At 33.6% G+C, this 230541-nt stretch overlaps 1 protein-coding gene and 1 long non-coding RNA gene across 3 annotated transcripts; one reads left to right on the plus strand and one right to left on the minus strand.

The window, feature by feature from the left end:
* Positions 1 to 85449: 85449 nt before the first annotated feature.
* Positions 85450 to 90652, plus strand: LOC126893260 (uncharacterized). 2 transcript variants are annotated; one of them, XR_007701108.1, is made up of 3 exons: positions 85450 to 85616; positions 85769 to 90153; positions 90352 to 90652. It is a non-coding gene; the product is annotated as an uncharacterized LOC126893260 (long non-coding RNA). The 2 variants fall into 2 exon arrangements; XR_007701109.1 differs by lacking the exon at positions 90352 to 90652 and adding an exon at positions 90176 to 90281 and having other exon boundaries at positions 85451 to 85616; positions 85769 to 90065.
* A 16794-nt stretch (positions 90653 to 107446) lies between these two features.
* On the minus strand, positions 107447 to 225971 carry LOC126893209 (cuticlin-4). The gene is made up of 3 exons (XM_050663173.1): positions 225791 to 225971; positions 120378 to 120468; positions 107447 to 112940 (listed from the first exon to the last, which is right to left on the minus strand). The coding sequence occupies exons 2-3, from the start codon at positions 120429 to 120431 to the stop codon at positions 111117 to 111119; spliced, it is 1878 nt and encodes a 625-aa protein (XP_050519130.1). The 5' UTR covers positions 120432 to 120468; positions 225791 to 225971; the 3' UTR covers positions 107447 to 111116.
* Positions 225972 to 230541: the final 4570 nt, after the last annotated feature.

Raw genomic sequence — 230541 nt, forward strand, 5'->3', positions numbered from 1 at the left:
AATAATGATAATTATTTGCAATACAATATTTTAAAACTATACATTAATATTCTTAAAACACACTTACTACGAAACCAAAATGTAATTATTATATTCTTAAATAATACAAATTGTTACAAAATAATTATTTAAATGATTGCTTGTTTTAAAAATACATTACAAGAAAGTAAAATTTTTTATAAATATTATTAATGTTTAAAAAATAAAATAACTCAATATGTAATTATTATTTGATAGTTAAAAAATGATTTTAAGTAAAATGATTTAAAAGATAAAAAGAAACACACATAATTTTCAGGGTCAACTCCTAATTGCATGAAAATTTGGATTTAGATTCTGCCCATCCCCCACTTCAAAGTTGAATTTGTGCCGTTGATCTTTTACTTGGAGGGTGAAAAAATATACGTTTAAAATAAGTCCGGAAACAGATCTGACTAAGTTTAAGCAACTTTTGTTCTATAGAGTTTTTTTAACTTAGGTACTAGGTTAATTTAGTAGTAGGTACTAGAGTCACTTGCGACTAAAAATATTTACTTTTCAACAAAAAAAAAACACGTTTTTCGGCGGTTTTTCGCAAATACTCAAAAAGTAAGTATTATATCGAAAAAATATTCTTGGAAAAAATGTAGCATATAAAAAAAACGAAAAAATGGTATATTCTTAGTCTATAGAACCAGTAAAAGTAAATTTGTAGCTCATAAAAAAGACGATCTTATCCTTCAAATTCCAAATCAAATATTTTAACGTGATACATAGTACCAAAAAATGAAGCTCTTTTCGGGGAAAACCCATTAAAAATTTTTTAAAGTGTTAGCAAAAAGCTTTATTTTATTTTATAAAAGTTATATACGGGTAGGAGAGACAACGGAACGAATTTTCGAACGTTTAAACAGACGACATCCCAGATTTACCAATTTCGGGACAATTGATCCAAAGGCTGGATTCTAACAACGAAACAGTTGTGGATTTTCAAGTTTTCAATGAGAGTTAGAATGAAAAAACATTAGTGACCTCGAGTATGATGGTTTGGAGAATTTGGCTGGTTATATCTGCCATAAATTGAAGGACTGCAGTATTCAATCCGAAGATGTTTCAACGTACACGTGGGTTGATCATTTGAGTAAGTGTGGTTTATGTAAACCATCAGACACTCTCTTGTCATATATTAAGTAACTGGAGACAATTTTTCCTTCCACATGAATGGTGATTCCATTTTGGTAACTAAAAATTATTTAGAAAACCTTATGTCCAAAAGTGTAACTGTAGACTGTTCTAACAAAGCGAACAAGTTATTTTTTAGGTCTCGGATGTACTTCCGAATTAAAGATTTAAACAAGTCTCTTAACAACCTGACATTGCGTAAAAGAAAAATTATGAAAACTGCTACGTAGTTGCTGTATGTACGTATATTTCACATGCACAAAATTTAAATAAAGTGCATGGCATGAAAACTGTAAAACTTATTTTTGTCTTTTCCAAGCCTCTTACTTAAATCTGATGAAATACATTATTTAAAAAGTAAAAAATTTTGTTTTTTTATCAATCCATTAAATTTATGGTTTTATTTTGGGGCTTTTCTTCCCCTTGGTAAAAATTATATTTACTAATGTGTAGGCCACTAATCAATTTTTGCCAACTAACGAAATATAATAATTTTAGTAGATATCGATTATATGAATATTTTTATTTTCCGGATACCAATATAATCAAGAAACTGGGAACTTTACAAATAAATGAAAATCAATTTAAATAAAAGTAAATAGTTTAATAATTTTCCTCTAAACTATAAAAATCACTTAGTTTCTTTTAGTCATAATTCATTCATTTGTACTATTCTCAAATTTCATTCGCGTTCGTATTACGAACGCATAGACGGGACTATGCTTTACTCTGTTGTTAACGTCATGCGCCAATCGGACGAGCTTACGTAACTAGAATATCAGGGTGTGCATATTTCCGGGTCCCGGTGAATTCGTATCTATTTTAATCCCCATCCTAATTACAGACCAACTGGCAACTCTGGTGCGCAGGTAATTTTTAAATAACGCATTAACTACCGGTGAATTAGTAACTTTCATTTTTTAAGTATTGTTGATAATCTAATATCGGTATACCAGGTATTTAGCGCTGCACTCCTAGAAAATGGAAAAAATGTCACAGGAAGTGAAACCGATGATGAAACGAAACGCAAAAGAGAAAACTTGGATGGTTGTTTTAATAGAAGTAAAATTAAAAAACGGTCACCAAGCAAAGCAGGCAACGAAAACAAGGAAGACATGGAAAATGTTATGATTACAATAATGAAAGAGCTAATGAATAAAAACGATTAAATGCTTCAGGAAATAAAACCAATAAGGAAAGAATAACAACAAACCAATAAAGAGTTAATGGGTGTAAAAGCAGAGAAACAAAAACTAAAATTAGAAGTAAAACAGCTACATGAATGAATGGAGCAACTGGAGAAATTTAGCAAAAAGAAAAGCTTGATCGTAACTGGGTTGAAAGTAGAAACAAATGATTATAAGAAATTAAAAGAAGAAATGAAAAATTTCAGAGCCCAAGAGTTACAAATACAAATAAAACTAAGAAGTGCAAAAAAATAGGAGAAACAGTATGCGCAATAGAAACAGAAGCCCTCACGAATAAAATGGAAATCCTAAACAAGAAACGTAAACTAAAACAGCATAAAGATCGTATCTATATAAACAACGATTGGACATCGAAAGAAAAAGAAATACAAAAGGAAATAACTAAAATAGCAAAGGACGAAAGAAGCAAAGGTAAGCAAACGAAAATCGGCTACAAGAAATTAATAGTGAATGGCAAAATCTAGATATGGGACGAAGAGAGAGAACAGCTGATAGAAAATTCAAAAAACTAATAAACGAAGAACAGCGGCTGAAATATGATATTGACATGGCAAAAAAAGACTCGGAAATGCAAACGGTTAACGAAAACAAAATAACGCACACAAAATAAAGAAAGAATCTCAATAAGAAGAAAAGAACAAAACCCATTAGAATGGGCTCTTGGAATATTAGAACCATGCTGGCAGCAGGTAAGATGCAAAAAATAGCTCTTGAAATGAAAAAATACCAACTAGAAATCCTAGCCGTACAGGAAATACGATGGAAGAAAGAAGGAAAAATTGAGAAGAAAAACTTTAGCATGTATTATTCGGGAGAAAACAAACAGGGAACGAATGATACGGCATTTATGGTGAACAAAAAAATGAGGGAAAAACTGATACAATTCAAAGCAGTTAATGAAAGGATATCTTACATAAGAAAATAAACAAGCCCATATCTCGATAGTCAATTGCTATGCACCCACCGAAGAAGCAAACCAAGAAGATAAAACAGAATTCTAAGACATCCTGGAAGAAACCTGTGAAAATATTCCGAGGAATGACATACTAATAATATTGGGTGATTTCAATGCAAAGATCGGAAAGGAGGACTATAATCGTAATGTAGCTGGCAAAGAAACCATTCATGAAACTACGAATGATAATGGAGGGGAAATCTGCAACCTAGTAGCAGCAACAAATACATATATAGTTAGTACTGGGCATAAACATAAAAAAGAAAACAAAATAACATGGATGATACCAGGAAGAATGGATGGAAACCAAATAAATCATACTCTAATTTCGAAAAAGTGGACACAAATAGTACAAGACGTAAGGTCATATCGAGGGGCAAATGGAGGCACTGACCACATATTGTTGATAGCAAAATTTAAGATGAAAATAATCAAAGCAAATAATCATAAGGAAGGAAAAATGAGGAAATGGAATATAGCCAATCTGAAAACGCAAGAAACAAAGCAACAATATACAGAACAACTGGAACAGAAATTGGGTCAGTACGAGCACATAGAAATAGAAGGAGAATGGAAAAACATAAAGAACAGCATAATAGAGACAGCAGAACAAATAATAGGATTCCAAAAAAACAAAGAATCGAAAGAATGGTTTGATGAGGAATGTCACCAAAAAAGTCAACTGAAGCACCTCGCAAGAAACAAATGGCTACAAAGTGCCGAACAGGAACAACTGGACCAATATAGAAAAGAAAAACAAGAAGCATTGAAACTCTATAGAAGAAAGAACACATGGATCTCTGAACAAATGCAAGAATTAGAAACGAATAATAAAGACAACAAGAAATTGTTCGAATAGATAAAACAACAACACAGTACCAAAAAATCTGTCACAAAAATAAACAAAAAAGATTGGGAAAAACATTTCACGGACCTATACAAAAACGACAATAAGGCATATTCAGAGGATGAGGATATAAGAGATAACAGAGATGAAGAGGAAGTCGCACCTACTTATTAGGAATTCATGGAGGTATTAAAACAACTAAAAGTAAACAAAACGCCAGGGCCAGATGAAATCAACAACGAACTGATCATCAACGGCGGAGAGGAGCTCACGAAGCGAATGCACAAGTTAATGGTTACAATTTGGAAGGACGAAAGCATGCCCATAGAATGGAAAAACGGACACATCGCACCAATCTTTAAGAAAGGAGATCCAACTAAGTGCTGCAACTACAGACCAATTATGCTACTAAATACAACGTATAAGATATTGACCACAATTATAAGAAACCGACTAAATCAATACACAGAAAAAATTATAGGACCATATCAACAGGGTTTTAGAACAATAGATCAAAGGAACATCAACAATAGATGCAATACACGTACTGACACAAACAATTGAAAAAAGCTATGAACATGACATAGAATTACACATACTATTCATCGACTTCCAACAGGCCTTCAACAGCATATACAGACAACAATTATTAAAAGAAATGAAAAAATGGAGATACCGGCAAAATTAATAAGACTAACTAGAATGACAATAAAAGACTCAACAGCAAAAGTTAAAACAAATGAGGGCGATACAAATGACATCAAAATAGAACTTGAAGTAAGACAAGGAGACAGTCTGTCAACGACAAACGACACTATTTAATATCGCTCTAGAAGGAGTAATTAGGGACACAGGGCTGAAAAAGACAATTATTCAAAGCTCAACACAGATCATAGGATATGCAGATGAACTGGGACTGGTAGCACGAGATAAAAAAAGACTAGAAGAGGCACTTTTAACCCTGGTAAGAGAAGCAAAGACGAGAGGACCAATAATCAATCAGAATAAAACAAAATATCTTATAAGCACACGAGACAATGTAAACAGAATAGCAGAAATAAAGATAGGTGAAACTACATTCCAGAGAGTAGATTGCTTCAAATAACTGGGGGTGATGGTGGACGGCAAAAACGGAAGGAGTATAGAGATAAACGACAGAATTAAAGCAGGTAATAGAGTATATTGGAAATATCACCAACTACTCAAGGACAAAAACCTGAGCAAAAAAACAAAATCAAAAATATACACAGCAGCAATCAGATCAGTGATAGCCTATGGAGCAGAAGTAATGTTCCTTACGAAAAAAGACGAAGAAAAGTTAAAAATAATTGAGAGAAAAATTATAAGGATACATGGCCCAGTAAAGACAGAAACAGGGGAATATTGAAAGCTGATGAACCATGAAATAATAAATATAAATAAAGGAGAAGATATAGTAAAATTCATTAAAGCACAAAGCCTCAGATGGTTTGGGCACACACAAAGAAGAGGGGTAGAAGAACTGATCAGGAAGATAATGAACTGGAAACCAGTAAAAAATAGACCAAGAGGAAGACCAAAAATTAGATGGGAAGATCAACTGCTAGACGATATATCAAAGATGGAAATTGCAAACTGGAGAGAAAAGATTCAGGACCGGAGAGAGTGGAAGAAGATAGTAGAGAGGGCAAAAAAACATCACAACCTATGAACTAAGACCTAAAGGAAAAGCGGACTAATTTACCGCGTGAAATGGATTAAAAGAGCTCATATTTGAGCGAACTATACTCTAACAAGAGTGAACGGTCCATATAATAATTCCAGGTATGTACCTGTATAAATTACCCTCCTTGAAGTTGGTGTAAAAGGTATTCGCCATTTATGTATTGTCTTTTGGAAGGATTACTAGAGAAAATCCAAATAAATTTTGAAAAATGGCTGAAATCGCTGAAATTCTTGTAACAGATTCCGTAATGAGTGTACATGGGTGGTAAATGAATTTAAATTTCACTTAAAGAAAGTGCTAAAAAGTCTAAAACATTTATGGTACTGTTCTGCATCTGGTTTCCAGGCAACCTGTTATACCGACGGTTAGTTTTTTTAATATTTTGAGTAGCAACTATGTTGGTTCTCAACAATTGGATGTCAAAAATGCACATTTTGCCATTTTTTGTCTACCAGTAAGAAGAAAAACATTCAAAACAAAATTTAAGATAACCGCATTATAGAGCATGTAAAACAATTTAAACAAGGTTTTATAAATTTCGCTATACTTAATTGTTGCTTATAAAACTATAAATTAAGTCAGTTTAACGTTAATATAACTTATGTAAAAAATACAACTTATATCTCGATATTACGTGAAATAGCTCAAAGAAATGAGTAAACATACACGGTTTTTATGACACTCAGTGTAACTACGTATCAATTGTTTTAGTTTCTATATGGACGGAATAACAAAATTTATGTAAATCTGACCAATTTTTTCTCAATTTAATTATTTATGGACAATTTAAATCAAAAATAGCCGATTTTAAGAATTTTCGTCTATAAGTTACAATGTTTTACCAAAAAACTGAAAAAAGAACCGATTAGTTTATTGAAATAGCCTTAAAATGAGTTGAAGTAAAATAGAATTGGAGCTTTGTTTATCAATAAACATTAACTATTCAAATTTATTTCTTACGTTTTAAGCTAACTACCTGAGGTACCCCTAAACCCTAAAAATGTCATCAAAACGACGATTTTGAAGCTCTTCCGACTGGATTAAAGAAGCTATTATCGATTCAAACAAAAGTTGTGTATTTTTAATTCTAAATTTCAACTATTTAATTAAAAATAAAGTGTTTCAGTTGAAAATTCAAAGTTGCTACACCCACTGCTTTCGCAGGCAGAATAAGAACCCTGCTATTGCATAAGTATATAGATTTTGAAAAACCATTCAAAAAGCATTCCAAAGTTTTTTCAATATGCCGTCTAGTTCTCGAGATATTTGACAATCGCCTTTCTGGACAGAGCCCTTAAATAATGTAAACATTCTTATTCAAGCTAGACATAAGCCGAGTGAGAGAGCTGACCGTGAAATTCATTTGCGATGTTTCCAAATTTACCGGATCTCGGGTTGTCTGCAAAATATATATTTATCATATACACAACGGATCGCGCGCGCTGCCCTCTACAGCGGATTTAGTGGAACCACTGCAATATAAAATTCACCAAAAGGGGTGCAAAATGAGGTCCAGACAAAAATCGATTTCCTTGTACCCTAACCATTGTTACATCGAGATGTCACTATATACACGTGAATACAAGGTGAGATCCAAAATCGGATCTCGCCTTGCAAAACGGATCTCATCTTGTATAGCTTATGATACAAACGGATCTCGCCTTGATATGAAGACATATATATATATATATATATATATATATATATATATATATATATATATATATATATATATATATATATATATCTTCATATCAAGGCGAGATCCGACTAAATCGAGGACAACCCGAGTTCCACCAATAGGAAATTAATTATTGGAGTATATTGTTCATAAGTATCTTTATAATTAACATATTAATCATAGCACACTTAGAGGGGAAAAGATTTTTGTACTTAAATTTTTCTGATAAATTTACAGCGAAACGAGATCCGTAGCTGAAAAGTAAAGGGGAGGACTTATATACGAAATTTTAGATATTTACCGATCAACGCGAGATCACACACTGATGCCAGCTCTAAAGAGGATTAGTCGAGCGATTGGAGCTCGTGTTGTATTGTATATTTCCCGCGATATAAAGATATATAGTGGGCGGAACAGCGTTGTCTCGAATTCTTTATGTAACTTTTAAGTATCGCTTCTTTTGTGTCTTTAACGTCTACGATTGACCTTTCAGAAAGTCCCTTAGTTTTGTTACATACATAAGGGTGTGAAAAAAGAAAAAGAATACTTCACAAATAATAACCATTTAATAATGATAATTATTTGCAATACAATATTTAAAACTATACATTAATATTCTTAAAAAACACTTACTACGAAACCAAAATGTAATTATTATATTCTTAAATAATACAAATTGTTACAAAATAATTATTTAAATGATTGCTTGTTTTAAAAATACATTACAAGAAAGTAAAAATTTTTATAAATATTATTAAAGTTTAAAAAATAAAATAACTCAATATGTAATTATTACTTGATAGTTAAAAACGCTGGACGGAAGGGCCGCCCGAGAACTTTATCGTACCGGTCTATTATCGTTATCGTACTAGATACTGGCATTCTATAAAAATAACAAAATTACTCGTTATTTTGATATTTTAGAAACACCTTGTATACTGGAAAATATTTTATGGTTCTACGCATTATTAATTCCTGCATTTGAGAAAATGTTCGGGGACACACTATAGATTATTGTGTAAATCAATAGAATATTAGTCATACTTTCATTTCAAATTAGTTCATTTTTCTGAGAAATTAATAGTTTACAATATTTGCATTTTACTACATGGATTTTAATGAAATTTTGGGAGTAGCCCAATCTCCTAATTCAAAGTCTATCCTATATACTATATACTATGGCGCTTTTATCATGGGGGTGGTTCCCACCACTTCTCGGGGATAGAACATTTTTATTTTCGAATTGCATGGAGCAAAAGGAAGAATTTTAAAAAAATTTTAAAATGCGCTTTATAATTTGATCTTATTTTTTCACCCGCCCAACTTTTTGAAAGTAGAAATAACACTATATTAAGAAGTATTGCAAAAGAAAAACAATGCATTTAAATTCTGGTGGATGAGGGGTTAAATGTATGTACTTCTTATTTTTCCTTAAAATACATTAGTCATATATTTTTTTGCACCATATCTCGCTTAGTTTGAATGTAACCGACATTTAACGGTGCTCGTTTTAAAGGCCTTTTCAAACACTACAAAAGCATGAGCACTTTGAACATGCACCAAAAAACAAACTCTTTTTACCTACCATATCTCTTTTTGTATTATAAATAGAAAATTTACGAAGGAACGAATCTCTTTGTTATTTATAATCTAAAAAAATTTTTATATAGTGTTTTTAGTTTGATGCATAGTTTTTAAAGTATTCACAAAAAACCGTCCGAAAACGTGTCATTTTTAAATGAAAATGGCCAATTTTCAACTACGCATAACTAAAAAAGTATTGAGTTCTCAAAAAAAAGTATAGATAAGTTTTTGCTTAAAAACAGGTTCTCTAGCCACTTTAATGCTTATTTTGACCAACAAATTTTCCACCCCTTTGAAGGGGTGGGAATTGCCCCAAGATAAATGCGCCATAGTATATAGGGTAGATATTGTTCCTTGAGCTATTCCCTACTTACTGTGAAAATATCAAGTACATCGATGTAGTAGGATGGAATTCGAAGCCAAATACCCTCATTGACTGCCTTATAATAACGCTCTGCTATGATCGCGTGAGAGAGGACACACACAAGATTCTAGCAAAATTTCTATTTTCTGTAACTTTTCGAGTTTTTAAGCTACAGCAACGAGTTTTATGTCTTTGGAAAGGTAAGTTTACATTATTTCAAAATATGTAAAAATATATAGGGTGTATCTAAAAAATTAAGATTTTTTTCATTTCCGGTTCAACCGGAAGCCATATTGTGGCTAAAATTTATTGTGCTAATAGATAATAAAGTACGATATATGTCTGACAAATTTCAAATTTTAGTTTACATTACAGAGGAAGTTACGGGCACTCGAATATTTTTTTATAAAAAATTCATAACTCCCCTCTTATGAGGAGTTAAGAAATCTAACTAACGTTATTCAATTTATCAATAGGATATTAAAAACATATAAAAAAATAAACAAATTCCTTGGAGCCATTTTTGAGAAAATCTAGTTCAAATTTATATCAAATTTTGACCCCTTAAATATAGGCAACTCATAACTTTTTCTGAAAAACCATAATATTCTTGCTATAGCCCCATCTTTAGGCTATATAAATGTTTTTTCAAATTAAATTTGTCTTAAACAAGTTTTTAGATTGGTAGGGAAATGTTTCGAGTGGGCGGTCGGCCATGCTGGCCGCCATTTTGGATTTGGAAATGTCAAATTCCGTATTTCTATTTACCTATCGATGAGCTAACTTTAAGTTAAATTTCATTCGTTTCGGTTAAAATTTGCAAAAATGGGCCCCAAATAACCCCCCTATTTCAGCCCCCCTTTGAGAGGTTTTTTTCAAAAGCTTAGTTTCTCGACAAAATTCTCTTAAACTTACTCATACCGAATTTCATCGAAATCGGTCCAGTAGTTTCTGCTGGGCGGTGGCGACATACGTACGTACGTACGTACGTACATACGTACGTACGTACATACTTCCGACATGTTTTTTTTATTTGCTTTATAGACTCAGGGAGACTCAAAACGTCGAAAAAAAATGAAATCTGAAAAAATTTTTTTTGCACGATCCTATAACTTTATCTATTATACTCATACTACGTATGTAGTACGATAAAGTAAAAATGATTTTAAGTAAAATGATTTAAACGATAAAAAGAAACACACATAATTTTGAGGGTCAACTCCTAATTGCATAAAAATTTGGATTTAGATTCTACCCATCCCCCACTTCAAAGTTGAATTTGTGCCGTTGATTGCTTTTACTTGGAGGGAGAAAAAATATACGTTTAAAATAAGTCCGGAAACACATCTGACTAAGTTCAAGCAACTTTTGTTCTATAGAGTTTTTTTAACTTAGGTACTAGGTTAATTCAGTAGTAGGTACTAGAGTCACTTGCGACTAAAAATATTTACTTTTCAACAAAAAAAAACACGTTTTTCGGCGGTTTTTCGCAAATACTCAAAAAGTAAGTATTTTATCGAAAAAATATTCTTGGAAAAAATGTAGCATATAAAAAAAAAACGAAAAAATGGTATATTCTTAGTCTATAGAACCAGTAAAAGTAAATTTGTAGCTCATAAAAAAGACGATCTTATCCTTCAAATTCCAAATCAAATATTTTAACGTGACACTTAGTACCAAAAAATGAAGTTCTTTTCGGGGAAAACCCATTAAATTTTTTTTAAAGTGTTTACAAAAAGCCTTATTATATTTTATAAAAGTTATATACGGGTAGGAAAGACAACGGAACGAATTTTCGAACGTTTAAACAGACGACATCCCAGATTTACCAATTTCTGGACAATTGATCCAAAGGCTGGATTCTAACAACGAAACAGTTGTGGATTTTCAAGTTTTCAATGAGAGTCAGAATGAAAAAACATTAGTGACCTCGAGTATGATGGTTTGGAGAATTTGGCTGGTTATATCTGCCATAAATTGAAGGACTCCAGTATTAAATCCGAAGATGTTTCAACGTACACGTGGGTTGATCATTTGAGTAAGTGGGTTTATGTAAACCATCAGACACTCTCTTGTCATATATTAAGTAACTGGAGACAATTTTTCCTTCCACATGAATGGTGATTCCATTTTGGTAACTAAAAATTATTTAGAAAACCTTATGTCCAAAAGTGTAACTGTAGACTGTTCTAACAAAGCGAACAAGTTATTTTTTAGGTCTCGGATGTACTTCCGAATTAAAGAATTAAACAAGTCTCTTAACAACCTGACATTGCGTAAAAGAAAAATTATGAAAACTGATACATAGTTGCTGTATGTACGTCTATTTCACATGCACAAAATTTAAATAAAGTGCATGGCATGAAAACTGTAAAACTTATTTTTTTTTTCCAAGCCTCTTAAATCTGATGAAATACATTATTTAAAAAGTAAAAAATTTTGTTTTTTATCAATCCATTAAATTTATGGTTTTATTTTGGGGCTTTTCTTCCCCTTGGTAAAAATTATATTTACTAATGTATAGGCCACTAATCAATTTTTGCCAACTAACGAAATATAATAATTTTATTAGATATCGATTATATGAATATTTTTATTTTCCGGAAAGAAATATAATCAAGAAACTGGGAACTTTACAAATAACTGAAAATCAATTTAAATAAAAGTAAATAGTTTAATAATTTTCCTCTAAACTATAAAAATCACTTAGTTTCTTTTAGTCATAATTCATTCATTTGTACTATTCTCAAATTTCATTCGCGTTCGTATTACGAACGCATAGACGGGACTATGCTTTACTCTGTTGTTGACGTCATGCGCCAATCGGACGAGCTTACGTAACTAGAATATCAGGGTGTGCATATTTCCGGGTCCCGGTGAATTCGTATATATTTTAATCCCCCATCCTAATTACAGGCCAACTGGCAACTCTGGTGCGCAGCTAATTTTTAGATAACCCATTAACTACCGGTGAATTGGTAACTTTCATTTTTTAAGTATTGTTGATAATCTAATATCGGTATTCCAGGTATTTAGCGCTGCACTCCTAGAAAATGAAAAAAATGGCACAGGAAGTGAAACCGATGATGAAACGAAACGCAAAAGAGAAAACTTGGATGATTGTTTTAATAGAAGTAAAATTAAAAAACGGTCACCAAGCAAAGCAGGCAACGAAAACGAGGAAGACATGGAAAATGTTATGATTACAATAATGAAAGAGCTAATGAATAAAAACGATGAAATGCTTCAGGAAATAAAACAAATAAGGAAAGAATAACAACAAACCAATAAAGAGTTAATGGGTGTAAAAGCAGAGAAACAAAAACTAAAAAAATAAGTAAAACAGCTACATGAATGAATGCAGCAACTGGAGAAATTTAGCAAAAAGAAAAGCTTGATCGTAACTGAGTTGAAAGTAGAAACAAATGATTATAAGAAATTAAAAGAAGAAATGGAAAATTTCAGAGCCCAAGAGTTGCAAATACAAATAAAACTAAGAAGTGCAAAAAAATAGGAGAAACAGTATGCGCAATAGAAACAGAAGCCCTCACAGATAAAATGGAAATCCCAAACAAGAAACGTAAACTAAAACAGCATAAAGATCGTATCTATATAAACAACGATTGGACATCGAAAGAAAAAGAAATACAAAAGGAAATAACTCAAATAGCAAAGGACGAAAGAAGCAAAGGTAAGCAAACGAAAATCGGCTACAAGAAATTAATAGGGAATGGCAAAATCTAGATATGGGACGAAGAGAGAGAACAGCTGATAGAAAATTCAAAAAACTAATAAACGAAGAACAGCGGCTGAAATATGATATTGACATGGCAAAAAAAAAACTCGGAAATGCAAACGGTTAACGAAAACAAAATAACGCACACAAAATAAAGAAAGACTCTCAATAAGAAGAAAAGAACAAAACCCATTAGAATGGGATCTTGGAATATTAGAACCATGCTGGCAGTAGGTAAGATGCAAAAAATAGCTCTTGAAATGAAAAAATAACAACTAGAAATCCTAGCCCTACAGGAAATACGATGGAAGAAAGAAGGAAAAATTGAGAAGAAAAAGTTTAGCATGTATTATTCGGGAGAAAACAAACAGGGAACGAATGGTACGGCATTTATGGTGAACAAAAAAATGAGGGAAAAACTGATACAATTCAAAGCAGTTAATGAAAGGATATCTTACATAAGAAAATAAACAAGCCAACATCTCAATAGTCAATTGCTATGCACCCACCGAAGAAGCAAACCAAGAAGATAAAGCAGAATTCTACGACATCCTGGAAGAAACCTGTGAAAATATTCCGAGGAATGACATACTAATAATATTGGGTGATTTCAATGCAAAGATCGGAAAGGAGGACTATAATCGTAATGTAGCTGGCAAAAAAACCATTCATGAATCTACGAATGATAATGGAGGAGAAATCTGCAACCTAGCAGCAGCAACAAATACATATATAGTTAGTACTGGGCATAAACATAAAAAAGAACACAAAATAACATGGATGATACCAGGAAGAATGGATGGAAACCAAATAAATCATACTCTAATTTCGAAAAAGTGGACCCAAATAGTACAAGACGTAAGGTCATATAGAGGGGCAAATGGAGGCACTGACCACATATTGTTGATAGCAAAACTTAAGATGAAAATAATCAAAGCAAATAATCATAAGGAAGGAAAAAGGGAGGAAATGAAATATAGCCAATCTGAAAACGCAAGAAACAAAGCAACAATATACAGAACAACTGGAACAGAAATTGAGTCAGTACGAGCACATAGAAATAGAAGGAGAATGGAAAAACATAAAGAACAGCATAGTAGAGACAGCAGAACAAATAATAGGATTCCAAAAAAACAAAGAATCGAAAGAATGGTTTGATGAGGAATGTCACCAACTGGACCAATATAGAAAAGAAAAACAAGAAGCATTGAAACTCTATAGAAGAAAGAAGAACACATGGATCTCTGAACAAATGCAAGAATTAGAAACGAATAATAAAGACAACAAGAAATTGTTCGAATAGATAAAACAACAATACAGTACCAAAAAATCTGTCACAAAAATAAACAAAAAAGATTGGGAAAAACATTTCACGGACCTATACAAAAACGACAATAAGGCATATTCAGAGGAGGAGGAGATAAGAGATAACAGAGATGAAGAGGAAGGCGCACCTACTTATCACGAATTCATGGAGGTATTAAAACAACTAAAAGTAAACAAAACGCCAGGGCCAGATGAAATCAACAACGAACTGATCATCAACGGAGGAGAGGAGCTCACGAAGCGAATGCACAAGTTAATGGTTACAATTTGGAAGGACGAAAGCATGCCCATAGAATGGAAAAACGGACACATCGCACCAATCTTTAAGAAAGGAGATCCAACTAAGTGTTGCAACTACAGACCAATTATGCTACTAAATACAACGTATAAGATATTGACCACAATTATAAGAAACCGACTAAATCAATACACAGAAAAAATTATCGGACCATACCCACAGGGTTTTAGAAAAGGAAGATCAACAAAAGATGCAATACACGTACTGACACAAACAATTGAAAAAAGCTATGAACATGACATATAATTACACATACTATTCATCGACTTCCAACAGGCCTTCGACAGCATATACAGACAACAATTATTAAAAGAAATGAAAAAAATGGAGATACCGGCAAAATTAATAAGACTAACTAGAATGACAATAAAAGACTCAACAGCAAAAGTTAAAACAAATGAGGGCGATACAAATGACATCAAAATAGAACTTAAAGTAAGACAAGGAGACAGTCTGTCAACGACAAACGACACTATTTAATATCGCTCTAGAGGGACTAATTAGGGACACAGGGCTGAAAAAGACAATTATTCAAAGCTCAACACAGATCATAGGATATGCAGATGACCTGGGACTGGTAGCACGAGATAAAAAAAGACTAGAAGGGGCACTTTTAACCCTGGTAAGAGAAGCAAAGACGAGAGGACTAATAATCAATCAGAATAAAACAAAATATCTTATAAGCACACGAGACAATGTAAACGGAATAGCAGAAATAAAGATAGGTGAAAATACATTCCAGAGAGTAGATTGCTTCAAATACCTGGGGGTGATGGTGGGCGGCAAAACGGAAGGAGTATAGAGATAAACGACATAATTAAAGCAGGTAATAGAGTATATTAGAAATATCACCAACTACTCAAGGACAAAAACCTGAGCAAAAAAACAAAATCAAAAATATACACAGCAGCAATCAGATCAGTGATAGCCTATGGAGCAGAAAAAAAGACCTTACCTTACCTTAAAAAGTGCCTTACGAAAAAGAAGAAGAAAAGTTAAAAATAATTGAGAGAAAAATTATAAAAATACATGGCCCAGTAAAGACAGAAACAGGGGAATATAGAAAGCTGATGAACCATGAAATAATAAATATAAATAAAGGAGAAGATATAGTAAAATTCTTTTACTATAAAGTTTTGAAGTTCTTCCGACTGGATGAAAGAAGCTAATATCGATTCAAACAAAAGTTGTGTACTTTTAATTCTAAATTTCAACTATTTAATTAAAAATAAAGGGTTTCATTGAAAATTCAAAGTTGCTACACCCACCGCTTTCGCAGGCAGAATAAGAACCCTGCTATTGCATAAGTATATAGATTTTGAAAAACCATTAAAAAAGCATTCCAAAGTTTTTTCGATATGCCGTCTAGTTCTCGAGATATTTGACAATCGCCTTTCTGGACAGAGCCCTTAAATAATGTAAACATTCATTTCTTATTCAAGCTAGACATAAGCCGAGTGAGAGAGCTGACCGTGAAATTCATTTGCGATGTTTCCAAATTTACCGGATCTCGGGTTGTCTGCAAAATATATATTTACCATATACACAACGGATCGCACGCGCTGCCCTCTACAGCGGATTTAGTGGAACCACTGTAATATAAAATTCACCAAAAGGGGTGCAAAATGAGGTCCAGACAAAAATCGATTTCCTTGTACCCCAACCATTGTTACATCGAGATGTCACTATATACACGTGAATACAAGGTGAGATCCAAAATCGGATCTCGCCTTGCAAAACGGATCTCATCTTGTATAGCTTATGATACAAACGGATCTCGCCTTGATATGAAGACATATATATATATATATATATATATATATATATATATATATATATATATATATATATATATATATATATACAGTGGAACCTCGATAACTCGGATTAATCGGGACCACGGCCGATCCGGGTTATCGAAAATCCGGGTTAGCCGGAGAATATGGTAAAAATTAATAAAATACGGTATACTTACAGATAAACTCCGTTATAATTGAAATACGCCTATACTATACTTAATTTACAATCAAGATGCAGTAGAAATAAACAAAACCAAGACACGTTAAATGCTACTAGGAGCAGTCCCGAATTATAGTTTACAATGTATATACATTGTAAATCCCAAATCACGATTTCCAAAGTTTATACATTTTAAATTAAGATTCGGGAGTGCTCCTACCTAGTAGCATTTAACGTGTCTTAGTTTATTTATTTCTACTGCATCTTGATTGTAAATGTATTGATACACATCTACTGCATCTTGATCTACTGCATCTTGATTGATACACACAATACGGTCACAATCGGAACGATGTTATTTTATTTAAGCACAGTGGAGACTAAGACCATTGTTTAAAAAAGAATTTTTTAAATAGTCTTTTAGTCTTTTTTAAATAATGCTAAGACAGTTTGAAATAAATAAAGGAATAACAGGTGCCTGTTGTTTCCGATAATCCGAGACAATGAACGTCGCTCTGCCGCCCTGTTCCATGAGTCATTTTTACTATCGTGTAGTTCAAATTACACAAATACCCATTATCTCTCAAATATATTACATACATTTTTGTTGTTAAAATGTTTGTCTGATGAAAATCGGTCCGGGTTAGCCGGACTTCCGGGTTATCGGGGGCCGACTTATCGGGGTTCCACTGTATATATATATAATATCGGTTTACAACGTTCTTCGACGTCTTCCGATTTCCAATCTCCATCTCGTTCTGTCATTCCATAGATCGTCCTCGAGTTCTCTGTCCCTGATTTCTCTATCAACTCCTTCTCTCCAACTTCTTCTAGGTCTTCCTGGTCTGCGCCTTCCTCTTGGTTGCCATTCGAGGATTTGTCTTGGTATTCTATTCTCCGGCATTCTCCTTACGTGTCCGTACCAGCTGAGTTGTTTCGTCCTGATGTCGTCAACAATAGTATGTGTAACCCCCATGATTTCTCGGACTCTTTCGTTTGTTATTCTGTCGCGTCTAGATATTCCCGCTGAACGGCGCAGAAGTCCATTTCTGTTGCTCTAAGCATTTTCTCTGTTCTGTCTTTTAGGGGCCAAACTTCGCATCCATATGTTGTGATGCTTTTTATTATAGTGTTATATATTCTTTTTTTATTCTCGTTAGAAATATTTTTATCCCACAGTACGCTGTTTAGTAAGGATATGCCTTTCCTCCCCTGTATATTTCGTTCTTTAATAGCTGCATCTAATTTTCCGTCTTGATTGATCTTTACTCCCAGGTATTTGTAGTCTTCACATAATTTTATTTCTGGATTTTCCTCTACTCGGAGGCTATGTTGGTCTCCTCCGATACTCATGTATTCAGTTTTTTCCATATTCACTTCTAGGCCCCACTCTGTAAACTCTTCTAATAGTTTTCGCATCATGTAACTAAGATCTTCAGAGTCCTGTGCGATGATCACCTGGTCATCCGCAAAGCACAGCGTGTACAAAGTTGAGTCCGTTAGTGGTATGCCCATATTCGTACATTTTTTCTTCCATTTGTTGAGTGCTGCTTCGAGGTATATTTTAAATAGTGTTGGTGAGATACAGCATCCTTGCCTTAGTCCTTTAGTTACTGTGAATCCAGGTGTTATGAGATTTCCCGTTTTAATTCTTGTTGTTTGTTGGTAGTACAACGTTTTTACGGCTTCAACCAATTCTATATTTACATTTGTTTTCTCCAGTGCCTCCCATAATTTAACCAGCGGGACACTATCATACGCTTTTCTAAGGTCTACAAACATCAGATGGACTTCTTGGCCACGAGCAACTTTCTTTTCAATTATCTGAGTAATGGAGAAAACATGATCTATTGTAGATCGACCTGCGCGAAAACCAGCCTGTTCTTCGGCTTCCATATTTTGGTATTCTCCTTCTATTCGATTTTTAATAAGTTTTCCATATATTCTGCTGATACTACTAGTGACTGCAATTCCTCTATAGTTTTCAGGTTTTGATTTATCTCCCTTTTTGTGGATAGTGCTCAGATGTGACTCTTTTCATTCTTTAGGTATTTCATGGTTATTCAAGCATTGCTGGAAAAGTTGTCTTAGCCGCTTAATTAAAACATTAGGTCCATATTTGATGAGTTCCGGAGCTATATTTCCTGGGCCCGGTGATTTGCCATTCTTCAACTGTTTACATATGGTTTCGACTTCTCTCTCATTTACTCTGATTGGTGATCCTATCAACCTGACGCTTTGTATACCGTTGGATTGTATCTGTTTGAAGGGCTCTCTTGTCTCTGTTAGTAAATCTTCAAAGTATCTTTCCCAAGTTTGTGGTGATATGGACTGAATAATGTCTTTCTTTCTGTCGTTTCTTAAATTTTTTAATAGTTTCCAACTTTCTGAACTTTGACTTCCACCTATGTATGTATTTAGCATGGTACACTTTTTTGTCCAGAGTTCATTTTTCTTTTGACATATTTTTCTCCTGATCCTCGCTTGCATTCTTTTATAATGTATTCTGTCTTCCACGTTTTTTGTTTTCAGATATTTTTGATACAATTCTCTTTTCTTTGTTATTTCCTGAAAAAATAGTTTAGTTTAGTCTAAACCAATTTAATCTAGTCGAAAGTACATAATTGATTACAGATTGGTTGCTGATTTAAACGTAAGTTTAGAAGACACTATTAAGAGTTGTAAGACTTTTAGGGTAAATGATAAACCGAGATAGCATTTGTATGAAAGATATAGAAATGAAAATTGTACGGGGAAAACAAGCCACGAAAGCACTTCATGGAGTGATATGGAAGAACACTTTAACTAAAGAAAACAAAAAAGGATTTTTTAGGGCATAGTGCTGAATATTACCCTACAAGAGCGGAAAAATGGCCAGTGACAACATTAATACGAAACAAAATACGAACAGTTGAATTGGAGTTTATGAGATGGTGTCTACAAATTACCAGGTAGGTTAGAATAAGAACAGAGGAAATATGAAACAGAATAGAAGTAGAATGCTCAATTACAAAAAAGTTATGGTAGTAAAAGTAGAGCCCTGAAATGGTACGGGCATGTACAAAGAATGCCGGAGCACAGGTGGCCGAAAAGATTACTAGACTGGGACCCGCGGGGAGGAAGACGGAGAGGAAGACCTGCTGTGAGATGGAAAACTCACATAGGAAATGCTATGATAGATAGATGCCTCAGAGATGGCGACTGGGAGAATAGAGTGCTATGGAAGACGAAACCGGCAAACTCATAATGGGGAAAAGACAAGAAGAAGAAAGTAATTCAGCGAACTAGTACTGCTTAATATGAATATTAAATTGAATAAAATACTTTGTTCTTGGAAAAATAATCATTTTTACTAAAATTATAATTATTCGTAACAATAATGAGTTATATTCGCGGTCGGACGGACAGACTGTCTAGGTAAACTTTCTCACCTTTAGTACCATCCTTGGATTATAAGCTTTCATTTGACACCTCATTTGTCACGGACAGACAGACGGACGGACAGACGAACGTGGATAATTCAACGTTTTCACATTTTTTCAAAATTGGTGAAAACAATATTAATTCGTACTGGATTTTATTCGTAAGTATATCTTTTCTTTTAATTTTTGGAGAAAACCTCATCCTTTTATTTCTTAATTTTTATTATATTATTTAATTATACATACATGAATATATTGATTTATAGCATGTAAAATCATATGATACAATATATACCTATCGATGTAAATTTTTTTGCCATCCCTGTTGAGTCGTGATTTGGGAATTTTCCGCATGTAATAGCTATTTGTATAACAAGGGAGGAATGTGCTGCTCTTCCTCCCGAGAACAGTAATCATTCAAGCGAGGAAAAGGCACTTTACTCCCATGTTATACATATGGTTTTTCCACCTTCCTCAAATAACAAGTCATTTATTCATTTTTACTTAATTTATTTATGTAGCTAACCAACAAAATTTATTAGAACTAAAACTAACAAGTAGGTACAATATAACTGTCAACTGTCAAATATAAGTCAAATTATTAATGTAAACATTGTTAAATCAAAATAACAATTTACTGTTTTTTACCTTCCTGCAAAATACAGGGTGTTTTATAAATAAACGTTAAAATGTATAGATACTTACGTAATAGAAAATATATTGTACAGGGCGTCAATAAGTTATATTTCATGAATGAAATACCATGACGTCACTTTTACTTTTCCTCCCTAGGGAGGAAAACATTTTTATTCCTCCCTAGGGAGGAAAAGTACAACTTTGCTCCCTAGCTCCCTACAATCAGGTCCGGAAAAGTATACTTTCGGTAGAGGTAGGTGGAAAAAGTCCTTACATGTTCGCTAAATTACTTTCGAATCGGCTAAATTGGTTTAGACTAATCCATACTAGTTTATCCTGAAGTGTTAGTGTTTATTATATCAGGATAAAATAGTTTGGCCTAGGCCAAATTAGTTTGGCCTGAAGTGTGTGTATTTATATCAGGATAAACTAGTTTGGCCTAGGACAAACTAGTTTGGCCTAGGACAAACTAGTTTGTCCTGAAATCGGGTGTGGCCGGTAACATATATTATATTGTTTTTTTTTTGTTATAGTGATACTTATCCGACAGCACTGGGTTCAATTTTCGTATGCAGTCGCTTGTTTGTCCTAGTCTATTTTTTACATTTTCTTCAGATAATGGGCATTTGTGTAATTTGAACTACATATACCATATTATCATACATATACGATATCCTTTGTTTGATATTATGAAACCTAAATAGGTATTTGTATTTGTCTGTTCCTTTGATTTCTTTACCTTCTTCTATTTCCAGGTGTTTTATTTCTATATTCTCCGTTGTGAGGTATTCAGTTTTCTTTAGATTTATTTCCATTCCATTCTTTGTATATTCCTATTCCAGTTTTCTCGTCATAAACTGAGGTCATCTTCGTCTTGTGCAATCACTATTTGGTCGTCAGCAAATCTTAGGGTGTATGGATATTCATTTCTTACTAGTATGCCCATTCCTTCACATGTTATTTTCCATGGGGTCAGGGTAATTTCCAGGAATATTTTGAACAGGGTAGGGAATGTGGAGCAGCCCTGTAGCAGTCCCTTTTTCATCTTAAACGGACTGCATATTGTATTGCCCGTTTTGTTAGCTACTTTGTTACTCTATCCTCTTATTATATATATTACACAATGTATGTATGTATCGGTTTTAGAACGTCTTTCGAAGTTGTCCGATGCCTAACTTCCACGTCCTTCTATCATCCCATTGGCCATCTCTAAGAGATCTCTACAGATGGCCAATATATTACACAATACATATATAAAATATACAGCCTTTTTTTGAAAAGAGATGAAACTAGTAGAGGTGGTAAATTAATAATAGTCTCCCGTTTTATACCGCTAATGCGGCTTTGGGATTAGAGCAAGGCAGTCTGCTATATCTAAGGCCTACGGAAAACAAGAAAGGTAACAGGGCCAGTGGTACGCATTAACCATCTATTATTACTAGAGAGCGGAATATATACAACACAACATTACCAAAATATGCGCATATATATGCATTACTTTTACTACAAATATGCAGGTATTTTTTCTAAATTTATCTAAATATGCAAATGCATATTAAAAATACAGTCGAACCCGCTTATTAGAATACCGGTTAAAGGAATTTCCCGGTTTAAAGGATAGAAATTTGAGGTCCCAAAACGTTTTTACTAGGCTTATATGATCGGTTATTAGAATATCCCTGTTATAGGAATACTTTTTCTTGGCACGACGGCTATTCCAATAAGCGGGTTCGACTGTACTCAAAAATAAAACAATATATTAAATATAAACATTTATGTTTAAAAAATTCAACCAAAATCAAATCAATTCAAATCAAAAAATCTGTAAAAGAAAAAAAATGTTCAAGCACCAAAAAGAAATCAATTTTCATACCAGAAGCTAAGCTGAAGAACAAAAGCGGAATTGTCTACAATTTGATGGATTTTTGTATTTTGATGCTTCTCTCTATGTCCGTCTTTATAGAAGTAAAAGCGAATTTGTCGAATAAAAACACTCTTTCCAGAAAAATTTCTTTTGTGGGACATGATGCTTTTGTTTGTCAGTTCCTCATTTAAAAAATGAAATGTGAAAATGATTGTAACTTACGATTTTGGAACAGGCCTTGCAAAATACTTTGTCTCCACTTAGCTTTAACTCGGGAAAACACTTTATCCAAGCACTTTTTTGAATGGTAGACATATTTAAATTTAATATATACCAATCACTTTAAAAACACTAAGTACGATACAACGTTTACTTTAAACAAATGTTGGCCGGAATCTGACAAAATAAATATTAGACCCTTAAAAGCAGGTAGGTACCTACGACTTGCTACGCTAATAAAATAATATTTTTCTGGGAACACCCATAATTGTTAAATTCAGGTAGTAATGGGAAAGTCAGGTAGTATGAGCTCGTTCATATCGAAGTTATAAAATTCCAACTAAGAGAGGAAAATTTTAAACTTTTATATAATTTATTTTTAAAATATGCAAAATAAATCGTGTTTAGCTTAAATATGCAATGTTGTGTTTGTTGTCTGAAAATATGCAATATATGCATCTATATGCACTTTGCATATATTCCGCTCTCTAATTATTACCCATGGTTTTACCCAAGGTACTCATTTTTATTCAGGCTGAGTCGACCTGGGACCTATAGACATTTTTTAAAATGTCTAGATGTTCTCGCCGGCGCTGGGTTTCGAACCCCGGCCTACCTGCGTGGAAGTCAGACATGCTGCCGCCTGAGCTATCGGCCCAAGGTGGTAAATTAGCAATACAAAACATATTAAATATAAATTATATTGATAGTTTCCCACTTTCAGACGTATCGGAGACGTTTGGCAACTGCCACTGTGACAGGCTAATTTTATAAAATTCTCCTGTGACAGTTTGACTCCGATACGTCTAAAGGTGGGAAACTATCAATACAATCTATAGTAAATAGGTTTCTATTGATAATTTACCACCTCTACACTCAACGAAAAAGGTACGTAATATCAATAAAAATGTTAATTCAGACAACAAACGCAATACTTAAAATTTGTCCAATTATTGGTTTTATTGGAACAACAAAGCGATGTTCATCAATTCATTATTTTCGTTAGTTGAGCCAATGTATTACGTTTATTGAATGGATGAACATTCATTATGTATACCATAATATCACTTTATTGGTATTACGAACTCTGTTCACTGAGTCAACAAACACTATTTATTAATATTACGAACTCTGTTCACTGAGTCAACCAACACTATTTATTGAAACAACAACGTCGTTAATTGACCGACGAAGACTATTCGTTGTGTCAATAACAGTGTTATTTCTCCTAACGTATTTCGTTTATTTCTACACTTATTTCTGTTTATTGTTACAATTATTTCCGTTTATTGTTACAATTAATTCCGTTCATTCCCACAATAAATACGGTTTTTCTTACAAGCAATTCTATTCATTCTTACAATCAGTTTCGTTCATTCCTACTATGAACGTATTGTATATTAATAATTACTGAATGCATTAGCCCAATGTATGATATTATTTGATTAATAATAATTTTTTAAGTCCCCCTTTTTTGTCCTTAACCTAATGGACTTTACACTGTGAGATTTCTCATATGATTTCACTTATACATTGCACTGGAATAAGTGTTACACTCCCCCCCCTCTTAATAACTTATTTATTTTTAGTACATACGCAAAACCCTCGGACAGGTCGATTTTTAAAATAATCAAAGTATATTATAACATCAATGTTTCGAACTTTACACTATCTCTCTTCAGGTGACAGGCGTAACTGTGATTTTTTTTAAATGGGAAAGTACGTCATGTGACAGCTCATTTAAAAGCGTTTGAAATAGTGATTCCAAAAATGTATAACACTTTAATCCTTTTTGAGAGCGCAGGTGCAAAATTTCGATCGAATTCTTTTTAAACGCATTCATTTTTTTGGAATCCTGAGAAAACTAATAAGTACTTTTGAAAAATTTAAACGCAAAATAAAAGATTACATTATTACCGAGGGCGGAAAGTCCCTTAAAATAAACAAAAAGTTTCTTTTGAATGGTATATTTGAATTTAAATATCATACTAAATTTTCTCTTTTTCACCTCTGTGACTTATTAAAATAATCATTATAGAAGTTCTCAGCGACTTCAGACCCTCGATAATACTGTAATATTTTATTCTGCGTTTAAATTTTCAAAATATTTCACGATAAGAGACACACGAAAACTTCCTTCTACTACGGACTACACTTGGAAACGAAATGAAATTATTATTCGGCACCTTGGTAGAGGTAACAGCATTGTTTAACAAATAATTTTTTCTTTTTTAAACTTTTTTAAACACAGAGAAGCTAGGGGTATCACGATAAGGAAAAGCCGTTACATTTCAAATGGTCAAGCAAAACATTTATTGTCTCAACAACTACGATTATTGTCACAATGAACGCATTGAGTGTGGGTATTAAACGCAGTAGTAGATTGATTAATGCATTTGTTGTCACAACAATCAGTCTACATCTATACAATAATCATATATTACTCTATATTAACAACATTTGTACATTGTTTTAATGAAATATGTACGTTGTCACGATAAACCAAGGTAATTGCTTGTCATATACGAAATCAAGAAAGTGAGTTGCTGCCACAATTAACATTATTTATTAAATATACGGAACTAAGTTATTGGCTGAATAAAGTGAGTGTTATTAATTAATGTACTCTAGTTATTTGCACAATTATTATTCAATCATTGTGACAATAACCAAATACATTCGTCAATGTCTAAAAGTTCGTTGAAACAACAAATTAAATTGTTGTTACAACGAAATACTATTCAATAATCACTGTTAATCAATATTACTAACTAAATTTTTTGAGTGTACTAGTTTCCTCTCTTTTTATTTGACCACGTATTATGTTTTCCATCTTTTGCATTATTTTGCAGGTTACTAGCACACTCATTACTGTATACAACACGATTGCAACATTGTAACTACAAATTCATGTCGTTTCAGTATAAAACTTCCCAATATTTGTTTCAAATATCCGATATTTTTCTCCGTAACCACGTTCTGTTATTTTAAGTTGAATTTCACGCTGCTCCATATATTTTTTGCGCTTTGCGGTGAAATAGAAAAAACCTTACGATTTTTATTGGACATTCATTTCTCTTGCCAAAAGATTACAATCATAAAGTTTGTGGATAAGACGAAATCAAAAGCGTCATTCACATTTCGAACAGTCCAGGAAACAGGTAAAGATTTAGTCTTAGTCTCTTCCAGTGTCTTAGAACTTATATATTTATACATATTATTTATCCTTCTTCTTCTTCTAGTGGCGACTCCACTAATGAAGGTTGGCTATACTCTATACTATAACCATAGCAAATTCGTCCCTATCTTTAGACGAAGCAATAAAGCCCTAAAATCGGCCTTACCTCCGAAAAAAAAAAGGACAAGACGGATCTTAATAATTATTTTGCATTCGATTCGTGAATGCGCCAGGAAACTTTGTGACCTGGATCCATGATATAATATTGAAAAACTGCATACAAAAAATGCATTCTTAAGGCAAGCGTCCACAGACCCGCATCGTACGCATCGGACGCATCGTACGCATCGGATTAATTTTTCATACTGCGTCCACTGTATCGGAAGCGATCGGATTGCCGATGCCACTACCTGCTAGGGTAGAAAAATTACTAAGGTAGACTTTAAAATTGGTTGTTTATTTAAATTAATAATTAATTTATGCATATTAACTACATTTATTAGTATAGTAAAATAGGATGTTTTAATGTATCTGTTTAGTAATAATAAATTCGCAAAAACGTACAATATATATAGTTCTTTTTTAAATATCTACAAAACGAAACATGCTAGGTGCATACAACCTGATATCAAAAGAAATCCGTAATATTTACTATAAAATGCAACACAAATATACAGGGTGTACCATTTAAAAAAATGAAAAAAAAATTGTATTTGCAAATAGTGATCACATTGTATATTACATTGATATACCTATGTCAAAGATATTAAATTATTTAAAAATGACACTATACTGGTAAAACTCTCATATTATGTCATTTTAAATATTTCGAAAATTATTAATGTTAGACCTATAAAACCTTACACAAACTACATGTATTTAAAAAATACATTCAAAAATGGTTTGTAAACATTTTTTATCGGCATAGTTATATTACAGCTTATACACCAATAAATATTCTCTCGGAAGACCGCGAGCTATAACAGAAACACGACGGTAGACCGCATAGTAGCAAACATTTTTCTAACTAATTATACATTAGAATATAAAGGAATACACAAAGCTGTTACAATTTGATTTAAATGGAAAATAGTAACTACATCAGTAAAAGTTTCTTTAAAGATTAAATAAAGTTGCCTTTCTGAAATCAATATAATACTTTCTGTGGTTTTCAACTACTTGTAACACACTTTTCTTGCTTTTTCATCCTGTGTGAGGGACAATGAAAAGTTTTGCATCGATTTTACACTTCTCTCAGTAACATCATTAAGAAGGCTAATATATTTTAAAAAGTTTATTGCTTTAAGATAGAAAAATGTGTTGATTTTTTAACGAGAATAAATAATTTTCATAGTTAGATACTCAAGCAAGATATCTTGAAAAAAACCAATAAACATGAAAAATGAGTAACATTTATGATATTTTTTCTTTAACCGTGTTAAAAATGCAATTTTTAGCACTCCATAGGAGCGTTAAAAATGCTACTTTAAGGCACTAGTGCTTTAAAAATTTTATGGCACTGCAGTTAGTATTGACCGTATAGACAATTTTGATGTAATGTCAAAAAAATATAAAAATGGAATGTCAGTCAAGCTCAAGTAAAAGTTTTTGAAGATATTGTCCTGTAATTACGTTTGTAGAAAAAATATTGTATGATATGCGTGTTAAAAAGTACATTTTTAAGGCACTCATGTGAATTGTAGAACTCGCTTCGCTCATTCTGCAAACTTTCACATGCGTGCCTTAAACGTGTACTTTTAACACTTATATCATAAATAACTATTAATCCCCATAATCATCTGTATCATGGCCTGTAATAGTTTTTTCTAAATTTACCTATATATAAAAAAAGTTAACACTGAGTTTACTTGTTTCATTACGGACAAGACGATCGTCAAAAGGATTAGCTCCCACTGAACCAAGCGAAATTCCGAACAGAGCGCGTGGGGTGCGTCCACTGATCGGCATTCTGAATGACTCATCGGCACGCATCGCAAAAGTTGCCTCTCGAAGCAACCCTTCGGCATTCCCGATGATGCGATCCGTACGATGCGGGTCAGTGGACGTAGGTACATAAGTTTTTGTACATAAGTTTTTGTACAAAGCAAACTAAAATCCGTTGCGTACGATGCGTCCGATGCGTACGATGCGGGTCTGTGGACGCTTGCCTTTTAAGTGCATCTCAAACACTCAAACAGATAATAAAAAAAATCAGAACTCGTCAATTATCGGCGGAAATGAGTTCAATTTTGTTACTCGGGGGTTTTTGGGTTCGCTGAAAACGAATACGACGTCAAAAGTGATCTCTGGTGTACCTGTTGCCAAGGGTAGGTACCTACTGTTTACCTCGTCATTAAAATTCATTAAAAAATTAGTCAAAAATCATTACTCGGGGGTTTTTTGGGTCCGCTAACGACGAATATGACATCGGAAGTGATTTTCGGAGTACTTGGTGTCCAGGGTACCTACTGTTTAGCCCTCTTATGGAGTTTTCGGCAAAAAATTTATTAAAAAATTAGTCAAAAATAATTACTTGGGATTTTTGGGGTCGCTAACGATCAATATGACATCGGAAGCGATCTCCGGAATACCTCGTGCCCAGGGTACCTACTTCTTATGGAATTTTTGGGCAAATTCATTAAAAAATTAGCCCAAAATCATTACTTGGGGTTTTTTGGGTCGCTGACGACGAATATGACATGGGAAGTGCTCTACGGAGTACTTGGTATCCCGGGTACCTACTGTTTACCTCGTTTTCTCGAGTTTTTGGCAAATGCATTAAAAAATTAGTTAAAATTCATTACTTAGGGCTTTTTGGGGTCTATGATGACGAATATGTACCTGTTGCCAAGTGTACCTTCCGTTTACCTCGTCATTAAAATTCATTAAAAAATTAGTCAAAAATCATTACGAAGTACCTGGTACCCAGGGTACCTACTGTTTACCTCGTTTTCTGGAGTTTTCGGCAAATTCATTAAAAAATTAGTTAAACATCATTAGTTACGAGATAAAAAGTAGGTACCCTGGGCACCAGGTACACCGGAGATTACTTCCGATGTCATATTCGTCGTCAGAGACCCCAAAAATCCCTAAATAATGAATGTAAACTAATTTTTAATGAATTTGCCAAAAACTCCAGAAAACGAGGTAAACAGTAGATACCCTGGGTACCAAGTACTCCGTAGAGCACTTCCGATATCATATTCTTTGTCAGCAACCCAAAAAACCACGAGTAATGATTTTTGGCTAATTTTTTAATGAATTTGCCGAAAACTCCATAAGAAGTAGGTACCCTGGGCACCAGGTATTTCCGGAGATCGCTTCCGATGTCATATTCGTCGTTAGAGACCCCAAAAACACCCAAGTAATTACTTTTGACTAATTTTTTAATAAATTTTTGCCGAAAACTCCACAAGACGAGGTAAACAGTAGGTACCCTATGCACCAGGTACTCCGGAAATTACTTCCAAAGTCATATTCGTCGTTAGCGGCCCCAAAACCCCCCGAGTAATGATTTTTGGCTAATTTTTAATGAATTTGCCGAAAACTCCACAAGACGAGGTACAAAGTAGGTACCCTGGGCACCAGGTACTCCGGAGATCACTTTTGACGTCATATTCGTTTTCAGCGACCCCAAAAACCCCAAGTAACAAAATTGAACTGATTTTCGCTGATAATTGACGAGTTCTGAATTTTTTTATTATCTGTTTGAGATGCACTTTAAGAAAGCATTTTTTGTATGCAGTTTTTCAATATTATATCATGGCTCCGGTTCACAAAGTTTCCTGGCGCATTCACGAATCGAATGCAAAAAGAATTATTAAGATCCGTGTTGTCCTTTTTTTCGGAGTGATTGCTTCGACTATTTCTACTTTTCTGAAAAGCGTCTGTGTGTTTAACTTGTTCCAATCGCGAATGTGTTTAAGCCAGGATATTTATGGTATACCAGTATTCTTCCAGGACCTTTTTTCTTCGATTTTACCCTTTATAATCAGCTGCAATAACTCGTACTTATCATTTCTAAGTATGTGCCCCAAATATGCAGTTTTCTTCTTTTTAATAGTGGTCAAAAGTTCTCTATCTCTTCCCATTCTATTCAACACCATTTCGCTCGTAATATGATTGGTTCACGGTATTTTCAAAATTCTCTTGAATTCCACCTCTCAAAAGCTTCTAGCTTTCTCATTAAGTCAACATTAACAGTCCAAGCTTCGACACCATAAAGAAGAATAGAGTGGATGTAACATTTTACCATCCGGTATCGTATTTGCAGAATAAGTCTTTGGTTACTCATAGTGTTGCCCATAATCGGTCTTGGTCTTGCAGTCTTGGTCTTGTTCTTGCGTTTTCGCAAGACCAAGACCAAGACCGTCTAATTTTAGCAAGACCAAGACCAAGGCTTACCGTGCAAGACTTGAGCAAGAACAAGACTAAGCCTGCGAGACTCTTGCGTCTTGCAGTTAGAACTGAGGGTCGTTTTAGGGAGTATATAAGTTCGGCTATATTCTTAGATACTCTATGAGAAACAAAAAAGATTGTAAAAAAATTTGGAAAATTGGATTTATGCGCATTACGAACAATACCATAAACATACATAGCGAATCAAAATATCCATTAAAAAACACGACACATTTGGCATGTACTCATAGGTCATTATTATAATGTAAAAATAAAATATTTTGTAAATGCTTTCGCAGCAGCCGAATTCTTCGCTCTGAAATGAATTGTCCAGATTTTGAGAATAGTCGTCTTACGAATATCGTATACAAACTTTTTAAAAATGTGTCACCTTAGCTAATAGAAAAGAGACTTAATAAGTATGGTATAATGGTATAATAATAAGTAATTAATTTTTTTCATTATTAGTTTTCTAGGAATCCAAACACCAGAAATCTTATCGGTATAGGTATACATAATATTATACATAGTAAGACTATTATGTATTGTTTATGCTGACTGTGCTGAGGTCACTCGGCTAAACAAAATTTGCCAAACGAGACAAAAGTACAGATAATGCCGGATATCGTGTAAACAAAATACTGAAATATTTATTATTTTAACGATATTCACTTCTCCAAGAAATTAACGCACCACTTTAAAAACGGGTCATTTTTTATGTCTCAAATTTCCTAAACGTGTTGTCCGATTTAAGTGATTTTTTAATATTTTGTCTTATTCTTTATAAATATTGCTATAATAATATTGTTGCTAGATAGGTCAATTATTGTCATTGTATACCGGGTGTACCAATCAAACTGTGTTTTTTCTCACTCTGTGGAAAATTCTAGAATTATGCTAACTTATTATTCAAGCATGCAATAGCATACTGAAATTAAAACTCAACTATAGCCTCATATTTTCGTAGCATTATGTTTTTTTCTTCATTCACTTTATTGGATAATAAAAAAGTTAGGTACTTTTTTAACCAGATATGGTTTTCATCAATACAGGATGTTTTTAAATAAGTATGGCAAACTTTAATGGGTAATTCTGCACGAAAAAGTAACGACAGTTGGCTTCATAAACGTTTACTTTATAAATTCTTCGTTTCCCAAATAGGGGGTGTTGAAATTTTTCTAACAAACTGACGATTTATTTATTGCTCTAAAACGGGTTGATGTATGCAAATGTAATTTTGTAGGTTCTGAGTAGGGATGGGCAAAACCTACCGGTTATAACCTAAAACCGGTTTTTTTACTCCGCAATAATCGGTTTTTCCGGTTGTTTTTTGTTCCGGTTATAACCGGTTTTCTCTTTTAAAAGTAATAACTGGTGAAAAACCGGATAAGTTACCTCTGAAAAAATTTTTTAATTCAGAGAAAAAATGGGGAGGTTTTTATATATTATAGGGTCCATATAATCCACTCTCATATATTTACAGAAAAGCTATATAAGCTGATATAAAGTAATCTATAAGCTAGACATTAGGGATGGCGGCTGTTGACAAAACACCGGTTTTCGGTTATACCGGTTTTTTTTAACTACGGTTTAACCTGCCGGTTATAACCGGTCAAAAAAACCGGTTGTTCCAAAAACCGGTATTCGTTTTTTTTTTTCAGTCACAACCAATACCCAATAGGTAACATTTACATTGCACTTTAGTTTCCGATACTTCATTCGAATGGATATCAGTCCATATTAGTATAGAAATCAGTCATCAGTGTTGTAAAATCGATTTCAGTCAGCTAAAAATTTCTCATTTACGCTCGGGGGGCGAAACATTTTCCCATTTTTCTCTGAATTCAGTATTTTTTCCACTTATCCGGTTTTTCACCGGTTATTATTTTAAGAAGAAAAAACCGGTTATAACCGGGACAAAAAAACAACCGGAAAAACTGATTATTGCAGAGGCAAAAAACCGGTTTTAGGTTATAACCGGTTAGGTTATAACCGGCCATCGAAACGGCGGCGATGAACCGTCGGCGATGAAACGTCCCATTCCGCTCGACACCATAACGAATAAAAAATGGACCAACAACCAGAAACATATAAGAGCGCTCACCGGAAAAGTTAGATCCACCTTCAACTGGATGAGGGCTTCCTTCGAAACCCACAACCTTGCTTTTGGCATAAAAGTTAGAACGCGGCAATGCTACGTCTTTTTGTCCTTGTCTACGGTGCTTAATGGTGGATGTTAAACGGAAGATACGTGCAGAACATTGGAAATATTTGATATGTTCACGTATTGGAAAATTCTTAAGATCTCGTGGACTGACGAGTTTACGTTAGAGGAGCTCCTCAGAAGAATGAAAAACAACCGAGACCACTATCAAATCTCGAAAACTACAATATTTCAGACACATTATGAGAAATGAATTGAGATATGCCCTACAATCTATTTTATAATATATCGACTGATTATCTTGGTACCTATATATTCTTTCAATAGTATCGATATCGATACTATTGATAATATTGATGTCGATTCGAACGGAGTATCGAAAAATATAGTGCAATGTAAATGTAACATTGTAACCTAATGCATATTGGCTATTGATTCAAAAAACCGTAAACAGGTTTTTGCAACAACCGGTTCTTTTTGACCGGTTATAACCGCCAGGTTAAACCGTAAGTAGGAGAAACCGGTATAACTGAAAACCGGTGTTTTGTCAATAACCTCTATCCCTAGTTCTGAGAGGTAGTTTTAACTTTAGTTAGTTAGAACATAGGCAGGTATCACTTAGATCGTGGGTTCAAACTCTACCCGGTGTCAGTTGTTTAGGTATTTATTAATTTGGCTAGTCTTTACTATGGATATGATATTCAAGCTTAAAATGTACCTCTCTGTTACGTTGTTCTAAGATATGCAATAGGCTAATGGGCAACTGCGAGACTTGCAAGACTCTTGCTGCAAGATCAAGGCCAAAACCGGGAACGCAATACCAAGACCAAGACCAAGACCAGGTGTTCTGGCGCAAGACCAAGACCAAGACTGTCTAAGTCTCGTCTTGGTCTTGCATTTGGTCAACACTAGTTACTCAGAAATTTTCTCATCTTTAAAAAGGCTGCTCTTGATTGCTCTATTCTTGATCGAATTTCTGATTTCGGATTTAGATCTTCCGTAATCCAGACTCCTAAGTATTTAATTTTGTCCACTTGTCTACAACGTTGAAGCGGTATGGTGGATGGGATAGTACGTCAGTTGCTGAAAGATATATTATAGAGGGTGGTATATCTTCAAATTATGAGGTTTCAGGGATGCTAGCAGGCATAACTTATGGATCTAGCTTTTCTTTACATAAACTTAATACGCAGAGAAACATGAATCAACATTTGTTGCTAGGAAGCTATCTCTTATCAGATTTTTCCAGAATTGCCAGTTTTATCTCAATTCCGCTAAAAAACATATAGTTATAATAATTTGATTCCATGTTTTGTAACTTTAATAAATATATTATCCAGATTTAGTTTTGTCTTTATGCCTGTGCGGGCCATTAAAGTACACTTTATGCCCCGCACTGGCTAAGTATATTATCATGTAGTTGGAAACTAAGCAGTAAAACCAAAATAATGAACTAGTATGCCATTAAATAATTTATAAATGATATTAATGGATTTCATGAATAAATATGATATTCTCCGTAGATCATTATGAATACTTTTAGAATAAATGTCTGGATATTCAATACCTACGAAGACTAACAGAGTTTAAGTATATAAGTACTGAATGATAAAAAAATGCAACACCTAGAATGACAAAAAATTTTTTAATATTTATTTTTGGAAGTTCTTATATATTATAATATTCTTATTATTTGATAACATGATAAACAAATTTGCAACTTCATTTTCGTCAAAAAATTAATAATGAGTGGCTTCTCCTTGATTTTCTATACACTCAGTTACTCTATTGATTGAATAAGTGGTCTATATCAGGGGTCACTAATTAAAGGACCGCGGTTTGCATCCAGACCGTATGCTAGTTTTGTGAGGACCCCCATTAAATTCATAATATAGTGTTTGGCAATTTCGAAAATCTTTTACAGTGAAATTGTGTACTATGTTTTTCTCACCTTGTGTATGCAAAGCCGCTTTTTCAAGAATGAACATTATTAAAAATCGGTACAGATCTCCGCTCACAGATGAACATCTCAACTCCCTAATAAGAATCAGTTGCACTAACCTCAATACAAAGTTCATACAGATGGTACGAAATAAAAAATGTCATTTTTCTCACTGATAATAATATAATAAAATTGGAAATAATGCCTTCTTGCTTAGGACGGCATTATTGTCATGTACGTTTTTTATATTTTATTTCCTCTCTACATGGAAAGTGGGAGTATTTTCAGCTGTGAATTTAGTTAAAATAGTCTTTGCACTTATAAAGTATCCAACAAACATCTTGCATTGAAACTACATAATGTAAAAAAATGTTAATTACCATTTTGTACTATGATTATTTATTTTAAATTTCTCAATTTCAATAACTGGATTTAAGCAAGGAAGATGTCTAAAAACTTGAGAAATATGTCATTAATATTCAAAATATAAGTTCCTAACTTTTAAATATTCTCAGTAATAATTTTCTGTGTTTAAAATATACCTACTGATAATAATATCAAAATAATACACAATTCATATTTCATTTATCAGTCCTTTAGAACAGAATAAATTTATTTTTAAATACAGCACCTGTCGACTTGCAACTTTTTGCATTTTTTTCAGGGAAAAAGTCTACAATAGAAAAATGGGTAGAAATTATTAAAATGTGAATAAACATGTCAAAATGAGTATATTAAGGGTGAGATTTTGATATTCGGGGGATTTTGGGGTCACTGAACACGAATAGGCAATCAGAATTGACCTCCAGAGCCCCTGGTGCCCAGTGTTACTGCTAAGGTACGTAGTCTGGAGTTTCGAGGGTCTTATGCACTAAATTAATGCAAACAGACTGCACGTACTCCATTAGAACCAACGGCCGGTGCACCTGATGACGACCCTCGAAACTCCAGAAGATGACGTGCCTTAGCAGTAACTCTGGGCACCAGGTGCTCCGGGGGTCGGTTCTGATTGAGTGTACGTGATCAGCGACCTCAAAACCCCGATTAACAAAATATGGTCCTTAATATATTACTGATTTTGACATGTTTATCCACTTTTGGATGCATGTTATGCACTGTAAATACAATTAAGCAAAACCCCCGATTAACAAAATATGGCCCTTAATATAATACTGATTTTGACATGTTTATCCACTTTTGGATGCATTTCCACCCATTTTCTATTGTAGTCTTTTTTGCTGACGTATAAAAAATTTTTATCTAGTATTCGTGTATTGTTCCCGCGAATGATGCATATATCTACAAATTTTCAGTCATTTGCATTGAAGAAAAGGCAGTCAAATTAACGTCTACAGATTTGACCCAAACGATTGAGCTAAAGAAAAGCGTTTAATTAATGCGCCAAAACGAATTCTAATGTTAATTGTAGCACAAAACGTCTCTATCGGTGGTTTTTCTAGGACTACGATAAAAACACGAATTTTTTGAATTTGAGTTTTGGTTGAAGTTTTATTTCGTATCGTATTGAAATTCGACACGAATAAGCGCCGATTTTTATAAAAACAAATATATGAGCGTTCAAAAATTGAAACTTTATTGTTTATTTATTAAGCATAACGTAAAAAGTGAAATTATGTATAGTTCATATCATTAGCTACAATCCGTAACAGTTTCAAGTTTCTACATTGTAAAAAACAAGAGAATTTAAGCATTTTCCATTAAAATCGTGTTTTTTTTTTAAGTTATACTTCTTTAGGCGCGATTGGGAGTGAATTTTCATTATTCTGGGCGCATGCGCACACAGACAGTATGGCGTTATTTGCTAAATCTTTCAAGTTATGTATAAATATATCAGTGCAAAAAAAAGGTGTGATAAAACAATAATCAGGCCCATAGTAAGTTATGGCTGCGAAACATGGGTGGTGACACAAAAATCTGCCAATGCATTAGATGTGTTTGAAAGAAAAGTATTACGTAGGATACTGGGCCCAATAAGTGAAAATAACAACTGGCGAATTAGGTATAATAGAGAAATATACGAGCAATATAGCGAACCAACTCTAGCACAACACACTAAACTGCAGAGATTACGGTGGGCAGGGCACGTGGTCTGCATGCATGAGAATAGAATCCCCAGAAAATTGCTGAATGCAAGAATGCAGGGAAGAAGACCTGTTGGAAGACCTAAAAAGAGATGGGAAGACGAAGTCGATGAGGATGCCAGGAACTTTCTGGGAACGCGTTCATGGAAAAGAACAGCGGTAAATCGAAATGATTGGAGAAGCTTATTGAAGGAGGCCAAGGCTCTATTTGGGCTGTAGTGCCATTGGATGGATGGAAAAAAGGTGTGAAAAGAATATATTAGTGTTTTCAGTAAATATATTTATTATAATTTTTGTGTCCTTGGATTTGTCTTCCTCGGGAGTAAGTTAAGTATTATTAAAACATTTATATTTTACTTCGTCTGATTGTTACCGCGAATTGTCAATATGTTCGAGATGACATACACAGAGACCTCGTAGCTTGGTTGGTATAGCATTCGGCTAGAGATCGAGAGGTCTTCGGTTCAAATCCGGACCATTCCTATTCTTTTTTTTTATTTTTGGAAATTGGTTAGCATTAAAATTAGTTTAGTATTTGAATAAAATTAAAATAAACTGTTTAAACTATATTTATTACGTTGAAATCATATAATAGAAGTATAGCTGTGTGTGTACAAAGTACACACACATTCTTTTTTTATTTAAACAATTAGTAAACATAAAAAAAATTTATTGACTATTCGTGTATTGTTCCCGCGAATTCATATGTCTGCAAATTGTCATTCATTTGCATTGGAGAAAAAGCAGTCAAATTAACGTCTAAATATTTCACGCAAACTATTGAACTAAAGAATAGCGTTTAATAATAAAAATAGTATAATCTATTAGACGGAGAGCTAGAGCCGAAAAATCATCGTCATAAGTAATATGGAGTTTTCCTGTGAAATATGTCCATTGAATATTGACAATTATGACCCCTTTCAGGCTGACACCTCAGTGGATACAGGAAGTAGCAATAAGGGATGAAAGGGGAAAGTTAGTGCAGTCATTAAAGGTTTTCACCTCCTATTTTGTTAAACCTATATCGATTTGCATGAAAATTGGTGACTAGATAGAGCATACCTCAAGAAACAAAACTGATTTGGTGCCACCTCGCACTTTTACCCTGGTGGTGGATACCACCCCTTCCTGGAGTTGAAAACTAATTTATTAAAAATAACCCCATAAATCGATAGATGGACGAATTCTAAGTAAAATGTGTTATATCATGCAGTGGCGGCTCGTGGCTTTAGGGACAGGGTCGGCAAGGTTTTGTCTCCTCAGATAGGTATGCCATATAATTAAAAAGCTTCAATTTCATAGGAGATTTTTGGTTTTTGTTTTTTTTGTTTTTTTTTTGTTTTTTCCTATAAATTTAGAAACTAAACCTGTTTATAAATTAACTCTAGTCAAAATGGGTTATAACGTCATTGTAAAATTTATTATTGTTTTGGAGAGATTTTAAAAGTTTTTTTCTATTGACATTTGAGACAAGTTTGACATTCTCTCTTGTTTCATGGTGTTTCGACAATACGTTTTGACTCTTTTGAGACAAGAGAAATCCCGTTCATTTGAAACAGAATTTGCCCACACTTGAGCACAATAATTTATTAATTTCGGGAGCAGTTTGTTGTACCTAATGAATTGCAGTATATAAAATTATACATATTTTGTAACTTATCCCACCTTCCGAAAATATTTGGATCAGCATATAAAACTGTTAATCCATTTTCTTATTTTATTTGATTAAAAATGATGGATAATTTTTAATGAACTTGTCTAATAGATATTTTGAAAATTCTTTAGCGTAACTTTTAAATTTTGAATCGTCAAAGAGGTCAATGACTTATAACAGTGAGTAAATAATAGTTTTGCCTGGTGAAATAGTTTTAACTTTTGCCTGGAGACCATACATTTCACTGCACATCAAGGCAGAGCCGTCATAAATTTGCTTTACCAATTTATTTTTGATATCAAAAAATTTTAATCTGTCCTTTAAAACACCAAAAATATATTCTGTCTTATGGCTTCTACTCACATCTGAAAACCTAAAACCTCTCATAAATATTAGAAGTAACGCGTATCGAAGAACAATTATTGATACTTGCGAATGGCATGTTACCTCTATCAGTAGTTTCGTCTACTTCTACCGAAATGGATCAAAATTTAACTACTAATTGATTCTTTCATTCTGTGCTGTTCTAGGTACGCCGCTATAATATGTATTTGAGTCAGAAAGTAAATTAGCAAATTTCAGATCGTATTTTTTATACAATTTTATTTGTTCTCTATAAAAATTACAATATCAATAATTAAACGACGTAAAACTACTTACCTATTTCATAATTTTATCCCGGGCGCGCTAGCAAGGTAACTACGTGGCTAGGTACGTGCCTTTCTGCCGTTTGCAGATCACCGCTCGGCAGATTGGTATTTGCCGTACTTGCCATTCAAATAAATACGGGGAATTGGTTGCCTATCGGCTAATATTCCATAGCTTCTTATTATAAGCAAATCGTCAATCTGGGGATGGCTTGCCGAGCCGGGCTTTATAATAAGAATTCACACAATCGCAATCGGGTACACGGCTATAGGATCATTAATTTTGAAAAGTCTCTTACGCACAGCGCACAGGGATCACTTAACGTATCGGATCGATCGAATTCTTTTAAAAACAGTGAATAAAATTAAGTCTGTATTATCTCACAGATATTTTTTTTATTTCGCAGAAACGAATATCATCAACTCTGACTAAATTAAATAGTTAAAAAAATCTATAATGTGTCCATAAATGTGTGGGTCGGCACTGCCGACCCTGCCGACCCTGACCAGCCGCCACTGATATCATGTTATTAAAATAAATCAATAATTTTTGAGTGATTAAAGATCAAAGATTTGTCTATTTAAGAGCACATGCGTGAAGTTGCGGATGAAAAAAAGAACATATTAATTAATTGTATGTTAGTAAAATATTATTTTTATATTATTTCGATATTTAATTGAATTTTTTCTATCAATATAAACTGAATATGTTCAGAAACTGGGGGTGTCCAATAATGGGTACATTTGACATATTCGAATACACTTTTGCTAAATTTATAATATCGAAACAATATAAAAATAATATTTTAGTAATATACAATTAATTAATATGTTCTTTTTATCATCCGTAACTTCACGCATGTGCTCTTAAACAGTCAAATCTTTTATCCTTAATAACTCAAAAAGTATTGATTTATTTTAATAGCATGATATAACAAATTTTACTTAAAATTTGTCCCTCTATCGATTTGGGGGTTATTTTTAATAAAATAGTTTACACCCCCCAGAAGGGGTGGTATCCACCCCCCAGGGTAAAAGTGCAAGTTGGCACCAAATCAGTTTTATTTCTTGAGGTATGCTCTAACTAGTCACCAATTTTCATGCAAATCGATGGAGGTTTAACAAAATAGGAGGTGAAAACCTTTAATCACTACACTAACTTTCCCCTTTCATCACTTATTGCTACTTCCTGTATCCACTGAGGTGTCAGCCTGAAAGGGGTCATAATTATCAATATACAATAGACACATTTCACATGCTAAACTCAATATTACTTATGACGGTGATTTTTCGGCTCTAGCTCTTAGACTATATACTTCGACAAATAAATATTTCAAAAATATATTTATTTGTCGTTTAGGTGTTGCATTTTTTGGCATAGTTTTTCAACTGTCTCATCGCCAAAGACGGTAAAATTACGCTAAGATTTATCTCTGGAATTTTGAACGCTCTTTCCAGGCCTAAAGCGCTGGAACAAACACGGGACCTTTTGTTTTTTTACGAGGCTCGTGTTATTCCAGAATTATTAGTGCTTTATTTCAATACGATTGTAGAGGGAGATTGGAGAGCCAGTCGGAGTTTGTTATTCTTTCAATCTTTGAGTAACATAAATATTGTTTACTTTTTAAAGCGGGGGAATAAAAGTCTTCCAGAAGTTTTATTCGTTTTATAACAAATATTTAAAGATATCATAACTTTGGGAATCTTCATTGATTTAGAATTAACATGAGGGAGCTGAGTGAAAGTAAATGATGCAGTTGGCTCGATTTTAGAACAGGATAACCAACATTTCGTATATCTACATAAAATGATAAAACCTGTTTAAAACTATTTTTCTATAAAACTTTTTTCTTCTTCTCCAAACTCATTTTACCTGTTAGGGTGTCGAATCTTTTGTTGTGATGATGATGATGGTGATGTTTGGCCTGGAAACTAGTCCATTTGCCACAGATTTTTGCATGTTTATATTATCATATTTTAAGTTATATTATATAATATGGTATATTTTCGAATTGAAACTTGACTGTTACAAATCTAAATTTTATATCCGGAAGCGTATAGATGATTACATACGAGTTCAAATATTGATTTCTGATTGAGTGACAGGAGATGGGTTATGTTTACTGGAAGTTGGGTTGAGTTTTTTGGGGGTATATATTCTGCAGTTAAAGAAGAGAAGGAGAACCGCAAATACACCAAATCAATAGTGTTGAGTTAAGCTTTGAAATGGTGTCTAAGCCGTCAGGACCAGACATACACACCGCTCAGTACAGCCGAAAAACTGAAAAACTAAACTTTGAAAATTTTGGGTTTTCGACAATTACTCAAAGTTTCAACCTACGAATTGCGTCAATAACTGAGCGTTTGTAGAAGGGCTATAGGCGCATCTAACGGTGTATACCTCATATCCAGGAAAATTCGAATTTTTATGTTATAGGCTTCATAAATATGTGCAAATCTATTTCCTATGGGAAAAACAGTTTTTCAAGCTCAATAATTCCTGTAATACCTTCAGTTATCATACTTGACCTTAGATACTACCTGTCAATACGTTTCAAACTCATGTTTAGTGATCAAAATCGGTTAAGCCGTTTAGAGGTTATTAAGCTACAAAAGTATAATCCAATTAACCATTATCCCCGAAATGGTTTATGTAATTGTAGTGGTTACGACGCTAAATTTGATTGGGCAACGGGCAATCCGAGTTCATTCACCGGCCATCCCAATATTTGTTTTCAATATATTTTGAATAGAAAAAAATCTATTGTACATTCGATGTACACTAGATCATTTTTGGGAGATAATGCGACAAAGGCGACCATTTATAAAGCTTAACGTGCAATCGACAACATTACATTCAACTTCATATATTTAATTTATAAATAACTTTGAAAACTCCTGATACATGAATAAAAAACCGCTAAACGCCGTAAAAATGAGTGGCGCATACAATATTCCAGCTACAAAAGATCTGATATGAATATTACGTGGTGCGAAAATGTATTTTCATTTTGATGCAAAATAAAATTCTAGTTTTATTTAAAAGATTTTTTCATAATATTTGCTAAATTTGAAGTAAACGCGCCACAAAAGAGCTTCAAAATTCAAACTGTATCAAAGTTCCTCTTTTGTGGTGAGTTTTACTTCAAATTTAGCAAATATTATGAAAAAATATTTTAAAATGAAACTAGAATTTTATTTTGCATCAAAATGGAAACCGTAAAATGGGGTTACTTTGACCGCTGGGGTGAATTTGACCGAAAACATAGAAAAATATCTATTGTGATATACTTCAGCCACCCTGTATAATTTTTAAAATTATTTTTAACGATTCAAATTTATAAATATCTAAGAATTCATTTTTAACTAAAAAAAAGAATTAATATTCCAAGGGTTGTTAAATCCACCGATATAACGAATTAAGAAAAAATGGTTTAAAAAACGGTAAAATTAACCCCACCTAAAAGAAAAATAAGTTTAACAGGCAAAAAGCATATACGGTCAACTTCCCCCCAGATGGGGTGAACTTGACCAAAGGCATTTTTTATTTTTAGTCATGATTATTTTCCTGTAATTATAATCTAAGCTGCTGAAAGTAGACGCCTAAACCCATAACATATGTGTTTGCATATACAAAAATGTAGCAAAATTTAAAATATGATTTTTATAGGATTAAAGTACAAAATCGGTCAAAGTCACCCCATTTTACGGAATACATTTTTGCGCCACGTAATATTCATATCAGATCTTTTGTAGCTGGAATATTGTATGCGCCTCTCATTTTTACGGCGTTTAGAGGTTTTTTTATTCTTGTACTTTTAGTCTCTCCTTCACTAGGTAGTTCTATTATTATGCCATCATCCTATATAAGGAAATTTTTATTATTATCTGTATTTTTCTCATTCAGTAGTTCACTAAAATGTCTCTCCTATACATATACCCATTACTGATTCTTTTTCACTCGTGAGTGTTCCATCTTCCTTTTTCATGTATGAATTGTAATTTTGGTATCCCCTTTTACCTTTTGATAAAGCGACCGTATTTGTTTTTGCTGAAATTTCGATTCTGTTCATCTCCACTTATTTTCAGATTGGGCGTATTAGTTTTTTCCGTTTTAATTACATTTATTTCTTCTCCTAAAAAATAAGTTTGATATTTACTTTAACAAAACAGTAATTTGATTCACACTGTCATCTACAGTCTGTTTTCATTCAATTTGCTTTACTTTACCACCATTGAACACATCTTATGGTTTATCCCATCCCATCAATCTCCTTTTGTGTATCGATATTCATGCATAAAGTTCTCACCTTTCAAAAATGAAAAATTGAATAGATTCAAAACTAAACATCTTTTATCCCAAACAATAAACTTTTAGATGCTGGAAAGTCCCACAAAGTGAGTTTGTAGGGTAATGCATGGCAACAAATTCCCTCATTTACTTTCTCCCATAGGTGCAACTTTTTAGGCCAGTCATCAAAGCTGTTACAGGTTGATTCATACAAGTCATGTTTTGAGCAGTAAACATCAGATTGATGAGATCACATTACCTTTAAATCTAATGGAACACCAAATAATTTCTTCCTAATAAATTTTTTATATTCATAAATTAAATATATATAGTAATAAAATAATTTATATATGAGCAATATTTTTAATTCTTAAGTAGCCTATGGCTATTTTTTAGCCGTCTAGCTGACCTTGGGCCTGAGATATGCCCCTCGAAAGTGTCAAAAATAGTCCTTTTTGAAAACTATATCTCTGAGCCCAGTAGTACGCTTTTACCGCACAAGCTCTAATTTTTCTTGTTATAATGCCAGCTTTTTTATGAAATAATTTGCAAAACTGTAATAGATACGTTGTATTTTATAGATTAAGAAGAACGAAAAGAAACCTTACAAAATTTTATGATTTTCAACTAATTGTCAAAATTTAACTAAACGAGCAATTTCTAAATTTAAATTCTTCGAATATATTCGAAGGTACAGATATTTAAAGATACGCAGTTTTTCGAAAATCGCACTTTTTGTCATTTATACACTGATAGTACTTTTGCCTGACAATATCAAATTTTACTTTAGTAATTTTACTGATATTCTTCAACCAAGAGGCCTGTTTTCTACCAATTCCTCTGCGTCCTTCGAGTTTACCCATCATAATAAGTTGAAGAATATTATATCGGTCTCCCCGTACTACGTGTCCAAAATAGGCCATCTTTCTAGATTTGATATTATCAAGCAGCTCGCGAGTGGCATTTACTCTTTTAAGGACTGCCACATTTGTCAGCATTAGCCGTCAATTGTATTTTTAGTGAACGTCTGTGCAACCACATTTCAAAGGCCTCCAAACGATTATATATTATAACGATGCCCTGTCATCTACCAGGATCTCTTTGTCCTTTGATTTTATCCTTCATAATCAGCTGCAACAACTCGTACTTATCATTTCTAACTATGTGCCCCAAATATACTGTCTATCTACTTTTAATGGTGGTCAAAAGTTCTCTGTCGCTTCCCACCCTGTGCAACACCATTTCTTTCGTAATATGGTCGGTCTATGGTATTCCAGCTTTCTTATTATGTAGGTCAACAGTAACATCCGAGTTTCGCCACCAGAAAGAAGAATCTTCTTCTTCTTCAAGTGCCATCTTCGTTCCGAAGGTTGGCGATCATCAGGGCTATACGTATTTTCGAAACTGCTGACCGAAACAATTCGTTGTTGCTACAGATATACCATTCCCGTAGATTCTTTAGCCAGGAGTTTTGTCTTCTTCCTATGGACCTTTTTCCTGCTATCTTCCCCTGCATAATTATTCGAAGCAGTTCATATCTTTCGCCTCTTGTAATGTGTCCCAAGTATTGCAGTTATCGTTTTTTGATCGTAAATATGACTTTTTCTTTATTCATTCTTCTCAAGAGCTCGACGTTTGTGACTCTCTCCGTCCATGATATTCTCAAGATTCTGCGATACATCCACAGTTCAAATGCCTCTAATTGTTTGGTATCAATCTTTTTCAGCGTCCATGACTCCATTCCGTAGAACAGCACAGAAAGTACGTAACATCTCATCAGGCGAAGTTTGGTTTCAAGGCTCAAATTTCTTCCACAGGACACTCTCTTCATTTTAGTGAATATGGATCTGGCTTTTTCTATTCTTATTTTGATTTCTGCTGAGCTATCGTTGTCTTCATTTATAAAAGTGCCTAAATATTTGTATTTGCTAACTCGATCGATAATTTCATTGTGTAAATATAAATTTTGGACATTTCGTGTTGATTTCGATATTACCATAAATTTAGTTTTCTTTATGTTCAAAGATAGTCCATATTCTTCGCTGCAGTCTGCTATCTTATTCGCCAATGTCTGTAGCTCTTGAAGTGTTTCTGCGATCAGAACGGTGTCATCGGTAAATCTCAGATTGTTTAATCTAACACCATTTATTTTAATACCTATGGATTGCTCAGAGGTGTTCTATTCATTACGTCTTCGGAATAGAGATTAAACAGGGTTGGTGACAGTATACACCCTTGTCTCACACCTCGCTTTATTTCAATTTCTTCAGTGGTATTATTCTCTACTCTCACTACTGCTTTCTGAAAGAAGAATAGAGTGAATATAATATTTTACCATCGATTATCGTATTTGCAGAATAAGTCATTGGCTAGCCAGAAATTTCCTCATCTTTAAAAAGGCTGCTCTTGATTGCTCTATTCTTGATCAAATTTCTGATTTCGTATTTAGATCTTCAGTATTCCATTTTATACACTTGTTCAATATCTTAAGTTTTTATCTGGATCCTTGTTATGACTTTACCCCTCTTACCGATAACTATGGTTTTTGTTTTCTTTATGTTTATTGTTGAACCAAACTGTTTCCTAGTATCACAAATTGTGTTTAGTAGCGTCTGCAGGTCATAGATAATGACTATCGTCGACATAACGAATGTTGTTTATATTTTCACCATCTTCATCATCTTGATCCCTTCTATACAGTTTTCAAGTGGTCCTACGTACTAGCACTTCTTGATCATAGCAAAATTTATGAGTATATAGGTGAATGTAATGTAAAATTAAATCAGGCCAACAATTATCAGCGTTTTTTAGGAATGGTTATCTCTATCGCCAAAAAACATACCCCCCGAGGTTTCCGAAAAAAGTACATCCCAGGCTGGAAGGAAGAAAGCCAAGAACTATATGACGAATTTTTGAAATCAGAAGATCCCGAGATTGGTGACAACTTACTGATGTCACGGGATTCAACTAGACTTAATAAATGGAAGTCTAACGTAGAACATATTGATTTCTCCCGTTTCAGTCGAAAGGCATGGAGACTGATTCGCAAACTGGGCGAAGCAAGCATAGCACAACACTTGAACAAATCAACAATTGAGCCAAATAAGATAGCCAATAGAATAATTGAGAACTCTCGAGCTCCATCTGAGAAAACTCATACATCGACCGTAAGAAAAGCTCAACAACTTAAAATAAATACCCCCGCAACATCAGAATACTCACGTGCAGGCACGGATCTAGAAATTCATAATAGGGGGTCCAGACTTAATTACTGATCGTTTGAAAATAAGAGTTGGCAGAAAAAACAATAAATAATAAAAAAATGCTTATAGACTAAATACAATAGGGAGGTCCATAGCCCCGTTGACCCCCTCTGTATCCGCGCCTGCTCACGTACCTTCTCTTTGGATGAAATAAACGTAGCGCTTAACCAAACCAAAACGGGAAAAGCAGCTGGCTTCGATGGAATGTATCCTGAGTTTATAGTCCACACTGGTACAAAAACACGACAGTGCCTCAAAAAATTCTTTAGCGACATTGTGACTACGGTTCTGCTACCCCCAGAATTCAAACGAACAAAAATTATCGCAATCCAGAAGCCTGGCAAAGACAACAAGCTGCCTGAAAGTTACCGGTCTATCGCCTTCTCATTTGCTGTTATAAATTACTAGAACGACTCTTGTATAACCGAATATGTAACACCATTGAGGACGCTGTACCAATTGAGCAAGCTGGATTTAGAAGAGGACGAAGCTGCTGTGACCAAGTGCTGTTCTTAACTACATTCATCGAAGCTGGCTTTGAAAGACGTGAAAAAAATCTGCCATAACACTGTATGGAGAGAGGTCCTTATTTATAAGTTGATGAAAATCATAACCTGCCTCAAAACTTGTCAGCTGATAAACAATCTACTAACTAACAGACTGTTTCAGGTATATATAAATGATGAACGGAGTAACGTTAGAAAACTTAACAACGGCTTACCTCAAGGCTCAGTGCTAGCTCCTTTATTATTTAACCTTTATACGGCAGACATACCTGAAACAAAATCGAAAAAACTCGCTTATGCTGACGACCTGGTCATTGGCTTCCAAGATAATAGTAAAGAAGCTGGATAACGAGCTCTAAACGAGGACCTAACTACACTACACTAAGTAACTACTTTAAGAACTGGCGCTTACGTCCCAACACAAGCAAAACTGAAACCTGTATCTTTCACCTGTCGAATCAACTTGCGGGCGATACTCTCAATGTAACTCTAAATGATATAGCTATCAAACATAACAATAACCCCAAATATCTAGGCTTCACACTAAATAGAACACTCACCTTCAAAAGCCATCTTACAAACGCAGCCGGTAAACTGAGAAAAAGAAACAATATAATAACAAAACTTGCTGGAACAACTTGGGGTGCTTCTGCAGATACTCTTTGGACCTCTGCTCTAGCTTTGGGTTTTTTCAGTGGCAGAATATTGGGCACCAGTATGGCTAAATAGTGCACATACAAACAAAATCGATGTCCAACTTAATCAAACCATGGGAATAATCACTGGAATAATAAAATCAACACCAATGAGATGGCTGCCTACTTTGAGCAATATTGCTCCACCATATCTACGCCGTACAGCAGCATTAGTGAGAGAGGACCAGAAAATTGTAGCCAACGTACAATTACCAATCCATCAAGACATACCAGACATCTCAAAAGAGCACCAGCGACTTAGATCTAGAAATCCTCCAATCAGATCTGCCCGAAAAATTGGTGATTCCTATGATGTACAAAGGCAATGGTCCACAAGATGGATGACAACAATAGCAGCAGACTATATTCAGATATCCATCCCAACTCAGACCAATCCATCAAGACATCTCAAAAGAGCACCAGCGACTGAGATCTAGAAATCATCCAATCAGATCTGTCCGAAAAAATTGGTGATTCCTATGATGTACAAAGGCAATGGTCCACAAGATGGATGACAAAAATAGCAGCAGACTATATTCAGATATCCACCCCAACTCAGGGTTTCATCGGATCAAATCTGCTCCGGTCCACCTGGGCTGGGCGAGGCTAAAATCGCATACGTACCGGACATGGTAAATGTGCTGATTCTCTGTTCAAATGGGGTCGTGTGGAAAGTCCACAGTGCGATTGCGGATCACCTAGACAGACCATAAGCCATTGTGTTTCAGATTTCCTAAATCGTGCCTACCGTGGAAACCTTCAGGACTTTGTGGAATGCTCCCTAGAAGCAATTGAATGGCTATGTAAATTGGACATTAATATTTAGGTCCATTCATTATATTTTAGCGTTTGAATAATATATTATATGTGTGTATTTATCTTACTGTCAAAGTCCATACGCTAAATAAAAAAATAAATAAAATGTCAAATTAAAATGTCACGACTTATACTATAAAAGTGCTATGGCATTTAGCCACAAGAGATAAATAATCGCGAAGCAGATTGTCCGAGATGATTATGGGGACACATAAATTATCACAAACCGGTCTATTAGTGAAAAGAGCGGTGAAGTATCACCCTCCACCCTTGCGCTAAGCTTATTACACCGCGATGACAACAATATCATATTCTAATGACATGGATCGGCTACTGTGGTGTTACTGATGGTTGTGTCACCATGGCGACGCTTTACACACAGACGCTGCTGCTGCATGTCAGCGTACACATCCATCCGTTTTTTAATAAAGCCAAATTTCAACCACTTTATCAATATTTTATCAATAGAAGTTTTGCATTTATATGCCAGTACGGATGGTATTTAGTTGGAGGGATAACAGGAGGCCATAAATATTTTTAAAAGGTATTTACTCGTGTATCTTAGATTTTTTATATAATTTAATATAATATAATCTAATAATCATAATACAGAGATAAATGCGAACGACAGTTCGGAAAATTATAAAGAAAAACAAATGTCACAATTGATTAATGAAAATAATTTTCAAAGATGCTTTAATACACAGGGTTTTCCATTTAAAAAAGTTTGGTTCATTCCACTGATGTGACTGATCCTTCTTCTTTTGGTATCAAAAGCCTGGATGGATCTTTGCCTGTCTGTCTATGTCCTTCCATTCGGATCTTTCTTGTGCCCTTCTTCTCCATTGTCTTATGTTCATGGTTTTCAGGCCGTCTTCTACGTTATCCAACCATCTCATTCTAGCCTTCCTATTTTCGCCTTTTTATCGGCTTCCATTGTAATATTTTCTTTGTTGTTTTTTCATCGTTTTGTCTCTGCACATGTTCCAGCCATGACAGTCTTTGACTTTTCACAAATCGTAACCTTCATCCAATTCATTAACCTCGTTGTTTCTCCTGATTCTCCATGTGCCGTCTTCCTCTTGCACCGGGCCATATACATACTTTTCTCAGTATTTTTCTCTTGAATGTCCTGATTCCCTTTTCGTCATTACCCAGGTTTCCCAACCATAGGTTACTACGGGTCTAATCAATGTTCTGTAGATAGTCATTTTGGTTCTTTTTTCTAATAATTTCGATGTCATCAATATTTTATTAGCATAGTATGTACGATTGCCGTTGAAAATAGGTTCATTAATTTCGCTACTTACGAAATTCCTCTGATTGGTTTCTGTGGCCAGCTAAGAAATACAATATGATAATATCAGCAGAAAAACCAAATGTATGACAACATCAACATCTAAATACCCACTACGATGTAAAATCGAAATTGATGGGTAAGAAATAGAGCAGGAAGCAAGGTTTAGATATCTGGGAATAGAGATAACCAGTTACGGAGATGTTGAAGAGGAAGTACGACAACAAAACTTAAAAGCAAGTAAAGTGGCAGGATGTCTTAATGACACAATCTGGAAGAACAAACATCTAAGACAAGACACAAAAACAAGAATCTATAAAGCAGCAGTTAGACCCATATTGACATACACGGCGGGGACAAGGCCTGACACATCTAAAACGAGACGACTACTAGAAACAACAGAGATGAAAATACTTCGACGAATATCAGGGAAAAGTCTGTTGGATAGGGAGAGAAGGGAAAACATAAGAAGATCATGCAATGTAGACGACATAAATGGATGGGTGACAAAACGGAAACAAAAGTGGAACGAACACACTAGTAGAATGGTAGAGGATAGGATAGTACGAATAGCACGAGATAAGTCAGAAAATGGACGAAGAAGTATTGGCAGAACAAGAAAAAGATGATGCGATAATTTAAACAATTTAGATGGCTAATATCGAAGAATAACCAGGCTTTAAATCCTACATACAAGAAGGAAGAAGAAGAAGATGTTTATTGTTAAACCAAACTGTTTCTGATGACTGACTCAAGAACTAGGTTGAATAGTATGGTTGTTAGAACGTCTCCCTGTCTCACTCTCATGCTGATGTCAAACAAGGGGGTTAGTTCTTCATCTACTCTGACTGTGGCTTTTGAACCCTGCAACGTCATTTTTATCAAGCTGATATATTTATTAGGTATACAGTACAACCTGCCACATCCGGACCTGTCATATCCGGACCTCCCCATCCCCATATCCGGACGGTTCTGCCGTCCGCATCTACCGAGAAATGCAGTCCTGCTGTTGAATAACGAACCCCTTCATCCCGACCCAAAAGAACTAAAAGATAGCCAAATTAAGTTTCTTTTTTGCCCCGAAATGTGACATCCCTCTGTAAGCCTATAGATCAAGGTATTATAGAATCTATAAAACATGTATGAAGGAGAAAACGTTTCAGGGACTATAAAGGAAGTGGTCTTGATATCCGGATTTTTTCATATCCAGATCGGTCTGTCGCCACATTGATCCGGATATGGCAGGTTTTACTGTACTTATATTACGAAAGCATTTTGTCTCTTTTCACACTATCAAAAGCTTGTTGAATGTCTATAAACGTATTACATATTATATACATAGTTCTATGTCGCTTTCAAAAGCTTTTTTTGTATAGTTCTCAGTATGAATATGTTATCTGTAGTGACTGGCAGTATTTTGGTCTGAATCCATTTTGATAATCACCAATTATATTTTCGGATTATTCTAACAATCGACTGTAGATTATACCAGAAAGAAGTTGAAGGGTATAGAATCAAAACTCGCTTCCTCCATCCATGGCCTAAATTGAGTTGTTTGTATTTTCTGAATTAATTTGTTGAACCCTACACGAATCCAGAACTAGTTTGACTCAAAATTAGCTTTATCCAATATAAATTCAATGTTAAAAGAAGGCTTTTGACTCAAACCCGTCTTTCTCCTATGACAGTTCTGCGTGAAACCCGTCTTTCTCCAACCGACCAATAGGAGGCATGTAAAGTGAGTGGAGGGGACTCACACAGATTTAAGCACTCTTAAAAAGATAATATAATCAGCGCAACTCCGAAAGGTACAAATGGGCTTAACTGATTAAATAAATAAATAAAAAGATAATCTAGACACACTACTAAAAGAACATTATGGAAATAATTGTAGGAGTATTGGAGAACTGGAGTTTTATCTTCATATTGTTGAAAAAGGAAATTGAGAAAATGATAATGAGGAGGATAATGAATACAAAAAACAAAAGTTGTAAAATTTCATATCCAAAAAGAGAAATTGTTGTAAAACTTGCTTTCTCCAAAAGTTTGCTTCAAAACTCGCTTTCTCCAAAAAAAATTCCAATTATTTAATTATTAACAAAGTTGAATGTCACTCATTGTGTAATATCAATTTCTACGATTAAATTCTATAATATGAAATTTAAATCCGTGTGATAACACTGTAATGGACTGTTTTTACAAGTTTTTAGCAATTTGTAACAAACGAAAATTTTGGAGAAAGCGTGTTTTGATTCTATACCCCTCATTTTATGTACTACATTTAGCAATGTTATTGGCCTATAATTCTGGCATTCTCGTGATCATTAACTTACATTAATTACTTTGAGTATCGTGTTGTTTATCATGGCGTCTCGACTTTTTTGATAGCTTATTTCTAAAAAGTTTCTACTGCCCAAAATCTTTATCTTTTTTTGTTACTGATTAAACTTTTGTGTTTGTTATTTTATAAATGTTCTTATATTTCTGATATTACAAAATAAGCACAATACCAAATATCCCGATTCCTATTTTTTAACACAACTCTTTTTTTATTTTCTCATTTTAAACCTGTTAACTGCCTACAAAAAGTATTCCCGACAGACACTGATTGATGTGCACCAATCACTTTTGGATAATATTTTTCAAATTGGGTACAAAATAAACTTCCGAAAACAAAATTTACTGGGAATCCAAACAAATAAAAATGCACGATTTTGGAGTAAACAAACTCAACACACATACCAACATTCAGACCTGAAAATATATAAAAAAAATAAATAACGAATTGTGAGTTCCTATTATTAAAACTGTTGTTGTTATGTAGTTTTTGATTTAATAATTAATTAGGAAAAACATAGAAGAACCAAAAAAGTTAAATACTTGAAGTGGATTATAAGACTCTGTTCTTTTTCTGAAGTAAATTCAGTAGTAAAAATAAAAATAAAATAAAAATTCTGATTTTATGAAAAAAATACCCAAACGAAAACTAATAAAAATGTTCCTGGGGCTACTTATCCTGAAAAACGTCTAGGGTCTTTTAAAGATTAAAAATTCAGCTTCAACCCAGCTCCAACAAACCGTTTATTGAATAGGAAAATCACTCAAAACGAAATTAGCTATCAGCCCCTTCATCGAAAGATATCCGAAGGGTACTTATATACATCAAAATTGCACGTCTACAGAGGGGGTGTTGACGCATACAGGATCCTATAGCGTCAAGAACACTTGAAGGGGGCGCCGAACAAGAAACAGTCAGTTGCACTTAAATAATCTGGAAAACACGTATATACAGGGTTGTGGATTTTTTTCATCAGTAAACTGGAGAAAAAACTAAAAATAAATAAATTAATAGCTTTAGTCCTAGCGTTCTTTCCTAGCTGCAATCTTAAGTCAAAGCTGATACCAAAAAAAATTGCTGTATAATGTGAATATTTTTATTGTCATCCTGTCACGCTTTTCTTACTTACAGCGTTGGTTCATCGACGTCTACAAAGTCTCGTCTGAGTAAAAACATGACATTTTATGATATGATCTTCATTGGTCTTGCGAAAGCATATGACAGAGTTCTTCGAGAAAATCTGTGGTGGGCACCCAAATAAAATGAATCCCGGTGAATATGTAAGGATTATGAGAGACCTGTATAAGGGAGGTTCTAACATTAGTTAGGATACCTGTCCTAACTAGCCTTAGAACTGGTGTAAAAGAGACTGATAAATTTCATATGAAAGTAGGATTACACAAAGGTTCGGTGCTTAGTCTTTATTTTTTCAGGTAACAGTGAAACGACAGGTTAACATTCCATGGTGCTTAATGTATGGTGATGATACTGGTTAGTAGTGAATGGTGAAAGCGATTTAGAAACAAAAACTGGCACAGTCGAGACAAGCTCTTGAGGAAAAAGGTGTAAAGCTTAGTAAGGCAAAAACAGAGTATTTGTAATGTTCATTTAAAATGGAGTTATTACAAAAATGCCTTTGGATGCTGACATGATCGTGAAAAGTAATAGTTTTAAGTTTAAGTACCTAGGATCGGTATTACATAGTAATGTGGAAATAAATGAAAATGCATGTGTAACAGGATTTAATTCAGTATTCCGAAATTTCTAAAAAATATCCTTTTTAAAAAAGATTAATTAAAAGATTTATATTTAATATCAAGTTATTATATATTTCGGGAAGACGCACGTCAGTGACACAAAGAATCGCACCGATTCAGCAAAAAGTCGTGTTATGATTTCATACTTGCAAAACTAAATTGAAGGAAAAATATAAACAAAACGCGCTTATATAAAAATGAACACCTATACAAAATAACACGAGATTAATTCTAATTTAGTCAGTCAGATCACGGGAAGAGTTTCAACTAAGTTTAGGGTTGGCTATCGTTTAGAATAAAATGTAGTTAGTATCGTCATCAGCTGAGTACTATTACATATAACCAACTTATAAAGTACAGATGAGTAAATAAGTAAATAAGTGTATTCTTGATATCCAACCCACGTAAGGGCGCATTCCCTCCTTTTAATTGTTTAATGGTTTTCTTTTCTTTGATTAAATTTTCACATTTTCTGCTGTATCTCTCGAACCCAGGATAATAAAATTGAAATAAAATTTCTCCTAATTTTTTTCTTTGTTCTATTTCATGTTGTACCATTCATATTCTTGCTTGATTTTACAGTTTATAATTCTGTAGTTTGCATTAAACCACTGTTTTCTAGTGTTTTTGTCACAATTTCTCACTTTTTGGGACATTGTTTTATTATTATCATTAAAGTAAAACATAATTGGGTATAAACTTTCGTATTCTACAGAACTTGTCATGATTTGAGATCTGGGTGTAAAAAGGCTGTAGCGACAAATTGGCTTCTTGTGTACGCTGTTATATTTCAACATCCCTGTACTTTATGAATCCTCAAAATAAAAAGCCCATAAACGGGACTATTTTAAAGCGAAATGGGGTGGAAGTTTATTGCGTTAGTTGTCTGGGAAATATCTTCAGTTATTTCCTGAATTAAATCAGGGGGTAGGCAAATACAACAGCTAATTCGTAAAAGGGGTTTTCCCGACAAACATTTCAATAAACACAAAATCTGAAATGGAGTCAGGGGGAAACCGAGGAAGACATTTTTATGGAAAACCGGGAACAGTAAAAGCAGTCTCCCCATAGCTATATAAAAATCATACGAGGTAGTTGCTTGAATTATTGGTCCAATAAAAACAAGTGAAAATCGATTTATTTGTTCCTAAATAATTTTCAATTATTAACCACTTTAATAAAAATGTAAAGACACACTGTTTTCAAAGATGAGGTTACTTTTTTTGTACAACAGGTCTTTAAACAAATTTTTCATCATCATCAATGGTGTTAAAGCCCTATTAAAGAGCTTCCACCTTCCCAAGTCTATTATTACGCCAGTCAGTTCTATCCATTGCCAACTGTTGCCAGTTTGCTGTGCCTATTTTTCTACAATCCTCATCTACACCATCCTTCCCTCTGAGTTTTGGCCTACCCTTACTTCTACTTTCCACAGGTTGTGACATAAGGATTCTTCTAGGAGGGTTGTTCTGCTGTGATCTTGCTAGATGTCCTGCCCATTTTAGTCTTCCTATTCTTATAAGAGATACTACGTCTTTACCACCAAATATATGTTTATGTTTATATCTGTGATATATCTCGTAGTTGTACCTCCTCCTCCAAACACCATTTTCACAGATGCCACCAAATATTTCTCTCTGGATCCTTCGTTCAAATAAGCAGAAGGTTTTCATCTGCCTTGGAGATAGTCCATGTTTCCGATACATATGTCAACACTCGTTGTATAAGGGTTTTGTATATGGTTATTTTTGTTTTTTGGCTTAAGTTTCTGCTCCTCATATGTCTACTCAGTCCAAAGTAGCATTTGTTTGCTAGGATTATCCTCCCCTTGATTTCTCCCGTCATCGTCATGACGTTCTCCTTGATTATCAGGGAGCCTAAGTATGTTAATTTGTCCACCACTTCAAAGGTAGAGTTATCAACCGTAAATTGGTGACTGATATTTCTGGCTCTATTGTTGGGTGTTGATCTCACTATCTTAGTTTTCTCCTCATTTACTTGTAGGCCCATTTTCTAGCTTGCGTGTTGTGCGGGCAACTAGGTCCACATCAGCTGCATATTATATCTGCATAAGCAAATTTTTACTGATCGTATTAATACAGTGGCGTACTGAGCATGGTTCCGTGAAACCAGGGCCTGGGTTTTAATGCGCTTTTTGCTTCTTTTGTTTCTAATTTGATGGGGACATTTTGAACTACACAAGTACACATATAGGAAATGTAACTGCTTAATAGATTTTAATTTTTGTGTAGGTACCTACTTTTATAAATAAAAACGAAGAATACCTATTCATCAAAAAATTTGAAAACAAACAGGGAACCCTATTGTAAGGTTCCTTACACGTTTTACCTGCTTTTCAAAGCCCATGTTTCAACATTTGTAAAGACTAACCGACAGGGCTTGCCTACACGTGATGACTCAAACATTTGTAGGTATATTAGCAAGATTCATGAATAAGATGTAGGTAAACTACAAAGTGGTAAATATGCATTGCAAGTTTTATACGGCCATAAAAATAATCCCCATACAACAGGCTCGATACTCGTGTTTATTGAACCGTCATCATTCAGTCTGTACTTTTATAGAGGTAGGTAATTCTTTAAAATTTAAATTAAATTCTAAATATAGACAATAGTGGTAACGATAACAAGACACTATCTATATATAAACACTAATTTCTTTTTAAGAAAATCTCGTCGTTTGATAAAAGATATCAACCCCACCCGTTATCCAGGGGTTTTTTGATATATTTTTTAAGCGTTTTATCTCCCTAGAGGTTTGTATGTAATTATTTAATTTATTTATAAATGTATCATATTATGCAATTTCAGAATCTATTTTATTGATATAAATTTTATTTCAATGTTCATTTTTTAAAAGCTGTGTTAATTTTCCGATATTAATAAGGTTATTAATCATAAGGTTTTTAATTATGACTGGAATTTTGGATGTAGAAAATTTTTTAGTTTCATTATTTATAAAAACGGCTGGCGTAAAGTGATCAATCATGTCAGTATGAAAAACGATAAGATAAATATTAATTTACTGTTTTAATAGTCTTTTGTTTTTTTTTTAAAGTTTCTAACATCAAAAGTAAGTAAATTTCGATCAAAATAATGTTAATATCTTTTTTTTTGGTTGGTAAAAAGTCGTGAAAATCACTTTCTAATTAACATCCGAAATTAAATTAACGCTTCACAAATTACTTTACTTATTGTTTATAAGATATGTAAGATTCGTTGGTTCAAAGTGCCTATTTATGAAAAGGCTGTAGTCAAATGGTCTTAAACGAGTCTCTAATCACGAGTGTATGCAAAATTTGAACAGACATAATATCTTATAACCAATTTTTGTCTTCAGGAAAACAAAAAGTCCAAAATATTCACAATAGCCGAACCTATATTTCTTTATACTAGTTTAAGATTTTTGGTATCAATAATTAATAAAGTTATTATGAAAAAACAAAATTTTTTCACAATTATAAATTTTTTTAAATTTAAAACCAAATTGTTTTTAAAAACGAGCATTTTGAAGCGGTAAAACTTACAGATCATATAAGCAATACATAGGTCAAGTAACTTGTGAAGCGGTAACGATTAATTTCATTTGGTATGCTAATTAGGGGGTGATTTTTACGATTTGTTTACCAAATAAGTGTCCAACTTTATTTTGAGCGTTACATAGTTAATATTTATGCTAGAAACTAAAAAAGGACAAAAATAAATTAAAAAAGTTGTGATGATTTTTCTCGAAAATTGATTCATTTTTAGTTATTTCACGTTGAAATATTCGATTTAGAATTTGAGTAATAAGTACCTACATTTCATGACCTACTGGGTTTAAAGACTATCTACCTATATACACCATATTTTTCACTTTTTTATAAGCTATATTTTTACTAAGAATACTGTTTTCGATAACATACTTACTTTTTGAGGGTATTTGCGAAGAACCGTCTCAAAACGTTTTTTTTTTTTTTAATGAACATATTCACTCAAAAATAATTCGAAAAATATTGACTTAGTGAAAAAACTATAGAACTTAAAGGTTGCTTAGAATTAGTCAGTTTATCCAATTCCGGACTTATCTTGAACGTATGTTTTTCACCCGAGAAGGGGTAAAACATACCTAGGTCAGAAGCGCACATCGGCACAACAGGTATCACTTTTTTTTGTTTGACATGTTAGGTATGTGTATGCCAAATTTCATCTCAATCCGACCAGTTCTTTAAAATGTACAGCAAAAACCGTGAGTAAATGGACTATAAATTAGCTTGAGTTTTTATGATATATTTTATGATATAATATGATGATTTATATTTTAATGTTTTGGGCGGGGGCCCGCATCCCAACTGGAACCAGGGCCCGCTGATCTATCAGTACGCTACTGTATTACTTAATATAAAAACCACTTTTTAAAAATTTAGTTACATTTCAACTGTTTATACTGAATACTGTCGTGTGTAGCCATACGATAAATAATTAATTATACAGTGCAACGTTAAAAAAATTTAAACAATTTTTCACATCCGCCTGGAGCTGTTTACAACACAACTAAAAATTAATTTGGATGATCTACTTTTACTGCGCTTAGTGTAAATGATCACATTAATAATAACAATTAAGAGAAAATATAAATAAAATAAAAAGTGTAACAAGTGAAAGTTTAAATTCTAATTTGGAAGGCAGTTGTTAAATTAAAACACTAGTTTAGAAGATGACCTATGATTAGAGTAGATATAAAATAACAATTTTTGTCCTTTAATTATTTTTATTTCTTTAAAAAGGCCTTAGACGAAAAGTGTCTTTTAAGAAAATTGTTATAATTATGGAGCTCTTTTTAACGTTCTTGGATACGTTTGTTGAACAATTTCGGTATATAATATATTTTGTAGTTTATTTTAAAGTTACTCATTTGTCTACTTGTGTAGTAGGGTGGATCGAAAAATCGAAGTTTCGAAAACTGTTTTGGAATAGTGCGCAAAAGTTGATAATCAGTATTACAAACCTAATCTTTATTTGCGAATTTTCAAAAAAATTTCATCTTCTGTCCTCTACCGGGGGTTGAAAAATAGAAAAGATAAAAAATACGAACTTATGATTTTAATTGAAAAGTTAAGTAATAAGTACATGCTATTATTATAAAAATGATATCCAATTGAAATATTTTCAAAATACAGTAAAACCTGTCAGTAACGGCCACTAAAAATAAAAGAACTATTGGCCGATATAGAAAGGTGGCCGGTAGTGCCAGTTTTTGTAGTCTACATATAATTGGTTTGAAAAATTTTTAAACTGGCCGTTAGTACAGGTGGCCGATGTTAGCAGGTGGTCGGTAACATAGGTTTTACTGTATGTCATATTTATTCTTCTACCCACTTCCTACCCTCCCCCTTAATTTTGATTATTTATTGTTTATAGTCTTTTTTGGACTCACATTTTGGCATATCTTTACGCAAATCAATTTTTGCATTGACAAAAGTGTCTCTTTTTTGTGACCCAATAACCGATGAGGATGCTTCAGTTACGAGCTTTACGATTCTCTCTACAGATTGGGTGTGACAAGGAAATGGAGCGATGTCAATGATTTTCTCAGGAGATCCGGAAATAATATTTTTCAAATCTTCTACTTTCAAACCTTGAAGCAATGGAGGGCAAGTTATTTGATTGTTTTGCCAATCAATAAGATCAATATAGTCATCTGCTTCAAAATTAATTTGTGGTATAATAAAAGGTCGGATATTAGATGAATCATCATTATTGGCCTTAGTTTTTGCATTGAGAATGCGACGAAGAGCAAGCTCTCTTATATGCGGGCGAGTGTCATGCAGCATGCATAGCAGAAGATTTTCCGGATGTACAAAATAGGCATTTCTTTGAATCACAGGATCTATAACACTTTTCAAATTTTGTTCTAAGTATCTACTACGCTTAATTGTTTGTTACACATGCTTTGCACCATTCACACATGATGAATTGCATTTGATCTGAAACCATAAAGGAGCATAAACCGTAACAATAAATTTGGCCAGTTCCTTTAATTCTGATGTTGGATTTTCAGTACTGACATAAAGACGTAGAATGCGATTCGCCAACGTGAGCCATCGAGAATGACTCAACTTTCCAGGGCTTCGGTTTAATAAATCTACAGAACATTCCCCTGTAGAAATTGCGACACAAATTTGAAACAAATATTTCTGATCGGCACTTAAGTCAATTAAATCTACTTCTGGTAACTCAAAGTCAACAATGTCATAGTTTACTATATTTTCGCACTGCACTATTTGTTTTCCTATAGTTCCTGCAAAAGCTCTTGGACCTTGAGTTTGACCGTCAAGATTTTGGAAAAGATACCTTAAAGGCAATTCATTTGCGTGAAGCTGACACACAAATCTTTGTAATAGTCTAAGAGCTAGAGGCGAGAAATCATCGTCATAAGTAATATGGAGTTTGGCATGTGAAATGTGTCTATTGTATGTTGATAATTATGACCCCTTTCAGGCTGACACCTCAGTGGATACAGGGAATAGCAATAAGGGATGAAAGGGGAAAGTTAACGCAGTCATTAAAGGTTTTCACCTCCTGTTTTGTTAAACCTCCATCGATTTACATGAAAATTGGTGAGTAGTTAGAGCATACCTCAAGAAATAAAACTGATATGGTGCCAACGTGCGCTTTTACCCTGGGGGTGGATGCCACCCCTTCTCAGAGGTGAAACCTATTTTATTAAAAATAACCCCACTAATCGATAGAGGGACAAATTTTAAGCAAAATTTATTACCTCTAATTATTAAAATAAATCAATACTTTTTGAGTTATTAAAGATCAAAGATTTGAATTTTTCGTGAAATAAATGCAAAAACTGTAAGTTTTATCAAAATAGTTGTGATTACCAAAATTGAAGATAATAAAAAATAAAAGATATTTCTTATTCGAAAAACCTTTGAGAATTAATAAAAAGTGAGTTATAGGTGATGGAATGTATATTTTTTTCGGCTAGTACCCAAATCTATGTATTCAAGCTCAAATAACGGGAAAACCGTGCATTTTATAAAATATGTTTACTGAACACTTGTCAAAGTACTTAGAAATATGTATCAAATGAGCTCCCGGAAAAGTTGATACCATTAAACATTATGCTACAAACATTTTTCAAAGGTTAGGCTCCAAAAATTTGGAGCTTAATTATTATATTATTTATATAAGTTGTTAAAATTGTTTTAAGACATTTATATAAAATATAGCAAAAATGTATTTGAATATTATGTCAAATGTGCCCATTATGGACACCCTCAGTTTCTGTACATATTCAGTTTATACAGGGGCGGTTCTAGACCAAAAAAAGTCGGGGGCAAGGGAACACAACCGGTGAATAAACAAGATATTGTGCCTTTTTAACGAAAATTATAGTACAAAAGTACTGTAAAAACTGAAGGGGGGCAGCTGCCCCCCTGCCCCTGGCTAGAACCGCCATTAAGTTTATATCGATAGAAAAAATTCAATTAAATATCGAAATAATATAAAAATAATATTTTAGTAACATACATTTAATTAATAATAATATGTTCTTGATGAAAATAATCTTCTAATGAAAATTTCATATTATTTCAAAAATATATTACTTCATATAAACTGTAAAGGAACTGAAATATCAAATAAATAAATATTACTTATTAATTTTAATGTAAGTAATGTTAAATGGCAGGTTACAAATTTTTGGTGCTGTCTACCCAATGATTTAGGTATTATGTATATTATATTGTATAATATACAGTGTGTCTACTTAAGTTGGACACATATATTACGGGACACTTTTTTATTTTTAATTTTACGAAATAAAGTTATAATTCATGAAAAGTTCTGCATCGTCTAAAACCTACGATTCAATCATCAGATAGCAAATTTTATCTATATTATAGGAGGTATTTTAAAAAATATGAATTTCGCTCAAGATTAAAGTAAGTACCTTTTTTTCACACCGTTGTAAATTATTGTTACTACGAAAAATTGTTTGGAATTAAAAACTGCGTTCTAATATATGCAATAGTTATTATTATTATAATTTTAAAACGGATTTAATTGAAAAGGTTCAAAAGCGTTTTTTAAGATATCTTTATTTCAGAAAATATAGAGTGTACCCTTATATGATCCCATATTATTCAATGCTAAGGTATTTCAATGTCGAAAGACTCTCTGCTAGAAGGGATCGGCAGTCTGTGAGGTTCATATATATAAAATTGTAAATAATTTTAAGTATAAAAGCTGCGGAATGGTTAATTTTGTACATTTTAAGATACCAAAGATTAGGCTGAGAATTATAAATAGGAAACCTTTTTTTATATGGAACAGTTTATCTCCTATCAATAATATGCTCAGAGTTTGTAATGAATTTTTAGACCAACATCCAGAACTGGATTTTTTCGATGCAAGTTGTAAGGATATTCAGAAACTTCTGGTGGGCTGGGATAATTTTCAGATGCAATTAGAAGTTATATAACATATAGATCTATATCATATATGTTTATATATATATATATATATATATATATATATTTTTATTATTATATATATTATATTATATATAATTATTCTTTTTATATATATATATGTATTTTCTTTTGTTATTGTTAGTCTGTTGTTTTGTTTGTTAGTTTGTAAGTTGCCATCACCTGTGATTACCATTGTAATATTTTTTTTTTGTTTATTACTGGTGTTTGTGATGTGTACCAATAAATAAATAAATAAATAATTAAATAATTAATAATTATTTTAATAATGTAACTATTATCTACATTCTTCTAATAAAAAGAAAATATTTAATTTTTTTCTCAAATTAGAGATACCTACCAATTACCATTTTCATTTACAACTCTTATATTATTAATTTTACGAACAAAAATTATTCTTCATAAAAAGATCTGCACGGTCTAAAATCCAAGATGCAATCATAAACATAAGATTATATAAAATTGTATCGATTTTAGTCGATGTATAAAAAATATGAATTTCGCTCAAGAAATTCGCTCAGTAAAGTGGCTTTATAGCTCACAATATTTAAATAGTAGGATAAAATTGCACATTAAACATAATTTTTAATTCTAAACAACTTTTCATAATAGCAATTTTCCATATTAGGAATTTAAATACATAAAAAACAAAGTTTTCGTTATAATAATGCTCGTATTTTTAACTTGTTATATTTAAATTGTAATAAAACCAACTTGATAATAAATTATAATCCTAACTTCATTCCCGAAATTCCTTTAAAAATTCTTCTGTTAACAAATTTCAAAATAAATATATAAATAGCGTATGTTTTAATTTTCACTTTTTCCTAAAAACTCCAAAGGGTTCTCTTATTTTCATCATCACTTGCTTAGCTTTGATGTTATAAACTTTATCTGGAGCTCACTTGATAGGTATTCTTGAGTACTTTGACAAGTGTTCAGTAAATATATTTTATAAAATTCACCGTTTTCCCGTTATTTGAGCTTGAATACATACTTAGATTTGGGTACTAGCCGAAAAAAATATATATTCCATCACCTATAACTCACTTTTTATTAATTCTCAAAGGTTTTTCGAATAATAAATCTCTTTTATTTTTTATTATCTTCAATTATGGTAATCACAACTATTTTGATAAAACTTACAGTTTTTGAATTATTCACGAAAAACCGCTTTACATCATGCATTTATTTCACGAAAAATTCAAATCTTTGATCTTTAATAACTCAAAAAGTATTGATTTATTTTAATAATTAGAAGTAACAAATTTTGCTTAAAATTTGTCTCTCTATCGATTAGTGGGGTTATTTTTAATAAAATAGTTTTCACCCCCGAGAAGGGGTGGCATCCACCCCCAGGGTAAAAGCGCACGTTGGCACCATATCAGTTTTGTTTCTTGAGTTATGCTCTAACTACTCACCAATTTTCATGCAAATCGATGGAGGTTTAACAAAATAGAAGGTAAAAACATTTAATGACTGCACCAACTTTCCCCTATCATCCCTTATTGCTACTTCCTGTATCCACTGAGGTGTCAGCCTGAAAGGGGCCATAGTTATCAATATACAATAGACACATTTCACATGCCAAACTCCATATTACTTATGACGATGATTTCTCGCCTCTAGCTCTCCTTCTATAAAGGGCGACCTAACTTTAACTCTAGTTGAGAAATAACACCAGTTTTTCTTCCCGTATTTACTACAGTTCCGTCACATCCTACTACCACTAATTCTTCTAGATTATACCTATAACTCTCTAAAAAGTTCACAATACTTTGACAAATGCTTAGGGCCGATCCAGAAAGGGGTACTGTGTGACCTAAAAATATGTAGCCTGGCTCTTGAACTAATGAAACATGCTCTTCGAGTGCGGTTCTTCTGTGGAGCTTGCCTTCAATATTTTCGATAACGAAGTTTTTTTCTTTTCTTCCATAAAAATATATGGCCTTCAAAGTTTAGGGGGAGTTTTGCATAAAACCTTTTCTTTATTGGTCTCTTGCTCTTCTCAGTTTGTTTCTGTATATTACGTTTTTCGTGTTAGCGTTGGTAACAATTCCAAGGTCGTGTAGCACTGCAGTTGCCACAGCTGCTGCAGATCTGTTCGATATCCATAGCGGTCACAGACTTTGGCCAAGGTAGGAAGTTAAAAATAATTTTGTGAACACTGCATTTCTGTACTGATATTGGCATGGGAAGTGGAAGACAATTTAGGATCTATTTCTGGATCAGTTTCTAGCTTTCGCTTTCTTGATAAGTTATTGCAGCTTTCGTGTTGAACGGATTGTTGTAGCTATTTTCTTTGCATCTCTTTTTCCACTCATCTTGCCTTATTTGTCAACTTTAAGGTTTCTTTTAAATCGATATTTCCATTAATCATTTTTCTAGGTCCTCTTTGATCTAGTAAAAACTCCCGTTCATTTTTAGGTACTTTTTTCCCTTGTCGCAAGAACATTGTTCAAGAATTTCGCATTTGCAAGCGCTGATATCAAACAGACGAGTGTTCTCAGTTTGAAATTCCTGGACACATATATTGTAACTACCATTTTTCTTAACTTCCGGATACCTCAAAAGTTTTAAGTACTTGTCGTGATGAGTTTTTATTAATTGTAAAACACGTTTTCTTGTTATGGTAAGAATTGAAGCTTTCTGCCACACACTTAAAATTTTGTCAGACAGTATGTTAGATATCCCAAAAACCGTTGGTGCCTTCCCCGAGTTTGGAGATTTTAAATTATACCTTGTCCATAAATAATACTGTAAAACATGAGCTTTTAAAGGAAGTACGTTACCTTTAAATTCTGCAGGAACACCAGCTAACGGACACTCAATGTATTGCCTAGTATAACGTATCTTTGAAGAACTCATATTTTATGACACGATCGCCGAAATCCACAAAACTGTTTAATTTTCACGACTAATTGCACATTTAAGTGCGCTACGTGCGGACTTATAAACATTACTGAAGTCCAAAGTCGCAGCACCCCGCACCCCGAAGATAGGACTAATAGACTAAACAAACCAGGGCCGCCAGGACCGGGCTTCTGTTAATAATGCCAAAAAAAATTTTTCAAAAGCCTGTAGAGGACAGAAGATGTAATTTTATCCAAAAGTCGTAATAATGCTTTCTTATTGTCGTTACTAAAGGTAAATTTTGGTGGGTATTCCAATTCAATGTGTTAATTTTTTTTTATTTTGTGATTATTACTCCATTTTTTTTTCGATTTTCAAAGGCCGGTAGAGGGCAGAAGATGTAATTTTATCAAAAAGTTGTAAAAACACTTTTTTATTGTCGTTACTAAAGGTAACTTTTGGTGGGTATTCCAAATCAATATGTCAATTTTTTAAAAATTTTGCGATAATCGATCCACCCTATTGTGTAGTCAATACCATCAGGTATTGACTACACCTTTTCAGGTCGCTGAAGGAGCAAATACTATCATCACCACTAGGATCCGGTTTCACCATCAACAAATAAATCAATGAATAGCTTCGTGGAATAAAATTTATTAGACGTTTATATCTTTATTTTGTTTCACTATAATTTTGATAATTTAAAGTTAAACTGATGAATTTACTTTCTTATTGATATTTACCGCGAGATTAACTTGCCAATTTCTTCGAAGAGTAAATATTTATTTAATTAATAAATAAAGTCTTATTTGACGTTAGTAAAATGGAGAAATGTCAGTTTATTGGTCGAATAACTTTAATCATAGAATAAACTACTATTTGCCGTTGGTGAAACCGGCCATAAGTCTTATAGATTTCATTAGTAGTGCACATCTATTATACTGTCGGAAAAATGAAAGAATAATAATTATTACATGTACTTGCGCTAGCCAATTTTTTGTGTGACACGGTGACAGGAAAATACAGCGTGTTTTATATGTTCGTTCATGGGTATTCTTTCATTTTTCCTACTGTAGGTACTGCTGAAGCTACGCCTATTAAGCAGAGACAGTATCCAATATTTCCTGCTGTAGTCTTTTTACTACAAAAGCAAGATTACGTAGGTAAAAATTTCTGACGTCAGAGCACTGCCAAATTATTAGAATGTGGCTTTTCATCATGGCCACGTTAATGTCATTAAGTACTTGTCAGATATTTTCTTTGTTTTTGTTTACTGTAAAAATAATATCTCTAATTCTTTATTCTAATTAATGATGTCAATCGGTTTTCATTTCTTGCCGAAATATATTAATAATACGCCGAAATATTTGTAATCTTAATTAACGTAAATAAACATCAACTTTAAAATTGACATTTCTATTGACCGATCTTGCAAAAGTGTCAAAATGGTATTATAATAAGAAAAACGTATCGCGATTACATTGAGAATTTTAGAATTATATTAATTTAATAACCAAAAACAGTTTTTATTATTAATAATATACATTTTATGAAACAGTTCTAAGTTAAATACTCCAAAAAATAATAATTTTATTTAAATATGTTAGACAATCGTAAGCTACTGGTATGGCAGTTCTATGTTGCTGTATTTTTACTTCATTTCGTACACAATTTGATTCAAAATATAGCTTTAAAACACTGTAATTACTGTTTTTATAAATACCTTCATATTAAATATAGCATAATTTAAAAACTATTGTAAATATTGTTGTGTATTACCTATCTATATATTATTGTATTTGTGTTTGTATTGAGAAACATAATATGCAAATCAAAATGCATCTTTAATAGATTATTTTGAACAAGAACGAAATAATGGGATTCTCTTTTACCATTAACTACAGAGAAGTAAGTTGAAGAATTTAAATTTCTTACAATAGGTTTATTAGAAATAAAATTATTATTAGAAAAATCAGAAAGTTTTCTTCTGAATTTTAGCGTTTGCAATAGGTACTTAGTTTAAAAAATATTAAATAATCTATTTTAATGATTATACCTACACTATGATAATATTGTTGTTAATTAATATATTTCGGCAAGTACTGAAAACCAATTGACATCATTAATTAGAATAAATAATAATAGGTATTATTTTTATAGTAAACAAAAAAAAAAGAAAAATATCTCTGACAAGTAATGACATAAACGTGGCCATGATGAAAAGTCACATTCTAATGTTTTGACAGTGCTCTTACGTCAGAAATTTTGACCTACGTAATCTTGCTTTTGTAGTAAAAATACTACATACAGAATGTCTTAAATGCTGGAGTTGATGAGATGCTTAAACTTAAAGTTAAAGAACCTTTAACTACCAGTACACTGTGGTCTTCTCCTTTATGGCTTGTGCAACAGAAAGGTGGTTCAGATCGATTCATTGTTTCCATGGTAGGAAATTTAATTCTGTTCTAGTTGCTGATAGTTATCTTATGCCTTTCATTGATCAAATTATTTCTAAAGTAGATAGTACCTTGCCTCGATATTTTTAAATAGTTAAGTAAGATTATAGAAACCTGGTATAATAATATTATAAAAATAATATTCTATAATCTTACTACTTAACCATTTACAAAAAATATGTAGTGGATTTTACAAATGTTAAAAATATCTCAATGAGTGCCTTATCGAAAAAGTACTGAGAGACAAAAAACTTTTAAAAACATTGTGTTTATCTAATGGTGCCCCAATCATAATTTAATTGGAACGTACACAAATATTTGGGAGGTTAAAGGGAACAAAACATCCATAAAATTTTTATGGAGTGCACAAATTTCACGGTTATTTTTTTTAAGATATTTTTGCCATAAGAACGCCACATGTCCATTTTCAATATAAATTCTCTAGTTTTCGATATATTGGATAAAATCGATTTTCATTTTATAACTTCAAAGAGCTGTAACTTTTGTACGTGCATATTTGTACCAAGGTAAGTTAGGTTCAATCGAACTATTTTTGGTCCCAGAATATGTTCTTTAATTTATGACCTGGATTTTTGTTACACCCTGTATACATGTATGTATGTATGCAATATATTACCGGAAATATTTCTTTAACATTTCTTTGAGTTTTTCGTCTATTAGGTATGCAATTCCTCGTAAGTAAAATTTAATCGTCTGGTTCTATGTACTCTATTTATCTACTGGCTTCTTCCTCACCGTTAAAGCTGCATTTCATGATTAAACTTTACAATTCAGAATGAACGTAGCTAGTTAAAAGCTCGAATCATAATTTTTTATGCCCTGGTGGGAGACGCCGATGCCCATGCCGACGCCGACGCCAAGGCAATAAAATGTGGGTATTAGTTCACTGGAATTAGCATGTTGTTTACGACCAACTAAGTCAATTTAAATTATAAATTAAGTTAGTTCGATTTTCTGTCCTCAGGCTCTTAATAATGGGGAAATATGAAGTTTCTCTATTTCCATAATTTCAATTACAAAATTTTATAGTAGTTTGCGGAACAACGGTAGAAATTTGTGAAATTTGAAAGCAAAATCTGAAAACGAATCTAACAACTTAAAATTCGAGAAATTTTCGAATGTATCCTGATTATATCGCTGTAAAAATGTGTTTGCGGCCATTTTTAACTCACTTTGTTAATCCAGCAATTGTCTACCTATGAATCTGTTGAAATATGATCATTGTGATTTGATCATTTCATGGTAAAATAATTATTCGGATATTACAAAGGACACAAGAATACTGTTCATTAACAGAATGATTATGCTCTAGCTAGTAGTGATGTTGATTATAGTTACTTTCGAGTATTCGTTACAAATCTTGACTTTTGTATAAAGTAATCACTTACAGTATTCGTTACTTTGATTACTATGATTACTATTGTATTTGAGTACCGGTAATCATATCGAGAATCGTATTTCTCAGTAGGTAGGTATTTTGTATAGGTATTCCGTTATAACAACGACCTTCACCGATCTGTTGAAGGGATAAAAATGATTTGATTACTATGATTATTTTGTTACTTTTGTATTTCAGTACCGGTACCTAATCATATCGAGAATCGTATCTCTCAGTATGTAGGTTAGGTATTTTGTATAGGTATTTCGATATAACAACGACTTTCACCGATCTGTTTAAGGGATAAAAATGATTTGATTGCTATGATTACTTTTGTTACTTTTGTATTTGAGGACCGGTAATCATATCGAGAATCGTATTTCTCAGTAGGTAGGTATTTTGTATAGGTATTCCGATATAACAACGACCTTCACCGATCTGTTTAAGGGATAAAAATTATTTGATTACTTTTGTTACTTTTGTATTTGAGTACCGGTAATCATATCGAGAATCGTATTTCTCAGTATGTAGGTATTTTGTAATCACATCCTTAAAACGCTACATACCGATAACGATATTCGATAACACTCATATAATGCCGGTCCCGTCCGTTACTCGCAGGGATACGATTGGTAGAAAGTAATCAAGTGTACTGGTTATAGATACTGTAGCGTGATTAGTGTAATTACTTCTAATTACAATAAAACTAGCGGTTCGTAATTTATATACGACTTTATTTATATAAGTTACAGACGAATTTATCTTATACACTAAACTTATTCACAAAATATGCCCGTATTTATACCCAGTTGTTATTCTGGAACAATCGACTCCCATCTCGAGCTATCGGCTTGTTCCGCCTACGTGACGTACCTTCCAGAATTCTCCGGCGAGGCCTAGCACATCCGATTACGTCATTCTCGAGGTGTTTACTGTTATACGGGGATCGGCCAAGATTTCTCTTCCGCTACACTGCTCCCCTCTTAAGATCTGAGCGTCTCGATCAGCAACTCTAAATGAAGGCCCAGGATGGCGGAATCTACACGACTCTCCAGCTCTGCATACACCCTTCAAGAAGAAATAACAGTCTACTGTCTTTGAAGGGTACGACATCTTCGGGTTCATGCAACACACAGTGATTTGTACACCAGTTCCTCTGAAGACCACTTCAAGCATGCTTCTCACAATCTTCCAATCCAGATTTTCTACTGCATGGCCTATTTTTGGTAAAGCCAAATTTTTGATGTCATAATTACACACGATTTTCTTCAAATTAGTTAGAGCACGCCATATGTTCTCGTAGCTTGGCGTGTCCGTATAAGACTTTCTGGTCACCATATACAGCAAAGATCGAGGACCATCTTCCAATCGCAGTACTCTTCCAATTTTAGGCTGCTGATTTCTTAACTCGTCCAGGCGGCCGAACTTTCTATTGAATACGGACGATATTCCTTTAGTCATCTCGAGGTCTTGGGCAACACAGTGGGCCAGAGAGACGTTTTCTGGAACACCAAACAGATCTTGCTGAACTTCTGTGGTCACGCCGAATCTAGCACTCTTTCTCGCTGCGTAATTTGACATAAATTGATTAAAACTTGGCTGTGCGACATCTTTCATCTCCTGTTGGAGGACTCGTGCTTCTTCTGTTTCATTTGAGCCAGCATATGGTGCAAGACGATTTATGTGAATAACTTTTGGTTTACCGTTTGGCAACTTCTTAATTCTATATATTACGTCATTTATTTTCTTCTTAACTTCATATGGACCTTCCCATTGTCTTTGCAGTTTAGGACATAAGCCTCGACGACGTTGCGGATTATAAAGCCAGACAAGATCACCTACTTCGAAGCTTTCATTCTTGCATCGAGAATCATATTGATCTTTCATTCTGTCACTGGCTATCTGGATGTGTTGTCGGGCAAGTTCATGAATGTTGTTCATTCGTAATTTCAGGCGGTCAACGTAGTCTTCGCCTGCAACATGTTCCTCGGAAGGTCCGCAGCCAAACTCTAGGTCGCAGGGCAACCGAACTTCACGACCCAACATCAGGCAGGTTGGTGTTTGACCTGTAGTTTCATTTACGGCCGAGCGGTAGGCCATCAGGAATAAATGAATGTGTTGGTCCCAATCTCGCTGATGTTCAGATATAACTTTGGACAAGTGTTTACCCATCGTTCGGTTCATCCTCTCGACCATCCCATCTGATTGAGGATGCAGGGGTGTTGTTCTGGTCTTATTGGCACCAATCAATTTACAAACGTTTTGGAAAAGAGCTGACTCAAAGTTTCGCCCTTGGTCGGAGTGGATCTCCAAGGGAACACCAAATCGGCTAAAGAATTCTTTAACAAGTACCTCTGCAACGGTAGCAGCTTCTTGATTTGGTAATGCATAGGCCTCAGTCCATTTTGTAAAATAATCCATGGCTACCAGGATGTATTTATTTCCAGCATCGGTTTCTGGAAATGGACCTGCAATGTCGATAGCTACTCTTTCCATAGGACTTCCAACATTGTACTGTCTCATGGGTGCTCTCTTTTTACCAACCGGACCATTACCGGATGCACACAGTTCACATTTTCGGCACCATCTTCTTACATCATCTTTACAGTTCACCCAATAGAACCGTTCTCGAACCTTTTGCAGAGTCTTCGTAATACCAAAGTGTCCACCTGATGTACCGTCATGCACCTGACGCAATACTTCTGACACTTTACTTTTAGGTACAATTAACTGAAGCTTAGATTCTGTACCATCATCGTTCTCAAAGGTTCTGTACAGAAGATCATCTTTTAGTACCAGGCAATTCCATTGGCTCCAGTAGGCCTTGACTTCTGGACTACATGCAATAATGTTCTGCCAACTAGGTCTCTCACCTTGCCGCATCCAATCCAATACTCTTTTTATACATGGATCATCTTCTTGGGCGTCTTGTAACTGTTGGGGCTGCCATTGCTCATTAATTACGGTGGTTCGTCTCACGGGGCAAAATCGTTCCTCTAATTTGGCACAGTGATTACAATTCGCACTGCATGGTCGTCTCGAAAGGGCATCAGCATTTGAGTGAACTCTTCCGGCCCTGTGTTCTATCTCGTAATCATATTCTTGTAATCGTTCTAACCATCTTGCCATCTGGCCCTCTGGATTACGGAATTGTATGAGCCATTTTAGAGCAGCGTGATCGGTGCGAAGAAGGAACTTTCTGCCATACAAGTATTTATGGAAATGTTCGCAAGCCTTCACTACACCCAGCAGTTCTCTTCTGGTAACGCAATAGTTTCTTTCCGGTTTCGACAGGACTTTGCTGAAATAAGCGATGACTTTTTCCTGTCCGTCCTGGATTTGGGAGAGAACAGCTCCTAGAGCACTGTTGCTAGCATCGGTATCCAAAACAAATTTTCCTGCCTGTCCTGGGTAGCTTAATATCGGTGCACTGATCAGAGCCATTTGTAGTTGTTCGAAAGCTTTTTGGCACTCTTCACTCCATGTATATTCTTTGCCCTCCTCCGTCAACTTTGTTAGGGGCTTGGAGATATTGGCAAATCCTTTGACAAATCGTCGGTAATATGTACATAGGCCAAGGAAACTTCTAATTTCATGTTTATCTTTTGGTACTGGCCAATCTTTAATTGCATCAATCTTTTCAGGATCAGCTGTTACACCATTACTCGATACAATATGTCCTAAGTACTTAACTTCTCGTCGAAACATGTGACATTTCTTCGGACTTAACTTCAAGTTCGCTGCCCTCAATCGTTGAAAGACGTCTATTAGATTCTTGGCATGTTCATCAAAGGACCTTCCAACCACAATTACATCATCCAAGTAAACCAGGCATGTTTTCCATGTTAGACCTCTTAAAACGGCCTCCATTAATCTTTCAAATGTGGCAGGGGCATTACATAAACCAAACGGCATAGCCGTGAACTGCCAAAGCCCTGATCCTATCGAAAATGCGGTTTTCTCCCGATCGGCTGGCTCCATGTCTACTTGCCAATATCCACTTTTTAAATCGAGTGTGGAAAACCAACGAGAACCGGAGAGAGTATTCAATGTATCGTCTATTCTGGGCAAAGGATAACTATCTTTTTTTGTTACCGCATTGAGCTGGCGGTAGTCGATACAAAAACGCGTTGAACCATCTTTCTTCTTTACCAGAACTACTGGTGATGTCCACGGACTGTTCGATGGTTCAATTACTCCTTGTTTGTCCATATCCTTGATAATCTCTTCGGCCTCATCTCTTTTCGCAAATGGAAGTCGTCTAGGCCGTTGTCTGATTGGCTGAGCGTCTCCGGTATTTATTTTATGCGTTACTATGCTTGTTTTGCCCTTATCCTTCTTATCAATAGCAAAAACATCTTGATACTCTATCAGCATAGACCTTACTTTTTCCGTTCGTTCATAGTCAAGGTCTTGGCATCTTTCAATGATCATCTCGACAAGGTCTTTTGGATACTTTGACTTTGATGATTTCTCATTGGTATTCATAGAGCAAATTGAAGCCACGGGAACACACTGTCCGATCAAAGCTCCTCTACTTAACTTAATAGCAGTTTCCCTTAAATTCATAACTCTTACAGGGATGACATCTCGAACTTTTACCAAAGTTTTCGCCGTTAGGAACTCGACATTTTCTACATCTTCGACCATCCTTAAACTTCCCTCTCGGCAGTGTCCATCAAGCATGGTCATCAGAATTTTCTCACTATTACCGGGTATGGTTACGTCGCATGTAGTTAGTAAGCGGATGACATCTTCTTTGTCGTCGTGAAAGGGCAACTCTTCACCGTTGATCCTGAGAACTCCATTTTGAACATCCAATATTGCCCCCACTTTTCGTAGTACGTCCATCCCCAATATGAACTCGTCGGAGATCTCGGCAATTAATACTTGAGGTTTAACTGTGGTCTGGCCAATGGATACTGACATATTAGCCTCGCCATATGTATTAATTAGCTCACCAGTTGCTGTTCTAAGCTTTACTGTTGCAGGTGATAATTTATTATGGTCTCGTACTACATCTGGACGTGCGATAGTTCTCGTTGCACCTGTATCCACCAAAAATGATCTACATTTATTATTGATACGACCTTCGATGTATAAGTTGTGGATTCCACCGGAGGACGTAAGGTTGACAGTTACTATGGGGGCTCTAGTTCTCGAGGTCGGCAGTTGCCCCTTGGTGTCGACCCGCTCTAGTTTTCCGACGGCTGTACGATCTTCTTACAATTACGTCGAATGTGGCCTACGTCTCCGCAATTCCAACATCTAGGCTCGCGTCTCTTTGGCATCTGATTACTCAATACTCTCCGTATCATTTCCTCCAGACGTTCATCGTTGTGTTCGTCACTTTCTTCAATGGTTCTTACTCTATGGCTTCGTGAAGTTTGACTAGCCGTTTCGTGTTCCAATGCAATAGCAAGTGCTTCATCTAAAACTTTCGGTCTTGCTAGTCGTAAAGCTTTCTGTAGTTCACTATCTTTCAGCCCATTGACAAAGGTATCTACCGCAATTTCTTCTAAAACGCTGTCTGGCACCTCCGGATAAGCCAACCGCACCACACGAGCCACATCTGCTTCAAATTCTTGCAGATTCTCACTTGCTCGTTGACTTCTATTTCTCAGTTGTGCTTTGTATACTTGTTGTAGATGGGCATCTCCATAGCGTTTTTCTAGACGAGTGAACAAGGTCTGGTAACATTTTTCTTGACCCTTAGGAATTGATCTTAATATATCTGCAGCATCACCTCGCAAAGCAGCAGTCAAGGAAACAGCCTTTTCTTGTTCGGTCCAATGGTTGGCGGTCGCAATAGCTTCGAATTGTCTAAGGTATATGGACCAAGAGGACTTCCCATCGAATGGTGGTAATTTAAATCTCATATGATGCGATGTTTCGTCTCTCGGTGTTTCATCCTTCACTACAAGATCTAAAGCTACTGCATTAACTGATGGTTGTACTTTTGTATCAGTTATCATGCTCTCTAGTTGTTTGATCTTCTCTTCTAGCATTTCTTTATTGTCGTCTACACTTTTCCGTATCTTATCGAATGTTCTGGAAACTTCTTCAAATTTCTCGTCGGTCTGTCTACAAACGTCTTTTATTACTTGAGAAACACTTTCAAATTTCTCATCGCTTTTTCTAGAAGTTTCATCGATCTTTTGAGAAATACTTTCAAATTTCTCGTTGTTCTGTCTAGAAGTTTCATCGATCTTTTGAGAAACACTTTCAAATTTCTCGTTGTTCTGTCTAGAAGTTTCATCGATCTTTTGAGAAACACTTTCAAATTTCTCGTTGCTTATCTTAGAAGTATCATCAATCGTTTCAGAAACAGTTTTTAATTTCGATAAGATTGCTTGTTCTGCTGACTGGAAGTGGAACGTCTCTGGATCATCTCCGTTCTTCGTTAGGACTTCCTCGAGTCGTGCTTGTAGGACTATCTTGAGCCCACTGCTGTCCAGATCCCGTTCCTCTAGCTGTTCACGGAGCTGTTTTACTGTAAGTTCTCGTAGCAACATCTTTGGTCGGCACACACGTACTTTCCAAAATGTCTTTTAAAAGGCTTTCCGAATACCGAACAATCAACGCACTTTAACTATTCCCGACGAATAAAGTCCAAAAGTCTTTTAAAGTCTTTCCGAATACCGAACAATTAACGCACTCCGGTTATTCCCGACGAATAAAGTTCAAAAGTCTTTTAAAGTCTCTCTGTAATTCACTTATTTATATCGCACTAAGTTTACCGAACACCGACACCAACTGTAGCGTGATTAGTGTAATTACTTCTAATTACAATAAAACTAGCGGTTCGTAATTTATATACGACTTTATTTATATAAGTTACAGACGAATTTACCTTATACACTAAACTTATTCACAAAATATGTCCGTATTTATACCCAGTTGTTATTCTGGAACAATCGACTCCCATCTCGAGCTATCGGCTTGTTCCGCCTACGTGACGTACCTTCCAGAATTCTCCGGCGAGGCCTAGCACATCCGATTACGTCATTCTCGAGGTGTTTACTGTTATACGGGGATCGGCCAAGATTTCTCTTCCGCTACAATACAATAGTCGTTACTCGCTCTGATACGATTGGTACGAAGTAACGAAGTAATCAGAGTAATCAAAGTAACGATTCTCCTCTCTGTATAGTAATCGTTACTTTCGGGATTCGTAAGTACGAGTACTTTGTAACGAATAGATACTTTTTCAACATCTCTACTAGCTAGAAGGTTAAGTACGTACGTAGAATCTGTTTTTATATTACTGAAAGCTCTTTTATGTTCTGTTATACATTTTTCAAACGATGTGCCGGTTTGACCGATGTAAATTTTTGGACAGTCACGTCAGTTTGTATACTCTTTTCCTTTTGGCTCTTATTGTTCTTAATGTATTTGCCTAAGTCCTAAGTTGTTGTTAGTTCTGAAAGCTGGTGTTACTCCTTTTTTATGTGTTTGGCAATTTGTGTTGATGTCTTGCCTGTATATGTGATGGAGCAGAAGGTACGGAGTTTTTCTGTTGTAGTGGGCAAACTAATTTCAGGGCTTTCTTGTGCAGTTTTTGATTTAAAATTGTTTTAATTGTTTGTTTGTTGTACCCATTGTTTACTGCTTTTGTTTAATGATGTTCAGTTCTATCTCGAAGTTATTTTTTGACATGGGAATTTCTGTCAATATATTATGTAAAGGTACGTATCCATATACGTATCCTCTTCGATTCAACCGGTTTGCGGTTTATATGTATAAACGGAAGCGCACGCCGTATCCATTTGAGCAGCTACGCCGAGCACGGAGCACCCACGTATGGTTACGTACCCTAACATAGTCAAGTCTGACCAACTATCTAAGAGAGTCACTAATATTCAGCTGAGTGGGGTGCTATTGTTAGAGTTGACAAATTCCATAAACAATGGATCTATCTGTTTTATAAAATTAAACCTTTGTTTATATAATTTAACAACTCGGACAATGGCGCCCCAGTCAGCAGAACTATACAGGGTGTCCCCGAAAATAATGCGTTCCTTTAAGGCATGGATATAATACACAATTTATAACAAAAAGTCATATAACATTTTTTTCTAAAGTTAACCGTTTGCAAGAAAAAAGTAGGTACATTGTTCTCCATATAACTGAATTTTTATTTTCATATATTTGAATGACATGGCAATGTAGCCTAGAAGAACTTGCTGTGACTGTGGAAATTTAACTAATAACCCCTTGTTTATTTACTATTTGAGGTGTGATTTTTGGGGTTGTTGACACCTACTTGCAAAATAATGGATATGTGTTTGGTTGATATTTAAATTATTTTACCTACCAGATGCAACTGACCTACAAACCTACTTTTTTAGTCTTTAGATTTTTGAGTTACACGTTATTGCCAAACTTCAATTTGCATATCAAAATGTATTTTCTTTTTTTGGTCAAACGGATGAATTTAGAAAAAAATGTTATAAGACTTTTTTGCTCTACATGGTGCCTTCTACCTATACCTTTAAGGAACGCACTATTTTCGGGGACACCCTGTATATAAAAGAGTCATAAATATTTGGCTCAGCGAGGTGCTATTCTTCAAGGTGTGAAATTCTACCAACAAAGAATCTACCTGTTTTATGGAATAATCCCTTGTTTATTTAAGTACACATTTCTATAAATAGTACCCCGCTGAGCTGAATATTAATGACTCTCTTAGTTTGCTAGCACAACTATATGGTAGGCTGTTAATTTATGTTGTGTAGAATGGGATAATCAATTGTGTATGATTGTGTCAGTATAAGACTAAGACGGAGACAGAGAGGAAATCTAACTGATTCTGACGGAAACATCATCTTAGACAAACAGAGTAAAATTAGAACGTGGAAAGAATATCTAGAAAAACTATTTGAAGACCAAAGAGATAACACCTTTGAGTTAGAAGAAGAGGTAAATGATGGACCAAGAATATTACAACTGGAAGTTTATTCTGCCATGACGCAGCTAAAGGATGGCAAAGCAGCAGGTCCCGATAATATAAAATATAAGCAGAACTGCTCAAACTGATGGACAACCAATCAACAGCAATAATCACAAAGATATTCAACAACATATACAACTCTGGACAAATACCAACAGAATGGCTAAAGTCTGAGTTTATTGCACTTCCAAAAAAAAACAGGAGCCAAAAAATACGAAGAAAAAGTACGATGAGCCTGATGCGTCATCTCCTAAAATTTGTCCTTGAAGACCTACAAGTCATCATCATCATCATTTGGCTCTACAACTCTATGTGAGTCTTGGCCGCGTTTACTATTTCCCTCCATTGTTGTCGGTCCTGAGCAGCTATTTCCCATTGCTGTACTCCCATTTTGCATAGATCGCTGGCTAGTGCATCCTTCCATCTCTTTCTTGGGCGACCAACTGACCTTTTTCCATCGGGCCTTTCCCAGAATGTGGCGTTTAGAAGTCTTTCGTCACTTGATCTTAGTACGTGACCCGCCCATCGTATTCTGTTTGATTTAATGTAGCGTACTATGTTTTCATCTCCGTATATTGTCTGGAGTTCCTCATTGTGTTTTCTTCTCTATTCTCCTGTTGTCTCTTCTCTGCAAGGCCCATAGATAGTCCGCAGTATCTTTCTTTCAAGTACCAGTAATTCTGTTGTTTCCCGCTGATTCAGAGTCCACGTTTCGCTTCCATACGTTATTGTGGGACGAATTATGGTCTTATATACTCTTATTTTTGCTGGTCTTGAGAGTATTTTTGATTTAAGTAGGGTCCTTAATGAGTAATATGCCCTGTTTCCTGCAATAATCCTGGCTGCCACGTCCTTTTCATAGTTATTTTCAGATGTTATGATCGCTCCCAGGTACTTAAATTCTTTGACGACTTCAAAATTGTATTCATTAATTGTTACGTTTTGTCTAACCCTTGGTCTTGGGTTCTTCGTAACCACCATGTACTTGGTCTTGTCCTCGTTGACCTTAAGACCAACTTCCTTGGCTCCGTTCTCGAAGAGGGTGAAAACTTCTTTTGCATCTCTGGTGGATTGTGCAATTGTGTCCACGTCATCCGCAAAGCCTAATAGTATTTTTGATCCTTGGGCGGCAAATCCATTTGTCAGTTGTGGCTGAGCTTTCCTGACTGCATGTTCCAGTGCGAAGTTAAACAGCAGGGGGCGAGAGGATCTCCTTGTCTAAGTCCGGTGTCAATGAGGAATTCCTCCGACGTGGTGCTGCCAATTCTGATTCGTGCGGAAGCGTTCTCCATGCTCACCTTTGCTAATCGTACCAGTTTTCCAGGTACTCCCATTTCTACCATAGTCTCCCACAATACTTCTCTGCTAACAGAATCGTAAGCTTGTTTGAAGTCCACGAAGATTTGGTGTACATCGCGGTTGAATTCCCAGTTTTTTTCCAACACCTGGCGTAGGACGAAGATCTGGTCTATAGTCGACCTTCCCGGTCTGAATCCGCTTTGGTAGTCGCCTATTATTTCCTCTGCGTATGGAGTTAGTCTTCTAAACAGTATTATGGATATAATCTTGTATGTTGTATTAATTAACGATATTCCTCTATAATTCCGACATATTTGTTTGTCTCCCTTCTTGTGAATAGGTATTATATGGCTTTCATGCCAGTGTTTCGGTATTTCTTCTCTTTCCCAGACTTCTCTTATAAGATGATATATCTCAAGATGTAGTTTGTCTCCCCCTTTTTTTAGTAGTTGCGCCTGTATGCCGTCTGGGCCTGGGGCTTTATGGTTTTTTAGGGACGAAATTGCGGACTTTACTTCAGCTAGTGTGGGCCCTGGTATTTCAGGTTCGGCTAACTGGTACTGTCTTTGTTGCCCTGTCGTTGTGGGGTTTTCTGTATTTAAGAGTTGTTCAAAATACTTTCTCCATTGGCGGCTTATCTCTTCGTTGTCTGTGAGCAATTGTCCTGCATCGTCTTTTATAAATCTTGGGCTGTTGATCGTGTTGACCGTCATTGTTTTTATGTCCCTATAAAACTGTCTAGACTGACCGGTTCTGTGTTCCTCCTCGAGTTGCTGTATTCGTGCTTCTAGGTACTGTTTCTTTTTTCTTCTCAAAAGTCTTCTCGTTTGAGTCCTTACTCTGTTGTAGTCTTCGCTGTTCTCTTCTGTAGGTCGCGTTAGTAACTCCAGCCTCTTGATTGCTTTCTGCTGTAAGCTTTGTTCGCACTCCTGGTCAAACCACTGGTTTTTCTTCTTGTTATTCTTTTGTTTCCCTATAGTTTCCGCTGCGGCGCTTTCTATGGCGTTTGTTATATTTTGCAATTTCTGGTCTATGGTCAATTCTGGTGTTGATGTTTCTCCTTCTTCCAGTGTCTGCAATTTATTTTGGATCAGTGATTGATATTGGCGTTCATTATCAGGTAGATCGAGCCTTGAAATGTCCCATCCTACAAGTCCTCACGAACAAAATTACGTATTACAGTCAACAATATGGACTCAACATAAACGTAAAGAAGAAAAAGCTTATGATAGTCAGCCAGAAAAAGATAACAGAAGGTCAACTATCACTACTCAACAATGAAGTGGATAATTTTAAAATTCCTAAAATTAACATATAAAACTATTTTTAAAATAATTGCCTGTACTATAGTCTATATGCTATCTTTATTGCCAATATTTTTTGCATGTGGTTTTTTCCTCCCTATTCTTATCGGCCCTTATCTCGTACAAAGAGAGAAATGTTGTTCCAAACATGAATATATCATTCGTATAAAAGTGCTTGTATTGGCTTTACCAGTTGTCAATAAGTCAAGAAATCTATTTATCACAAAAACATTATGCCGCAAAGATGTTTAGAACTAGTGCATCTTGAGCAATTAGTTCGTTGGATCCAACAAGGCATAACTCAACAAGAGGTTGCTATGAGGCTAAATGTGTCGCAAAGTGTGATAAGTCGTGCATGGAATCGGTATGTAGCAACTGGATCTGCAACATGCCGGCATGGAGGAGGAAGAGAACGATCTACAACTCGTCGGCAAGACCGTTTTGTAGTTCTGACGGCAAGAATAAACCCAACATTCACGGCTTCCAGAATTAACAGTATCTTCAGGCATGCTACTGGACGAGCGATTTCCAGTCAGAAACTGTCAGAAGACGGTTACATGCATCCAATTTAAGGGCTAGACTGCGCGCTACCCATCCGCGACTAAGTAGGGAGCAGCGTGCATGCAGATATCGCTGGGCAATGGAACACTATCAGTGGAATTTCGAAAGTTGGAGGAATTGTCTCTTTACTGACGAGTCCAGATTTCATTTGTATACGAATTATGGCCGAATATGTGTGGAGGGAAAGAGAACAGCGTTACAATGAAAATCTGAGAGTCCCAACCACTCTTTTTGGAGGTGGATCCGTTTGCGTGTGGGGAGGCATATGTTTTCGATATCGAGACAGAGTCATAGTACCAATAGTTGCTCCATTTTTGGTGCAATAGGCGAACAATTTGTTCTGATTGATGATAATGTTCGCCCTCACCGTTCGAGAATTGTCAACGAGTGTATAGAAGCTCATGGCATTACAAGAATGGAGTGGCCACCGTGTTCACCTGATATGAATTGCATTGAACATGTTTGGGCCGAAATGTCTAGGCAACAAAACAGGCTCCTTCAACCGCCCCAAACCTTAGATCAGTTGGCCAATACATTACGCGCGATTTGGGAACGTATACCGCAGCAGTTCATCAATAATTTAATAAGAGGTTTTCCAAATAGAGTTAGAGCGTAAGGCGACACAGAGGTGGACCGACACACTATTAATTTTTCTTTTCGGGATATTAGAAATTGAGCAGGAATAGAAATTTTAGGTTGTTAATTTTACAATTTTTGTTTATTTTTTATTTTCTTTTTCTTAAAAAATTTCTTCCTTTCGGTTCATCTGTATGAAAATACGAAGTAAAAATAAATCTTTATTTATATCACTCCATTTTTCTATTTGACCTTATGAACAAAAAATAAAATACACATTTTCATAATATCCACTTCAATTGTTGAGAAGTGTATCAACCAAACCCCTGTAGAAAGAGTGAGGCACTACAACTACCTCGGCACCATAATAAATGAAGAAAAGACCAACAACCAAGAGATAAGAGCGCACATCGGAAAAGCTAGATCTACCTTTAACCAAAGGGGGCCTTCTTCAAGAGCCATAACGCACAACCTTTCTCTTGGTATAAAAGAAAGAATGCTGAGAAGCTACGTCTTCTCTGTCCTTTTTATGATGTTGAGTCATGGACCTTAAACGAAGATATGTGCCGAAAATTGGAAGCATTTGAGATGTGGCTATATCGGAGAATTCTTAAAATCCCATGGACTGATCGGGTCACAAATGAGGAGGTCCTTAGAAGAGTGGGGAAGAACCGAGAAGTACTAACCACCATAAAATCTCGAAAGTTGGAATACTTTGGACACATTATGCGGAATGAATCCAGATATGCCCTCCTGCAAACCATCCTGCAAGAAAAAATATTTGGAAAGCGAGATCCAGGAAAAAGAAGAACATCCTGGTTAAAGAACCTCATAACCTGGTTCAATGCAACATATGTGCAGCTTTCCCGCGTTGCTGCAAATAAAGTGAAGATTGCCATGATGATCGCCAACATTCGTCACGGATAGGCACATCAAGAAGAAGTGTCAGTATGGGTAGGTTTATGAGTTACTGAGAACTCAGGACTGACTCTGTTTTTAGTGTTTTATTGTTAGATAAAATGAATTTTCATTATTTCATAGTTTCCTTTTATTTCTGGCGCATTCGCCATAATTTAGTTTTTTTATAAAGCATTTTTGAACCCCCTTTTTTATTTAATAATTTTAAGTATTATTCCTTTAACCCTCTAATGCATTCAACCGCCTTGAAGCGGACTTTGATTAAAGTCATATTGGTATCAACGGGCGAAATTCTGGTTGCATACCTACTTAAAACTGTTTCGTGGATGGCTTGTTTTATATGATAGCGATGTCCGTAGTTTCATATCGGACACAGAGCAACCGAGGCGGTTAGTTATATGCCCTAATAGCACACGACGTCCTTTGGACGTCCAAAATAGGTCCATTTTTGGTCCTTACGTCCATGGACTATAAACGGACGTCCTTTGGACGTCCCATGTTGGACGTCCTTCGGAAGGAATAAATATGGACGTCCTTTGGACGTCCGACGTTGGACGTCCTTCGGACGGAATAAATATGGACGTCCTTTGGACGTCCGACGTTGAACGTCCTTTGGACGTCCATACTGGACGAAATACGGACGTTTTATGAACGCTTATAAATTTAATTGTACACATTATACCAATTAACGGGATCAAATAGCAAAATAATTCAATAAAATATTAACTTAGGCGTTAACTTTACGTTAATGAAATACAGTCAAACCTGTCAGTAACGGCCACTAAAATGAAAGAACTATTGGCCGATATAGAAAGGTGGCCGTTATTGCCAGTTTTTGTAGTCTAGATATACAGTAAAACTTGTGTTACTGGCCACCTGTACTAACGGCCAGTTTAAAAATTCCCCAAACCAATTATATCTAGACTACAAAAACTGGCAATACCGGTCACCTTTCTATATCGGCCAATAGCTTTTTCATTTTTAGTGGCCGTTACTGACAAGTTTTACTGTAAATGGTTTGGGGAATTTTTAAACTGGCCGTTAGTACAGGTGGCCGGTGTTTGCAGGGGGCCGGTAACACAGGTTTTACTGTAGTTTAAATCGAAAAGATTAAATCTTAATTCAAAATTGTATATACAATTATTACAATTATAAACTATAGTTTAATATCCAAAACATGTTTTTGATTTTATGTAATGTAATGAAAATCTTATTTGTAAATTATTGGTTACAATGTTTAACAATAGGAAATATTCAAGAATAAATAAAATAAAAGTTTAATCCTAACAACACAAAACATTCCAGGAATGTAGGTACAGTGGAACCCCGTTAACTCGGATTAATTGGGACCGCGGCCGATCCGGGTTATCGAAAATCCGGGTTAGCCGGAGAAAATGGTAAAAATTAATAAAATATGGTATGCTTGCAGATAAACTCCGTTATAATTGTCACACAGACACTGGTAAACCACGTTCGCATTCCACACAAAACCACACATACAAAGCGTCGTCAAAAGTCTCATTCTTAGCTTTATTAGCTTTGCACCGATTAAACTGTCTTTTGTTATCATTTTGAAAAAAAAAATTCTTCGATTTTAGTTCTATTTTTCTTCCAATCCGATACTGTAGATGTACCGACACCATAATATAATGCTGCAAGATTCACCTTTATCAATTCTACTTTAATGCTTCTAGTTTCTTTTCCATTGTCACTACAACATTTTTACGTTTTGTTGCCCTTATAGACAAAAGACACACAAACACAAAATCTGAATAAATTTACGAACGATTACAAAACGGAAGCGAACAATAATACGACTTTACTACACATAATACCGTCTCTGATGTTATGTTATTTAATAAAAGTGATGACTAAGACCATTGTTAAAAAAAGAATTTTAATAGTCTTTTCTAAACAATGCTAACACAGACAGTTTCAAAAAAATAAAGGATAATACAGGTGCATGTTGTTTTCGACAATGAATGTGGTGTACCATGAGTCATTTTTACTATGTTATATGTAGTTCAATCCGGTTCCATTATCTCTCAAATATTATATTACATAGAGTTGGTACAAAACCTCGTGAACCTTGAAAATGCGTATGTATAAACGAAATAAAATGAAGCCAAAAACATTCGACTATTTTATTTGCTGCGAATTGCGCGACAGGGTCCCATCTGCACCCTGATTGCCCTGATATTTTCAGTAATGTCGGATTCATCAATCGTTTCGTTCGTATATTGACGTCACCAAATGAATGAATTAGGTTTACGAGATTTTGTAACAGCAATACATTTTTATTGTTGAAATGTTTGTCTGATAAAAATCGGTCCGGGTTAGCCGGAGTTCCGGGTTATCGGGGGCCGACTTATCGGGGTTCCACTGTACTACCGTTCTATTCCGTGAACATCCATCTGATTAAATTATGGGTGGAAAGTTACCACAAGATATTCTATGTACAATGTCTTCCTGGAGGGGTAAAATTTTCCATTACAAGATTTTAAGAGAGGCCATTTACTGTTCAATTTGCGTTCATTTTCAAATTTGCCGCGCGAATATCTATGTAGCGTCGCGTGGTCATTGGTCATCAAGTCATCACATTTCATATAATTTCATTTTCGTAAGATAACCGATAACCTAAAAATTTAGTAAAAATTTTGATTGGAAAAAAATACATCGATAAGGGGGTGTGGGAAATGGAAATTAGTGGCTTTTTTGCTGTAGTGTGTGCTAGTTTTTGCTCTGGGCTCTGGCTGGATCTCTTGTTTAAACAATTTTGTAAGTATTATAAAATCCGTTTTCAATTTTCTTTATTCTTTATGAAACGAATCATTTATGCATGCATATTATTACCTGTAAATAGTATCTATATCTTTTGATTTTTAATTGTAAAGAATAGAAAAATTACCGTTCATTTTAATTTTTTTTAGAATCAGCTGAAAGTGGTCTACAAAAAAAACAAGAAGGAAATGTATAGCCTTGTGGCTATGAAAGGCAAAAGAGAGATATAAAAAGTGGGACAACATAAAGTTTAGGGCAACGGCCATGCAACAGCATGAATTTTGTGAACATTGTTGCCATATCTGTTTATAATTTAGACATATGAATTTAGACCTTGTTTAAAATGTTTTTTTTTATAATTTAGATGTTTATTTCATAGGTTAGTTTATTCATTTAAGTTAGTTTCTTTTTATTACTATTTAGTATTTTAGATATTTTATTAGTTACAGTTTAGAAATCTTCACATTGTTTAATGTTTCTTTTAACTATTTCCACTATTGATTTTTATATAATTTTAATTCTTTTATAGTCTGTTCGCTAAACTCAGACGCAACTGGCTACATATTTTAGTCGATAATTTTTTTGTTTTTTGCCAATTTTGCGAAATTACTAACTATTTAGTGATTATTAACTATTTAGTAATTATTTTTTGCCAATTTTACTAAAATTGGCAAAATTACCGACTAAAATATCTAGAAAATTGCGTCTGAGTTTAGCGAACAGACTATAATATATTTTCTGATTTATATCTAACATTTGTTTTCGATTTTTAAATTATATATTGTGTTCTATTCAATTTTGAATTTTAGATGTTACAGTAAGAAATATTTTACAACCTGGCAACACTGTCAGTGTTTTTAGATTACCTCAAATGTCAACTACAAATTGGTTATGTTTGGTTGCCCTAAACTTGATGTTGTCCAAAAAGTGTATTGGCTAGTTGGAAGAAAGTCCACATTGTCCATGCATAATAAGTTATTACTTTATCAACAAATATCAAGAAGATAGCAGGAAGTCACAAGCAACACGAGCAATTGAACAACTTCATAAGTTCAAGAATATCGAGGAAATCCAGCTCCTCGATACTACTGGGCAAACTAGAAGATTGAAGAGGACAAAGCCTTTTGAACTAGTTTGAGTGATAGGTGATAGTGAAAAACGGAGCATAGTGCTTGTGTGCTGTGCCTGTGTATGTTAGAATAGTGCACGATCTTGTTAGATTAGATAAGAGACGCTATGGGGTAAGCTCTTCATTTTAAGAAACAGTAGTCATTTAGGTTAAATTAAAATTGCTCCTTGGTCAGCTATGACCAGATTGTTTTTTTATGTTTGGCAAAAAGGACTTAAGTCAGAATTGCACATTGATAATGTTTTGATGATTTCTGGACCAGAAAAAAACTGTTGTAGATGTAAACTGTATGTACAGTAGAATCTACTACAGTACTGTAGAAATCATCAAAACATTATCGATGTGCAATTCTGACTTAAGCCCTTTTTCCCAAACATCAGAGAATTGTAATGTACAATAATTCTCCTATCTGCTTTTTCATGAATTTTGTAGGAGACGAAAAACCATTTTTAGGATCATCTGCTTTCACATGTAAATTTTGACATGTTTTGTAGTAAATAGATAGTTGAATTTACTACAAAACATGTCAAAAAATATATGAAAACAGGAGGTGACTATAAAAAAAGTTTTTAGTCTCTCTTACAAGACTCATGAAAAAACAAATCGGAGGTATGTCACATCTGTGACTATATCCAGGGAATGTCTAAAAAATATACTTTGATGTCCCAAGAACCAAATATAACCTACAGTCCATCTAATTTGCTTACTGTTGCACGTCATTATCTACGCCAGAGATCTAAGTTGACATAGTTGCCAAAGTATAAAAAGATCCTGAATCCATTTTAAATCAAATATATCACATAATTATTGTAAACGTGGATTATACAACAAAACAAATTTAATATTCAATGTAAATAAGTAAAAACTTAAGAAATAGAGAACAAGAATTAAGTTATAATCTTTTAAGATTTGCAGTGCAAGCGTTTTTGCACTGCATTGTTAATAATTAAAAAACGGCTCCGAACTCTTGGCAAAAAGCCGGTAGGTTTCTTTGTATAAGTATGTCTACAATAACAACTAAAAAAGTTGTCAGATACCACGATGATTATTCCAAGTCGTTATAAAATTAGGTGAAATTTATATTTTTATAGTAGAGGATCTTTTTATAGTAAAGTAAATAATAAAGACAGTAAATATAATAAATAAAACAGATACTTATAGTAAAGAATATAAACAAATATGAAGTGTCATCACCACAACTGTCAAATAAATGTTACCAATTTATTCTAAAATGTCACCTTCGTTCGATTACAGTTACAGTGTGATCCGAACAAATCTGCTTCATAAAAACGCTTTATAATCCATTTATACAAATTAAATGAAACATATTATTGTGTATTTCTTTAGGTTAACATTAATAGAAATCTTCAAATATTATTTCTACGCGTATATAATAAAATATGTCTAGAGTCTGTATTTCCAGTGTACTCAGCAAAGTGATTCTAAAAAAGGACACACCTACCGCCTAAATATGTCGTGTTGGTATCATGCGACCTCACAGACTACGACGCGGATGACGCACAACAGTTAGTAAATTAGACGAAGTATGTAGATATATACAGGGTGTAACAAAAATACAGGTCATAAATTTAATCACATATTCTGGGACCAAAAATAGTTTGATTGGACCTAACTTACCTTAGTACAAATGTGCACACAAGAAAAATCTTACGAAAAAACTATAGTAAAATTTGGACACCCCATAAAAATTTTATGGGGGTTTTCTTCCTTTAAACCCCCCCCCCCAAACTTTTGTGCACGTTTCAATTATTTTATTATTGTAGTACCATTTAAACACAACGTTTTAAAAACTTTTTTGCCTCTTATTGCTTTTTGGAAAAGTCAATTTTTATCGAAATATTTTGAATATTTGTCAAATCCACCACATATTTGTATATGTTTAAGTACGATTATGGAGACTTGGTAATAATATGCAGACTTATTTATGCTTTACATTTTTAGGTATATTTTGAACCATATTAAAAAAGAAGCCAGATCTCGATAAAATGTGCCTTATCGAAAAAATACAAAGAGGCAAAAAAGTTTTAAAAACATTCTGTTTAACTAATGGTACCTCAGTAATAGTTTAATTGGAACGTACACAAACATTTGGGGGGTTTAAAGGAACAAAACCCCCATAAAATTTTTATGTAGACATGTTAAAAAAGAAGTCGCAACTCGATAAAAACTGCCTTATCTGAAAAATACTAAGAAACAAAAATATTGAATTTAACTAATGGTACCTACCACAATAATAAAATTGAATTGGAACGTACACAAAAGTTTGGGAGGATCTAAGGGATCAAAACCCCCATAAAATTTTTATGGGGTGCACAAATTTCACCATAATTTTTGTTTAAGATATTCCTGCCATAATACTGCCACATGTCCATTTTCAATAAAAAATCGCTAATAGTTTTCGATATAATCGAAAAAATCGATTTTCATTTTGTAATTTCAAAGGGCTGTAACTTTTTTTGGTCCCAGAATATGTGATTTAATTTATGACCTGTATTTTTGTTACACCCTGTATATACAGCCGATTACGCACCACCTTAAAAATTGGGCATTTTTGATGTCTCGAATTTCCTAAACCTGTTGTTGCATCTAAGTGATTTTTTTATAATATTCTAGCCTAGGCCCTAGGCTATAGGTTAAGTACCTCCTTATGCTTGTCATGCACGGGGAGCTATACTGTAATATATATTATATCACATCGCTCTCTATAGTAATGAGTGAGCCTGTACATACGGAACCATTTGTTTCCTGTCTGCAGGCTCACTCATTACTATAGAGAGCGATATGATATAATGTACATATATTACAGCATAGCTCCCTGTGCGTGACAAGCTTAAGGAGGTAACATATAGCCTAGGCTATAATATTATAAAAAAATCACTTAGATGAAACAACAGGTTTAGGAAATACGAGACATCAAAAATACCCCATATCTAAGGTGGTGCGTTAATTTCTTGGAGAAGTGTATTGTAATTTAATGTAAATAATGTAATATCCAATAATTGTAATTTAATATAAGATGTAATATAAGTTCCTTAAAAAATATATTTTTTATTTCCCACGACATTAGATGGATGTTCGGCAGCAAGACATTGGACCAAACTGGGACGTCCTATGAAGGCCCAATTGACGTCCACCGAACGTCCCTTCGGATGTTAAGTGGACCTCCATTGGACGTTTGGCAACGTGGCATTTGGACCAAAATTGGACGTCCTGTTAATGTCCAATTCACGTCCCCTAGGACGTCCGGTTAAGGTCCAATTTACTTCCGATTAAGGTCCAATTTACGTCCGATTAAGGTACCATTTACGTCCGATTAAGGTCCAATTTACGTCCTATTAAGGTCCAATTTACGTCCGATTAAGGTTCAATTTACGTCCGATTAAGGTCCAATTTACGTCCGACTAAGGTCCCATTTACGTCCGATTAAGGTCCAATTTACGTCCTATTAAGGTCCAATTTACGTCCGGTTAAGGTCCAATTTACGTCCGATTAAGGTCCCATTTACGTCCCATTAAGGTCTAACTTACGTCCTATTAAGGTCCAATTTACGTCCGATTAAGGTCCAATTTACGTCCGATTAAGGTCCAATTTATGTCCTATTAAGGTCCAATTTACGTCTGATTAAGGTCCAATTTACGTCCGATTAAGGTCCAATTTACGTCCCCTAGGATGTCCGATCAAGGTCCAAATTACGTCCGATTAAGGTCCAATATACGTCCCCTCGGACCTTAGATGGACGTCCAATGGACGTTCGGTAGCGCGACATTTGGACCAAAATAGGACGTATAAAGGACGTTCCTCGGACGAAAACGGACGTCCAATGGACGTCCCTAAAGTCCGTGAAGGACGTCCAATGGACGTCCATTGGACGTCCTTGTGCTATTAGGGTGGGAACAATAATTAGTAGTATTGGATGAAAAAATTATTTGTAGCCAATACACATTTTTAGTAAAATATGTACTTGTTTGTGGAACGCTAAGTGAAGTAGAAAAAATTATAGGTGAATAGCTAAATATCTCTATTACACATTTTTCATCTGATTTGAGTTGAATCAATTTCGATGTTTTTGTTATGTTCGATTTTCCATACTCCGCCTGTAGGCGGATTTGTGCATTCTGGCGTACTAAAAATTTATTTGATGGAGTATTGGTGAAGCGTTGTGAGATGTGGTACAGTACATTTTCCTTTTTAGATATGGTACAACGGGGTTTCAGAGTGTCTGAAATGACTGATGCAGAAATCTGGGATATGTAGGACGATATACTTGCTGCAGAAGCTGAAGCAACAGATGTTGAGAGTGACTATGATTCTGATCGACTTATGTTAACGTGAAACCATTTGCATCCAAAAATGATAGCGTAAAGTCCCAAAAAGTTAGACGTTGGGACAGAAAAAAAGAGTTCATGATGAAATCGATTGCCCACAGTTCATCAAAGAATATAATCAGCATAGGGAGGTGTTGATTTTATGGATAGACTATTAGGTCGGTATCGCATGCATATGAAGACAAGAAAACGGAGTAATCGTATTTTTTACCACCTCGTAGATGTGGCGGTGATCAACGCTTACCTACTGTATCATAGGATTCATGCACAAAAAGAAAAAATTGAGTTGCCAATGTTCAGAACACAAGTAGCTGAATCGCTCTGCTTGTGTGGCATGGCTCCAGTCAAACGACCCGTTGGCCAACCTTCTAGTTGTTCACCTCAAACCACTGCAAGAGTACCAAAGAAAGCATATCTTCCGATGGAGGACATCCGTTACGATCAAATAAGCCACTGGTGTGTATTTCGTTAAGCCACTGGTGTGTATTTCGTGATCGTACTGGTAAAAAACAGAGCAAATTTCTAAAATGTACATCCGAAATCCAATAGTATTGTATAAAATACAATTTATTTTTATGTAGTTCAACCACAAAAATATTTTTTTACGATTTTCATAATAAACAATAATTTCCGTATGTTTTCACTTGCTTAGTTTGATAATTAAAAAAAAATTAAATGCTGTTACCTTAATTCATGGTTACTGCAAAACTCCGCCTCAAGGCGGATGTCTGTTTTTCCTCTCAGAGGTATACCTGGAAGTAATATCAAATTTTGCCTCAGAACAGTTGTGTTCGTAAGTGCAAAATCTAACTCTCCTGAATTTTTCAGCTCGAACAAAAATTGATGCATTAGAGGGTTAATATATATTATGTACCTTATAAAACAAGCTTTATAGATGTGTTCTCATAATTGTGATATCTGTTGAAAATCTCTATTAGAGTTAAAGTTATATTTATTAGACTGTTTTAAAAATCTTTTATCTGTCATATGCTTACTCTTTGTATTCTGAGAAAAATGGGGAAACTGTTTTTCACAGATAATTAAGTGTACCATAAAACATAACTATAATTTCAAACAGAAGGAACATACAGAGTAGCTTTGGTTTTATTTTCGGAGAAGTACATACTATTATTCAAACTCTTCTGTCGTTTGTTTATTCCGAGAATTATTATACCGGGTGTCCACTTATATTTTCCCCCATTTTAACTGCCTATAACTTCTAAACGGCTAAAGATAGAAATATGCGGTTTTCGCTGAAATGTTTTATTTTAGTAAAAGTTTTGTCTGAATGGATTGAATTTTTTATATCGCTTTCAAATACGAATATAAAAATAGCGAATTTTTGAAAAAAACGATGTTGCATTTTTTTTATGAAACACCCAGTATATTTTTTGTAAGTTGAAAGAATCCCCAATCCAGCGATATAAAGTTTTTCAAAATCGGTTGTCAAATCACTGAGTAATTAATTTTTAAAATGAGAGGTGCAACGTGGATATCACATACCTAAATAACATAACTAAGCAAATTGATATTATGTTATGTAATTTTCACATTGCATCTCTCATTTTAAAAATTAATTTCTCAGTCATTTGACAACCGATTTTAAAAATTTTTATATCGCTGGTTAGTTAAATGACCGTTTTTTCAAGTTTTTAGGTAAATGTCTATTTTCTATATCGCTTTTAAATAAAATATGGCGGATTTTTAAAAAAAAACGTTGTTGAATTTTTTTATATTTTTTTGTAACTTGAAAAAACGGTCATTTACGTATCAAGCGATATAAAATTTTTAAAATCGGTTGTGAAATGACTGAGCAATTAATTTTTAAAATGAGAAATGCAATGTGGAAATCACTTAACATAATATCATTTTGATTAGTTTTTATAAAAATTTATAAATTTATAATTTATAAAAAAAAAATGCTGGGTGTTCCATTAAGCTTTGTTCAAAAATCCGCCATTATTTTTTGGTATTTGAAAGCGATATAAAAAATTCAATCCATTCAGCCAAAACTTTTACTAGAATAAAATATTTCAGCGAAAACCGCATATTTCTATCTTGAGCCGTTTAGAAGTTATATTCAGTTAAAATGGGGGAAAATATAAGTGGACACCCGGTATAAGAAATCTCATTATATAAAATTACTGTAGGTAACCAAAAAATTTAGTCAAAGAGGCTTTTTGAGAATGTTACGCTTCTTCAAAAATAAATTTATTTAAACACCAATTTATTTACAATAATTATATCACAATGGCAACTATAAACTTAAAACAAAATGAACAAAAAATTTAAAGAAACGCTTTTCTTTAGTAACGAGTGACTAAAATTAAAAAATATAAAAAAAAATCAACTTAAAAGCAAAAAATTTAAAAAAATGAAAAAATCTAACACATTCGTCAAAGAAAAGCGTCTTCATCGAATAAACGGTTTGCGTCCCACGCTTTTCTTTAAATAATGTGTTAGATTTTTCAATTTTTTTATTTTTTGCTCTCAAGTTGATTTTTTTATATATTTTAATTTTAGTCACTCGTAACTAAAAAAAAAACGTTTCTTAAATTTTTTTTTTCATATTTTTTTATTTTTTACTTTTTGTTGGAATTCAACTTTATTATTTTTGTTAAGTGTTAGAATACACATGTGGGGTCTTTCTTCATGGGTGAGCCAATTCTACGAATACATTAGGGCGATACACTCTTACCTAAGATTGCACATGTTACAAGGGATGTGAATGCCAGAACTGTATGTTAGTGTTAGTTCTGTGTTCGATATTTAGTCTAGAAATATACGTTGAATAAGACACATCTTAATTTCTCTGTTTGTATATTATTATAACACAGTTCGGTTATAAAATAAATAGTTTGTTTACGTTTATTTGTACCTTTTATTATCTGCTATTTCTAATAGGTTATGGGCCTCAGTTACGTTGTTATCTCACCTGTATTAAGATAATAATTAAAAGTGTACAGTCGCGAAGTTTTCGTGTTACATAACCGATAGACATAATATGGCGGAGAGTGCGAAATATAACGTCGACAAGTTGAATGGCAAGAACTATCAATCGTGGAGTTATTTAGTGAAAATGTTACTCATCAATGCTGATCTATGGGAAATAGTTTCGAGTGACTTACCATTAGAAGCAGATCGAAGCAGTTCTTGGAAAAAACAAAGTGATAAGGCTTTGTCAACTATAGCCTTACTTGTTGACGTTAATCAATTAGTGCATATCCGGAACAGGGAATTCGCGCGCGATGCGTGGGTAGCGCTAAGGGAGTATCATCAGAAATCAAGTTTGTCTGGTATGATGTTTTTGTTAAAGCAAATCTGTAGGCTATCGCAGACGAGAATGGTGATATGGAAGCACACATTAGTTTATTCCTAGAATCGTTGAATAAACTGGCCGCCTTAGGGGAGGAAATTAAGGACAGGTTCTCAGCAGGAATTTTGCTGGGAAGTCTTCCAGACTCATACAGTTTTTTGATTACAGCGCTGGAAAGTAGGCCATCGAGTGAATTTACTCTAGAATTTGTTACGAGTAAATTAATAGATGAGTACAGGAGACGTCAGGGAGCTTTGGGAAGAAATCAGGAGGAGTCGGTGATGAAGTCAGTATACGAGGGTAACAAAAATAATGGTACTGCAAGGGCAGAAGCAAGGCAGTGTTATTTTTGTAACCGGAAGGGCCATTTTAAACGAGATTGCTTTAAGTACAAAGCGTTTAAAAAGGAAAAGGCCAATAAAGTCACTGAAGTTACTGATGATGCATGTTTTATGGTCAATTATAGCTCCAGGGACGGAAAAGGGGATTCTGCTTCGTGGTATGTGGACTCAGGAGCTTCGAGCCACATGATTAATTACAAAGGATTCTATACCCAATTTGACGGTAGCAGAAAGGGCGTTGTAAGTTTGGCGGAGAAAGTGCAATACTCAGAGGTTCAGGGTATAGGGACAGGACTTATTGAGTGCGTGACTGGATCGGGAGTGGAAAATTTAAAAATCGACAAAGTGTTGTATGTGACGGGATTAGACTCAAATCTGCTTTCGGTGAAAAAGCTAACAAGTGCGGGATATAATGTGCAATTCGATAAAAACGAGTGTAAAATCGTTTTACACGGAAAAGTCGTCGCGAGTGCGGTGCCTTCACCGGACTTATACAAACTTTCAACTGTGGACCATGGATTGTGGAACATACATGGCATAGACGGTTTGGACACAGGGACATGGATGCAGTCAAACACTTAATGGAAAAGAAAATAGCAGTCGGGTTTGATATGACAGACTGTAGGATTAGGGAAACTTGTGAATGCTGTATGAAAGGTAAAATTTTACGTAAGAGTTTTCCAAAATTTTCTCATAGCAATACATTTAATATTCTTGACTTATTACATTCGGATATTTGCGGGCCCATGAAGACTGTTACTCCAGGGGGTAAACGTTATATTTTGACTTTAATTGATGATTTTTCTAGATATACAACTATATATTTATTAAATCATAAAAATGAAACGGTAAAATGTATAAAAGAGTTTATAGAATTTGCGAGTAATCAGTTAGGTAGGGTTCCAAAAGTAATTAGGTCGGATAGGGGTGGCAAGTACGTAAATAATAATTTAAGGGAATTTTTAAAGGGTAAAGGTATAAAAATTCAATATACAGCAGGGTACTCTCCAGAACAGAACGGGGTTGCAGAGAGAAAGAATCGATCTCTAGTTGAAATGGCTAGGTGCATGTTAATCGATGCGGGTTTAGCAAAGAAATTTTGGTGGGAAGCGATAGTGATAGCAAATTATTTGCAAAATCGATTACCTACCAAGTCGAAAGAAAAAACGCCCTATGAATTGTGGCATTAAGTAACACCGAATGTGTCGAATTTGCAAATATTTGAGTCTACGGTTTATAGCCACATTCCCAAAGAAAAAATGAAGGATAAATTTGATCCAAAAGGTGAGTCACTGATATTTGTAGGTTATTCTGATGAATCAAAAGCATATAGATTGTTAAATGTAGATACAGAACGTATTACAATTAGCCGTAGTGTGGTGTTTTCCAAGAGAAATATATGCGTCGAGAAAAAGGAGGCAAAAAGTGAGGAAATATCCATTGGGTCCATGATGGAACGGAAGAAAATAGAGCCAAACGACGTAGAAGACAGAGAGGTTGCTAATTTTGAAAACAAGGAGGGAATAGAAAATTCTACGGATACATCTAACACGTATGAGAGCTTAAGTTGGGAACAATCCCATGACGATGACGGTGATTCTAACTATTAAATAGATACAGATCTCGATATAGAGAATCCAGGTGATCGTAGATCTAGCAGAGTAAATAAAGGTGTTCCACCTGAGCGCTACATAGCAAAGTTGACAGAATTCCAAGAAGAAGAACCAAGAAACTTTAAAGAAGCGCTTGAAAGAAGTGATAGTGAAAAATGGAAGCAAGCTATGCAAGAGGAAATCACGTCATTAAGGAAAAATTTTTGTAAAAGCAATATTGATACATGTTTATATATCAAGGTAATAAATAATGAAAGGGTTTAGGTACTTATATACGTGGATCACATTTTAATAGCAGCAAAGGATACACAGGTAATAATTGATATATTTGAAGAGAAACTAAAATGTAATTTTTATATAAGGAGTTTAGGATTATTACAAGATTATTTAGGTATGAAGATTAAAATGTGCGATAAAGGGATATGTAGTTTAAATCAGGCCAGTTATATTGACAAATTGCTGAACAAGTTTATGATGAAAGATGGAAAAGAGTTCAATATACCGCTGGATGTTGGATACTATAAGCCTAGCAGAGAAAAGCCGGTGAAAAACAGTGAAATATATCAACAACTGATTGGTGGTTTATTATATATTGCGGTAAATACTAGACCGGATATATTGGCAAGCATCACCATACTAAGCCAACAGAATAAAAATCCAAATGAAGTAGATTGGAACGAATCAAAGAGGGTGTTAAAATATTTAAATAAAAGTAAATATAAAAAGCTTATTTTAGGACAAGAAGGAACAGATAGTGCATTATACGGCTATGCAGACGCTGACTGGGCAGAAGACAAGGGGAACAGAAAATCAAATAGCGGGTATATATTTTTATTACGGGGTCCGCCTATAAATTGGGGATGTAGAAATCAGAATTGCGTGTCTCTATCATCAACTGAAGCAGAGTACATAGCATTGGGTGTAGGATGTCAGGAAGCAATTTGGTTGAAACAGAGCCTGGTTTAGAGCCGGAAATAGTTATATACGAAGACAACCAAAGCTGTCTAAAACTTTTAGCAAATCACAAATTCAGTAATCGGACAAAACATATCGGTACAAAGTATCATTTCGTAAAGGAATTGCATGAAAAAGGGGTTGTTAACTTTAGGTATTGTCCTACCGAAGATATGAGAGCTGATATGTTGACTAAACCGCTGAATAGGGTTAAGTTAGAGTACTTAAGTAGTAAAGGGGGTCTGTTTGACTAATTCAAAAATAATTTTAGTTGCGAGGGGATGTTGGAATTCAACTTTATTATTTTTGTTAAGTGTTAGAATACACATGTTGGGTCTTTCTTCATGGGTGAGCCAATTCTACGAATGCATTAGGGCGATACACTCTTACCTAAGATTGCACATGTTACAAGGGATGTGAATGCCAGAACTGTATGTTAGTGTTAGTTCTGCGTTCGATATTTAGTCTAGAAGTATACGTTGTATAAGACACATCTTAATTTCTCTGTTTGTATATTAATATAATACGGTTCGGTTATAAAATAAATAGTTTGTTTACGTTTATTTGTACCTTTTATTATCTGCTATTTCTAATACTTTTTAGTCTTACACTTTCAAACATTAAAATATATCGTCATGTTTATTAAAATATGTATAAAACGTATGATGTACTAACATGAAAAGTAGTCGGAATCGGCAAAAAATTTGAAACTTTATTGTTTATTTATGAAGCGTAACGTAAACAATTAACGTAAAAAGTGAAAATATGTATAGTTCATATAATTTGCTACAATCTGTAAAAGTTTTAAGTTTCTTCATTGTAAAAACAAGAGAATTTAAGCATTTTCCGTTAAAATCGTTTTTTTTTATTTAAACAATAATTAATAATAAACATAAAAATTTTTTTGTTGACTATTCGTGTATTGTTCCCGCGAATGCATATTATGTCTACAAATTTTTAGTCATTTGCATTGAAGAAAAGGCAGCGAAATTAACGTCTAATGAACCAAACGATTGAGCTAAAGAAAAGCGTTTAATTAATTAATACGGCAAAACGAATTCTAATGTTAATTGTAGCACAAAACATCTCTACCGGTGGTTTTTCTAAGACTACGATAAAAACACGAATTTTTTTAATTTGAGTTTTGGTTGAAGTGTTATTTGGTATCCTATTGAAATTCGACACGAATAAGCGCCGATTTTTATATATACAAATATATGAGCGTTCAAAAATTGAAACTTTATTGTTTATTTATGAAGCATAACGTAAACAATTAACTTAAAAAAAGAAATTATGTATAGTTCATATCATTAGCTACAATCCGTAAAAGTTTCAAGTTTCTACATTGTAAAAAACAAGAGAATTTAAGCATTTTCCATTAAAATCGTTTTTTTTTATTTAAACAATTAATAAACATAAAAAACTTTTTTATTGATTACTCGTGTATTGTTCCCGCGAATGCATATGTCTGCAAATTTTCATTCATTAGCATTGAAGAAAAGACAGTCAAATTAACGTCTAAAAATTTGACGCAAACTACTGAACTAAAGAAAAGCGTTTAAAAACACAATTACTACTGTTATTTAAACTATAAAATTCCTGTGTTTATAATACATTTTAGGACATTCCAGACGTTACTTGACACTTCGGTATTTTTCTATGATACCTACAACATTCTGGATTTCTTTAATACCTATTATTTTTCGTCGCGGGACTTTTTGTATAGGGGATAAATCTCATGGAACTTTTATAACATTGCTCCCTCCTTTACAGTTATTCGCCCCGAATATCTATGATCGCCTGGTCTATCAGTGACTGGTTGAAGCCGAAAGGGTGGATTAGTTTCATGATATGGGGCTAATCTCCCAATAGGAACTACCTTGGGTTTACTTTTAGCTGAAAACTGGATGCGGTAGATTAGATCGTTTATTTCCTGCAGGACGATGTACGGGTCTTCCCAGTTTCGCTGAAGGTTCGGACAAAGTCATTTCTTACGTGTGGGATTGTATGGCCATACTCGGTCACTTCTTTTCGAAATTTGTCCCAGTAGCTTGCATAGCGAGCCAGCCTTTGGCTTTATCACTTTGAAGCTTTAAACTTTTACGAGCAAATTCGAAGGATCATTTCAATTTGTCTTTCCAATTTTCGATGTATGTCAGGGATGAACGGTATTCTTCGTTGATAGACAATCTTTCAAAAATAAGATATTGAGGAAACTTTTGTAATAGCTAGGAGGTGTTTTCTGGTAATGGAGTAATTCTTTTCAGCCTTTATTATTGTTTTACTAAAATATGCAATAACTTTTTCTTCCCCTACCTGTTCTTGTGATAATACGGCGCTAATCTCATGCTGAGATGCGTCACAATTTAACATAAATTTTTCATCTTCCTGTGGATAGGCTAAGATAGGTAATGTTGTAAGTCTTTTAATCTCTGTTTAAGTCTCTGTAATCCTACGAAGGCATTTTGATAACCCAGTATCCAGTTAAATTCAATGGTGTTTAAAATTGTTTTATTCTTATTCTGTTTAATTTTCTAAATCAGTTTTTATATCGTTCTGTTGTTCTTCTAATTTGTCTATTCTACTAGTAATGTGACTACACCTAATTTTTAATGTTCGTGAATTTGGGGAAGGGAATGCAATATGTAAAGATGTAGATAAGGAGCAAAAAAACAATTATTATCAAAAGAATTATTTAAAATATAGCATTTGAACTCCAAAAGGGAATTCAAAAGATGAAATATAATATAATAACAAGAACCAGAAAAATGTTTAGTTGAAAGTAAAAGAATCAAAAAGACATAAATGATCATAGAGAAAGCAATAAAAATTATTTAGGTTAAAAAGAACTCTGAAGAGAATAAATATTATGTTAAAATTCAAACAATAATTTGCAAAATGGTTTTTGTTTTTACATATAATGATTTAACTTGTAGGATTATACCTATTCAAAACAGAATACCTATTTGCAACACAATAACTTTATGTTAATCAGAGAAAGTTAAAAAGTACTATCTCGTATGCTGATATTAGCATATGGTATAAAATTAAAGTGGTCTACTAAAGTTGTATAAATCTTTTAATAGCATGTATCAGACAATTCGAGAAACAATAGTATTTTGGCCTCTTTGTAAACAATGGACGGTATTGTTCGAAAGCCACATTGAGATATCATTACTAATAGTGGAATTGCTGTAGTGTTCTTAATTTTTATAGCCGACTATTAATTTTTATTAGCATCATAATTTTTCCTTGGAGTGCAAGCTTAACATAGTGACTATTAATAAGAAATTTAGTAAACGATTCAATAGAATACGATCCCACAAATATTAGAAAAAAAATGGGAATTCAACCGAGATATACAGTAGAACCCCGATTATCCGGGTGCGGATTATCCGTGCTGCGGATTATCCATGCTATGATTTTCTATTACTCAAGTTGCGTTTTTGAGGTTTTATCAAAATGGCGTCATCGTAAATCACTTGACAGAAACTCTATATGACGGAAGATATGACTCATAATGAAAGATTTATTTTTTTCTGCTATTTTTTATGGTAGGTACATATGCGTGTGTATACGTACATATGTATTATACATAAGAAATACATGTTCGGATTATCCGTGCTTTTCAATTATCCGTGCCACCCTTCGGTCCCGAGGAGCACGGATAATCGGGGTTCTAGTGTACACCAAAGTAACCCGCACAAACCTTATGGAAATTAGGTCCCAGTGGATTTCGTTCATACTTTGGGAAAATACTCTTTGAAGCATTCTGATAAAAAGTTCTCATGGGCACAACTCAATCGTATAAAGGATTTTCAAGATATAGAGGCACAAACTCGGAAAATTATAAGATTTACTGGGTATTCTAATTCCCTGAGTTACTGGTTATCTGGCCACATATAGAAGTTTGGATCGAGGAAAAGTATTAGTAGTCTAGGATTTTTTCCTGGCTATCCAATGGCGACATTTACTTTGACCTTGACCTTCAACGGACGTCATCTTCTAGAGTTTCGAGGGTTTTCGGCATTAAATTGATATAAACAGATTTCTCATGGGTTTTTGGGATCGCTAAATACGAATATGCCATCAGAATTGACCTCATGAGGACGTGGTGGCCAGGGCCACTGCAAGGGACGTCATCTTCTAGAGTTTTGATGGTTTTCGGCATTTAATTGATGCAAATGAATTAATGGAGGGTTTTTTGAGGTCGCTAAACACGAATATGCCACCAGAACCGACTCCCGGAGCACCTGGTTTCCAAGGTCAATGAACGGCGCTCCTGGAGTTTCGAGGGTCTTTGGTACTACATTAATGCAAACGGATTAGTTATAGGTTTTTGGAGTTGCTGAACACGAATACGTGATCAGCACAGACACAGGAGTACCTGGTGCCCAAGACTATCTTCTGAAATTAAAAACCTAATAGTAATCCATTTTACTCCTCCGAAACTCCAGAAGATAACCTGTCTTAGGCACCAGGTGCTCACGTGTCTGTGCTGATCACGTATTCGTGTCCCCTCCAGTAATTCATTTGCATCAATTAAATGCCGAAAACCATCGAAACTCAAGAAGATGACGTCCCTTGCAGTGGCCCTGGCCACCACGTCATCCGGAGGGCTATTCTGATGGCATATTCGTGTTTTACGATCCCAAAAACCCATGAGTATTCTGTTTATATCAATTTAATGCCTAAAACCCTCGAAACTCTAGAAGATGACGTCCGTTGAAGGTCAAGGTCAAAGTAAAGGTCGCCATTGGATAGCCAGGAAAAAATCCTAGACTGCTAATACTTTTCCTCGATCCAAACTTCTACATGTTGCCAGATAACCAGTAACTCAGGGAATTAGAATACCCAGTAAATCTTATAATTTTCCGAGTTTGTACCACTATATCTTGAAAATCCGTCATACGATTGAGTTGTGCCCATGAGAACTTTTTATCAGGATGCTTCAAAGGGTATTTCCCAAAGTATGAACGAAATCCACTGGGACCTAATTTCCATAAGGTTTGTGCGAGGTACTTTTCGTAGATATCTAGCAAGCGTATGATTCGATAAAAAGAAGCAGACTATGGCAAGCACAGGTAAAAATAGGAAAAAGAACATCGATATAATTTAATATAACATCAGACAAGGAGACCCTTTATCACCTTTGCAATTCAATGTTTCCTTAGAATTTGCAATAAGTAAAATATCATCTGAGCTGACAGGGGGATTTGCGAATCGAGGATCAAAATTATTGTTCGCCTTTGCTAATGATCTAGATGCAGCCGCTGCTTCTATAACGTCCATCAAGTTAGCAGAACAAAGTCAGCAGAACACAGTTATTCTTATACCATATAATTAAGTGTAAATAAAATGAAAATTTAATGTTCCAAGAAAAAATGTATTGTTCTTTTTTTTTAAGTTATGCTAACTTGATAATCAAGCTAGCAGAACAGTATTTCAAAAATTTGATAAATTATTTATAATTGAATGCCAAAATGTTCTCTGAATTAAATGCAAAGTTAATGTTCCAAAAAAAATGTATTGCTCTTTTTTTTAAGTTATCGCATGTTCTGCTAACTCGATAATCAAGCTAGCAGAACAGTAGTTCAAAAATTGATGAATCATTTATAATTGAATGCCAAAGTATTATCTGAATTAAATGGAAATTTAAGATTCCAAGAAAAAAGTTATTGCTCTTTTTTAAGTTATCGCATGCTCTACTACTAAAATCTACTATATTTTCTACCAGATTCTAAAATCTACTAGATTTAAACTAAATCACAAGAAATGCTACTCTACATCTAGTAGAAAATCTACTAAATTGGCAACCCTGAATATGGTACAAAAACTTCTATTGTGCAGTGAATAAGAATGGCTCTAGAGTTTCTAATCGCATCTGCTTTTGGTAATAATGATTGGTAAAATTCCCACGGTTTATTAACTTCTTCATTAAATTTATTGTTGGAACATTTTATTTGCATTTAATTCAGAGAATACTGTGGTATTCAGTTATTTGATATTTTATTCATAATTATTTAACTACTGTTCAATGTTAAAACAGTTCAATGTTAAAGTTGAACTACTGCTAGCTTGAAATCAAGTTGGCGGAACATGCGATAAGTTAAAAAAAAGATCAATAAATTTTTTCTTGGAACATTAAATTTGCATTTAATTCAGAGAATAATGGTTTTCAATTATAGATAATTTATCAATTTTTTGGTATGAAATTGATAAATTATCTATAATTGAATACCAGAGTATTCTCTAAATTAAATGCAAATTTAATGTTCCAAGAAAAAATTTATTGCTCTTTTTTTTAAGTGATCGCATGTTCCGCCAACTTGATTTCAAGCTAGCAGTAGTTCAACTTTAACATTGAACAGTAGTTCAATAATTATTGATAAATTATCTATAATTGAATACCAGAGTATTCTCGGAATTAAATGCAAATTTAATGTTCCAAGAAAAAATTTATTGCTCTTTTTTTTAAGTGATCGCATGTTCCGCCAACTTGATTTCAAGCTAGCAGTAGTTCAACTTTAACATTGAACAGTAGTTCAATAATTATTGATAAAATATCACATACATAATTGAATACCACAGTATTCTCTGAATTAAATGCAAATGAAATGTTTCAACAATGAATTTAATTAAGAAGTTAATAAACCCTGGGAATTTAACAAATAATTACTACCAAAAGCAGATGTGATTAGAAACTCTAGAGCCATTCTCCTTCACTGCACAATAAAAATTTTTCTACCATATTCAGGGTTGCCAATTTAGTAGAATTTCTTGTGATTTAGTGGGAAAATTTTAAATCTAGTAGATTTTAGAATCTGGTAGAAAATATAGTAGATTTTAGTAGTAGAACATGCGATAACTTAAAAAAAAGAGCAATAAATTTTTTCTTGGAACATTAAATTTGCATTTAATTCAGAGAATACTTTGCATTCAACTATAGATGATTTATCAAATTTTTTAACCGCTGTTCTGCTAGCTTGATTATCAAGTCAGCAGAACATGCGATAACTTAAAAAAAAAGAGCAATAAATTTTTTCCTCGAACATTAAATTTGCATTTTATTTACACTTAATTATGGTATAAGAATAACTGTGTTCTACTGGCTTTGTTCTGCTAACTTGATGGACGTGCTTCTATAAGAGACGCAAGAGAGGTGTTTGCAGAACTCGAGGAAGAAACAGGTAGTCTGGGCCTTCGAATAAATGTAGACAAGACGAAAGACATGCTCGTAACCAAAAATCCAAGACCAAGAGTTAGGCAGAATGAAACTACATATTACTGACTACAACTTCGAAATAGTAAGAGATTAAATATCTGGGGGCGGCAATCACAGATGACAACTACATAGAAAAAGAGGTATCAGCAAGGTTATCTGAGGGGAATAGAGCACTATAATAAAATTTTAATGAAGACTGTACATGTCAATTGGTCGCCCAGTTGTTACATATAAGGAAGTGCAACATGGACTCTACATCAGCGGGAAATAAATAAGCTGGTGGTATTTGAAAGAAAGGTTCTCAGAATGATATTTGGCCCTCAAAGAGATGAATTAAGAAGGCATTTGAGAATGCCTTCTAAGAAGAATTTGAGAATGCCTAGAAAGCATGCCTTTAAGAAGGCATTTGACAGGGTCAAATTAAAGGACGTTATCCATTTATTGTACGCAAGAGAGGTACCTCTAGGAATAATTAAAACGATCGAAAATATCTACCAGAACAACACAATAAAAGTAAAAGTAGATGAAGAACTAGCTGACCCAATTGAAGCTGGCAATGGGATAAGACAGGGAGATTCCCTGAGTCTTCTGTTGTTCAACCTGATCATGGACGAAATAATAAAAAAGTAAAAACAAAAAAAAAGATACCAAATGGGAGAAAGACAACTTAAAATAATCTGCTACGCAGACGACGGAATACTAATCTCTCAAAGTGAAGATGATTTACAACGTATGCTGCACGAATTTAATATAACCGCTAGAAAATTTAACATGTTAATTTCCCCAAAAAATACTAAATGCATGGTTATAACAGCAGATCTAATAAGGTGTAAATTAGAGCTGGTGGGTCAAAAAATAGAACAAGTCATGGAGTTTAAATATCTAGGCATCACACTATGCAGCTACGGAAAGCTCGAAACAGAAGTGGAAGATCTAGTGAATAAAGCAAACAGAGCCGCAGGTTGCCTGAATGAAACAATATGGAGAAATAAAAACATCGGAAAAGAAGTGAAAGGCAGAATTTACAAAACAGTCATCAGACCAATAATGACATACGCGGCAGAAACACGACCTGATACAGAAAGAACAAAAAGAATGCTAGAAACAGCAGAGATGAAAACATTGCGAAAAATCGATGGTAAGACGATGTGGGATAGAGCTAGAAGTGCAGATATACGAAGGAGATGCAAGGTGGACAACATTAATAACTGGGTGAAAAGCAGAAAAGTAGAATGGAACGACCACATAAGCCGAATGACAACAAATAGAGTAGTAAGGACGGCGAGAGACGGTTCCCCAATAGGAAGACGATCAGTGGGAAGACCACGAAACAGATAGAATGACAACTTACTGGAGGCACATTGAAAAACAGACAGAGTAATGTCTATATAAAAAGAAGAAGAAGAAGAAGAAAGAGATGAATTGACAGGAGAGTGGAGAAGGCGTTGCAATGCTAAATTAGTGACTCTGTATGATACTGATAACCAAGGACCGGATTAAATGCAATCTGCATTTTTTGCATTTTTTTTTTTGATAAATTAGAAAATGTTTAATTTTTTCAAACATTTTAAATATTTTGCATTTTTTGTTGATAAATTCAGAAAAGTTGCATTAATTCGATATTTTAAATCTCAAAGGTTCACTTTCACTTTCAATTAAAAAACTATCAGTCGTAAATTCAATAACTGTGTATAATAAGAAAAATGTTTAAATCAGGTAATATTCTTATTCTATTATCTATTTTTGGGACTAAGCCGACTAATCCCTAATATAACTTGGTCGGTAGGACAACAATATAATTAGTCGACATAGGTTGTAAAAACCTGTTTGCTCTTTGTAGAGGGATAAGCAGGTACAGAAATTTAGATTTTAATATTTGTTTATAAAAGCTGAAGTTCATTTCGTGTTTTGATTCGCAGTGCGTTGTTGCGTATTATTTTTGACATATAGTTTAAATTGAGTAACGAATAATTTTTTCGCCAAAATGCCGAAAGTGGCAAGTATTAAACATTTGTGGATAAAGGCGCATCCAGAGCTTTCATGGGACGGAGGTAATTTATTTTGCTCAGCGTGCACAAAAATTGTAAGTATTACTTACCTATTACCTACCATTATACTAATTTAATTTATAATGCCTAATAGTCCAAAAGATTATTAATGTTGCATTTTAATATTGCATTTTTCATAAAGGCTCTTGCATATTTTTCACAAATTAATTGCATTAAAATGCGCATTTTTTTACATTTTTTTGGTCATTTTTTCCGGTCCTTGCTGACAACATTGTCAGACATATAAAAGCTAACCGGATAAGATGGACAAGTCATGTGGTAAGATCAGAGGAAGACAGAATATTAAAGACAGTGTTTTTTGAGAGACAATACACTCGAAAATCAGTAGTCCGTCCTGTAATGTTATAATGTAACACGTGGTAGGGTTCCTAGGTTAACTTTGGAGGATAGGTTATAATGAAACAACTTGTATCTATCGTGTCTAGATTCAGAATGGTTTTATTTCCGCTTCACTGTCCTTGTCACTGTCACGTCACTCTTACAATATTACCAACTTGAGTGCGTTCCGAATACTACCTATTTGCATACATCACACGTCCCAGAAAAAGATGGGAGGATGATGTTGAAGCCAATTTATCTAGGATTGTCAAGAAGAAAATCATCGTAGGAGCACGATGCAATGGCCATTTCAAGCTTATTTTTTACTGTCAGCAAACTACTTATTCTTCCACACAGAAAAACGTGTACAAAAGAAGGCACTTCATTTTTCATTAATTCTTCGTGTTTCTATCCTCTTTTCTGCTTCCTTCCCTCTTTTATACTCAATCCATCTTTTGGTTTTTGTTACTACCATTTCCAAGTGTTGTATGACTGGGTTTATAACAAATACAAAAATAATTTGAATTTTTTATTTATAAAAATATTGTTAATTTTAGAGTATGACAAGTATATTGACATGAATTTAGCCAAAAAAGAATTTACAATGTTTTGATTTATAAGAGATAGAAGTAATATTTCTACATTTTATTTTTGTGACATCAGTTTTCATCTATTAGTGTTGTGGAATCAAAATAATACAAAAATAAAAAGACACCTAAAAATTTTACATTTTGGACACATTTTTTGTGATTGTACCAGCTATTCAATATAAATATATCAACTTCTTTACTTGAGAAAATAAATGTCGGCCTCAAATATTATACAGGTATACATTTTGAAATACTAAAAAAATATTTTACAAAAAAATTGCAAAAATAGGAAAGACTTTAATGAAAACAGATTTGCAATGAAATAGGTGGAAAGTAACAACAACTTTTAAGATTTGTGTATTTTTTTCAAACTCTCCGACAAACCGATGATATCTTAAATTATTAGGAAAGTTGAATACACGTTCATTTTTAACATTGTACTACAATGAGACTAAATTAAAAGTAGAAGTAGTAAAAGTAGTAAAAGTAATAGTACCTTGTTTTGTTCTTAAATAAATTCAGAATAATACTGTCTTATGGTATTTTGTCCAATATTAGGACTTTAACTTTTAAATCAATTAAATAGGAAACATAAAGTATCAACCCTTCTTTAACATTATGATATCATTATTTGTCGTCAAGTACATTTTGAGTATTTTTTTATAAACGTTTATATACACATGAACTATATCCTAACTATAAGACTAGGATCTGCCCCTCGAGGAATTAATATTGCAGACGACTGAAACACTCTATACTAACCTACGTTCATTCCCAAGATAAACCTGAGGTCACACCCATCGGAGGGTGTGTCGTGTCTAACCAATGACTAGCTGCGACGACACGACACACCAGTGGCGGCTTGTCCTATGAGGCAGGTGAGGTAGTGCCTCACTAGTATATCAATCGAATATTTACGTTATTTCGTTGTTTCATAATCAGTTTTTTAGGTAAATATAATTTAGCTTCTTGAAATTTCCTAAATAACTTTATTTTTAGGAAAAAAATTAAAATGGTTACGGCCCTGACTCTTTATCTTTGTATCCGTCTTCCACGTGCCAGTATTATATGCATCTATGCATCATGCATCTCATTCCAACTTTCTCAAATAATTACAGTTGAAGCTAGCCTCACACCATCCTTGTCTAGCATACTACCGCTTCCTAAAATGTGACAACGACAACAGTAAAAGTGGCAAAATTTGAAAAATGTACCACCGATTCTGGGAACAAAATTCATCTATCCTTGAGGCCGGCCTCAAACACGTGTGTTTTTAGTTACGAAGTTACTTGACCTTGCTTCCCTTATTTACTTAAGGTTCCGCGGAACGGAATATTAATAGCCGAACTGAACCGACTACAGTGTGTATTTTGTGTTTGTGTTTTGTTTTTGTAAAATTTATAACTAATAAATTATTTTTCTTTACTTATTTGTTACATCTACATACAAAACTAGTTTTTAAGTGTTTCAAAATGTGTTGTATGTTCTGGTTGTGTTTTTTTTGTAAAATTGTTTTGAACATAGTTATTCAAATCAGAGTAAGCAAAAGATTTAAGCAAATAATATTGCAACATGATTCCCACAGCCTTAGCTCATTCCTTATATCTTCCACGATTTTTGAAAAAACTCACACTGTTTTGTTATGTAAAATTTGAAAGTTTTCGATATGGAATTTTAATTCAAAATAACTCTATGCACTGAGGCTGAAAACATTTGAGTCGATCGCATTCACGGGAAAACTTTTAGAGAACTAATCGGCAGCAAATATTTCTTGAGGATTTTTTGTCCGAAATTTTTTGTGGGGATATTTTATCTAAAAAATTTGTGGAAATTATTTGTCCAGGATTATTTCTCTGGGGATTATTTTTGTACGGGGATTTTTGTGGGGATTTTCTGTCCGGGGATTATTTGTCCGGGGATTATTTATCCGGGGATTATTTGTCTGGAGATTTTTTGTCCAGGAATAATTTGTGGGGATTTTTTGTCCGGGATTATTTGTCCTAGCTTCGTCCTAGCGTTATGATGTCACAAAATCGACCTTCCGGTCATTAAAGATAAGGTAACCATAATAATAAAATTCCTCAGGTGTAGTGTGCCTCACCACCTTCTACTATCACGAGCCGCCCCTGCGACACACCCACCGATGGGTGAGATCCTGAGCTTATCTTGAGAATGAACGAAGTATAAAGCTACATTACTTAATCAGTCCGTAACACAGTAAATATTCGATGTTTTTCAAACGTATCTACTAAACAGTACATAGACAGATTGAGTTATACCTAATTGTTTGTATAAATAGATCCTAAAATAATATAAATAACTTAAATCTAGGGTTAGGTCATGCTGGCAAGGGCAGATCAATGCCTTTGCTAGCACAAATGGAACACCCCATAAGAAAACCATTGACACTAATGTACAACTAAAAAGTTTAGTGAGTATAGATTTTTTCTTTCTTCCGAAGATATAAAACATTATTTTCATATAAACAATGATTTTCTTATAGGGTAGTAGTTGATTGATGAGATGATTATGTAGTTAAATCATGAAATGGCGGGTGAAAAGAGCTACAAGATTGTGATAACCTTTTCAAAACCAACACCAAAATTCTTGTTAATTCTAACAGCATTTTTTGCTTTTGCGTTTATATAGACTTTTTTCGTTAAAGTAATTGATTAAGTAAAGCCTGAGGATATTATGGTCTAGGTCTAGAACAAAACCTTGATAAAAAAATATTCTTAGTTTGCTCTTAGAAGGCACCACCTGTAATGAAATATACTAGTAGGATCTAGAGCTAGGTAAGCCCTTTTATTTTTTTTTATTTCCTATTTTGTATGTTCTGCTGTAATTCAATAACACCATGTGCATCAAAATCTAGTCAAATAAAATTGGAGAAGTCTGGTTACCTTCTTTTGGCACTTGGCTTCAGCTTTTTTTTTCGATATGAAATATTGGTAATTGTGACAAAGTTTTTAGATAAAATAAAGCATCATTTTTTCTGATTTAGGTCAGAACAAAAATAGCTGTATTCTCCCCGTTTGCCTTTATTCCAAATTCTGGTGCAATTCTGAAATCACTTTTAGTTTTTCAGCAACGTTTTGGTAGCTTTCCAGGTGATCTAGGTGTTTGTATGGTTTGTCTCAGTCAATTTCTTCTCTTCGTTTTGCACGCCTGATACATTTTGATCTTAAAAATGAAATAGTTATCACAATCATTTAGTCGGCGAGTGCTTTAGATAGGACTAGGAATTACATAAAGCATAATGGTAGGATACGAAAAAAAATATGTCGCCCTGCGACTACTTAATCACTCGCGTTAATCACTTGCTAAACCTGAACATCTTTGGAACTTTTGGAATGCACCTACCACGGACCAACACTACCCTATTCCAAATAACTTAAATAACTGAAGAATATCAACACACAATACTTTCACTACAATACAAATACCCAAAAATATATATCTCACAAGAAGCTATTCTTAGATATTTTAATACATTGAATAATTTACTCGCAAAATATTCTTCAAACAATTTAAATATTTAAGTTATTTGGATTCTTTAACTTCTTTAGTTGCTTGGTCCACCAGAAAGTTCTGCTTTAGTTGGCCACTTTAACGAATTCAGCGTTGTCATAACCTCTAGCGCCTACAAAAGTTTGACCCATTCCCTTTCTATCGATCGCTCGCACTCTGACAAACAAGAACGCTGCTACTAAACTAGCTACAATTAGAACCAGCAAAAGCATAACTAACCCAGCTACGAAGCTAGGAACTGACATGCATATCGTCTCAGGATCCTGAGACGAAGCAGATTGGATGACTACAGTTTCGTTGTTTTGAGCAGAATTGAGGGCAAAGTTGACATCTCCAGGAGCTACTACTTGAATAGTACGGCTAGTATTAACATCAGTCATTTCTTGAGCTTCTCGTTTGTACACGTGACTTACAACTACCGACATTACTTCCGGACTTCTCCTTCTTCTTACTCCTTGCAATTCACTTGGGAGGTTTTCTATAAGTCTCGGTCGGCCTCCTAGAGTTGCCAAATTGCCTTCAAATTCTTCTGCAATATTACTTTTCCTTTTGACAGTGTTATATATGCCATGGTGACCTGGAGGTGGTGGGGGAGGCAAGTGGATCTCAGTTCCCGTTTGAGCTGATACTTGTGGGGCTGGAGATGAGAGATTAGGAGGATTAGAAGTAGATGATGAGGACGTTTGAGCTTGAGGTGCTGGAACAACATCTGCATTTTGTTCAGAGTAAGCACCAGTAGGTCCGGATGGATGTCTTGGATCTGGGAAGGCTGCAGGTAAACCATATTCTCCAGAAGGAGGTGGTCCATATTCACTGCTCAAACCAGCATGGCCTCCGAAGTCGCCACTTCCAAGAGCATTGGATAGTGGAGGAGCTCCGTATTCGCTAGTAAGACCTAAGCCATGTCCACATTTTGGTTCTGGACAGTTATATCTACATACCTGAATGACACACTGGAAGTGAACGTTCATAGAATCAGGGAATTTAAAAGCTTGGAAGTAGGCGAAAGATACGACTGAAGCAGATGGACCAAAGTTCTTAATCTTCTGGAATTTGCTCATAATCTTGGGCCTAACCACACAACCGTATTGATCAACAAGCTGGATAGGCGCTCTCTTGCCATCGTGAGCAACGCAGTTCCTGACCAACATGTCGAATTTATTTTCATCGTCTTTAATAGCCAACACCATTGTCATAGTTTGGCCAATCTTTACAATTCCTGAGACTTCAGATGCCCACGGGCCCTTTCCGACTTGTATTTGCATCCAGCACTGCAAGTTGTCTCCAAGAAAGTTAGCTGTTACAGCATGTAACATGTCAACTTGGAACGGCCTGAATGTAACTGCTTTTTCATAGAAATCATACCAAGTACATCGTAATTTTCTAGCCTGATCCCACACTTCCTGAACATAGGGATCATATTGGATAATAATGGTGTTTTCAACATAGCTTCCACTAGGAGTTGGTCCACCATAGCTAGCTGCGTTATGATTCGCTGACGAAGACATACCACAACTATTTAAGAAAATTTCAAAAGTAGCACTTAAATGACCAGTCCCAGGTTTTAAATGTACACAATGCGAGTCACTATAGAACCCTTTCGAGAAAATCATCCCATAAAACGGCCTATCAAACTCAATATTAACCCTCATATGAGTCTTTTCACACTGCACTTGCAGATGCTTGATTTGGGGCATGTCAGGAGTTGCTAACGGCCATGGGTCATCTCCAGCTCCTCCACCTCCTCCCCCTCCTCCTCCTCCTCCTCCACCTCCTCCCAGGAGACCAGCTGGGAGATATCCAGGTCCGGACAGTGGTGGGCCATATACCGCTCGGTGTTCTAGGGGCAGGGACGCTGAATCGGAAAGTGGAGCATCGCAGTGAATTTCCTATAAATTAATAAATTATTTATTAGAGATATGTTAAGTTAAGGCAGAGAAATGCTAGCGGGTACCCGTAGGTACCCACTTATAGTACGCGATTACATTAATACATCAAACAATTTTGTTAGATAATGATAAATTAATTGGTGAATTTATTCTTTATTAAAGATCGTAATTTTTAATGAAATGCAAGCACGGATTCTTAGCGATAATAAGTAGTGATGTAACGAATGTCATTTTTTGAATATTCGCGAATACAAATATCTGCTACCAACATTCGCGAATGCGGATGCGAATGCGAATATTCAGTTTTTTTAAATTCGTCTCTATTTTTGTAATGTTTCCTAAATTTATAATGAAAAGTTAATTGATATTTAGTGTAAATCAATCTAAATCTTAAGCTTTATTGCATACAGGCTTGGATCCCGCGTACCAAAAAAAGTTGATTTATAGCAAGATAAAAATTTGTTTTTAGCTTAACGGTGTCTGGTTGGACAAACTTTAATGTACGGATACACTGGAACAGGGGAAGTTTTAATTGTGGAACATGTTACAAGTTTCGAACGTCAGACTACGAAAAAGTCCCATGTATTTTGTCGGACAGAACTTCCAGTTTATTTGTTACCCTTGTAATAAACTCTCATGCAAAAATCAGACTGCTATTACCACCAACATAATTCCTGTCAGTTCACAGTAGAACATCTAAGTATCGGACTTATTAAAATGCCCAACATATTTGTCGGACAAACATTTTTTCATACTTATATTATATAAAGTTTGCTCTTTATTAAACTTAAAAACAACCTGCTAGTTTTCACAATCATAAACTTGTCAGGATGACACGTTCAACAATTAAAATCACGTTCCACAATTAAAACTTTCCCTGTTCAAGTGTTCCCTTACATCAAAGTTTGTCAGACTAGACACCGTTAAGCTAATAACAAATTTTCAGCTTGCTATTAATAACCTTTTTTTGGTACACGGGATCCAAGCCTAATAATACCAAATAATAAAATAAAGTGAATTAAGGCTGATAATGTGAGTATGTATACGAGGTTAATGCCTGGTGGCACCAACACATCTTAAGCTTAAGGCCCGGCGCAAATTGAACCTAAGCGAGACACAACCTGCGTCGGCGGACTGCGTAGACCGTTCTGCGCATCCTACTATCAGTTCATGCGTTCGCATGTCGAGCTTGGGAAGGTTTATCATCGGCGTACAGTTGTCTTATGCCTTGGGACGCGTGACTCACCGCTAGATGTTTATTTTTACGTGTTTTTGTTTGCGAGATGGAAGTATCTGAAATGAATACGGATGGTATTTATGATAAACGGCGATATATTTTACACTATCCTTATGAATAACATTTTATTGCTCTGTTGTATCAATCAGCACTACTCAACAAGTTTTCGTTTATTCGTTTTAATATTTTATTGCAATAGTAGGGAATATAATATATCTGATTAAAACAGTGAATTTATTACATTTTAATTATTTTTAATTTCTTGTGACGTATCTAATGTAGGTTTAGCCAATAAATCAAAGTTATGCGTTTACAGGAGCATATTATTTGAAAAATAAGGAGTACCATAATGTGTCATAATTATAATCTCCTTTATACAGGCAAAAAAATTGTTTATTATGTATTTCTTAAATCCACACAGTCATTGGAAAATGATTCATGGTATTTAAAAATATCTGTTAATGACACTGTTATCGACAAAGTGGATCAATTTCAAACTTGTCATCATATTAGACTTTTGTTTATCGTTAAAAATTAAATGATGGTTGTGAATTGTATTTTTTGTGTTATTTAATATTTTAGCAAAACACATAATCAGCAAAAATCTTATTTAAAACATGCTAACCGTTTTTGGAATCACAATCAGTGCAGTGTTTAACTTATGCTTGTTATTATAAAGGTATGTAGAAATATAATACTCAGTGTAAGATATCTTTTTATGCACCCGTTTATGATCAAATTAGATGTTTTCGAAAGTCATACCGCTACGACTACTAGGGACGTGTAAGATATTTATAAAACGTTACTAGTTACAAGTACGGAACTACCGATTTTAAGTTGCCTAGTCAATTCAGTACAAGGAACAGATACTATATCAGTATTTTATAATCAGTACCACTTAGAACCGGTATCAAAAGTAACCGTTACATGTCCGCACTGATTTTGCCCGTCTCTATTCACCACGTCGATGGCCAACGGTTGGGCTGGCTTGTGTTCAATATGCGGCACGCTAGAAAAATAAATGCACCGGCCACCCGTCCCGCCGGCGCAGGTTGTGACTCGCTTAAGTTCAATTTGCGCCGCGCCTAAGACGTGCCTTAAGCTCAACTTACGAAATATACGCGTAGTACCATGGAGTCTTAGATCAATTTTCAGCTTGCCACAATGGATTGCCATGTGGATTGCATAGATAAGAATCGAAAATTATGGTGCATCGTGTAGTGATGTTGATTATAGTTACTTTCTAGTATTCGTTACAAATCGTTACCTTTGTATAAGGTAATCATTTACAGTATTCGTTACTATGATTACTTTTGTTACTTTTGTATTTGAATACCGGTAATAATATCGAAAATCGTATTTCCCAGTAGCTAGGTATTTTGTATAGGTATTCCGATATAATAAGTAATCATTTACAGTATTCGTTACTTTGATTACTATGATTACTTTTGCTACTTTTGTATTTGAGTACTGGTAATCAAGTTGAAAATCGTATTTCTCAGTAGGTAGGTATTTTGTATACTTAGGTATTCCGATATAACAAGTAATCATTTACAGTATTCGTTACTTTGATTACTATGATTACTTTTGCTACTTTTGTATTTGAGTACTGGTAATCAAATTGAAAATCGTATTTCTCAGTAGGTAGGTATTCTGTATTGTGTTACGGACAATAGGTGGAATACCACGATGAGATGGGGAGACGACATTAAAAAGATAGGAGGAACGGACTGGAAACAGAAAGCACTAAACAGAAGCGAATGGAGGAAACTGGGGGAAGCCTATGTTCAAAATTTGACGAATTAAAGGGCAAAAGAAGAAGGTATTTTGTATAGGTATTCCGATATAACATTATCACAGATATAACAACTGTAGAAACGGTACGAAACTGTATTGGTACGAAGTAATCAGAGTAATCAAACTAGATACAATAGTCGTTACTCGCTCTAATACGATTGGTACAAAGTAACGAAGTAATCAGAGTAATCAAAGTAATCAAAGTAGATACAATAGTCGTTACTCGCTCTCACACACACACACACATGCTCGTATCAACCCCAACCCCGGGGGACATGTGTGTTCCAATGGAAAAGTGGAACCCACATGTCCGAAGATCAAAATTCGGTGTGTGCTCGGTCACTCAGCCGGCGAATTGGTAAAATAAATTTTGTTCTCCTCGACGGCTGAGCGCCCGAAAGGTGTGGCCATCAAGCCCACGTCTGTCGGTACGTGACCTCGATGCTCACATTCCGCGGCTATGGTCCATTTGACCTACCTGAAGGGTACTTAGTGCCTGAAGGGCGACATTTGTGTTTCGATATCCTGTGGCTATCTCAATTTTTCATTCTTAAGGGTTTCCTCTATATCCAGCTAACTGCTATCTAGGCCGTCTATGTACCGTTCTTTGGTTTCCGTCGTAGTTAGTCAACTCTCTTAATAATCTGCTATAGGATGGTTCCTGATATTGTTAAACATTTCATATGCTCTTTCGTCTATCATTCTCAAGACTTTCTTTTGTTGCGTATGTCCAAATACGTATCTTAATGGGACATATCTAGGTATATTCAGAGATTCCCTGATCATGTGGTTTTGGATGGTTTGTATTTTTTTTACTTTTACTCGCTCTGATACGATTGGTACGAAGTAATCAGAGTCATCAAAGTAACGATTTGCCTCTCTGTATAGTAATCGTTACTTTCGGTATTCGTAAGTAACGAGTACCTCGTAACGAATAGTTACCTCTTCAACATCACTAGCATCGTGAGACTTAAAACGGCACTACTTACTACTTACCTTTTCTTAGTAAAAAAATAGATGAGAAGTGAACAAATTTTGATTTTATTAACCTAACCTTACCTTAAAATTATTTTTTTCTGATATTCATATTTGCAAAACATTCGCATAAATTTCGCGAATGCGGATACGAATGCGAATGCGAATATGCAAAAATATGCGAATATTGGCGAATGCGAATACGAATATTCGTTACATCACTAGTAATAAGTGCTTTTATGCATACAAAAACTAAATGAAAAGTAAGTTACTGCATCGTGAGTCTAAGCTTAGAATCTACAAAACAGTAATTAGACCAGTGGTCACATATGGATGTGAAACGTGGGCCCTCTCAACCACTGATGAAAATCAACTGAGAATATTTAAAGGAAAAATACTAAGAAACATAAAATAAAAATGTATACCATGTTTATTCAGTTGCAATGCGAAGGCAAAACTGTCATTTTTCACTTAGAACAGAGAGCGCAAACCAGCACTCTAAATCGACGATTTTCGACTCTATTTGGAGTCATCATCAGAGAGGCATAGGTTTGCTGCTCTCTGCCCCAAGTGACGAAACTCCGAGAGCTTATCAACGCATTGCAACTGACGTTTATGGAGTAGGTGTCTAGCGATATCTGGCAACTGAAAGTCAAAGTTTTCAACCTAATAGAAATATTAAAAATATTGAGAAATATTAAAAATGTTCCTAAAAGATATTTAATTGAAAACTTATAATTTTAAAAACATTTATTTTATATTAGTTTTCCTCCTTTGAGTACCTAGGTCCATTTTACGTTGGAATTTACCAGCTGAACAGACGGGGTAGTGAATTGTAAGTTTTGGAATTCCCTCTTGTCTTCTTCGTTTCAGCATCCATCTGGCTTGCAATTTTTAGAAGCCACGGAGGTGTTACCAGGGAAATGGTCCAATAAGTTTTCAATTAAATATGTTTTAGGAATATTTTTAATATTTCTATTAGGTTGAAAATTTTAACTTTCAATTGCCAATGCCAGATGTCGCTATACACCTAATCCATAAACGTCAGTTGCAATGCAGGGATAAGCTCTCGTAGTTTCGTCACTTGGGGCAGAGAGCAACAAACCTACGCCTCTCTGATGATGACTCCAAATAGAGTTGAAAATCGTCGATTCAGAGTGCTGGTTTGCGCTCTCTGTTCTAAGTGAAAAATAAGACAGTTTTGCCTTCGCATTGTAACTGAATAAAAATGGTATACATTTTTATTTTATTTTATATTAGTTTTATTCCTTTGAGTAAATAGGTCCATTTTCCGTTGGAATTTACCAGTTGAACCGACCGAGGCTTGAATTGTAAGTTTTGAATTCCCTCTTGTCTTCTTCGCTTTAGCATCCATCTGGCTTGCAATTTTTAGAAGCCATGGAGGTGTTACCAGGAAAATGGTCCAATAAGTTTTCAATTAAATATCTTTTAGGAATATTTTTAATATTTTTCAATATTTTTAATATTTTTATTAGGTTGAAAACTTTGACTTACTAAGAAACATATTTGGACCAACCCATTACAGCGATGGAACGTGGAGAATTAAAATGAACTAAAGGCTGGATGAACTAATGCAAAACGCAGATATTGTTAGATTTGTAAAGTCACAAAAACTACTAAACTGGTTTGGTCACTTGGAAAGAATGCCAGATAATAGACTTGTAAAAGTAATCCAGAGATGGAAGCCCCAAGGAAATAGAACAAGAGGAATGCCCCGTAAAAGATGGATGGACGACGTAGAGGAGGATCTTAAAACCATGAGCATCAGGCAGTAACGAGGGAAAGTATCCGACAGGGCAGTATGGAAGAACATTGTTAAGCAGGCCAAGAACCACAAGGGGTTGTAGCGCCATTAGAAGAAGAAGAAGAATTTTTATAGAAAAAACTGTTATTTATATTCCAAACACTGTAGATAAAGGGTTTGAATTTAAATTAAATGGTTTAGAAATGAAGGCATTAATTACAATACAAATCCTAGAATATGCAATAAGTATTTAAAAGGTATCACCTGAGCTGACAGGGGGGATTTGCGAATCGAGGATCAAAACTATTGTCGGCCGTTGCGGATGATGGACGTTGCGCAATAATTAATGACACAAACGATTACTCCAAAGAAATCAAAGTTCGAACAGAGAAAGCAAGAACAAACTTCAATAAAATGAGAAAGGTACTTTGTGCAACAGAACTGAAATTAGACTTGAGAGTTAGGCTGGCAAGGTGTTATATTTTCTCGACTCTGCTTTACGGTATAGGGACACTTAACTCATCGACTACTAAAAAGTTGGAAGCATTTGAACTGTGGGTGTATAGAAGAATCCTGAAGATATCATGGACCAAGCATATAACAAACAACGAAGTCATGAGAAGAGTCAACAAAAGACTGGAAATATTGGAAACCATCAAGACACGAAAGCTGCAGTACCTGGGGCATATTATACGTAATGAGAGATACAACATACTTCAGTTGATTATACAGGGGAAAATCCAGGGCAAGAGAAGTGTAGGAAGGAGACGAATCTCGTGGTTGCGTAACTTGACGGAATGGTACGGATGCACATCAACCGACCTATTCAGAGAAGCAGCATCTAAGATCAGAATAGCCATGATGATTGCCAACCTCCGTCGCGGAGATGGCACGTGAAGAAGAAGAACACTAAGGGGACCCCATTTCCAATTCTGCGGGGGGCCCCGACGGAGTTTGTTACGTCACTGTACTCCCTATCATCATTATTAAGATATAAGCTGCTAAAAAAAATCTAAATTAAGACATACATATGTCAAATATTATTCGCCCAGTTGTTACATGGAACTGAAACATGGCCTCTACATCAGCGAGAGATAAATAAGCTACTGGTATTTGAAAGGACGGTTCTCAGAATGATATTTGGGTCTCAAAGAGATGAATTGGCAGGAGAGTAGAGAAGGTGTCGCAATGCTGAATTGGTGACTGTATGGTACTGAAAACATCGTCAGACATATAAAAGCTAACCGGATAAGATGGGCAGGTCATGTGCTAAGATCAGAGGAAGACAAGTGTTTTTTGAGAGACCAGACGGTAGATCAGTAGGCCATCCCAGAAAAAGATGGAAGGGAAGGAACATGCTGAAGCCGATTTATCTAGGATTGTGGCACAACAATGGGAAATGGAAGCGCAAGATCGTAGATGAGGGAGGTCTATCGTCTATAGTGAACGTGGCAAAGGCCCACCCCGAAATGTAAAGCCTGTCAAGAAGAAGAAGCTTTATTAAATGAGTTTGGAAAACGATTAAAAAATTCTGAACAAAACCGACCATTTTTCTTCTCTCCTCGTAGTGTATATCATTACTACCCACCAAAAGATGCTGAAAATCGTATTTTGAAATCATTTTTTATTTTTATTTTATTAAAAAACAAGTGAAAGTGCTTACCCCTAATGTGAGTAAAACTGCCAAAATTCCTAGAACGTTGAGCGACCTTGTCATGATGTTCCTTCAGCCAGTGTTCAGCCGTTATATCGTTCTGTAATAAAAAACATTATGAGAGTACCTTGACATTGAATTTAAGATACCACAACAAAAGTAGTATGGGTTAATAAAGGTGGACGGCATATAATATTTGTAACGATTGCTACAGTTACTTGTAACTGTGCGTTTTATTGTCAGAGTAACCTGCAACTTGTATACGAGCAAATATCGTATATTATAAATTATGTTATATTTTAAATAGATTTTAAATCCTGCAATACTTTTGTTATTTTATCTTTTGAATCTTTTGGGTCCAAATCATTTGGATTTTTTTATCTTTTGAATCTTCTGGATTATTATTATTAGAGAGCGGAATATATGCAACACAACATTACCAAAATATGCGCATACATATGCATTACTTTTACTACAAATATGCAGGTATTTTTTCTAAATTTGTCTAAATATGCAAATGTATATTAAAAATACTCAAAAATAAAACAATATATTAGGTCGTAAGATCTTCAGAAAAGTTGCCTTCAAAAATACGTACAACTTTCCTCAAACAATCGAAGCCCTCATTTTTTGCTAAAACATTTTTTTAATTTATTTCTAATTGTAATCCCTGTATTTCCGGGAATTTTTTGACAATGAGCAGAAATAGTGTTAACAAGATTAACCGAATCACTTAATTGTAAATTCCTTTGTTCTAATGACTTTATTAGATCTGGTAAAAAACTAAAATTAACTTTTATGAACATAAGTTCTGTAGCAATTTGTACGGTACTTAAAGAACAAATTACGTTACTTAAGCTGAAGAACAAAAGCGGAATTGTCTACAATTTGATGGATTTTTGTATTTTGATGCTTCTCTCTATGTCCGTCTTTATAGAAGTAAAAGCGAATTTGTCGAAAAAAACACTCTTTCCAGAAAAATTTCTTTTGTGGGACATGATGCTTTTGTTTGTCAGTTCCTCATTTAAAAAATGAAATGTGAAAATGAATGTAACTTACGATTTTGGAACAGGCCTTGCAAAATACTTTGTCTCCACTTAGCTTTAACTCGGGAAAACACTTTATCCAAGCACTTTTTTGAATGGTAGACATATTTAAATTTAATATATACCAATCACTTCAAAAACACTAAATACGATACAACGTTTACTTTAAACAAATGTTGGCCGGAAACTGACAAAATAATTATTAGACCCTTAAAAGCAGGTAGGTACCTACGACTTGCTACGCTAATAAAATAATATTTTTCTGGGAACACCCATAATTGTTAAATTCAGGTAGTAATGGGAAAGTCCAGATGAGCCATAGATAGATAAATAACGAGCTCGTTCATATCGAAGTTATAAAATCCCAACTAAGAGAGGAAAATTTTAAACTTTTATATAACTTATTTTTAAAATATGCAAAATAAATCGTGTTTAGCTTAAATATGCAATGTTGTGTTTGTTGTCTCAAAATATGCAATATATGCATATATGCATCTATATGCACTTTGCATATATTCCGCTCTCTAATTATTATCATACATATTATATTACATATTATTATCTATAACTCTTTTTGTTGTTCCTTTTTCGAATCGAATTGTTAAACAATATTGTGGTGAGTTGAATCTTGAAATAAATACATTTTTGATGTGTGTGTAGGTTTTTTAGAATCTTTAGTTTCCTATCCAATATTTTTCTTAGGAAATAACACATTCAAAAAAGGTACTGATATATTGCTCTTTTCATCAAAAGCAAATTTTAGAGATTCCTCGTCAGTTCTTATATACAAGAGCAACTTGTCTGCTGTTTGGACATTATCAATTTCAAGTAACGAAATGTGCTAGTCTCAAATAGATCGTCCCGTGAAAGCATTCTTGCTTTAGTATGTTTGTCTAAATCCCACCTGTCCTTTATAAACCATCCTAAGTAAATAAATCGATCTACTCGTCCTATGTTTTGACTGTTTTTAAAATTCAGGTGTTTTAAATGCATAAAACATAGACTTTACAATGCATCCTCCTTTCAGTCCTGATTTAATATTAATAAGCTTAACAGGTTGGCTTCCGCAAAGGATATAATACACCCCATCATCTTCTGACAATGAGGAAATTTGTAGAGAAGGCAAATGAACATTAACTACCAGTATTTCTTGCCTTCGTAGACTATGAAAAGACATTTGATAATATCAAGATGTGGGTCATAGAATAGGCTATTCATAATCGCAGAATAGATTCGAGATATGTATAGGCAAGAAAACTTCAATACTTGGGTCATATAACACGTGGTGACAGATATGAACTCCTAAAATTAATTGGATGCAGCTCAACTGAACTCTTTCGGGCTGTAGTGTCAAAAGTGAAAATAGCAATTATGATTGCCCACCTTCGCTTCGTCGCGAAGATGGCACGTAAAGAAAATAGGCAACTAATACTTAATATATATGAAAACGCAACTATAAGTAATAGTACAACTAGACAAAAATACAAATCTTATCCCGATTAAGAGAGGAGTTACATATGGTGACGTAATATCGCCAAAGCTTTTTAATCTTGACCTAGAAGACGTCTTCAAAATTGCAAATTGGTCAACACATGGTATTAACGTTAATGGCAACAAGTTAAATCACCTCAGATTCACTTACGACATCGTTATTATAGGGAGCACATTCGACGAATTACATGATGGAGGAACTCGCATAGAGGTCCCAATACGTCGGCCTAAAAATGAATATGACCAAAAATAAAAACAATGACAAACACAGAGACCTCTGACGTATAACTATAAATTACAAAGACATAGAATAGCGGTTCTCAATATGTGGTACATGTACCACTGGTGGTATATATCATTATTTCGCTGCCGCCCAAAATTCCGACAGCCAAAATCCCGACATGTAAATTAATATGTATTTTAAAAGAAAAAATTATTTAAACACTTCATTTTATAATATAAAAGCTATACTTACTGAAATGGAAGGTTGTAAGTGACATGATAATATATATTATATGAAAGTAAACTGGAAATTTAGGATTTGATTACACATATATTATTGGACTATATATTGGCAAAAAAATAATTTAATTCATATACCCATGTTAGAAATTTTATTTAAAAAATTAGTTCATATTAAATGGTAAATACTTTTGTTTAGTAACAAAAAATAAAAAACAGATGGCCATAAACAAAAAACAAGAAATAAATGTAATTATATGTTAAAAAGAAACTTATCAAACCTGTCGGGATTCTGGCCTGTCGGGATTTTGGCCTTCGGGATTGTGGCTGTCGAGATTTTGGCTGTCGGGATTTTGGGGTAGACCCCATTATTTGAGGTGGTACACAAAACGCAAAAACAGCCAAAATCAGCACCACTATTAAAGTTAATTAGATCACCTAGCTAGATAGGTATTTCAGTTAGGTGGTACCAAAAATAATAAAAAGTATTTGGTGGTACATGACTTGTGCCACCGCTGTGTGGTGAGGATTGAGAACCGCTGACATAGAACCAGTAAGTCCATGAATATATCTATCTAGGCCAAATTATGAAACTTGATAAAGAGAACCAAAGTGTAGAAATCACTAGAAAAGCAAGAATGGCATGAGCAGGGTTTAGAACACTCAGTTAGATACTTAAGGGCCGCAAAATACCTCAATAATTGAGGATCAAAGTGTTCATCCAGTGCATCCTTTCTACCATGACGACAGATCAGATGGGTAGACAGAAAAAGAATAGCTAGAGCAAATGATTATGTTGGTCAGGATAAAAATTGATGGAAGAAGTTGGGAGATGTCCAAAAATGGACGATAAGAAGAAAAAAGAAAGTTTAAATTAGGCAAGAAAAATTGTTTCTAGACACTTGAAGTAAAATATTTCTCAACGTCTTCAAAATTTTAATCAGAGTAATAAAACTGCTTCAAAAATAGGCTCCAACTCATTGTATACAAGAGATACTTATTTTTACGCTAGCAGCCTCTCGTGTCTCCCTAATTTATTATTTTTAATCAGTAAATATCTAGTATTTTGTTATCAAGCCCTTACATCTGTTTGAGCCCTTACATCTGCTAACCTGGGGACCGATCACAACCTTATTTTATATAAGATGCTACTAGAACGTCCGCGACGAAGCAGAAAATCCCCAATGTTCATTGAAAAATACAATATAGAGTCGCTAGCAACAGAGAGTACAAAACTCCTTTATGAGAACAGGATTACCAGCAAACTAAAAGAGATCGACTTACAACCAGAATGGGCAGTAGAAGATACCTGGCAAAAAAATTAAGAAATGTATCAACGAAGCAGTAGAAAAAGCGATTGGAAAGCGGAAAATTAACACTAGAGCGACAAACTACATCAAACCGTGGTTTTGTCAAGGGGTAAAAGAATTCTCTGAATTAAAACGCAAATGCTACCTGATATATAAAAGCACACAATCTGAAGAAGCTCCCGCAGAATATGTCCAAGTAAGAAAGGAAGTAAACGCAAGAATAAAATCAATCAAAAGAGAACATTGGGCTAAATTCACTAGCGACATGGACTACGACCTATATGGTGCCCAAAAGAAAGTATGGAAAATGCTTCGGAACAGGAAAAAACCAGTTAACGAGTTCGTGCAGACCAAGGGAGTACCTATAGAGACATGGCAACAGCATTTTAAAGAGCTATATGATGCTGAAGAAACGCTGAATATAAATGAATACGAAACACATATAAGTGCTACAATCAGTGACGAAGAGGTAGAAGCAAAGATCAAGAAGCTAAAAAACAGAAAATCACCTGGAACAAATGGTATATCCAATGAACTTTTAAAATATGGAGGCCCTGAACTTGCAAGTAAACTGTCGCAACTCTTTAAAAAAATCTTAAACGAAACAGAAACACCAGAGAAATGGCAAAAGAGCGTCACAATCTCCATATTTAAAAAAGGACAAAAAACTTGCCCACAAAACTACAGAGGAATAACCCTCTTAAATACAACGATGAAACTCTTCACGGGTATTCTAAGGACAAACTGAAAAGACAAATCACTAATGCTGAAGAACAACAAGGTTTTACAAAGGGGCGATCTATAACAGACGCAGTATTTATAATAAAACAAATAAAAGAAAAAGCTATAGAGTTCGGCATGCCAGCGTATATTTGCTTCATTGATCTGACGAAGGCGCTTGACATAGTTCGCCTGGAAGACATTTTAAATATATTAATAGAAAATAAAACACCGACCAGCATAACAAAGATAGTCCATAACCTAAATAACAACAACGTAACCAAAGTTAGAGCAGAAGACCAGTTCACTGAAAATATTCTAACACCGGGAGGAATTAGACAAGGAGACAGTTTAAGCCCCTTCTTGTTTAACCTACTCATGAGCAAAATTATAAACAAAGTAACATCTCTTAATCTCAGCTATAGAATGGGCAACAAAAGAATTGGTATGGTGTGTTACGCAGATGATGCAGCAATTATTGCTGAATCAGAAGATGATCTTCAGAGACAGCTCTTTCAGTTCTTTCAAGTAAGCCGCCAACTAAATATGAACATTTCTACCAACAAAACTAAATGTATGACAATGGCAAAAGATCCGCTGAGATGTAAGTTAGTGGTTGAGAACAACCCCATAGAACAGATGATGCAATTCAGATATCTGGACATAGATATATCAAGCACTCACGACCCAGTAAAGGACCTGAGGAGTCAGATCAACAAAGCATCTGCATTGTCAGGATGTCTGCGGGAGATAGTCTGGTCAAATCCGTATATGCGAACAGATAGTAAAATTAGGATCTACAAGACTTGCATATGACCGATCATGACATATGGCATAGAAGTGCGCGAAGACACCAACAAAACGAAACAGATGCTAAGAGTTGCCGAAATGAAAACCCTAAGAACAATGGTAGGGAAAACAAGAAGAGACAGAGTTAGAAATACAGACATTAGAGAGCAATGCAAAATTCAAGATATTGTAAGGTGGGGAAGGCAGCGCAAGAAGATGAAGTACAACCATGTAAGACGAATGGATGAGAATAGACTCCCAAAAATTGCCCTAGAAAACAACCAGCCCGGTTCAAGACCATCTAAAAGATGGAGGGATAGTTGGCAATCTACCTCCCAGGAAATTAACCAGAGGCAGCTTCAGAATTAAACAGATCGAAAGATCTCCAAGAAGTAAAAGAAGAAGAAGAAATATCTAGTATTTTGTTATTTCAAGTGAATCTACCAATGCCGACAAAACATGTTATATTTGTAATATCCAAGTTGAAAACTCTTCCACCTCTAATTTGATCCCACACCTCTCTGCACCTGACAGAACAGAACAGACAACGACCCACTAACATACTCCTTAAGCACAGTTCGTCGACCTGCATCGCGAATGCATCTTGGAGCTATCTTTCACTATTACTTTTATACTCGTTACTCAAGTTTTTATCTGCGGTCCAGTTGATATACCGAATTCAAGGTTATAACTATGAAAATTAATTGATTAATTAGTTAATTATTTCGTTCAATGTGGTAAAACCGGGTTTTAATAACGCTGCTATCAATTCTTGTTACTTCTTCTTCATTGATTTTCTGTAATAATAGGTTACTGTGAAGATGTGTGCTTCATTTTGAGCAAAAACTATTACAAAATTGATTAGCACACTGTGTCTTGTAAGAGAAGTTTTTCCGTGAGCTATTTTCTATATTCCTTATACAAATATTTGATTATTATATATTATGGGTTTACAACGTTCTCCGTCTTCCGATACCCATTCGCCATTCCTCTTTGTCCGCACATTGATCTACTTGCAGACCTCTTTCATCCATGGCTTTGTTTATTCCTGCCTTCCAACTTTTCCTCGGTCTACCTCTTCTTCTTCTACCTTGCAGTTTTCAGTTTTGTAATTGTTTTGGGATTCTGTCTTCATGCATTCTTTGTACGTGACCAAACCATCGTAGTTGTATTTCGTTGATTTCGTCATTTATTGCATGTGTGACCTTCATTAGTTCTCGTATCCGTTCATTCGTGACATGTTCCCTTCTTGATCTTCCTGCAGCTCTTCTCCAGAAATCCATTTCGGTGACCTCTAACATTCGTTTTGAATTTTCCTTCATAGGCCATACTTCGCAGCTGTATCTTATAATGCTTTTTACTACGGCGTTATAGATCTTTTTCTTGTTTTGGTTGTTTATCTGCTTGTCCCAGAGTACTGAGTTTAGGAGCGTAATTGCTTTCCTGTCCTGAGTATTTCGTTCTTTAATGGCTCAGTCCAGTGTTCCATCATTCGTGATTTTCATACCCCTGTGTTTATATTCGTTACTATCTTTGTAGTTTGTAGTAATATTTGATTATTACGTTTATTTCATTATTCTCTGTTGAAACCAGTCATTTAGTTATCAATATTATTCTTTTCTTTTTCTCTTTCTTGACGTACCTATCCGTGGCGAATGTTGTCGATCATCATGGCAAATTTTATCTTATTTGATGGTGGTCAGTACTTCTCGGTTCTTTTTCATTCTTCTAAGGGCCTCCTCATTTGTGACTCGGTCAGTTCACAGGGTTTTAAGCATTGATTTAGCCACACCTTAAATGCTTCCAATTTCCTGGACCAATCTTCGTTCAAGGTCCACGATTCAACACCATAAAAAAGGGCAGAGAAGACGTAGCATCGAAGCATTCTTACTTTTATACCAAGCGAGAGGTTGTGGCTCTCAAACAGGGCCGCCGCTACCATGGGTGCAAAGTGTGCATCGCACAGGGGCGGCCGATTATAGGGGCGGCCAAAAGCAGGCCACTGATGATAATACTTTTTTTAAAACGAAAATAAATTCAAAAAATTTAATAGTAATGATCAGATATTTCTATAAACTCTAATATTCCAAACAATCTAAACAAAACTGCCAGAAAATGTTATTTATTATATGAATTATAGTCATAAAGTAGTTCCGGGAATGCTTTTTAGTTCAAAGTGGCTGGCGGATTTCGGACTTTAATATATTTTTATCTACTTGGCCCATATGCGATTTTTTCAAATTCTGAACATTTATGATTTGTTAAGAGAGTACGATACGACAATAGGATACTTTCCGAGAATTTAGATAAGTGCTTGGTAAGTTGCTCTCATTGAGTAATAAAAAAGTCTTTTTTATTACCAGATGGTTTAAAAAAATCTTTTTTATTACTCGACGGTTGCTGTTATGATGTTGTTCCTTTATGCTTATGTATTGTTATGGATAGGGTTATAGTTCAGTCTAAGTTGAGAATTTGATGATTTTAGACACGCTTTTCTTTTGCACACTACTGTATTTCAAATAGGCCTGGATCCCGCGTATCAAAAAAAAGTTGATTAATAGCAAGCTGAAAACTTGTTAATAGCTTAACGGTGTCTAGTCGGGCAAACTTTGATGTACCGGAACACTAGAGCAGGGGAAGTTTTAATTGTGGAACCGTTGAAAAATTTGGAACGTCAGATTACGAAAACGTCCCATGTATTTTGTCGAACAGAGCATCCAATTGTTACCCTTTCATTAAACTCTCATGCAAAAATCAGACTGATATTACTAACCAACATGATTCCCGTCATTTGACATGTTCTTCGTGTTCCACTCATTAAAATGCCCAGTTGGTGATAAACACCAGTTTGATTTCTGCATGAGAGTTTAATGAAATGGTAACAAATCAATTGGAAGTTATGTCCGACAAAATACATGGAACGTTTTCGTCGTCTGACGTTCCAAATTTTTAACCTGTTCCACAATTAAAACTTCCTCTGTTCCAGTGTTCCCATACATCAAAGTTTGTCCGAATAGACACCGTTAATCTATTAACAATTTTTCGGCTTGCTATTAATCAACTTTTTTTGGTACGCGGAATCCAGGCCTATATATTTAAATATAGTAACGTCGAGATCAGAGCAATTATTATTCATATACGCGTTATTATGGTGTCCTGCATATTTCTTTAAATACTAGTACCTACGTTGAAGCGACTAAAGTGTTGGAAGGGGGCGGCAAATATTAAGTTGCACACGGGCGGCCAACACTTTAGCGGCGGCCCTGCTCTCAAAGAAGGTCACCACTCTCCGGTTGAAGGTGGATCTAGCTGTTCCGATGTTTGCTCTTATCTCTTGTTTGTTGGCCCATTCTTCATTTATTATGGTGCTGAAGTAGTTGTAGTGCGCCACATTTTTCTATAGGGATTTGATTGACGTAGAGTTGATCTTCTGTTATCTTTTTCTTGCTAATGATCATAAGCTTTGTCTTCTTCATGTTGACTTCAGTACATGTTTTTTTTACGGATTTGCAGGTCTTCTAGGTTGTCCGCAAATACTATGGTGTCATCTGCACATCGGATGTTGTTTAGCCGGTACCCAGGCGCGGATCTAGAAATTCATAATAGGGGGGGGGGGCAGACTTACCTCAAATTATTACATTATCCAGATTTAGCCATACGACTCACACTTACTCTAAGGATAAAATACACTATATAATCCCAGATACCTACGGTATCAACAGGATTGACAGACAATTCACGACTATTAATCTCACTGGTCGTTCTTTACCATAAAGATTAACCTTTCTACCATCAATGGGTAGGTACGCATGGATTATCTAGTAAAATACAAATTTTTATATCTTTATTGTGTCTCAAATTTGAAACGTGACTTTTCATGAAATAAGGTTTATACCCAGTGTAATGTATTTGCATTTTAAAATACCATTTTTTTTATTCTTTGAATTGAGAAAAATATTTCCGTTGTTTATTGTTCCATCGGTACCCAAACAAATGCGCCTGCAGATTATTTTTCAGAGAAGGGTGTTTTATTAGATTTTATGGCTTCTTTCAATTCTTTTGAAGCGGTTGTCGTGTAATTTAGTGTTGTACTGATGGCTTAAAGTTTAGAGTTAACAGAAAAAATAATAAATAATAAAAAAATACTTATAGACTAAATACAATAGGTCCATGGACCTGTTGACCCCCCCCTGTATCCGCGCCTGCCGGTACCCGTTTAGTAAAATAAATATCTTTTTCAGTTTCTTGCAAAAGTTCGATAAATTTTCTAGATGCCTCTTCTATTTTACGCTGATATATTGGTCAATTTTTTCCAGTCATTCGAAAATCTAACAGTTCTTGAATATTATAGATCTATAAATACGATGTATGCATGCGAGATGTGGTGCTACATGAGAATGTGGAAAATACCATGGACAGATAGAGTGACAAATCAAGATTTTTTGCTGAAGATGGGGAAGGAATGTGAAGTCATAAAAATAATACAAACGAGAAAACTGGAATATCTGGGCTACATAATGAGACACGAAGAGTACTTCCTGCTAAGGCTCATAATCCAAGGAAAAATCTCGGGAAAAAGAAATGTGGGACGTAGAAGGATTTTCTGGTTGCAAAATTTAAGGGAATGGTACGAGTGAAGTTCAATACAATTGTTCAGAGCTGCAGCCAACAAAGTTAAAATTGCTGTGATGGTAGCCAACCTCCGATAGGAGACGGTACTGCAAGAAGAAGAAGAAATACGAAGTAAACATCGGCTTGATAAATGATTTTGTTTTTTTTAAGTTATATTTCTTTAGGCACGAGGGTGAATTTTTACATTCCCCGGCGCAGGCGCACACGGAGAGTATGTTATGTGAAAAGAATATATTATTAGTGTTTTCTGTGAATATATTTATTATAATTTTTATGTCTTTGGATTTGTCTTCCTCTTAATAAGTATTATAGAAAATGTTTATTTTCATTTATTAAAGTATCTGTCACCGAGATTGTAATTATGTCCGAGAAATGATCCACTGAATACAAAAGCCGTGGTAGCTGATCGGTAGAGCATTCGCCTAGGGATGGAGAGGTCCTCTGTTCAAATCCTGGCAAAGTCATATCCTTTTTTTTATTTTAATTTTTGGTATTCTTTTTGTTCTTTCTAAAATTAGTTTAATATTTAAATACAATACAAAAAAACTATTTAAAGTAGATAGGTATATTGATTTCGTTGAAATCATAATAGGAAGTTAGATTATATGTATTATAATAGAAGTATAACTTCTTACGTGCCTACAAAGTACACACACATTCTTTTTTCTTTCATCTGGAATCCAGGGGCGTCATTTGATAGGGTCAGGGGGCATTTGCCCCCCCCCTCCTGACCCTGAAAACGACTGAAATTTACAAAAAATACATCAATTTTCATCATTACATCATATAATATATTGTATATATAATGGTTACCCTCCCCCCAATCAAAATTTCAAATGACGCCCCTGCTGGAATCCTCTTTGCGATATAATTTCAACCTGTACCTATAGGCGGTAATTCAAGAAGTCTCCCTCTCTGATACCAATTTTTAGAAGTTTGTTACCAGAAAGATCAAACGGATTTTCAAAAAATATATATAAAAAAAGTTCAACAGCATTGTTCCCATTAAAAGGCACCAAGAGAAGGAGGAAAAGACTGGTAATTTTACTCCAAATTGTAAATAAATCTTTTAGTTTAAAGATTTATTATTTCTTTCTTCTGTGGTTTATAAAATGCCGAAGTTATTTTGATAATCGAAGAAAAATTCATAAATGTATAAGTTCGTGTTTCGATAGTATTAAAACAGAACACCTTATTCCCTAAATACTCAAAACTGAATTTAATATAACCTTTTCTATTTCCGGGCCTCAATTATTTAGGCCTATAATTTAGTTAAACTAAAACAGCATATTATAATCAACAAAGTTAATTGGAAAGTAAGATAATGGAAAAACCACCACTTATACCCCTCCTTGACTTCAACCCTTTACTTGTGTTACCCTCCGTGTTGATTCAGCTGTTGCCTTGTTAGTTAAATTAGGAATTAGAAATTAGGAATTAGAAACGCCTTGTGGCATTGTCATTTAGATGGTTAGTATCTGTGAAAAGCCGCAGAGGGTTTTTTATTCTTTCTTTTCACAGATCAGGTGTTATGCAAATGGGGTGATTTTTAAAAAGTTAACAACCAAAGGGAATGCTAATCAGACTTCACAGGTATTAAATGAAAAATTCCTTTAATTATCTATACAAAACTTCAAAAAGATGAATAAAAAAGAGAGCTTTTTGAAATGTAGAGGATTTTTAATTTTCTACAACCAAAACTTACAATATAATAAAGTAAAAGTCGATTTAAAGTGCCACCATAATGAAAGAGCTGCTAAAATAAATAACAAAACATATTGAGAAACAGTAGAAACAGGTTTAAAAACATGTCAATATCGCCTTTTTACCATCGTTATTTATGTACAAAGTCAGTAAAGTGACTCTTTATCGAACGAGTCTGATATTACGAGAAGAACGAGTGTAGCGAGCGAGGCGAGTAACAGACGAGTTCGATAAAGAGTCATTACTGACGTGGTGCATACAAAATTTTATCGCCAACATATATTTTTTAAATTTAATGTCGTCCGAACCACTGGGGTTATAAACGACAACAATGGAAAATACATATTAAATAGAAAAAGAGATTGTAATATTAAATAAATACATATGTACTAACAAAAAGTATACCTGAAAAATTTGTGATACAATTAAATGTCTTTTATCGCCAACCGTCACTAAAGTCATTCATTATTGTACTCATTTGACGCCATTTGCGGCAGTAAAGTAACACTTTATTGTACTGAAAGAAGAATTTTACTTTACCTGCCGCGATTAATCAAATTAACCGAGATTGAATGTAAGTGGTCGATAGCAGTAATCGATTATTTATTTGAGTGAACTTAAAATTTATTTACTTTAATTATTGAAAATATTGTACACAATTTACGTTATTATTAATTAAATTTATGCCACAAAGTGAAATTCTGTAGTATTTTGCAATTATATTCATATAAAATTAATCAAAATTTTACCGATTTAGTAATTATTCAATATTGATAACTATCTATCGATTAAAAATCGAAAGCGGCATGCAGAAGTCACCTGTCATCACTGTCATATTTAAAAAATTTAAATTGAAAATTGTATTTATTGAAATAAAAGTGTTAAAACGAATATCAAATTATAGTACAGTAGTGCTGCTTTGGAAATGGAAGAAATTACATGAACGCCACCTGAAATACGCAAGAAATCGTTAGAGGCAGTTTCAGAGCTTCTCCCAGCAAAATCCATCGAAAAATACAATAGGCAATATGACATATTTGAAGCATGGCGTGAAAAAAATTGTATTACAAATTATAGTGAAAGTGTTTTACTAGCATATTTCTCTGAATTGTCTAAAGAATATTCTCCATCGACTATGTGGTCCTATTATTCAATGTTAAAGGCAACTTTGACCACAAATAAAGACATAGATATAAGCAATTATAAAAAACTTACAGCTTTTTTAAAACAAAAAGGAAGGAATTACATTCCCAAAAAAACAAAAACCCTGCCGCAAGAAAAAGTGCTAAATTTCTTATTAAATGACCTGATAACTATTATTTTTAATGATGAAGGTAATTCAACAAAAATAAAATTACTATTACATATTATATTGTACGTAAAGTTCTTTTTCATATCCTTGAATCTACCATGATTTATGTATAATGTCTTTTCATTTGATGTCAATTATTTTCTTTACATTTTTACTTTAATTTATATATTTACATTTTATACTTTTATTTATTGATAAATACATGTGCACAATGTAATGTTCCAATTAGTTTTCACATATATACATTATAAATCTATCAGTAGAATTAAAAAAATAAACAAAATTAGCTGTTGTTCCTCGTAAAAGTTATTGATCGATCGCTCAAATTACATAGGTATTAAAATTAAGACAAGCACAGGTAACAGTACTTAGGCTGATACTGATATTAAGACAATTCGCCAACTAGATGCACGGAACTATAAAAAGAGAAGGAAGAAAGACGTCAACATCAAAACAAAAAATATCAGACGTAGATAAGTGGATAAATAAATAAAATACAAAATTAGGCAAGCAAAAGAAAAATGGTTAAATAATATGCAGAAGTAGAAGAATACCAGAAAAGACATGATAGTTTTAACACAACCAAAAAAATTAAAGAATTAACTCACAATAGAAAAAGAAAACCGGGAATACAGAAACATACATATTATGGGAAACTAGTGTGGAGTACTAATGAAAATTTAAAGAGATGGACAAACTACATCAATGTGTTGTTCAAAGACAATAGAACAGCACAGATGGAAGTAAAAGTAGAAGGAGCAGAAGTATAAAAATACAAATGCTGAAGACTGCAATGAATACAGAACAATATCATTAATTATTAATCATGTTCTAAAATTATTCTTGAAAATAATACATGGTATTGGTTGTATAAGCAAAAAACTGAAAGAAAGAATAGATAATAGTCAGTTGGGATCAAAAACGGACTAGGAACCAGAGAGGCGATATTATTTTTGTTTTAATGTGGTAGCTCAAAGATGCAGGGATATAAATATGAATGTGTATGTTTGTTACGCTGATTTTGAGAAAAAGCAAAAAAAAGCAAAATTAACGTAACAAACATACACATTCATATTTATATCCCTGCATCTTTGAGCTACCACATTAAAACAAAAATAATATCGCCTCTCTGGTTCCTAGTCCGTTTCTGATCCCAACTGACTATTATCTATTCTTTCTTTCAGTTTTTTGCTTATACAACCATGTATTATTTTCAAGAATAATTTTAGAACATGATTAATAATTAATGATATTGTTCTGTATTCATTGCAGTCTTCAGCATTTGTATTTTTATACTTCTGCTCCTTCTACTTTTACTTCCATCTGTTCTGTTCTATTGTCTTTGAACAACACATTGATGTAGTTTGTCCATCTCTTTAAATTTTCATTAGTATTCCACACTAGTTTCCCATAATATGTATCTTTCTGTATTCCCGGTTTTCTTTTTCTATTGTGAGTTGATTCTTTAATTTTTTTGGTTGTGTTAAAACTATCATGTCTTTTCTGGTATTCTTCTACTTCTGCATATTATTTAACCATTTTTTTTTTGCTTGCCTAATTTTGTATTTTATTTATTTATCCACTTATCTACGTCTGATTACCTTTGTTTTGATGTTGCCGTCGTTCTTCCTTCTCTTTTTATAGGTCCGTGCATCTAGTTGGCGAATTGTCTTAATATCAGCCTAGGGATGGGAAAAACCTACCGGTTTAAACCTTAAACCGGTTTTTTTACTTCGCAATAACCGGTTTTACCGGTTGTTTTTTGGTCCCGGTTTTAACCGGTTTTTTCTTTTTAAAGTAAAAACCGGTTATTAGGTTTTTACGGTGATTAAAATTAGGTTAGATATTATTTTGGATCCCAATCATAATTATTATTCTCAAGTAATTATTCCAAACAAAACCATAATTCAAATTTTATTTTATTTTATAAATACAGAAGCAAACTGAAAGTGCAATCTCACATCAGCCAGAAACAATTATTAAGTTTTATTATAATATTTCCTTGAAAAGGTATTTGTAATCATAATATATGAGTGATTGACACTCTTTGTCATTCCTTTTCATTTTACATCAGTTGGTCTGTGCTAATTCAAATGGCAAGTACCTAGTTTTTTCGAGCAGGGCAGCATGTTGCTCTTTAGGCACATACATAATTTAATCTTGTAACATCGACTTGTAGTCACAATATTTTATCAAAAGTTATAATGTAAGCCATATATTATGAAGTTACCACCTTCATTGGTGTGCTAGTTACAACTACTTTGCGGAATGCACTGAAGATGTTCTGTTCAGAACGAAAACGTTTTGCAATCCATGTGGATGACTTTTAGATAGTTTTTAAATAAACGATTTGATATCAAAATACAATTTAAAGTTTTTACTTCTGTATAGGTTTTTTTTAAATAATAAATAAATCAATACAAAAAAAACTACAGATACATTAATAGCATAGGCGAAAATTTTCTGGTCAATGCTTTTAAAATGCATTATTTTTTTCGAGTCCTGAGAAAGCTAATAAGTATTATTTAAAAATTTAAACGCAGAATGAAATATTACATTATTACCGAGGGCCGAAAGTCCCTGAAGACAATTTTTATTATAATAAGTTACAGGGGTGAAAGAAAAAGGGAATGTTGTGTGTGATTTTTAATTTCAAATATCTCATTCAAAAGAAATATTTTGTTTATTCCAAGGGACTTTCAGCCCTCGGTAATAATGTAATCTTTCATTCTGCGTTCAAATTTTTCAAAAATATTTATTAGTTTTCTCAGGATTCGAAAAAAATGAATCCGTTTAAAGATTATTTCAAACAGACGCAGACGTTTACTTAAGCACTGCACTACATAAAATGAAAATAAAACTAAATCGTCCGTGAATTAGCTTTCATAAGTTTAAAGACTAAAAACTAAAAACTCATAAATAAGCAGACGGTTTCTGAAATTTGAATTGGATTATTATGCCTTAAGTCGGCTTAAGTGGAGGCACTTGTGCATTTAAATTCTAAACAAAAGAATTGGCACATGTCCCTTTTGTGAAAAGATGCAAATTATGGGATGTCGGATGTCACTAACTTACATTCATCCAGTATAAAAATTTGGGTGGAACCAAATAAAATTAATGTGTTGTTGGTGCTGGGAATATATGGAGGAGAAAGATTTAATAGATGGTAGATACACTGAAAAATATACGCAAATATCCGATTTATTTAAAGGTGCGAAGAAGATACGACAACTCTCAAAAAGGTATGCAAATCGGATAATTATCCGCCGATTGGCAACACTGATTTGAACATACAATCAGGATTTGTACAATTAATATTACAATAAGTGGGTAGGTTTGGAGTACAATATTTTTTTTAACTAATAACTAAAGTATGTAACTTGTCCGTATCTTAATACTAGACATATATAATATAAAAAAAAATAAACTTCTTCACAGTTTGTTGAACAGGCCAATATCCTTTAGATAATTGAAAAGGTTTTTTGGATTACAATTATCTCCTACGACATCTTTTATATTTACAGGTATTGAATGTTTGTTTCTTTCATTAATAAATTTAGGACAATCTACCAAAATATGTGGTATGGATATATTACAGTTACAATGATCACATATAGGGTGATTTGATTTAGATATAATATGACCATGAGTTAGGTCTGCTGTGTCCTATAGGCAAACGAGTTATTTTAGCAAACAATCGGCGATCGATGTTTATCTCACACCATCAATGTGTTGTACGTTTAATAGTGTGTAGAAATGATTTTGATTGTTGCCATTTATTTCCCCATTCACTTAGCACTTTCTCTTTCACAAACGTTTTAAAATCGGTCACTGACACTGTATTCACTGTTATTGAAGATGCACTGTGTATTGCTTCACCGGCATAATGATCCACTTTTTCGTTGCCTTCCAAACCAGTATGTGATGGAACCCAAAAGAAGTGAATTTGCTGTTTTGCTTGGTTTATAAGGTGCAATTGATGTTGTATTAGCTGAACAATAGGATTACTGGTATAGAGCTGTTTTATTGAATGTAATGCACTAAGAGAATCAGTAATTATCAGAGTTTTTGAGATGTTAAGGTTGTTTACATGAATTAATGCTTGTAGAATCGAAAACAATTCTCCAGACAGAATACTGCTAGTAGATGATAGTTTAACTTGCAATATGGAATTTGGAGTGACAATTGCTGATCCTACACCATCACTGGTTTTGGTGCATCTGTATTGATGTGATAATAATCGGAAAAACATGAAATTTTGTTAAGTGACTCTTGGTTTATTATTTTGTGAGTAGTTTCGAACTTATTATATTTGGTGAGAGTTAGATCACATTGTAAAGGGGGTAATGTCCATGATGGAAATTCAGCCGTGGCCGTGGTGGTTGACTTATCAAAGAATTTTGGAAACTGAACACTATACGAGGATAGATGCCTTCGAATTCTCTCATGGAATGGCGGGTCTGTTCGGGTTTGTTTAATATAAATATCTTTAAAACGGTCACCAATTGTATTATGAAGAGAGGGATGTGATTTTATTGATTGAATGCTTGATGCATAAGCTAACGATAGATATATTCTCCTAAATTTCAGAGGTGGTTCACCAGTTAAACATTGTAAACTTTCAACAGGGCTAGTACGAAAAGCTCCAGTGGCTATTCTTAATGCTGTATTCTGTATAGTTTCAAGCTGAGCAAGTAATGTCTTCTTGGCAGAAGCGTAAACTATTGAACCATAATCAATCTTTTATCGTATAAATGACTTGTAAATATGAATAAGGCTTTTAAAATCTGACCCCCAATTGTTGTTACACAGAGTTCGCAATAAATTCAGACCAGTTTGACAAGTTTTCTTGATGTACATAATGTGCATTTTCCAAGAGAGTTTTTTATCGAAAAACATTCCTAAAAATTTTATATGGTCAACATATTCTAAGCAGTTTCCATACATTTGCAAATCTGGCTTTGTAGAATGTCGATTCTTTGAAAACAATATACATTTTGTTTTCGTCGTAGAAAATTGTACTCCCACTTGTTTTGACTAATTCTCAAGGTGGTTTAATGTACATTGTAGATTTTTTTTGTATCGAGCGAATGTTTTTTCCTTTTGTATATACCTACTCCTCTCTTGCCCTCAATCTGTCTTTGGATGATTAGTTGAGGGATTGCGTATTTTTATCGCGTCTTTCTTCCATTAAATCTAAAATTTCCTCCGTCATCCATTGTTTCTTTTTTTTTGTATCTGGTCGGTGACAGAATTTCTTTTTGACTTTGATCTATTTCTGTCTTTATTAATAAAAAATTTGTATCCTTTTCAGTAGGTACTTTGCAGAGTTTGTTCCTTAGATTCATTAATTGATTCTTAATTTCATCTTTTACTCTTATGAGTGGGTTCCTTAATTTATTTGTATCGATTTAAGCGTCACTGTTTTCTTCGTTTTATTATTTTCATTTTGAACCTAATTTTGGTCACTACTTGGTTGTGATCTGATCCTATGTCGGCAATCGGATATGTTTTTGCTGATAAAATTGCGTTCCTGTATTTGTTCTAACTAAAAATTTCGAAAAAAGTTAAAAACTACAATAGACTTGTGATAACGTTCTAAGAGGATCTGTGAATGTAAGTCATTGATTGGAGCTATAGGAGGTTCTACGTCTGCTTCCCCATTGCCAAAAAAACATAAACATCATAATTAACATTTTAATAATTATGTTATAAAACAATGTTTTAAATAACGGATTAATGAAAAACAAAACTACACTGATTGAAAATGGACACAAAACGATATGTTATAATGCATGAAACTAAATACTTGCTGTAAAATAAATATTTTAGCTTAAATAGGCATTCAATTATGTAAAACAGATACTAAAATAAAACAAATGGTCAATTTTAAATAACCGGATAATGGGGCTTTGAAAATTAAGCACTTTATATATAAAATATAGAATTTTATAAAAGTGATCGGGATTTGCACATTATTTATATATCGAATTTTAAATGTTTTATTATCACAGCATTATTAAAAATATACATATTGTAGATTGATTTTAGAGATATATAAAACGGGAGCAAAATGTACAAACTATACAGGCATAAAAGGCTGATTGATTTAACTTAGGACGGGACGTGGACGGCACGGCTGTCTTGCGGGACACGTTGAAGAATCGTGTGATATGAAAGACATTGACTAGGGTAGTACCATGATACTACGATAACCAGAGATAAAGCCACGCGCATGAATAAGCCTGTCTCTCTCTCTCTTCTACGCCTACGTCACTGACCAACAAACGCCAGGCCAAATGTTCGATTTTTAACTTGGGTTTGTTATTTTTATGCAGTTTGCGAAAGTTTTCGGAAAGCATAAAGCTATATTCTCAGGATAAAATTCTTAAATGTAATTAGAAATAGTCATTACTGCCCTTTCAGCATGGTATTATTGTTAGTATTAAATCTTTGCGACTACTCTTTCTAGATTTAAAAAAGATTTCAACATCAATTATATAACAACATATAATTTAAATCAAGATTGCTTAGAAGGACATTTCTCAGTAATACGTGCGATTGGAGGTTTACATGATCATCCGTCTCCTTTGCAATTTCAATACCGTCTTCGTAATTTTATTGTGGGTAGGAATGATGAAGTTATTTCACTCTCAGCTAATGTAAGTAACCTACCAGAAACAACAAACATGTCGCTTCAAAACATGAAAGCAGGAAGCTCTTTGAATCTTGACTGTTACAACAATGACGTAGTAGATTCAGTGATGATAACCGAACCACTCTTTAGTCAATTAAATCTTCCAGTAACTTCAGAAAATGAAAACCATCAAACAGATTTTGAAATGGAAGAGTTGTATCATGATGGACTAGAAAATTTAGCTGGTTTCATAGCTTTCAAGCTACGACATGAAGAGAGCTTGGGCAGTTCTACAAATAGTAACACTTCTTCCTCGTGGGTAAATCACCTCTCAGCAGGGGGTTTGGTGAAGCCTTCAGAAATATTACTTACGAACTGTCGTGAACTAGAAAATATTTTTTGCCAATTCAATGGTGACACTATTAAAGTTGGCATCAAAAATTATCAAAAATCTTTATGAGAAAGATCAGTTCATGTTAAAATATCTGGTGATGTGGAAAAACTATTTTTTAGATGTCGGATGTATTTTCGAATGCGAGTTTTGAACAAAAAGTTGAAAGAAAAGTCTAAAATACAAAAAAAAACATTGAAAAATCGTTAAGTAAAATGAATCAAATGTAATATATTTTTTTTGTTTTTGTTTTGTTTTTTTTGTTGTTTTTTTTTGGGGCCGATGGATGTGCTCTTTTCTAGTCGGCGTAAAGCTGAGCGGGAAAAGAACTAATCTCAGGGGATGGGTTTTGCTTGGAGAGTCTTAGGACTTTGCACCTCCTTAAATCATCCCAAGACTGCTGGGGGTACTCCCAACATTGATTGGGGGTGTGTAATCTTTGATTGCACCCTTCTCGTGGTGGCCCTGTTGAAACTACACTTAGCGGATCTAGACTACATATATAGTCGATAAACAATCCCTGCGGTAATATGCAGATAGATAAGGTTATACCTGGAGAATAGGATAGTAATATCAACTCTAGTTAAAGCAACCATCAAAGCAAGAGTAGGTGAAGGCTGTCCACAAGGAGGAGTTCTGTCACCTCTACTTTGAGCAACCTTGGTATGATCTCAAAAATCTCTCCACAGAAGACTTTTCTGTCTAGGATACACTGACGATATATCAATCGTCATCAGGGGCAGATTTGCCCAGCTGGTGTCTGGGAGAATGTAAGCAGCCCCAAATATAGTTGACGACCGGTGTAAATAAGAGAGACTGATAGCCAATGCTCAGAAAACAAATCGCCAACTGCACCCAAAGGACAGCACTAGAAGGCTTAAAACTACCGGTGCTGGGAGGAACAGAGATTTCATTTGCCAAAAAAACAAAATACCTTGGAGTTTATACTGATCATAGGCTGAAATGGAATACTCACATCCTGAAAACCACACAGAAAGCTACTATGTCCTTGGGCAAATGTAGAAGAATGTGCGGTGAGAATTGGGGCTTATTGGACCTTTTAAAAAGGGCCAGACTAAAGAATGTAATCTAGAATTAGAGGACCACAATAGATCTGAAAAGGTAGCAGTGGAATAGGCTAAACGGCCACCTCTTTAAGCCCATCTAAATCTATCTACTTAATTTTGTTTTGTAATTTTATTACTTTTTTGAAACTTTAGTTTTTTTATTATTTGTTAATAAATCATCTTTTATTTGACGCGGTTTATTTAAATTTTTCTGCATGTCAAGAAACTTCTTAAATTTTTGCAGTTAAAAAACTATTACCTTTTTTAGTACAGCACCTACATAATACATTGTATTATTTTACTGGTATGATTATAATAATTCATCAAAGTATAAATTAAACAGTGTAACAGAACAGACGAACGGCAATTTCAGTTATTTAATAACACGAGAATGTACGTATAAAACTCTATGCTTTCCCATAAGTCTCCGTACAAGTTTGTCGGGCGCTGACGTCATGCGCGCACCGGTTAAAAGTTGTTTTCGAAGTGACTTTATCTCTGGTTGTCGTAGTATCATGGGTAGTACAACGGGACAGAGTGACAACGGGGACGTGCGTCATCTATTGTTCCACGGCCCGTGTCGTACACGCCCCGTCCTAAGATAAATCAGCCTTAAAACAACTTATTGTAATTTATTCACAGCCAAGAAAAAGCATGCGAAATGAACACGACTACACTTGGAAATTAAATATTCTGGAACAGAAATTCTGGAAAAGAATTCATGAAATATTCGTGGAAATTGCTTAAAATTTGTTAAAAACAACTTTTTATAAAACCAGTCTTTTGCGCGAGAGTACATAATACTTGCTCAGAGGAGAAAACTAAAGAAAATAGAAGACTTCAAGGATCAGTCCCAATAATATTATTAACAGTCTTACTAAACCTCTAAGTGCTCGACTTTTTGCAGATGACGTTTTTGCAGTTGTCTTTATAAAAGAAAACAACACCACAATTAATGACAAATACGTTGTAGTATTTTCTGAAACAATAATTATGACCATGGTCTCTGAATAGCGAATTCAAATTTTCAAATAACTAATACATCAGGAATATTTTCCTCTAAAAATTTTCATCAACACCCCTGCTTTAATAGTTATTTAACCAACAAGTGTATTAATAAGGGCGATTAACAATTGAGATATTTTAACGCGTGAACGGGGCGAGCGCGTTAATGGTCGAGATTGTTAATCGCCATTTTAATTCACGAGTTCGTTACAAAACTTTTCCGTCGACCGTACTTTTCAGAAATAAAGATATTTTAGTTTAAATTTTTATTTACTTAACGATAAATAACAATTTTTTCAGCTTTCATTAACTTTATTAATATTTGGGCCACAAATATTTGGGCCACGAATATTTGGGCCACAAACTTGCTATTAGTCCTTTTTCGGCAATGTTTGAAAAATATGTCAACAATACAGATTCTGAATATCGTATTATTTTTCTCTCGTGCAATAAATTCAGCGTATGTTTTTTCGTACAACACTCTGCTTTTTTCAGGCAGTAAACTTAAATATATTTCATTTGCAGTTTCTGCCACTTCTGGTGGAGTTAAATTAAACTCTTCGTCAATTAGACCAGGGCGCATGTGTAAAAATATTAGTACATTTGGACGTTGAGAGGTGACTCAAATTTTTTTGCAGAAATTGCTTGAAAATAACTCAAATAATATTTGAGTTATCCTCCCTCTCAAAAAGGTCCGGAACATTGTTTAAATAATCAAAATGTCAAAAAATTAAGGAAAAATTCGATTTTCTTCTTGGATTTTTGATTATAACTTTAAAAGTGTTCATTTTCGGGAAAAGTTGTACTGACATAAAAGTTGCATAATTAAATTTCCTACAATATAGAATTGGTTAAAAATTTTAAAAAATAGTAACCCTTGTTGCAAAATAACAATAATTGTGAAAAAAACATACAAAAACAAGTATTCGCATTATACGTTTTTCAACCATTTATGCTACACTTAGGACCTTCATATTTCACCCTGAAAAACTATATGATACAGTAAAACAATACTGTATATTTCATTAAGATCGGTTCAATGAATTTTGCAAAATAAATTTTGCAATCCAGCTTTCGTAAAAAAAAATCATTTTTTCAAAATTTTACAGGACTGAAAATAAAGCAGATAGCAAGTTCAAAAATTTTTTGCATATAGAAGTGTACTGTACCTTTCGTTTGCAATTTTGCAAAATTAAAATCGATTAACACCACGGCGTCAGGAATTTTTTTAAAATAAACATTAATTATTGGTGCTACGCGCAGGACAGCGGATAGTTTGTTTTGATTGGGCATTCCAATGACTTTTGATAATGATTGATACATTTTAATTTTTATTACATTTCGATATAAATAAATAAATTGTTTATTGCAAAATAAAAACACATACTCTATCCTTTGAAATAACACTTTTATTAGCAAAAACTTTCTTTGTTAATATATTTTAACTTAAATAATAAAAGTATATTATTTTTAAACATATGCAATTGTTTAAACAATATATCACAAACAATAATAAAATTAGTTTGATTTTTGTGGAATTAAAATATTAAAATACAACAAAATATAGAGTAAGAACATATATTAGATAAAGATTGGAAGACATTTTGGTGGGAATCAACTTGTGTGAATCGAACACAGCTGTCCTGCGCGTAGCACCAAAAATTATTGTTTATTTCAAAAATTTTCTGACGCCGCGGTAATTAATCGATTTTAATTTTGAAATTGCAAATCAAAGGTACAGTACACTTCTATAAGCAAAAAAAAAATTCAACTTGCTATCTGCTTTATTTTCAGTCCTGTAACATTTTGAAAAAATGATTTTTTTTGCGAAAGCTGGATTGCAAAATTTATTTTGCAAAATTTATTGAATCGATCTTAATGAAATTTACAGTATTGTTTTACTGTATCATAAAGTTTTTCTGGGTGAAATATGAAGGTCCTAACTCTAGCATAAATGGTTGAAAAACGTAAAATGCGAATACTTGTTTTTGTATGGCTTTTTCGCAATTATTGCTATTTTGCAACTAGGGTGACTATTTTTTAAATTTTTAACCAATTCTATATTATAGTAAATTTAATTACGCAACTTCTATGTTAGTACAACTTTTCTCGGAAATTAATACTTTTAAAGTTATAATCAAAAAACGAAGAAAAAAATCGAATTTTTCCTTCAATTTTTGACATTTTGATTATTTAAACAATGTTGCGGACCTTTTTGAGAGGGAGGATAACTCAAATATTATTTGATTTATTTTCAAGCAATTTCTGCAAAAAAATTTGAGTCACCTCTCAACGTCCGTCTCAAAACAGATGCGCCCTGGACTAAATATCCACCTTTTGATTTTTCAGATACACAGAATTTTAAACAATAAAGTAAATAATGACATACAATGACAGATAGTACTAACAGCGGCTACTTGATTTTAAATTTTTTAGTGGGAATATAAAACGGTATATATTTGGTTGCCTACACCACAGCTCACTGCCCATCACAGAGCGCTTAATTAATTTATGCAAGCAATGTATGTTGTGTTGCCTATAATAAAATCGTTCATTAATAGAAAATCATTCATTAATAGGGGTCATTAATCAATGATTTTGAGGGTGTTAAAATTGATCATAAATGGACGGTCGACGGAAAAATTATATAATACCACCCTCTCATTTAAACCAACGGCAAAGTTCTTAAGTATGCGGTTTGATCAACAACTTACATGGCAGGAACATATAAGACGAACAGTTTTAACATGTCTCAGAGGACTGAATCTAATGAAAGCCTTGGCAAATCGAAACTGGGGATCAGACCCAAAAACTCAATTTCTGCTGAAAAAAATCTCAACAGACTAAGAAAGATGAATCGGACCCTGGATATACCTGGATATAGAGAAATCTGGTCCAGGATATACCTGGACTTTCTCAATAGACGATCCATCTATGAAAGCCTTGAAGAAATTAAACTTAAATCCTTTCTTCGGCTTTGATCAGATTGTCATCAGACTAAAGGAACCCAGGAGAAAGCAGACATCTTCCTCTAAATAATCAAGGCTTGAGAAAACGAAGCCAAGGGGAGAACAGCCAAAATCTCCGAAAAGTGTAAGAAGGCCAGCCCAAGAGAGAGGGTAAGCATTATCTTGCTCACAAGGGTAGCAACAACGAAAACTAAAGGCGAGGCAACTGAAGGACAAATTACTTCCTCGAGAGAAGGTTAAAAGTGGAGCCAATAAAGATGGCTCTACCAAAAGGTCTGGGAAAAGACCCTCCAAGAGGTAATAATGATTAAATTCATACAGGCGAATCTTCAATATGTCAAGTCTGCCTCATATTTCATTGTCAGAAGATTCTCAAATGAAGCTACAGATCTAGGACTAATCCAGGGGTCTTGGGTTACTGGGATAGGCTGATCTGTCGGTCTAGAATCCCCCTCAACTAAGGTACTGTGTTGCTCAAACCAAATAAAACCCAGAGCCTGTTTGAGTTTCTATGGAGAAACTAGCAAATAGGCGAATGAGGCCAAATATCTAGGAGTAATTCTAGATAGGAAGCTTTCATGAAACGTCCAATTGGGAAGAATAACTAACAAAGCAAAGCTATGGGCATGTCGAATGGATATATGGGAAAACATGGGATTTCAAACCGAAAAATAGGTACCTACTGACTATATATGACTGTAGTCAGACCTATCAGTACGTATGGCGCACTAATATGGTGGTCTAGATGCCAACAAAAGCCCACCAAAGAAAAGCTGAATAAGCTTCAATGACAAGTATGCTTAATTCCAACTTTAATTAAAATAGACAACCTATCCCAACAAACTATACTACCTGAAATCAAAAATGAATAACCATTTTCAATTCCGTTGCAAAACGAAAATACAGCTGAACCATATTCCAGTCCAATCAGAGAGTGCTGCAAGCACCTCTACCGGTTTCGAAACTTATTAGTCTCTCATCAGGAGGCACATATGCTGCTCCCCCTGATCCAACCAAAACAAACCCCAGCGTGCAGTCCCAAATTGCAACGAACGAAATGGCATAGATGCCCTAGCGGCAACTGCTAGCAAAGACTAAGTTTTCACTCTAATGGCATATAACATATCCCACCAGAATGAAAACAATGGGAACCTTCTCTGGTTACACCTCCGAGGCTTCTACAATTTGCAAGCCATACGGATGCTGAGACTAAGGAAGATGAGGGAATTCTACAATTTACAATTCACGTCACATCTGCTCAGCGCGGTAAAGTTCCAACGAGACTGGTTCCCTTCATACTCCACACAGAGTAAATGTAAATCAAAAATGAATAACCATTTTCAATTCCGTTGCAAAACGAAAATACAGCCGAACCATATTCCAGTCCAATCAGAGAGTGCTGCAAGCACCTCTACCGGTTTCGAAACTTATTAGTCTCTCATCAGGAGGCACATATGCTGCTCCCCCTGATCCAACCAAAACAAACCCCAGCGTGCAGTCCCAAATTGCAACGAACGAAATGGCATAGATGCCCTAGCGGCAACTGCTAGCAAAGACTAAGTTTTCACTCTAATGGCATATAACATATCCCACCAGAATGAAAACAATGGGAACCTTCTCTGGTTACACCTCCGAGGCTTCTACAATTTGCAAGCCATACGGATGCTGAGACTAAGGAAGATGAGGGAATTCTACAATTTACAATTCACGTCACATCTGCTCAGCGCGGTAAAGTTCCAACGAGACTGGTTCCCTTCATACTCCACACAGAGTAAATGTAAATCAAAAATGAATAACCATTTTCAATTCCGTTGCAAAACGAAAATACAGCCGAACCATATTCCAGTCCAATCAGAGAGTGCTGCAAGCACCTCTACCGGTTTCGAAACTTATTAGTCTCTCATCAGGAGGCACATATGCTGCTCCCCCTGATCCATGCTGTCCAAGGTACTTAGTCTATACTACCTGACTTTGCTATGACGAAAGGACTACGTAGAAGATGTGGCTTGGCCCCAGCAAATCCATTTGCAGGTGGCCATGGCATCATAGCATCTGATAAGATAGCTAACTAAGAAATTAGCATCCAAATGCTGAGCGTGACAGTCACAGTCTAGAGGATTTCTGAAAAGATTCTCTGGGACAAATACATAACGAAGAAGGAACTCTTGTAAAAAGCTGAACAGAGCAAAACAGAAGAAAGATATAAGCCACGGAAATACATTTTGTGAGGTAAACACTGGGAGATAAGAGTATGGAGAGGATCAAACGGAAAGCTCATATGAATAGAATGCACAATAATGGTTGACATCCAACGGAACCAGCTCATAAAAACATATTGGAAAATATATATAAAATAGTATAACAAAGATTTTTTCTTCTTCTTCAAGTGTCATATCAGAATTATCCGACGTTGGCATCACCATTGCGAAGGCTTCTAGATCTTATGCAATATGGAATAATTGGAGTCCATTCACGAATGTTTTTCAATCAAGAAACTTGTTTTGTTCCTACTCTTCTACGGGCCTCTATTTTGCCTTTAAGAATCAGTTGCAGTATTCTACATCGATTTTTGCTCATTATATGTCCTAGATAAGATATTTTCCGATGTTTAACAATCATTAGCAGTTTTTTATCTTTGTTGACCGTCCTTAGTAGGTACTTCCTCATTAGTTTTTATTGCTGTCCAAAGTATCTTCAGCATCCGTCTATGAATCCACATTTCCAATACTTAAATTCTGTTCATAATCGATACTTTTAGTGTCCACACTTCTGCACCATACAAAAGTACAGACCAAACACAGCACTTTGCCATTATTTGTCTTAGTTATAAACGGAGACGAATATTGCAAAGAAATTACTTCATTTTCATACAAGTAGTTTTAGTCATTGCTATTCTGCGTTTTATTTCTGTCTGGATCTAGTTGGTCCGTTATGACAGTTAAAAAAAAAGATTTTTTACTAAATCTAAATTCATAACCAAACAGCTGAATATTCAGATTCACTCGTTACAGTGTGTTCAGTCATAATATAGTACTTGTTTTATCATTAGAGCTCGGGAAATATGCACTTAAAAAAACCATAAAATATGCATGCAAATATGCACAAAAAACAGTTAAAATATGCACAGAAATATGCTTTTATGCATTTAATGTATGTAAATAAAAAAACCTTGTCTTGAAGGTATACAAAAGAATCATTGTCTTAAAGGTATATAATTTATTTTATACTAAAATCAGAAAAAATATTTAATGAAATTTCTATTATTACCTATATCATTATATTGATTTATTCTTTATATTCATCATCATCATCATTCTTTATTATATTATTATTACAGTTAAAACTATATATATTATTAAATGCTTTTTTTTCCAAATTTTCTACAAAAAAAACTGTGGTGTCTATCTGAAAATAATTGTTTATACGCGGAAAAACTTCTTTTAGTCCAGGGCCCATCTGTTTTGAGATGGACGTTGAGAGGTGACTCAAATTTTTTTGCAGAAATTGCTTGAAAATAACTCAAATGATAATAATCTCAAAAAGATCCGGAACATTGTTTAAATAATTAAAATGTCAAAAAATGAAGGAAAAATTCGATTTTTTTTCTTCGTTTTTTGATTATAACTTTAAAAGTATTTATTTCCCAGAAAAGATGTACTGACATAAAAGTTGCGTAATTAAATTTCCTACAATATAGAATTAGCTAAAAGTTGAAAAAATAGTCACTCTTGTTGCAAAATAGCAATATTTGCGAAAAAAACCATACAAAAACAAGTATTCGCATTTTACGTTTTTCAGCCATTTAAGCTACACTTATGACCTTCATGTTTTACCCAGAAAAACTTTATGATACAGTAAAACAATACTGTAAATTTCATTAAGATCGGATCAATAGATTTTGCAAAATAAATTTTCCAATCCAGCTTTCGCAAAAACAATTCATTTTTTTTAAATGTTACAGGACTGAAAATAAAGCAGATAGCAAGTTGAAATTTTTTTTACGTATAGAAGTGTACTGTACCTTTCACTTGCAATTTGCAAAATTTAAAATCGATTAACTACCACGGCGTCAGGAATTTTTTTAAATAAACATTAATTATTGGTGCTACGCGCAGGACAGCGGTGTTCGATTCACATGAAGTTGATTTCCACCAAAATTTTATCCAATCTTCATCTAATATATTATTTTCCTACTCTATATTTTGTTGTATTTTAATATTTTAATTTCACAAAAATCAAACTAATTTTATTATTGTTTGTGAAATATTGTTTAAACAATTGTAATGTTTAAAAATAATAAACATTTATTCTCAAGTTAAAATATATGAACAAAGAAAGTTTTTGCTAAAAAAAGTGTTATTTCAAAGGATAGAGTATGTGTTTTTATTTTGCAATAAACAAATTTATTTATTTATATCGAAATGTAATAAAAATTAAAATGTATCAATAGTTATCAAAGGTCATTGGAATGCCCAATCAGAGCAAACTATCCGGTGTCCTGCGCGCAACACCAATAATTAATGTTTATTTAAAAAAATTCCTGACGCCGTGGTGGTTAATAGATTTTAATTTTGTAAATTGAAAATGAAAGGTACAGTACACTTCTATAAGTAAAAAAAAAATCAACTTGCTATCTGCTTTATTTTCAGTCCTGTACCAGTTTGAAAAAATGAATTTTTTTTGCGAAAGCTGGATTGCAAAATTTATTTTGCAAAATCTATTGAACCGATCTTAATTAAATTTACAGTATTATTTAACTGTATTATATAGTTTTTCTGGGTGAAATTTGAAGGTCCTAAGTTTAGCATAAATGGTTTAAAAACGTAAAATACCAATACTTGTTTTTGTATAGTTTTTTCGCAATTATTACTATTTTGCAACAAGGGTGACTATTGTTTAAATTTTCAACCAACTCTATATTGTAGGAAATTAAATTACACAACTTTTATGTTAATACAACTTTTCTCGAAAATGAATACTCTTAAAGTTATAATCAAAAAACGAAGAAAAAAATCGAATTTTTCCTTCATTTTTTGACATTTTGATTATTTAAACAATGTTCCGGACCTTTTTGAGAGGGAGGATAACTCAAATATTATTAATTGAGTTATTTTCAAGCAATTTCTGCAAAAAAATTTGAGTCACCTCTCAACGTCCAAATGTACTAATATTTTATAGATGCGCCCTGGTCTATTTCTACTTCACATGAAGTTAAAGGATCAAACTTAAAATATTGTACAGTTAAATATTCTACCAGTAAAATTAAATTATTTTCACGATTCCCCATCTTAATACTATTATTTTTATTTGAATTATTTTTTGATATCCCTCATTTTTCTTTAACACCGTGCACAATTTTTGATACACTTTGTTGGTTTTCCCAAGGTGTTTAATTTTTCCATTTAGTTAATTGATAATTTCAATACTAATAACATGTTTTTTATAATTTAGTACGTAATTCAGCAATATTTTCAAAGTTGGTTCGGTTATGTGCCAAATTACTTTTTAATAAGGGTTTTTTGAAACATCCACAAATTTTTATAGCACCTGAGCTATCTACATCGAAACTAAAAATGACGTCTCTAATTCCCTCAAAATTATCAGTTAAAAATTTAGAGAGTTTAACCATGTTCTCCATCTAGTTATCACAGGTTCAGATGGTAAAGGCATATTAGGTAAACGATTTTTATACTCGCAGAGGGATTTTTTTTATTTAATACAAGGATATTGACCATTGGAAATTATGTCCTTACAGTTTCTGCTACTCTATTTAAAGCGTGTGCTAAACAAGTAACGTGTATCAAATTTTAAAAAAATATTTTTAAATGTTGTCCAGCTTTGATGATAATGTAGTGCAGCATCACTTAACAATAAATAATTTTTTTCTTTTGGTATCGGCTGAGGTAAAAAAAGTTACTCAGAGATTCATTTACAAATCTACAAATAGTTACATTGTTCGTTTTTGTACCAAATTTATTATAATTTTTATAATTTTTATAATTTTTATAATTTTTATAATTTTTATAATTTTTATAATTTTTATAATTTTTATAATTTTTATAATTTTTATAATTTTTATAATTTTTATAATTTTTATAATTTTTATAATTTTTATAATTTTTATAATTTTTATAATTTTTATAATTTTTATAATTTTTATAATTTTATAATCTTTATAATTTTTACCAGATTTGTAATTATGCCGTCCTTTAATATCAGTCGTCTCGAACACAGATATCCATATTGGATTATTTGCAATTGCAGTTTTAATTGCTTCAACAGTAAATGGCATGCTGTAATCAACATATTTTTTGGTATAGTCGTAGCAGCAGAAACAAGGAACGTGTACATTATTATTGCAGTATTTTTTTTTATTGTTGGAATAATGGATTATCCAATTTTGCAATTGGAATATTGCAACCAATCTTCAACTTGCATTACTATCCATTGGGGTCTATTGTCATATTATCCTAACACCAATAAGAGGTATTTCCGAGGAATATTTTTACCTACCTAGCTAAACTGCATTACTTGTGTCCTCAGATGTTTGTCCATATTGTGATATATCTGAAAATATGCACTTAATATGCATTTTGCATATTTCCCGAGCTCTATTTATCATATTTTATTATTCAAAAATTACATATTGCGTAAAATAAATTATAGCCAAAACTTTCCAATTTATATTATGAAAATTTTTCTCGCAGTATATTATATTCATGAACAGAAATAAACGTAGCAAGAATTTCTGGGGCAGTAATAAGTATAGAGAAAGCGTTGTTGTTTTAGAAAACATTTATTCTTGTTCATTTACCCTACTTGTTCTGGCTTTTGAACAATATAACTAACTATTAATTATTTAGTTCATTTTGTACTGTATAAGAGCAGCGTTTAATAGATCAAATTGGCTGACAAATCACGAACACTTCTTTCTTTGTGTTAGATAATTATTTATAAAAGAATTTTACGACAAAATAAATATACTGTTGTTGGCTAAATAAATCCAACACCTAGGTTGACAAATATTTTTTTAAATATTTATTTATGAAAGTAATAATATTAGAATATTCTTAATATTTAATTACATTATAAACAAATAAATTTGCAATGCCATTTTCGTCAAAAAAGTTAATAACAAGTGGCTCCTTTTTGATTTTTTGTATTCTTCTCTCTGATTTTCTGTACTCTATGGGACGTTAATCGAATTAAGTGGTCTATATCATATTGATCTATATCACCGAATGATTGTCGGTATAAGCAATCCCCCACTTTCTGGCCAACGGCTTATGGCGGATGAGTTGGAAAGTGGTAGGGCACCCTTTTGTCCTGGGGTTGAGAAATCGGCCTCGAAGGCGGAGGAATCAAAAGCATGGTCAACGGCATAAGGATGTAGAAGGCAAGGGGAAACCACTACATTAAAGATCCCTATGGATATCCCTAGTACAATCATCATGGTCTTAGTAACCAACAACGGCGTTACCGATCATGGCCCTCTGAAGCCAAGATCCGGCAGGGGAGGAAAAGACAAGGCCTCTCAGGTCGTTAATAAGCGAAATCCTTGTCAGAAGAACGGAGGCGAAAGAATAAGACTGTCAAACACTAGAATTGGAACCTGGAATGTTCAGAGTATGTTTCAACCTGGTAAGATGCACAGTATTATTCAAGAAATGAACAGGTTGAATATTGATGTACTGGGTATCAGTGAAGCCAGGTGGCCCAACTCAGGTTGTTTCTCAACAAATGAAGCCACAATATATTATTCCGGTAGCGAGGACAATCAACATCGATACGGCGTGGCAGTCATAGTTAATAAAAAATCTAATAGAGCAGTAGAAGGCTTTTTCCCTATCTCAAAAAGAGTAATGGCATTAAGGTTAGTGACACCTCACGCCAGATTGAACTTGATACAAGTGTATGCTCCTACGGCGAATGCCTACGAAGAAGAGGTTGAGTTGTTTTATCGGGATATCTAAGAGGCACTGAAAATAACGAAAACTAGAGAAATCGCGATAGTCCTAGGTGATATCAACGCAAAGATTGGAAGGGGACAAAGCGGAAGGTGTGTGGGAAATTATGGTCTGGGAAATCGTAACGAGAGAGGAGATCGTCTAATACAATTTTGTCAAGAGCAGAATTTGATTACTACAAACACACTTTTCAAGCTACCAAACAGACGACTCTATACATGGCGATCGCCCGCAGATACATCGGAGAAAGTAGTTAGGAACCAGATAGACTACATTATGATAAATGAAAGATACCGTAATGCTGTTAAAGCTGTGAAAGCATATCCCGGAGCAGACGTGGCCTCAGACCATAACCCACTTATCGCCAGGATTACATTAACACTCAAAAACATTAAAAGACATTAAAGAACTCCTACAATAGACGCAAGTAAGCTTAAACAACAAGATATAAAAGAATGCCTCCAACATGAACTGCATATGAACTGTAGCAAACTGAATATATACACCAATAATATTGACGAGCACATTGCCTACTAGAACCGTGCAAAGAAATAGTGAAGACTTCTACAAAAAGAAATAAAGAATGGATGAACGACGAGATACTCAATCTGATGGAACAACGGAGACAACATAAGAACAAAGATACAATAAATACAGGGGATTAACCACCAGATAAGAAGGATGATAAAGCAGGCAAAAGAAAAACACTTTGAAGAGATGCAAAGAGATCGAGGACCTTCAAAAAAGATACGATCTATTTAATCTACACAAGAAAGTGAAAGAAATGGCAGGGCTAAGAAAACAAAATCTCACTGGTGCACTTCTGGATAGACACGGGATTACTATAACACAGACCGATGAGAAAGTACAACGCTGGGCAGAATACATAGATGAACTGTTGAAATAGGTCCAAATATCACAAAAGAAGAAATAGCACACGCATTAAAAACAATGAAGAACGGAAAAAGACCTGGGCCTGACATGCTTCCTATCGAATTAATAAAAATTATAGATGAACAGCACATTGATGTTCTAGTTATACTTTTGAACCAAATTTATAGCTCAGGTGTATTACCCAAAGAATGGTTAACGTCGATCTTTGTTTGTCTTCCCAAAAAGAAAAACGCAAGAGAATGCGCCGATTACCGCACCATCAGCTTGATGTCCCATGTGCTGAAGTTGCTACTGAAAGTCATCCATAACCGAATATATCATAAGTTGGACATAGATATTAATGATACACAATTTGGGATTCGCAAAGGCCTAGGAACGCGTGAAGCTCTTTTCTCACTTAATATCCTAATACAAAGGTACCTAGACGTCAATCAAGATATATATATATATATATATATATATATATATATATATATATATATATATGTCTGTTTTATTGACTATAATAAAGGTTTCGATAAAGTACGACATGAACAATTAATGAATGCCCTGAAATTAAAGAAGATAGACTACAATGACCTCAGGATCATATCTAATTTATACCATAAGCAGCGAGCAAAAGTACGTCTTAACGAACAGTTGTCAGAGGAAATTGAAATTAGACGTGGGGTGAGACAGGGATGCGTATTGTCTCCAGTTCTCTTTAATGCCTACTCGGAAGAGATCCTAAAACAAGCTCTTGAGAGTGAAACAAGCGACATATAGCCAAGAATACGGTTTAACAATGAACATCAAGAAGATAAAATTTATGAGAATATCTAAAACTCAAAGAAATAACGAAAATCTCCTCATAAACGGAAACAACGTCGAACAAGTAGACCAATATGCATATCTTGGAACAATGATCAACTCCACAAATGATTACTTCCAGGAGATTAAAATTAGAATAGGAAAGGCTAGAGCGAATTTTAACAGAATGAGAAAAGTGCTCTGCACAAGAGATCTAAGGTTAGAGCTGAGAATAAGGTTGGCTAGGTGCTACGTTTTCTCGACTCTGTTTTACGGAATGGAAGCTTGGACCTTGAATGCGGCATCAATGAAAAACCTGGAATCATTCGAGATATGGGTATATAGAAGAATTCTAAAAATATCATGGACAGAACACGTCACAAACAAAGAGGTTCTGAGAAAGATGAATAAAGAAATGGAAGTCTTAAATACAATTAAAACCAGAAAATTGAAATATCTCGGACATATTACACGTGGAGGGAGATACAACTTGCTCCAACTCATTATGCAGGGAAAGATTCAAGGAAAAAGAAGCATAGGGAGACGCAGAATATCGTGGCTGCGCAACCTGAGAGAATGGTACGGATGTACATCAAACGAACTTTTCAGAGCAGCCGTCTCTAAGGTCCGAATAGCTATGGTGATTGCCGACCTCCGTCGCGGAGATGGCACTTGAAGAAGAAGATATCATGTTGCGAAATACTCATCAAAATTCTTGTTATGGCATGCAACAACAGGTCTTCTAAGTTTGCTTGAGAACGTGACAATCGATTTAGGTTTCGGCCTACCATATCCCACACATGTTCGATGGGTGACAAATCAGCTGATCTTAATGGCCACTTCAAAGTGTCCATACCAGATTCTTGTATGAACAATTTTATCGGCTTCTGTGATGAATCTAGGTTTTATTTGGGTGGCTATGATGGGCTTCTTTTTCTTTAAGTGCCATGTCCGCGATGAAGGTTGGCAATCATCATGGCTATTTTGACCTTCGAGGCAGCTGCTCTGAACAGTTGCCTTGAGCTGCAACCAAACCATTCTCTCAGGTTCCTCAACCAGCAAACGCGTCTCCTTCCTACGCTTCTCCTACCCTCTATTTTTCCTTGATTATGAGTCTTAAGATGTTATATCTTTCGCCTGTCCGAGATATTGCAATTTCCTTTCATTTATTGTGTTTTCAATTTCCCTCTCTCTACCAATTCTCCTTAACACTTCTATATTCGTGACTCTATCTACCCATGAAATCCTTAACACTGTTCTAAATGTCCACATTTCAAAGGCGTTAAGTCGATTTATCGCATTTTGATTTAATACCCATGATTCTGCTTCGTAGTAAAGCACACTGTGTGTACATAACATTTAATTAGTCTTAATCTGAGGGCCAATGTCAAATCTTTACTGCATAAAATCTTTTTCATTTTCACGAAGTTGGCACGTGCTTTTTCAATTCTCACTCTCATTTCTGCAGTATAGTCGTTATGGTGGGCGCATAAGGGTAAAGACGTTTTCGATGTGAGAGACGAAATATATACTTGGCTGTTGAACTCCATACAGCAAGACAGTATGGGGTACTATATGATTGGGAAGCAGATCAATTCTAGTCTTATTAATGGCACCGTGACAGCTTGACGATATATTGGTACTGCAACTGGTTTTACATTCCTATCTACAAATCATTCCAAATGCGATCTTTCAACAATATAACGCAAGACCTCATCTCTCTCTCTCTCTCTCTCGTTCCATCCCTCCTTGTGGAGTATTGGGCGCTTATGCGTTTCTTTGCCAAAAGTGTAAGATTGCTGTCTGGCCGAGACAGCGCATGCAAGTAGTTACTCCAAAAATAAATTACGACAACGTAAAAAATTTTTTTTTCTTCTGGTACCTTGCTAAAGATTTAAGTAAAATAATTGCATCTGATAAATTTATAGTTGGATCTTTTAACGTTTACTAGCAGCACTAAAACGTCCTAAAATTTTGAACCACGTAATGATTAAAAGAGCTATTTGATCATTTTCCTATAATATACCATTTGTATTGCTTTAACAGCATCAAATCTAGCTGACCATCTAAAAATAGTATACAAGTCTTTTAACCGATATTTCGCAATAACTTATCATTAATAGTCCATAGCTAATATGCCAAAGAGAAAAAGGGATATTGTGCCGATATGTGATTTTGCTCTGGGTATGAGTGCCACCCGTCCGGGGGTGAAAAAAGATACATTCAAAATAAGTGCGGAAATGGATAAACTGATTAATTCTAAGTAACTTTTGTTCTATCTTTGATTAATATATTGGGATATAATATTTCAATATAATATTAATCAACGGTTATAACCCATATAATATTTCAATCAACGGTTCTATAGAGTTTTTTCACTAAATCAGTACTTTTTGAGTTATTTGCGAGCGAATAATATGTTCATTTTTCAACAAACAAAAAACACGTTTGTAGACGGTTTTTCGCAAATAACTCAAAAATTAAGTATTTTATCGAAAAAATATTCTTAGGAAAAATATAGTATATACAAAATTTTAAAAATGATGTATGTATAAAGTTTGTAGACCAGTATAAGCAGAGCAGGAGCTAATGAAAAGTAGATTCGTATTCGACAAATTCCAAATCAAATATTTCAACGTAAATAACCAAAAAATAAAGCATTTTTTGGTGAAAACTCATCACAACTTTTTTAAAGTGTTAAAAAAGCTTTATTTTGTTTTTTTTTTTAAACAAGTTTCTAGTATCAAAATTAAGCAAGTTAAGTTCAAACTAATGTTGATTCCTTTTTTTGGCAAAAAAATCTTGCAAATCACCCCCTAGTTTGTTCTATTATTTATATGATCTGTAAGTTTCACCGGTTCACAGTGCTTATATTTTAAAACATTGGAATGTAAAGTAAAACAAATTTTTTGAAATTTTGAAGAATAAATGTTTTTTTTCAAAATAACTTAAATATTATTAGCGATACCAAAAATCTTAAGGAGTAAAAATGTAGGTTTTGCTTTTCTGAATATTTCAAATTTTTTCATTTTTGGAAGATAAAAATTCGTTAAGATATGACTGTTCAAAATTTGCATACCCTGGGTAGAGAATTTTTCCTTTATTAAAAATTATTAATGGTTTCTATCCTTTTGGGATCGGTACTCACCGGAGGGACCTCAGACCTTCGGATACAATTAGCGTCTCTTTGCAACGACAATGACGTCGAGCTTGCTAAGTAACAAGACATTTACTCAACACACACACTACACTCGATACCTGATTGGAAGAATCCACTGTACCATGCCAATGGCCATTAGTTGTCGAGGCATTAAGCTAAATAAAAAAAGCATACATTCGTGATTAGTGACTTGTTCAAGCCCTATATACTACAGCCCTTTTATAAATAAGCACTTTATACCGATAAAACTTACAGAGCATATATAAACAAGACAGTATTTTATGAGCGGTAACGATTAATTTCATTTGGGATGTTAATTAGGAAGTTATTTTCATCAGTTTTTTTACCCAAAAAAGGGATCAACTTTATCTTGCTTACTTTTTATGCTAGAAACTTTTTTAAAAAAACAAAAATAAAGCTTTTCTTAAACATTTAAAAAAAGTGATGATGGGTTTTCCATCAAGTGTCCGGCTGCTAATGGTTAATCCGGCGCTGCTTAGAAGACCAGTTGCATGCCATAAGAAGAATCTGGATTAGCATTTCGGAATATGATATAGACCACTTAAATCGATCCACTTTTTATTAATTTTTTGACGAAAATATCTGCAAATTTGTTTATAATGTTATCAAATAATGAGAATAGTATAATACATATATACTTCCATAAATAAATATTTAAAAAAATATTTTTTGTCCTTTTAGGTGTTGCATTTTTTTGTCATCAGTTTATCAAATCTAAAAGCTTGCCTATACAAAACATGAACTTAAGAATGACGGGTTTGATTTTATATATGGCATGTAAGAAAATAATGTAAATTTTAATAAAATAGTGTTAATTTTTCAAAAAGTAAAGTTTAACAATGATGTTTTTCTTACTGTTAATAAATTTAACGGACTATATAGTGTATAATATCGCTCCTAAAAATTCTCGTTTCATTGCTATTAAAATATTCATTTTCGTTATGACACTCAGTGAGTGGCTTATGTCGAAATTTCCATTCTTTCTTTTTTGTCGGTTGACTCTCGATATTGATTTGGTTCTCCATCATTTTCTGTCTTAAGCTGTTAACAAAACTGTATAACACTAAAATTATGATAAAATAAATTTGGTCAGTTCTACGTAGACGAGTAGGCATCTCATATACTAGAGAAAACTAATAAAACGGATATAACGATTGGACAAAATTACAAAAATAGGAAAAAGAAATAAGTGAAGAGAAATCAAAGCATATAATAATAAGAGCCGAAAGAGAAAAGCAAGACAATTATATACGAGTACACCAGTATAAATTTGCACTACTTTCAGCTATTTATGACTGGCAACAGGTAAGAAAGAAGGAAAATACTATTTCTGTCCAATTATCTCACTCTTGTGCATGTTGTTTTGATTCCGAGAATAAGTAACCAGTCATATCCTTTATTGAGTCCGACCATCATACTGGAGATATTCAATTGGATCTTTTGCCCGTTATGTTGCCTTCAAGTATCATTAAATTTGTTCCATGTCTTCTAGTAAGTGTTAAAACAAAATCTTTTGAGCTTATCCTTACCGCTGTCTACTCTCCACCAAAACATAACATCAAAAAGATCAATATCTAGAATTTTTGAATAGACAAGGCAAAAGATTTATAATTGGTGGTGATTTTAATGCCAAGCACACCCATTGGTGTTCTAGGTTAATCACAACCAACGGGAAGGCACTCTTGCAGGCAGTTAAGCAATTAAAATGCGAAACACTTTCAACAGGTAAACCGATGTATTGGGCTACTGATCCCAACAAAATTCCAGACCTGATCGATTTATTTATAACTAGAAACATTTCTGTTAGTTATATACATATTGAAGAAGCATGAGACATGAACTCCGATCATTCACCCATCCTTCTCACAGTGAGTGATACTGTTATTCAAAGCCAGCCACCTCCTAAACTGACTAATAGGCTAACAGATTGGCGGAGTTTTCAGCTTCACTTAGAAGAAACAATCAATCTGAAAGGTTCACTAAAAACTAGATATGAACTTGATGAAGAAACGGAATGTTTTGTTAAACAAGTTCAACAAGCCGCTTGGAATAACTCACCTGAACTAATTCATAGAGTTAAAGGTAATAATTACCCTAAAGAAATTAGAAAGCTAATCGAAGAGAAAAGAAAACTCAGAAGGATCTGGCAATGCTCTAGAGCTCCATCTGATAAAACAAAACTAAATAATGCTACACAACAGCTTAAAAGAGAAATTAGAAAAAATAAAAACGAATCAATTAGTAACTATCTAAGAGAATTGACAAATGATAGCACAACTGAGAATTCGCTCTGGAGAGCCAGTAAGAAATTAAAACGACCGATAATGCAAAATCCTCCACTAAGAAATACAGATGGAAGCCGGGCAAAAAGCAGTTTAGAGAAGGCTAATAAATTTGCTGAATATATCGAGGAAACATTCCAGCCAAATGAAGGTGATAACACACTACAATGGGAAAATGTCACACAGGAAGAAGGTGAAATTAAACTAGTCACTTCAAAAGAAGTGGCAGACGAAATTATATCAAACATCAATCCCAGGAAAGCATCTGGGTTTGACTTAATTACTGGGGAAATCTTAAAACAACTTTCTAGAAAAGCCATAGTAAAACTGACATATCTTTTAAATGCCTCGTTTAGATTAAGATATATTCCCAAGATATGGAAAGTGGCTAAGGTCATAATGATCCTTAAACCTGGAAAACAACCAAATACAGTATCATCGTACAAACCGATTCCATTACTACCCGTAATTTCAAAGCTGTACGAGTAGCTTTTGCTGAAAAGGTTGAAACCTCTTATAAATGCTAAGGCTCTAATTCCATCACACCAGTTTGGGTTTCGAGAAAGTCATTCAACTATCGATCAAGTCCATAGAATAACGGATATAAAAGAGAGGTCGCTGGAAGGAAAGAAAGTTTGCTCCGCTGTCTTCCTCGACGTGGCGCAAGCTTTTGATAAGGTATGGCACGAAGGACTTAAATACAAATTAAGCAGGATTTTGCCAAGAAAATACACAGAATTATTGTAATCTCATATATCAGAGAGAGTTTTTAGGGTTAAGCAAGAATAAGCCTGCTCAGAACTAAAGGAAATCAATGCAGGTGTACCACAAGGTAGTGTGATAGGACCGGTCCTACCTATTATACACTAGTGACATTCCTGAAGTAGATCATAACACAATAGCTACCTTTGCTGATGACACTGCCGTTTTAGCCGTAGGTAAAGACCATGAAGAGCAGCAAGAAAGCTACAAATATCTGTTAACAGACTTAACAAGTGGACTAAACGCTGGCGAATTAAATTAAACGAAATGAAGTCAGGGCATATAAATTTTACAAACAAGAAAAAACACTACATTCCTGTTAACGTAAATAATACTCAGATACCATACGCCGATACCGCAAAATATTTGGTTATTACACTAGACGCTAGGCTACGCTGGACGACCCATGTTAAAAAGAAATGAGAACAGCTTAACATGAAATATAAAAAAATGTATTGGCTATTGGGAAGACAATCCACTCTCTCGTTCTACAATAAAATACTTTTGTATAAACAGATTATAAAACCTATATGGACATAATATGGCATCCAGCTATGGGGCTGAGCTAGTAATACTAATTTAAACATCATTCAACGTTTCCAAAACAAAGTGCTAAGGAACATTGTCAACGCTCCATGGTACTATAGGAACAGTGACCTCCATAGGGGCCTAGACATGGTTACTGTTAACAAGACCATAGAAAAATTTGTCAAGAGTCACGAACAATGACTTTTTCAACACGTCAATGTTGAGGTCATCCAGCTCCTCGACAACACGGATCTAGTTAGAAGACTCAAGAGGAAGAAACCCTTCGAGTTGGTTAAGTGAAAAATAGTGCACCGTTCAAGTGATGGTACAGATTAACATTTGTGCAATATATTAACAGAACCTCGGGGGTACTATTGAGTTTGTCCTTAGTCTTAAGTTTTTAATAGTAATTTAGGTTAGAAATAAGTTGCTCATTGATCACATTATTTGATCAGATTGTAATGTTCTTAAGCATCTTATTGGTGTTTAATAAATAAAAAAAAATGTCTTCTAGTTATATGTCCAAAATATCTCAGTATATTTTGGTTGATAATTGTGGTGAGTATAGTTTTTATGTTCTTCTAGTATTGAATTACATGTGCGATGTGCGGTCTATGGTATGCGCAACATTCTACGGTAGACCCACATTTCAAATGCCATTATACCCTTCGAATCGGCTTTTCTGATGGTCCATGTTTCTGAAGCATAGGTGGCGATAGGAAATATTAATGCTCGCTCGAACAAGGTATAATTTTGAATACAGGTGAATCCCAAGGATATCATGGACGGACAAATAACCAACGAGACCGTACTGCGAAGAATGGGGAAAGAAAGAGAGGTGATGTATACGATTAAGAGAAGAAAGTTAGAATATCTCGGACACATAATGAGAAATGGCACTAAATACAGATCAGTGAAGGTAATCCTTCAAGGCAAAATAATCGGAAAGCGAGGAATTGGGAGAAGAAGAATATCATGGTTAAAGAATCTGAGGAAGTGGTTCTCCACAACAACAACTAATCTATTTAAAACCCTTTAACGCTCTCTGGTAGCTATATATACCATAAGCTATTACGGCTTAATTTGTCATCAGAGTTGCGGTGAAAACAATTTTTATAGGCGAAGTCGATACACTGAATGCTTGCTGGTAGGTGTGAATATCGAAAACCTGTATGCGGCGTGTAGGCCAGGGTAATAAGATAAAAATATACCCTGTTCGTGACACTTCAGCAGCCAAGGTACTGAAGCGTTTTTTCGACAGGTAATATCTATAGGAACAAATTATAACTATTTCCTGCGTAGGATCTGGCGGCCATTTTTATTTATAAACAATTAACTGTAAAAAATGGCATTTTCCCCTTTTTTTTAAATCAACGGAAAACAGTGAAACTTATGATTTTTTTACTACAAATATCTTCGAGATTATGGAAAAAGCTTTAAAATGACGTGTTACAAAGTTTGATATACTCATTTATTGTTAATATAATTGCGAAAAGAGTTCGGAATTGCAAAAAATAGCTATTTGTATAACAAGGGAGTAAAGTGCTACTTTTCCTCCCGAGAATGAAGTTTACTGCCCGACGCGTAGCGGAGGGCAGTAATCATTCAAGGGAGGAAAAGGCACTTTACTCCCATGTTATACATATGGTTTTTCCACCTTCCTCAGATTAATACAAGTCATTTTTCATTTTTACTTAATTTATTTATGTAACTAACCAACAAAATTTATTAAAACTAAAACTAACAAGTACGTACAATATAACTGTCAACTGTCAAATATAAGTCAAATTATTAATGTAAACATTGTTAAATCAAAATAACAATTTACTGTTTTTTACCATTCTGCAAAATACAGGGTGTTTTATAAATAAACCATAAAATGTATAGATACTTACGTAATAGAAAATAGATATTGTACAGGGCGTCAATAAGTTATATTTCATGAATGAAATACCATGACGTCACTTTTACTTTTCCTCCCTAGGGAGGAAAAATATTTTCCTCCCTAGGGAGGAAATGTACGACTTTGCTCCCTACAATCAGGTCCGGAAAAGTAAACTTTCGGTAGAGGTAGGTGGAAAAAATATTTTCTCAATAACTGTTGTAAAAATTAGTGTAAAGCTTTGAAATATTTGTCAAATGAGGGTTCTTTGCTGCATAATATGTGATAAAAATTTCAACGCGACTCATTTAATTGTTTAAATTATATTCAAATTGTTTATCCCAGAAAGCATTTTTTTGCAATAACATAAGTCAGAAAAAATGACGTTAGAACCATTCCACAGGTGTCAAATGAAAGAGCATGAGCTACATTTTCAACATGGTTTAAAAAAGTGAATAATAAATGCATTTTTTAGTAATAAATAATTATGCAAAAGTATCGGCAATTTTTCTTTATAAACTTTTTGAATAACTTTTATCAAAAACATTAACTTTTTTACCGTGTTTTAAGTGCACAACTACCAAGTAATGTTATCTATATCATAATTGATAAAAAATTGTAATAAATATGTATAATTTCTTATATGTATAACAAAATAAAAAGTTTATTAGGAAAGATTTACGATACTTTTGCATAATTATTTATTACTAATAAATGCATTTTTTATTCACTTTTTTTAAACCAAGTTGAAAATATAGCTCATGCTCTTTCATTTGACACCTGTGGAATGGTACTAACGTCATTTTCTTCTGACTTATGTTATTGCAAAAAAAATGCTCTCTGGGATAACAATTTGAATAAAATTTAAACAATTGAAAGAATCGCTTTGAAATTTTTATCACATAGTAAGCACCAAAGAACCCTTATTTGACAAAAATTTCAGAGCTGTACACTAATTTTTACAACAGTTATTGCGAAAATAATTTTTTTTGCAATTTCGACCTTTTTTTGCAATTATATTAACAATAAATGAGTATAGTATGAGTATTTTAAAGCTTTTTCCATAATGTCGAAGATATCTGTACTAAAAAAACCATAAATTTCCCTGTATTCCATTGATTTGAAAAAAAAAGTGAAAAATGCCATTTTTTGACATTTAATTGTTTATAAATAAAAATGGCCGCCAGATCCTACGCAGGAAATAGTTACAATTTACTCTTATAGGTATTACCTGTCGAAAAAACGCTTCAGTACCCTGGCTGTTCAAGTGTCATGAAAAAAACCTTATTACCCTGGACTAGCGGCAACCACGTGCTTTTCACAAAACTGGTATGATAAGCTACCAGTGCCCCTTTCTGCAAAAGTATATGTAAAAAATCGTTCAATTTTATTTTTGTTTTTTGCACAAGTGTCATTTGGAATAAACTACTTGGACAAAAATTGAACGTAAGTGTCAAGTGTACTTTTTTCATTTTTAACTAGCAGATAATTCTTTAAAAGCACTGGCATAGTCATTGCAATAATAAATATGTTTTATGAGAATTGTAACCCCAAAATTCATTGTTCTTATTTATCCCGGCATACAAACAATTTTTGTCTTTTCGTTTTGAAACTTATGCCTGTTATTAAACAATATTGTGGCAACAAATTTCTGTAAGAATCTGGTTGTTTGACATTAGCGATAGGAAAATATTTTTAATCATTTTGAGGATTGTACGAAATAAGAGGTTATTTTTTCACATACTAAAAAAAATTTCGAGATCGTAGTTTACGTCCAATACTAAAATTTTTATGGATACATTAAAGAAAAGTTTAATATTTATTTGCTATACAAGGTTCTATAAGACTTTAAATTATTTATTAGACCTATTTGTCATTACAATTTTTCCAGTACATTATTTAGGTTTGGTTGGATTTTTCCGGTACATTATTCCTATGTTTTTTTAGATGTCTAGAAATCGACCGCTTACAGAAGCTGAACTCCAGTATATAGTAGACCATCTAAGTGATGAATAGTATTGTCTTTCCGAATCTGATGGCGATGAGGATGCGGACGACAATTTTCCTAAGACAAGTTCAATTTCCAGAACTCTCCAGACTACTACGAGTAGTATCGACAGCCATCCGACATGTTCCAGTACTTCAGTACAGCACTTGAAAAGGGTGCGCCACTGTACTCTTACAAGAAAGACAAATAATTCTAGCTGAAACGAAGATTTTGGTAATTCGGATCAAGATCCTCACTTTGATCCAGATGACGGATTTGGTTTCAAGCACAACAAGCTGGCTAGGTTATTTCCTAAAACATTTTTTCTGATCAAGACGACGAGGATGAACAACTGTTAACATTAGCTCAAGCAACAAATTCTCTACCTTTTAGACGCAGCAATAGTAAACAGCTATATTTTATATAAGAAGACTCTGAAAAAAGAAACTCAAGTGCTAAGCCTATGACTGCATTATAGTTCCGCAGTGAACTAGCTGATAATTTGAATAGCACTTTTACTTTCAGAAAAAAGTCTGCACCACCATCAAACTCAACTTTGAATGCTGGTTCACACTTACCCACCAAAGGAACTTATAGGCGCTGTGCCCTTTGTGCTTCATCTAAAAAGAAACAAACGCGCAGCAATTTGATTTGTCAAGTTTGTAACGTTGCTCTATGAAAAGACTGTTTTGCACCCTACCATAGTAGATAGAAAGTTATTAGATAATAAATTTAAAATATTACTGTATTTAGTTTTTTTACATTTTCAAAATAAAGTATTTTTTATAAATTTTTTTAATTGTTTTTACTGGTCGGTATATATACCATTGTCCACTAAGTATTACTTGTTTGTCAAAATGCACACTGGTAGCTATATCTACCACCCTTTCCAGCCCTTCTGGCACAGAAAAAAAAAATTTTAACATTTTTTGTCTTACTAACGATGCATAATGAACTTCTTTTACTATTCAAAAGTATAGTTTTACAAAAACAATAGGTCTGCCCGTTAAATGGTTAAAGCATCAGTTAATAAAATAATTTTTTACCTTTTTTATCGCCGTCTCAATTTCTGAGTTCAGTATTTGTGGCTATTTTTAATAACTTCTTTTCTCTGTATTATTGTCTGGGATAAAATAATTATATGCGATAGAAAAAAAAACAATCAACAAGAAGGAAGAGATGAGTCTAAAAGTACTAGTAAAAATGAAATGGAACTAGTATGGAATTTACAATCGCACCAAACATAACTAGCAAGCGTGAAAGCAGAGCAAAATAAACAAATAAAAGAAGCTTTGAATTCAGAAAACATGGCAAAATACACTAAATCATAGAACGTACATGAAATATTGTGAGATCTCCATAAGAAATAATAATTAAAATAATCAATATTTAGACCCCAAAAAAACCAAAAATCAGACGAACTCAGAGAGAAGATGAAGAGGTGACGGAATCGACTTCATAAAATAGATCAAACACATGCTTTAGGGTGTTTGTCATCATTATCGTTATAATAATTGGCTTGACAATCCTTTAAGATCTTCTTCCACATCATTAATCGGCAAAGAGAGATATAATATATAATAGTGAAAAAGAAAGAGAACGCAGTTACCACCCTAAAAGACGGTAAAATTAGTAATATTTACTTTGTGATAAAATGGGTCAAAGCATATGTCCCGAAGAATAAAGACAACCAAAAAGGTTATACCCCCAGTGGTGACGGTAAAAATATTAGTAGGTTGGTTAATTCTCACAATTAGTGTTGCCCAAAATCAGTCTTGGTCTTGCAGTCTTGTTCTTGCGTTTTCGCAAGACCAAGACCGCCTAATTTTAGCAAGACCAAGACCAAGACTTACCGTGTAAGACTTGAGCAAGAACAAGACTAAGCCTGCGAGACTCTTGCGTCTTGCAGTTAGAACTGAGGGTCGTTTTAGGGAGTATATTAGTTCGACTATATTCTTAGATACTCTATGAGAAACAAAAAAAAATTGTAAAAAATATTTTCAAAATTGGACTTATGCGCATTACGAACAATACCATAAACATACATAGCGAATCAAAATATCCATTTAAAGAACACTTCCCACATTTGAAACGGAATCAGAGGTCATTATTACAATGTAAAAATAAAATATTTTGTACATTCCTTCCCAGCAGACGACTTCTCTGAAATTAGTTGTCCGGATTATGAGAATAGTAGCCTTCTAATCATAACATAACATTCTTGCTTTGCGACGTCGATAGTAATACCGAATATCGTATCCAAACTTTTTAAAATTAGCTGATAAAAATATACCTAATAAGTATTTAATTTTTCATTATTAGCTTTCCAGGAATCTAAACACACAAATCTTATCGGTATAAAGAATAGTAAGACTATTATGTATTGTTTTTGCTGAATGTGCTACTAGGTCACTCGGTTAAACAAAATTTGCCGAAACAGCGCGTATAATATTTAAAAGTATGAGACCGAAACAAAAGAACATATTGATAATGCCACAATGCCAGATACCCTAACAAAATACCAAAATATTATTTATTAACGAGATATACACTTCTTCAAAAAATTTACGCACCACCTTATAAACGGGTCATTGTTAATGTTTTTTTTAATATTATGTTGTCATATTTTTATACATATCGCTGTAATAATATTGTTGCTAGACAAATCAATTATTATCATTGTACACCGGGTGTAGGTACCAATCAAACTGTGTTTTTTCTCAAAGCTAGCATGACTCTGTGGAATATTCTAGAATTTATAAAATACTGAAATTTAAACGATAGCCTCATATTTTCTTTACATTGTTTCTTTATTCATTCGCTTATATTGGATAATAAAATACATAAGTTTCTAATAAACTTTAGTTAGTTAGAACATAGGCACGGATCATTTAGATCGTGGGTTCAAACCCCACCCATTGTCAATTGTCTAGATTAGTAATTCTCAATCTTTTTGAGTCATGTACCACAAATTACTTTAATTATTTTTGTTACCACCTAACTGAAATAGCTAGGTAATCTAATTAACTATAATAATTGTGGCTGATTTTGGCTGTTTTTGCGTTTTTTGTACCACCGCAAATAATGATAATATGTACCACCAGTGGTACATGCACCACATATTGATAACCACTGGTCTAGATATATATTAATTTGGCTGGTCTTTACCATGGCTATGATATTCCAGCTTAAAATGTACCTCTGTTACGTTGTTCAAAGATATGCAACAGGCTAATAGTCAACTGCGAGACTTGCAAGACTCTTGCTGCAAGATCAAGACCAAGACCAAGACCGGGAGCGCAATACCAAGACCAAGACCAAGACCAAGACCAAGACTAGGTGTACTGGCGCAAGACCAAGACTGTCTAAGTCTCGTCTTGGTCTTGCATTTGGGCAACACTACTCACAATGATAAAAATGAAAATAAAACGTAGTTTGACCATAAAATTACCACGACACTGATCGTACCCTCGGTTGGCCAGTTGACAGATCTTGAAGCGTGTCTCTTTTTTCTTTGATGCTTGTCACTTTACCGATACTTTGTGGCATTGGCAAGATACGAGATGATCCACAGGACAATAAATCTTAGCATGTGGTATTATCTTAAGGGTCATAAATATCAAATTTTGACAGAAATTTCTCTATTTCACGTTGCGTCTAATCTATTTCACGTTCTGTTAAATCCCGTCTTCAGTTTTTATCTTTTTCTCTTACATTTTTCTATTTCACTCAGAATGTAGCGCCACGCTCCGTCAGTTTTCCTCTTCAGTTTCTGCACCTTAATAAATTTCACAATATCTGTTCAATGTTCAATAAATAATTATTTAATAAAAATAATTTATTTATTAACATATACTTTAACTTTTTCTGTGATCATTAATGATATGATTAAAAAAAAAAGATTTTTGGAAAAAATATTTTTTAACGGCTTACTTTATTCAGATGGACTTACCCAAGTTTTTTTATGTATTTGTTGATCCGGATGTCGATAAGATTGTTATAAACAAAGAACTTGAGGAATTACATAACAGCGATTCTTATCAAAACAAATCTTTTTTCTAAGCAAAAAATGTTGCTACAAGTTTTTTCGTAGGATGCCTAGTTTTCGAGATAAACGCGGTTTAACTTTCAAAATATCAAAAAATTGCAATTTTTGAACCAGAATAACTGTTGATTAAAGCCGCATTTGAAAGGTCATGTCAAATGATACCGGTTTTGATTATTTGCATTGCTAAAAATTAATTTTTTTATGGTTAAACAAAGCTATAAACACATAGTTCTTGAGTAATGTTTTCAATGCATTTCTCATTTAAAATCGAACGAGTAGGCGCGCCTGCAAACAGGCAATTTCTACGTATCATGCGTTAAAACGCATGCATTGGGCACAGGTCAAAACGCTTAAACATACTTATAATAGTAATATGTAACATTACGCCTGATGTAAAATAACGAATATTTTTAACACATTCCAAACATTATTTTTTGAAGAACCCAACATTCTTATTTAAATAAAAAATGCTGCTCGCATTTTTTTTTTCGCAAAAGTGGTACATGGTTGAAGGGCGGCTACTAGAGGCTTGCCTAGGGCGTCATTGGACCTAAACGCGACCCTGTACATACTTCTATGGCTCTCTTTACTCACTCAGAAGTAAGAATGAATTAATAATTGTTGATTGGAATCTGCCTAATAAAAAACGAAATTTTAACCCACGAATTACACTTTTCTCTTTTATTCATAACATTGTAACTTTCTCCACTCTCATTTACGATTGTAATCACATTTGTTGAATTTATAGCACTAATTCATTTATTTTAACAGCCAATATTAAAAATTGACACGAATTCAGGGAACCGTTTCAGTTTTTAACGAATTAAAATAAAATATCAATTCATTAAATGGATATTTGACCCACAAAAAGTCATCGATAGTGTCAGAAACAAATTTTGTCGAGTTTTCTTTTATTACTTTCTCTGGTTAAAAAGAAATTTGATTGGGAATGAGTTTGATGATGGATAGTAGAGTGTTTTTTGACATTGTCATTCGTTAGATCATAGCTGATTTCTCAACTATTTTTATACAAGAGAGAAAACGAAAAGAGTTAGGCAGGACTAATAATAGTAAAAAGACACCAACAAGAAAAAAAGGCAACTGATTTAATAGGACAACAAACATATGTTCTAAAAGTTACAAGGAAAAATACAAAAAATATGGAGAAAAAATACTATCAAAATAAATTATCTGTCAATCTGTTTGCTTCTCATTTTTGCCTGTGTATAGAAACACTGATATAATTCAACCTAAAATAATTATTACCTATTAGTGACCAAATTTTTTCTAATGATGCTATAAGCAACTCGGAAGTTTATGAGCATCTAAATATGGTACAACAGGTACAGATTATAAGGTCCAGGTCCTGATGAAAAATTGCAGTTTTGTATTAACTCGTTTTTTATCAAATATGATATATTTAACGAATTATTAACATCAAGTTAATTAAAAAGTTATTGGAAAATGATGTATATAACACATCACATAAAAACGATCGTCCTATGTCTTATGTCTAAGCACTATGCCCAAACTGTTTGAAGCAATACTAACCCAACATATATATAATTAGTATTTAGGCACAGAATCATCCTCCTTCTAAGTGCCTTCTCTATTGAGGTTGGCGATCAATATGGCAAATTTGTCTCTGTTCTGGGCTTGATGGATTAAGTCATTCCCTGTTGTGTGGGTCCAATCTCTGAGGTTTGGGAGCCAGGATTTTTTCTTTGTTCCTATACCCCTTTTACCTTCGATCTTGCCCTTTAATATTACCTGAAGCTGCTCAAATTCCCTATGGCGCATTATGTGTCCTAGATATGACGTCTTTCTAATTTTGATTGTATTGACCAGATGAGGACGTGTGTTCATTATTTCCAGTACTTCTTCATTTGTAGTTTTGCTGGTCCAGCTTATTCTTAGTCATTCCTGATGGATTAAGTCATTCCCTGTTGTGTGGGTCCAATCTCTGATGTTTCGGAGCCAGGATTTTTTCTTTGTTCCTATACCCCCTTTACCTTCGATTTTGCCTTCTAATATTACCTGAATTTGCTAAAATTCCCTATGGCGCATTATGTGTCCTAGATATGACGTATTTCTAATTTTGATTGTAATACCCGGGTACAGGTACCCGAATTTTGTACTCTAAGTATATTTTGGGTACGTAGTCGGTACTCGCACCCGTAGCGTACGCCGTTTTCAGTATCAGTCCATTCGCAAAGTCAAGCAAATGCCTATTCTCTTATGCCATAATAATTAACAGCCCTTCAAGAAATGATCTGATGAACTGATAGACTAAGAGCCGCTATAGGTGAAATTTCTTAATCATTTTAGGCACGACGGGACCCTATAACTTAAATAGTAGAACCTAAAAGAAAACGTTTGAGCACTGTGCCGTCACTTTTCAGTGGCACATGCGTCTACAGTGGCGCATCAAACTTTCCACTTATGGACGGGATCCATAAATTAAAAAATACCCTCCCTCATTACCAATATTTAATGTTTTTCATTTTTTTAAGTTCTATGTGATTAAGACATAAGATTCATTGTAATTTTAACCCACCACCCCCTTCTCGCTGCCCCCACCATCAAAAACTTTATTTTTCGATTTTATTTTTTTTTGGTGGGATGCAATCAATTTTAACATTTAAAAAAATTCACAAGCATAGTTAAGGCTTTTATAAAACACGTCTATTTTTTATAGACCTGTAGGTTAAATGTACATAACCTCAAAAAAATTTTAAAATTTTTTTTTTGAAAAAAGTATATAACTTTTTTTTGGGGATAGCTGCAGATCTAATTTTTTCTTAGTATTATGTATTTTATCAAACACTATATTTTTAATTTTTTTCAGATTTTTCTGTAACGCTGGTCACCTTCAAAAATCCAAAGAACTGTTTTTTAAGGGGGTTTTGGGGGGTCTGAACGTGTTTTTCTGATTTTTAAATATTTTTAAGGACTAAGTTACTTCAAGTTACATATAACCTATAAAAAAATTGATTTGATATATTATGAAGTCTATAAAATAGGGAAAATCCCCCAAAACCCCCCAAAAAACAGTTTTTCGGATTTTTGAAGGTGGCTTACGGAAAAATCTGAAAAAAATTAAAAATATAGTGTTTGATAAAACACACAATATTAAGAAAAAATTAGACCTGCAGCTATTCCTCAAAAAAAGTTACACGCTTTTTTGAAAAAAAAAAATTTCTTTTAATTTTTTGAGGTTATGTACGCTCTACCTATGGGTCTTTAAAAAATAGGCGTGTTTTATAAAAGCCTCAGCTATGCGTGTGAATTTTTTGAAATTTTAAAATTGATTGCATCCCACCAAAAAAAAAAATAAAAACGAAAAATGAAGTTTTTGATGTTGGGGGTAGGGGGAAGGGGGTGATGGGTTAAAATTACGCTGAATCCTATGTGTTAATCAAATGGAACTTAAAAAAATAAAAAAAATTAATTCTGTTAGTAAGGGAGGATAACTTTTAATTTATTTATCCCGTCCATAAGTGGAAAGTTTGATGCGCCACTGTCGATGCATGTGCCACTGAAAAGTGACGGCACAGTGTTCAAACGTTTTCTTTTAGGTTCTACTATTTAAGTTATAGGGTCCCATCGTGCCTAAAATGATTAAGAAATTTCACCTATAGCGGCTCTTAGTCTATGATGAAACTTTGAAAAATTAGTTATCTTAAAAGCCAATAAAATTAATCAGTGAGTGTGCGTGGTGTTATACTGATAACAGTAAAACCTGTGTTACCGGCAACCTGCTAAAATCGGCCACCTGTCCTTATGGCCGGTTTCAAAATTCCGCAAACTAATTATTCACATGTATATTTCCTTCTTTGTGACCTGCTATTTACGGCCACCTTTATAATACGGACGCGTCCAAATAATCACATATTTTTAAATCCCATTTTATAGAAATTGAATGTGAATGTTGGCCAAAATAATTTTGTTAAAATTATTTTGTCTATTTGTTGATGAAAATTCCCAGTACTACTTAAGTATTAGGACCTATTGTATCTGCCTAAACAGGAGATTAAATATCCCGCATCGGGTCGGTGGTCACAATAGGTTCTTAAAATCCTACAATAATATGTCGTAAAAGTGTTGTAAAAGAGAAACGTTTGTCACTATTTATAAGTATGACTACAATTCACAAAGTTGGCCGAAAAATATGGTGTAAAAACTCAAATTATCAAAAGATATAAAGAAATAAAAGTGGGTTGAAAGATTCTTTAAAAAAGCTTAACATCATTCTGTTTTTTCCCTAGTGTAGTTTTGTTTTATATTAGGATAATAAAGTAGTTTTAGTAGTTTCCGTTTATGTACCTATATAATTATATTTGCTTTTATTAACAAAATAAACCAAGTTCCAATTATCTTTTATATATTTGTGAACTACAAAAACTGGAAATACCGGCCACTTTTCTATATTGGCCAATGCTTCCTTCATTTTTAGTGGCCGTTACTGACAGGTTTTACTGTATTAATCAATGTTCTTATTTTTTTTATTTAAGTTGGAGTTGTACGTTATTTTATGTTTTCATGACTCATAAATAAATATGTTTAGAGAAGCAGAGATAATTATTATCCTCTTACCTTTTTTCTGGTTCTATACTATATTCAAATGTACTCGAAATAAGTACCCGAGAAATTCGGGTAATTGTACTTTGAGTATTGTACTCTGAGTACTTTTTTTGAGCAATGTACTCGGTACTCTGTACTCGTTCCTCAAATATGAAAAGTACCCGGTGCCCGGTACTCTGTACCCGAGTACAATTTATCAGTACCCGGCCCAGCTCTGGGTGTCCGTCCATTGCCTATTTTCTGATATTGGGAAAAAATCATTGGGACGAAAATCGACTAGGAACAAACGAACAAGGCACCGTCAGTCATCTCAAAACTAGGAAACCAAGTCTCATTGCATGGGCAGTACCGCAACCAAAAGATTTAAGTACATACTGTTGAAACAAGATAGCAAAAGAGCCTCGACAGTTAGTGGATGCTAAAGCCAGTGGCGTAGCGTAGTGGGGGCGGCGCGCCCCGGGCGACACATTTTAGGGGGCGGTAAAATTTAACAATAAATAATAAAAATATTTTAACCATTTTATATTTTTATCGCAACTACAAATTCGGACCGATTGAAAGGAGCACGGAATCTTTAACATCAAAAGGAGAGACAAGACGGCTTACTAAGGAATGGTTTTACCGTACATTGACTAACGGCGAAAAAGTTTTACGTATTGGATGGCTTATTCTCCATCTAAAGCATCATTATTTTGCTTTTGTTGTCGTTTATTTGAGAACGTAAATATACCGAATGGATCTAAATTTTGCTCATCTGATGGATTTAATGCTTGGTGGAAATGAAATCCTAAGGTTTCAAGTCACGAATCAAGTGCACTACACATCCAAAATTATTGCAAATAGAAGGAGTTGGAGAGCAGACTTCAAAAAGGACAGACTATTGACAAAAAAGAGCAAGACATAGTGGCAAAAGAAATAAAGAAATGGCAGGAAGTTCTTATCAGAATAAAATCCACGAGGAAAATAAACTTCCTGTAGCTGGCTGTATACCATAAATCACAAAAATACCAAGTTTATTGTAAAAGGTACATTTTAAAATACCCTAAATAAGGGTCACAATACAAAACGTTTTCGAATTAAGAAATCCATCATCAGTATTTAAAAGCCAAGAATTGTGTTGGCCATTGAAATCCAATATGTGAGGTTTTCTCAAAAAAAAAATTCAAACACGTGGGAAGAGTCCTGTGTTGCCCTGGGTAACATCCAGGCATATCTTTGACATCACATGAATTTTATATAAATATGTAAAACAACTAAATCGTTTGTTTATATTTAAAGGGTTTTTACCCAATACATTTTGGTGGCTCAGACATGCAATTTTTGGCTTTTAAACACTGATGATGGATTTCTTAATTCGAAAACGTTTTGTATTGTGACCCTTATTTAGGGTATTTTAAAATATACCTTTTACAAAAACCTGGTATTATTTTTTCTTATCAGAATGTTTGATATTATAAGATTCCTTGCCAAACAAAATTTGGATTTACGTGGACATATAGAAAACCACACCAGTACCAATAGAAGAAACTTTTTAGAATTGGTTAATTTAATTGCAAAATACGATCTTGTACTTCGTGAACATCTTGTAAGTTCTAAAATGTGTGGCAAAATTTCTATCACTTATATGTCACCACAAGTACAAAACGAATTTATTGCCATTTTGGGAAATAATGTTCGCCAACATATCATCGGGCAAATAAAAAAGCACGCTAAGTATTATTCAATTATATTCGACAGCACTCTAAATCTTTCTCATAAAGATCAAACGAGTCTCATAAAGATACGTAGTAATTGAAAATCGGGAAGTAAAAGTAATGGAATCTTTTATAGATTTCATTGAAACTAAAGACAAAACTGCTGAAGGAATTTCAAAGATGATTTTGGACAAGATTCAAGCTGATAACCTAGATATAAGCAACTGTAGAGGCCATGCTAATGATAATGCTGCTGTTATCGCTGGAAAGTATTCAGGAGTTCAGCAAAGAATTCAAGAAATAAACCCTAAAGCTGAATTCGTACCTTGTTCTAATCATTCGTTAAACCTAGTTTGTTTACACGCTGCCTCAGTTGAGGTGGATTCAATAAATTTTTTCGGCACTTTAGAACGTTGCTATTCTTTTTTTCTCATTGGCACATCGTTGGGAAGTTATGATAGCAGCTACAGGCAAAAGCTTCTTAGAAAGGGTTCAAGACACGCGGTGGAGTGCAAGAGGCGATGCCGTAAATGTGACATGGCATCATTACAAAGACATTCTCGTCACTTTGGAAAACTGACATAGGCATGTGAAAACTTAAACACTAGGACAGATGCAGGTGCTTTACTCGTTTACAGTCATTTTCATTTCTTTGCTTTTTGGGCCAGTGGCAACCGGTGCTACATGAAGTGAATGATGCACAAAAATATTTACAAACAAGGGGACTTCACATAAAATTGTGCGCACAGAAAGTAAATGCTTTGCAAAAGATAATATTGACAGAGAATTATTAAACGTGATTGTAAAACTGAGGTAAACTTTTTTATTTAAAATCTAACCTGTATAATGCAAAATAATAATGACTGTTCTCGCCAAAAAGTTCTCTATAATTAATGTATGTAATGTATAATAATAGTATACATTAAATTAAAATACCTAAATAAGAGGGCGGCAAAATTGTCCTCCGCTCCGGCAGCCGACACTCACGCTATGCCACTGGCTAAAGCCTGTTCCAAAGCCACAAATAGTGTGGAAAAGTTGTGTTATACCCGCTTTACATCAACAATAAATTGATCAAGAAACTGACGAATTTATTCAAGGCCAAATTTGACGTGTACAAAATGTATAGTTTGTGGTACAAAACACAATTTGACATTCATTTTTACCCACAGATCACCTAAAGTGTTCTGTGATTGTACCGTGAATCAAAAGAAAATGAAGGAATTGGACGAAATAGAACAAAGGACATGTTTTATTTCGTCAAATTTCTTCATTGCCTTTTTATTCACGGTAAAATTGGATATCAAATTATATTTTGTACACGTCAAATTTGACCTTGAAGAAGTTGGTCAATTTCTTCATCAATTTATTGTTGGTGTAAAGCGGGTATTAGAAGCGGGAATAACTACGTATAATGTCTTAGGATTCTGGTATCCATATTTAATAAAGAAATTACCTAAAAATAAAGGATAATTTAGACAGATTAATAAATCAATCAACAACCAGATTGGAGATACGTCATACAATAAAAACTAACTTTTTTCCTTCTTTGGCGACTTTCTTCCATGCTACTATAATATTTTACTCCCTGTTTTATAGATCTCTATCTGTGGCGTAGCTAGCCTCACGGGGGCCCAATATCAAAGTTTGTTGCGGGGCCCTTTTCCACGACTGATATGGGATAGTGATAGTGCTAAGAAAATGTTCAACAAAAGAAGCAAAACTGCTTGTATAGAATAGAATAGAAATATGACTTATTGTCACTGAAAATTTATATCAAAAAAGCCGCCGAGTTTTGGCATTTGCGGATGATGTGGTGTTACAGGCAAGGGGAAAGAAGAGCTATGATAGTACAGAAAATAGTAAAAGCAGCGAAGAAAATGGGACTGTACATAAATTAAACTAAAACAAAATGTATGGCGTGGACAGATGGTCATTTCAGGAATGGGCAATATACATACCTAGGAGCAGTAATATCACGTAAATTGAACATTAAAGAAGAAATACAAGGTAGAATAATGGCAGGCAATAGAAGTGTACATGCGCATAATGGAATGTTGAAAAGCAAGTTTTTATTAAGAACGGCAAAAATACAGTTATACAAAACAACTATATAACCAAGAGCAACATACTGCAGTGAGACATGGCGAATGACAAAAAATGAACAAAATTTATTGGATCTGGGAAAGGAAAACTTTGAGGAAGATGTATGGAGGCAAAATAAGGGACAGTTTATGGATAAAAAGATCAAATAATAAGTTCAATTCAAGGAATTATACAATCAACCTAATATAATAGGAGTGATAAAGGCACAGATATTTAGATGGCGAGGATGCCGAACGGATGCCACTTAAGAAGGATGCCGAACACGAGGACTCCAAAAACGGTACTAACACTATAGCTTCAAAAAAAGAGAAAAGGAAGGCCGAAAAATAGATGGAAGCAAGAGGTCGAAAAATATATGGAAAGAATGGGACTAGAGTACAAGAATAGAGTATGGAATGAATAGACTACAATCACATATCAAGCCACAGACGATCTCAGTACATAAAGAAAAGTGAAAATGAAGAAAGATCAAAGTTTTCAAGCCATGGGTCTAAGGCCTTTAGTGCTATTGTACATAATATATTATTACAAAATAAAAGATAATGAAATAAAACAAAAGAATATATGGCAAAATTTAAATAAATTGCAAATTACATGATATATACAACCTTAGGAACTAATATGTTCTGCGTATAACACCCAAATATAGATAATAATAATAAAACTAATTAGCTCTAATAAATCAAAGTTGAAAAATAGATTTGTATTGCTGAGACTCATTGTTTGAAAACAGATTCAGTTTTTTCAAGCCAAGGGTAAATGGACATTGAAAATGAGCTTAAACAAAGAAGCTCCGTTCTAACGGCCGGCGGCCGGCAAATAGATGTAGGTACATAATTACAATTGATAGATAAATAACAGATTACACCTAAATATACCCAAACAATACACAAAAATTGCAATTTGGCATTATACATTATACAATGGGCGCGTTCACCAGATGCAAACGTTGGCAATCAGTTTGCGCTTTATGGTTCTGAACGACTTGCTAACGTCAAACATGTTTGGAAAGCGGTCGCCATTTTTGGAAACATAAGATATTTAAGTTGAACTTTGCAAACGTGTTGAAATATGGCGGGAATTTAAATTGTATATATTGTAAAATATATTGATAAGGGTTTTATATATAAAATAAAGGCTACTGAAGACATTCTGCTACGTTATTATCTATTAAATAAATTTTCTTTTTTCCTTTAATAAAAAAAATAAATTCAAAAACGTATTTATTGAGAAAATTTATTTTAGGTTACGTTCAAACCAAGCAAGCAAAATGTCAAATTTTAACCTAAACAACCAACCGTTCAGTTCGCTGTCAACAAGTTTAGAATCAAAGCGCAAACGTTATGTGAATGTGTGTGCATCTGGTGAACGCAGTCAATGTCTCACACACAGCCAACGCAACGGTGAATGTACAATGAAAGGTAGCTTGAAAACAAAAAGACTCTGTTGATGGAATAGCGGCGAGCGGTAGAGAATAGAAAATAGATACCTAAATATAATTTATATACCTATAGATAAAGAATCCAGTACACGAAAATGTCAATATCCAAACAATATACACTATTTCAAAGCGTTTTAATATTGAAATAATTGTAGAATATTTTGTTCAACTTTTTAAATGGAATTTTGTTTCTACATACTGCACTGGGGCCTCTGAATGTCGGGGGCCCCGTATAATTGATACGGCTGATACGGCGGTAGCTACGCCTCTGATCTCTATAATTACCGTCTTATAGATAAGAAACATTTTCGCTAATTACAGTGTGACCCCAAATACCATAATTACCAACCGAGCCTCAACTTTTTCTATTTTCCATTCCTCGAATTATAAACGCCTCGAGTTTTTATTTATTTATAACACTTTGACTTTCTCCTCCTAAAAGGAGATCTATTTGTGATAAACAAAATCGACGTGATCGATAAAAACAACTTTCTTACCGTCGAAAATGTTATTATCCTGCCATTTGACGGATGCTAGTCCGATTCGAGGCCTACTTCGTTATTGCTTGATCTCCATGGCCTTGCAGTATTACCAGCCGCTCCAATAAATAGTGAGAGAAATGCAGATGCCAAGGCACTGAACCAAAATGTTGCACAGCGCCGGACTACAAGAATTTCACACAAATAATTTACACAATTCACACAATAAATAAATACAATTATTGTAGAAACGTTCTTCTATATAACTTAATTTTGAATTTAAATTATTTGGGTTGATAATATGATAAATTTCACAGAACGGCATTCACAGCTTTATATTTTTATTGTAAAAAGTGTTTAATAATTTTTATCATGTAGAAATAATATTGCAAAGAAAAATGAAACAATATTTCATGTGATTTTTAAATAGTTTATACTTTCTATAAAACTTTAAAATATAATGTATTGTTTATTTCACTCTAAACACTACATTTGCGTAAAGTTGGTAGTATTTATAGATTGTTTATAAGATTTTGTTTATTTTTAAATTTAGGTATTTTTTCAAAGTTAAATGTCGTTATGTGTAAGTGATGTTACCAGTCTTGTGAAAACCCACTCCAGTTATGACCTTTTTTATGGACTCTTGCTTGATGTTATTATTTGTAGCGCGATCTTTTGAAATAATAGATAGGTTATATAGTCTCCTTTCTTGTATTCCCTTAAAAAGTTATAAAATGGATTCATTTTTCAGGCAGAAGTTCGAAATTTCAGGTTTTTTAATCTTCCTTCCCGTTCACCTCTTCAACGTCACGTTTCCTTGCTTCCTTTCTTGTTCTTTTTGTGGTAATATACACCTTTTTTACGATTACAAATTGGTACGTTAATAAAAGCTTCTTCTTTTTCTGTAGACACGACACTGTCTGTTTTTTCAATGTGCCTCTAGTAAGTTGTTGTTTCATCGTTTTCGTGGTCTTACCACTGATCATCTTCCTATTAGGGAACCGTCTCTCGCCGTCCTTACTACTCTATTTGTTTTCATTCGACCTATGTGGTCGTTCCATTCTACTCTTCTGTTTGTTACTCAATTTTTAATGTTCTCCACCTTGCATCTCCGTTGTATATCTGTACTTCTAGCTCTGTCCCATAGAGTCTTACCATCGATTTTTCGAAGGGATTTCATCTCCGCTGTTTCGAGCAATCTTTTTATCCTTTCTGTGTCAGATCGTGTTTCCGCCACGTATGTCATTATTGGTCTGATGAGTGTTTTCTACATTCTTCCTTTCAGATCTTTTCCAATATTTGTATTTCTCCATATTGCTTCATTCAGACAACCTGCGGCTCTGTTTGCTCTATTCACTTGATCTTCCACTTCTGTTTCGTTTCTGCTGTTTCATTTCTGTTTCGTTCTGTTTCGAGCTTTCTGTAGCTAGATAGTGTGATGCCTAGATATTCTCCATCATTTGTTCTATTAACTGACACTCCAGACATCTTAGCATACTGTTAATCTTGAAAAAATCTTGAAACAATATAATAATTCGTTGAAAAAATACCAGGAAAATATTAAATAGACATGAAAAGAAGTGGAATATAAGAAGGAGAGAACAGATATGAATATTATTCGAAAAATATCCCAAAAAGCATAAAATATATGGAAAGAAGTGAAAGCATAAGAAGAAAATAATTGGGACAGGAATATTCACCAAATAATATCAGGAAAAAGTAAATAAAGACTTTTAGCGTTGATTGATAAATATAGAGGGGTATATAAGTATTTATCAATCAACGCTTTTAGTATCGAAATATAAACGAAGAAGTAAGAAAACCATCTCAGTTAAATAACAAAACGTACTGTAAAAGTACTGTAAATGTAAAACTAATTGGGAATCTTATGTAACTTTGTAATGTATATGTAAAACTAACTGGGAACCTTATTTAAATTTAACCTTTGATCAATTTAAAATTAAATTATAAAATCGAATAGAGGTTTATTTCAAACAAATAAATACTAATTAATAATAACTTCTTGATATTTTTATTTTTTATCTTTTTTATTTAGTCCTTTTGATACTTGAGTTCCAAATATGTCCTTTAACCCAAAGTAAACGAACAATTTTCTTTTAATCTATAAAAATACTATATATTCCAACAAAATTATAAAACAAAAAGCTCGTTATAATGTTAATAAAAACCATATACATATATGTTATTTTCCTCTTCTCCGGTCCTGGAAATATCTATTTTTCATCGTTTGGACGTACTGGTCGACATTCCAGTGCATATAGAAAGTGGAACAAGTGCTTTCAGACTTTTCTGGTCTAATATTGCTGTAGTCTACATTAATCAAAGCTGAGATAGAACTGAGCATGTTCAACTTAATTAAGTATTATTAAAAAAAGGCGTGATACTAGTAATATTAGATTTGGACTTTTGTAGCACTGTTTACAATATTTTAATTGGCTATATTTTATAATCTGCAATTAATAATATTATAAAGAGATTACTTCTTCTTCCTCTTCGTCTTTCTCATAATCCTTAGTGCCTTCAGGGCATCGGATGTAGGTTCCGCCTCTTATCCATTTCTTCCATGCACTTCTATTGGTTGTCAGGTTCTTCATGTCTCTCTTTTTAACTATATTTCATGGATTTGGTTCATCCATGTCTTCCTCGGTATTCCCTTGTTTCTAGACAGAATACATATCATCAAATATTGAGGAAATTTTGAACTATTCGTTTGTTGGAAGCTGTTGGAAAAGATCACTGCCAATGACAAGGCTGAAAGCGAATCCACGCAGCAGAGCAACTAATTATACACTGGCGGGCAAAAAATTGGGTCCCTAGATGAATTATACACGTTTGATGCCTCGAATTTCCTAAACCTGTTGTCCCATTTGAGTGATTATTTTAGTATGTTACAGCTTTATTATTTAAGAATCTCAATGTGTTAATATTGTTGCTAGGCAGGTAAATGTCATTTTATACCGGGTGTAACAATCATACTGTATTTTTTCCTTAAAGTTCGGAACACTCTGTGGAATATTATAGCATAGATAAAATATTGAAATTAAAACTCAGTTGTAGCCTTAGGCTTTCTTAACATTTTCTTTTTTTATGCATTTGCATATGTTGGATAATAAAAAAGTTAGGTACTTTAACAACTAGCCATGTTCTTCATCAATGCAGGGTGTTTCTTAATAAGTGCGACAAACTTTATGGGGTAATTCTGCATGAAAAAATAATGACTGTTTGCTTTATAAAGATATGTTCACGGATGCTTCGTTTCCGAGATACGGGATGTTGATTTTTTTCTTACAAACTGACAGTTTATTTGTTGCTCTAAATGCGGTTGAGATATGCAAATGAAATTTGGTAGGTTTTAAGAGCTAGTTATTGCTCATTTTTTCACATACAAATAAGAATTTTATATTCACCATTGGCTTGCATACGGGTATAAATATTTTAGATACATCCCGTATGCACGCCAATGGTAAATATAAAATTCTTAATTGTATGTCAAAAAATGCTCAATAACTACCTCTTAAAACCTACCAAATTTCAGTTACATATCTCAACCGGTTTTAGAGCAACAAATAAATCGTCAGTTTGTAAGAAAAAATTCAACATCCCGTATCTCGGAAATGAAGCATTTGCGGACATATGTTTATAAAGCAAACGGTCATTATTTTTTTATCCAGAATCACCCCCTAAAGTTTGTCGCACTTATTTAGAAACACCCTGTATGTATGAAGCACGTGGCTAGTTATTAAATTACCTAACATTTTTATTATCCAACATAACCAAATGAGTCAAAAAAGAAAATGTTAAGAAAGACTAAGGCTACAACTGAGTTTTAATTTCAATATTTTATCTATGCTATAATATTCCACAGAGTGTTCCGAACTTTAAGGAAAAAACACAGTATGATTGTTACACCCGGTATAAAATGACATTTACCTGCCTAGCAACAATATTAATACATTGAGATTCCTAAATAATAAAGCTATAGCATATTAAAAAATCACTCAAATCGGACAACAGGTTTAGAAAATTCAAGGCATCAAACGTGTGTAATTCATCTAGTGACCTAAATTTTTTGCCCGCCAGTATAGGTACACTAATCCATTCACGAATCATTTTTTAACAGAGAAATTTGTTTTCCTTCTATACCTCTTCGGCCCTCTATCTTGCCTTTAAGGATGTGTTGTAGTATTCTATATCGATTTCCACTCACGACGTGTCCTAGATAAGACATTTTCCGGTATTTAACAGTCCTTAGCAGTTCTCTATCTTTGTTGACCTTCCTTAGTACTTCCTCACTAGTTTTTCTTGCTATCCAAGGTATCTTCAACATCCGTCTATGAATCCACATTTCCAATGCTATTTCTGTTCATGCTTCATACCTTTAGTGTCCACACCTCTGCACCATACAATCAGTACAGACCAAACATAGCACTTAACCCTTCTTTGTTTTAGTTCTAGACTGAAATGGTTATTATACATAAATGTCTTCATTTTCATAAAAGTTGTTGTAGTCATTGCTATTCTGCGTTTTTTTGTCCGGATGTATGTCTGGATCTAGTTGGTCCGTTATGACAATTCCCAAATATGTAATTTTGTAAACTTTTTCAAATTAGGCTCCATTTAATTGAAGCTCTCTGAAGGGGATGTGGGTTACGACTAAAAACTAAAAACGCAGACCGAAAAAACATTACAGCGGCAATGAGTCGAATTTTGAAACGATCAGGGGACTAAATTATAGAGAAGAGCAACTAATTATAGGTACACCAAAGGCTATAATTACAATCTGTATCTTTTGTTGTCCGGTATTTGATATCTGAGTCCATTCACGAATGATTGTTTAACAGAGAAATTTGTTTTCTTTCTATACCTTTTCGGCCCTCTATCTTGCCTTTAAGGATGTGTTGTAGTATTCTATATCGATTTCCACTCACGACGTGTCCCAGGTAAGACATTTTCCGGTATTTAACAGACCTTAGCAGTTCTCTATCTTTGTTGACACTCCTTAGTACTTCCTCACTAGTTTTTCTTGCTATCCAAGGTATCTTCAACATCCGTCTATGAATCCACATTTCCAATGCTTCATTTCTGTTCATGCTTCATACCTTTAGTGTCCACACTTCTGCACCATACAACTAGTACAGACCAAACATAGCACTTAACCCTTCTTTGTTTTAGTTCTAGACTGAAACGATTATATTAAATAAATGTCTTCATTTTCATAAAATTTGTAGTCATTGCTATTTGGCGTTTTATTTCTATGTCTGGATCTAGTTGGTCCGTTATGACAGTTCCCAAATATGTAATTTTGTGAACTTTTTCAACTTGGGCTCCATTTAATTGAAGCTCTGCACCTAGATGTGGGTCACGATTAAACACTAAAAATTTGGTTTTGTTTGAGTTTATTTTAATGCCCATTTCCTCTCCTGCCTCGTGAATACGATCAAGCAGAATTTGGAGACCTTCAATATTACCTCACAGACTTACTGTCAGGGGCGCAACAGAGGCCCCCGCAGCGTGAAGCTTGCGGAGGACCCAATCGAGCAGGGGCCCCATCTTGTCGTCTGATATTATGTAAAAATCTGTTATAGGTATATTTAATTTTACTTTGTGTGTTTAAATTTAAAAACACAAATTTCTAAATAGGCGTATTCGGTAAGTGAATCATCTCATATCTAGAAACTTAATCCTTTCCGGTCTCACCCATTTTTATGGGTGACGACAATAAACTATCATGCTTTGTACGTGACTATTGAAAGATTTGGGAATTGCAATTTGCCGAATTTTAAAACAATATTTCTAAATCTAGAAATGGGTTTTCTCTTTAATCTTTACCTACTTTACGTTTAGACTAAAGACTAACGCCCGATTTCATAATAAAGTTAAACTGGACTTTAAATTTAAAGTTGACTTTAAAAGGTAATTTTTAATTGTTAAAGCCAACTTTAATTTTATTATGAAACCGGGCGTTAAAGTTTGGGTTTTTTGGGCTTATTGCCCATTTTCACTCGCTCCACGATTTCATAATCCTCTTTATTTAGTTGGTTCCCTCTGTACAAATATTCCGCCATATTCTGGAAGAACATTTTGAATATACATCAAAACTGTTATGTATTTATCCTATTAAAACATTTATTGAAAACATTTCCAATCTGACATTTTGCATGACGTGCAAAATGGGAATCGCTTTTACTGAATATAATTTAATTATATTTACAACTGTGAAAAATAAACTAATTAGTTTAAACATAATAACAAATTTAATTACAAAATGTAAACGATTTTGGTTTAGGTGCGATATGCAGTAAGTATGGGATCATACCCTCATTTGTTAATGAAAATTCAAACCGAGATCAATGATTGGATGATTTTAGTCATACATGTAGTAGGATTAGAAATATTCTCAATTCTGTTGTTAACTCTATAGTCTAATTGAAATTGTCGGTTTTTCGTAATAACAGATTCTTGTAAAATGGAGAAATTTTAAAAAGTCTTAAGATATATTATGTGTAATAAAACACTGGAAAACTTTTGATTTCGATGCTTCCACAAAATTTATTATAACTTAATGTCACTAAAGCTGTTTCGGCAGAGTGCCTCTCTCAAGTGATGTATTTTACGATTTTTCTGCACTTTAAAGTCTCTAACTGAATAGGTTGAGGAGTGGAGAACTGTTGGTCTTAAGTCGGTCATTCAGAATTATTGTATCTGTATTTTTTAATTTATTAATTTCCATAGATTCTAGTAAAGATACCTTAATGCAAATTGAAGAATCTCAGATGCAGAATCCACCAATTTAATAAGAATTAAAATGGTAAATGGTATTTTAAAACTGAGATTTTTCGTGTTGAAAGTTCTTACTGGTACATCCTTAATCTGCGACTTTTTCAATTAATAAGACAGCAGACGACGAATATAGAAACCGAAAGGGAAACGATCACATTTCGCTTTCATTCGTCTAGGAAAAACGGACAGCAGAGGAACTTTCAGTACTCAAATACGAGTAAAGGAAATAAAAATAATAAATGATGGTTTTGCTTGTTTTCGATTCAGAGGGTTGCACACCATCGAAAACAAGCAAAACCATCATTTATTATTTTTATTTCCTTTACTCGGATTTGAGTACTGAAAGTTCCTCTGCTGTCCGTTTTTCCTAGACGAATGAAAGCGGAATGTGATCGTTTCCCTTTCGTTTTCTATATTCGTCGTCTGCTGTCTTATTAATTGAAAAAGTCGCAGATTAAGGATGTACCAGTAAGAACTTTCAACACGAAAAATCTCAGTTTTAAAATACTATTTACCATTTTAATTCTTATTAAATTGGTGGATTCTGCATCTGAGATTCTTCAATTTGTTAGTAGATGTCGCTGTATCGCGTCTGATGGGAAATTTGAATTATTTTTCAGATTCCCTTTAAAATGATGGTAGAGCTGTTTTTCGGTCCAGAGGTAGGCACACTAACGAAAGCTACTGAGGACGCCTGAAATGGTAGAAACAGAGCCTGTCTAGCTGGTGTGCAACCCTCTGAATCGAAAACAAGCAAAACCATCATTTATTATATTTATATTTATTATATCTTAATGCCTTTATTCTGAGTATGAAGAATTTGAAACTGTTCATTAAAAGAATGATTATGATCTATACTAAATTTACAATCAAGGTGCATTAGAAATAAATAAACCAAGACACGTTAAATGCTACTAGGAGCAATCCCAAATTATAATTTACAATGTATAAACTTTGTAAATCATGGTTTGGGGTTTACAATGTATATACATTGTAAATTATTATTCGGGAGTGCTCCTAGTAGCATTTAACGTGTCTTGGTTTATTTATTTCTAATGAACCTTGATTGTAAATTTAGTATAGAAGGTGAGGTCCGTACGTAGAATCTGTTTTTCTATTATTGAAAGCCCTTTTGTGTCCTGCTATACGTTTATCAAAGGTTCTGCCAGTTTGACCGATGTATCGAGTCCATCAATTTTTAACATAACTTTATTGCATATAAGTAGCTACATAAAGTCAGGTTACAATGTATTTTTGTAATTATGATTGCTTTGTCGTTTCTAAATGCGAAAAACAATGTATCATTACAAAACACAGGTCGTCAAGTCCTACATTCATTGATAATAATTTCTTCTACATTTAGATCTTCTATATTGTTAATATTGTTTTGAAACTATTTTCTTGTGATGCAATTTGGTATTACCATTTCGGAAATCGTTATCAAAACACAAAACATTTATTAATTAACACTAGAAAGTCTGGCTTAGCATACCTACCTAGAAAGCCGGAAGGGATCATTTTGGCCCCACGTTCTTTAATCAATTAAAACTCAGTTTAAAGAAATTAAATCTACTCTAGACGGTAGAATCTAATTTTATTTTTTACTTTTATTGTTTAACACATTCGCTGCCCATCAAAAACATTCAGAACACCATACAATTTGCAGTTTTTGATATTTGCACACATTGCCTTGTTACAACTGTGGCAATGATTGGAAGTATGATTTCCTTTACAAAATATTTTCAACTGATATTTTTTTCGTTTTTGGATAGTAACAGTGATAGTTGTTGGTAGACCTGGTGTTGCTAGACGTAGTTCCAGATTTCGGGAGACAAGGTATGGGGCCCATAATTCTTCACACAGCCGAAGAATAAACTTACGAAAACTGAGTCTAGTTGCAGTTATTTCTTTATAAATAATCCATGCATTTATTGCTTCCAAGTCAAGAGTATTATAAAACACGTACATGGGCCATCGTCTTGAAGTTACTTTTGTAGTATAAAGACGCGTCATTTGGTCCTCCACACCAACAATTGCATCTTTGTGTTTACTTGTGTTCGCCAACAATTGTATCTACAGGGTGTCCCAAAAGTAGTGGAACGGTCGAATATTTCGCGAACTAAACATCGGATCGAAAAACTGAAAAATACGTGTTTAATAATTTTCAAAAATCTATCCAATGACACTAAACACCAACCCCCACTACACCCCCTGGAGGTGGGGTGGGAGGTAACTTTAAAATCTCAAATGGAAACCCCTAGTTTTGCTTGCAGATTTGGATTCGTTACGTAAAAGTAAGCAACTTTTATTCAAGACATTTTTTCGAACTGTGGATAGATGGCGCTATAATTGAGAAAAACCATTTATCCTGATACCATAGGTAAATTATAGAAACGGTCTAATATCTTGGGAAATACACTTCCAAATGAGAAACCAAAAAAAGGTTTTTAATAATACTTTTCGAAAACCTATCGAATAACTCTAAACATGACCCTCCAACCCACCCCCTGGAGGTGGGGTGGGGGGTAACTTTAAAATAGCAACCCTCACTTTTTATTACAGATTCGGATTCGTCATGAAAAATTAAGCAACATTTATTCGAAACATTTTTTAGAATTGTTGATAGATGGCGCTTTAATGGGAAAAATACGATTTATTAGCGCCATCTATCAGCAATTTTAAAAAATGTTTCGAATAAATGTTGCTTAATTTTTCATGACGAATTCGAATCTGCAATAAAAAGTGGGGTTGGTATTTAAGATTTTAAATTTACCCCCACCCCGTCTCCAGGGGGTGGGTTGGAGGGTCATTTTTGGTGTTTATCGATAGGTTTTAGAAAAATATTAAAAACCTGTTTTTTGATTTCTCATTTGGAAGTGTATTTCTCGAGATATTAGACCGTTTCTATAATTTACCTATGTTATCAGGATAAATCGTTTTTCCCAATTATAGCGCCATCTATCCACAGTTCGAAAAAATGTCTTGAATAAAAGTTGCTTACTTTTACGTAACGAATCCAAATCTGCAAGCAAAACTAGGGGTTTCCATTTGAGATTTTAAAGTTACCCACCACCCCACCTCCAGGGGGTGTAGTGGGAATTGGTGTTTGGTGTCATTGGATAGATTTTTGAAAATGATTGAAGTTGCGTTCGCGAAATATTCGACCGTTCCACTACTTTTGGGACACCCTATATATTACGTAGATGATCAGTACCAGTATAAGGGTAACCATTTACAATAAACATACATAAATATAATTTTACCCATTCGACAGGAATTTAAAAGAAAGGATCGTCGAATTTCCCAGAAAACGATAATAACTTACACGGGGCCAATTTGGCCCCTTTAGACTTCTATGGTAGATTTGTTAAAACAACCGTTAAATAAATTTAGTCAACAATATTTTTTTGTTTTAAATAAGGCTTTGTATCAAAATATTAAAAGTCATAAAATATGAAAATATTATTGCCTCAAATAAAAAAACTACAATAACTTTAAATAGCAACAGGGGCCAAATTGGCCCCTCCGAATTTCTAGTGTTAAACAAAGTTTTGTTTTTGTTACTTAAAAAATTCGTCTAACAATTTAATTCTATCTACCTCATTCATATTGACAATTCAAAAATACACTGATCAAAACGAAAAAGGAGCCACTTATAAACATGTTCGTAGTTTTGAACTTATTCTTTTTATGAATATATTATTTTTATTTAATTACAGTTTTTAAGGACTTCCGCTCTAAATATAGCAAAGTTTTTGTTATTAAACTGTAAACTTTCTGGTGAAAAAAAAAATAAATAGTGATAAATGTCAAAAATTCGATTTATCTTTTTAATAACAGAGTTGCTAAAAATTATTTTAAAACAAAACTAGTAGCGTGTATGGGCTCCTCTAACTCGCCCAACTTCTGTACAACCGTCTAGGCATGTTTTCAATCACATTTCGAATAGTTCCTTAATCTAGTTCACAAGGAAAAGAAAAAGTTTTCCTGTAGTTGGCTGTATACCATCAATCACAAAATTGGAAAGAAATCCTTTGTAAAAGGTATAAAATTTTTTTATTAAAAATCCCTTAAAAGGGCTACATCACAACAAAACGTTTTCGATTTTTATAAAAAATCATCATCAGTGTTCGATCTAAAAATAAGTATAACCGATTTAATGAATATAAAGTTATTATTTAAATTTTGACAAAGGTTAGAGCAAGTTGGTTATACTTACAAACTGGATGCTAGCTGATTTTATGTAAAGGGTTTTTTTTTACCCAGATATTTTTCTTTTGTGGCTCAGCTAGCATCCAGTTTGTAAGTATAACCAACTTGCTCTAACCTTTGTCAAAATTTAAATAATAACTTTATATTCATTAAATCGGTTATACTTATATTTAGATCGAACACTGATGATGATTTTTTATAAAAATCGAAAACGTTTTGTTGTGATGTAGCCCTTTTAAGGGATTTTTAATAAAAAAATTTTATACCTTTTACAAAGGATTTCTTTCCAATTTAATCTGATTGTTCCCATTCTTCCACGAAAACTTCCTCGACATGTTGTAGGTCTCTTAGTGGTTGACGATCCTTCAGGCCCGGCCCTAGGGATTTTGCCGCCCTGGGCAAGATCAGCAACCGCCGCCCCCTTCCCTTCCCTTGGTAGACCCAAAAACAAAAATTTCACCATCGCTCTTAGATTTCTGAAAGCTATCACTTAATGCGTTAAAGGTTGTGTCTATAATTTTTAAATAGAAGTAAACTTTATATCGTGTCTCTATGTCTATGTACGTCTATTCTATACTTTCATCTTCAGTTTTATAGCCAAATTGTCTTTTCACTTTCGTCTCTCTTGCAATTGCTGTGCCTCCGATTTTCATATTCTCAATTTATAACTTTGATACTGGCTCTTTTGCGGCTGTCAAATGGCCCTGGAATTTTAAATCACTTCTGAGAGACTTAAAATGGATTTCCGTTTTTTAAATAAACTTACAGCTTGATACATTCGCATATCAATACTATGCAGTGATTGTGCAGTGCTGACTACGTTGATGTGAAGTAAAATGTCATGCCATATTACGACAGGGCAAAGAAGAGTAAAATCACTGATTTGATTTGACAAACAGTTTGCCTCATGAGAAACCATTTTATCGTTGTTTTTATTGACAATGATTTCTACAAGAGCATTGTAGATTTCTTCAATTTTGTATCTAATGGGAGTGATTGCATCAATTCTACTTTCCCATCTAGCTTCGAACAAAGGTTAGAAATATGATTTTTCAATATATCCCCACGATGAATAGATGCTGATGAAAATTTGTAAATTTTTGTCAGTAAAGAAAAGAGAGAAACTGCAAACTGTGAGGTTTTAGCAGCATCACTTATGACTAAGTTGGGTGAATGACTAGAACATGGAACAAAAAATGCTCTAGGATTCATTTTCAAAATTCTGTTTTGAACTCTTAAGTTCTTTCCTTTCATGTATTCACCATTATCATAGTTCATTATCAAATCACAGTTCATTAAGTTTTTTCAAAATAACTTTTGTAAGTCCCATGCCAGTGGTTTTTAGAACAGGCACAAATCCAAGAAAATGTGCTTTAATTTTAACACTTTGTAAACAAATCTAAATCTACAAAACGTATAACAGTAGTTATCTTTTTCACTCCAGCAATATTAGGTGTATAATCTAAAATTATGCTATAATACTTTCATCATATCTACATCCAACCAATTCACATCCACTGCTGGACATAGGTCTCCCCAATTGTTTCCACACTTCACGGTTTTGTGCTGATTGTTGCCAGTTTTTACTAATCCGCCTGATATCATCTGTCCATCGTGTAATACTTTGCTGAGTTCAAAAAGTTTTAAATTTTATTTTTGATTTGTTCATGGAGAAGCTGAATAATTACGTTTTGGATACGTTTTCCCAAGTAGTGATGCTGCTTGTTACTACCATTTGTTGTTCTCCTAATTAGCTCTTGTAAAACAGAATCAAATTTTCCAAAGAGCTCAACAAGCTTTAAAAATTACCATGGTTGTGATTAAAAAGTTTATCAGAATCGCCCCTCAGTGGAAGACACTGTTGTGCTAAGAACTTTATTATTGATACAAGTCGTTCTATTACATTTTTGTGTTTCTTCGTCTATGGATTTGTCCGATTCTAGTCTAATAAAATTGCTAGTTCTACCCACTGTCGCTGTGACTGTAGATGAGCTGGAGACTTAGCGTGATCTGGCTTAACGAGTAGTTTTGATCCCACTATTCTTATACGATGAAGAAGAAGGCGGTGTTGTAGATTTCCGGTCGAATGAACAATTGTTATTGTTACACTTTTTTAATTCTCGTTTTTACAGACTCATTTTTGCCGCTCTTGTTTATAATGTTGATTTTTTATAATATTAAAAACATAATTTATTATTTCTTCAATTTCAAAAATTGGCTTTTCAAAAATTTGCCGCCCCTAAATTTGCCGCCCTGGGCAGCAACTCAGTTCGCCCACCCCTGGGGCCGGGCCTGCCGATCCTTCAAGCGCTTTCCGAGTGTATCCCAAATGTGTTCGATGGGATTTAAATCTTGGCTCTTCGCTGGCCACCCCATAACCTGAATATTGTGAGTAGGCAAATAATTTCGCACTATTCTGGCAACGTGCGGTATCTCATTATGTTGCTGAAGGATAAATTCTGGACCCATATTTTCAGCAAATGGGACATGTGGTTCAAGAACTTCGGTTATGTACCGCTCTGCCGTCATCGGCCCTTTCCGAATAACTACTACTTAAGTCAGAACGGCCGTTTAAAGTTATCCCAGCCCAAACCATAATAGAACCTCCTCCAAAAGCCTGGGTTTCTTGAATTGTGGAATCCAAAAAGCGCTCACCTGGTCTTCTCCAGACTCTAACACATCCATCAACATGATTTAAAAGAAATCTGGACTCGTCAGTAAACATCACGTCACTCCATTGTGCTCTGGTCCAATTCATGTGTTCTTCTGCAAACAAGCGTCTGGCTCTACGATGTGCAGGGGTCAAAGGAGGTACTCTAGCTGGCCTTCTTGCATTCGACCCATGTTTTGGAAGCCGATTACATATAATTTGAGTACAAATAGTTACTCTTGTACCCGTAGCTTCTACCAACTCATTTTGTAGCGTTCGAGCAGTACTTCGACGGTCTCTGACGGCCCAGAGTTGTAAAAGGCAATCCTCTCTAGCTGTAGTCGACCTTGCACGATGCGTACCTATAACGTTGTCTTCTAATAACTCCATACATTTCATATCTGGTCCAGGCTCTATTTATCGCAGCACGACTAACATTAAATATTTTTGCTAGACGGCGTCTTGAGTATCCTTCTTGAATTAAAGTTATTGTCCCAATAATTTGAATTTCTCTGAGATACACTCTGCGCTTTCGGGGCCTTCCAAGCACATCAAAATCCATAATTAATTCTGAACAATTTTAACGTAAATATCGACAGAAATTCAATAACGGATAAAAATACTCCCAAAATGTTATAAGATTTGCTTTTTTACCGAATACAAGAAAAACGAAGATAAAAAACTTGTTTTTTTCTTTCATTTATAGAAACTTTATCATTTTGAACACTACCTAATGAAATAAACAATTTACATTAAATTAAGTTAGTGACTCCTTTTTCGTTTTGATCAGCGTATATTATACAATTTAGAGTAGATGACTAACTATAAATACAAAATTTTATTTTTTAATCTCAAAGAAGGATACTGGATATGAGATATGAGACTCAGTTCTATAGAAAACCAACACACACCAACAGATATCTAAATTACAAATCAAATCACATCAATGTTAAAAAGGGAATCATTAAACCCTTATAGGCCAGGGTAATAAGACAAAAATATACCCTGTTCGTGACACTTCAGCAGCCAGGGTACTGAAGCGTGTTTTCGACAAGTAATACCTATAGGAACAAATTGTAATTATTTCCTGCGTAGGATCTGGCGGCCATTTTTATTTATAAACAATTAACTGTCAGAAAATGGTATTTTTTCCTTTTTTTTCAAATCAATGGAAAACAGTGAAAGTTATGATTTTTTTAGTACAAATATCTTTGAGATTATGGAACAAGATTTAAAATGACATATAACAAAGTTTGATGTACTCATTTATTGTTAATATAATTGCGAAAAAAGGTCGGAATTGCAAAAGAAATTATTTTCGCAATAACTGTTGTAAAAATTAGTGTACAGGTTTTAAATTGTTGTCAAATGAGGGTTCTTTGGTGCTTAATATGTGATAAAAATTTTATTTGAATTGTTTATCTCAGACAGCATTTTTTTTGCAATAACATAAGTCAGAAAAAAATGACGTTAGAACCATTCCACAGGTGTCAAATGGAAGAGCATGAGCTATATTTTCAACTTGGTTTAAAAAAAGCGAATAAAAATGCATTTATTAGTAATAAATAATTATGCAAAAGTATCGTAAATATTTCCTTATAATATAAATATATATAATTTCTTATATACCAAAATAAAAAGTTTATAAGGAAAGATTTACGATACTATTGCATAATTAATTATTACTAATAAATGTATTTTTTATTCGTTTTTTTAAACCGTGTTGAAAATATAGCTTATGCTCTTTCATTTGACACCTGTGGAATGGTTCTAACGTCATTTTTTTCTGACTTATGTTATTGCAAAAAAAATGCTCTCTGGGATAAACAATTTTATTTGAATTGTTTGTCTCAGACATATAAAAATACACCTAACAATGAACAAGAAAAAATAAAGATTTGTATTTATAAAATACCTTATGAATGCGAACATTTTTATTCAGGTGAAACATCAAGACCATTAAATGTTAGAATAATTGAACATTAATCTTATATTAAAAATAGAGAATTTGATAGAACTCAAATTGGAAACACGCGGGATAATGAACATAGCGTCCAGTGGAAAGATTAAAGTATAGTCCTAAAAGAAACAGATGGTAAAAAGAGAATAATCAATGAAGCGGCTCTAATTAATTAAATGAAACCAATTGTGTGGCAAATTTCTTGGCGGAATGCGTAGAATCTGGTTCCTCATATTAAAAGAGGAAATCAATACAAAGAAAATACCACTATGAGTAAACTAATAACATATTGAGAATAGATAGATCATTTGTTTTAATATAACATACATATAAAATCAGAGTTTGGTGTTAGTATTGAGAGTAAACTAAATGTAACACCAAATACTTACCATGTAGGGATAGTATCATGAGGTTTTTATCCTGGTTTTTCTCATGATTTACTATGGGATCACTAACAGCATAATTTTAATGTCAGCATTGCATGTGGTTGTCTTTTTAAAGACAAATCACATGCTATGATTTTTCTGACGGATATTCTTAAGTTAAAATTGATTTCATGTAATGGAATGAATTATCGTCCAATAAAGTCATCCCAGGAACGCAACTCATAATTATTGGCAATATCATTTTTAAGTCATCTACTTTAAAATGTATATGTTACAGTTCAAGTTGATTATCCAGTTGGAGTTGACTTTTCCTAGTTTGAGTCGACTCAAACGGCTGGTTTTCGTAAAAGTTGATTATAAATATAAAATGAAGATTTTTATTCAACATTTACTAGTAAATGTAGACTCCAACTAGATAAAGTATACTCTTCCCAATGCCATTTAGTAAAAGTTGATTCACACAAACAACCGATTCTAGAAATTAAATGTTACTGCATATTATGTTCAAATGGTGATATTTATAGTCCAGCCTGTATCGCCCCTGATGTATTTAGACTGCGCGGAATATACCCATGTTTCTTTCATCCACTGAACACGTTCAGGGATATTCCGGGTCGGAAGAGGGGGTGGTTTTAGTTGGTAGGCGGCTGGTTATGGGGGGCACGCGGGACACATGGGTCATACCCTGGTCTCTGTGCCCTGGCGTGTTCTCCTCTCCTGTCCGAGTCCAACAGTACTAGGGACATTTTCCCTAGTCAGCTAAGAGCGTTCCACCTCAGTCCAAAAAAAGGCTGTATCGCCCTCGTTAGGTAAATTATTCCAGTTCGATTTTTTTGCACAAACTTACTCAAAAAGAGGTCCTTATAACGAATCCACAGGGTGCCAGGTGGTATCGTAATCGAAAAATTGTTTAAACAATTTTCTTTAAACAAATTCACAAAAAAAATTCACTTCGGACATTTTTTTTACATCATAAATTTGGGTCATTCGGAGCAAAAGAGGCCTTTTGTGATTTTTCTGTAAAATTTATTGTTCTCAAGTTATACGCTATTTAAAATTTGAAAAATGCGAAAATGACCATTTGAAAGGCTTAATAACTCAGTTAAAAATTATTATTATGAATAAACCCCCCCCTACAAGGTACTGAAGAAATATTTGTCATTGTTGTATTACTAAGCTGTTATTTTTAATTATTAACAATGAGCGCTAGGAGCGTATTGAGGCGGCTGTCAATGTGAGTGCGACTGAAATGCACCGTTGGACGGTCGGAATGGAGGATCTTACTCGCACTCACATTGACGGCCGCCTCAATACGCTTTTAGCGCTCATTGTTGATAATTAAAAATAACAGCTTAGTAATAAAATAATGACAAAAATTTCTTCAGGATCTTGAAGGAGGGGCTTTAAACTTTGATTAGGTGACTTTCTGACTTTCATAATAATAGTTTTTAATCGAGTTATTAAGCCTTAACAATGGTCATTTCGCATTTTTCAAATTTTAAATCGCGTATAACTCGAAAACTATCAATTTTAGAGAAAAATCACAAGAGACCTTTTTTGCTCCGAATGTGTGAAATACTTTTGGAAAGTTAAAATATTTAATTAGTTATTTATAAAACAGTTCGTAAAGTATGCTTTTTGCGCACGCACGCGATGTTTAGAACACGAGCGGGCCGAGTGCTATGCATCGCCTAAGTGCGCAAAAAGTACTTCACGCACAGTTTCATACAATATTTTATCTACCAAAAAACAAATAAAAAAAGAATGTGTGTGTACTTTGTACGCACGTAAGAAGTTATACTTCTATTATTATGATTTCAACGAAATTAATATACTTAACAGGATATTTGTATTTTATTTAAATATTAAACTAACTTTCTTTACCTACCACTTTTAAAAAAATGTTATTAAAAGATACCAAAAATATATATAAAAAAAAAGAATATGAATCGTCCGGGATTTGAATCCGGGACCTCTTGATCTCCGGTCACACGCTCTACCACTGAGCTATATTCCTTTTGCTTTGACAGGTTACAAGATTTCTCATACATACTGACAAATTTAATAGACCAAGTGAAGTATGCAAAAATACTTTAAATATACTTACTATTATTATAAAATATCTTATTTCCGAGGAAGACTTAAGAATTATTTTTGTGAATTTGGTTAACAAAAATTGGTTAAACAATTTTTGGACCGCGGTACCGCCTGACACTGTGTATTTGTTATAAGGATGTATTTGTTTGAGTAAGTTTGTGCAAAAAAATCGAATCAGAATAATTTACCTAACGTGGGCGACGTTACAGTCTGGACTAATAAGTAGTTGAAACGCTCAAAACAAAGAGACGCACACTCATCAAAATGCACGTGAGATTATACTCGTATAAATTGTATAATCTACTTTTACTAACAAGAGTTAGGAAGCGTCAACTTCAACTAGTAAAAGTTGATTTAAATTGTTCAAATCAACTTTTACTGCTCGTTTCAGTTGGAGTTGACTCGAACTAGGAAAAGTCAACTCTAACTGAGAATCAACTTGAACTGTAACATATATAATATTCAATTGGCAAAATGAATGAGTCAAATAAAAATAAATTATTATTAGGAGAATTTTTTACCAAGTAACAAAAACAAAATTTGATTCATTTATTAAGGGTCGTTTAAACACAGCGATAAATCAAACAACTTATCAAGGTGAATCGAGTTGTTGCAACTTATCATTGTGTGTAAACGGTGCATCGCACAACTTATCAAAGTTGGAGTTGGGTTGAAGGTGGTATCGCATTGAATCGCAGCGTCTAAACAGCGTTTCAACTTGTCATCACAACTAGTTGCTGTGACTTATCGTTGTGTTTAAACGACGCTTTATATTTACGTTTTGTATAAATTTGGTATTTCGATAACGATTTTCGAAGTGGAAGTCGAAACGTCAAATAAATTTTAAAGTAAAATTGGGAGTTATTCTCACCAAAAATAGTAAATTGCATTTATTGTTGTCACTAATTAGTGACATAAAAAATGTTGATTTCTTTTTTAATAGTATTTGTAGCAAAATGTAGTATAAAACCATTAAAATTTCTACCGGTTTATTACATATTACAAATTACATCGTTACACAATATCAGCATTGTCACCGTTTTTACTTTCAACAAAAATTTTGAGATTTCTAAATGTCACAATGATACATTTGTCAGGGTTTGTTGGACCCGACCGTTCGGCTCTCTGCTCCAAGACAATGCTTAAAAGAGAAAATAGTCTTATTGAGGAACAATGGAGTAGTTAATAAACCTGACCGCAGACTGGAAAATATTAAATTGATCCACCGAACACGATTTCTAATTGAAGGTCGTTTGTTAATTGTTAATTGATAGGTAGTGATGATCAAATGCTAAGGAAGTTGTTCCGTGTTTCAGTTTTCTCTTTAATCTTATTTTAGACATGAAACTTGTTAGCATATTTGGGGCAAAATTAACATTATAATTAATCAAATATCGACTTTAATGAACCGACATTTTAAAGAACGTCAGAAAGTTGTAAGAATAGGAAAATAGTACAAATCGCTCATTTGGAAGAAAAGTGTCACAACTCAAAAGTGCTTTCAACATAACCTTTTTCAGGAGAGACAAAAATGAAGGTATATCTTAATTTTACTGCAAGTTTTAAATGGTAACGGCAAAAATTTATAAATTAAAAATGAAGAATATGGATAAGTGAATGTTTCTAATTGCGTAAGAAGCAAAACCAAGAAAACTACGATATCTGATTTATTAAATAAAAAAGATCAAATTTTGAGTTACGTCGCTTTTCTTTTAAAGTATATACAGGGTGATTCATTGGGAAACGGAAATACTTTAATGGTGAATAGAGGTCACCGAGGCCGTTCTAGGTGTACTATATTTTTTGCCCTACCGACTTTTATATCCGAGTTACAGGGTGTTTTATCGATTTTGCTCATTTCTTTCCTAAGCCACAACTTTAGAACCACCCTGTATATTTTTTTAATATTTAGTACAAATATGTCTCATTCCAAACCCAAACTACCGACATACTAATCACAAGAAAAATCCAGGTCTGGATTAACAAAAAATTATAAAGTAATTTTGACCTTAAAACAACACCCTGTATATTGAAATTTTGAAAATATGTTTGCATACTTGAAAAGAGCACAAAAAACTAAGTCTGATGGTTCGTTACTATTTTTCGGCCAGACAATTTTTTGACTTTAATTTTGAAATTATATTGAATTTTTTGAGAACTCAACATTAAAAAGAAGGTATTATTAACTTTTAATTATAAATTATTAAAGTTATTGAATAAATACTTATTTTAAAATGAATCAATACTTATTTACCACATTGCAAAGACCCAATTATTAATCACAAGAAAAATCCAGGTCCGGATTAACAAAAAAACTTAACATTGACCCTTGAAACATTGAAACAACACCCTGTGTATTGACATTTTCAAAATTTGTTTGTACATTTGAAAAGACCACAAAATTCAGAGTTTATCAAAGTATGACAGGTGTGTCAAAAAATATGAATTTCGTTCAAGAGTAAACTACCTTTATAGTAGTACCACAATATTTCAATTTAAAAGATGTAATTGTATACTCATACATGTTTTTTAATTCTGAGCAACTTTTTATAATAATTTTTTTTAATATTGTGTGAAATAAAGGTACTTTACTCTTGAGCGAAATTCATTTTTTGACATACCCCGTATAAAATTGATAAAATGTGAAATATTATGATTGACGCTTATTTTGTAGAACGTGCAAAACTTTTTATAAAGAATAACTTTTTTTGGTAAAATAATAATTTCGGAGATATTATACTTAAATAAAAATGATGTTGTGTAAAAACATTTTATTATTCAATTAGAAAAATGTAATTGCGCATTAGAACATAATTTTTAATTCCAAACAACTTTCGATAATAACAATTTTCAATATAGTGGAATATAAAGATGCTTTACTCTTGAGAGAAAATCATATTTTTTGACATACTTCGTATACTATTAATAAAATTTGATATCTGATGATTCTATCTTAGTCTTTATATAAACGTATAAATCCTTATTTACACGTCCATGACTGAAACAGTATAGACATTTACTCTATAATAATCAAAAATTTCGCTTACAAATCCTACACCAATACAGTTAATTTGTGGACCGTAATAGTATAGAATATGTAACTAATATTCTGCATACAAAACCTACTCGAATTCAGTCGCCCCCATGACTGAATTAGTATAGCTTTTGTAAATTCGCAACCAGATCATATGCAGGCCGGATTTTCTTTAAGCTCAAAACCTTTTTTGTAATATTATTATCGATATATTGATACGTAAAAGCTAGATTAGAAAGATTCTTTCATGTTTGTAATCATCGCCATAACAGAAAATGCATTGTTAAATAAAAATTTATTTCTAATAATTATATGTTTGGACTCTTATTAAGAAATTCAAAACACATCATGAAAAGAAAATGTTCAACGAGTATAGACAATCCATATATCTTTTGCATGTTTAAACGATGTTGAATCTAATACTTTTATTCATGAAGTTCGATTTTTTTTGCAATACATTTAAACAAAGAAACTTTTGCCCTACGGAAAATTCCCCAAATTAAATCAGAGTTTGTTTGGCCTTCAGATTGATTCCACGTTTGAATATTAATATCTGCTTAATGCACAAGCATTCCTCAACTTTCTACTTTAGCCTTCAACCCCCGGGCTAACACATATTATCTAGGCTTAAGTTGTTGACGTATTGCTGAATCCTTAGAAGCTATTAGATTATGTTAACGGATGATTCCATCTCAAATCACTCAATTTTGGATCAAAAAATATTTTGGATGTCCGATTTGTCTGAAAATTGGTATATTAGACCGGGCAGTATCGTCGCCCCTGCTAGCGAAATTATTCCGATTCGATTTTTTTGCACAAACTTACTCAAAAAGAGGTTCTTATAACATATCCACAGAATGCCGAGCGGTGCCGTGGTCGAAAAATTATTTAAACAATTTTTTTAAACAAATTCACAAAAATAATTTTTTCATTTCAAACAATTCTTTTTTTTGATAATTTGGCTTATTCTGAGCAAAAAAGGTCTCTTATCATTTTTGTCTAAAATTAATTGTTGTCGAGTTATATGCGATTAAAAATTTGAATAATGCGAAAATGGCCATTTCAAGGCTTAATAACTCGATTAAACATTATTATTATGAAATTCAAAAAGTAACCAAATCAAGTTTCAAACACAGTCTTCAGGGTCCTGAAGAGATTTTTGTCATTATTTTATTACAAAGCTGTTATTTTTAATTATTAACAATTAGCTATATAATCCAGGATGTATCATCGCCCCCGTTAGTGAAATTATTCCGATTCCATTTTTTTCCAGAAACTTACTCAAAACGAGGTCCTTATAACATATCCACAGGGTGCCGGGCGGTGACGTGGTCGAAAAATTGTTTGAACAATTTTTTTTAAACAAATTCACAAAAATAATTTTTTCACTTCGAACAAATTTTTTAGTTAATTTGGGACATTCTGAGCAAAAAAGGTCTCTTGTGATTTTTTTCTAAAATTGATTGTTGTTGAGTTATACGCGATTTAAAATTTGAAAAATGCGAAAATGGCCATATAACTCGACAACAATCAATTTTAGAGAAAAATCACAAGAGACCTTTTTTGCTCAGAATAACCCAAATTATTTTAAAAAAATCGTTCGCAATAAAAAAAAATATTTTTGTGAATTTGTTTAAAAAAAATAGTTTAAACAATTTTTCGACCACGGCACCGCCCGGCACCCTGTGGATATGTTATAAGGACCTCGTTTTGAGTAAGTTTCTGCAAAAAATTGAATCGGAATAATTTCACTAACGGGGGACGCTACATCCTGGACTAGAGCGCTAATTGTTAATGATTAAAAATAACAGCTCTGTAATAAAATAATGACAAAAATCTCTTCAGGACCTTAGAAGAGGTTTGAAACTTGTTTTGGTTACTTTTTGAATTTCATAATAATAATGTTTCATCGAGGTGTTAGCTTTGAAAATGGTCATTTTCGCATTTTTCAAATTTTTAATCGCATATAACTCGACAACAATCAATTTTAGAAAAAAATGACAGGAGACCTTTTTTTCTCAGAATAAGCCAAATTATCAAAAAAAATTGTTCGAAATGAAGAAATTATTTTTGTGAATTTGTTTAAAAAAAAATTGTTTAAACAATTTTTCGACCACGGCACCGCCCGGCACCCTGTGGATATGTTATAAGGACCTCTTTTTTAGTAAGTTTGTGCAAAAAAAAATCGAATCGAAATAATTTCGCTAGCGGAGGCGACGATACTGTCCGGTCTATATAGCTTCTGCGGGACGTAAAAATAAGATATTTAAGGTCAAAAAATCTTCTTCTTTTTCTCAAAATGTTATTTTATGCGATTTTACAGTGATTTGGTGTTTATTTAAACAAATTTGCATTTTTTATCGTAAAGTATCAATGGAAAACATAGTATTTTAATAGAAAGGCCTCACAAATGTCATTATATGACATTATAACAAGTTATTTTGATTCAATACAAGTTTTTCATCAAATTTTATGGTGTAGAAAACGTTAAAATACCGTTTTTTAAATTTTCCCCCATTCCCAATATACATCATAATCGATTTGGCTGAAAATTTGCCCACAGATAGCCAAAACATGGGACTATAAGTGGTTAGAACGATTTGAATTATATTACAATACCAAAAAAGTTACATTCAATATTATAGTCAAAAATATAGGCGTCTACTGTCAGTACAATTAACTCGGAAAATATCAACCTCACAACAAAAATTGTTAAAAGGGAATTGTAATAATTGTAAATACGATTTATTTGGAACAATATCAGTTCCTACCATTTTTGTCGCAAAGTTAAAAATTGCGGAGATATTGAGCAAAACAGGTTCTCGTTTAAAAATCAAGATGGCGGCTAACGTAACTAAGGAATTCATTCGCGATTTTAAATTTAGGCTACTATTGACTCCCCTAAAGATTAATAAAATAAAATTTTGGGCAGCTCGGCATGCAATGTTAAAAATGGTATTCTGACTGGACTAATACACTTTTGAGTCTGATATTATTTCATGTAACTTTTTTGGTATTGTGATATAATTCAAATCCTTTTAACCACTTAAAGTCTTATGTTTTGACTATCTGTGGGCAAATCGAGTATGATGTATTTTGGGAATGGAGGAAAATGTAAAAAACGGTATAATACTTTTTCTACACTATAAAATTTGACCAAAAACTTCTTTTGAAACAAAATAACTTATTATAATGCCATATAACGACATTTTTGAGTCCTTTTTATTAAAATATTATTGTTTCCATTGATACTTTACGATAGAATCGTAAATTTGTTTAAATAAATACCAAATCACTGTAAAATCGCATAAAATAACATTTTGAGAAAAAAAGAAGATTCTTTGACCTTAAATATCTTATTTTTAAGTCCCGCAGAAGCTATACACCAAGTTTCAGAAAAATCGGAGATCCAAAATTTTTTGCCTGAGTGATTTGACATGGAATATACCTAACACATTTTAAGAATACATGTTCTAAAAATGTTATGTTTATGTGGGATTATCCATAATGTTTGGTTATACTGACAATTACATTATGTATTATAATATAACCTAAAAGAATACTTGACGTTTCGATTTCCACTCCAGAAATGGTATGATAAAGACATGTATGATAAAGATATAATGTATGAAATAGACATGTGCTTCACATTTTCTTGTCCTCTATTGATGGTATGTTTTTGTTATTCACCTCTTCTTACGTATTGGCAACCAAAGTCTGCTGCATTCTGCTGATGGATTTGCTACAAATTTTTCTTCATTTAGTAGGATGATGGCTGCTTCTTTGATTTTTCTCTTTTCCATGTCTGTTTCCTTCATGATTATTGATACATCTTTCCACTGTGATCTGTGTTCATTGTCCCAGGCATGTATGTATGTCTGTGATTTGTCGAAATCCCTCTTTTTGATGTATCTTTCATGCTCGTTAATCCTGACGCTTAGTGGTCTTGCAGTTTTTCTCACATAAAAATTGTTCCATTCATATGGTATTTTGTAGACGCAGTTCTTTGGTCTCTCCTGTGTGTTGTTGGGTTTGATTTTGGACAGTATAGATCTGAGGACAGCAGGGAGAGACTGGATTCCATCAAAATAAGAAAACTTCAATAGGTACTTGGGTCATATAACACGTGGTGACAGATATGAACTCCTAAAATTAATGATGCAGGGAAATATTCAAGGAAGGCGCAGCATAGGTAGGACTGTAGGAGACAAATGTCCTGGTTGAGAAATCTCAGAGAATGGTTTGGATGCAGCTCAACTGAACTCTTTCGGGCTGTAGTGTCAAAAGTTAGAATAGTAATGATGATTGCCAACCTTCGTCGCGGAGATGGCACGTAAAGAAGAATAAGAAGAAGAAGATCTGAGTGTGTTGGTTGTTTTAAATGTTACTGTGATGTTGTACTTATTTTCTATCCCTTTTAAATTTTTTGATAAGCCCTTTACATAATTTATGTAATACCATATTATGGTATTGTTGTCAACCTTCAGTCCCTTTTTTGAGTGTAGCTGGACTGTCTGTGTTATTTTGTTGTTTAAATTCTTATATCTTGTGGAATTCCTTGTTTATAAATCGTTGCCTTAATACTATAAGTTGATAACTCGACATTAGTAGTTCTGAGATAAACGGGTTTAAAGACTTTAAAGATATTTGGGCTGCTACCATGATGTTGGTAAATACGGAATTCACTCTGCAGCGCTAAAATACCGTTCCTTAACTTTTTGGCTACTGATCTATTTAGGAATACGGTGCAAATTTGTTTTCCAATACCTATGGAAAATAACATGAAACATTAAAGTTATCAACTTTTAGCACTACCATAATGTTAACATTTGGTAATGTCGCATGTCGTGCCAAGTTGCATCTAAGTGAACTTTTTAACAAAACTAATATTTGAAGCATTATTTTGATGAAAATTAGCCCTCCGCCATGAGGGTTGCCAGATCTGCTAACAATTCTCGAATTTTTGCATTAACATGAACCGAATAAACAGATAGCAATTATGGTTTCAGTGAAACACGTGCTACAACTAGATAACTAGAGTTAGCTAGTTGTAGCATTAGTGTATGTCGTATTCACGATTAATTCGATTAAACAATAACTTGATAACTTATCTTGTCAAGTATTAGTACTGAATATTAGGGGAGTTTGAGTTTTATCAGTTTTTGTCAATCATAAATAAATACTTAACCCGTTTGGAGCGAGTTATCAAGTTTTTACACAATAATGAGGCAAATAAAATACATCTTGTGCACTAGTTATCTCAAAAACGTCAATTTTGGAGTTATCAAGTTATAGTACTAAGGCGACGAAAAGACAATGGGTAGTCATTTTTTATTAAAACCTTAATTAGCAGGTTTTTTCTTCTTGAAATGCCTTGTCATTGGAACAAGTGTTTTGGGATCTATCACATAATGATTTGATGATGCCGTTTTTGATGTTTACATTGTAATTTGAGTGAAAATTTAAATACCTGTTGGTGTGGGTTGGATTTCTGTAATCTTTGGTTGCAGCTTCTTTGGTGATCAGCACATCCAGAAAAGAAAGTGAATTGTTTTGTTCTTTTCCCATGGTGAATTTGATTGATTCTTATTTATTGTTGTATGTTCTAAAAACTTAGTCAAAGATACTAGATTTGTCTTAGAAGAATATATTAGTGTTTTTAGTAAATATATTTAATATAATTTTTGTGTCTTTGGATTTGTCTTCCTCGGGAGTAAGAGAATAAGTATTATTAAAACGTTTTTATATTTTTCTACTTCACTTCGTCTATTTGTTACCCTGATTTGTCATTATGTCTGAGAAACTACATAAATAGTGAGGTCGTGGCTCATTGGAAGAGCATTCGACTACAGATCGAGAGGTCCCGGGTTCAAATGCGGAAAATTGCTATTCTTTTTTTTTATTTTTATTATTGGTATTGTTTTAATAAAAATTTTTGGAAAGCGGTAAGTATTAAAATTATAAATATTATTAAAATTATAAATATAAATGAGTCAGATTAAATAAATTATTAGAAGAATTTTTTTACTTAGCAACATGTTTGTTTTATTTTAATAGTATTTTGTATTTTGACAACGAAACCCGATTTGGGCTTCGAAACGTTAATAAATTCATTTTTTAATAAAATTGTGGCTTATTTCCCATAAAAAATACGTAATTATTAAAATTAGTTTAATATTTAAATAAAATAAAAATAAACTGTTTAAAATATATATATTTCGTTGAAATCATGTACAGATGTATAACTTCTTACGTGCGTACAAAGTACACACAGTCTTTTTTTTAATATAGGCAGCTTGCTCGTCCGGAGAAAAGTGACACAACTCAAAAAATTTCAGTTATCTTGTTAAATTGACGCCAAAATACTACAAAAGTGTCACATAGATGTTTACTTCCAACTTCGTAAGATGGCGATAGTGTCATTATTAATTTGGCGGTAAAATGAATATTTTTATTTGATGTTATGCTCTGACGTTCGACGTGAACGTATCGTTATTTATCACGAAAACCGTTGTATTTCGAGAAGTGTTTTAGGCATTTTCGTTAATGTTTAAAAAATTACCAGTATTTTAAAAAAAAGGACATAACTCAAAATTTTATCTTTTTACCAGTTACTTTTAAAACTTACAGTTAAATTGAGATCAAAAAATCCATTTTTGTCTCTCCCAAAAAAGTTGTTTTTTGAGTTGTGACACTTTTTCCCGGATGAGCGAGCTGTAATATACACTCACCGGGACAAAATTCCGCCACCCAAAATGTTTGATAAGGTTTGACAATTTATAACTTTATTATTTGTGCTCCGATTTTCAAGATTTTTACATCATTTTGTAGGTACATGTATTGATGTCGTTTGTTATTATTCCAGTAACAAACAATTTTTGCTTCGATGGTATTATACGGGGGTGAATGAAAGCATTGTATTTTCTCCTAATTTTAAAAAATTCTGTGGAAAAATTGAAAGGCTGATTCTAATTCATAATCCTTTTGTATTATCCTGGAGGTATCACTAAGGTATTGTTTTTTGAATTATCCGAATATCTCTTTTCTTGTAAGAGCTGTACCATTTTTTGTAAATAAAAACACCGATGGGCTCATAAAATAGAGGTAGGATTGATAAGATTAGAATGGCCCGCATGCAGCCCAGATCTCAATCCTATTGAGCATTTATGGGACGAATTAAAAAAAGCTATTCGCCGTCATTCTAGGCCTTCAGAAAATTTGGTACAGTTATGGCCCTGGTAGAGGGATATCGGGCTATTCCCCTGGCAAGGATAACACATCTTTATCCGATGACGAACAGATTGCGAGCAGTCGTTGCTTCGAGAGGTCGACATATCCGCTATTGAATTGTTTTGTTTTGTTGTTAATTTTGTTTTGTTTTGTTAATTTTAGTGCGTTTGATATTTTTAATTAAAAAAACCTTCAAATCAATGTTTTTATTTACAGCTCTTAGAAGAAAATAGATATTTGGATAATTCAAAAAACAAAATCTTAGTGATATCTCCAGGATAATACAAAAGGAGTATGAATTAAAATCCGCCCTCCAATTTTTCCACAGAATTTTTTAAAGTTAGGAGAAAATACAACGCTTCAATTCACCCCCGTATAATGCGATCTAAGCAAGAATTGTTTGTTACCGGCAAACGACATCAATAATTCTACCTAGAACATGATGTAAGAATCTTGAAAATCGGAGTACAAATAAGAAAGTTATAGATTGTCAAACTTAATCAAAAATTTTGGGTGGCGGAATTTTGTGCCGATGAGTGTATTTCCTCGTATGTTAATTTTTTTATTTTTGATATTGCAGAGAAACTATCTAATTCATAGGATTTGATAATACTATAACTTAGGGATTCGTATAATTTTTCTCTTTAAACTCTTAGCTCTTTGTTTACTCAATCATTTTAAATTCATCGAGAATTCCTGAAATATAAGGGTGGAACTTATTATTCTACTTCAACTACTCCGGTATTTTATTTTGTTTTCTTAATTACAACACTGAAAACGTTTCCCCTTTTAACAAGAGATTTAAAAATGTGCATAGCTTTGTTAATGATAAGCAGTCGAGTGGAATAATGTTTTTAATTGCTTTCCAATTTTCTGGAGGATATCATTTGAACTTTTCGTCATGCAAAAACGCAATATTTCTTAGTCTGCAATATCAAAAAGAAGTCTTTAGTTAGTGTGCGGATCTTGTCCTAATCTCACACACATAAGATTTTTATTAATTAACAGAAAAGGGATTCACTATTATACAAATATTATAATTATTTATGAAAGTAAAAAACTTTTTGCTAAGTAAAAAACAACGACATCCGACTTGGGCGTCGAAACGTTAATAAAATCATTTTTAGGTAAAATTGTGGCTTATTTCCCATTTGAATATACTTGATTATAAAAATGCCACAAGAAAATAGCTTCAGAACAACATTAAGTAAAAAACGTTTAAAAAACGTGAAGAACAAACACCTAAGACAAGACACAAAACCAAGAATCTATAAAGCAGCAATTAGACCTATATTGACTAGTGATGTAACGAATGTCATTTTTTGAACATTCGCGAATACGAATGCGAATGCGAATATCTGCTACCGACATTCGCGAATGCGGATGCGAATGCGAATATTCAGTTTTTTTTAATTTGTTTCTATTTTTGTAATGTTTCCTAAATTTATAATGAAAAGTTAATTGATATTTAGTGTAAATCAATCTGAATCTTAAGCTTTATTACATAATACCAAATAATAAAAAAGTGAAGGCTGATAATGTGATTATACAAGGTTAAGTTCTATCTATCTATTGCCCTTCATTTGTCCAAAGTTGAACGTAGGCCTTCCCCTTATTTTTCCACTCTTGTTGGTTCAGTGCTAATCTTGTCCATCTGGTCCCTGCGTATCTTTTTAGGTCATCCAACCATCTCATCTGTGGTCTGCCCTTTCTCTTTTATGGTCCCAAGGTCTCCAGTGGGTTATTGATTCATTCCATCTTCCATCTCTTTGTCTGCTGTTATGTCCTGCATATTTTCATTTGAGAGTAGCTGCATGTTTGAGGTTAAGTTACCTTTTCTTAATAAAAAAAGAGAAGTGAATAGATTTTGATTTTATTAACCTAATATTATCTTAAAATTATTTTTTTCTGGTTTTCATATTCGCAAAACATTCGCACAAATTTCGCGAATGCGGATGCGAATGCGAATATGCAAAAACATGCGAATATTCGCGAATGCGAATGCGAATACGAATATTCGTTACATCACTAATATTGACATACACGGCGGAGACAAGACCTGACACATCTAAAACGAGACGACTACTAGAAAAAACAGAGATGAAAATACTTTATGAAAAGTCTGTTGGATAGGGAGAGAAGCGAAAACATAAGAAGATCATGCAATGTAGAAGACATTAATGGCTGGGTGACAAAACGGAAACAGGAGTAGAACGAACGCATTAGTAGAATGGCAGAGGATAGGATAGTACGAATAGCACGAGATAAGCCACCAAATGGACGAAGAAGTATTGGCAGACCAAGAAAAAGATGGTGCGATAAATTAAACAATTTAGGACGCTAATATTGAAGAAGAAACAGGCTTTAAAGCCTACATACAAGAAGGAAGAAGAAGAAGAAGAAGAAGAAAAACTTATATATTATCTGAACGGCGGTTGGTTAAAGAATGTGTTTATATTTATTTATATTAAGTATTAAGTAGGTTTACCAAAGGGGGTAAAATAATCTACTTTGCGAGTAATGACGTGATATATAGGTAGGTATATCACTTCCCAAGCATTTAAATTTTTAACGAAATGACACTTATTATACTATTGTGTATAGTTCGACAACATTGTATTAAGAAACAGTCTATTAATTTTGTTCGATATTTAGAACGTTTTGGTAAGCTAAACTATGAGGTGCAGCAGTCTTGCTCCAACTTTGTTCCTTGTATCTATTTTGTGGTCAATAATGGCTAATTCATCTTCGTAAATACATGGTTCAAATGGTACATGGTAGTGAAGGCAAAGGATAAGTGGCTTACAGAAACATGTAAAGGGGAACAATAAAGGAACTAACTGGAAATAGAAATAATAGACAGTATGGCATACTAAGAGGCATGTATGATAGGATCCTGACAACATTAGAATAAATAAACGACGAATGGAAACATTTACAAAATCCATTCTTAGACAATAGGGAACAAACTATCAACGGACGTTTAAACATTGATAATAATTTACCTATTGTAAAAGACGGTTTTTGCTCGTTCTTGATTCAGAGGTATGCACAATCCCTGGATAGCTGTTTCTGCCTTATAGGCTTCCTCAGCAAAGCAGCGTGCGCACATCTGAAGCGAAAACCTGCTAGCCCATCTATTTAAGGGACATTTCAAAGATCATTGAAATCCCCATTGGGACGCAATCCAGCGACATCTCTTATTTACTATTTACTTTCACCTATTTAGTAATTTACCTATACTAAATTTACAATCAAGATGCAGTAGAAATAAACAAATCAAGACACGTTAAATGCCACTAGGAGCATTTCCGATTCATAATTTACAATGTATATACATTGTAATTCCTAAATCATGATTTTTAAAGTTTATACATTATAAATTATGATTTGGAAGTGCTTCTAGTAGCATTTAACGTGTCTTTGTTTGTTTATTTCTACTGCATCTTGATTGTAAATTTAGTATATTCTAACATCAGTAGAGAGCGGAATATATGCAAAGTGCATATAGATGCATATATTGCATATTTTCAGACAACAAACACAACATTGCATATTTAAGCTAAACACGATTTATTTTGCATATTTTAAAAATAAATTATATAAAAGTTTAAAATTTTCCTCTCTTAGTTGGAATTTTATAACTTCGATATGAACGAGCTCGTTATTTATCTATCTATCGCTCATCTGGACTTTCCCATTACTACCTGAATTTAACAATTATGGGTGTTCCCAGAAAAATATTATTTTATTAGCGTAGCAAGTCGTAGGTACCTACCTGCTTTTAAGGGTCTAATAATTATTTTGTCAGTTTCCGGCCAACATTTGTTTAAAGTAAACGTTGTATCGTATTTAGTGTTTTTGAAGTGATTGGTATATATTAAATTTAATTATGTCTACCATTCAAAAAAGTGCTTGGATAAAGTGTTTTCCCGAGTTAAAGCTAAGTGGAGACAAAGTATTTTGCAAGGCCTGTTCCAAAATCGTAAGTTACATTCATTTTCACATTTCATTTTTTAAATGAGGAACTGACAAACAAAAGCATCATGTCCCACAAAAGAAATTTTTCTGGAAAGAGTGTTTTTATTCGACAAATTCGCTTTTACTTATATAAAGACGGACATAGAGAGAAGCATCAAAATACAAAAATCCATCAAATTGTAGACAATTCCGCTTTTGTTCTTCAGCTTAAGTAACGTACTTTGTTCTTTAAGTAACGTACAAATTGCTAAAGAACTTATGTTCATAAAAGTTAATTTTAGTTTTTTACCAGATCTAATAAAGTCATTAGAACAAAGGAATTTACAATTAAGTGATTCGGTTAATCTTGTTAACAATTTTCTGCTCATTGTCAAAAAATTCCCGGAAATACAGGGATTACAATTAGAAATAAATTAAAAAAGGTTTTAGAAAAAAATGAGGGCTTCGATTGTTTGAGGAAAGTTGTACGTATTTTTGAAGGCAACTTTTCTGAAGATCTTACGACTTAATATATTGTTTTATTTTTGAGTATTTTTAATATGCATTTGCATATTTAGACAAATTTAGAAAAAATACCTGCATATTTGTAGTAAAAGTAATGCATATATATGCGCATATTTTGGTAATGTTGTGTTGCATATATTCCGCTCTCTAAACATCAGTAATAAAATACGCATTGAAAAATATGAAAACTGGAAAAGCCCTGGTCCCGATAACATTCACAGTGAAATTGTAAAGCCCTTGAAAGATGAAAACTTAGATTTCCTTAAAAAATCTTCAATAATATATAGAATTTTTACTGTATTTAAAAGGAAAACAAGAAAATGGTCTATTTTTAGGTTATCAAACGATTCAATTCTTCAAGTAGTCATTTTTTGGGCAATATTTTGGTAAACTGCACATTTAATGGATAAATAAATAATTGAAGACAGCTAATCTTGTAGTCAAAAGTGTTCACTCACTGTGACAACATTAAAGGATGTTTACACACTAAAAAAACGATTTGTTACTATTAACACAAACATTTTTGATAAGAATTAAAGTAGTCATAATATAGACGTGATAAATTTGCTTTTGACATATTTTAGACTTTCCTTTTTTTTATTTAAGAAAATTTTGTATTAGATAATTTTCCCGCCGATTTAATCTTATATTCAGAACAGAATTATTATTGTAAACAAAAATATAGATTTGGCAGTATACCAAAAAATAGAAGAAAGAGAATATTCAGACAAGTTTTAAAAACATAATTTATAAGCAAAAACAGACCAATGAAGATAGAATAATGACTTTTTTACCACTCATATAGACTTGTGGTTTATACAGGGTGTAACAAAAATACAGGTCATAAATTAAACTACATATTCTGGGACCAAAAATAGTTCGAATGAACCTAACTTACCTTAGTATAGATATGCACATAAAAAAAGTTACAGCCCTTTGAAATTACAAAATGAAAATCGATTTTCTCGAATATGTCGAAAACTGTTAGAGATTTTTTATTGAAAATGCACACGTGGCATTCTTATGGCAGGAACATCTTAAAGAAAAATTATAGTGAAATTTGTGCACCTCCTAAAGATTGTATGGGGTTTTGTTCCCTTAAACCCCCCAAACTTTTGTGTACGTGCCAATTAAATTAATATTTATACCATTTATTAATACCATTAGTTAAATTCAATATTTTCAAAACTTTTTTGCACCTTAGTATTTTTTCGATAAGGCAGTTTTTATCGAGATGCGGCTTCTTTTTTTAATACGTTTACATAAAAAATTTATGGTGGTTTTGTGCCTTTAAACCCTCCAAATGTTTGTGTACGTTCCAATTAAACTATTATTACGGTACCATTAGTTAAACAGTGTTTTTAAAACTTTTTCCCTCTTTGTATTTTTTCGATAAGGCACCTTTTATCGAGATATGGCTTCTTTTTTAATATGGCTCAAAATATGCCTAAAAATGTAAATCATAAATAAATTTTCATATTATTACCAAGTCTCCATAATCGTACTTAGCCATATATAAATATGTGGTAGATTTGACAAATATGCAAAATATCTCGATAAAAACTGACTTTTCCAAAAAGGACTAAGAGGCAAAAAAAATTTAAAACATTGTGTTTAACTAATGGTACTACAATAATAATTAAATTGGAACGTACACAAAAGTTTGGGGGAGTTTAAAGGAACAAAACCCCCATAAAATTTTTATGGGGTGTCTAAATTTCACTATAATTTTTTCTTAAGATACTACTGCCATAATAATGCTACATGTCTATTTTAAATAACAAATCTTTAATAGTTTTCCATATATTGGAAAAAATCGATTTTCATTTTGTAGCTTCAAAGGGCTGTAACTTTTTTTATGTGCACATTTGTACTAAGGTAAGTTAGGTTCAATCTAACTATTTTTTGTCCCAGAATATGTGATTAAATTTATGACCTGTATTTTTGTTACACCCTGTATATGTATCCAATGCTACTTTGTAAGAATATGTTAGTAGCAGTTTAAAAAAGTTATAACGAAAACAAAGTTCGAAGTGTGAACCCCAAGACCGTATCAAAAACGAACAAGTCCTTTTCATTGTTTCATTTTTTCAGTGTATTTCTTCAAGTAAATCCCATATAGAGGTTAATTTATAATCTTGTTACAAATGTAAGTCATGCAGAAATAATGAATAGGTTGTTTAGAAATAAAATACCACCTTTCAAACGATTTAGACAAAATGTTAAAAATTAATAAAATGATATAAACACAATTATTATTACTTTATTATCACAGTCTACTTCTTCTTTTGATGCCGACTGAATTTGAACTATAATCATTAAATAGTCATGTATTTTTCATATTTTCTCGTAGTAAAGCAAACTCAGTAGGAGATTTAGTTGAACAAATCTACTTAACGTGTCTACATGTTCAATATTCTCTATAGTTATGGAAAAAGCATTTTTATCGTATTTTACCAATCTCCTAAATGGATTCTCTACATAAACTACCCTTTTAAAGTTGTAAAAGTAATAACTTCCATACCTTCACATTATATTGTCATTTTTGCCGTTTCAGTGCTCTAATTTTTTCAATGTGGTTTCTTAACGTATCTTAATCAATATTTTTGCGAATTTTATTTGGTAGCATTTTTATTTTTCTTTCTAATTTTTATTCCACAAAAAAAAAGAACAGCCAGAAATCTTTTATACATTTAATATTCAGTCGGTCACATAGCCAAGCGGGACAGGGGGCCGACTCACTTCGCTTCACTGCGAGGTATGTGAATTCAAACCCTGACCCGGTGAACAGAAAAATAAAAAAAGTCTAACGCAGCAGTTTAACATTCTAATGAATCCGAGGCTTAGACCGGAGGCACAAATTCAGATTGTCATCAGAATCTTGGTTCCAACTATAGAAGTTTTAAAGTTTCGGATCTAAGACTTCTCATTGTTTTAAATAGATGTTGCTACAGCGCCTAACAACAAATTATTTTATATAATTTTACTTAGTAAGACGGTTGGTTTTCATTACGATTCAAAGCAGACCATAGGCCTCTCTGAAGATCCCAAAAGGGTGAAATGTATGAAATATTACCTGTCTTTCATTTTCTTTTAGTTTTAAAAATCCACGAGGAAAATAACATTCCAGTAGATGGCTATATACCATAAATCACAAAAAATATAGGATCCTTTATAAAAGGTATATTTAAAAGTCCCCAATAAAGGTTACATCACAAAACAAAACGTTTTCGGATTAATAGGTAATCCATCATCAGTGTTAAGCCCTAAAATAGTAAGTATAACCTAATTAATAAGAGGGAATGTTGTAAAAGTTGACTAAGGTTAAGAATTTACAGATTACATACTTACAGTAGCATGCATGCGTGAGCCACCAAAAAGTTACGGGTGAAAACCCTTTAAAAGTTTCAAGATCTTAAATGATACTACATATTATTATTAATCCAGGGCCCTGGGTTATATCCAGGAATATTTGCAACATCCATCTGTTTTAATAATAATATGTAGTATCATTTAAGATCTTGAAACTTTTAAATGGTTTTCATCCATAAATTTTTGGTGGCTCACGCATGCATGCTATTGTAAGTATGGTATCTGTCAATTCTTAACCTTAGTCAACTTTTACAACGTTGTCTCTTATTAATTAGGTAATACTTACTATTTTAGGGCTTAACACTGATGATGAATTACCTATTAATCCGAAAACGTTTTGTTTTGTGATGTAACCCTTATTGGGGTCTTTTAAATATACCTTTTACAGAGGATCCTGTATTTTTTTAGTTTTACTCCTATGAGTATAAGAAATCAATTGTTGTTGTCTTAACTATTAATAGTGGTATTATAGTTCTAGTGATTTCTTTATTTGGTGTTGATTAACCAGATCCTATTACATTTTTTACCTAAGAGTCTGCAACTCTATTGGTTTCATTTCACATAACAAGAACAGCCTCTTTGTTTTTTCTATTTTTACCATCGATTTCTTTCAAGACTATACTTGAATCTTTCATGTGAATTCTATATATCTGGGTTCTGGTAAGTCTTCTATCCCTGATATAAGAGATGTTCACATTTATTAATATTTAATAGTCTTGATGTTTCACTGAAAGAAAAATTTTCACACTACGAAGGTATTTTATAAATACAATTCTTTGTTCGTTCTTGTTCGTTGTTAGTTTTGGTTAGGACAAAATAGATCTCAATTGTTGTTGAAATTTTCAGTTTATTCCCTGTCTTTTCACGTTTTTTTTTGATAATCAGAATAATCACGAATAAAATAGTTACAACAGTGACATGTTGACATATATTATAATAATTTTCCTTTTAACAGTTACAACAATTATTTTGTTAATAACATTATTGTAACTAGCGACTATTATTTGCGTTTAGGATATAATTATCTTTAATATATAAAAGAAATTTGTATTAAAGAAGAAGATTCTAAATCATTCGTTCCACATTTTGGATGTACAACTTATTAAGATGAACGCAGAGTTTATGTACCATTACTAACCGCAGATTTCATTATCTGTACCTGCTACAGCTATAATACTAACTCAAGAAATTGATATTTAATTTTGATCAATTTGACTCTGATTTTTTTTATTTACAACTATCTGTGTCAGTAGCAGATAAGAGGTTAATAAGTAATACGTACCTTGCAACGGTAATAATAGAAAACAGAACTATACTAATAGTCCAGGGCGCATCTGTTTTGAGATGGACGTTGAGATGTGACTCAAATTTTTTTGCAGAAATTGCTTGAAAATAAATAAAATAATAATATTTGAGTTATCCTCCCTCTCAAAATGGTCTGGAGCACTGTTTAAATAATCAAAATGTCAAAATATGATGGAAAAATTCGATTTTTTTATTGGTGTTTTGATTATAACTTTAAAACTATTCATTTTTGAGAAAAGTTGTACTGACATAAAAGTTGCGTAATTAAATTTTATATAATATACAATTGGTTAAAAATTTAAAAAATAGTCACCTTTGTTGCAAAATAGCAATAATTGAGAAAAAAACCATACAAAAACAAGTATTGACATTTTACGTTTTTCAACCATTTATGCTACACTTAGGACCTTCATATTTTACCCAGAAAAACTTTATGATATAGTAAAACAAAACTGTAAATTTCATTAAGATCGGTTTAATAGATTTTGCAAAATAAATTTTGCAATCCAGCTTTCGCAAAAAAAATTCATTTTTTTTTTAATGTTGCAGGACTGAAAATAAAGCAGATAGCAAGTTGAATTTTTTTTGCTTATGGAAGTGTACTGTATCTTCCATTTGCAATTTACAAAATTAAAATCGATTAATTACCACGGCGTCAGGAAATTTTTTAAATAAACATTAATTTTTGGTGCTACGCGCAGGACAGCGGTGTTCGATTCACACAAGTTGATTTCCACCAAAATTTCTTCCAATCTTTATCTAATATATTATTTTCTTACTTTATATTTTGTTGTATTTTAATATTTTAATTCCACAAAAATCAAACTAATTTTATTATTGTTTGTTAAATATTGTTTAAACAATTGCATATGTTTAAAAATAATAAACTTTTATTCTCTAAGTTAAAATATATGAACAAAGAAAGTTCTTGCTAATAAAAGTGATATTTCAAAGGATAGAGTATGTGTTTTTATTTTGCAATAAACAAATTTATTTATTTATATCGAAATGTAATAAAAATTAAAATGCATCAATCATCATCAAAGGTCATTGGAAAGCCCAATCAGAGCAAACTATCCGCTGTCCTGCGCGTAGCACCAATAATTAATGTTTATTTAAAAAACTTCCTGACGCCGTGGTAGTTAATCGATTTTAATTTTGCAAAATTGCTAATGAAAGGTACAGTACACTTCTATACGCAAAAAAATTTCAACTTTCAGTCCTGTAACATTTTGAAAAAATGAATTTTTTTTGCGAAAGCTGGATTCCAAAATCTATTAAGCCAATCTTAATGAAATTTACCGTATTGTTTTAATGTATCATAAAGTTTTTCTAGGTGAAATACGTAGGTCCTAAGTGTAGCATAAATGGTTGAAAAACGTAAAATGCGAATACTTGTTTTTGTATGGTTTTTTTCGCAATTATTGCTATTTTGCAGCAAGGGTGACTATTTTTTTAATTTTTAACCGACTTTATATTGTTGGAAATTTAATTACGCAACTTTTATGTTGGTATAACTTTTCTCGGAAATGAATATTTTTAAAGTTATAATCAAAAAACGAAGAAAAAATCAAATTTTTCCTTCATTTTTTGACATTTTGATTATTTAAACAATGTTCCGGACCTTTTTGAGAGGGAGGATAACTCAAGTATTAATATTTGATTTATTTTCAAGCAATTTCTGCAAAAAAATTTGAGTCACCTCTCAACGTCCAAATGTACTAATATTTTTACAGATGCGCCCTGGTCTAAATTGGTTATATAGGTGTATATAATATACAGTCAAAACCCTTGTTGTACTAATGCAGGGGTAATATTTTAATCTATCATAATAATCATATCAGATAGAGAAGCAGAATTGTTATTGTTAGTAAACAATATTCAGCAAATAGCATGGGAAAACACTCCTACACTGAAACATGGTTAAAATGAATCAATTATCCAAAGCAAGTAAGAAACAAGATAATTGAGAAAAGAAAGCTGGGAAGAACTTGGTAACAAACAAGGCAAAAAATAAGACAGATAATATTTGTTTGAGTGGACTCGTAGTGTCCATCTTTGCAGATTTGCAGGGATCTTTACCAACTGAGCTGTCCTTTTTCGTTTCAAGTATGTTTCTTAACATCGTCACTCCATTTTACCCTAGTTTTCCTCTTCCTCGCTTATATTTAGATGATTGTAATATATTAGGTATCTTGTTATTCATTTTTTTATATTTTATCTAATAGTATGATTTACAAATTTCCAACACTTTTTATGTAAAGTCTGGTTTTTCTTAAAAAGTTCTTCAATTAATTTTCAATTCTGCGATATTGTTTGTTTTTTACCTTAAAAACATTTTGCTTTTTATGTTTACTCCTCATTTCATTATATCTAATGACTGTATATCTTTGTTTTTTTACGGTATACGTATTTATATAAAAAATCTGAATGTTATTTTTGTCGAGAAAAAACAAAGTGTTATTCAAAGAATCTCTTATATACCTACAGTTTATTTTAAACAGTAATTATACACGAAAAAATTCAGAATTTAATTTGAAACGACAAGCCTCAGGCAGTTACTGAAATAGCTTTTTGGATTCTATATTTTGAAAAATTAATTTATTAATGACTGTTCTCCATTACATCTACTTATGAATGGTAGAAATAATTTATATATAATAATAATAATAATTTGGTGTTTTACGAAACATAAGATTAATGTTCGAACTTTGTTACAATCTACAATTATTAGAAAACTAAACTTTTGACAAATCTCATAATGAGTGGAAATATAGCCATTGACAATAATAGCTTAAAACAAAAAGACATTTACAAATATCTGGGACATAAGATCAAAATAAACAGAGACAATCAAACACATGAAATACAGAGGCGAATAGGTCTGACCTGGGCAGCATTAAAAAGTGCAACTCTCATGTGTGTTAAGCGAAAAGTTTATAACCAATGTGCTTTGCTCGTACAAACTTATGGAGCAGAAACTTCAACACTAGCGCAAATATCCGCAAGTAAACAAGAGTTACATAACGAGCAATGAAAAGTGCAATGCTGGACGTGAACCTTCGAGACCACATAAAAAATCAACAAATCAGGAGTTCAGTACGTCATCGAAAGAATCACGACTCTGAAACTGGTCAGGACACTTAACTAGACACAAGATGGATAGTGGACAAGACGAATCATGGAATGGAGGCCCAGAAACTATAAAAGATCAAAAGATGGCTACCGGCTAGATGGACCAACGACGTAAAAAGAGTAGCGGGGAAGTGACTACAAGCGGCCCAATGTAGAAAACACTGGAAAGAACCGAGGAAGGCCTATATCTAGAAGTAGCCGCGATTGGCTGATTGAGATGACAATTAAGGATGCTTTAATATTAGTAAAGTCCTATACGTCTATTTCATATACTACAACAAAGCCTTCGAAATAGTTAAACATGACAAACTGATGGAAAATCTTAAATAAAATAAAAACTTGGATAACCGAGATACATGATTAATGTCCAATCTATATACAGTCTCTTGTACTATGGAGTCATGGACACTGAATATAAAGGCGATCAGACGACTTAAATCCTTAGAGATGTGGATCTACAGGACTCCTAAGATCTCATTCGTAGATCACGATACCAAAAATGTTAAAATGTAAAGAAAAACGAACGAAGAAAGAGCAGTTAAAGAACAATAAAAGAAAGCAAACGGCATATCTCGAACATATAATGCCTGGAAAAATACGTGATGGCTTGTAAAATGTTTTTAAATATAATATATACGTAGTGACAAGAATGGATCTTTACCATGACAAATAGGAAAATTCTTTTAGTAATCAAGGAGATCAAGTAGCAGTTTTTTGGTCTTAGTTCAAACGACAATACAGTAGAGCGCAGTGGCGGTTTCTCCATAAGTGCACATGTGCACGTGAACCCCCAAAATTATTTTCACACCAACATTCATATACGTAATATTTATCATTCTATAAATAACATTTTAATCTAACTATACAGTAATTGAAATTCGAACTAACAGATCCAAGGAGTTTATAAGTATCTAATAATAGGTAACATTTAATTATTTTTATTCTATTTCAAAGGAGAAAGATCACGGATGCGAGGCCTTAGACAGAACCCCGCGTTCACCGCTCTCACAGTGGTTCCTATACCAATGACTTTTCATACGACAAAATACAACTCACCACCCACCCCGCTACCCGCTATAGCCCACAAGTTTAGATGGCCACAGGATCACAAGTTGGATGTGATCTTATGGCATGATCTTTGGTGTTTTCAACGTGCACGGCACCCGTATGTTTAAATTTTGCTTTAATGAAGTTCGAATTTCGGAACTATATTAAGAATGGAAGGATTTGTGGACGTAAATGTTAGCGTGGAATATTTAAAATCAATTAAACTTTCTTCATTATATTTAGAAGAAAAATTAAAAATGCCGAAACCAAATTTGTTAATTAAGAATGTACCAAAGTGCAAACGTCGGGATTATAAATGATTATTTAAAATGGAGATTTGTGTAAATACTTACAAATTGTGTAGGTGTGAAGAACATATTTGGAGAAGAGGAAGCATAATGAATAAAATAGAAGATACGATTTAAACTATCCAGTTGGAATTCCAGATTGGAATTCTCCAATTATGTACTTGTTACGATGCCAGTGACAACTGCAGAAACAGAACGATATCTCTCTGCATTGAAACGTATCAAAACTTTCCTTAGAATAGCTATGGGCCAGGATCGATTAACTGCACTCGCAATGTTTTCAATAAAAAAAAAATGATTCAAGAAATTCCAAATTTTACTGAATTTGTTTGTGAATAATTTATCTAAAAAATAACAGGCGACTGACTTTCGTTACAAAACTTGCTTGTAACATTTAAACACTAAATTATAATTTTAAGTCAATAAAATACATTATTTATTGTAACTTTTAATAAGGTCCTTTGATTTTTACAATTTGAAGACACTCAAAAACCTTTACCTACGGAAATAGGGTCTCAAGGTCTTTTTATATGTTAATTATGTGTGCACCCCCAATATTTTACACCAGGCGCCGCCACTGGTAGAGCGTCGATTATCCGAACGTCGATCAACCGAACGACCGCTTATCCGAACTCTCAACTTGTCACCTAACCATTAGTAATATTTACCAAACGTTAGTAATTAACGCTTAAAAAATGTTAATTTTGTTGCAAAAACTGCACTTTTTGTGTAATAATTATTGTCGTATTTGTCATTAAAGATACACATATACGAGTATGTATGTAGGTATGTAAATATATGGCTTTCATTCACCTGAGAATAAATATGTACGGCTCTATCAATACAGTTCGATTATCCGAAAAAACCGATTTTCCGAACACCCCTGTCCCCCAATTAGTTCGGATAATCGACGCTCTACTGTATTTAAAAAAATAGTTTTTTATCAATATTTGTTAATTTTTAAAAACTTTCTAGTTCTAGTACAATTTCCAAAATCATTTATTGACCGGTTTCCCTGATGAACAACTAAAAGTAAAGAATACTTATTTACAAGCTTTCATCTCATCTGTCGTAAAGTTCTTGTCACAAAACAATATCATTTACTAATAAATAAACTCAAAATCATATGAACGGCTCGGGGCAATGCTAAACAAGGTGTGTATATTCGTAATTATCACCTGCAGTGCAGTGTGCCGATGAGAGTATGCGCAAAGAAAGCTCATTGACACACTGCCTTGCTTTCATTTCTACTGTGTGCTCAATATCATATCTTATACACAGAGATCAAAATAGCTGGTAGATATCTTCAATTTTACTGATAAACGCACACCCAGGGTTGCCCATTATTCACTACCCTCTATCCGACCCCTCAAAACTTAATTCTTTACTTTTATTACAATAAAAACATATTTTTAATACATATAAGCAAAAACAAATGTATAGTTTTGCTGATAATTTACTACTGTTTTTGTCTAGTGTAATGTTGATATATATGCTGTTTAATTATTATTTTTTATTCAAGTGTGTCAATCAACAAGCTGAGAGCCCAAATGAAGACAAGTCCTGAAGATGGCTTCATAATCAATGGCAAATACCCAGATTCAACCCAGAAACTGAGTGAGTTAGACTAATTGTTTTTATCAATATTATCAGGAGGACGTTTAAAAATTCTATATTCAAAGGAGGTCTAAAATGTAGTTTTTTGGAACCGTTCATTTTAAGAGCAGTAAAACGAGTAAATGAGGCAGTTGAGGAAAATTAATATTATTGTCATTTTGACAGAATCCAATTAGGTACAATTAGGTCCGCCTAATTCCTTGCAAAAATGAGCCTAATGTATAGAAAGGCTAAACCGGAAATATATTAAAAATGAGAAAAAAAATTGTATGGCAATATTTTTAACAAAACGACAAAATAATTTTAAACTAAGGTCTAAAATGCAGATTTTTGGAATCTTATATTTTAAGAGCAATACAATGAGTAAAGGAAAGGTAGTTGAGGAAAATTTTTATTATTGTCATTTTGACACAATCAAATTAGGTATAATTTTTAATTAGGTACTTGCAAAAATGAGTCTAATGTGTAGGAAGGTTAAACCGAAAATGTAGAAATATAGGAGAAAAAATTGTGTGGCACTATTTTTAACAAATGACAAAATAATTTAAATGACTAAGACATTTTAAATAATTATTTTCGAAAATTATATACAATTGTTACCGCTTTTAAAAATTTAAACCTTTTAGTGTCCCCCTCCTATAACTAGTATCCCCCTACTTTCAAAGCAACTTGCTATCTCACTCATTAAAGTCTATTATAAAATAATTATAAAATAGATACAAAATTAACAAACATTATACTTTTGTTTTATTTTTTAATCTTCAGGGTTTTCTAACTGTATTTTTTCTCTTTTTTACTTTCCATAATATATGATATTAAATAAATTTTTTATTCTAAGAGTTGCTTCATCTTTCCAGTAATTAGTAAAACACTATTCCTGTAATTTTAAAAAAACATTTCCAACCCCTCTATTTTCCCAATATTTTTACCAAAAAAATTTGAGACAACCCTGAAGTAAACTACATGAGCATATTCAATAAAAGTCAACCAGAAATGTCAAAAAATGCGTAAGGTATTGCTAGAGATGTCAATCTTAATAAAAAAATGTATCTATAATGTATAATTAAAAAAATCTATAGAAATCTTATTCGAATAAAAAGTGAGAGAATTTCTGTATTTTATTATTTTTTTTTTATTATTATTTTCAAGAGTATATTGTAAAATAATTTATCATATTTTATTAATGATCATAATCACAATTTATTATTATTTAGTTTTTTTTTTCTAATTATTTGTGACAATTTTTAGAATTTTCAAAATTACTTTGTACCATTTTTAAATTGGCACAAATTCATTTTTAAATTATTGTGAATTGTATGTCACCTTTTAAATTCTTACATTTTTTTAATTTATGCAAATTATTGACCATGTTCTAAATGGATTCACTTTTTAAATTCCGGCAAATATAGAGTGCTGGATAACCAGTTGATTTGCACATCAACATCCGCAAAATAATCTGTTTGATTAACATATCTGTTGACCTTGATAACTTTGGCTAAATACTGCACTAACTGAAGGCCGGTCCGGTGAATTTAATCCTAGATTTTAGTTTTCCGAAATATTTTTTTAATTTTTACTATTTTTTCACTGTCACTGAATGATTTAGTGGTAATTCTGTACTTACTTTGAAGTTAATCCAAAATAAGAAGGGGTAACAAAAACTGCACTGTACAGAATAATCCTTATTGCACTTGTTGTCGCACAACACTGCACTGCGTGTCTGTCCGTGACCGTTCACAAAATTAAAAAAATTAAGTGCCAAACACTGTAACGTGTGGTTGAATGAAAAGTAATCCACCTAAAATGTTCCGTTGGTTTTATATCGACGTGAAAGTTGAGCCCCTCTCTCTCGAAGAAGAAGAGCTACTAGTGGAACAAGACTCCGGATCCGATGCCGACCATTGTATAGCAATTCCGGAATTTCAACGTATTTGATTCACTTTCTTTTAGTTGACGCATTTTATTGCACAATAGATCCGTTTTAACCCTTTTGACTTTCGATTGTTGGGATTTTCGTGCATTATTTAACACTGCGTTTTATGATGACACAACTTCTGTTCCGTTAAATATTTCGACAGCATTATTTTTATGACATAATTTTGGGTGGTATCTAAATTTAAAATTAGTCAGTGTATATACTGGAATTGGCCTCAAATTTTTTTCTCCACGTTTTCTGTCCATGGTAACTGTTGTATAATTTACCCTGCCCATTGGCATTATTGTTACTTATCGTAACCAGCAAAATTATTTAATCTTTTTTCTTTGGTTGACACAAATTAGTTTATATGTCAACAAATCTTGTGTTGGCTATAAAAAGACCAAAAGACTAAAAGGGGAAGATCAGCTGGAAAAGAAAAAATAAAATGTATGAAGGTTAATTAATAAAAAGCTATCTAGCACTTAGCACTATTCCTGAGTATTTTGCGCTTCTGCGTTTATAGGCCAGTAATATAAGAAGTTATTTTCCATGTCAAGCAAACAATAGTGTTTAACCCAGCCTGATAGACGCACTTCTTGAGAATGACAGTCGGGTTATGCAATTGATTGAGTCAAGAAGGATTAACTCATGTAAGCAGGAGTCACTCCATCCTCTCAATAATCCAGACTATCCCCCCTCCACTGGTAGCATTCTGATACGCTATAGGGGCTCTCTATCAGCAAAGTATGTGAGAGTCCTGGAGACAAGGACTCCCACACGAAATCCTACCCCGATCAATGCAGGCCAGCGTGAGGCGCTCTATTCCCGCTATCTCTAGCGACTTACTGATCTGTATTGCTTGCTCGGGCCTCGAGTCACCGCTCTGGGCTACTTGCAGCTCGAGGATTTGGGCCCCTCTTACTTATTTTTTGGGTGTTGTTAGTATGTTTTGTGGCTTGCGCCTGTTGTTGCTGTTTTTTTTTTAATTGATTTTGTGGCCGAAGCCGATTTTTATGTTTTTGTAGATTCTTTTGAGGGCTTTCTTAATCATATAAATTGAACATTAGTAAATACACTGCGATGCCAAAGGTGAGCGCGTTGTCTTCTTTTGGTACAGCTACGATTATCTAGTACTTAATTATATTTTTGCTAATATTTGCATCATATCTTAATATCTCGTTCAGGATCCCGTTTGGGTGGTCCTCTAACAACGAATTTTGTTCTGACTTTTCCTCCGTCATATTCAGCACTCTTATTTGTTTTAAATCTCTGAATAGGAACCGTTCAGCGAGGTATCTGGGCATGCTTGCTTCTTCTAATTTTGTTCTTCTTTCAATGAGTTCTCTTATTGCGGCTCTGGCAGTTGATGTTTTTTGGACTATTTCGTTAACATGTAGTGTGAATGTTGAGCCTCTCTCGAAGAAGAAGAAGACCTACTAGAGTAGGTCAAACACATACACCTGGGTCCCAAGGATATTAATTTAGTCAAAAATCTATATTACAATCAAACAGCGGTCGTACGGGTGGAAGATAGTGAGATAAACCAAGTAGAATTTCAAAGAGAATTCAGACAGGGATGCGTGCTGTCGCCACAATTATTTAATGAGTACCCCCAACCAATATTTCAGGAAACACTATGGGAAAGAACTGAAGGTGTAAGGATTGGAGGGAGCATCAGTAATAACAGAAGATTTGTAGACGATACTGCAATCATGGCAGAGAATATAAATGATTTACCAATTCTTCTAGAAATCATTAAGAGAGAAAGCGAAAAGATGAGACTAACAATGAATACAGATAAAATCAAATACATGGTGATCTCGAAAACCCCTGTTGACAACATACACTCTGACATTGGAGGGTAAACTGTTAGAGAGGGTCGACAAGTATAAATACCTCGGAGCAATTATTATAAAATCACAGTTAGATCAAGATGAGGAGATAAAGGTCAGAATAGAAATAGCTCTAAAAGGATTTATAAAATACAAGTCAATGATTACAAATAAAAAATTGAGTATGATTATCAGATTGAGGTTCGTCGAATGTTATGTTTGGCCGCAACTAATATCTGGGGTAGAAGCTTGGACCCTGAAAACCCAATCCGTAAAAAAATTGGAGGCGTTCGAAATGTGACTATATAGGCGTATTTTGAAAATTCCTTGGACTGCAAAAATCTCAATCGAAGAAGGGCTAAGACGAACTGAACATGGCAGAAAGCTTATGAACACAATTAAAATAAGAAAACCATCGTATCTGGACCACTTGCTTCGAAACGATAAATATTCTCTGCTTCTCGTCATTATGCAAGGAAGAAGAGACGGAAGAAAAGGTTTGGAACGAAAGAAGAAATCCTGGCTGAGGAATATCAGAGATTGCACTAACCTCAGTCTTGAACAAATATTTCACGTTGCAAAAAATAGGGAAGCATTTAAAGGAATGATTTGTTTGGGTCTTCTGTGCTTCCATCTATGGTATACATAATACCTTAATATTTCTCGTAATATCTGGTTTGGGTGGTCTTCTAGCTCGGCGAATTTTGTTCTGGTTTTTTCCTCCCTCATATCCGGTACCCTTATTTGTTATAGGTCTTCGAATAGGAACCGTTAAACGAGGAATCTACGATTGCACCTTTTCTAGCGCAGTTGTGTTGTGTGCCCCTTGAGTCTTCTTTTGTTACTATGACTTGATGTCCCCATGCAAGAGATAAATATTATGTAATTATCGATAGTATGATGTATTTATCCGTTTAATTTTGTTTTCATAGCTAATTTGCTTCTTCTTCCTGCGAGTCCTCGTATTGGGGCCTGACCGTTGCTGTTTTCTGGACTGTAGTGTTAACATGTGGTGTAAATGTTAGATCTTAGTCTATTGTGATTCCTAGTTATCTCCCTTCGTTTTACCATTCGATGGGTCTATCTTGTACTGTTAGCTGTTCTTCTGGGTTATCTCTTTTCTTTTTGAAGATAACCGCTTTATGTTCTGGATTTATTGCTATTTTCTATTGGACACTCCATTCTTTTATCGTATCCGCCATCTATATGGTTTCAGGTTTCTGAAATTTGGCTATATTCAGGTTCCAGTGTTCTTGGAATCTCTGCTGTTATATGTTATACAGGAGGGGCCCCTGTGGTACTCCGGCTTCCGGGGTTCTGTGTTCAGATAGAACTGGTCCTATCTAAACCTCTGGTCATTAGGTACGAGGAGATGAGCTACGTCATGGTTAGGTTACGATGGCATGGTTAACGCCGAAATAATAGTCACCAAAATATTCAAAAGAGTTTAGTGTAAAGTTGTTCAAAGAAATACTAAAGAAAAGCCAAAGAAGACTTTTTTATAAACTAAATATTGAGTTCATTTTTAAATGTTGTTTATTTTTACACGTATTGACATTTTTTACACAGAGAGGATCTAAATTATGGAATAAATTCATTTTCTCTAAAATGGACGACGACTTTAGAGAAAAATCCCGAAACAGATCGATTTTTATTTTCAAATTACAATTTTTTGGCATATATTTCATACTAATGATGTCATCCATAGGGGTCGTGTGGCACCACCTCATTTGAAAGGGTGTTCAATTCTCTATACAGTAATATAAACATTAATATCATTATTTATACAGGGTGGCCAAAATATTAATTTTTAAATTAGATTAATTGACGAAAAAAGAAGAATGTATGCAATTTATTTCGCCGTCAGAAAATAGAAAAAAATGTTTATCTGGCAAATAAACATTGCTTTTCGCTTAAATTAGATGTTCAAACTGCCAAGAGGTAGGTGGGAGGCTGTTTGTGATTTAATTTAAGCGAAAAGAAATGTTGATTTATGAAATAAACATTTCTTTCTATTTACTGACAGCCGTACAATGTATTTTGAGTTAAATAAATTACATTCTTCTTTTTGCGTCAATTAATTTAATTCAAAATTTATTTTTTTGGTCACCCTGTATAAATAATGATATTATCGTTTATATTACTGAATAGAGAATTGAACACCCTTTCAAATGAGGTGCCACACGACCCCTATTCCCATTTAAAAAAATCATTGATTACGTCATCACGCTCAGATGGATGACGTCACTAATATGAAATATATGTACGGTGACCATATGTACTTATTTAAGTAGGACAGTACTTATTTTTAAATATTGTCCTAATGTACTTTAAAACCTTTCTAAGGACACGCGAATGTACTTATTTTTTTTCTAAAAAATGAATATTTTTATCGTTTACTACTTTTAAACAAATTTGTTTGTATACTGTTCCAGGTATTGCAGCTTTTGGGTCTTGATGGTTTCCAATATTTCCATTCTTTTATTGACTCTTCTCCTGACTTCGTTGTTTGTTACAGGCTCGGTCTATGCTATCTTCAGGTACCTTCACCCACAGTTCAAATGCTTCCAACTTTTTAGTAGTCGACGCGTTAATTGACCATGCTTCTATCCCGTAAAGTAGAGT

Source organism: Diabrotica virgifera, chromosome 10 (assembly GCF_917563875.1).
Source record: "Diabrotica virgifera virgifera chromosome 10, PGI_DIABVI_V3a".
In the NCBI taxonomy this organism is placed as follows: Eukaryota; Metazoa; Arthropoda; class Insecta; order Coleoptera; family Chrysomelidae; genus Diabrotica; species Diabrotica virgifera.

Excerpts from the sequence above, each read along its gene's own strand:
- LOC126893209 (XM_050663173.1), bottom strand. The coding sequence starts at position 120,431 with ATGACAAGGTCGCTCAACGTTCTAGGAATTTTGGCAGTTTTACTCACA. Across the intron at positions 112,941-120,377 it reads CAGTTTTACTCACATTAGGG|GAAATTCACTGCGATGCTCC; the intron begins GTAAGCACTTTC and ends ATTAATTTATAG.